Source organism: Camelus bactrianus, chromosome 19 (assembly GCF_048773025.1).
Source record: "Camelus bactrianus isolate YW-2024 breed Bactrian camel chromosome 19, ASM4877302v1, whole genome shotgun sequence".
NCBI lineage: Eukaryota > Metazoa > Chordata > Mammalia > Artiodactyla > Camelidae > Camelus > Camelus bactrianus.
The window spans coordinates 12,750,570-12,955,242 of NC_133557.1; the positions used below are offsets into that span (position 1 = coordinate 12,750,570).

General features: G+C 43.3%; 6 protein-coding genes and 2 pseudogenes across 9 annotated transcripts; 3 read left to right on the plus strand and 5 right to left on the minus strand.

The window, feature by feature from the left end:
- Window positions 1–5,796: 5,796 nt before the first annotated feature.
- Window positions 5,797–6,670, plus strand: LOC105073624 (large ribosomal subunit protein eL29 pseudogene; annotated as a pseudogene).
- Window positions 6,671–26,196: 19,526 nt separating this feature from the next.
- On the plus strand, window positions 26,197–68,278 carry MMP24 (matrix metallopeptidase 24). Its single transcript, XM_074347193.1, has 9 exons — window positions 26,197–26,418; window positions 44,478–44,626; window positions 48,733–48,849; window positions 50,342–50,646; window positions 58,084–58,245; window positions 60,265–60,479; window positions 62,622–62,760; window positions 64,191–64,457; window positions 66,357–68,278. The coding sequence occupies exons 1-9, from the start codon at window positions 26,197–26,199 to the stop codon at window positions 66,692–66,694; spliced, it is 1,914 nt and encodes a 637-aa protein (XP_074203294.1). The 3' UTR covers window positions 66,695–68,278.
- A 704-nt stretch (window positions 68,279–68,982) lies between these two features.
- On the minus strand, window positions 68,983–70,238 carry MMP24OS (MMP24 opposite strand). The gene is made up of 2 exons (XM_045521018.2): window positions 70,080–70,238; window positions 68,983–69,995 (listed from the first exon to the last, which is right to left on the minus strand). Exon 2 carries the CDS (start codon window positions 69,990–69,992, stop codon window positions 69,786–69,788), a length of 207 nt encoding a protein of 68 aa, XP_045376974.2. The 5' UTR covers window positions 69,993–69,995; window positions 70,080–70,238; the 3' UTR covers window positions 68,983–69,785.
- A 558-nt stretch (window positions 70,239–70,796) lies between these two features.
- Window positions 70,797–76,861, minus strand: EIF6 (eukaryotic translation initiation factor 6). 4 transcript variants are annotated; one of them, XM_010960814.3, is made up of 7 exons: window positions 76,640–76,792; window positions 76,318–76,436; window positions 76,099–76,184; window positions 74,373–74,548; window positions 73,655–73,831; window positions 73,273–73,454; window positions 70,797–71,079 (listed from the first exon to the last, which is right to left on the minus strand). In XM_010960814.3, exons 2-7 carry the CDS (start codon window positions 76,422–76,424, stop codon window positions 71,070–71,072), a joined length of 738 nt encoding a protein of 245 aa, XP_010959116.2. In that variant the 5' UTR covers window positions 76,425–76,436; window positions 76,640–76,792; the 3' UTR covers window positions 70,797–71,069. The 4 variants fall into 4 exon arrangements, with proteins under 4 accessions (XP_010959116.2, XP_045376972.2, XP_074203297.1 ...); XM_045521016.2 differs by having other exon boundaries at window positions 76,620–76,692; XM_074347196.1 differs by lacking the exon at window positions 74,373–74,548 and having other exon boundaries at window positions 76,620–76,861.
- A 788-nt stretch (window positions 76,862–77,649) lies between these two features.
- FAM83C (family with sequence similarity 83 member C) lies at window positions 77,650–90,214 on the minus strand. Its single transcript, XM_010960813.3, has 4 exons — window positions 83,620–90,214; window positions 81,282–81,449; window positions 80,939–81,063; window positions 77,650–80,410 (listed from the first exon to the last, which is right to left on the minus strand). The coding sequence occupies exons 1-4, from the start codon at window positions 84,130–84,132 to the stop codon at window positions 78,979–78,981; spliced, it is 2,238 nt and encodes a 745-aa protein (XP_010959115.2). The 5' UTR covers window positions 84,133–90,214; the 3' UTR covers window positions 77,650–78,978.
- Window positions 90,215–93,298: 3,084 nt separating this feature from the next.
- UQCC1 (ubiquinol-cytochrome c reductase complex assembly factor 1) lies at window positions 93,299–179,701 on the minus strand. Its single transcript, XM_010960812.3, has 10 exons — window positions 179,496–179,701; window positions 167,873–167,977; window positions 159,862–159,957; window positions 158,835–158,942; window positions 153,098–153,170; window positions 147,648–147,705; window positions 133,765–133,873; window positions 104,082–104,159; window positions 97,694–97,807; window positions 93,299–94,798 (listed from the first exon to the last, which is right to left on the minus strand). The coding sequence occupies exons 1-10, from the start codon at window positions 179,517–179,519 to the stop codon at window positions 94,664–94,666; spliced, it is 900 nt and encodes a 299-aa protein (XP_010959114.2). The 5' UTR covers window positions 179,520–179,701; the 3' UTR covers window positions 93,299–94,663.
- A 3,967-nt stretch (window positions 179,702–183,668) lies between these two features.
- Window positions 183,669–184,759, plus strand: LOC105073623 (small ribosomal subunit protein eS7-like; annotated as a pseudogene).
- Window positions 184,760–189,459: 4,700 nt separating this feature from the next.
- On the minus strand, window positions 189,460–194,356 carry GDF5 (growth differentiation factor 5). Its single transcript, XM_010960810.3, has 2 exons — window positions 193,245–194,356; window positions 189,460–190,930 (listed from the first exon to the last, which is right to left on the minus strand). Exons 1-2 carry the CDS (start codon window positions 193,867–193,869, stop codon window positions 190,056–190,058), a joined length of 1,500 nt encoding a protein of 499 aa, XP_010959112.3. The 5' UTR covers window positions 193,870–194,356; the 3' UTR covers window positions 189,460–190,055.
- Between the last annotated feature and the right edge of the window lie 10,317 nt (window positions 194,357–204,673).

Below are 204,673 nucleotides of genomic sequence, written 5' to 3' on the forward strand. Positions count from 1 at the left end.
CTCAGTGTCCTCACAAGGTGGAAGAGGGGAGGGAGCTCTCTGGGGTCTCTTTTTTAAGGATACTTATCCCATTCATGACTGCTCTACGCTCATGACCTAATCACCTCCAAAGGCTCCACCTCCATATATCATCACATTGGGGATTAGGTTTCAACATATGAATTTGGTGGGGGCACAAATATTCAGTCTATAGTACCGTTCTCCTCTCTCAACCTACCTTCTAACCACTCCAAACCACTCTTGTTTTCTCCAATATACCTTGTCCTATCTGATGATGCCAGTTCATGTCATATTCTTTTCTCTCCTTGGCAAAGTCCTTATTCATCTTTTGAAACCTAGCTTGAATGTCATCTCCTCAGTGAAGCCATCATGATTCTCCTATACGTAATTATTCTTTCCTCTGTGATCCCAAAGTATGTCTTACAGTCCCCATTAGAACACTGTCACCCAGTATTATCATCATTTGTCTTCTATTCTAAAATGTGAGCTCTCCATAAGGTAAAAATTGTATCACCTAACTCAGGTTGCTCAATATAATTATACATTTATAATATATAATTATAGTTGCTCAATTTAATTGGAATGCATTAATATTCTGAGCATTTCCCAGGCATCCTCATTCCCATGCTAAGCTCAGTAGTAAGTATTAAACAAATATGATTCACAAAATGAATTGCTATTTGAATGAATGAATTATAGTTCTGATTCCACCATCATCTAACTGTGTGACTTTGTACAAACACTTCACCTCACTGATTCTGCTTTCTCATCTATAAAAGGAGAATAGAAATCTATGGCCTGCTTACTGCATATTGCTGTTATAAAGATAATGTAAGACAATTAATCTGAAAGGAATTTATAAACTGCAAAGCATTGTACACATTAAGGGGTTATTGTTATTATTGAAAATCAATATCTAAAAAATTAAAAGAAATAGTTCTGAAGTAGACTCTAAGTTGAGATGCATATTTTAGACTCTAAATTAAGATGCATATTTTAAGACCTAGATCAACCATCAAGAAAATAACTGGAAAGGCAACAAAAGTAAAAATAAACAAGTCGGACTACGAACTAAAAAGCTTTTGCACAGCAAAGGAAACCATCAACAAAATGGACAGAAGATCTACCAAATGGGAGAAGATATTTGCAAATCAGATATCGGATAAGGGTTAATATCCAAAATGCATAAAGAACTCATACAACTCAGTATTAAAAAACAAACAAATAATCTGACTAACAAGTGGGCAGAGGACCTGAATAGTCATTTTTCCAAAGATGACATAGAGATGGCCAACAGGTACATGAGAAGGTGCTCAACAACACTAATAGTCAAGGAAATGCAAATCAAAACCACCTGACACCTGTTAGGATGGCTATTATTTTTAACCCTTATACACTGTCAGTGAGCAAGTAAACTGGCAGTCATTATGGAAAACAATACAGAAGTACCTCAAAAAATTAAACAGAACTACCATATGATCCATCAATTTCACTGCTGGGTATATATCCAAAGAAAATAGTATTACTGTCTTAAAGAGATATCTGCATTCCCATTTTTGCTGCAACATTGTTCACAGCAGCCAAGATACAAAAATAACTGAAATGTCTGTCACTAGATGAATGGATAAAGAAAATGAGGCATATAGCCTTAAAAAAAAGGCTTAAAAAAGAAGGAAATCCTGCCATTTGCAACAATATGGATGAACTTATAGGACATCATGCTAACTGAAATGAGTCAAACACAGGAAGACAAATACTGCATGATCTCACTTATATGTAGAATCTAAAAAAGTTGAACTCACAGTAACAGAGAATAGAATGGTGATTACCCGGGACTGGGGGTGATTAGGGGAGGGGAATGGGGAGATGTTGGTCAAAGGAAACAAACTTTCAGTTGTAAGGTGAATAAATAAGTTCTGGAGACCTAATGTGTAGCATGGTGATATAGTTAATAATAACGTATTGTATACTTGAAATTTGCTAAGAGAGTAGATCTCAACTGTTCTCACCACACACACTAAAGTAACTAGGTAAAGTAACTGATATGCTAATTAGCTTGATTGTGGTTAGCTTTTCAGAATGAATACATATATCAAGGCACCACATTGTACATCTTAAATATATGCGATTTCTACTTGTCAATCATACTTCAATAAAGCTGGAAAAAACTATAAATGTGAGTGGATTAACAATCCAATCACAAGGCAGAGACTGTCATACTGAATTAAAAAAAAACTAATTCCAACTTTATGCTATCTATAGTAGACACACTTTATATTTAAAGATGCAAATGGGTTAGAAGTAAAAGGAGGGGGAAATCATAAGACAGTTGGTGTGGCTAGACAAATTAGACTCTAAGACAAAAAAAGTTATGAGGGATAATAAAGGACATTTTATAATGAGAAAAGGGTTGATCCATTAGGAAAATATAATAATTATAAACATATATGCACCCAGCAACAGCCTTTAAAATATATATAGCAAAAGCTGACAGAATTGAAGGGAGACATACACAATTCAACAATAATAGATGGAGACTTCAATACTCCGTTTTTAATAATGGCAGAAAATTAATAAAGACACAAAAGACTTGAAGAACACAATAAAACAACTAGACCTAACACACATCTATAAAATATTCTTTCAGCGAGAGCAGAATATATATACTTCTCAGGCACACATGAACCATTTTCAAGGACAGATCACGTGTTAAGCCACAAAACACATCTCAGTAAGTTAAAAACAACCTGATAAATGTTATCTACAGAAAAACTCATAGCTAACATTATACTTGACAATGAAAGACTGAAACTTTTCCCCTAAAATCAGAAACAAGATAAGAATTTCTGCTCTCCCTACTTTTTTTTCTACATTGTACTTGAGTTCTAGTCTGAGCAATTAGGCAAGAATAAGAAATAAAAGACACCTGGATTGGAAGGGAAGTAAAAGTATACTAGATATACTAGAGGTATAAAAGTATACTAAATACAAATTTTAAAGGGGGCGGGGGTGGGAAGAGATAGACTGGGATTTCAAAATTGTAGAATAGATAAACAAGATTGTACTGTATAGCATATACATATATATATTTCCCTGGGGAAATATATACAAGATCTTATGGTAGCTCACAGAGAAAAAAATGTGACAATGAATATATACATGTCCATGTATAACTGAAAAACTGTGCTCTACATTGGAATTTGACACAACATTGTAAAATGATTATAAATCAATAAAAAAAAGTTTAAAAAGTTTAAAAGTATAGTACTAAATAAAAATTTTAAAAGTATATTAGATATATCTATTCAGAAATGACATAATTTTGTACATGGAAAATCCTAAAGAATCTACTAAACAAAATTGTTAGAGCTAATAAACAAGTTTATCAAGGTTGCAGGATACAAGATCAATATATAAAAACCAATTGTTTTTCTGTGCACTAGTAATAAACAATCCAGTAATAAAATTAAAAAGAGAAATCTATTTTATTTTAATAGCATTAAAAAGAATAAAATACTTAAGAATAAATTTAACAAAAGGAACATAAGATCTGTACACTGAAAACTACAAGTTCTCATTGAAAGAAATTAAAGAAATTCTAAATAAATGGAAAAAATCCTGTATTTATTGATGAGAGACTTACATTAAGACAGCAATATGTCAATATTTTAAGACAGCAATATCCCACAATCTAATCTACAGATGCAATACAGTCCCTATTAAAATCCCAGCTGCCTATTTTGGGGCAGAAATTGATAAGCTGGTTCTAAAATTCATATGGAAGTGTAAGGGACCTAAAATAACTCCCAAAAATATCTTGAAAAAAAAGTTGAGGACTCACACTTTTGATTTAAAAACTTACTATAAATCTATAATGATGAACACAGTGTTTTCTGGCATAAAGACAGACATATAGATCAATGGAATAGGACTGAGACTCCAGAAATAAACCCTTACATTGTGGTCAATTGATTTTCTACAATTTGCTAAAGTAATTCAATGGAGAAAGAATAATTTTTCAACGAATGGTGCAAAGACAACTGGATACCAACATGCAAAAGAATAAATTTGGAATCCCAACCTTACACTATAAACACAAGTTAACTCAAAATGGTCAAAGAACTAAGTATACGATCTAAAACCATAAAATTCTTAGAAGAAAATACGAGTGTAAATATTGGCCTTAGATTAGGTGATAATACAAAAAGCACAAGCAACAAAAGAAAAAAATAGATAAATTGTACTTCACCAAAATAAAATACTTTGGTGCTTCACAGGACGCTATCAATAAAGTGAAAACATAGCGCACAGAATAGAAGAACATATTTGTGAATCATATATCAGATAAGGATCTAGTATTAGAGAACATATAAACAGCTCTTACAACACAAAAATAAAAGACAAACAACCCAATTTAAAAATAGGCAAAGGATTTGAATAGACATTCCTTAAAAAGAAGATACACTAGTGGCCAAATAAGTCCATGAAAAGATGTTCAACATTGTTAGTCATTAAGGAAATGCAAATCAAGACTAATGAGATACTATTTTACACCATCAAGAATGGCTATAATAAAAGAGACAGACAATAACAAGTGTTGGTGAGAATGTGGAGAAAGTGGAGCCCTCATACATTGCTGGTGGAAATGTAAAGTGGTACAGTCATTTTGGGAAACATTTGACAGTTTCCCAAAAGTTAAACACAGAGTTACCATATGTCTCAGCAATTCTATTCTGGTATGTACTCAAGGGAATTGAAAACACATTTACGCAAACATTTGTACATGAATGTTCAAAGCAGCATTATTCATAACAGCCAGAAGGTGGAAACAATCCAAATATCTGAATGGACAGACAAAATGTGGTATATTTGTACAATGGAATATTATGTAGCCATAAAAATGAATGAAATATTGATATATGCTAAACATGGATGAGCTTTGAAAATAACATTATGATAAATGAAAGAAGCCAGTCAAAAAGAACCACATCATGTATGATTCCATTTACATGAAATGTCCAGAATAGGAAATCCATAAATATAAAAAGTAGATTAGTGGTGCCTAGTGCTGAGAAGGGGGTGGTGACACAATGTGACTGCTAAAGGATACATGGGGTGATAAAAATACTCTAAATTCAGATTGTGATGATGGAAACACAATTCTGAATAAATAAAACATTGTACTGCATACTTTAAATGGATGAATTTATGGTACAGTGAATTATATCTCAATTAAGGTGTATCTTGTTTTATTGTGCTTTGGTTTACCACACCTCGCAGATACTGTGGTTTTTTTGTTTCTTTTGTTTTTAACAAACTGAAGGTTTGTAGCAACCCTGCATTGAGCAATCTATCAGCACCATTTTTCCAACAGCATTTGCTCACTTCATGTCTCTGTGCCATATTTTGGTAATTCTCACAATATTTCAACTGTGTCATTATTGTATTTGTTATGATGATCAGTAATCTTTGATGTTACTATTGTAATTGTTTTGGGGCTCCATGAACCATGCCCATATAAGATGGCAAGCTCAATAAATTTTGTGTGTTCTGACCTCTCCACCAACTGGCTGTTCCCTCATCTCATTCTCTCTCCTCTGGCCTTCCTAGTCCCATCTGAGATACAATATTGAAATTAGGCCAATTAATAATTCTACAATGGCTTCTCAGGAAAACAAACTGTTCCTTTCAAAATACTACTGCTCATTGACAAGGAACCTGATCCCTCTGGTGGAGATGTACAACAAGATTCGTGCTATTTTTATGCCTGTTGACACAACGTCCACTCTGTAGCCCATGGATCAAGGAGCCACTTCAACTTTCCAGCTTTATTATTTAAGAAATACTTTCTGGGCTTTGGGATCTGCCGGCCCCAAAGCAGACACAGCCAAGTCAAAGAACCACACCATGCACAACTGTCCCGAAAATGGCACAGAAACAGCATCCAAAAACCCTGATCACAATGATACAAATCTCTTAAGGGGGTGGACCTCAAGTTCCTGAGAAACATGTGCCTTGCCAAGAAGCACAACAAGAAGGGCCTGAAGAAGATGCAGGCCAACAACACCAAGGCCATGAGTGCACATGCTGGGGCTATCAAGGTTCTCATAAAGCCCAAGGAGGTCAAGCCCAAGATCCCACAGGGCGACAGCCACAGGCTCAGTCGACTTACCTACATTGCTCACCCCAAGCTCAGAAAACGTGTTTCTGCCCACATCGCCAAGGGTCTCAGGCTCTGCTGGCCAAAGGCCAAGGCTCAAACTAAGGCCAAGGCAGCAGCTGAAGCTCTGGCTCAGGCTCAGGCTCCCAAAGGTCCCCAGGCCCCCGCAAAGGCTCCAGATAGAGGCCTTCATCTGCAGATGTGAGGATAGAAGGACTGGTGTGACCCTGGGGCTGCTGTCTGCATGGGGTGTCTTTCTGTGCTGTTTGTACAAATAAACCTGAGGCAGATTCTGTCAGTCAAAAAAAAAAAAAAAACTTTCTGTAAGCCTATAGCTGCCATAGATAGTGAGTTCTCTGGATCTGGGCAAAATCAGTTGAAAACCTTCTGGAGAGAATTCAGCATTCTAGATGCCATTAAGAGCATTTATGAATCATGGGAAGGGATCAAAATATCAACAGTAACAGGAACTTGGAAGAAGCTGATTCCACCCTTCATGAATGACTTTGAGGAGTTCAAGACTTTAGTGGAAGAAGTAACTGCAGGCGGTGTGGAAATAACAAGAGAACTAGAATTAGAAATGGAGCCTGAAGATGGGACTGAATTGCTGCAATCTCATGATAAAACTTGAATGGATGAAGAGTTGCTTCTTTTGGATGAGCAAATAAAGTGGTTTCTTGAGATGAAATCTACTCCTGGTGAAGGTGCTTTGAAGATCGTTGAAATGACAACAAAGGATTTAGAGTATTACTTAAACTTCATTGATAAAGTAGTGGCAGGGTTTGAGAGGACTGACTCCAATTTTGAAAGAAGTTCTACTGTGGTAAAATGCTATCTAACAGGATTGCCCTCTATAGAGAAGTCATTTGTGAAAGAAGAGTCAATTGATGGGGCAACCTTCACTGTTGTCTTACTATAAGAAATTGCCACAGCCACCCCAACTTTCAGCAACCACCATCCTGATCAGTTAGAAGCCATCGACATGGAGGCAGGACCTCCACCAGCAAAAAGATTATGATTTGCTGAAGGCTCAGATGATGGTTAGCATTTTTTAGCAATAAAGTATTTTTAAATTAAGATATATACATTGTGTTTTTTTAGATGTAATGCTATGGTACACTTGATAGACTACAATAGAGTGTAAACATAACTTTTATACGCACTTAGAAACCAGAAAATTCATGTGACCAGCTTTACTGAGATACTCACTTTATTGTAGTGGTCAGAACCAAACCCAAATATCTCCAAGATATGCCTGTAAAGATGTTACAAGGTGGTAACAAACAAACAAACAAACAAAAAGTCCTGACTATGGAAAAAGAAAGCAATAAATGCTTAAACCAGAAGCCAGAAAAAAACAAAACAAAAAAAAAGCAATTATTTAAAAAAAGAAAAAGAGCCTTAAGATTTAGGTTAGGGGAAGTTACTTCTCTCTCTGTGCTTTATCAACCCATACTCTGATCACTCTTCCTCTGAGTCCACAGGGGAGAATAAAGAGGTAGAATTGTAAAATGTTTGATTGTACACTCTTGTACTGATGGTGAAATTGAGGCTGAAAAAGACTAAGTGTTTTGTCCAAGTTTCCACAGTTACCTGGTATGAGAACTGGCACTAGAACTTGGGACTTCTGACTTTTGATCCTGAGCTGTTGCTGCTACACCATGCAGTGAGAGGTGGCAGGAGTCACAGGCTGTAGAGGTAATGGGATTACTTGCAGAGCTTCTCTGAAAATTCTTGTCCACATCCAAAGAAGGAGAGGTCAAGAGTCAGAAAAACAGTGGGATGAGTAACTCTGACCTTTCAGGGAGATGATAGGATCCTCATTTCTACACAGAGTACACAGTAAAGGGAAGGAAGGTTCATCGCCTATGCTTACACATGTGAATATTTGTTCATAGTTTTTTTTTTTTATCTTGGCTAAGTCAGTGCCCCTCTAAAAGGGAGTTTTGAATTTCTAAAATAACTTCCAGCTCTAATAAAGAGGATTCTAAGTTCCTAAATCCAGACAGCTGGCATGTGGGCAACTCTAAGAGTTCTAGAAGTCCCATTCCTCTCGGACCACTTTCAGAATGTTTGGCTTAACCCTATCCCCCAACAGCCTGACTACTGGAGGCCGAATTTGAGTTTACACAGAAATAAATAAATATGGAAAAAAATGTAAACCAGTGACTCCCTAGCATAGTCTAAAAGCCTCCCTATGGGTGGCTTAGCTTTCTGTCTTCCCCCTCCTTTGAATTCAGTTCAACATGTGTGTCTTGATTTTACGCCTCCTGCCAGGTCTGAGGTTTTGGTTTCTGTGCTTTATTCTTCTTCGAATTCAACCAGCTGTTGCTGGGGCCCTAGTTGATGTGAAGTGTCATGCAAACTGCTCTAAGGAATGCAAAAGTGGGTAAAACATGATCCCTGCCAGGAGCTTATAGTCTAGGAGGAGAGGCATACAAAACAACGTGTTTTCACACAGAAAGAGTGAAAAAGGTACATAGTAATTATAAGCTATGTACTGAGGGAAAAGGGTCAGGGAAAGCTACAGAGAGGCCATAGATTTCATCTGGGCCTTGAAGGAGGAGAAGAATTTCACTAGGTGAGGAGAGGAAAGATGTTTCTCCCCTCTTAGGCTAAGATCTTTGAAGCCAGAAATTATATCTTATTTATCAACATGTTCTTGACATGTCCCAGCATAATTCCAATATAAGGAAAGAACCCAATACGTGTTTGCTTGATGAACGAATAATGAGCGGATTCTGGACAGACAGAACAGCATAAAGGCAAAGAGGGTGAAAGTGTACCTTATGTTTGGGGACTAGTGAACGGTCTGATGATGACTTCTAGAATAAGTAGTACTTGCTAAGTAGTACTACTTAATTCTACGGTATTACTAGTTAATTAGTTCCTCCTCTGGAGAAATAAAACACTCTTGTTCATCTTTGAATCCTTAGAATCTAGAACAGTGCCAGGGATTTAGAATATAGACAATAGATAGCCAGATGAATGAAAAAATAAACTAATGATTTCTGAGAAAGGAAGTGATTTCATCCAGTCTTCTGTTTACTTTAATAATAATCTCTTTAATATACAACTTTATAGTTACAGAAATATTTTTACTCTACTATCTCATTAAAAACTCTGTTGATCTGCCGAACAAGCATTTCCCAGCAGATGTTATTATTCTCATTTCCAGTGTACAGAATCCAAAACTTGACTTCCTCTGCTACCCCTTCATCTACGGAAGGACTCGAGTATGTGGACCTGCACGTGGCAGCTCTCCCGTGAGTAAGTAGCCTCAGTCTGGCTCCCATTCACCATCCTCAGGACCTCGATACAACCCCCAAACAGATCCAACTAAACTATCCTTCAATTTTAAAAAAGCATGTAAAAATAGATTCAACTCTACAATGCAGGGATATTTTACTGCTTACTTAAATGGGGAGCCTGGTAAAAAGGTTCATCATGCCACACAGCAGAAACTTAATCAAATTCTCCTTTAGGTATTTCTGTTCTTTTCCCCAAGATTCCTGTCCCTAGCCACCAACTCATCTTCCTTCTTTCTCTTTCCTCTCACAACCCCACAACCCTGTCCCTCCAAAACAAACAACAAAATCCTTTATTTTTTCAAGCCTGCCATTTTTCAGTATGTGTATTTCTTCCTGCAAAAGTCCTGTCATTTTTGTTTGTTTGTTTTTTAATTTCCTCAAGCATACCCCTTGGTGTCTCATTTCATCCAGTTACAAGTTAAGAGGGAATAAGGGTAGGTCTGTGAAGCTTCAGAGAATGTTTAATGAATAAGAGGAAGTCAGGGAAATGAATGTTATCTCAGTATAACTTTCTAATAGAGCAATCCAGTAATGGAACTGGTTGATCCACAAAGTAGTGAACTCTCTGTCACTTGAAGTATTCCAGCGGGTCAGGTCCAAGTTCTGATCTCCAAAACCACATGTGACAGCCCCGCGTATTTTTGAAGACAGTGATCCTGTTCCCCCAAATCTTGTATTCTCTAAATTAAACATCTATGTCTCCCTCAAGAGTTCTTTATGAGATGTGAGTATTCAGTGTCCCAGTATTATTCTTCTGGACTTGCCACTACTTGTCAATTTACATGAATTTATTCAAAAATGTTTATTGAGTGCCTACTATATTTCAGACACTGTTTTAGGAGCTATCAGTTATAATGTGTCAATTTCTGGTGTACAGCACAATGCCCCAGTCATGCATATATATATACATACATTCATTTTCATATTCTTTTTCATTAAAGGTTATTACAAAATATTGAACATAGTTCCTAGTGCTATACAGAAGAAACCTGCCGTTTATCTATTTTATATATACTAGTTAGTGTACACAAATCTCGAACTCTCAATTTATCCCTTCCCATCTCCTGTCCCTCGAGTAACCATAAGATTGTTTACTATGTCTGTGAGTCTGTTTCTGTTTTGTAGATAAGTTCACTAGTGTCTTCTTCTTCTTTTTTTTTTTTAAAGATTCCACATATGGGTGATATCATGGTATTTTTCTTTCTCTTTCTGGCTTACTTCACTTAGAATGACGATCTCCAAGTCCATCCATGTTGCTGCAAATGGTATTATGTTATTCTTTTTATCACTGAGTAGTATTCCATTATATAAATATACCACAACTTCTTTATCCAGTCATCTGTCAGTGGACATTTAGGTTGCTTCCATGTCTTGGCTGTTGTATATAGTGCTGCTATGAACTTTGGGGTGCACGTATCTTTTCAAATTAAAGTTCCTTCTGGATATATGCCCAGGAGTGGGATTGCTGGATCATATGGTAAGTCTATTTTTAGTTTTTTAAGGAATCTCCATACTGTTTTCCGTAATGGCTGCACCGAACCACATTCCCACCAGCAGTGTAGGAGGGTTCCCTTTTCTCCACACCCTCTCTAGCATTTATCGCTTGTGGACTTTTTAATGATGGCCATTCTGACTGGCTGGAAGTGATACCTCATTGTAGTTTTGATTTGTATTTCCCTGATAATTACTTCTCATTTTTTAATCAGGTTTTTTTTATGTTGAGTTGTATGAGCTATTTATATATTTTGGATATTAACACCCTTATCAGTCATATGATTTACAAATATTTTCTCCCATTCAGTAGTGTCTTTGTTTTGTCGATGGTTTCCTTTGCTGTGCGAAATGTTTTAAGTTGAATTAGTCCCATTTGTTTACTTTTGCTTTTGTTTCCTTTGCCTTAGGAGACAGATCAAAAAAAAAAAAATTGCTGACATGTCAAAGAGTGTTCTGCCTATGTTTTCTTCTTAGTTTTATTGTTTCTGCTCTTACATTTAGGTCTTTAATCGAATTTGAGTTTATTTGTGTGTGTGGATGTTTTTAAATGTAGATTTTATTTTTATTCAGATATTCTTTTTGAGGAGATTATTCTTTCTGTCTCAAGAAGCTCCAGCTCCTATTATGGGGAGTGGTAAAATAACACACTGTCTGCCATTAGCACTTTAGCAGGGGCCCATTTATTGGGTTTATGAGCTGTCACTGCAGATAGCAATGAGCAGGCCTCTGAGGGGACAGGACACAGGACACATGTGCTTCTATGGAGGAAAGGGAAAGAAAGGCCTGCAGCACAGCACAGTGATCGGACACCAGAGGCTAGAGGTGGAGGCGGGAGGGCAGCAACCAGAGAGCTGAGATGAGAGATGAGAGAACACACTGATAATTTCACAGCTTTGCCTCCAGCTGGCTCTGGACTTAGGCCAGTCTCTTCCTTGAGCTTTCGTTTCCTCTTTTCTTGAATCTGTCAAGTCTCTACTCATATCTGTTTCATCATCATGTAATCAAGTTCCTCTTCCTCTGCCTCCATTTATCCAACAAGTATTTATCATAACTGACTCCAATAACACTCTCTTTTTTGTTTGCACTAAAGCCTTTTTATATCTGCTTATCTCTTTTGATTCACAGGGAGGAGAATGAGCCCTAACTTCCAAGGAAGGAAACAGAGTCTCAGAAAAGTTGAGTGACTTACCCAGTCACCCTTTTAATACTGGAGCTGGACTCCTTCCATTATCTATTCTCTGCTGCCCTCTACTGGGAACACAGCATCAGGTACTAAATTGTAAAGACCACAGAGTTGCTACCATCCATGTTCACATTTGTTAATTTAACAAATATTTATTGAGATCCTACCATGTGCCAGAAAAAAAAAGACATGGTCCTTGTGTCTATGGAACTTAAAATGTGGGGGGAGAGATAATTATACAAATAGTTATGTAATTACAATTTGGACAAGTATTATGAAGTACAAGGTGCTATATGAGGGTATAGAATTAGCTCATGGATCAAGAGATAAGCATATATAAAAGGGCTTTAGTGCAAACAGAATAAAGTGTTATTGGGGTGAAATCTTGCATGAAGTGCATTCCATTAGCCATGGAGGAGGTTGAGGAGGTATGACAGATGCCTCCCAGCCCTCTGGCATGAGGTGGGCAGATGGAATACTGTGACTCAGCTGGGGGAGCTTAGCAGAAGATGAGATTCTGAACGGGAAGAATATGAGCTTGCCTTTGGTTTTTTGCAGTTTGTAAATTCTTTGAGCCGTTCAGGTATAGGTGTGGAAAAAGCAATTGGATTTAGAAGTTTGGGAGCGAGGTCTTAGGTTAGTGATAGAAATTTGAGAGTTATTGGGAGGCAGATGGTATTTGAAATTGTGGCTAATAGATGAAATCCCTTAGTAAGAAAAGAACAGGAAGAGAAAAGGGCTTATGTCTACCAGGAGGAACTCTTGAATTTAACAGGTCAATTGGAAGAGGTGGAACTAGAAAACTTAGAATGAGGAGCTAAAATGTAGGGAGGAAATCAGAATGTGATGGTGCCAAACCCAAGGGAAGAGTGTGTTTCAAAAAGGAGACTGTCAACTGTGGTGGAAGTTATCAAGAAATCAAGTAAAAAGTATTTACCTGGCTAGCTTGGTAAAACTGAGGTCCAGTTGTAAAGACCTAGAGGTTAAGAAGACCAGGTGATGACCTCCTAGAAAACCCTCTAGAGGCCACCGTAGTGTGTGGTCTTGGACCAGTGGACTTTATACTATTTTTCTCACATACCATCCAAAATAATTTTGATAAATGTCACCCCATAATTAAAAGACGTTCCAGAAGGGAGTGGCATGATATATTTAAAGTGATGAAAGGGGAATATTCTACAACCAAGAATATTCTATCTGACAAGGCTCTCGTTCAGATTTGATGGAGAAATCAAAAGCTTCACAGATAAACAAAAGCTAAAAGATTTCAACACCACCAAACCAGCTTTACAACAAATGTTAAAGGAACTTCTTCAGTCATCAAACCATAAGAAAAGAGAACAAAAAGAAGAAAGAGAAAAAAACAAACAAAAAAAGACCTACAAAAGATTGCTTTGGTAGTTCAAGGTCTTTTATGGTTCTACACAAATTTTGGAATTGTTTGTTATAGTTCTGTGAAAAATGTCAGTGCTTTGACAGGGGTTGCATTGGATCTGTAGATTGCTTTGGGTAATGTGGCCATTTTGATAATGTTGATTATCCAAGAGCACGAGATATCTTTCCATTTCCTTGTATCACCTTCAATTTCCTTTATCAATGTTTTAGTTTTCAGAGTATAGGTAACCTCCTTGGTTTAGTTTATTTCTAGGTATTTTGTTCTTTTTGATGCAATGGAAATGTTTAGGCCAGTTATAAAATTCTGGGTTTTGAAGTAAAAAAAAAAGTGAGTGAAGGGCCGCAAATGGCAAAGTATCCTTCTTTCTTATGGGTGAGTTGTATTCCATTACATATATGTATGCTGCATCTTCTTTATCCATTCACTTGTTAATGTGCACTTAGGATTTTTCCATATCTTGGCAATTATAAATAATGTTGCTGTTAATAGTGGGGTGTATGTATCTTTTTAAATTAATTCTTATTTTGTGATTGGCTTTATTCCTTTTATAACTATATAAGTTTAAAAAGCTAAAGCTCAGGGGGAGGGTATAGCTCAAGTGGTACAGAGCATGCTTAGCATGCACAAGGTCCTGAGTTCAATCTCTAGTACCTCCTCTAAAAAACAAATAAACCTAATTACCTCCCCCCACCCACAATAAATAAACAAACAAACAAATAAATAAAATTTAAAAATGAATTTTAAAAAGCTAAAACTCTAAACGTTCTTAGAAACAATGAATAGTACGTATATGTAAATTTTAAAAATATGTGCAGTATATTGTGTATATGTATTTACCTGCAATACATTGTGTATTTACATGCAATACATTGTATATGTGCAGTCAAATTGTAACAATTCTCCCTAATAAAACTGAAAAAAAAATTTAATTAAAAAAAAAAGGTGTTTCCCTGAAAACTATCAACCTACTGAATGGGAGAAGAGAAGATATTTGCAAATGATATGTCCCGTAAGGGGTTAATATCCAAAATATACCATGAATTGATACAACTCAACATCAAAAACATAAACAACCCAATTTAAAAAGAGCAGATGACCTGAATAGACATCTTTTTTAAAGAAGACATACAAGCAGCCAAAAGACACATGAAAAAATGTTCAACATCACTAATCATCAGGAAATGCAAATCAAAACCACAATGAGCTATCACCTTACACCTGCAAGAAGGGCTATATTAAAAGGACAACAAATAATAAGTGCTGGCAAGGATATGGAGAAAAAGGATCCTCATGAACATTGATGGGAAGGTAAATTGGTACAGCCACTATGGGAAACAGTACAGAAGTTCCTCAAAAAATTAAAAATATGACCCAGCAATTATACTTCTGGGTATTTTCCCAAAGCAAACAAAAACCCCACTTCAAAAAGATATATTCATCCCAATGTTCATAGCACCATTATATACAATAGCCAAGATATGGAAGTGACTTAAGCGTTCATCGACAGATGAATGGATAAAGAATATGCAGTGTATATATATATGATGGACTATTACTCTAACAGAAAGAATAAAATCTTGCCATTTGCAACAACGTGGATAGACAGACCTACAGGGTATTATGCCAAGTGAAATGTCGGGGTATTATGCTAAGAGAAAAAAAAATACTGCATGATTTCACTTACACCTGGAATCTAAAAAACAAAGCAAATGAGACAAACATAACAAAACAGAAACAGACTCAGAGATACAGAGAACAAACAGGTGGTTGCTAGGGGTAGGGGTCAGAGATGAGTGAAATAGGTTAGAGAGATCAAGAGGTACAAACATGCAGTTACAAAATAAGTGAGTCAGAGATGAAATGTAGACACAGGGAATATAGCCAATAATATTGTAATAACTTTGTATGGTGACTAGACTTATTGTGGTGACTATTTTGTAATATATAGAAATACCGAGTCACTATGTTGTGCACCTGAAACTAACATAGTACTGTAGGTCAATTACATTTCAGTTTTTTTAAAAAAAGATATTTCCCCAAAACTGATATTTTTAATTGTCTGTTTATTATCCCCAGGATTTTTTATTGTCCCAGGCAACAGATGTACCATAGTAAGATTAAAGTTGGCCCAGGATACGCCTTTCTTATGAAGACCAGCAGAACTATATTTATGAAGGAAAAGCCAGGTTGGAGCCTCAACCCCAGAAGCTTTATCAGATAGAATACATATGGAAGTTAGGGATCTGGAAATTAATTCCCCTAAAATGATCAGTACATGAGTACCACAGAAAGTCTTCCTATATCCTTGGAAGGGTGTTGCATACCTCCATTTGAAAGCCAGTGTTGCAAAGGATTAGAGGAAATGTGAATGTACTACAAGATTCCTAGAACCCAGAACTGACTGATGGGTCCAGCTGGACCTGATGTGGGGAGCTGCACCTTCCCATTTTTAAATGCCTAAAGAGTGTAAGGAGATGCAGAAATTGGTGAGAGTGGCTTGGGGGATCCTGCAAAGGCTTTCAGGTTCAGGCATCACCCGCCCATCCCAGGGACCATCTGAAACTATACCACGGCTCCTAGAATCAAGAGCCAGCCATTAGGGCTGTCGGCCTCAGTGAAATTAGAGTCCAATCTGATTTTGCAACACAAAGGTGAGGTGTAACTGTGAAGCACAGACTGATTATTTAACACACCCACCCAAACTGATTCACTCCAACTCACTCATTCTCTCAACTCCTATGTCCTGGGCAATGTATGAGGTGCTAGGGTTACTCAAACAAGCATAAGCTATAAGCCAAGCCTTTGAGAAGCTTATAGAGATTTTTAAACAAATACTCATAACACATTCTGATCAACAGTTAATAAAACTATGTGCAAGAGCTGGGGGAGCACTGAAGAAGAAGCGTCTTTGGTGAGAGGGTGCAAGGAAAACTTCCCAAAGCAGCTGAGTTATTTTGAACAGGTTTGCAGTACATCAGATGTCGGTGGAAAGATGTTGGAGGTAGAGGAAGCAGCATGTCCCGTTGGCAGCCGTGTCTAAGTGGCACTCCAGGAGCAAAGTCAGTTTCATGGACCTGTGACCTCTGCAGTTACACAGGGCCTTGCACTTAGAAGGGCCCCCACACTTGTTTTAATGCTCTGCTGTCACCACCTTGAAATTTGTAATATTTTTTAAACAATGGGCACTGAAATTTCATTTGCACCAGGTCTGCAAATTACGTAGCAGGTCCTGCAAAGGAGCAAGATAAAGGCAGGGAAACCTGTCAGGATGCTGTAGTCCAAGTAAGAGATACTGAGGAGGATAAATTAATCTTGTCATAACAGTAATACCAATGCACACTGTTCTTTTCAACACCTACCTAGTGTTCCTCTGTTTAGATATGGCAGTTTCCCCAGTTGGAAAATATTTAGGTTGATTTTGAGCTTTTGTAATTACAAAGAATGCAGCAGTGGGTGACTTTGTGCATTTGTCTATGTACGTATGCAAGGATTATCTGTGTAGGATAAATTCTCAAAATTAGAACTGATGGGTCAAAGGTATGCTTCTTTTCAAGACTGACAGGCATTGCTAATTTGCGCTCCAAAGAGAGGCTACCAATTTTTATCCCTTCTCATTGTACTTTCATCGTGCCCTCTTTAACACTCTGTAATAGCCAACTTTTTGACATTTGCAGGCTCGTGAGAAAGCAATAGCTCATTGTTCCAATTTGCCATTCTGTAATTACAAATGACATTGGGCTTTAAAAAAAAAAAAAGAATATAAGCCCATTCACACTTCTGTTTATGTGAAACCCATTTTGTCCTTCGCCATTTTTGAACTGGGTCATAGGTCCTTTCTCATTGGTTTCTAAAGTGCTGTCTTATGTTAAGAAACTTAATAATAAATGTTTTACCTAGTTTATTGGGCATTTTTTCACTTTATTTCTGGTACTTTTTTGGCCATGCAAATTAAAGCCTGAATTTTTTTTTTCAGATTTATTAGGTAGCATTGTGACAATTTGAATGCACATATACAATATATTGCATGTAAATACATATATACAATATACTGCACATATTTTTTGTCAGTTTATGTATATGTACTGATTATTGTTTCTAAGAACAAATTAGAGCTTTTTAAACTTACATAGTTATCAAAGGAATAAAGCCAACTACAAAATAAGAATCAACAGAATGTGGTAATCTGATCATAAAGGACAGTCAAATGTGCTCACATATTCGAGAAATCAATCATCAAGGTATAAATAATAAGTAGTTCATTTGCGTCCCTTTTTTTTTTAGATTCCACATATAAGTGATATCATATAGCATTTTTCTTTCTCTTTCTGAAGGCCTGAATTTTTTGAAACTGCCCACCTAAATGGACTGCTTTTGCTTATATCATATCATCATATCCGCTCTCTTTTCAGGGAATGTCCTTTAGAGACTGGTACAATTACTTTTTTAAAGTTCAACTCATATTTATTTATTTTTAATAGGTAATATATCCACATGGTTACAAAGTCACAGGCTACAAAAGAGTACACAGCGAAAAATCTCCCTCTCACCCTGTCCACAAGCCACATAGTTCCCCTCCAGGAAGGCAACTATTGTTATCAGTACCCTGGGTGTCCTTCCGTATCTTACATATAAACAAGCAAATGCACACATACACACGTGCGCACACACACACACACTCTCTCTTTTTTCCCATTATTGCACAAATGGTAGCATGCTATTCTGCAATTTCCTCTTTTTCATTTAATGTTGCATTTTGGAAATAATTTTCTAACAGTTCATAAAGTATTTTCTAATTTATTTAAATGACTGCATAGTGTTTCATTGAATGCACATCACTTTGAGTATATTCTTAAAGAAAAAAATCTAAGTGGAAAATACCCCCAAGGCATTTGAGACTGGACCCTGAGACAGAGACAGGGGATTGAACTGGGACTTCTCTACATCCTGAACAATTGGACCCTTTCCTTCCTCCATGCCTCCATTTCTCCTCTCATCCTTTCTTTGGAATCCGCCTGTTAGGATAATTGTGAGGATTAAGTGATATAACATATAGATTAAACTGCTTTGCATATAATAAGCCCTCATTAAATGTTAGCTGCTGCAATGGACATTCAGAGGAAGGAGAGATGTCAAGGAGACTTGCTGAGCTGGATCGTGCTCTCCAGCCTCTTATATAGATTGCCTTTCAGGATAAAGAAATTGATATATTTATACAATGGAATACTACTCTGCCATAAAAAAGAATAAAATAATGCCATTTGAAGCAACATGGATGGACCTAGAGATCATCATTCTTAGTGAAGCGGGCCAGAAAGAGAAAGAAAAATACCATATGATATCATTTACATGTTGAATCTAAAAAGAAAAAGAAAAAAAATGGACACTATGAACTCATCTACAAAACAGAAACAGACTTGCAGACATAGTAAACAATCTTATGGTTACCAGCGAAAGGGGGTGGGAAGGGATAAATTTGGGAGTTTGAGATTTACAAATGTTAGCCACTATATATAAAATTAGATTTTTTGGAAAGTTTCTTCTGTATAGCACAGGGAACTATGTTCAGTATCTTGTAATAACCTTTAACGAAAAAGAATATGAAAATGAATATATGTATGTATATGCATGACTGGGACATTGTGCTATACACCAGAAATTGACACATTATAACTGACTGTATTTCAATAAAGTAAATAAATAAATAGATTGCCTGTCAGATTCACAAATCAGAACTTCAGTCTCCTCTATTCCTGTCCTTTCTTTCTGCCTTTATCTTTTGGGTACATATGACTGGCTTCAGGCCTAGGGCCCTCCAGTACCAACAGCAGCTCAGTGCTACAGATTCTTGAGACCAATCAACTGCTTCCTTCTTTTAAGAAGAAAGAATCTCTACTCTGTGGTTAGCTAGAAAGTTAGTTTCTTCCTACCCAATGTTAAAGGGAAAAAATATTCAATGACACTTGTTAAAGCACAGTAAGGAAGACTTTATTAACGAGAAGGGGACTATCACAATAGGCATAGGGTCCACTGCGATGGAATTTTGCAGTGGGGCAGAGAAATCAGGCTCAACTATGAATACAGAATGGGCAAGTGGGAATTTATGGTCAAGGAGCAGGGAATGGAAAATTACTACGAAGATACTAAGAAGGAACACCAAGGGTTAAGGGGATTCTGGCTAAACCAACCTAACAAGATTCTTGCTGAAGACAGGTCAGGGTGATCAGACATCACCTGGGGGATGGTGCAGGAGGAGGGACCTGATTAGATATCGAGGGTGATCAGATAGCAAGGGGGTGCGGGTTCTGGTTAAACTGACTTGCTAGAACTGAATTTTTACAAGGAAGTGCACAGATGGGCCTAGGCAACGGTATGGGAGCCTGACTAAAGTTTGGTTAAGCAAAGAATCTTTATCACTGAATGGAAGGCATTCTGATATCTACTATGAGAAGCCAACGTGATCTAGAAAAAAAGAGAAAAATTCCATGGGAAGGAACACCAAGAGCACTGTATCTTGGAACTTCAGGGGCTTTACAGCTCAGCTCTCAACTTTTTTTTTTTTTTTTTTTTTTTTTGCTTTGTTCCAACAGCTTTATAATCCATCTCTCCCTTATATCAAGGACTGTTGTGAAGAAAGCATCTAGCACAGTGCTGGACAACAGTAAGCGACCAATAAATGCAAGGTCCCCCTCTAATCTCCTTGCCATCCTGGTACCAAATTTATAACTCCCCTAAGTCCTCTTCTTGCTTCTGTGGATGAAGTACCCTAGCTCACAGCCAGCTCTCCACTCGTATACTTGTGTCTTCAAGGACGTGGCTTCACCAATTCTCCCCTCTCCCCTGCAGCACCAATTTTTCTCCCTCTAGTGGATCAGTCTCCGTCAACATATAAACATTATTTCTCTTAACTTGAAAACAAACAAAAACAACCCTCTTCTGATTCTACTTCCTCCTCCAGCTGCCACATTTTCTCCTTCCCTTTGTAGCAAAACTTGAAAAAGGTATATATACTTAACGTTTTCAATACCTCTTCTATTCTCTTGAACTTACTCCAAATCAGATTTTTGGAGCACCCAAACTGCTCTTCTCAAGATCACTGATACCTCCACATCGCTTAACCCAATTACCATTTCTTAACCTGCTTAGGATTTGATCTGTCAGCAGCATTTAACACAGTTGATTATTCTCTCTCACTTAAAACACTTTCTTCACTTGACTTCCAGATTTCTCACTCTCCTAGTTTTCTTCATTTTCCCTCTTCCTTCTTAGTGTCTTTTGCCAATTCCTCTTTGTCTCTCCAATTTCTAAATATTAGAGTTGCCCCAGGATTGAGTCATCGGAACTCTTTTCTTTTCTATCTTCACTCATTTCATGAGTAATTGCTCCTGGTCCCTCAGCTTTTAAATATTTTCTTTATCCTGAGGACCTCCAAATTCATATTCCAGTCTAGACCTCTTTCCTGAAGTCAGACCCACACTTGAAACAGCCTACCTGTCACATCCACTCAGGTGTTTAATAGACATCTCCCACTTAATATGTCCAACACCAAGCTTTTGAAGGCCTATAGCTTTCTTTGTGTCAGATAATGGCAACTCCATTTTTCTGGTTACGCAGGTCAAAAAGTGTGATGTAACTTGTCTGTTCTCTTTTTCTCATACCCCATATCCAGTCCATTGTATGTTTGGTCAACTCTATTTTCAAAACCTATTGAGAATCCAATTACCTCTCTATATCCTCACTTGGACCCTGGTCCAAGCTACCTTCATCTCATGCCTGGATGGATTATTGCAATAGCCTCTTAGCTGGCCCTTCTGCTCATGGCTTTTCAACTTGTTCTCAGCAGCAACCAAAGTGGTTCTGTTAAAGATAAGTCAGAAAATATCTCTTCTAGTCTCAAAACCTTCTATTGGCTTTTTATCTCAGGAAGAGCATCCTTTCTCTTCACAAGCCTCCTCTCCTAATACCCTCACCCTTCCTCCACCCCAACCACTCTGGACTCCATGTCGTTCCTCAACCCTCCCAGGCATGCTCTTGTCCCAGAACTTTTTCATTTGCTGGCTCCTGTACTAAATTCATTTCTCTTAGATAGCGTCATGATCCACTCCTTTGTTGTTCCTTCAGGTCTTTACTGAAAAAACATCTTCTTACTGAGGCCTTGCCTGGCTATCCCATCCAAAATTACACACACACACACACACACACCTTTCAGCTTTCACATCCTAGTTCCCTGCTTTTCTCAACAGCAATTACTAACATACTATATATATTATTTTGTTTGTTGTCTGTCACACCCAGTATAGTGAAAGTTCAACGAAAGCAGAGAGTTTGATTTGACATGTTTACTGCTCTATCCCAGCACCTAGAATAGTGCCGGGCATATAATAGGTGTTTGATAAATATTTGTTGAATAATTTGTTGAAATGTTATCATGTCACTCCTTTATTCAAAACCCTTCAGTGATGTCCTACTGCCTAGAACAGGATTCTCAAAACTTTGGGTCGCAGGATCCCCTTCACCTTCTTCAAAATTACTGAGGACTCCGAAGAGCTTTTATTTATGTGGATTATATCTATTGACAATTACCACTCTAGAAATCAAAGCTGAGAAATTTTAAAATATTTACATATTAATTCATTTAAAATAGCAATAATAAACATGTTAACATAAAAAACATTTTTATGAAAAGTAACTATATTTTCCGAAACAAAAGAAAAATTTAGCAAGAAGAATGTTTTCTTTTGTTTGTTTTGGAGGGGAGGTAAGTAGGTTTACTTACTTACTTACTTATTTATTTATTTATTTATTTATTTATTTATTTATTTATTTATTTAAATGGAGGTACTGGGGATCGAACCCAGGATCTCGCACTCTACCACTGAGCTACACCCTCCCCTCCAAGAAGAATGGTATTGTTTTACAGTTTTGAAACTCTGTTTAAAGGCCAACTTAATAGAAGATAGCTATATTCTCATATCTACTTCTGAAGGCAGTCTGTCGTGACATGTCATGAAGACTCGGGACAACCACACAGTCCACTCATGAGAAAATGAGAGTTAAAAAGAAAAAATAATGTCTTAGTATAATTATGAAAATACTTTTGACCTCACAGATGCTCTAAAAGGGTCAGGATCACATTTTGAGAACTGCTGGCCTAGAACTTGAAATCCAAACTCCTTAGCATGGCATTCATATGTACCCATGCCTTGATACACACATTTCCCTTCCCACTCTACATAGCAAATTCCTGCTGGTTATTCAAGACCCATGTCACCTCCTGCCGACTCTAGACAGTTGTTTCCTCATCTCTTCTCCCCTAATACTTTTCTTTTTTGTCTTATAGCACATATTATATTATCTTCTTGCTACTTAAGTGTCTATCTTCCCAATAGACTGTCTAAAGGAAGCAACTATAATCTTCTTTATATCCCCAGCCCAGCTAGCACCCAAAAGTTATTTAATAAATATTCAGTGAATAAAGAGATAAGAGAGAAGATGAAGGGAAGAGAGAGTTCCAGTTTCCCTACAGGGAGCTCTGGCACTGATATAATGCTTCTTTATAAGATTATCAATATCTAACTTTTTCCTAACATCTGCTCAGTTAACTATATCATTTACAAAATGAATCCAACAATTTATGTGGTCCTCTTGATGAAGTGGAGAGGGCTGGGTCATTGGTTTTACTACAAATAAGGAAACTAAAGCTCAAAGAGATGAAATGACTTGCCCAAAGGTGCACTACAAATTAGTGACAGCCAATATCGAATCCAGATATCTGACTGTATTCACTGCTTTTTCCATGGGGAAAAAAAAGGGAAAAGAGAAATCAACACCTTGGTGATTCCATCATAGGGTGTTATTCTGACGCCCTCTAAACCTCCTCTTGGGCTGGTTTCACAATACTCTCTAGGCCTTTCCTACTAGGGATCTGCTTTAGGGTTACATTTTATAAACATCCACTTGCTTGTACCAACCTTTCCTTCTTTCTCATCAATTACCTACTGCCACTTACCACCACCATCCTTGGTAGCTGGCGCATGAACCGCTTTAGCCCTGCATCCTCATCAGCAGTTCAATGAGCATTTGGCATTAGGAATAAGGAGATGAATAAGACAGATTTTGTCCTTAAGATGTTCGGTCCAGTCTGTTCCCTTTCACTCCTTGAATGTACTATTTCCTCCTTCTGGAATATACCCTCTCCCAAATCTTCTAACTTTGTGCCATTGGTTGCTCTTTCTTCAATGTTTCCACAACACTATGTTCCCATCTCTGTCATAATTTATCATGTAACCAAAATGACTTGCTTACGTCTCTGCCTCCCTCCTAGACTCTGAGCTGTTCAATTCAATGGTGTGTGTGTGTGTGTGTGTGTGTGCAGTCTCCAGTCTCTGTGATCTACCTGACACTGCCAACCACTCTTCTCCTTGAAAAGCTCCTCCCCCATCCCATACACTCCACAACCCTGAGTCCTCAATCTTTTTGACCGCTTTTTAAACTAAATATGTATGTCTCAGCAGGGGGCCCTCAGGCTTCTGCTCTTTTCTACTCTAGTCTTTCAGTTTTAACTATCATATTGACCTGGATGGTTCCAAAATATCTATTCTCCACCCTCATTGGAACCCATTGCTACAGCCATCTCAGGGATCGTGTGGTCATCTCAACCTCAGCAAGCCTAAAATTAAACTCTGTGTCAATTCCCTCAAGGGGGTTCCTCCTCATGACAACTTCATTTCTGTGAAGACACTACCATCCATCTTTCTGGACTTGCCAATACTCCAAACTCCTTTCCCTCTTCTTCTCTGCCCAGTGTCTCCTAAATCTGTCTCTTTCCTCTCCCTATCCCCCCCACCAAAAAAAGGGTTCTGAGGTCAGATTGCTTCAGCTCTGCCACTTATAAATCATGTGAATTTGGCAAACGTTTTCAGAGCTTCTGCCTCCTTATCTTAAATTGGAGATAATAATAACATCTATTTCATGCAGTTTATTTATGAGGATTAAATGAGATACAATTCAATACAGGGCTTATTAGCCCAGTGCCTGATACATAGCAGGTATTCAATAAATGCTAATTATTTTTGTAATCATTATTTCCTTGTACCTAGACTATTGCAGTAATCACCCAACTAATTGCTCTGCCTCTTCTTGGCGTTATTCTGTACACTGGGAGGAGAACTTGGAACATCTATTAAGTACCAAGTACTTCATTCTTACAGCAATCTTATGCAGCCTCAGCATCACTTTATACAACTGGAACAGAATTGAGATTTGAGCATAGATCTAACCTTAGCCCTTTCCACACCTCCAAATTACCAGCTAATCATAAAATACCATTTTCCACACACCATCCTGCTCAAAAAAACCTTCAATCATCACTACTCCCATTTCCCTTCAGAACAGAACCCAAATTCATTATCCTAAGACTTACAGGCTTGCACCATTTCCCTACTTCCAGCACTTTCTTATATGAAACCTGTGCTTCATAGAAATGGGTCTACTGTCCCAGCCACGTCTTGTACACCCTCATCTTCCTACCTGACATACCCTCTCCATCCCCTTCCCTTGCTTCAATCTGGCCTTTCCTTCAAGGCCAAACTAGAGTCACCCCCAACTCCAACTCCAGTAATGCCTGTCCTGACTCCCCACCACCACCCAAGTCTCCTTTGACCCCTGGAGCACCTGCCTGTACGCTTTTCAACACTTGGTATTCGCTTCTCTGTGTTTCTTTGGACTTAGTTTTCTCACCAAGCTGTAAACCTCTACACTTCAGGGAATCAGCCTTTTTTTTTTTTTTTTTTTTTTGTACCCCAAGTAGCCCAGAGCCCTACATATATATAGAAAGTGTTCGATAAATATGGGTTGTTTTGGGTGAAAAATGATCTTCCTAACTGGTTGATGTCCCTCCTTCTGGGGTGGTGGTGGTGACAGAATGAGCTTCACCTTAATTTCACCCAATGTCTCCAGCCCCCCTGCAAACCCCCTCAGGCTTATTCTTTACTTTCTCACCCTCCCTGCCTTCCTTCTCCACTGCCACCTTCTCAAACCCCCTCCTCCAGGGACATTTCTTTAGTTCATTCCCTCCAACCTCGCTATTACCCCAGGGCAGCTCCCCACTACCCTCTCCCAGGACTCAGCTCCCCTCCTGCAGCCCCCCCACCCCCCAGACCCTCTACCCTGGGACTATGCTTTCGGCTTTGGCCCCCAAATATGGATATCCTCCCCCAGAGCCGTGGAGTGGTTCTATCTCCAAGATTATTTATTTAGCTTCTTTCCTCTCCCTCAGGGCTGCCCCTCAGATCCCCCTCCTCCAGTTTCACCCCTTTAGACCCTGCCTCCAGAGCTGTTCTTTTCGCCTCTGCGACCCCTACCCCAGCGTCGCTCCTCCGCCAGTGTCCCTAGGCTGGCCGGGAGCCGCTGGCCGCGCGGGTCTGGCCCGGGTGCTGCCCCCACGCCCCTGGCCGCCCCCCGCCGGGGCGGGGCGCGCGGAGGCGGGGGCGCGCTGGCGGCCGAGGCGGCGGCGGCGGCGAAGACAGGCGGGCCGGGCGCGTGTCCGCGGCGCCGTGACTCGGCGGCTCCGCAGCGGCTGCAGCGGGAGGACCCGGCCGGAGCCGCCGCCGCCGCCGCCGCCATCGCAGCCGGGCGGCCGGGCCCCGCCGCCGGGATGCCGAAGAGCCGGGGCGGCCGCGCCGCGCCGGGGCCGCTGCCGCCGAGCCGGGCCCGGCGCTGGAGCCGCTGGCGGGCCCCGGGGCGGCTGCTGCTGCTGCTGCCCGCGCTCTGCTGCCTCCCTGGAGCCGCGCGGGCGGCGGCGGCGGCGGCGGCGGCGGCGGGGGCCGGGGACCGGGCGGCGCGGGCGGCCGAGGCTGAAGCGCCCTTCGCCGGGCAGGTGGGGCTGGCGCGCCGGGCTGGGCCGGGGCGCGGGCTTGGGGCCTCCGGGCAGGGCGGGGGGCGGCGCTGGGGCAGGGCCTGGTCCGGGCCGCGCTTGCCGCTGGGGGCGCGGAGGTGTCGCACCGGGGTCCGCGCCTGGGGTCTCGGCCAGCGGCCCAGGGCTGGGGCTGGGAAGGGCCGCGCCAGGCCCGCGGGGGCCCCGGAGTCGCTTCAGCACCGCGGACAGGGGCAGCGGGCGTGGGGCGGAGCGGGAGGGTCGGAATTGTTGTGGCGGTGGGGTGTGTGGCCTGCATGACTATGTGTGAGGGAAACCGTACAACGCCTGGGAGTAAATAGTAAGCGCAGCCAGTCTGTTGTGGGTTGGGAGAAGAAACTGAGGATGTTCAAGCTGGAGAGGAGAGGATGGGGGGGGGAAGGAGGGCGGGGGAAGGACTCGATCACTGTCTTCATATCTCAAGGGCTGTCACGTGGAGGAAGGATAGACTTGCTCTGCGTGGCCCCACAGGGCAGAACTAGGGCCAACAGGGGTGGGGGTAGGGGTTGCAAGAAGGCACATTTCGCTCAATATAGGAAGAAGTTTGTAACAATCTGAGCTGCTCAGCCAGCTTGGGAGGCGGTGAGCGGCTCATCACAGACATGTGCAAGCAAAAGCTCCAGGAGCGGATTGGATGGATACATGCATAATACCTGCATGGATACAAGCATAATAATAACACTAATGCCAGCCAGCATTTACTGAGCACTCATTGTGTGCCAGGCCTGGTGCTAAATTTTATATGAATTATCTCATTTAACCCTCACAACTCCTCTATGAGATAATCATACTGATTTCCCTCATTTTACAGATGAGGCTAGAGACTCAGAGAATTAAGTGATTGCCCAAGGTCACACAGCTAGTGAGTGATGGAGTTGGGACTCTAACCTAGGCAAGCTGACTCTAGTCTCCCCATATTTAACTATGACATTATTCTATCTCACACAAGGGTGGGGACAGTTGGACGAGGTAATTTTTCTGATCTCTTCCAACCTACCAGCCTATGATTCTGACAAGTGATGTTGGGACGGTGGTTTTCACTAAAGAATATCAGAGCAATTGCCTTGGTTAACCTAAGACATGGAGTGTGTTTGTTGAAGTAGACAGTCTGTTTGTTCTGAAGAATCTGCCAGTACAGGGATTCTTACTTGAGCATGGGACTCGGGGGGTCTGAAATCTTGTGCAAAATTGTGTTTGTGTGTGCAAATGTGTTTTTCTAGGAGAGAATCCCTGGATTTCTTCAGGCTCTCAAAGGGGTACACGTTCCTCCAGAATTAGGGTGTGTAGAAGGTCTCTTTAGTCCTATGGGTAGTTGTCTTCCAAAGGTCATATAATTGCTATTGACTTTTAGTGAAAACTTTCCCTAGCCTGTTTGTGTTTTCAGTTTTATGTCATCTCAGAGTAATGCGTCTCATGAGTTTACACCCTATAAAAATCTGGATTCCTTTAGTCTTCCTGAGTATACAAGGTGAGGTGGGAAGACCCTAGCCTTGGATTTAGGAGGCCTGGACTTCTAATCCTACCTTGGCTCCTAGTGGCTTCTGTGACCTTGGGCCATTTCCTTGCCCTCTCTAAGCCTGAATTTTACCATCTCTAATATAGAGATTGGGCTAGATGATCTCAACTCTGAAACCCTTTTATTCCTATGATATTTCAGGCATTAAAAGAGGCTATTCGGTTGAATATGTTAGGATTTGGAGAGAAGGTCGTGGTACCCACTCTCCTTATCAGTTTTATAGGCTTTGATTATTCCACCTCCCTTAGCCTTCGTCTTTTCGTACTTAAGTTTCCCCCTTATAATAGGTCACCTTTAGAATAGCCACATTCATCCTCTGGGTCATTTTAGTTGATGTATTCTAGATATCCTTGGAACCTAACTTTCGATAGATATAAACCTGATTATTGTCCCCATATGTGGGACCTTGTAGTCTTACACAAAGGAGGATGATTTCCTCTTTGGTTTTCAGGTCCCTTCCTGCTTCTGCCTATCCCTTTGTCAGCCTTCCTGACCCCACCACATTAGGACACTGCCTTTAGGAAACAATCTGCAGTAGCTCCCCAATCCCTTTCCTGGGCCAGAACTAATAGCCTGCAACACAACACTCTCTCCGTGGATTATTTTTACTGGAGTGCATCATTACCTTACATTTCCCCACGTTGACGTTTATCTGCCGTTTTTGCATCCCACTCAGTACCTTCCTTTAGCTCCCTCTCTCTCTCTTTCTCTCCCCTTTGGCAGCATCTCCCTACCTGAAAGGGCTTAATATGATCTGCAGTCCTGAAATTTTCACTTTGCTCTACTTCTTCTGGATCACTTATAAAAAATTTAAATCAGACAAGCCCCAGCATGGTCTCTTGGGGCCCCCTGCACTCTTAATCTCCTTTCATTTAGAGAAGTGACCAGCTCCATCTATTTATTTATTTTCATCTATTTATTTATTGCCTTCTATTGTTTATTTCCTTCTATTGTTTTCTATCTCTGAGCTCCCAGGCCCTGATAAAAGCATCACCCTCAACTGTCCATGATGACTCTATCTTCAATTTCTAATATACTGTCCAACACGTTCCAAAAGATAATTATATGCACTGCTTCTCTAAGCAATTTGCAGATTATTATCCCTTCATTGAATATTATCATGTGGATCACATGATTGAAACCTTATAGAAATTACTGTTGCTTTTCAACCAGCAGATAATGTTGCTTACTATTCTTTCTGTCTTTTAAGGCCTCTGGAGTAGGACTCCACTCAACCTCCTCATGAGAAGGCTGTCTTTCCCACTGCTCATCCATACAGATCCTTACTCAGAGAAGCTTGTCTCTCCTTTATCCTAAGACAAGCTTCTCATGCTTCCCTGGACATTTCCACATGCTGTTTACATCTATACCTCCACCCATCCATCTGCTTCCTTTCCTTAAACTTCCAGCTCAAGCCCTGCTTCTCTAGGAAAATTTCCCTGAGTTCTCTTGTCATTTATTTCTCTCTTCTCAGGGAAGCACTTTGAGGCAGCTCCAGCCAGTTCATTATTTAATTTTTTTTAATACTTAGATATTATTTGGGGAAAGGAAAAGACCTTCCTTTACCAAAGCACTTTATGTTTTTAGATCCAGCACAATCCCCAGCTCTCAGTGCTCATTGTTAATTACTCAATAAGCAATCAATGATTCTACTCTTTATCCTTTATGCCGAAAGTTACATGAATCTGAAATAGAAGCTTACGGGCATGTGGTCTCAAGATGCCTTCTAAAACCTGTCTTAGGGATAAGACTCATTGCCCACCTGCCCTTCCTTCAGTGAAAATAGGGGTTATTCCTTTTGGCAGTGGTTCCACAATTACACCCTTGAGTTCTTTCATAATTCTTTAGGTAGGCTGTCATCTAGTGGTAGTGACATACAATAGAGAGGAATTGAGAGGTGGTCATGACCTTAGAGATCACCAAGTAAACACACAGATTTAACAGATCTTCTTGAATTGCCATTAAGTGAGTTGCCCAAGGTCACTAAGCCTGATAGTAGGTGATTCAGAACTAGAACTTTTCTCTGGTCTCCTGACTCCTTAGTTGAAAGCATCTTCACTATCTTTGCCTATTGATTTCAAATCTCTGATCTTTCATTACCAAAAGACAAAGCCAAAAAAAAAATTCATTCAGTTTGTTTTCTCCTTTGCTTTGTTGAGTCTTTCTTTTGTATTTTGCACATTGGGGGATCCCACTGATTCTCTAATTGGCTTCCTGTGTTTGGTTTATTTAAAGCATCTCTTTCTCTTATTATGAGCTGAGTAGAATGCCCCACAAATAGATTTTTGGCCCTCCTAACTCCCAATTGGATTCTGAGGAAGGTCAGTATAGGCAGAAAGAGACAAGCCAATCAGCACAGGCCACACGAGTGAGCGAGCGTGACTCCAGGACCTCGGACTTAATGGAGTCCTGCTCTCTAGACTGGTTTTAAGGGATCTATTCTGGGCAGATGGAGACCGTTCTTCAGTTTGCACCTGTAGTCAAGAAAGTCGGAGCGCTAAATGAGTCTAGGGGTGGGATAGGTCTATTAAAAAGCACTGACAGATTCCCAAGCCAAAAATATATTTCAAACTGATCATGCCCTCCAATATATTTTCATTCTTGTCTGAAAAAAGAAAATTCTGTTAGGAAGTCCTTCCTTTTATCTAACCTAAGCCTAGTCTGCTGTATTTTTAATTCATTCTCTCTTATCATTACTGTGGTTTTTCCTATCACTTTAATAGACTCATATCTGTAAAGTGCTTTGCAGTTTCCAGACACTTCGTGTATGTGGCCCTACTTGATCCTGGCAGCACCATTATGACATAGACAAGGAAGATATTGCCCTCACTTTATAGAGGGACAAAGAGAGAGATGATGTGACTTGTCCACATCTTGCCCAGGGACCCACATGGAGTTAATAAACAGTAAAGCAAGGACCAGAAGCTGGGTTTCCTGTTCTTGGTCTGAGTGCTCTCCCCTCTACACTAAACTGCTCTATTCTGGATTATTGTAATAGCCTTTTAGCCACTCTTTTCCACTTTCAGGCATCTCCCACTCTAGTCATTGAAAGAGGTAGTTTTAGAGCAAAGAAAAGTAAATTGTAATTGTACCAAAGAGATTAATCTTAGGCAGTACATAGCCTTATGATATGGTATAGTTTAAACTCAAAACCAGAGGAACCAATTCTTAATAGACTGCAGCCAATGTCTCTTCAAGACTTAGCACAGTGCCTGGCACATTCTAGATACTTCATAAATATTTTAAATGGATTTTATTGTCTGTGTACACCCACCAACTTCTTTTAGTAGTGCTTGGTACACAAAAGTCAGTACTTTGTTTTGAAGAATAATGAATGCATGCTAGAGGTTTAAACAAGGTCTGAGGAAGATCCAAAGCAGGAGGAGACGGGGTAGGGGAAGTCAGGGAATGCTCTATGAATAAGGTTAGTATCGAAGATGAACCTTTGAGGGAGGAAAGGGACAAAGTACAGTGAGTTGGAGCAGTCCAGACAGAAGGGAAGCATGAACCAGAGTGCCACACAAGTGCAGGGCATATTTAGGAAACAGAAGAGAATTTCATGTGCCTGAGAGCTTGAGTTATTGCTATTTCCAGTAAGAGGGTTTGAGAAGAGGCTGGAAAGGGAGGCTGAGAGCAGATTGTGAAATTGGCTTTTGTCCAAAGTTTGAAGGGAGTCATGAAAGGTTTCTGAGCAAAGAAGTGACCTACTCGGAGCCATGTTGAGGAACTGGAAGCACCGAGGTCTGGTTCCCAAGTTGTTCTGGTTGCCAGCCCCACCCCAGATCCTGTTAGCTTTCTTAGCACAACTTAGGTCTGTGTATCTGTTTTAGTGTGCAGATCAAAGTTCTGCATCCCAGCTCTGGTCCTCCCTAGCTGAGCAATTTGGGAACAAATCATTTGGTTTCACTGGATCTCAGGATTGATTTTGTTCCAGTCCCTCCCTGGTTTTTCTTTATTATTACTCTATGGATTGGTTTTAATGGGCAACTTGGAACTAGGCTTTGATGATATATAGGTACATAGGATAATGGCAAAGCCACATAATAAAAGATAATATTTTCTCAAAGATTGTACATGTTGTTATAACAAAGTAGGTAGAGAAAAGCAAGGCATAGTTATTAACAACTTTGTTAGCAGTAATTTAAAAACTTCCTTCTGTATCACAAACACTCACATGCACACCGTTCTTTCTGCCCCAAAAGCGCTGGGCCAGAAAGAGCCATCCTTCCCCACCTCCTCTCTTCACCTGCCTCAGTAGAATCTGCCTCCAACCCCAGCAGTTCCACATCCTGAACAGATCTTCCCTGTGGCCGCTTCTCTCTACCACCACTGCCTCCCCTTTAGTGGAAACTTCCATCATGTCTCATCTGGATCTCAGAAACTTCCCACCCGATTAGCCTCTCCTGCCCGCCTCTAATCCTTCCTCCTGCAGCAGCCAGAGTGACCTTTTAAAAATAAATCTACACAGGGGTCAGTTATATCTGAAGCAAATATGGCAAAAGCCAAGATTTAACAAAGCTGGTTGGTGATCATCCAAAGATTTTTTTAAAATTATTTTTGTGCCTTTCTAAATGTTTGAAATATTTAATAAAAATTATTTTAAACAAAAAAAATATATGATCATGTGACTCCCACCCTCACCTTGCTTAAAATGGCTTTTAGGATAAAGGCTAAACTAATATTACTATACTATGGCTACTTCTTTTCATTTTTATTATGGAAAATTTTCAAACACACACGAAAATAGAATGAATAGTATAATGAGACCCCTTGTACCCAGTACCTAACAGGCTGCTTAATAAGGCCTCCGAGGCCCTGTGTGACTGAGTCCCTCCTGCCTCTCCACTTCCTTGCATACCACCTTCTCAGTAAACTCCAAATGCCCTGGCCTTCTTCCTCTTTTTCTAACATGCAGGCTCCTTACCACCTCAGGAATTCAGTAAGATATTCTTTTCCTGGGGTGCTCATTCTTTGACCTTTACCTTCACCTCCTCTGCTCATGCACAGATCTCGGCTGAGATGTCACATCCTCCAGGAGGCCATCCTTGACATCACAGCCTAGATCTCCCATCATCCACTTTCTTTCCCTGGATCTTCTCCTTTTTGTTCATTCTACTTATTACCATTGAATTGAAACATTTAGCCTTTCCATATCTGTCTCCTCCACCAGGCTGTAAGCTCCATGAGGAAGAGCTCCAGGAAGTGACAGGCATGGAAACCACTATTTGTAATGTACTATGAAAGATGCCGCAAGCAAGGGGTGCATTGAATGGGAGCCCAGAGGAAGTCCATTTAACCCTGGATAGGCCTCCCTGCTAAAGTGGCATTCAGGTTGCATTTTGAAAGACAGCTAATAATTCATCTGGGAGAGGCCAGAATCCATGTGGGAAAGGCATTCTAGGGAGAGGGAGTGGAAAACAGGCACATAGAGGAGGGAACTTGCAGGATGTGCTCAGGCAACACAAGTAGATCAGTAGGTAGACTAGGGGGTACTTGGGGTGGGCAAGGAGGGTAGGACATACAAGACAGGGCCTAAGGCTAGAAAGGGGCATTGGCATCAGATTGTGAAGCTTGTTGAGTACCATGCTAAGGAGCTTGAACTTTAAGACTGGCAGCAAGGAACCAGACAGTCGGCTCCATGCTCAATCCAATTAAGCTAAAGTAATAGAACTTTATATAATTACTTAAAGGTTATCTAGTTCAGCTGGCTGCCTGTTTCAGTTGAGAAACTAAGGCCTAAAAAATAAATAAATAAAAATAAATTAAAAAAGAAACTAAGGCCTGACCACAGTCTTTGTCCTCCTTCTTCCCTCTTCTTAAGTCATCATAAGTCAAGCCCCAGGAGACAGAAAGGCACTGGGAAGAGCAAGGAAGACTAAGTCTTCTCGCTTCTCCGAGAGTGAATGAGAGTGTGGCCACACTCCTGGCCTTGGGAGGAGGCCTCCCCAGAATTGGAAAACTCAGGCATCCCAGTGCTGACCCAAAAACCCCAAATGTGCCACCTCCCTGGGCCTGGTGATTGTCTGGCTTGTGGTGGCCTCCTGGGAGTGGGCCAAGGACCTTGTGCTGAGCGCCAGGGAATTCCCGCTAGTGCACTTACCACCCACTCAAGAGCTGGTGGCAGCCAAGAGGCAACGCAGTGCCATTAAGGTGTTTGTCAAGAAGCTAAGTTGGGTATTGTGGGCGATCCTGATGGCCCTTTTTAGATTGGCTGTAAGTGGGAAAAAAAGACAGCATTTGGAGGCAAACCATGTGGCAGCTGTAGCATGACAGAGGGAACCCTCCCTAGGAGGCAAGGACACTAGCCACCGTTTTCAGCTCCTCCACCAATTTGCTCTGTGACTTTTGGATAAGTCATTTCACCCCGAGTTTTATTTTTCTCTTTCTCAAAACAAGCATGTTAAATTAGATGATCTCTAAGTATTCGTTGACAAGTGCATTTTCTAGATACCTGTATGGTTAAGCCTTCCAAGTTTGAAGTTTTAAAAAATTAGTTATAACTCAGGTGGGCCCAGGATCAAGGCTGGACCTCTGTTGTGTGGGTAGTGGAGGAAGCAGGGGTTTGGTGGAACAGGAGGTGGAGGAACTGCCACAGTCATAAGGCTAACCTCTGAGGAGTCACCAAAGACACACAATGATTTGGTCAGGAATCAACGGCCAAAGGCAGCGGTCAACGTATTGCTGGAGAGTGTGGAAGCAAGAATATAGGCAATAACATCGCAAGAACACTTGCTATGTGCGGGGATCTGTTCAATGCTTTACATGCATCTATCAGTTTCTTATTGCTCCAAATTACCACCAACTTAGTGGTTTATTACAGCACAAAAGTATTGTCCTACAGTTCTGAAATTTATCATATCTTATTATTATCTGACAGTCTGAAGTTTGAAATGGGACTTAGTGGGACTAAAATCAAGATGTCGGCCGAGCTGCATTATTTCTGGAGGTTCCAGGGGAGAATCGGTACCTTGTCGGTACCTTCTAGAGGCTGCCCACATTCCTTGGCTTGTGGCCTCCTTTCAACAATAACATTATTCTGACATCTGCTCTTGTCTTTACATCTTCTCTGATGCTGACCCACCTTCCTCTCTCTTAAAAGGACCCTTGTGATTACATTGAGCCCACCTGGATGATCCAGGATAATCTCCCCACCTGAAGATCCTTAACTTAATCACATCTTAAAGTCTCCTTTGCCACATAAGGTAACAGAGTTGCAGGTTTGGGGGATTAGGATGTAGACATCTTTGAAGGCCCATTATTTTAGCTATTACAGTGTATCATCTCACTGAATCCTCCTAAAAACCTTTCTTTTAGTAACAGATGAAGAAAAATGATGGCCTAGAGAAGTCAGGTCATTTGCCCAAGGACACTCAGCTGGAAGCAGCATTAAGTAATACTTGGCATGTGGTGGCATCTTGGTCCCAACTGACCTGTCTTTTTAGATACAACCCCACCGAGCTCCCAGGTGTGTAGGACTAGAGTCTCACTCTCTGGAGGACACTGAGAACCAGGCAGGGAGGGAATCTGAGGTCCTAAGAAACAGATTAGGGTCCTCACAATCTCAGTTTAGGATATGAGTGCCAGACAGGGAAACTGAGGCCAAAACCCACTTGTAAGGACTGAACTAACATGGCAATGAAAAGGGAAGGATGATCTTAGGCCACGCTTGATGCCAGTGTGCAATGATGTGATGGAATCTCAATGTTGGGGTTGTAGCTGTTGATGGACCATTTGCAAAAGTTAGGACCGACCAAGGAGGTAGGCAGGTGGAGGACCCAGCAATGAGAGCAGAGCTGAGGCACAGAGTGCAGGGGCTGGCTCATGAGCCAACTTGAATAGAAGGCTTTCCTAAATGGGCAACACGCCTCCTGTCCTAGTAAATCAAGGGTGATACCGAACATAACATGACCTTTTTCTCACAGCACAGGTCATTACTCCTAGTGTTCCCTACTGCAGTGGTTCTCAGACTTTAGTAGACAACCGAATCACCTTAGGAGCTCATTTTTGAAAGCACAGATTCCCAGTTCCCAACCTCAGAGGGTCTGATATAGTAGGTCTAGATTCAGGTTTGGGAATATGTACTTTTAACAAGCTCCTTGGATGATGTGACACTGACAGCCCGTGGTGCACAAGGACTGCACACTGTGAAACACAGCCTCAGTATTTGGGGCTGAGGTGCAGAGAGGGGTTTAGGGTTGTTTGTCATCTATCAGAAAAACAAGTCATTATTATTGCTATCTTTCACTGAGGACTTAATACCATATATTATGTTATTTCATCTTCACAAGCACTCCATGGGGCACATGCTAATGACATGATGCAGATGAAGCTTGAAGTGAACAATAGAGAGGCTGAATAATTTGCCTAAGATCAGGTAACAAGTAAATGGGAGAACTAGGATTTGACTCCGGCATGGTGTGTCTCCAGAGCATCCACTCTTAACCATGACCCTAAATGTCCTCTCCAGCTGCCTCGCTCACTGCTCGCCACACCCCACGAGATGCCTATTCATGTCCACCAGCTCAGAAGAGGAAAGCAACTCTCCTTCTGAGCCTCATCCTGGGGGATATTGACTCAATGCCTAGTGCTTCCCCTAAAAGGTAGAATTTAGGGTTGCAAAGACCCTTAGAGAATATTCAAGGCAGCCCTAAATGGGAATTCCTTTATATTAGTGGTTTTCAACATGGGACAATTCTGCCCACCCTGAAGGGAACTTTTCAGCGATGTCTGGAGACATTTCTGGTTGTCACAACTGAGGGGATGGTGCTGCTGGCATCTAGTTGTAGGAGCCAGGATGCTGCTAAATGTCCTACGATGCACAGGACAGCCCCCCTACCCCATGACAGAATTATCTGGCCCAAAATATCAATAGTGCTGAGGTTAAGAAACCCCGTTCTGCAGCAAGTTCCCACCAGTGACCACTCACCCTCTCCCTGAACCCTTCAACTCATTTTCATTCATTAAATAGGTATCTATGCTGGGCCCTGTGCAAGGTGTGGGGAGACAATGGGTGAAGAAGACAGACTTCTTCTATGGGCCCCACCATAGGGCATTGTGTAGTCTTTGTATACCTTGTGTAGGAGAGGAGACAAGTAATTCCACATGTGATTACAACTCTGTGTGATAGGAATTGTGAGAAGGAGAAGAGTGGGTGCTGACCAGGGATGTAGGAGGAACTCTGAGTTAAGAGGTCAAGGAAGGCTTCCCCAGAGAAAGTGAGAGGAGCATGATCTGGATAGAAGAACTATGGATGCCAGGGTCCGGAAGAATTAGAACACCCTAGAACAAGGACCGTTAGGTGGTGAATAGGAAAAGAGGCTGCAGAAGTAGTCAGGGGCCACATCACAAAGCTTCTTGTTGTTTTTTTTAAACGACTTCATTGAGGTATAACTGACATACAAAAAGCTGCACGTATTTAATGTGCACAACTTAATGAGTTTGGAGATAAGAATACACCTGTGAAACCATCACCCCAATCTATGCCATAAACAAATCCACTCCCTCCAAAATTTTTCTTCTGCCCTCTTTATTTCTGTTATCATCATCATCGTTATCTTATGCTAAGGATACTTCAGATCTGCCCTTTTAGCAGATGTTTTCAGCATATAATGCAGTGTTGTTAACTATAGGCACTATGCTGTACAGTAGAGCACTAGGATTTATTAATCTTGTGTAACTGAAACTCAGTACCTTGACTAATACCCCTCGTTTATCCCTCCCTCAAAAGCTCATGGTGGAAAGCCCTAGAAGCTGCCTCGGGGTGTTTACACTTTCTATTCCCTCTTCTTGGAACTCTCTCACCTCCTTGAGGTCTCTTGCTCAAATGTCATTTCCACAGAGAGAGACTTTCCCTGACCATTCTCTATAAAATTGTTGTCCCACCACTCTCTCTCTCCTTAACCTACTTTATTTTTCATAGCACATATCACTACATGGCTCGTGCAGTAGACGGTAGCTAGAAAGTAATGACAGTGGTTTTGTTCTAGGTTTATTTCCCAGAACCTGGCACACAGTGCCCGGGACATAGTAGTAGGTCCTCTAATGCTTACTGAATGAATAGACAGAACAGATTTGATGTTTAGGAGACAGAACCAAGAGTTCTTTGGCAAAAGACAATGTGGGCCAAGGAGAGGGAGGAGATGTGGGCCCTAAGAAGCTTCTGGTTTGATAACTGGGAAGGTGATGGCGCCACAGACTGGTGTAGGAATCGAAGCAGAAGGGCATTGAGCTCACAGCGATCTGAGATAAGACACTGCTCTGTAGGACTGTGAGGTACTGAAAGTCCTAGGAGGGGAAAGGGATGCCTATCCAGTGGTCTGACAGCGTGGAATGTCTGGCTTCAGATATAACTGGGTTTGAATCCTGCCACTTATTAGCTTTGTGGCTTTGGATGATTACTTAACCTCTCTGAACCTCAGTTTCTTCATCTGCAAATTGGGGATCATAATTCCTACCTGGTGGGGTCGTTGCATTCTAGAGTGCCTAGCACAATGCCAGGTAAATAGTAGGTGTTCTAAAATAGTAGCTATTATCCTTATTATTACAATTAGAGCATCTCTGTTTAAAAGTTGCTTCTTATAATGAATCAAGATCTGTGTCCTGGTCTTAGTTTGGCCCTCTGTGCTGACCAGAATAAATCTTCTTCCATAGCCATTTGGCTTTCTGAAGATAGTCATGTCCCCCGCAGCCCTCCCTTCTCCAGTCTAAACATCCCTCATCTTTCCTCGTGGGACATGGTGCCTCTGAGTGGCTCCCTCACTCTCCTGGCCACTCTCCTTTGGTCTTGCTCTGGTTTGTCACTGTCCCTCCACATACACAATGTCTAGAACTGGACTTGGACCTCCTCTGCATGTTGAGGTCAGTGCCTTGTTCCTGTTACATCATCGCCTGAGATTGAGACCTCAGCTACCTGTATGCTTTGATCAGGATCTTTATTCTTTCTTCCTCACTCCAGACCATGCTTCCAAATTTGACACCTGCCTGCCTCTCCCTTCTTTGTGGACTTCACCTCTGGCCTTTCTGACAATACCTTGTGATCCACTGCATTTCTGACCGAACACTTGACCCTAATCATTCTCCCGCTCTTTCTCCAGGCCTATACAGTCTGGTTTGGGCTCACACCCGACCAGATGCAATGCTCCTGAACACCCCCCCCCCCCAACCCGGGACACCACGCTTATTTAACTGATCCATCTCTCCCCTCCCCCATGGCCGGCTCTGTTTTCCAAGAGCAAACGCAGCACCACCAGTTGATCTGCTTCTTGCCGCCTCCATTGACACTTCTAATCTCACCACCGCCTCTGCTGTCTGCCGCTCTCTTCCCTCTTCGGCCCCTTTTATTCTCTTCGTTCTCTGCTCTCTCCTTTGCCTGCCACTCTACTGAACGTCTAGGATTTGTCTTCTCGGGAACCAAAATCCCGCCTTCTGGCCAGCGGACCAATCACGCTGTGTCGTCTGTGATCGCTACATTTGTAGTTCAGCCAGGCTATTTTGGTCCCTGCTCCCAACGCTGAGATTTTTCTCACTTTCCTCTGGGTTTACACCTCTTTCAGCACTTAAAGGGTGACAGACAGCTTAGAGTTGGTTAACTGAGCTTTAAAGGTTAGACTTCTGACGCGGCTGGTGATTGATTAATGGATCCAGGTGTAAAAAGATGAAAGATGTTTAAAACTGAATCGGGTTTTTTCTTCCTTTAGTGGGTTGTATCTTTTTTCAGATGGGACAATGGAGCCTATTGCCTCATCAAGCAAAGAAGTCAAACCACAATAGGTTGGATTTCAGCAGTTTTTTCAGCCTCTGATAGATTCCAAGGATTATGCTTGGTGCTTTCATGTGTATTACTCATTAAACCGTCTCAAGATGAAATCCCTTCCTTGGTATCCAGACAGTACCTCCTAGACCAACTGTTCATTCATTCATTCATCCAGTGATTATCTATTGTGCCAGCTGCTGTTCCAAGTACTGTAGCAGATACAAAAATAAATATGACAGTCCTTGCTCCTTGGGAACACAATCTAGTGGGGAAAACATATCCACCAACAGGTACGAGGCACTGAGGTAGTTGCGATTAGAGTGCTAGAGAAGTAAGGCACTGCAGGGGTGAAGAGGGTGCCCGCTAGCTTGCCATGGAGAGTTGAGGGAGGTTTACCAAAGGAGGTGACATTTCAGCGAGACTTTAAGGGATGAGTTTGCTAACAAGCATAAAGAGAGAGTAGGCTTTGTTGGCAGCAGGAACAGCCTGGAAGTGTGAAAGGATAGGGAATGTTTTGGACTTGGTTTGACTGGAGTGTAGAAGACTTGCTTCAAAATCAGGAGCTTCTTACCAGAGAAGTTAGAGGGTTGCCTGGGTCACAGAGCAAGTGAATGGAAGAGACAGGGTTAAACAGTGGAAGTTGGAACTCTCTGGCCCCTAATTCACTGTCCTTAGCCTCCTACCCTGTAACACACACAACACACACACACACACACACACACACACACACACACACCCTGCAGATCCAATCTCAGTGCCCTCTTCTCTGGCTTAGAGCTCCCCGTCCCCCATTCCCCTCATGGGGGTCTGCCCCTGACCTCTAAGGATTATCCCCAGTGAACCTGGGAGGAAAGCAGAGCCTAGAGAAGGCTGATCCATTCTAATGTGTGGTCCTGATCTAGACATTTGCCTCGGACCTTAGATCCTAACTCCTGACGCTGCTGAAATAGACTCTGTTACCTTCATAATGGACCCTGATTGGCTTTGAGATGCTCCTTGCTTGAGTATCCCACAGCAAGGAGCTGGGTAAACCAAACTGCCCTTTACTGACTAGGAGCTACTTTCAATTCCCCAAAGTTTTAGAAGCCTGGAGTGAGTTTATGCCCCCAAATTCCCTGTTCCCTATCTCCTCCCATAAGTAGTAATGAGGGCAAAGGGGAGAAGATTCTTAAATTCCATACAAGCTTAGAGGTAGGTGCTCAAAAAAACACACAGTTGGCTGGTTTGTCAGAGGTATCTGTCCAAAGTTCCCCAGTCATTTCCCAAATGCCATAAATCATCTTAATTGGATTTTTAGAGTCCACAGATGGGAGGAATTGGATATTAGGTTTGTACCACACCTCTTTTTGGAACGGCCTAAGGCAGCCTACAGATTGAAACAATGTTTTTAAGTAAAATTTTTAAGGATGAAACATAACTTGGTGGTTGAAAAGATTAAAAAAGTGATAGCTACTTCCAAGCATCACCGTGCTCAACATTTACGCTATAAATCTGGCTGAAAGATTCCTGGAAGGAAAGCCATAGAAGAAAGCCATTGGGTTGCCCAGTGTGCATTTTCTGAAACCAGAAAGCACAGGCTCTCCTGTAGGGAAACCATTTTCCTCAAGCTAAAGCTCAATAGAAAGTGAATGTGGTTGGCCCTAGTAAAGCTGAGCGACAGGGTGAAAAGTGGGCAGTTCAAATCAGCAGTCATTTATCTGCAGGCAGTGCTCCCAGAGCCGTGTGAAAGATGTTCATGCCCATAGATCACCTAATAGCAAGTAGACTTGACCATGAGAGACGCACTGCCCTCCATAGGACCCAGAAGGACTGGCTCTTGGTCCAGGGGAAATGTGGGAGGGCAGTGACTAGATTTCAAAAGGCAGAGTCACAGACCCTGTTTTCCACCTCGATTTTACAAAAGATAGCAGCAGAAATACTGTCCCAAGGGATAACAAACTCAAATCGCTTTTGAGTGATTATGTTTCAGATGCATTTGTTCATTTCATCTTAACAATAATTTGTGGGAGAGGGTTATTGTTTACATTTTACTAATAAGGAAACTGAAGTTCAGTTTGCCCAAAGTCACACAGCTGGCAAGTGGTAAAGCCAGGATTCCATCTCAGGGCTGTGTGCCCCTTCCCCACCATAGCACCCTGTTTATTCACCTCAACAATTCTTCATCGAAGTTTCTGTAAAGAAAGAGAATGTAACATGCCATTCTGACTGTGAGGGGCTGAGGAATACAGTGCAGGGACTCGGTGCTTGGATGATGTAACTTAACCTGGGAGTAGAAGCTGGATCACCTAGATGGATGAATGGGCAACTTTTCAGTTGCCCTGTCCTGTCCATTTCCAGATGTTTTACTTGAGCTTTTTGGCTGATCCCAGGCCACGGTCAAGTCACAAGTGATTCTCTGTCATCTGTCCACTTTGTGAGCAGATAATTAATTGTATATCATCTCTCCCCACTTCCCTCCTTTCCCACCCTCTCTCATTGCCACACTCCTCCCCACCAAGTTCCACTGTCTTAAACACTGCTCAGAATGTGCCATGCTCCCCAGGCAATTGCACGTGTTGTATTCTTCAAGGCTCAGCTCAGATCCCATCTCCACCTGGAACCCTCCCCTGAGTTCTCCTTGCTCTTCCATGTGGATAAGGCACCTCACCTCTGTTCTCCCATGGAACCCTCTACGCACCCGATTTTTAGTGCTATATTTTCACGATGGGTTTACTTGTTGGTCTGTGAGCTCGTTATTCATCTCTGTATCCCCAGAGCCTGCAAGCGCCTAGCAGATATTCAGTGTCCGATAATGTTAGCTGAATGGACACAATAAATAGCTACCGTGTGTCAGGAACTTCCTGGGCACCAGATATAGAGAGACGAGTAAAACACAGACCCTACCCTTAAGGAGATCAGAGTCTGACACAGAAAGTAATAATTAGAGCCCAATATTATAAGACCTAAACTGTCTAAAACAGTGGATGTAGGGAGCAGAAAGAAAATAGCAGGGTGAGGAGTGAGGCAGGTTTTCCAGAGGGAATAATTTATGGACTGAACTTTCAAATAATGAAAGATTTTTGCCAAGAAGTACGCCAGGCAGAGGGGAAAGACATACAAAGGCATGAAAGAGAGTCAATGTTTGGGGAAGTGCAATAAGTATTGAAATCCTGTGCCAAAACTGAGAATGAAAAACATGTTTTAGATATCAAATGGGAAAGAGATAAGGTTGTTGCTCTCTTGTGGATTTTTTAAGACTTTATTATTCTGACTCTTTGTTTTTAATCAGTCAGATGGATTTCATCACAAGGCAGTAAAGATGTGATAGCCACCCTGGGTGAGATAAATAATCACTTATTTATAGTTTCTGGTCTTCCTCCTTCCAAAGATGGTTTGATTTAACTTGTCATAACAAACGCATCCACAATAAGACTGTTCATCGAGAAACAAGAAGCAAAACTATAGATGGGAAGCGGTAATATGGCTTCCTGAGTTCTTTTTTTCCTCATTAACTCACTCAGTGTTCAGGATAATCCTCTGAGGATGGGTGGCAGGTTCTGTGTGGATTCAAGACCAGCATGTAGGTGTGTTCCTTACAGGACATGCTTGCAGATTCCACAGATATATAGATGTGTTTTCCCCATTTTCCTCTGGTTAATTCAAGTTTTCATCCCCTCATGTTTGTTGATGAGAATAATCATCTTTACTTTTCTCTCCTTCAATTCATTGAGCATCTTTATCCTGGCTACCTTTGGATTCTCTTGCCCTTTTAAAGTTTTTCTCCTTTGTTTTTTTTAATGACTCCATTCATAAAACTTAGAAAACAGAAAAGCACAGAAAAAAGAAGTCCCCTATGATATTATAACAAAGGATATTCACATTAATTCTTTTCTTATTTAAAGAAAAATGTTGACATTATTTCAGACTTTCAGAAAAGTTTTTAAGAATAGGACAAAGAATTCCTGAATACATTTCACCCAGATTCCCCAACTCATTACACTTTATTACATTTACTTTCTCTCTCTACATATACATGTATATTTCCCTAAATCTATTTAAGAAAAAGTTGCAGACATCATGCACATTTATGTAAAATCTGAAATACTTCAGTGTGAATTTCCCCAAAACAAAGAATTCTCCTGCATGCCCAAACTATTATTTTTTAATATGTGCCCTTCCAGGCTTTTTTCTATGTATATATTTATGTATTTACATTTAAATGAAACAATACATTGTCTTGGGATTTTTTTGTTTGTTTATATTAATTTATAATAGGTTGCCTTTTTGGAGGGGTTAGCAATAAAGACTGTATATAATCTCATGCCAATGACTATCCCCCAACACGATTCTTTAGCAGACTGATGTTGGACACAATGGGTTCCTGGGTGGCACAGCATTTTAACAGGCCCCCTGCTTCACAGAATGAACTGTTCTTGTGCTCTTGTGTGCCTAGTCAGATGTCAGTGGAAACCACTGAATAAATGGTAAAGAGGCAAGGAGAGTACTAGAAAGCCTTGAATGCCATTTAACCTTTATTCTGTAGCCAGCAGAGATCCAACAAAAGGTTTATAGCAGAAGAGTAAGCCAACAAGACCTGTGTCTTCTGTAGATTTATTTGACAGTGTCTGCAGGAGGGAGTGAAGGAGGGAAAAATCAGAGCATGAGTCCATAAATCCCTTGGGTAAAATGATCCCTAGTTTCAAGGGCAAATCTCTGCCCAGGTAGAACAGAGCCTTCTCCAGCATAATGCACTCTTTTCTTTCCCGTGTCTTTCAGAACTGGTTAAAGTCCTATGGCTATCTGCTTCCCTATGACTCCCGGGCATCCACGTTGCACTCAGGGAAAGCCTTACAGTCCGCTGTCTCCACTATGCAGCAGTTTTACGGGATCCCAGTCACCGGTGTGCTGGATCAGACAACAATCGAGTAAGATTTGCATAGGACATTGTGCCTTTGAACTTTCCAGGCTTTCATTTGGGTTCATGTTTGTCATGGCCATGCCCATTCTACCTTCCTATCTTTTACTCCTGCAGTGTCACTCATCCTGGGTCCCCTTTCCTATGTGAGCTGGGGATGTGCTCTGCCACAAACTTGCTGTGTGACCTTGGACAAGATGCTAAACTCTTCTGGGCCTCAGTTTCCTTATCAGTACAATAAAGGGTTTGGTTATTAGATGGTCTTAAATCTCCTCTGACTCTAATAACCTGTAGGTCTGTGAATCAGACCTCTGGCATTCCCTGAGATGTGCGCATCTCTCTTGATACAGAGAATTCTTGAGTGATCACGCAAGTCCTGTTCCACTTTTCCCATTTATCAAACATCTGCTGAATGCATGCATGTGCCAGGTGCTGGGCTTGGGCCTATGATCCCTGTCCTCCAGAGGCTCATCATTTAGTGAAAAATACCAGCACCTAGCTACACTGGTCTAGAACTCAGAAGGAAATACTGAGTTCTATGGAGATACTTAGGAGGTAACACTAAATCAGCCAAACCACAAGGATGGTTTTACACTCAGGGAGAGTGTCAAGAGGAGGAAGAGAAGAGCGCTAGGCGTGGAACCCACACAGCAAGGGGAGAAGGACCAGCCTGAGAAGTGGAGGAAGCCTGGGTTGGTGACACCGTGGCAGGGATGGGGGATGGTCAGCAGCGTCAGCTGCAAGGTGGCCAAACAGGAGGCCAAAAGGGGTCTGCTGGGTTTAGTAACAAAGAGGCCATTGAAACCTCCATGGAAGCTGGCGGCAAAGTCAGACTGCAGTGGGGAGAAGGGAAGGTGAGAAGTGGGGTTGGCAAAAGTAAGGACATCTTTCAAGAAACTGAACAGTGAAGAGAAGGAAGAATAGATGGCAGCTAGAGAGGGATGAATTCTGGTTTGTTTTAAGATGGGAGAGAGTCGAGTATGTTTTTTGGCTTTTTTTTTTAAAGGAATAGCCATGAAAGTTATTAAAGCTGTTTATGAAAAACCATTACTGCCACAAAGGCATGGCCAAGAGCTGGAGCATTTCCCAAGGAGGTGGTGAGGGGTGGGACCTCGAGCTCGGGTGGAAAGAGACAGCAGGGCTGAGGAGGATGCGGGAAGTCAGCAGAGGACAGGAAATCCAGCCAATTGTGGGTCCCTTGGGTGAGTCACTCCTTGAGATGATCATCTCTCTGGGCCTCGGCTAGTTCATTTATAGAGGGGAGTGTTGGACTCTCAAATTCTAGTTTCCATTTTCTTAAGCTTCTAAGCTTTTAAAATTTGGTGAGTCTGGAGTATTACTATCCTAAAATTCTGTCCAAACATTTTCTACTCCTAAGATTGTCTGATTGTGAGATGGTGAAATTCTCAGATAATACATTTGACTGCTCCTACGATCTTGCGAGTACAGCGGACTTCTTGGCCCTGTGGCCTCACGAGCGAGCAGTTAAAGGGAGCCTGACCGCCTTTCAGCATGGAGGTGATTCTGTGCAGGCCTCGAGGCAGCGCATCCTGGGGCAGGACCACTGATGTCTCTGCTGAGGCACCACCTGGCCTTGGGTTTTGCTCTGTTCCAGAAAGCCCCAGGCCTGTTGGACAGGGTTCTGAGAGTGGCAGGTGGCGGCGAGAGGAGGAGGCAGAGGGATCATCTGAGGGAGGAGGGCGGCAGTTCCCACTCACCGTTCTGCCCCACCTCTTTGTAGGAAGGTGGGGGGATTGCAGGTTGGGAGGCATCGGAAGGAAGGTGCTCTTACCTCATCCCAGCCCTGAGTGGGGAGGAGTCTGGAACTTAGAGACCTAAGTTTCAACTCTAGCTCTGTGACCTTCAGCAGACACTGCCTCTCTCTGGGCCTGTTTCCTCCCTGGGGGCCCTTCCAGGTCCCGCTCAGCCTCACTGTAGCAGAGGTGGCTCCTAATTCTCTTCTTAGATACTATTAGTGAAAGGAAGCTAAATTAGCACTGTAATGCTTTCTCTTTTTTGGAGGGGAGTAATTAGGTTTATTTATTTGTTAATGGAGGTCCTGAGGATTGAACCCAGGTAGATTACTAGCACTTTAAAGTATTATTTTTGAGTGCCTACCTTGGGAAAGGTCACACATGAATCACTCATTCATTCATTCAACAAACATAGTTCCTCTAACCCAACTTTGTGCTAAGCATGGTAAAAGAACAGAACAGAAAAGAAAAGCCCCAGCTTTTGTTAGTTAAATTGCATTAATTAATAATTCATTCATCCGTTCAACAAAGTTCCAGTCCTGCCTCACTGTTGGTTATGTTTTGCAAGCTGCTCTATTTATCTGTGTATCTTCTCCTTTGTCTGTAAAATGAGAATCAATAATTTCTGATTACCTCACAGAGTTAATCAATTTTTTTTTAGAAAAAGAAAATGAATAGTGAACATTATAAATGTTTATACCAATGCATGTTATTATTACTAGTACGTCTTTTATTATTGATTTCTGAGTATGGACACTCTAGGCAATGTCGAGTGTACAAAAATGAGTAAGACTGGGTTAAGTCCCTCAAGGGGGCTTTTCATATTTGGTTAAAACAGTCTGTGTCTCTTTTTCTCTCTATTACCAAAGGCAACTGCTTTCAACCACTGCAGATGAGGTCAGCCTGTCTTCCCTCCCAGCAATCCCAGTCTACAGTTTAGTGAGTTGGTCATTAGGGTGGCATAGGGACATAAAATGCAAAGATGGCCCTTCCAATCAGCCAAGATCTTTTAAATCTCCTACCTGGCCCCTTTTTTATGCCCCCAGTGAAGTCCCAGGCTTACTGTTTCCTAATGCAACTTAACTTGACAACAGACAGTTATCAGGATTTACTTAATTCCAGGCACTGGGCTAGCTTCTAAGGACACAGTGATGAATATGACAGAGTTTCTGTGCTCAGAGAGGTCACCATTTATTAGAGGCAATAGACTAATAGATTTTAAATCATAATATAGTATAGGAAGTTCTGTGGATATAGTATAGGCTAATATAGTATAGGCTAAGTCCTACAGTTGTTCAGCCACTCTTTGAACACCTAGAGGGAAAGGGAATTTGTTGTCTTCCAAGCTATGCCTTTCTTTTTACAATGGGATAGTTCTCATTCATCCATTCATTCATTCAACAAATCATTCTCAAACACCTTCTGCGTCGGGCACTGTGCTGGCACTGGGGGTACAGGCAAGGTTCCTAACCTCATGGAGCTTAGAATCTGGTAAGAGAGACAAAGAATAAATAACAAGCTGAATATAATGTAATTTCAAGCAGTGATACACACTATGAAGAAAAATTAGGCAGAATAAACTGATAGAGGTGGGAGGGGAAGGCTATTTTAGATAGGGTGGGCAGGGAAGTTCTCTTGGAGAGGGTGACATCTGAGCAGAGATCTTAATGAAGTAAGGGAACCAACCAGGTGAAGAAGAGCATGGCAAGCCGAGGGCAAAACAAATGCAAAGACTCTGAAGTGGGATGATCAGAGTGTGTTCAAGGCACAGCAGGGAGGCCATTGTAGCTGGAGAAGCGTATGTGCAGGGAAGGAGGGTGAAGGTGTCCTCGGAAAGAAGACAGGGGCTAGATCACACAGGGGCCGTGGCCAAGGTGAGGGATTTGGATTTTATTCTAGGTCTTTGGGGAAATCATTGAAGGGTTTAAACCAGGGAGTGATGTGATCTCATTACATTTATGGAGCATTTTCACATATACTCACTCCTTTGAGGCTCCTCTCAATCTAAGAGCAGCAAGAACTATAATTCTTGTGTTGCAGATGCAGAAACTGAGGCTCATGTTGATTCAGTCACTTGCCTGGGCTCCTGTGATTAGTGGGAGCGCTGGAACGAGGAAGCCCATGTCTTCTGACTCCGTCTCTTACACAACAGCGCTTCTTCATATTCAATTATGAGTGAATGAACTGATGAATTGATCAGTCAATTGTGATCCTGGTGGGGACCCCATCAGAGCCAGGGACGCAGAGTCAAGGTTAAGCGAGCACATTGCCAGTCAGCCTGGGACTGGGGACTCTGCAGTGCCTTCCTAGAATGTCCAGTGACTACAGTATTTGTGTGTATGTGTGTCCTCTCTCTGCCCAGGTGGATGAAGAAACCCCGATGTGGTGTCCCTGATCACCCACATTTAAGCCGTAGGCGGAGAAACAAGCGCTATGCCCTGACGGGACAGAAGTGGAGGCAGAAACACATCACCTACAGGTATCTTGAATCCATCTCCTACTCCTTGGCTTTGGCTCCGTCCTCACTCTGTTTATTTCGGCCTGAGTTTCTGAGGTTCACACTGTAGGTGGGTCTGTGATCAGGGCCAGGTTCTGAGAGCTTATGACATTGTCCCGTCCCCACTGTAGCATCCACAGGCTGCTGGGTTTCCAACTTCAGGTTTATTTGGTCCTTAAGGGGCTCATGAGTTATGTTCTGTTTGGATTCCTATAGTTTTTAGCTGAAGAAAGTGGGGTATGGATGGTTCAGTAACTTTCACCTGGGATAAAGAACCACAGTTGAACTCAGCCTCCCTATCTCTGCTTGCCAAACCCCACTCCCTCCAATCTAGATCCCCTCCCCAATTAGCCTGATGGACTTCAACTGAGATGTCCAGCACAGAGTTCCTGTTGTTTCTTAAGGAGTGTAAAGAACTGGGAACTGAATTATGACAGTGTCATCCCTTGGCTGTCTAGGAAAACCAAGGGCAAAGCAGGATCAGACTCCACGTCAGACCAGTGACCAAGAGCAGGGAAGATGGAACCCATTGCAGCAGACACAGTCATCAGGACTCAGATGGGGTGGGGCAAGGGCCAGGCATGGGGCAGGCTCAGCTCAGCCCCGGCTGGCACCTCTCAAGTCTGATTCCACCTCAGCTGGATCCCCTGAGTTCAGGAGTAGGATCTAAGACAGAGATCCTTAGAGTTGAGCTAAGGGCTCTCCTGCTCACAAGCTGTAGGGACCAGAACAGGATTTTTTCCAGAAATCTGACAAGAGAAGGAAACTTAAGAAGAATCTGGGCTAGAAACCTAGATAGACTCTTAGAGTCTCCTGAAGAGGCCGACTGGATCAAGAGAAAGAAGAACTGGCTTTTAACCCATCTCTGACCTTAACTTCTATCACCCAGCCTCCCTGGGCTTCAGTTTCCTTAGCTATAAAAGAATGGGTGAATGAATAATCTTCGCCCCAGGTGTTCACAGGGCAGAGCAGCCAGGGTGGTGATGCTCCATTGTGGAGAACCATGCAGTCTAGACACAGTAACCTTAAAGAGTTAAATCTATAACTGATTCAATCAGTTGCCACCCTATACCAGCTTCTAGGTAGACAAACAGCAGTAGTTGGTGCCAAAGATTTTTTAAAGGGATGTTTCACTTAAACTCTCTACTGTTTAAATGTTTTTATAACTTTTATAAATGTATATATTTTATGTATTGGGAGAAAAACTTAAAATTTAGAAAATGCCATGCACCAACTTAATTTTTTTCTACAAATTCAACACAGACATTTTCAGAGATCAAATATAAACCACTGAGTAAGGGGCGGGGGTGGGGACCCAGAGCCTTGCCTACCCAGCCTCTTCTTTAATCCCTGGGGTACCTCAGCAGAATTTTAGGGTTCAAAATTTGAAGACCACTGGCCCCCACAGTCTCTGATGTTTATTCAGGTCTGCCAGTCTCTGGTCCTCCCTATTAATCCTTCTCTCTCTCACCAGCATTCACAACTACACCCCAAAGGTGGGTGAGCTAGATACACGGAAAGCCATTCGCCAGGCTTTTGATGTGTGGCAGAAGGTGACCCCGCTGACCTTTGAAGAGGTGCCATACCATGAAATCAAAAGTGACCGGAAGGAGGCAGACATCATGATCTTCTTTGCTTCTGGCTTCCATGGCGACAGCTCCCCGTTTGATGGAGAAGGGGGATTCCTGGCTCATGCCTACTTCCCTGGCCCAGGGATTGGTGGAGACACTCACTTTGACTCAGATGAGCCATGGACATTGGGAAATGCCAACCACGATGGTAAGGTTATGAGGGGCAGGGGGTCAGCTCTGCATTGCTTGGCTCTCAGGGACAGAAGCCCTGAGGGACAGTTTGGAGGATACCATGGCTGAGTTCCCTGATTTCTAGAGATTCTTGTCCAAGAACTAACAACCAAAGAGGGTGGAAACTGGGGTCTCTGATAATATTCAACATTTGATCCATCAGGGCCAGGGCCAGAAAGATGGGTCAGATCACTTAGTAAATTGTCTTGTTGGACTGAGTCAGGAGGAGGGGTTAGGCCATGAATAAGAAGATAAAGTAATGGATCAGAGGCTGGAGAAAAAGGTAAAAAAGGCATTAAAGCTGAAAGTGGGGTCTGCAAGTGGTAGGCTCTGGCCTGACTGATGAGGGCTTCAAAGGCCATTTTGTGGGAAGACATGACTGACCCTCTCCCTGTCAGCCTCACAGATGAATAACAGGCTTCATAATCACTCTAGCATCCTCTGTGCAGTAATAGTAACAATACTCTTCAGGTTGCGAGAGTTCCTCGTCAGTATTTACTCACGAGGCACTTGCTTAGTAAGTAGGCAAGTGTACATCATCAGGCCCATTTTTAAGATGAAGAGTTTGAGGCTCAAATAACATAGCTGGTAGGATGCAGTGCCGGGCCTCAAACCGTAGTTCAACCACCTGGCCTCGTGACTGGGGTGAGTCATTCACCTTGTGTCCTCATCTGTAAAATGAGGGGCTGGACTGGGTGATCTCTAAAGTTCCTTTCAACTCTAATATAATGTGATGCCCACGTTCAAACATTTTAAAAAGATGTGGTCTTTGCCCTCTGGAAGTCCAGAGTTGGGTGAAGAGACAGGTGTGTGCGTAAGTAACCCTGTCACAAGGCAGATGCACTGAAGGATGGAGCAGAAGTGCCAAGAAAATGCAGTAGGGCTTGAGAGGAGAGAGGGACAGAGGATTCCATCCGATTCTGTTTCAGAGAATAATACATTAGAATTTGTATGTTAATATTCTAAGGCCTATGTCAAGTGTTTTCCACATACTGTATAATATGTATATGTTATTATCACCCCCATTTTACAGATAGGTAAACTGAGGTATAGAGAAACATTAAGAAACCTACTAAGGTCCCATAGTTGGTGAATGGTGAAATAAGGCTTTGAACCTGGGCATTATGACTCCAGAGCCCATACTCTAAGCTACTATGCTGTTTCCATGGCTCTCAAACTGCAGGGCACGCCAGAATCACCTAGAAACCTTTTTAAAGAACAGAGATTCCAGGCTCTGGGCCCCTAACCTCTTGCTGTTCAGATTCTCTGGTACTGGGGTCAGGCCTGGGAATCTGCATGTGGTTGAATAAATTCCCCCAAGTGCTTCTGATATAGGCATTTCATTACCTTGAGAAACGCCATCTTAGTCCCCAGAGTTACCCTAATTGGCCTGATCATAAGAATCAACAGAGGTTCTTGTTATAAACATGGATTCCCAGACTCTTCCCCTGGAGATTCTAATTCTTCCGCTTAGGCAAGTTTGGGAAACACTGGGCCCACTTTTCCCTTGGTAAAGCGCCAGGCTGATAGCAGACTTGAAAGGCTGTTTCCAGAGGCTGTATCTGCTGTCTGTAGATAGGGACTGCCTCCTTGAGGACATTTCATATCTTTGCATGGATCAGTGATCTCGACTCCTGGCCTGTCAAAGGTTCAGGAGGTGATTTGGCTCAGCCTAGGCAAACATGAAACTGCTAAATTTCTCTTCGTTTCCCGCCCTCTTCTTTGGTCCTCTTTCCTATTCAGCCCCATTTCCTCTGCCTGGAATCCCTTCCCTTATGTCCTGGATGTGTTTCCTGGCTTTCTGAATGCCTGTTCTTTATCTCGTTCTTATTCTTGGATCAGTGTCAATGAATGGTGGTCTGTGCTAACTGATAAAAGTGTGAAGAGAAGAGAACCAACATTTTTGAGCCCCTGTTACGTGCCAGGCACTGTTAGCCGATAACAGCTATAGCCCTGAGAGAGATAAATGAATTATTAAAACGCTGTTGCCCAGAGAAGGCACTGGGAGGACACTCCTCCGCCCTGCCCTTCCCAGCTCTGGGCATGCATGTCCCACAACCACTCTGTGCTGGTGGAGACCTTGAGCCAGTCTCAAAATCCTGAAAACTTCTGGTGGCGTGTGTAGGAAGGAGCTGGCACCTGTGGAGGGGCCTCCTCTCATCTGTCCCACCCCATCCTGACAAATGACTGACAGTTGGATAGAAATTCCAAGATAGCGAATGTCTTCTTTGGACTAAAGTCAGGACTTTTCTCTGGAAAACCAAACAGGAACTATCTAGATGCAGCTTATAACCACAGCAAATAGACCCCTATGAAGTGGAATGCAGCCATTGCCCTAGGATGGATTTTGGAAGGAGAGGAAAGGAACCAAGAGTGATGGAGCACCTGCGTGTTATCTCTTTTAATTTCCACATAAACTCAACAAAGGAGAGAGTGCAGCCTCCTGGGAACTTTTTGTTTGTTGGCTTTCTTCTCTATTCTAAATTACAGAAAATTTCAAACTGACGAAAGTAGGGAGAATGATACTATGTAGCCCGCAGGCACCCATCACTCTGCTTCAACAACGATCAACATTACATCAGTCCTATTTCATCTACCCTCCCTCCTCCTTTACTTTTTGGTGATGTATTTTAAAAGAAAACCTCAGGCACAATATCATCTCACCTGTTAATACCTTAGTATATACGTCTAGCAGATTATTTTCAAAACAACCACAAAATCATTATCAAACTTGACAAAATTAACAATTATTTCTTATATTGAATACCCAGTTTGCATTCATTTTTCCAAATACCTCAAATACTTTTACAGTTGTTTGCCTGCATCAGGATCCAGACAGCATCTGTACATCATTCGTGGTTGACCTGCCTCTGAAGGTTTCATTTACAGAATCACCTTGCTTCTCTTTGCCCCCATAAATTTGTTGAAGAAACTGGGTCATCTGTCCTGAGTAGAGTCATTCAGGCTTGACTAGATTCAGGTTCACTTTTAACATGTCTCTCTTCCCCATACATCCTGAATTTCGGTCATTAGATCTACAGGCCTGACTGGATTCACTTTTTTGGCAAGAACGCTTCCTGGGTGGTGCTGGTCCTCCCTGTTGCATCACCTCAGGAAGCAGGTGTGATGTAGGCTGTCCCACTTTTAATGATGTTACGGTTGAGCAGTTGGTTCAAGCCTGTCAGCCTAACCCAACCACTGTAAAATTCACCTGGGGAGCTTTATTTTGAAAAGGTTGCCTGAGCTTGAACCCCAAATTCCTGAATCAGAATCTCCTCCACCTGGGTTTAAAAGGCTCTCCTGGTGGGGAGGGTATATAGCTCAGTGATAGAGTGCATGCTTATCATGCATGAGGTCCTGGTTTCAATCTCCAGTACCTCCATTAAAACAATAATTAAATAAACCTAATTACCTCCCCCCAAAAAATAAAAAATAAACCAAAAAAGAATAGATTTGAAGTAAAAAAGAGCATAAAAATAAAATAAAATATTGCCTTTTTTTTTTGAAAAATAAAAATAAAAGGCTCTTCTGGAGGACCACTAGAATGTAAAGCTGATTCTGATTCTCCACCACTTTGGATTCTGTGTGAAGGGTGATCTGACCCACCATACCTTTAAGCTGATTTGGGGGAGTCTTCCGGGCATCCTCTGTTCTCATCTCTTTCCAATGAGTCAAGCAGTGAAGTCAGCAGAATTCAATAAGCTCTGCTGGGGAAGGAGCCCAACCCTGGAACGGGAGAGACGGGAAGAGTCATCAAGACCAGCCCCTCACAGGGGAGAGTCCTCCTGCACTTACTTCAGTGACTCTTCCCCACCCTGGGAGCTTGACCGGGCTGGGTGACAAGGAAGGTAAAGTTCTGAGTGGTTAAAAAGTTCACAGTTAGTGAGTGGCAGAAGAATAGGGGGGGAAAGCCAAGGAACAAAAAATTCCCAGGAGGCTGCACTCTCCCCTTCGCTGAGTTTATGTGGAAATTAAACGAGACAATATGCAGGTGCTCAATCACTCTTGGTTCCTTTCCTCCCCTTCCAAAAGCCGTCCTAGGGCAGTGGCTGCATTCCAGTGCATAGGGGTTTATTGCTGTGGTTATGAGCTGCATCTGGATGGTTCATGCTTGGTTTTCCAGAGCAAAGTCCTGACTTTCGTCCAAAGAAGACATTAGCTAGCTCAAACCCAGGAATCTGAATTTTTAACAATCACTCCAGTTGGTGCTGCTGCAGATGGTCTAAAGACCATGCTTGGAAAAACACTGAACATTTGGCACTGTTCTGTTCAGGCTGTTGTCCCCTTACCTCATCAAGCACAGAGCTTTCCCTCAAGGAGTTCATAGTCCTGGGGCAGAAGGGAATGTGCTACTGGCTATGATGTAGGATGGAAAGTGGTCAGTGCCATAAAGATGGTTCATATATACTGCTGGGAGAGTGTAGAGGAGGAAGCACTCACTGCCAGTGGGGGGAATCAAGGAAGGCTTCCTCAAGGATGTGGCATTGAGCTGAACTTTGAAGGAATAAGGCTATTCCATGTGGACGGGGCGGCACTGACTAAAGAATAGAGGCAAAGGGAAATGCTGTAACCTTTTGGTGGGTTGCAGGAGTCAATGAGATGGGACTCACCAAAGATGAAGGTTATAAGAGAACGGAAGGAAGCAGAGACAAGGTACACTTAAGTAGCCAAGTAGACTGTTGGGTGCTTGCTAGGAGGCCCAAGGACTTGAGTTCCCAGCTCACAGGAACTCTCCCTATTGAGGATACTGGTCCTTCAGACACAGCTCATGACCCTGCTAGTTAACAGTGATAGTGATAGTTCTGTTCCTGGAGGCGGTATGAGTGCTTTACGTACCTTGCCTCATGAATCCTCGCCCCATCCTTATGATGAAGGTACCATTGGTCCCTTCGTTTTACAGAGGAAGAGATTTGAAATGCCACACTGCTAGGACATGGCAAAGCCAGGATTCATTGCAGTCTGGCTCTCAGGGACTGCACTTCTGACCACTCTGCTTCTCTGCCTCTCACCCTCTTGGAGAGTGAAGCCCCTAACAGCCTGCTGCCCATTAAGTAAGCACTGGGGTCTTCTCCATCCCTCTGCTTTTCCCTACAAGCTCCAGGGAGTTCTCCTGCCCCTCCCCTCTCCTTCCAGCTCCCTAGAGCAGCCCCTACTTGACAGATCTCTCAGGTTTCCGAGCAACAGATGCCACCTCTCCAGCTCTCTTCTGCCTTTTGGTCCCTGGACAAACCTACAGGCCCCTTTCCTTCAAGGGCTTACTCCTGTTCTCTGCAGATACCCAGGCACGGAGGTTAACAGAGTAATAGACACAGGCTGAAGACAAAGGCTTAGAGTCTCACCAGGAGCTCAGAGCCCTGCTTCCTAGTTCCCAGCTGAGTTCCCTGTGGATGGCCCCTGAAGAAGAGCCTGGTCAGGAGACAGAGGCCCAAACAGTTTGTCCCAGGTCGAAGGACAGTCCAGGAGCAGAGCCAGAACTGGACCCCAGGAAGCAGAGCTGCCTTCCGCTGGCCCTAGCAGTTGCCTTTGTTTGGGATGGAGCTCAAAGATGAGCTCACCCTTCCCCGCTGCCAGAGGGACCAGGCAGGAACTGGGGGAGGCCTGGTATCCTTGTGCCAGCTTGCCCTTCCCCAGCAGAAGGCCAGCCCCAGGCTCTTGGCCAACCTTGCGCTGATCTTGCCTATCCCCCCTTTGCCGAAGGTACCGGTGGTGTTAGCAGAGCAGGAGGCATGCATGTGTGTGACTGGGTCTGCCCTGTGGGCTCTTCCCCCTTCCCAAGACCTTAGCCAGGAAGGACAAACACAATCTCTAGCCTCACCTGACCCTCATGGGCCCTCAGCCGTGCTAGGGTAGGGCAGCTCTGCCAGTGACACTGGGGCCAGAGTGGGCACTAGGACTCCTGACCACCTCCTGGGCTCCTGGCAGCCTCCCCTGCACTTCAAGGTGGCAGGAATGGGCTGTGCTGTGCCTCGAGGCTGGGCTCTAGAGGCAGGGCTTAAGGGGCATTCAGATGCCAGAGGTCAAGGCAAGCAGGAGTCTATAACTGGACATACAGGGGTCAGGACTGCTGATTCAACAGCCTGTCCCACTCCCTGCCCCTCGCATTTCTTTCACAAAGCTGGTGCTACTTAATCCCCCTCGAGTCAGGCCTGGCCCTGTCCCAGGCCTGATCCAGAAGCTCAGGGGAGTGGGCTTTAAGAGGATCTGATTGCTGGAACTCCTGTGTCCTTATGCTTCCTTTCTGGGCAATGGGCTTGTTCCAGGCACCAAACTTCTGTCTTGTGCATGGTAACAACAGCTGCCATGCACTGTCCCACCCTTTACATGAATTATCTTATCCAATCCTCACACAACCCCATTGTACAGATGAGGAAATTGAGGCTGGGAGGGTAGACAGTGAATCTAGCCAGATTCACAAAGCTGGCGAGGGCAGAGCTGGAAATGAACAAGACCTGCCTGGCTCAGGGGTCCACGCTGATGACCACTACGCCGCGTTGCTGCCTCAGCTTCACACTCGGGATTATCCGTGGCCCACTTTCAGCCCCTGAACCTTGTTGTTTCCATTTGCATTTGAATCCCTGTGTTGATCTTGGCCGCGGTTCAGTTCTCTCAGGACTGAGATGCTGCACGACCAAGGCCACGCCTGCCCTGGGTCTCTGAAAATGACCTCAGCCTGCCGCCCCCTGGCTCCCCTCTGCTCGTCCCACTCCCTCCACCTTGGCACAGGCCCGCTTCATCTCTCACCTGGACCCCTCATACTGGCTTCCAAACTGACCCCACTGATGCCCCTGCCTCTGGTCTCATCACCCTCTAATCCTTCTCCAACTGCAACCAGAGTGACCTCATCATGTCACCACCCCCACTCCTGCTTAAACCCCCCACCAGCCAAGAAGCCAATCCAAATTCCTTTGCATAGCATCACAGAGCCCTGCTTGCCAGCCTGGCTGACCTCATCTCCCTCTGGCCCTCCCCTCCGGCTTTGTTCCAGAGCCAAGTGGAATGAAACTGCTTGTCCCTGGATCTTGTTTAAGGCATGCCCTCTGCCAGGAATGCCACCCCCACTGCTCTCCCTCCCCTACCCCTGAATCCATCCTCCCAACTAACTTCTTATCTTTCAAGACTCAACTTAAGCTTCACCTTTATGAAGCTTTCCCTGAACATCTTTCCTTCCTTCCTTCATTGACTCTTCTCTCAGAATCCTCACTCGACCCTTAGAGACAGCTAGTGAAGCACCTGGAGCACTAATTTTGTTTCTCTGTCCCTATCTGCCACTATATAGAGAGTTCTGGAAGGCAGGGATGGGTCTGATTTCTCTGTATCCCAGTGTCCAGCATAGGGCCTGATACGAGGCTTATGCTTGTGACTGACAGACACCTAAGTGGGCGCCCTGGGCACCTCTCCATTTCCCTCTCCACAGGGAATGACCTCTTCCTGGTGGCAGTGCACGAGCTGGGCCACGCGCTGGGACTGGAACACTCCAACGACCCCAGCGCCATCATGGCACCCTTCTACCAGTACATGGAGACTCACAACTTCAAGCTGCCTCAGGATGATCTCCAGGGCATCCAGAAGATCTATGGTGTGTGGCCAGGGAGAGGGGCCGTGGCTCTTTCCTCGGCGCTGGGATAGGGGGTCGGGGGAGCTGCTGTGCCTCTGATCGCTGTCTGGCCTTTAGAGGCCTGTGACGTCTTTGCTTAACCAGAGAGGGCAAGGCTACTCCCGCCCTCCTTTCCTGCACACTTGGGAAACCTAGGGGAGGGTCTGAGCTGCAACTGGGAGGGACAAAAGTGAGCAGAGGGCCACCCACTCCCCTTCCACACACCTTCCTCCCACCTCCTGTGGTTCACACTCAAGGGGTCCCATCCCTAGCCAAGAGATTCACACATCTGCCCAAGTAACGGTGATACAAAATGATGAGTATTATTACCAGAGCTTTTTTTCTTAAACAAGAAAAAATGAGAGACTAGGCTGACAATCTTGATAAGATCTGAGAGGTTCTTGTCGAGACAGTTGAGATGGGAAGATTCCCAGTTTAGTAAGCAAATGCATGTCCACATGACACATTCCCCCACAGCCCCCAGGCTACGGAACATAAGAGGAAGTCTCCCTCTGAAGGCCCTGAGGACCACACAGAGGAGGTGGCCCCACTCAAAGCCCGGAGGATGGGGAGGCTCTCCATAGGTGAAGCAGCAGAGAACTGGATGGGGTGGTGGGGACTGGAAGGCATTTTGAAAATAAAATGGACCATATTTGCTGATAGATTAGACATAAGTGTGAGGGGAAGGATTACACCAAGGCTTCTGGGTTTTGTAATTGTGGAGTAATAGGACTGACCTCTGTATGTCAGAGATCTGGGCTGGAATATTGATTTGGGATCTTTGGTGTCCAACAAGGTAGCCACTAGTCACATGCGGCTCTTTAAATTTAAACTTATATTAATTAGAATTAAATAAAATTAAATTTCCTCTGCCACACTAACACCTAGTTGCTTGTTTCAAGTACTCAATAGCCACATGTGGCTAGAGGGTACTATACTGGATGGTGCAGATATAGAGGATCTATGTCATCACAGAACATCCTATTAGACAGCTCTAACATAGAGGGTCTTAAAAGCCATGAACCTGGATGAGATCACTTAGGGCAGAGATTCTCAACTTGGCTGCCCATTGGAGTCACCTTGGGATTTCAATTTTTAAAATACTGATACCCAGCCCTCACCCCACAGAGATTTGGCTTTAATTGGTCTGGGGTGTCTCCTGAATATCAGGGGCTATAAGAACTCCCTAGGTGATCCCTTAGCCCAAATTGAGAAGTACTGACCTCAGGACCAAAACAGAGAAAAAGAGAGAAGAGGACCCAGGGGTACCTCAGCTTTTCTAGCAGGGTGGATAAGCAAAGGCTGCTGGCAAAGGAGGCTGAGAAGGAACAGCCCAGGAGGTAGGAGGAAAACCAAGACAGTCCAGGGTTCTGGAAAAGAGAAAAGAGTGTTTCAAGGAAAATGTTTCTATGACCTTGCTACTCAAAGTGTGGGCCCCAGATCAGAAATTTTGGCATCACCTGGGAGCCTGAAGAAAGGCAGAATCACAAGCCCCACCCCAGACCCTCTGAGTCACAATCTGCATTTTATCAAGACCCCTGGATGATTCATACTAACATCAAAGCTGAGCCAAATAACCCTTGGATTTAGCAACATGGAGATCATTGGTGATCTTGACAGCAGTTTCAGTAGGTGATGGGGCAGGGGCCATTTGGAGCAGGATAAAGAATGAAGGGGAGTACGGAAATGGGACCAGCGTGTATAGAGGGGAGCAGAGAAAGAGCGTATGGGTCACTGAGCCTAAGAAGGGACATGTTCTCTCTTGTAACAGGAGAGAAGAAAGAAGATACCAGATTTAGGGATAGAAAGAGGAGGGTTCCTATTTAATGGCTATTTTCAGCTATTTTCTCAAAGATTGGGGAAGGAAAAAAAAAAGGGAAAGGGGGCTGGAGGCTGGCGTGTGACGGACATGTCTTAGAGCTGCCTGGGTGATGATGAGGCTGTGGCAGTGGGAGGCTGGGAATGGCTGGCCCCACTCTAAGACACAGACCCTCTCTCCAGGACCCCCTGCCGAGCCCCTGGAGCCCACAAGGCCCCTCCCCACGCTCCCCGTCCGCAGGATCCACTCACCATCGGAGAGGAAGCATGAGCGCCAGCCCAGGCCCCCTCGGCCACCCCTGGGGGACCGGCCATCTACACCGGGCACCAAGCCCAACATCTGTGATGGCAACTTCAACACAGTGGCCCTCTTCCGGGGCGAGATGTTTGTGTTTAAGGTAGGACCTAGGTGCTCCCCTCCCATTCTTTTCCCCACCATGGAGCAGAAGGCTGCTACTCTGGGATCAGACCTGTTAAGGGGCCTGGATGGGAGCTGGCCCAGAGGCCAGGACACGGGGTCTCTTTCTGGTGCTGCTGGGTGAATGGACTTGTTTCCAAGAGGGAGGGGGGAAGAGTGGAGACCCTGCCCCTTCCCAGGGGTTAATGCTGGGGAAAAGTGCTGGAGACTGGCTTCTGGTCTGTGACTCTGAGCAGGTCACCTCCCTTGTCTGGACCCCAGTTCCTCCACCTGAAAGCTGGGGAGTCACTTCTCTAATGAAGGGTATGTGAAGATCAAATGAGTCATGGCTGTCAAGATGGTGGCTTGGAGTAGGGACTGATGCAGCGGTGTCTGAGTCTGTCTCCATGTCCTGCCAGGGCTGAGGTTGGTTCCTGACAGAAAGCTGGCCAGGCTACATATTGTCCCTTGTCCTGCTCCTGTCACTCTAGCCATGGACTGGCTTGGGGTCAGCCTACTTTGTGTATTGTAGCTGGGTTCTCAGGAAGACAGACTCTGAGGCAGTGTTTGGGATGCAGGATTGTGACCAGGGAGTATCTTTGGTATTATTATGATTTCTTTTTACTAGAGATACTGGGGATTGAACCGAGGACCTTGTGCATGCTGAGCAGGCGCTCTACCACTGAGCTATTACCCTCCCCCAAGGAGTACCTTTAGGACCCATGTCTGTGGGAAGGAGGGGGAGAAAGCAGGACTGGGCAGGAGGAGAAGATAAGCAGAAACTAGGCCCACTGCAGACCCGGCCACCCCCACAGGGAGTTCTGGAGTTAGAATGGCTCATCAGAGTTGTCCCATGTTGGGCCCTAAATGGCTGGAACTTTATCCAGTCATTGGATGAGGAAGGGTGTGACCTTGGGGGAGTTCTCTGAGGCTGAGGCCAACCCAGAAAGTTTTACAGTGGAAAACTGCCTGCTGACCACACTCCGGGCCACCACGGCAAGAGGGCCTCCACTAAAAGGGATTTGGGAAGCATATCTCTGTCATACAGGGTGGTTGTGGAGGGCTGCCCCACTCCCCTGTGGAATCCTCCAAGCTTTGGATCTGACCACAAGAATCAAGTGACAGGGGTCAGCCCCAGTCTTGCCCTCACTGAATGGCTCTAGGAAAGTCACTTGGCCTTCCTTAAGACTCTGTATATCTCAAATCTACTTAACATGGGGCTGTGAAAGTCAAAATGAGGTTTAAAACACTGGATGTGAAAGTGCTTTGTAAAATACCTTTCCAAAAAAAGACCAAATCATTTCTAGCTTTTATACCATCTTTTACAAACCACATTCATTCCTCTGCATCCTTGGATCCTCCAACCGAACAGTCCCCAGGCAAGTCTGGGTTTTATCACCCACATTTACACATAAGAAAACTGAGGTCCTGGGAGGTGACAGGCCTCACCCAGACTGCCTACCATCCAGGGGCTGCAGTGGGACAAGGCACCAGTTTGGAGGGCTTTTTTCACACTCTCAGCCTATTAAGCTGCCATTTTCTCAACACCAACTACATGCCCTGTTCTATTCTAGGCTCTTCACCTATAATCTCTTATCTGACCCCCTTTCATTGCCCCCATTTGCAGGTGAAGCTCTTTAAGTACTGGGTCCCAGGTCATGCAGCTGTAAGTGGAGGTCTTGGGGAAATTTCCACAGCTTACTTCCCATGGTCCTTGCCCTCCTGAATGGAGCCAGCCATGAGGAGCACATTTTGCCCAGGCTCAGCAATTACCCCTTGCTTCCCACAGCCTGGGGTGTGGCCCTGCTGATGTCAGTGACTCTCTGCTGCCCTCATGTGGTCATCCCAGGCCCTGACATCATCTCTTCCAGCTCCACATCTCCTCCCACCAGGCCTATCTGCTGGCTCTGTCTCAAGGCCCACTGGGCAGCAAGCATCCTCAGGAGCCTTACATGAAGAGAGTTGATGAGCATCCTGTCTTCCAAATAGGGCTTTGAAAGTTAGAAGCTGTAAATGGACAGACTTCATGGAAGGTTGCAAGGCTGGGACCAGGGGAAAGTGTTGGGTTGTTGGAGTCTCAGCCCCAGGCTGAGATCACTGGATTCAAAGGCTATGCCTCTTTCTCTCCTCACTTAACCCCCAGGATCGCTGGTTCTGGCGCCTGCGCAATAACCGGGTGCAGGAGGGCTACCCCATGCAGATTGAGCAGTTCTGGAAGGGCCTGCCTGCCCGCATAGACGCAGCCTATGAAAGGGCTGATGGAAGATTTGTTTTCTTCAAAGGTAATGTAGCCTGTATGGAGGGACCTGGGAGGGTTCCCTGCCCTTCTCAAGACCCTCTTTTCCACCTGTAAACTGAAAGAGGCAAGGTGAGAGGCAAATGCCCTGCATAGGTCCTTCTAGCCCTAACAGAGACGCTGACCTCTGACAGGACAGATCCCTGCAGGCAGGCAATAAATAATCTGGGGAAATCAAGTCAGAGTGTGGTTGTTGAGGGTCTGTATGTGCCAAAGTTGGTGGGGCGACAAACCTCACCCACATGAAGTAGAAGGTGGTCCAGGCAACTGAAGACCATCCAGTGCTCCATGGAAGGCCATACTGTCAGTTCTGTAAGAGCCTGGAGGGAGGCGGTCACACAGGCTGGAGAGGTCAGGGAAGGGGGAGCTAGCTGGATGGCAGGCCCACCCCGTGCTAGGTTGTTTCACTTCAGTTATCCTGACTCGGGCCAAGCCTCAGAAGGGCAAGATACAGAGAGTTAGTGAGAAGCAAGGAAAGCATCCCAAGAGGAATGAGCAACATGGGCAAAAGAGCAGCTCAAAGGGCCTTAAAAGACCCATGGGACAGCCATGAAGCCCCACCAGAGAGCTGTGAGAAGTGGCCTGGAAAGGTGGTCAGGGGAGAGTCCTGAGGAGCCTTGGTTGCCTGGCCAGACTGTGGCCTTGATCCATTAGGGCAGGGCTGGAAGTTCACTCACTGTTTCTGAGCAGCAGCGAGCCAGGAGGCAGGCAGCAACTGGGGCAGAGGAGGGGAGGCCGTTTCTGAGATGGCTGCTGGAGTTGAAGAGAGAGAGTCTGTAAGGCCTGTACCAGGGAGGAGCAGTGAGGCTAGAAGATTAAGAAGGCCTCGTGAGAGGGTGAGTGCCAAGAGGAGAAGGAAAGAGAAGGTCAAAGGTGATGCCACCTTCCTAGGGGCCCTGGGAGGCAGAAGGTTGGTGAGGGACGGAGCCTGTAGGGGAGATGAAGAATTCTGGAAGCTGACTTGGAGATGCCCAGAGGCCGGTGGGCGATCAGGGTCCTGGGTCTGGTGCCAGGTCCACTGGGAGAGCAGCTGTGGGCCTCAGCCTCAAGATTTGTGTCACTGGTGGAAGGTTGGGGGAATACTACGTGTGCGAAGACATGAGAGGCTGAGGTCACCCAGAGAGAAGAAAGGAGCAAGTCACATGAGAGGAAAAGAGGGCGGGGCACCGAGCCTGGGCAGCATGGGCCGAGTAGCTTGGGATCTGAGACTAGATTCTGGCTTCTTGCCCCCGAGCTCTGCCTGGGCCTAGGGGCCCCAGCCTCTGCTGCAGGGATCAAGCAGGTCTAGGCCTGTTTCCCCTGATAGTCTGGCTCCATGAATGACTTCAGGCACATGGATGATGGGCAAGTGGCTCTAGCCACAACCTCTGCCAGTGAATGACTGGGGACAGCTAACCTGGATCTTCTTGGTCACAGGTGACAAGTACTGGGTGTTTAAGGAGGTGACAGTGGAGCCTGGGTACCCCCACAGCCTGGGGGAGCTGGGCAGCTGTCTGCCCCGAGAAGGCATCGACACAGCTCTGCGCTGGGAACCTGTGGGCAAGACCTACTTTTTCAAAGGCGAGCGATATTGGCGCTACAGTGAGGAGCGGCGTGCCACAGACCCTGGCTACCCTAAGCCCATCACCGTGTGGAAGGGCATCCCACAGGCTCCCCAAGGGGCCTTCATCAGCAAGGAAGGATGTACGTAAGGGTCTGGCCAGGTTGGGGGGGGTCTAATTTCATGTGGGTCTCATCGGGGCCTGCGGGCATAATCTCAGGGTATCCAGGTTTGAGAAACACTGCCTGGTGGCAAAGACATATTCACACAGTAAATGAATCCTCTCTTACCAGCTACCAAGTCATAACTTCTTATCTGCAGGAATGCTTTGCAATAGAGAGATGTTTTCACAGACTGACTTAATTTCCTCAGACAGTATTTCTCTAACAGTGGTCCTCAGATGTACTCTACGAGTTCCTCGCATTATCAGACCTGAAATAATGGATGTGGTAGTTCAAAGGTGCTTTTTCACAGGGCTTGAAGATAAGAGAGAGAAGCCTTTTTCATTTATGAGACATTTCCTCAGGTCCTCCTGCAGGCCAGGCTGGCTCACAGCCTCTATCCCCACCAGACTAAAAGCTTCTCATGAGGAGGGGTCGGGTCTTGCCAGGTGCAGAGTGGGTATCCATGAATGTTTGTTGAATCCATCTCCAATGATCTGGTCAAAAGTACAGACTGGAGCCAGTCTGGTTGGTTTCATATCCTGCCTCCACTACTTACTATGAGTTTGGGCAAATCACTTCATTTCTGCATCTATAAAATGGGGTAATAATGGTGCCTACTTCATAGGGCTTTGTGAGGACTGAGATAAATTATGTAGAGCACTTGGCCCATGCCATGTAAGTTTTAGCTGTTATCATCATCATCATCTTGTCAGTGTGTTTTAGTTTATATGGAATGACAAGAGTCATTCATTCATAATAATTACTGAAAGACAGGTTGTGTGGGAGGGCTGGGGATGGAGCTTGGAACAAGACTTGCATTGCATCCCTGGCTCCCAGTCTAGAGGCAGAAAACAAATAAGGTGGCAACAAATGCAGTAAGGGAAAGCACTTGTGAGAGAGCATGTAGGCAGAGGGCCACATCAGAGAGGGTCATCAGGAAGGGCTCTCCAAGGAGACGTCACTGGTTAAGAAAGCCAACAGCTACAGGGGCAGAGCTGCTATTTGGTGGCTCTCCTGTGTACCTGATGCTTTACACACATGGTCTCACTCTCTGGGGAACCTCAGAGACAGGTGACATCAAGAACTTAAGCCAATGAAAGTTCCAGCCAGGGTGGGGAGCCAGCCAACAGGAGAGTTGCTTTGCCTCTGTGGACTGGCTGGGCTGATAAAGCTGCTGCAGTGGGGCTTGTGGTGGCTGCCAAGCTCTGCTGCCTCCTTTCCTTCCAGCCCCTCCTCCAGCAGGGTCCCAGCAACCCTGCAATCTGTGTTGCAAACTCATGTGTGCTAAGCCAAAAAAATCGCTGATAATCACAAAGAGGTGGCATCCACTGTTGACAGGAGGAGTCTTGCTCACTGCCTCCCTTGGCTTAGGCAGGAGCTGGCTCAGCCCTAAAGCTATGGAGACAGTGCTGTCCAAGCCCTAAGTTGGGGGCTTGATCTGACCCATGTCAAGGGGCTGTGGGGAGGATGGGCACAGTATGACAGAGCTGTGCCCCCCAGACTGAGGAGGGTCCTGTCTGGGAGGCACAAACTGAACTTACTAATTCTACTCAGTGACTCCCCAGGACCTTTAAGATGACAGTGGGTTGTTCCAGGTCCTGGGTGCCCCTCTGCAGCTGGGCAGGTCAGACTCCGTGACCAGCCACACTATCTGCAGGGTAAACCAAGCACTGCATACCTCCCACCTCCAAGTGTTCCAGTACGCCACTCCCACCACCTCATGTGCCCGTCCCTCCTTCAGGGCTCCTCTGGGGCTCCTCCCGGGTGGGAGAGGAGCCCCTCCTCCACGCTGCTACAGCACCCTATGCCCTGTCACACTGGCCTAGAGCAGGTGCAGGAAGTGCCTGGGAGTGGTGATACTGGACCGTGTTTCTGCAGATTATACCTACTTCTACAAGGGCCGGGACTACTGGAAATTTGACAACCAGAAACTGAGCGTGGAGCCAGGCTACCCACGCAACATCCTGCGTGACTGGATGGGATGCAACCAGAAGGAGGTGGAGCGGCGCAAGGAGCGGCGGCTGCCCCAGGATGACGTGGACATCATGGTGACCATCAACGACGTGCCAGGCTCTGTGAACGCAGTGGCTGTGGTCATCCCCTGCATCCTGTCCCTCTGCATCCTGGTGCTGGTCTACACCATCTTCCAGTTCAAGACCAAGGCAGGCCCTCAGCCTGTCACCTACTATAAGCGGCCAGTCCAGGAGTGGGTGTGAGCAGCCCAGAGCCCTCTCTGTCCACTCGGTCTGGCCAGCCAGGCCCTTCCTCACCAGGGTCTGAGGGGCAGCTGTGGCCACTGCCCACCAGGGCCAGCAGGGCCCCAGGCCAGGGGTCATGTAGCTGAAGTGGTGGTGCCTTGGCCTAGGCTGAGCATGGGGCAGGGAGTGATGGTGGCTGTGCCCCAGGGTGGGTGTCTGGCACCCAGCTGCCAGCCTTCTGTCCTGAGTAAACTGTTCCCTAGCAAGGGAATAAGTCAGGCCCTATAGGAAGCAGGGACCATGCCAGGAGGAGGCCCTGTTGTCACTGCATCATGTGGTGTCCATGAGGTACTACAGCTCCATACCTGGCTGGGCCCAGCACCTTCTGTGGGAAACCAGCTCTAGCACTCTCAGCCCCATCTGGGAGATGCCACCAGTCCTGGTCCCCCGTTGCCAACACCTGCTGGTCAGATGTCCCCTCACCCCCACCTCACTGTCCTCCAAGGCTACAGGACCCCTACTGCCAACACAGTGGGCAACAAGTCTGGGTTTCCCCTGCTGGCAACAGCAGATCCCTCAGGAAACCTGCTCCACATGTCAGGGTCTCCTCTGAGACCCAGGATTTAGGGTCACAAGCTGCAGGCAGGGCTGTGGCCCAGCTGGGTCTGACAAGGACCCAGCTGTCACGTCGTGAATATTTCAATGTCCTGTCACTATTGTTTAAAGTCCCATTCTGCAAAGGCTGCTTGAAGCTTTAGGTGAATTAGAGGTGACTGTCTTGGTGATGAGGCCAGCCCTCCCTTCCAGCGATAAGGACAAAGGTGCTGCTAAGGCCACTCTAGTGCCCAGACACCCAGGAGCTGGGCCCTGCTTATGAGGCTAAAGGGCTGGAGCAGGAGCTAACCTCACCTCTGGAGGCTGATCTGAGTTTTTAACCATCCTTACTGCCCCATCCCTCTCCCCATTCCCCTACTCCCCAGCCCTGCTCCAGCCTGTGACTTGTGGCCTAGGGGCTCAGCCTGACTAGTTAGGTGAGACAGAAATGGCTCCAGGCCAGCACTCTCATGGCCTTGGGGTAAGGGCCCAGGGCAGCCTTCTGAAGTGCTGAGCCCATGCTCTGAGACTACAGCTGAGACGGACTCAATCTCTCAGCCCAGAAGCAGTGTTTATACCATGAGTTTGGCCCTCACTAACCCAGCTCACTGGGCCCTTCTTCCTGCACTGCTTCTTGAGAAAGGGCACCAGCAACTGGTAGCAGCCCCAAGCCTAGGGGCCTGCCCTTCACTGTCTCCAGCAGGAATGCTGAGGGCTTGGCTTGCCTCACTCCAGCCCAGTAACAGGCAGCCCTGCATGTCACTGAGGAGCTGTAGGCAAGACCAATGGGTTCAGCGATGTCCACTGGCTCTCTGCCAAATCCAAGGGGAGGTGTCAGTCTTCAGGTGTTACCAGGGCCTGAGATGCCACCCTGGGCCTTGCCTCCACCCTGTGGCCTCTGGGCTTTGGGTCCGCTTAACCTGTAGCAGACAGGGACTCCTGCTGCCCTGGGAGCTGTCTCAAGCAAAATCGCTCTTGTCCCAGAGGCACCTACATGGGTCCACTGTGTTCCCTGTCATCATCCTTGTTTTTTTCTCATTTTGGCCAAGGGCGGGCTCCCTGGGGCGGGTGGGCAACAACTGCAGAGATATTAGTGATTCATAGGTTTGTACAGTGTTTTATACTTTGCAAAGCACTTTATTAGCTCACCCCTGTCCACGCACATGTAACTCATGTACGCCCTGGGAGGTCAAGGGTAATTCTCACTGTGCCCTCAAATGAAGCACAGAGAGGCCATTACCTGCCCAGGCCATCCAAGCGGGCTGGCTGGGCCTTGAGTTCTCACCGATGGACCCTTCTAGGGTCCAAGATGAGATCAGAAGTGTCTCTTTTATCCATCTTTTCTTGGCCTCCCTTCTCCCCTTTCTGGTTCCTCTCCACTCCTCAGGTTGGTGCTCTCACTTCTTGAAAGCTCTAGGCCCCCCAGGCTCCCCACTGGCTCCTGGTACTACCAAGGTCAGCTGAGAAAGAGCAGGAGATGGAGGCAGGCAGCCCAGGCTGCAGATGTGAGGGATGCAGGGCCAGGCCCAGAGAGGGCTCAGCCTGGAGGCTTCCAATCATGGATTCTCCTGCCTTGTGTCATCTGTTTGTCCATCATCCCGGGACTGGGCAGACAGACAGAGGGGCAAAGCACTGGGGGCTCCAGAGCCCAGCCTCCCCTCAATCTGGGGAACATCACAGCATTTCAGTGTCAGTCACATTTTAAACTGATCAGCCTTTGTATAATGTTTTTTAAATCATTTCTAAATAAAACAAAAATACAGAATGTGTCACTTCCCTGGGATGTGGGTACAGGATCGGGTTCTAAGAGTGACGTTAAGAAGCTTCTGGGAGAAGAGGTACAGGGCACTTTGTGGTATCTGGGAGCTGCCCCATGCATCTCATCTGCCAGCCAAGTAATCAAATGTCCCCATCTCCAAAAGGCTGGCCTTGGAGGCCCACTGTTACTGGGGTCCCAGGAATACAGGCTGATAATACTAGGATGGCACCCAGCGTGGTGGAACAAGCCCTTGCAGGAGAAGTATGGGCAGGGTCACCGTGGCAAGGTCTTTTCTGAGGTCAAGGTACATGGTGCCACGACCAGGAACAAAAGCAAGAGCCCAGTTTTCAGCATGAAAGGACAGACAGGTGAGGTTAGGCCCGCAGCCTTGGAGTCTTCTTACCAAAAGCCCTGGCCTGGTTCTGGAAGCCAGTGACGAGGGAGATGGCCCCAGGAACCAGACGTCTGGAGAAACTGTGGTGTGAGGACGAGCATAAAGGTCTGAGCTGGTTTGGGTGCTGGCTGAGAAGCGAACAAAATTCGGGGAAGTGGGAGGGGCCAGAGGCAAGACGGTGCCCCTAGGCGAAGCTGCAGAGGCTTCTTGCCAGTCCCCCGTGGGCTCCCGTACTCTCCGCGCGTCTCCGGGTGGGGGAAGGTGACGAGAGACACCGGGCAGTGGGGAGAGACAAGGGCCCGTCCAGGCGAGGCGGACGGAACGACCAGAGGCGACGGGTAGTAACTGCGGGGGACGGCGAGTCAGTACCAGGAGGTGCAGACGATGAGGAAGCGCACGTCGTCCAGCGGCCCCCAGGGGCTGGGCTCGGGCTGGGGCCGCCCAGGGCCCTCAGGCGCCGAGGGCTGGGGCCGCCCAGGGCCCTCAGGCGCCGAGGGCTGGGGCTGGGGCCGGGGCCGGGGCTGCGCGAGCTCCCCCGAGCCCTGGCCGCCGCTTAGCTGAGCGCCCATGTTCTGCAGGAGGAGAGGACGGTCAGGTGTGGGGCCTGCCGCGCACCACCCCCGGCCCGTCCCAGCCCGTCCCGGACCACCCCTCACCTCGCGCCGCCTCAGCCGCGGGTCAGTAAGATCCCAGCGCCGCACCAGCCTCCGCGCTCTGCTCGCCTGCGTAGCGACGCCCGGGAGGGGCTGACGGCTTGACGTCACCGCGCACGACCCCGCCCCCGGCCACCCGGCCTGAAAGTTTCAGGGCGCAAGAGCCGGGTTCAACAAACCTGATCCCACTCACCAGCAACCGGCCAAACCTGCCCCAAAGTCCCGGACCCCACCCCAAGAGCAGCTCGAAAATGCTTGGAGTGGCCCCAGGCACCACCGCCTCTCCAGCCTGGCTCTGCGCCCAACCAAGCCCTAAGGGAATGAAAGGGCCTGCCCAGATTAGTCTGAGGCAGTTCAGGGCACCTAAAAGTCAGGCCAGCAACTTCCAACCACCCTGGGTCAAAGAGGACAGGACTGCCCTACAGCCAGGTGGCCCAGAGTCCTTACAGGACTCAAACTGGCCCAGGGAAGAGCTGAAACAGATTCTCATCTTTTGGAATCCAAAAGGATGAGGCTGAAGTTGTGTGGAAAATGGAAGAACCACAGCAGACAGTGCTTCTTCCTCTTGCCCTGGGATGAAACCACCCATCTCATAATGGGCGGAGTGGGGTGGGAGATTGCAGAACTAAGTGTGTGTGCATCCTACACCACCTTCCCTCTGGAACAATGGTGGGGGGCTGGGTGCAGGCCAAGGTCCCCAGACAACACATTGAGAATGGCCAGAGGAAGCTGCCCTTTAATGGGGTGGTACAGAACAGAAGAGTGATCAGCCAGAAGCCACAGGGCCAGCCAGCCAGCATGATGTGACAGATTTTTACAGTAACTAGTAGTAACTATAGATTCAGGAGATGGGCACAGGTGAAGAAGGGCTGGGCACCAGCCACTGAGTCCCAGTGAGCTCTCTGCCACCGCCCTGCCAACATCCGGGACAGACTGGGTGGGACTCGGAGAGGGTCCAGAGCCAGGAGCCCACAGAACAGCATTGAAGGTGACTCAGGTGAGGCTAGAGAGAAGAAAGAGCACTGTCAGTAGGTGCTTCACAAAGCACATCTCACCCTCCATTCTCAAGGTGCTTGCCTCCACCCTTACCCCAGGACCTCTGTTCCAGCTCATCTCTGAAGAGCCACACTTACAGCCCCTTCCAGATTCCACTGCTCCCCTGAGTCACAATCCAGTCTAGAACTCTCAATGCTTAAAAACTAAAAGTAACTCCTTCTCCACTCAGGTGGGTCAACTCAGTAATTTATTCTATCCATTACTGATTATAAATCAAAGCGTGAGAGGTCAAGTCCAATAGACATCAGACAAGGAAACAAGAGGGCTCAGAAAGGGGAAGGACATGCACAGGCCACAAACCCCCCAGTGGCAAGGCTGGGGCCACAACATTCTTCCTGGAGGTGATAATTATGTGCATGACTATAAAACCAAAGTACATATTTCTAATTGCCTACCTGACACCTTCCTTGTGAGGTCTCACAGGTACCTCAAATTCATCAGTTCAAAACCAAACGAGGCTAATGAGTTTTTTCTCTTCTCTTCCAATACCCATTTCTTTATCTATCTCACTGCAATGCTGACCAGTGCTGCTGACTGTAGGCAATTCTGCCCGGCAGTTTCTGAAGTTTCACCATTAAATGTAACATCTGCTGTAGTTTCTTTACTAGATACCAGTTATCAGGTTACAGAAATTTCTTCCTGTTCTTAGGTTGCAAAGAAGTTTTTTGTTTTGTTCTTTAATTAGTTGTGGAAGTGCTGCTTTCTTTATGAGAGTTTATGTTCCAGAAAGAAAGGGAGGATATACTGTATTCATCACCACATCACTACTGTATGGCACACAGTAGGTGCTCCAAAAGAAGTTGTTAAACAAATGACAAAACCACCAGTACCACTTTCCTGTGCAGACCCTTTCAACTGCTCTCCAGTGCCAACCACAGAGTTTGTCAGTGTGATCTTCAAACTGCCCCCATCAGAATCACCCAGAGAAGGTTCTTAAAATACCCAAACATGGTTGCCTGAGGGAATCTGAGAGGTAATGCCAGGAGTCTATGTTAACAAGTATCGAAACATAGACCAGAGGTCAAAACACAAGCCTATGGTCAAAGTTCTTGACATGGGCAGAGTCCTCAACACTCTAGGCATAGAACCTTTTCCTTTTACACCTTCCACACTTCCCCATCTTTGGGTCTGTCTGAAGTGCTTCCTCACTCTATCTTTGTATATCCAATTAAGTACTCATTCCCTGAAGCCCAGACCAAATGATGTGTCCTTCACAAAACCTTCCTGGATTCTACAAAGTGTCTTATGGGAGCTTCCAAAGCCATGTAAGGCACCTTGTATTTCTTCTTTGGAGGTAGCTAAGTTATGTGTGGCCACTACATCTTCTCTCCCCTGCAATACTGAGTCCCTCGAAAGCAGGACGTAGCACTAAGTTGCTTGACTAACCCACATGGTGCCTTGTCCACAGGACTGAATGAGTATCAGGTGATTGAATGAATGAAGGAAAGTGAAGGGAAATTTTGTCCCAGTCTGTAACTGGGTACCTGCTCTACTTTAGGGTTTCTATCCTCATAGACTCCTGTGCTAGCTGGGTATGGCATGCCTGGAGAAGTACCCTAAATGGAGGATGAGAGAGGAGGGATTAAATATCTTCTTTCAAGGGAAGAAGAGATTCTAGAAAGTAATTCCCCAGAATCTCCAGGGTTAGGGCCCAAAAATCTGCTCTTTCTTTAACCTACAAAAATCCAGGTGATTGTGATTTTCATGCAATCCCCACCACCCGACCCCCCAAGTCCCTTACGCACCTGGGGTCTCCTCAGTTCCTAAGAGCAGCCTTCTCTTCTTCCCTCAATAAACAGCTCTTTTCTGTCTCTGGCTACTACTGGCTAGGGACACTGACACACATGTGGATATAAACTACAAAACAATGTGGTCAGTGATAAAATAAGATGGACCAGAGGGAAGCTTTGCCAGAGAAGGGGTACACTGAGCTAAGGTCTTCAAAGCTGAGGATGGGCAGATACTCGGGCAATGCTTGTTGGCTGTGTCCTATGACTGCTTGGCAGTGTGCGGATGTGGCCTCACATGCGAGGAGAACCTACTGGTATGAATACAGAACCTACTAGTATGAATACAGTGTGGCTCCCATTCTAGGTGGCATCTCCCACCCATCCCCTCAAAATAAGAGAGGCCCAGATACCTGTCGATGAGGGAATCCCGCATGCTGGTAGCAATGGTGCTAGGCTGGGCTTCATTCAGCTTGAAGACGCTCTCCACCACTGACAGCTCTGTGCTGGTTGTGTCCAGGCCACAGAAGGCACACCAGTCGTTCACCACCATCCCGGCGGCAATCACCTCACTGCCTCTGTTCACAGTGCCCGCCTGCCAAGGGATAGCTCAGTGTGAATCATGGTCCCAACAGTCAAAGTCTCTCCACTTCCTGATAAGGACTCTCCCCAAACCCTGCTCCCTGACCCACAGACCCAATTCCAAACTGGGATAGTCATAACCCATATTCCCCAACACCAGGCCAAGGGATCTACCCCAGCAGGAGACAGAAGTCAGAAAACAGGAATGCTTACCACAAGGGGGACTTGAAGGAGAGAAGACAGCTCATCCTGGTCTTCAATTGAAGTCTTGGGATGTACCAGCCCTCCCTGATTGCTAAAGACACAGTAGCTTCCTACTAACACCTGGTCAGCCACTGTCTGTCTGAAGACTTCCACCTTGAGCACATCAGCCAGGATTTCTTCTGTTTCCTGTCAGTCAAAGGCACTGTGCTCAATGCCTAGAACAAGCAGATCAACTAACCCAGGGCCTCCACACCCACACCCACCCAGGGTGTGACTCCCTAAGTTCCTCATTCCAGCTCTGTAGCTGCACATGGAAGTTTCACACAGAAAAAGTGGGGATACATCTTGGAGCAGAGTCTAGGCTATGGAGCCCCTAATATCCACACATGCCCCGCAGAGCCAGAGGCTGGTCTCCACATCACCCTCCTTCCGCTAACCCACACTCAAGAGTTCAGCTGTCAATCTTCTCTCTTGGCCTCGGCTGCAGGACTGGAGGGGTCAACCTCCCCGATTCTGAAGGATTAATACCCTCCTCAGCTTCTTTCTGACACTGACCACATCATGGAAGGCCTCTAATATCACTATTCCATTGAATACCTAAACTGCAAGAGCCCAGGTATAAAGAAAAGCCACAAGAGATATCCTTAATTCCTGCTTAATAGGTAAGAACAGTGGCTAACCACTGACTAGGCTAATATCCTGGGACTCTTGGGCCAAGCTGCCTCACCCTGTCCAGGTCTGGGTGGACCAAGGCCACATAGTCGTTGCAGGTGGTGACATTGCCCAGGGCTGAGAGCCGTTCCTCCACCCGCCGGATCTGCACTGAGTCTGGTAAGCAGTTGCGAATGTGTTGCAGCTCCTGGTCAGTGGTGTTGTTGGGCACCAGGAGACCATGCCGGTTCCCTGGAGAGACCCAAATTGGGGGTGGGGGTGGGGCAAGGATGGACCATGAATACACAAGACACCTATTGAGCACTGGAGGCTGAGGTTACAACTCAACCCAATTAGCTTCCCCAGGAAAGCTTTAGACTCAGACTCCAGTCCTCCAACCCACTGATTCATACAACCCCCGGGGAGGGACCAGGAATCCCACTGGACAGGCAAGAGATGGCCTAGGAATCTGTCCCAACACACCCTGTCCAATTCGCCATCATCAACCAGGGCAGGCCAGCACTAACAGGAAGGGTTCTTGGGCATTAGTTGTATATTTTGCTACTTAAAAATTGAGGTAATACTCTACACCTACCAGAATGGCTAATAAATTTTTAAAAACAAAGCCAATACCAAGTGTTGGCAAAGATATACAGCAAGCAATAGGACTGTAAATTGGTCAAACACTTCAGGTAATCAGGTATCATCTACTACTGTGAATATTCACATACCCTGTGACACTCCTCTCTTAGGTATTATATATCCAATAGAATTACACACATTTTTCCACTAAAAAAAAAAAAACAGCAGCACTACTCAGACCAAAATGAAAACTACCCAAGTGCCCACTGTCAACAGAATGAATGAATACACTGTGAATGAATATACTTACACAAAACACAATACACAGCAACATGAATGAACTACAATTATATTATGACAACAATGACTTAACCTCTGCCTATCTCTGCAAGGACACAACTCTGAACTCCTGAACTATAAATTTCTCCCATCAAAAAACAAAACACAAAAAACCAGCAGTCAGGATAAGTTATCCCTTGCTATCTAAGAACTAACTTTAAGTCCAAAGGTCATGGTTAGGGATAAGAGTATTCTGCCTAAATAAGAAAATACTCAAGAGTCCAGGCTTATTTTAAAAAACAAAGGAACAAAGTCTTATATGGCCCCAATTAGCAGAACTAGAAATAAGGGGTGGCAATAAAGGCAGACAGATCCCACTCAAAGAAAGGACCAATGACCAGAGTCCACAATGCTGAGAGGTAAAGGGGTACTCAGTGGCGTGGTAAAGGGAATTTAAGATTTAAATGGATCATTGAACAATGTGCTTCAGAATCTTAGTTTGTCGATTTCTAGAGGCAGAAATGGATGCTCAGAAGAGGATACAACTTGCCCAGAGTCAGTGCCAGGGGAGAAATGACTTTCCAATCTCATCAAACTAGGTACGGTCCTGGGTGAATCACTTGGGTTGAGCATCACCTTCCTCATGAGTCAAACTGGCCAATAATTCCTACCTCTCTGGATATTCGTGAAGAAGGAATGAAACAAGTGTAAACTGAAAGCCCTTACTGTTATTTGTGATTGCTATGATCCAGAAGCTTTCACCAGAAGTTGTCCCTGATCTATTGACACTTGACTGGGTCCAGCCCAGGCCTGAGAGATTCTGTAATCTCCGGAGATAATGGATGAAAGCCTGTAAATCCCTGGGTCACTCGGAGTCCTGAGTACAATTAAAGGTTCTGGGAAGCTCCACTCCCTCCCTCGGCGTCTTCGGGCTGGCTTACCCACACACATGCGCCCGATGATGCGGCAGCCAGCGATGGACGCGTGCACCACGGGGATGGTATCAGCGAGCTCGCCCTCGAACACACTGTAGGGAGACGGACTCGGTGGTCACGGGGCCGAAAGGCCAGAGCCCTCACTCTGCCGGAGCCCCCGACTCCCAATACCTCTTCCCGCCACCTACCCACACACTGCCCGCCAGAATGGGGCTCCCTTTCCACCTGTAAAAGTTCTCTGATCCTCCGATGGCCACCAGGCAGTAGGTGTTGGTAAGTTTGGCAAAGCAGCCGATCTCACAGTTGTTCTCGAAAGACGCGCGGACCGCCATGAAGCCTGGGGACTGCGGGGCAGGGAGTTCAGGGCCGGCGGATCCTCTCCCAGCCCCTCCGCGCGTCAGGCCCCACCACGACCCCGCCCCTCTCGGCCCTCAGACCTCGGGTCCCGCCCACTACGCCCCTCCAGGCTCTTTGGCCCCGAATCTTCAGGCCCCCACTCCTGACGACCCGGGACGCCCCGAGCTGACCCTTCCGGTGTCCCGCTCACCAGGTGAACCTCCACACGCGGCAACAGTCCTTCTCGGCCCTGGTTAGAGTTCCGTTTCCGCCTCCTCCCTGGGAGACTTCCGAGAGAGCCGGGAGCACGCCGCCACGCATGCGGCCACTCTAGCGCCAGCCTCTGGGCGGACTCTATGGTTGCAAGTGGCCGTGTCGCGACCCGTCCTGGCTCCGCCTTCAGCAAGCTCGCATTCATTCCTTGATTCATTCATTCATCTTTGTAGGGGGTTACAATCAACCGAGACCGAGATGTGAGGCATACAAATGGAGGAGCCAAAAAAAAAAAAAAAAAAAAAGAATGGAGGAGCCAACGATGTCTGGCACAAGATGGGTTGATGATGGAGATATTTACTGAAGTAAAGCCTGAGGAGGAAGAGCAGGTGTGGGGGAGATGACGAGTAGAGTGAGGTGCGGGACAGACGTCCGGCTGGATCTGGAGCCCAGGGGGGACAGAAGGGCTGAGATTTGGGGCGAAGTTTGGGGTGGATGAGGTCACCCATGGAGAAGGTGTCCATTAGGGAGAAGTAAGATCACGACAGAGGGTGAAGAAGAAGGCGCCACCAGAGAAGTAGAGGAAACCAGGCTGAAGAAGGTATTGGAGAGGGGAGGATGGATGGAGCAGTGTCAGGGAAGGTCCAGAGTGGGCAAAGGTGTGGGGGCTGACGCGCTTCCACTATGTGCCCCTTGCATGTGCTTGATCACACCCACCAGCCACTTTCTGCACCCCCGGGATAGATGGTGGCAGCCAAGGAACCTGCTCCGATGGACAGGATAAATTTGGCCCTCATTTTGTAGAATTTACAAAAGTCCCAGGGTCACTCAGAATGTCACGGCAAGGGCAGAGGGAGGCTTGGGGCCCCTTTCCCATCCCGCAGCCCTCCTGTGGCCATCTGTGCTCTTCCAGGAAGCCCTCTATAATTGACCTAAATGGTGCCCTTCCCCTGTCCTCAACCGTGCAGTTTCATACTCTGCCTTCCCCAGGATACACCAGGCTGCTGCTGGGTCATAGCATGTCTGCCTTTATTGATTTGTATCATGTATACAGTCACGGGCAAGTGGCAAGCTCAGGAAAAGGACTCACATCTGACAGAGCCTATGCTTCTAGGGTCACTAAGCAAAATGACAGTCTGGGTGTCCATGTCCTTTCCATCCTCCCCAGTTCATCTCAGACCCACTCCCTCAATCCTCTCCCTGGCCCCTCTTCACCTGGTTCCCTCTACCAGGAATTCCTCTAACCCTCTCCTCTAGCTATCCAAATCCTTCCCACCCTTCATGGCTTAGCTCAAATGTTGCCTCTTCTAAAACACTTTTCTCACCACTCCATCATCACCTCCACTCTCTGCCCTTCATTCTCTACCACTTTCTGCCACTGTTAGCCTTTAATTAGATACAGCTCTGTCTTGCTCACCAATGGCTTATGCATTTAATCTTTTGTCTCCCAGGGACAAGAGTCTGATTCATTTGTCAGCCTTATTGCATGCCCAGCACATGACTGGGTACACAGATTAGATACAAGAAGATACTGGTTGGTGCATGCATACTCGTCTGTGTGTGTGTGTGCATGCGTGTGTGCACATGCACACGTTTATAGTCTGTGGATCCTGAGGGGTCTACAGTGTGCACTGAACAAAGCCATTAATTTAGCCAAATGACATTTATTGTGTACCTATAGCTAGAATCCTGTGGTTTGGTTTATGACATGGACATATGTGTATTATTGTGTGTATGTGTGGGGGGGTGCAGTTTGTGCATGTGAGTGAACCCTGTCAGTGTGCTATGTATATTGTGCAGGAATTTGGGGCATCTCTATGATATGTGGATTTTGTGTGCATGGGGACATGTGAACTGTTGATACTGTGTGTCCTGTCTGTGCAAAAACACAGTGGTCAGAAATTAAGAATCAGAGACACAGGTTAGAGCCCCTGCCACTTACTTGGACCTGATTCCAAGCAAGTCATCAAACTCGCTGGGTCTCAGCTTCCATATGTATAGAATAGGGAAGATACTACCTATGATCCTAGAACTGTAACCTACTAGAGATCTATTTGTAGGATGTTGTGAGGATGAAGGATGAGAGGTAACCAGTGTGAAGTGCTCGGCACAGTGACAAATGGCAGGCGCCCAGTAACTGTGGTTCCATTTCCCAGTGTGTGTGCATGTGCACGTGTGTGAGCAAGAATCCTGAGCCCAGGGGATATCTAACCTGGGCTTCTAGACACCCTCTCCCCTCCATACAGCCAGCCCAAGCTCCCACCCCAGAGTCTGGCACCTGAGTAAATCTAGAGTCTTAATGGATGGAGAAGGGACATGCCCTTTCTGGGAGCAGGACTAGGACTCAAAGCGGCTTCGGAGCATCTTGAACTTGGACTTGTTGTACTTAGTGATGAGGTCCAGTTTGCTGTGGCCCAAGGTCAGCCGTTTCTCATCCCCAGACAGGCCATTGCTACTGCCATTGCAATGGCCACCTGTGGGGCCCCCTGGGAGGCCAGGCTCAGGTCCCTGCCTGGTGCCTGGCAATTCATGATACTTGGTGATGAGATCCAGCTTGCTGTGTCCCAGAGTCAGCCGTTTCTCATCTGCAGAGTCCACTCCAGCCTTTCGAGCAGGGCTCGGTCTGGGGAGATCATTGGGCCCTGGCCCCTCACCCCGGAATGGGCCAAACTTTGTGATGAGGTCCAGCTGGCTATGACCCAGCGTCTGCCGTCTCTCATCTGGATCCTGCTTGCCAGCCCTGGCTGAGGAGTTGGCTTCAGGGGGCACTCTAGAGCCCCCAGCCTTGGGGGACTGCATCAGGAGGTCCAGTTGGCCATGACTGTGGTTTTGGGACAACCTCTTGTCCTCTGGGGTCCGATTGCCAGGTCTGGGGCAGTCTGAATCAGGGGCACCTTGGGCCTCGGACAGGAGATCCAGCTGGTTGTATCTCTGGTTTGGGTCCAACTTCCTGTCCTCTAGGGCCTGCTCACCAGGCCAAAGAGAGCCTGAGTTGGGGGTAACCCCAGAATCAGGGCCCCCAACTTCCCGTGCTCTGGTGAAGGGGACAAGAAGATCCAGCTGGCCATGGCTCTGACTCAGAGACACCTTATTCTCCTCCACTGCCTCCAGGGCTGTCCCAGGTACCCAGCGGCCTCGTGGGGGGCTAGGTCCCTGACTTCCCAGGACCCCATTCTCTGGGAGCCAGGACAGAGCTGGGACACCCCGGGAAAAGGGAAAGAGGGGGCGAGGGCGAGCAAGCAGAGGTGACCCTCCTGCCAGGGTCGTGGGGCTGGCGCTATTGTAGTTGAGGGCAGGGGAGGACTGGGACCATGGGGATGCTCCCAGCTTGCCCAAATTGGCCCTATAGGGCCCTAGCAGGGGGCCATGGTTAGGGTCTGACAGCTGGCGTTGCAGGGAGGGCTGGCCATTGGCCCCACAGCGGGCAGGGCCCGGGAATGAGGACCCCACACCCGTGTCACTGGAGCCACCGCCTCCTGGTAGAGCAAGGTAGGAGGAGTGGCCCATGAGAGGTGAGCGCTTGATGCTACTGAGGCTGGTGCTGGAGGGTGATGAGGATGTGGTGCTGGGGATGCCGGGCCCGAAGGCCGGGGCCACTGCGGGAGGGCATGGTACTCTAGGAGGTAGGGTATCTTCTCCTCCGCAGAAGCCCTCCACGGGCTGTGACTCGGCATAAAGACAGCGGAACTCCCGGTCAAAGTCTTCCACAATGCGGCCCCTCAGCTGCAGCACCATGCTAGTGTGGGCCTGGCTGCAAAGCCAGGTGAAGCTAGGGGCAGAAGGTCAGGGTCAAGAGGTAAAGTACAGGACCGTGAGGCCAGGCAGGAGTCACAACAAGGGGAGCAAACCAAGACAACACCACCACCACCACCACAAGGGCCCAAGTGAGGGGCAGAATGCTGTCTCCAGAGTCTGTATTTGTGCTAGCTCAGCTTAGCGGACTTGGGCACATGGTTTCCCATCTCCCTTCAACTTTCCCATCTGTAAAATGGACCAGGGGCCAGGTTACCTGAAGTCCCTCCAGTTCTGAGGTGCAGGAGTTATTTTCTATGCCAAGGACATTAAAGTAATCCTCCCACAGAGTGAGCTCCTCCCACAGAGTGAGCTCCTCCCCCCAGGCCCAGCCCGGGACTGACTTGCTCCCCATAGTCGCCCCTGAGCACATGGTGGCTGCTCAGTCCATGTCGGAAGGGGTGGATGGAGGAAGGGAAATTCAAAGCTGCCAGATCCCAGGCACCCTCACCAGCCAGTGGCCCAGCTCCAGGCCCCTCCTCCCCACCCGCTTCCACTTGCTCACCTGTAGCTGCCCGCCACCACCTGCTCACAGTCAATGATGACAAACTTCTCCAGGGCCTGCCCGGTGAAGCGGCGGCCTGCCTTGCTGCAGTACGTGTCCCCACATGTGCTCCGCACACGCATGTTCTGGGCCACGGAGGGAAGGAGATTGAAGGGGTGACCTTGAGAGAATGAGGCTCAAACCATGTTTAAATTCCATGGGGTCTCTGACCCAAAATAGCTAGGAGAGCCAGGCCCCAACTCCCACTGACACCCCTCAGTGTTCACTGACCAACCAACCAACTCTTCTGCCCTCCCTGACTCCCCTCCCAACACCCTGGTTCCTGCCCTTGTCCCTCACTGACCAGCAGGTGTCCCCCATTGAGGTCCATCTTGTAGCACATCTCCAGGAAGTGCCTCAGGTGCTCCTGAGCCAGGAGCAGGTACACAGGGACACCACGCCGGCTTGAGGCCTCCATGAGGTCACACAGAAGCTCCATGTCCGTGAATATGTCCATCACCACGGCCACCACCTGGGGGAGGCAGGGGCAAGTCAGCCCTGCCCCAGGGCTCTGCCCAGCCCAAGGGTGGGGGCTGGATCCCAGGAAAAGAGCACTAGACTAAAAAGTAGGAGGCCGGAACCTGCAGAACATCTGACCTGGGAGGGCTTATAATGATGACCCAGGCCAGGGATTCTTAACTTAGAAACAGGTTTCACTGCCTTGAAGTGCAGAGACTGTTTGAAAGTTTTTGTGTGCATTTTTCTGAGGACAGTTTGTTTGCCTGTCATCAGGTTCTCAAAGATGTTTGTGGATAGGCTGCACTAGCCTAAAGCTCTGCTCTGCACCTGGGGAAACTGAGGCCCAGAAGCAGACCCCGATTTCTGGTCTAGCCCCTCATGTTCCCCCCACTAGCTCTAGCTGTAGCTCTGACCACGGATTGTCTGTCTGAGGCTCCCTTCTCAAGGATCAGAGCTGCAAGCCAGTTCCTGGGGTCTTCAGTACCCTTTGCCAGACCAACCTGTTTCCCTGTGAAGCTGCAGAGGTCTGGTGTGACATTTTACACCCACAGACTCCCTCACTTCCACCCATGCCGACTGGGACCAAGTTTTCTGCTCAGTTGAGGGGCTGGGGCTGGCAGTAGCTCCTGTGAGAACCTCCTCTCCCAGTCCAGACTGAGAGGCAGGAAGCACAGAGCAAAGCACTCAGCTCTGGAGCCAGACAGAACTGGGTTCAGATCTGCACTCTGCTACTTCCTAGTGATATGGCCTTGGGCGAGTTGCCTCACCTCCGGGATCCTCAACTTCCTCATCTTTAAATGGAGAAAATGATAGACACTGCTCACAGTTATGGGGAATTAGATGCAAAAATACTCAACACACAACAGAAGCTCACTAAATGTTCCTTTCGTGCTGCCTCCCTAACAAATGAGGATGTTGGGCTGCAGAAGAAGGAATCACTTCCCAAGGTGACTCAGAGTCAGTCACAGCCCAGAGCAGAAGCCTGTCTCCTGGCCCGGAGGTGGAGGGTCTAGATGGGGGATCTAAGCCAAGGCAATGGGGGATGCCCTAGTCTACAACACAGGCCTGGCCAGGGGTGAGGGAAACAAGGACAAGCAAAAAAGATCAAAGGGGCAGGGGTGATGACAGCAGCCACCTTGATAATAACCCCATTCCCGGTGCCAATCAGGTCTAGCCCTCCCCTGCCCAGGGCGTAGGCAGGCTTGCCAGGGAGGCTCTGGAGGTGCTGGTGGGATCCCAGCATTCTGGCTTCTAATTTCTGCAGCAGGTACCCTCCAGGCTGCTCCCCTAGCAAGGGGACTGAGTCAAACCCACCTCAAACCCTGCCTAGGGTCATCTGGTCCATTCCCCTGCCTCCTGAATCAGAGGTCAGCGCTCCAGGAGTGAAGCAGTGCTGCTCTGTAGCTGGAACCTTCCCAGGCACCCACACCCCTACCTGCTCTCCCGCTTCCCTTTCTCCTGAGCCCCTGCTCCCTGTCCCTGAGCCAGCAGCCTCTACTCCTCTTTACTTAGGGGGCAAGAGCTAAAAGCCCAGCCCTCAAAACCATGCCGAGGCCCTGGCACCGGTACCATTTCCCCTGCTTCAGGCTGGAGATATAGTGCATGAGGGGCGAGGTGCAGTTGGGGCCATGCATCAGGAGGCAGGGCTGTGCCTGGGACCCAGGGCCTAGGTCTAGACTCCTTTCCGTCTCCCTGAGCCCTGGGTTCTAATTCACCAACTGACTGGACCTCCCTGGGCAAGTCCCAGCCCCTCTCTGGCCTCAATTTCCTCCTCTGTAAGTCAGGGGGTGGCTCAGATGTTCACCAAGGTTGGGGTTCTCAGTTTTGGGGTCACAAACCTTTTTGAGAATCTGATGAAGGTCATGGACCTTCTCCCAAGAAAGATAGAGAGGATCTCGCTCTGCAATGAACACCACTTTGCATGCGTTTTCAGGGTGTTTGTGGAGTCCCCAAGGCCCATCCCCTGTTGTATGCTTACGCATAATGTCCGTGAGTGCCAAGGGCTTACCAAGGTAAATAAAACACACACCTACCCTCCAGGAGCTTGTAATCTGATGGGGGCAGAGATTCTAGTCCCAATGCTGCTCCTAAACTGCTATGTGGCCTTAGGCTGGTCCCTGTCCCTCCCTGGGCCTCAGTTTCCACATCAGTGAAATGAATGTCTGAAGAGATGAGGCCCTTACCGTGCGGGCCTGGCTGAAGAGAAAACGCAGAAGGTCCTTGATGTTCTTGGCCTTGTCGCGCTGGAAATGGACCACAGCCTGGGTGGGGCTGAAGCCCGTGGCCTGTGGAACCTCTGGCCAGCCCAAGTCCAGGTCCGGGGGTTCTATGTCGGAGACCATGGGGAAGTAAGTGCCTGAGGTGACTTCTGAGAGCAGGCTGAGGCGGTCAGGCCCCGAGGCCTCCAGTCCCTGGGCCTCGCTGAGCTCAGGGCCCCCACGTACATGGCTGGTCATGTAGTCCACATCCAGAGCACTCAGGAAGGGCAGCTCGCGCTCCTCGGAGATGACCCGCAGGTAGGCAGCCTCACCTCGTTCCAGGAGGGCGTCGGCCGCCAGCCGGGCTGCCTCACTGTGCTGTAGCACCAGTGGTGGGCTCTCCCGCCACCATGGCCGCTTCAGCTCCTCCACCCGGCCCCGCAGGGGCCCCGCCATGCCCTGAGCCCCCAGGCCCCCAGGCCCTAGGCCTCTGAACATGCCTGCACACCTGGCTACCCTCACCCTCCAGCAGGCTCCATGGCCTGCACCATGCTCTGGCTGCAGCAGGAAGAAGATACCAGCAGGACAGCCTCCTGCCTGCCTGCCCTGTGTGTGGCAGGGCCCCCAGCCTGTTGTCACCCTGTCAGAGCCATGCTCCGCCCCATTGCCCCTGGCCTCTGGAACCTGTTGGGTCAGCCTCACCTGTCTGCCCGCCGTTGGGACTCGCCCGCCCAGGGAAACGGCAGGCCCTTAGCACAACCTCCTCACCCCACCCCCAGCAGCTCCACCCCAGCATCACCTGCCCCATTTCCACCAGACTCCTAGCAAGTTTCCTCCAAACCCTGACATTCCAGAGTCCCAGTGAAAAATGCTGTCCCACCCTTGAAAAATGCTGTTCCAGATGGCTGTGTTTCCAACACCCTCAATTCCGGGAAGCTCTTGACCTGGTGGGGCCAGACCACAGCCTTCCTCCCCTCCTCAGGGACTGAGTATTAAACAGTTAGTGAGAAAGTTTTGAGAGATTGGGGTGGGGGGCACTGTAAGGTCAGAAGGCAAACAGGGCAGGCCAGTTTATGTTCTCTGTCCCCAGCAAGGGTGTTAGTCCCAAAGTCCTCAGGAGCATGGGTGAGGCTTTGTGCTGGAGAAGGTGGTGGTGGTCAGCAGATGGCAGCTAGTTAGGGAGGCAGGCCAGGCGAGAAGTGGTCATAACGGTGTGCGGTGCCAGCCCACGGTACCACCTGTCTATAGGGGGCCGAGGACCAATGAGGGTGTTCAGGAGAGCAGGAGACCTAACGCCACATCTCACGACCCTGCTTATTACTCCTTGCACTTGCTTTATCTGGTCTGCGATCACGTCCAAACCAGACACAGGTTCCTCTAAGTCCACAGAGCTTCACACGGGGCCCAACACATGCATGGCACAGAGTGGGTGGCAGAGGGATTTAGGGGCTCCCTGAGTCAAGATGGGCCCTGGGATTAAAGATATACGGGCCTGGGGCTTGGTTTTTGAGGAGCCTAGAAGTGAGGGAGCCAGGAGGGGCAGAGGACAGCCATAGGCCAAGAGCTGAGATGCTGAGCCATTCCATCCCATCCTAGGGGTAGCGGCAGAAATCAGAGCACCAGGTGCTCTGAGGAGGCCCTCCCCTTGGGGGTGGGGAGGCTGTGTGAGGGGCAGGGGAGTGAGTAAGCAGAGCTGGACTGTGGACGGGCGATGAGCTGTGCAGGTGGCCCAGGTGGTAGGGCCTTCATTAGGGCTTTATCTCTGGATTTGTTCAGGGGGAGAACAGAGACCTTATCTGGGTCAGAAAAGCACTCCTGGGAGGGGAGGCAGGCATGTCTCTGTGTTGCTGCGTTCCCTCAGTGTGTATAGTGTCCACCTGATGGTACATATTTTTGGCTCTTTTTAAAAATTATTTTTAATTAACATAAAGTTTACCACATTAATCATTTTAAGTATGCAGTTCAATGACATTAAGTACATGCATACTGCTGTATGACCACCACCACCATTCATCTCCAGAACGTTTGCATCTTCCCCAACTGAAATTCTGTACCTGTTAAATGCTAAGTCCCATTCTCTCCACTGCCCCAGCCCCTGACAGCCACCACTCTACTTTCTGACTCTGAATTTGACTACTAGGTGTCTCACGTAAGTGGAATCATACAGTCTTTGTCTTTTTGTGACTGGCATACTTCACTTAGCATATAATGTCCTCAAGGTTCCCTCATGTTGGAGCATGTGTCAGAATTTTCTTCCTTTTTAAGGCTGAATAATATTCCATTGTGTGTCTATACCACATTGTTTATCTACTCACTAAGGGATACTTGGATTATTTCTACCTTTTGGCTATTGTGAATAATGCTGCTTTAACATAAGTGTACAAATTTGGCTCTGTTGTTTTTTTTTTTATATTTCCCTCCATGCCCATGTTTGTATAAGATTCCATTTTTTAAGTGAAAAAAAAACCCACTGGATATTGGCAGTTTCACATGGCTCAACTCAACACATACAGGCATACCTCAGAGATATTATGGGTTTGGTCCTACATCACCACAATAAAGGAAATATCTCAATAAAGCAAATCACACTAATTTTTTGGTTTCTCAGTGCCTATAGAAAGTTATGTTTACACTAAACTGTACTCTGCTAAGTGTGCAATAGCATTATGTCTAAAAAAATGTGCATACCTTAATTAAAAATACTTTAGTGCTAAAAAATGCTATCATCTGAGAATGCAGAGTTGCCACAAACCTTCAACTGGTTAAAAAAAAAAAAAAGCAGTATCTGTGAAGCACAATAAAGCAAAGGGCAATAAAACGAGGTCTGCCTGTACACTGTACCTATGTATAACTGACCTGTGCCGGTATGCACATTTCACACCGTCTGTGTGATGTTTGTATCTGCTGGACTGTCTTTAAGTATCTAGCTGCAGGTCAGCATATATTTACCTTCATGGGCATCTGTGTGTATTTTCTCTTGTATGTGTCTGGGTGCGTATCTATTCGTGTGCATGAGTGTCTGGGCAGCAGGGATGGTCTTTAACTCTGGACTGTGTACTAGGTGTCTGTTCAAGGAAGCTCAACTGAGAGGGGCAGGGACAGGAAGACTGAGTTGACAAGGGCCCCAAGGGGTCCCTGATATCCTGATCATAAAGTGTGTAAATCAAATTTAATCCCCCAGGGCTGCAGGACTGGCCACCCCTCCCCATCGGCTGAGTGAGTGAAGGGCAAGGAGAGGCTAGACAGGTGTATCCTAGCCTGGGGCTGGGCCTAGAGGTGGGCACCCAAGCCATACAGATACCTAAGCCCAGACCCTGGCTGCAGTGTTTAGGGCACAGGCCCCTTAATAACTGTTATTAAGAGGAGGAAAAAATACTTTCCTGTCCAGGAGATGTGTCAGGCGCCTGCCTGGCATTATTCTGCCGTCCTGGGGGCCATTTAGCCTTGTCTGTTGTCTCTTACAAGCCGAGTGGCGCCAGGGCAGGTGTGTGGGGTGGGGGTGGTGGGAGCAGAGGCTGAGCTGCAGCCCTTCAGTTGCAGGCCACACACCTTTAACGTGGCACCTCTGGGTCAGGGGAGACAAGACTCCTGGGTGGAGCTGCCAGAGCTAGTAGGGGAGCAGGGGTCCCATGTCCCTTGAATCCAGGCAAAGCGACCTAAGAGCCAGACACAGGGACAAGTAGTGAGGATTCCCAGAGGCTGGCTCGAGCTGGGTATTCAAAGATGAGAAAGATTTCATGATGTGCAGAGGGGCAAGTTGGGCGTTCCAGACTGAAGGACTAGAGGGGCCAGGGCGTGCCTGTGAAAGGAACTGGGAGTGGTGGTGGGGGAAGAGGGCTGCCGGAAGGGCCATCTGAAGCCACACTCTGAAGAGGGCCTTGCTAAGGCACAGAGGTTGGCAAGTACCTAGAGCACTATTTTAGGATAACTTAGGAAGCAGCCCCCCAGGGGGAGAGTTGCCCAAAGCACCAGCCTCCTAGAAACAAACCTGATGGGTGTGGTTTGCTGTTCTTAAGCACCCCACAGGCCTTCAGGAGGCCCGGCTCCGGCACATAATGGGTGAGTTGAACAATCACAAGTCACAGGGGCTTCATCTGTAAAATGGGACCAAGACCACCTCCTTCACCACGTGTTGAGAGGACTGAGTGGGCTACTTGCGTCAGGTGCCGACTGGAAGGAGGAGGAGGAGCTCAGTACCTGCTGAGTTTACAGCTTTGCAGGCCTCGAAGGGGCAGGGGCTTGGGGAAGGCCTGAAGCAAACGAAGCAGCTCCAGAGGAGCTCTCCTGGTCGGTCCCCTGCCCCTTCCAGAACAAAGGAAAGCCCTGAAGGTGAGCATCGCCCTGCGCTGAGATTCGGTCTCTTATCCCAGCTCACAGGAGGCAAGGTCCTCTCTCCACTCTGAATACAGAGATGAGCATTCAGCAAGTGTGATCACAAGGAGTAAGGATTTTGGCATTCTCTTTCAGAAAGGTGACTGTGTCTGGGTCTAGACTGACGATGGGGTCTCACCCTTTTCCCCCCATCCTTTCCTCCACCCCACTAACCATCTGTCCACCATGTCCCGTCCCACAGTGGGAGACTTTTCCCTGCTCCCACGTTTCCATAAGGGGAGGGAATTCCCACTCCACTCTCCTGGAGGGTAAGTGAGAGAGGACCACTCCCTCTTGTCTCTTCATGGGCTCCATCCTTCCCAGGGGAGGGGGATGGCTTGTCTGGTTGGTGGCTGAGGGAAGGAGCTGGGCTCAGATGTTTCCAGGTTTCTCTATCTCTTTTGGTTCTGCTGTAGGCAAAAGTAGCATGTTCTCCATTGATCTACGTGGTAAAATTACAGAGGAAATTCTGCCCCTGCAAGGGAGAGAGGTCTTCCCTTTTTTAGAGGGGAATGGGTGCATGTTTAGTTCTGGGAGGATGTTAATAAGTTCATTTGGCCAGAGAGCCTAGAAAAAAAAGCTACATTTTCCAATCAGCTTTATCAGAAATACTGGTAAAGCCACCATTTTGATTCCACATCTCTGTCTCTTGTGTCTTATTTCTCAATTCATTCTGAACTTGGGAGGGGAAGAAAGATATATTGCCTATTGCTCCCTTAAGCCCCCAACATTATTGATCCAGGCCTCTTCCTACCCGGCCCAGCCCCTCCCCTACCCTCTACCTTTGTCCATCCAATCCACCCAACATGCATTTAATGCCTACTTTAGGCCAGCACTGTGGTCCCAAAGATGAGTAAGACTTAGTCTCTGCCCTGGAGGAACTCACAATTTAGTGGGGAAGGTAGACTCATAAATAATTATAAGCTACAGATTAAGCTGAGGTATAAACCAGCTGCTTAGGGTCTAGAGCTCATGACCTATTCTGGAATCTTAGAGGAACCATGTCCACCCTCCACTTCCAATTAGAGTACAGCTCTACAGCAGGCTTTCTCAGATGGAGACTGGGAAGTGAAGCAGTTGTTTCTGGCTGTAGGGAGAGAGAAAAAGAGGGAAGAGGCAAGCCAGCACAGGTCCGTGGTTCTGGTTCCCGACTGAAAGGCCTCAGCCTCTCATCTGTAAAGCAAGAAGGCTGGCCTGGGGATCTCCAAGTCCCTTCTGGGGCTCACATTGTGTTCTTTCACTTTTTGACATTACAGGTCAGTGCTTGAAGATTCCCTTCCTGGAAATCCCCCAGCCAGGATCTTCAGGACCTTTTCTTCCCTCAACAGAGGGAATGGAGGCCCTTGACCTGGGCAGGGTCTGGGCCCCAGGCTCAGCAGTTCAGGGCTCAAGGTAAGGCCCCTGGACGCCACAGAAAACTTGTGATGGGTGGTCAGCACCAGGGCAGGGGTGAGTGGGTAGAGGATCAGGGCCAGGGTCCTGAGGTCTGGCCTACCCCTCTGTAAGGCCAAACTCGTGAAGCGGGTGGGCAAGGCACAGTGGGCTGTGGTAGAAGGCTGGAAGTGGGCAGAACCAGAGCAACAAATAGAGGACTGCTCCCAAGTTCAAACACTTTGGAGCTGTCATGTTCTTGGCCCACACACCTGCCAGCTCCCCTTCCTTCCCCCAGCACCTCAATGGCTGATAAACTCTAGGTTCCCTGGGCAGTGAGACCAGTGGGCATGCTCCCTTCCCTCTCCACCCTCATCATCTGTCCTCCAGTCTCTGGTATCAGGAAAGGGTTCCCTCCTCCCCTCCAAAGCCAGGCCCCTGTTCTCAAGACCAGGCTTCCACTTCCAGAGACATCTAACAATTCCTCACATTTGTGGGAAGTTTCCTATTCCATTTACTGCTTTCCATTTAATCAGACTCCTCCCCACCCCATGCACATCATCAGTCTTTTCCTGTGCTGAAAACGTCTGCTCTCCTACCTCCTGCCTGATTTTTCCGTTTCTTCTCATCTAGGCACCTCCAAGATACCACAGCTGCTGCCATACCCTGCTCAAGTCTTCTCCCTGGAATAAAGCCCTTAAGCTTTACCCACTTACACCCTGGCCCCCAGCATGTGGCCTTAAGAGCCTCCTCCTCCAGGAAGCTCTCCTCTCCCCTGGTGATCTACTCCAGATTCCACCTCCTATGCTGGTTGCTGCTCTTCCTACCCCCGCCCCCCACCCAACCCCTGGTGAATGCTTTCCCCCACACCCACCCCAGTCCCTGGTCTACACTCCACATTTCATCTCTTGGACCTCATTCAGTTTCATGATTTCAAGTGTCCCTTCTATACCCAAGACAAGGCCAAGTCCTTGGCCCCACAGTCCTAATCATACCGAGGTCCAGTCCTGCCCTATGCCCTTGCCCTCCCTGGGCCATCTTCCACCAGACTGGCTCCCCATACAGATACAACCCAGGTGCACCAAAGGGGTGGGGCTTGGCGACATAAGACTGTTCAGCTCTGCTATGTAAGTGGTTTCTTGCTCCAGAAAGTGGTTTCTTCTCAGTGGACCTGTCTCCCTAGTGCATGATGGGGGCAATAATCCCTGCCTCATCTCATAGGATAACATAATTAACACTGGGAAAAAAAAAAAACACAATGCAAAGAGGACCCTTCTTTTCAAGGTCCCCACTTCTGTCAGACATCGCCATCTCCCAGCTCCCAGGAGAGCTCTGGACGGCTCTTGCTTCAGGCTCCACATTCACTGAGGCATCAAGTCCTGATGATTTTCTTCCCTGCAATGTCTCTGGGGTTTGAACTTCCTCTGAATTCCTACAATCAGCCCCAGGCCCTCAAGCCTTGATGACTAGAATCCCTTCCTGATGGTGCCCATTTGCCCTGCATACCGCTGGGTATCTTCATTCCCATCAGGTCACAGTCCTTACTAAGAATGCACCCTGGCCCCCACCAAATGCAGCGTTACCCAGGCTATGCCTAGTCGTGGGCCCACCTGGATCTTGGCAACCTTTTTTTCCCTTAGCAACCAACTCGGCTCGTCCACCTGAGTCTGAAGTTTCCTGCTCCATGCCGCAGATCCTCACTTCTGGTTTTGCCTTCTACCTACCTAAACCTTGCCCATCCTTTATGTCCCAACTTCCTTCAAGCTTTTCTGAACCTTGAACCTAAACCCTTGTTTGGACTTTTCCTGTTAGTGTGTGTAGGTGCCCACGGAAGCCCACCTGGCTGGAATACTGCTTTAGGCTTCCTTCTCCTTTGTAACGTAGCACAACCGACCCTTCCCCCATCTAGTACTCCTTTTCTAAGACTACAAGCATTGGACTTGGGTGTCAGAACCACCTGTATCTGCATGCAGGGTAAACTTGGGCCTCAGTCTCCCTCACCAGTAACATGAGCTTAGAGATAATACTTACCTCATATAATTGTCACTGAGGATTAAATGAGATACTAAGTGAAAATGCCAAGCAGGGTCTTGCACAGAACAGAAACACAAAAAATAGTGGCTGAGCTGTGGCCTAGGCTTTAATCTCAACTTGATGTAAGGAAGCAATATGTATGATTTTTTAAAATTTTAGGCAAAACTGAAATCTTAAGGGTACCATTCACTGTACTGTTCAGTGTTTCTCATTTTAAAACCCTGTATGTATATTCTTCTCTAAAGAGTAAGAAACAATTTGCTTCTTCTGATGATAAGTATAATACTACTCAGGTGACAAGGGGAACTACATAACCTTAAGCCTTTCCCATTTCTGCCTTTGGCTTCCTGAGAGCTCACGGCAAGGTTTTATACTCAATTGCAGATTTTCTCACTGACCTGCAGGAGGCAGTGTGGGGTGGGGACAGAGCAAGGGCCCTGGGGCTGGAAGATGTGGGCAGGGGCACTCCTCCCTCTTCTTACCCTAGTAACCCTCCAGGCGTCTCTGAGCTCAGTCCCCTCTCTAGTGTACGGGTTAAGAATGAGGAGCACGATACCGATCGTACAGACTGCTGTGAGGCAGCACACAGGTCAGCTCATACTTTGTAAATTGCCCAGAGTCCTATGAATTTGGTTATTAGCAGCCTAGGTTTTCTAACATGATTATTCCCCATCTCTTCCCTTTCCATTCTTGCAGCTTATCTTTTAAATTGTGTTTTAATCATTTTGCAGTTTTACATCTGTGTTTCTTAATTTACTGTGATCTTTTCTAGAAGAGTACAAATAAATTATTCCTAGAGAAAAATCTCCCTGAGGGCAAGAAAACGTGTTTTTCACTTGTTCTGCATAATAACAAGTTACAATACAAAATTTAAGCTATAAAAAAAAGCTGGTTTTTGTTCCTATGAGAATTGTTCCTAATAATGAATTGTTAACATAAACTGAACTGTAGGACAGACTGAGAGAACAGTCCAGAAAGGGGCTTTTTGTTAGGCTTGAATGGATAATGACTGATTTAGTCATGCAGGCCTTCATTTATCAAAGCATACACTGATGCCCACTATGGTCCAGATACTCTGCTGGAAACTGGAAAGATGAAGGTGACCAATCAAAACACCAGTGCCCACCCTGAAGGGGCGCACAGCGCCAGATGGAGGGCAGGCATGCGAAAAATGGTTCCACTGGAGGATACTGCCTGGGATGGGGAGGGGAGTATTTGAGGGCAAGTGGGATTTCTTTAGTTAGCAGAGGGAGAGGATTCCAGGTAGAGAAAACACACAGTGTATCTTCTTCAGGTAACCCGACATGGTTCAGTTTGCTCAGAGAAGAAATGGGTTAGAGACTCACAAAAACAAGCAGGGGTCAAACTAAACTTTGCAGCCTCCGAGGAGCCTGGATTTTATCTTGAAGGGGAGGGAGGGCCTGTAGTCAGTAAAAGATGCCTTTGGCCAGGAAGCAAGGGCTTCAGGACATCACAGACATAACAGATTGATCTGGCTCTTTGAAACGTGGCTCCGTATTACAAGCTACAGTGTTTGATGATTACTCATCTTATGGAGACACGACTTAGCTCTGCAGGTGGGGACTATCTGCTGCTGGAGGTATTCATATAGGGCCCACATGAACACAGGCCAACTGGGATGCTGAGAAGGGGAGTCAAGTTCTGGACCAGGGCTGGACTGACCACTAAAGCTCCTTCCAAATCTGAGATTCCATGGTTCTAAAGCAAGCCCGGTAGCTGAACTGGTGCTGCGGCTGGGATCTGTGGCTGGGGAGCTGCCCTGGGCAGCAAATGGGTTAAGGCTCAAATAACTTTTATATATAAATTAATGTGTAGAGTTGGGAGCCAAAATCTGTTCCATTAATTTTTCCATCCATTCCAGCAGCAGTTAGGTACACACAGTAAAGTTTATTTTGGTGCATGGTATACTTCACTCCATTAAAAATAAATTAATCAGCAAATTCCTGCCTGGCTCAGCTCTGGTTTATGTAAATAGTGCCCAGCTGTAATGAGTTACAAGGTGTTATTATCTCACACACACAGAGGAGGCTTCACTCTTGAGCTCCGCGTGCAACAAAAGCATCTTAAATAAACTCAGAGAAGGCGGTTTGATTTGTAATGTTTTCACAGAAGTGGGATATACCTCACCCATATAGAGTTTCTTTATATGACTCATTTTATAGCAAGTTAAATGAAGGAAGTTTGATGGGGGAAGGGCAATATGGTTCCCCGCCCCCCTTCTTCAATTTAAAGAAAATCCTCCAAGAGATGACCCATACTCAAGAGGAGGGGACCAAGGTGGCTCTGCAGCACATGCTCCAGAAGTTGGGAAGGGGGCAGAAGACTGGGGCTGGGTCCTTGGGTGGCAGAACTAAGCCTAGAAGAATGTTCTCTTCTCCCCAGTATCTCATGTAAGGGGGAGCCAAGAGGAAAGACAGCATGTTCCTCACCCAGTTCAATGGGGGATGGGGAGCAGAGAAGGTGACAAAGGGACCTTTCTCTCGAGGCTTCTTTCCAAATGACTCAGGATGTGACAAGCCCCTTGGCCATCAGAGGCCTCCTGGGTCCCAGAGGACGGGCCCTGGCAGGCTGTGCCTTGGCCAGAACAGTGACGTCTCCATGAACTGTAGGCAAAAGCAGCAGCAGAGACCCTCCTGACCCTCTCCCTTCCCTGCTCTAACCCAGTTGGGCTGTGCTCCTTAGCTCACGGCATTCACCATCTCAGATAAGTTTCTAAAAGACCCGGGAATAAAGGAAAGCCATGGTAAAGCTAAGTCTCTGTTTCTTTTAATGGCCAACTCAACCCCATGGCTCAAAGCCGGCGGACAGAGCGTGGTTACCCATCCTGATAGCAGCATTACAAACTGCTCCTAGGCCACAGTGGGCCCTTGGGGAGGGTGTCTCCTTTCTAACCTACCCCCATTTCCTTCTGTGGCCTTTGGGAAAAACTGTCAATCAATCACATGGTTCCTGGAGGGGACTTGGGCAGTGTGTGCTGGGCAGCTCCGGTTCAGGGCTTTTCTTGAGGGAGAGGACACCTCAGAAGGGCAAAGGATTCTCCCAGCACTGTACCCACCAGACCAGACTCCTAGGCACACTAAGAGGAAAATCAACACAGATGGGGCCAGGTATTTGACAGATGTTGTTCAAGGTGAGTTCAGGCCACTTCCTGCAGGGTTCTGGGCCAAAAAGGCACCTCTTTCCTGGCGGTTCCTCAAAGCCAGCTGGCCAGCTGTTCGGAGGGACCAGCCCATCAAAGACCCTCGTCATTATAAGTTGGGGAATGGGGCTTCAGGATGCTCTGAGGATTCTTCTCCACTAGAGGGCGCCAGCTCACCTCCCCAGTCAGCAGCAGATCCTCGCCGTTCATGGAGTCCAGGTACTGTATCTGCAACCAGAACAGGAAACAGAGGAAAGGGACAAGGACAGGACAGCTATGAGGTGGCATAAGGAATCAGCCTCTCAAAGGGGAGAATGGGGAGAGGGCATGAGGGGCTTCTGACCATCCCAGCTCCCAAGCTGGGGGAGGGGGGTCTCTAACCTCCCGGATTATTTCACTTAAGGGGGTCTGAAGAAATTAGTAACTGGGGAAGCTTTCCCAGGCTTCAGGGAAATTCCCCATCATGCCTCTGAATGAACAGACACTCAAGCCCTGAATTTCTGGACAGCAAGAACTTTCTAGGGAGGATGTATGGCAGGAGACACGTCTTGGGGTATCTGTGTGTGATTATTCATTCAGGGTAGCAGTGTTACCCAAGGTGAGCCAATTCCCTTCTCTAAGATTTAAGTGCCCTTGTCTGAGAAAGGGAATAGTAATGGTAACGTGTACCCCACAGGACTTAAGTAGACTGCTAGTAACTGGAGCTTTCTAAGAAAACCATGTATGCCTCTACCGTCCTCTAGTGAGTCGACCCCCCAGTTAGTGGGCCCAAGCTTGACCCCTCTAGGATGGCTGGGGGAGTTCATCCCCCTGAACAATGCAGAGAGGGAACACCTGCAACGGAGGACAGAGCAGCTGCAGGGAGGTGAGGTCAGGCAGTTTTGCAAGAGGAAGGCGATCTAATGAGTGGCCATGTCTTAGGCGGTAAAGGCCACCTCTGGGAGGATTCCCAGGCTCCTGCTAGTAAGGAGAGCAACAGAATGAGAAATGCTTTCAACTGAACAGGCAAAATCTAGGGTAAGAGCTGGATCAGAGCAGCAGTCAGCAATGGATTCACCAAGGTGAGGCTCCGTTTTGGGGTGAGAAGGCAACTGGGGGAAAGGGAAGGTGGCAGTAGGCCTCAAAAGAGGCCCTGGATTGATTCCCTCTTCCTAGAATGCCTTCACTCCTGCTGCTTCATTTTAGGCTGCTGACCCTCGAACTCATCCCCAGTCTCTCACATAGTCTTCTCACCTCTCAGGTCTAGATTTCCACATGCCCTGCTGTCTCCCAGTACAAGGAGATCAGCTCACCCATTATCTTCCCTAAAAGCCATGCCTCTTTCCAATTACTGCATTTCTGTCCCTAATGCCACAACTTTGCCCATCTCCTGCATTGCAAGTCTGAACACAATCTGATTCGATCTCGGGCCATCTACCAGACCAGACCAATTAGCATCATGGCACAGGACTAGGGTCCTGGTCTTCCCTAACCCACTGGGTCAGACACCGTCCCTCCTCCCTTTAGCCTTCCACAGCACTTTGTTCCCTCCTGCATCACAGACTGACTTATTCCAGGCTCAGCCTAGTGCCTGACTGGCTTCCTTGCTAAATTATGAGCTGGATCCTTGAGGGCAGGACTGGGTCTTACTAATTTCTGCTTTCTCACCAGAGTGGCTGGCACAGTAGGTGCTCAAAAGGTTTGCTGACAGACTGCTCACTGCTTCCCTGAGAGCCCCATCACTGTTTTCCTACTGCCTGCCTCTCACCGTAACAATACAGGACTTCTTACAGGGGTACTGGTTTGGGAGCCCCATCCTTCAGGGCCCTCGGAGAGGTCCCAGCTGTGCCCCTGTCGTGGCCCCTGGCACAAGCCCACCACAGCAGATGGAAAAGTCAGGCTGGTCTTTCAGAAAACATAGCATTTGCTTTGCCAATTGCTACTCCTGTCTGAGGGCGAGTCCAGTCAACAGTGTGAGTCTCAGAATTCTCTGTGGGTGGGGTCCTCTGGCCACAGTGCCTTCTTCCCGGCTCTGGCAGATTTGAAGAATGGTCAAACAGAAGTCCTGGCTTCTGGGGTTCTCTACCCTCTGGGTCTGGAAAGCCCCAGTATGTGGTTTTTCCAGTAATCAACAAGCTGGGCTTGCTGGCCTGTCTTCTTCTCAGAGCCGGAGCCTGGCCTTCCTTTTCCTGGCTTCTGGAGGCTTGAAGGCCGTGGACACAGGTGAATAAGAGAATAACTGTGAGGTGAGGCCCCTTCAGCTCCAGGGGCCAGGCCCAGGATGCAGAGGTGTGACTCATGGGACAGCCTGAACTGGTGAGCTGTCTGGAGCAGCTGAGGCCTTGAGTGGTGGCATGAATCATCCAGCTTGGGGTTCTAGGCCAGCTGTGCAGACTGACTCACTGGGAGACCCTGGAAAAGCCTAAATGTGTCCCTTCCCTGCCACTCAGCTCCCTCATCCATTAAGTATGGATTTTCCATCAATACAGCATGGAGGGGCAGAGAGAACAGGAGAGAATTCTCCATGGGCTTGTGGAAAACTGCAGTCAAGCAGTCTTCACTCTGGAGATTTCTCTTAGAAGCTTTGGTGTCAGGGAGCCCTGGGCAGCCAGAGGCATGAGGAATGAAGCAGGGGGATCCCGCTTGACCACAGATAGCACCTAGTGGGAAGGGGCTTACGGAATATTATGGAATGTCGCCTGGAGCCCAACTCTGTTGGCAACCAGGAGCAGGAAACATGAGTCGTGAGGCTCAGAGAGAGTACATACCGGAGCTACAGGGATGGCTGCACTGTACCCCATGCCTCTACCTTACAGGACTCTGTACGCCCAGGACCTAGCACTGGGCACACAGTAGGCAATCAAACATGTAGCGAATGAATAACTCCAGGTTTATGAAAGCAGGAGACTACTTGGTGCCCTTCATTCCTCTAGTCCCACTCCCCGACCCCTGGCCTGGCTCGTGACTGGATCCACAGAATTTGCTCCTCATGGGTGCCTGCTGCTCACAAGATTTGGCCAGAATTCCCTCAGATTGAACACTGGGAACTCAGCCTCTCATGACCCTCTGCAAGTCCAGCATCTACAGACCTCAGGAAGGACTTGCTTTCCAGGAGACTCTGGAAGGGATGGAGGGACTGCTCACCTGTTTCCTCACATATTCCACCAACAATTCAAGTTGCCGAGGGTCTTCACATTTCTGGTTGAAGAAGGTTCTCCAGAGGGCAGCAGCCAGCCCACGATCATCTGAAAGGATCCCCTGGAACACACAGCACAACTGGTCTTCTGGGGAGCACAGCAGAGCCATGATACAAAGCTGGGGGTACTACAAACCTGCTAGCAGGCACAGAATCAGCTCAGAAGGACCTTACAAATTCCAGGAGAAAGGAATGGCAGCTACTTGGTAGAGCGGGAAGTGTCTTCAGAGAGCATCTGGTCCAATCCCTTTATTTCATATAGAGAAAGAACATAGAACCCAGAGGGTCCAAGTGACTGGCTAATGAGATTGACGCTGAGATGGAGCGCACGTGTAACTGACCCTCCTAGGCCACAACTCCCTCTACCGCACTGCCCAGGCCCAGGCAATGCTTGAGAGGCCAAGAAGAGAAAGGAGAGGGGCATTGCTTCCACTGCTGTCCACAAGGAGTGGGCTTGGAGCACTGTGAGTATGTATTTCTTCTGAGGATGAGAGGTGAGTGTGGGTTGTGCCTTCTCTCCTGGTCCAAGGACACACAACTGCAATGAAGCTTGTTCTTTGGGGAAGGAGCCAGGCACCTTGGCCTCATTGTCATCCAGCTCGAGGCTGGCTATGGCTGGCCCAGCCTCTCCCTAAGCAGAGGAACAGGCTGTTTAGCGGGATTGCCATGGGCCACAGTGGGAGCATTCGGAGCCTGTGTATGTGCCTAATGTCGTCTGTCCTGACACAGAGGGGACAGAGCTCTGCCGGGAATCCTGAACATCACAGAGGCCTGGGTCATGGACTAAGGCCACTTTCTAGCTTGGAGCTCTAAGGAGGGAAAAAGGAGGGTCCTGCTTCCTGGGCAAGGGTGACTGATGGGAAAGGCCCTGAGAAGTTGCTCTGTCCAGGTGCCAAGGTAGTGTGTGGAACCAGACAAAGTGCTGACTGAGGCTTGGAAGTCACTAAGAAGGCCGAGTCAAGTCCTAGCCCTGCCAGTACCAAGCTCGGAGATGGTAGGCAATTTACTAAACCTGAGTCTCAACCTTCTCATCTGTTAAATAGACATTAAAATGCCTGCCCAACTTACAACATCTTTTCATTATAAAAGATAACATAAAGGTGTTTTATTAAGTGTAATATGTCAGGTACAAAGATTAGGAGCTGGCTTTGGCATGAAGCTGTGAATATAGTTGAAACAACAGTGGGATCTGGGGATCAGACCACCTGAGTTCAAATGGCAGCTCTGACACTTGATAGCTGTGTGGCCTCTGGAAAGCCACCAGCCCTTCCTGAGCCTCAGTTTCTCATAACCTAAACAAACTTAATAATACCTATCCCACAGAGCTGTTGTGAGAATGCAGAGATGATGGCCATGGAAGACTCTGTGCGTGGTAAACCATTACAAAGAGATCCACGATCACTGATTCGGTGTCACGTTGTGGGCTGGCCTCCAGGGCACTGCAGTACGTGAGGTCTCGCTTTAGGCCTGCTGCCAGGAAGGGCCATGTCCAGTACGAGGCAGTGACAGTTCATTGGAAAAACATTCCACCTGTCCCAAATGGCCCCAGCTAAACACCCCTGCCATTCCACAGCTTAAGAGACTGTCCTGGCACAATGGCTGAGTCAGGAAAACCAGCTTCTTCCGGCAGATGGGGACAGGAGCCAAGGACAAGCTCAGGCACATCACCGTTCTCCAAGCTATTTGCTAACACAACAGCCTGCCTGTGTCTGAAGTGCCCCGGGCACATGCTGCAGTGGTGCTGGCAGCGACTCACATGTGCTACATGAGAAGGAACAGGAGTGGAAGCGAGTGTTATGAGGACTTAGAAAATGAGCCCAGAGGACAGGACAGCAGAAGCCCTGGGAGCCATGGCCTGCTGCAAACTGGCAGCCACGGTGATGGGGGAAAGAGACGGCTGGGAAGGGGCGAATCCATAATCAGTCAGAAGGAAAAGGATGACTCAGGACTCAGATTAACAATGGTAGCAATCAGACTGTTCCAGGCTGTCAGAGTTCCTTCACACACCTGTCTCCTGTGAGCACGTATGCCAGGAAGAACAGATATTATTACCCTCATTTGAAAGCTAAGTACACCGAGGCTTGGAACTTATCTAGCTAATTGGTGGTCAATCTGGAGCCAGAATGAGCTGGTGAGGTCAAGGGATGGTGCCTGACTAGCTCCAGTTAGATGCATACCTGGCACAGAGGGGTAGTGCAATAAAAAAATGGTTGAATAAATCAATGAACCCAACTTCAGCCTTCTCTCCACCATACTGCTAGTAAGGCAGTGAAAATGAATGGGAGATTGGTCTGAGAGAGGAAGCAGGAAAGAAAAAAGGGTGCCCAGGAGCCAAAAATTAGTCTGCATAGCAATCTTCCCACAATCTACTAGGATGCCTACTTGTTTTCCCACATGATACAAAAAAAAAAGCATCCTTCAGGAAATTAAGACACATAGGTCTAGAGGAACTGAGAGGAGTCAATGGGACTGTCCTGGCCCCAGAGGACCCTGGTTACAGTTAAGGTAAGGGTTTAAAGTGGTAAGAGTCTCACTCAGTGAAGACTGATTTGATTCCACTGCGTGCTTATTAGCATGATGCTAGGAACACAAAATCATAGCAATATGGTCACAGCTCACAGGCAGCTTGCAATCCAGTTGAAGGGACAAAGCTAGTGCACCAAACAGCAGCACAGAATTAAATCCTGGAGAATGAACAAACGTTAATCTATACAGCGAGACTCTGAGGAATAGTCAGTACATGGCTGGCCCCTTGTTCTTCAGTCTTAGTGTCTATGACAGCTCCTCAGAGACCTTCCCAGTCCACACTCAGAATAACCCCCCTCCCATTCTCTATCACTGCATCCTATTTGTAATTAGATATTTATTTTCTTGTTTACTTATTTACTGCCCATTTCCCCATTAAAAGATAAACTCCTGGGGTTGGGGGGTCTAGCTCAGTGGCAGAGTGCATGCTTGGCATGCACAAGGTCCTGGGTTCAATCCCCAGTGCCTCCATTAAGGGAAAAATTAATTTTTTTTTAATTTTTAAAAAGATAAGCTCTGCTGTGAAAGAATCAGACCATGTTTGTTTTATTCACCAATACATCCAAAGTATATCGCACATGGTAGACACTTAAATACCTGTTAAGTGGGTGGATAGATGTTGAAATTCAGAGAAAAACACAGACCTACAGGGGTCAGGGAAAGCTTTGTGGAGAAAGGTGCCTTGAAAATGGAGAATATTTGGAGAGCAACAGGACACTCTAAGCAAGAGAGAATAATGTTGGTTCACTAAATATTTGCAGAGAGGCCTACGAAGTGCCAGACCCAGAATTGGGCCCTCAGGTCCAGGGCTTACAGACTCAGCTACCTACTGCCCCCCACACCTGGTTGTCCAGGACAGCCTCCATCAGTCACAGCATATCTGGGGGGCAGCGAGGCAAATGACCTTACTCAGAAAGAAGGCTACACACTGCAGGGCAATGGGAGATAAAGATGGATAAGACATGTCACAAATGGGGACAGTTCATAGAAGGCCTGGACGTTCCATGGAGGAATCAGGATCTACTGTGGTAGAAAACCAGGAAGGTTCCAAAAGTGTTCAGGGTTGGGCACAATCCAAGCAAGATTCCAGGAAGAGGCTGCTGTGAGAACTTTCCTGTGATGATGGCAGTGTCCCGTAGCTGCACTGTCCCATACACATGCCTCTAGCCTCTCGTAGTCACTGAGCATCTGATTTGTATGTAACCAGAGTGACTGAAGAACTGAATTTTCAATTTTATTTAATGAATTTAAATCAAAATAGCCACATGTGGCGAGTACTGGAAAGCACAGTTCTAGAACCCTGTGACTCCCGGTGTGGTCTGCAGAATGGCTGCACCACATCACCCGCAGCTGTTGGTAATGCAGAATCGCAGACCTACTGGGGCAGAATCTGAATTTTACCTCGGTCTCCAGATGATCTGCACACACATTAAAATCTAAGAAAAACTGTTCTAGAATTGCACATTAAAATTACTTGGGGACTACTACAACTACAAATGCCCACCTACACCAGTTAAATAAGAATTTGGGGGGATAGAGCCCAAATAATGGTATCTCTAAAGTGTCCTGGATAATTTCCCAAACTTTCCCACTCTGAAGATTCACCTGGGATGCTTGCTGAAACACCAGGCCCTACTCCTGTTGAACTGGAATCTTCAGTGCAATGCTCAGGAATTAGGTTTAAAGAGCACCCCAGGTGACTCTTGTAATCAGACATGTTTGTAAGATAGCTCTGCCAAAATGGACTGGGATTAGGGGACAGAAGAGTTTAGAATATCTTTATTAAATTTTTAAAAAGTGAAAGGAAGGCCTCTCTCGCTCCCTTGTCTTTGGAGACGGCCCGCAGTCTGTCTATGGAGTGTTTATCTACTTCTACTTTTACCTGAGCACTCAACCCCTACACCTCATGGACTTTCTCTCACCTTCTGAAAAAGCCTACAATCTGTGTAGTACGTATATCTCTAAATAAATCTACCTTTACTCAAAAAAAAAAAAAAAATGAAAGGAATCAACTGAGCTGTCTGCAATAGAGACCACAAACAAATGCTAATAGAAAGAAAATTATATTTCTTCAATTCTAAGCTTCATTCTTTTATACACTATAAGCTTTTGGAAATCAGAATGCAACTAATTTAATAACTGATGCATACATTTAAGCAGTGCTTCTCAATTCCCACCCCACTCCCTCAAAGTTCATATTAAATTAATGATGTATGTAGTATGCAATCTTAATCACTCTCTTATAATTGAGGGTAGTTAGTGACTGGGGAAAAAAATCAAGAAACCTCAATTTTAACTAGTCCTTTGAGCCTAAGCAAGTTATTTAACTTAATTTTTTTTGTAAGCTCATGTCCTGGCTTTAATTATTATCTTCAGGCTGATAACATTTCCTTCAGCCTGAACTCTACTTTCTTACTTTCATCCTTTATGCATTTCCTCCCTTCCTCACTCTTCACCTACCATGTGCCAAACATCATGCTAGGCAATAGAAATACAAACACAGTAGACACTGCCACCACCCAGGAGAAATCCTCACCCAGCCAGGGTGACGGTTAATGCTGATGTAGCAAGCATTGTGGAGCCCAGGAAGGGCAGGAGGAGGTGAGCCTGGGGAAGTTCTGGGCCTGTTTCCTGGAAGGGGTGATGCTCGCATTAAATCGGAGGGTAACCACAAAATGGGCATAAAAGCATGTGATTCATTAAAGAGATGAGGTACAATGAATCCTGGTGGTGTGCATACAAGTGTTCATTACACCATTCTTCTAGTTTTCCTATGTGTTTGAAATTTCCATAACAACAGTTGAGGGGAAAAGGATGAGAAAGATGCTACAACATGGATGAATCTTGAAGACAAAATGCTAAGTGAAATAAGCCTATCAGAAAAGAACAAAAACTGTGTGACTCCACTTGTATGAGGTACTTGGTGTAGTCAAAACCACAGAGATAGAAAGCAGAATAGTGGGTTACCAGGGACCAGAGGGGAGAGGAGAATGGGAGAATACTGTTCAATGGGTACAGAGTTTCAATTTGGGAAGACGGAAAAATTTCTGGATATGGATGGTGGAGACGGCTGCTTAACAATATGAATGTACCTAATGCCACTAAAATGTACACTTTAAAATTCTATGTTATGTAAATTTTACAATGAAAAAGTGAGATAGATTTAAAAGGATACCTGAGATATATTGTTCAGAGAAAAAAGCAAGTTGCAGAATAGTGTATGTAGTGTAATTCCCATTTGCATAAAGAAAATAAATATACAGGTGCTTGTGCGTGCACAGGTAACATGTATAAGGACATCCAATAAACTATTAACAAAGTTTTCCTCTTGGGCAAAGAACTGGGCAGGAGAGGAACAGGGCCTTCTCTTTTCTACTTCAACCATTTATTTTCAGTTCGATGAGTTTTTAAAATAAGTATGGACTGTTTTCATATTTAAGGCCAAAAAAAGTATGTGATTTGTCTGGCAGACCATGCTGTTGATGTGTGCATGTTACCCTCTCTCCAGAGGCATCGGGGCTGACAGAGTGACTGATTTGCCTTTGTCCCTCCATCCAGCCTCCACAGGCACTCAATAAATGCTGACTAGTCTAATAATTTGACATTATACAGTGCTCTCTTTCTCAAGTACCAGGCAAACTGCTGGGCACAATCGTTCCAGTTGCCAAGTCAATGAAGATGAGGGAATGAACACTAAGCCTTAATGGCGGGTGGTGACGATGGCCCCTGCAGCTTTTCTCTGAGGCTCTCATCCAAAGCCTCTGTTGAGGGAGGCCACCGTTCTGCCCAAGGCTTGGTAAACAATCTTACCTCATCATATCCCAAGATTGCTGCATAGAAATTATTTGTCATAAGCATTATGTTCTTCTTCAGGATATAGGGATTAACCTACAGAAACAAAATAGCAAAAACAAAAGTATTAAAGCAAGGAAAAAACCCCAAAGTATAATTTTTGGTTCTTAACTGTCACAGACTCTTAGCAGAATAGAGGGAGAGGGCCCCTAACAGGTCAAACTGCCAGTCCATCCTCATTTCCCTGATCTGTCAGGATTCTCTCCAATATGACAGCTTCTTTTAGGTTTTGATCCAAAGTTACACAACACAGTAACTCAGTCTTACGAACTGAGCCCCAACCACATCAGGCTTTATGCTAGATCCTATGAACACAAAGTAAAAGAAACGGTTTCCTGACTGCAGGAGCACAGTCTAGCAAAAACAGACAAGTGAAAAATAATCACACTGCAATGTGTTAACCTCAAATTCTATCATAAAAGTGGTGAGTGATAAATGAATTTTAGTACAAATGATCTCCACTTGGGGAGTGGGGGAAGAGTTCTCTAGGACGTCATGTTTAAGTGGACCTCGGAGGAGGAGCCTGAAAAGAGAGAGATGGGGGAGGAAAGAGGACATTCTAGACAGAGGGAATAAGTTGTTCAAAGGTGCAGCGGCAGGAAAGAAAATGCCTGAGAAGTGCAAGGAAGAGTGAATGGGCAGGAACACTGGAAAGGTAGGTTGGGACGAGGTTAGGAAAAGTCTTAAGGGCTACTCAAAGGAGCTCCTTGTAGTGAAAGGCAAAAGAAGGAAGTAGTCAGAGATGGGAAGAGGAGGAAGAGGAGAAGCTGTGAGTGAGATGATGAAGAGAAAGGAGGGCCCCTGAAGCTGTGGAGAGGAGGGGAGAATAAGATGGGCCAAAACAGTACGACTGTTAATGCTAACTGACTGTTCTAGAAGTGCAATGCCAAGGAGACTGCTGAGGCTCTGGTAGAACTCTCAGGGAACAGCCAGGTGTGCCTTCAGAACCTAGAGTTCACAGACTCTCTTCAATAGGATAAAACTTTGACCTCCAGGAATATGCTTGAGGAAAAGGGCCCATGTTTCATCCCTCGCTGGGATCCCAGCAGAAAACCTGATGTAATGTGTAATACATGAGACGGACTCGTTGACTATTTAAACTGCCAAGTTTTAGAAACAACCCAAAGTCATTTGGAACTTTATGTGGAGAATAAGATTCGTGCTGTACAACCATGATCATTGCCCACCATTATCTCCTCCATCTACTGAGCATCTGTTATGGGCCAGGTGTGTTACAGTCATCATTTCCTCTGTCACCAGAACTCAGAGAGGTAGATATGCTATAGTCACGTTTCTCTAGACACAGAGAACTGAGACTCAGATAGGTGAAGTGATTTGCCCTAGATCTCAGCAAATCAGTGATAAAGCTGAGATTAGCATCCAGGTCAGTCTGAATCCAAAGTGCACGCAACCGACATTCCATCAGGTTCCTGCCTCCAGGACAATTTTACTTTGGATCATAAATCAAATACTGAATGATTTCATCCTGTGGTTCAAAACTGGTCTCTGAAGAAGAGCAGAAAGGAGTAGTGAAAGGATCTGGATTTAGTCATAAAACCTGAGTTCAAGTCGTAATTCTGCTGTATACACAGGACGTAATCTTGGGCAAGTCAAGTAACCTTTCTATGTCTGTCCTTGTCTTTAACGTGCCCTACAAAGAGGGCTGGCTTGAAGAGCAAATGAATTAGCATGTGTTCTACTCATTCATTCATTCATTTGCTCATTTCACAATGTATGCTAAAAGCCGTGGTAAGCTGCAAAGTGCTCTGCAAATGTAAGGAGTTACGAGTAATCCCTTCTGGTTTGTTTATATAAAGCTAAAACTAGCTCCAATACTTTATAGTCATGGACAATTTTCAAAAAGGAATAGAGAATTGTGAAGCTCAAGACTGGAAAATGTTGAGATTGGATGCAGCTGGTTGTGCAACCCATGATTTTTCCCACCACACCTTCACCTCAGGCCAAAATAGCCATCCATCCTTTGTGTTCCCAGAGCTCTCCGTCCACACTTCTCCTGGGGGCACAACGGAGTTTAGAGTTGCTTTTGCACCTGTCTCTCTCACTAGCTGGTGAGCTGCTCAAAGGTCATAAGGAACGCTGTCTGGCTAATCTCGGCACCCCCAAGGGCCTGGCCAGACCAGGGTTTAAGACTGGAGTGCTGGTGACCGAATCCTCACACGGGCCACACATAGTGTGTTCTATCCAATACATCCTTTTGTTTGTTTCCCTTTTTTTGCTGCTGAGTACCTTCCATGTTCCTGAAATTTCAGAACTGCCAAACTTCTTACTGCACTATCTTCCAGAATAGGTTGAGTTGTAAAGGAAGAGTCATGAAACAAGCCAGAACTAGAGGTGATTTCTTCTGTGACATGAGGCTGGGACTACAACCCAGATCCATTGACACCCATTTGGGGGCTCTCTGCCCTCCCATATTAGTCATTCTCCTAACTGTGTAAGAAGAACCAGAGCAACGAAAGGCTCTGACCTGTGTCAGAGATGTCAAGCACAAAGGCAGGATCATCTCTCAGAGGTGAACATTCACTGAACCTGCTCAGCAGAGCTGGTTTATGTGCTGCATCAAACCAGTAAGCTTTAGAGCTGGAAGGGCCCTCAGACATCACCGAGCTCATCCCTTTGAGGATATGGTGAACTGAGACCCAAAAAGGGGAAGGGACTTATTCCAGGTCACACATCAAGTCAGTGTCGGAGCCAGGACTAGAACCTGATTTCTGGATGAGTGCTTTCCCTACTTCACCATGTGCAGGGCATTTCCAGAGATCACCAAAATACCAATCTGCAAATCTCAGTTCTTGCTCTCCAACAAGATTCATTTACATACAGACACATTCTCCTCTCAGGACGCACCTGCATTCCAGCTGGCTCGTGCCCAGGAAGAATGGAGAACAGGAGTAGAATTCCTTATGAGCCAGGAGCCTCTACCTCCTGGTCCTACATTCTAACTCCAGTGACCTGTAAGCTGCCTCCCCGCCTCACCTCTAGCTGAGAAATGGCAAGGTGCCACAGCTAGGAATGGTTTTCAGATATCATCACCCAGGCTGGATTAGATCATGAAAAGGGCCCTTCCTGGAAAAGGGTGGAAGCTCCATCAGTGCAGACATATGATCTGCAGGCAACAGGTGAGGGTAAGTGAGAGCAGCTTCCTGAACTACGGACTTGCCCCGAAGGGCCCTTCTAGCCAGACCAGCAGCCAAGGGGAGTTGGATATTCCCTCTGGTGAACCTCTGTTGGGATTTTGTCCCCTCACTTAAGCTCTTGTTTGCTGGTGTGCAGGTTCTGTGTCCCCATTGCCAGATAATTCCATATGGAACACCCTGCCCATGAATATACAGACGGACAAACCAGATGAGAAACTCTCCCCAGTTAGGTTGTTCTCTTATTAAACTGCTATCCTTTGCATAATGCTTTGCTTTTTATAAAAACCCATACATATAGCACCACCACAAGGAAAAAGTTCCTCTTATATCAGTTACTCATATTTTCCCATTTATTTAAGCTATTAAAATTCATGCAGAATTTTATAAGCCATCAGGATTTGGTGACTGGTATTACTGAATGTTTAATAATAAACTAAACAGAAGAAATCAGAGGGTTAAATGATGACTGCAATTCCTGTAATGACTTAATTAAATTTTTATTGAGTACATAAACTATGATGTCATTTCTAGCCAACCATGGGTCTGCTTTCCTAGCATGTCACAGGGCGGGAGCACTCAACAGGAGGCTAGGCTAAATGAGCAGCAAGTCTCAGCTGAGATGGGGAGGGGAGCAAGGCTCATGTAACACACTCAATAAATTATCCGTTCATTTTTAAACAAAGTCCATGAGTTATAATATATTTGCCATGCACTTTTTATGACATAATAAAAATGTTACCTTAAGGATTACTTAACACATACTACAAATGTTATAGCAAGGCAGGCACAAGGGGCAAAGAAAACAAACATGAACAGGCCAGGGACGGGTCCTGGAGTTTACGTCCCAGGGGAACAGCACAGTATATTAAAAAGGGAATGCAGAAATGGTGCAGGCCGGGGCCAGGGGGATGCAAGAGTTCAGGGTTACTAATCAGCAGATTAATGAATGAGACAACCGACAGGGAACACAAGTAAAGCAATAAAGAATCTTGCAAGGCACATGTTTAATTAATGTAGTATTCTCAAGGAGGAATATTTGCTTTAAAGAGATGCCAGTTAATCTGAGGCCAATTCACTGCCCTCTTTTTCCTGTTGCTGCTCTTAAAAGACGTTTATGTGACTGCTTAACAGAGGAGCCAGGTTATGGGGATGGAGGATCAAGTTTAAACTCCTCTATGAGCTCCACAAGGTTCTTCGTGATCTGTTCTTGGTCATCTTTCCTGCCTCACCTCCCCACCACCTCCCCACTTTTATCTCACCCTCAGCCAGAGAAAACTATGTGCAATTTCCATAAGCATGTCAAGCTCTCCTGTAGCTCTTAAGCATACTGCTGTGGGGGATTCTTCTCTCTCTTTTATCCACTGGGATGCTGGCTCCTTATCCTCTAAGACTTCGCTTACAAATTACACCTTCTGAGAAGCCTCCTCTCCCCACCAGTCTACAGGTGCTACAAAAGTGATTCAAAAATAAGACCCATAACTCACTGTTTACCATGTGCCAAGAACGGTGTGAAGAGCTTTACCTATATAAGCTCACTTAATCCTTCCCAGTGAATCTATGAGATAAGCACTATCTCTCCCCACATTAAAGAGGAAACTTGATGTCTGGGAAGGTTAAGGTCACACAGCTAGGAAACAGTGGTCAAGATTAGAACACAGAACACCTTTGACTCTAATGCTTATCTATGTTGGAACAAACACCATAAATAATGTGGCTGCCCTTTCATGTACCCTACACCTCAAGTTACCTGTAGAGGAAGGGCTAAGTGTTAATATGGTCTTGGGTAAACACAACTCAGAGATTCCCAATACCAATTGTAGCTAGAGATGGGCCACCAGACGGATCATCAGTGGTCAATTACTAGTACATCAGACATCCCTAGTGTAACCTAAGCCCCACTCCTGAGCAAACTGGAGGGGGCAAAGGTGTGATTATGGTGTAAGAGGGGAGAAGGGAAGAAGGCTGGTATGGGCAACACAAGAACTAATGGGCATGAAGGTAAGAATAAACTTTAAGGCTACTGAAGCAAAGCTGTAACAGCAGGCTAATAAGAGTTTGCTGGAATGAATGAATGATAAAGGGTGCCTGGAGTTGCTGACTGAAGCATAAGTAATATATCAAATTCATCATAAGGCTACAATGCAGCACAAAAGATGGCAGGTCACGTTTCAGTCGTCTTTCTAATGGTCAGTAATGACATCAGCAACACTTTGCAATATCAGCACTGTGGGTTACAGTCATTGCACGGCAACAGGCTAGTGTGCACTGAACATCAGCCAGTCTATTTAAATTTAATGCTAGAAATGAGCTCACTGTGCAACATTATGTGAAATACATAGAAATGGGTGAAAGTAGACAGAGAGAAGGGCACACAGAGAGACCAAATACACGTGTGCACGTAACACATTTGCATTATGATGAAAAGATCTACTGAGAATCTTTTAGCAATGTTTACAAAACACAGCAAATGAAACCATGTGTGTGTGTGTGCGTGCGTGCGCACATTAGGCAGGTCCAGAGAAAACTGTGTTAATACCAAGAAGAAAGAAAAGGAAAAATAATAAAATATGAAAGGATGGACAATTTCTTTTCCTTTTTTAGAAAATGATGTGAACACCTGAGTAAAGCACGTTCCAGTTGGGATGAAAAGCCAACCTAAACAAGGCATGAGATAATCCTTACATTTCATTTTAATAAATCATTTCAAACTTTTAATGCACCAAGGAGGCTTGTTACATTGAAATGCCTTTACAAATCTTTTTCCTTATTTTGTATGTATTTATTTGTTCTGAAAGTTTCAGTTTTGCTGCTTGGGATCTGACTATTCAAGGTCTGCATAGCCTGATAATGTCCTGAAAAACAAGGTACATAGTTGCTAATTTCTTAACCTTAACTTCTGAATGGTTACAAAGTGCAGGAACCTTTTCCTCAGGTTTGGAAAGCAGTAAAGCAAGAGATGGCTGTCCTTGGAAATTACAATCATTTACCCTCTTGACAAGGCATTCAAGCACATCTGTAAGCCCATAATCACCTTGAAAAGAAGCTGATGAGGTATATTAAGGTCCTAGGAAGATCAAACTAACACACCAATTTAACTTTCTTTTATGTCAAGACATACAGATAAGAGGGAGATGATTTTTAAAGTTTGTGACTCTATCCTACATGACATGTCTAATGAATACTCCAGTTAGAGGTGTCAACACTGGCTTTGAAGAGTGGCTGTTTTAACAATAGCACTGATGGCACAAAGTCCTAAAGGAAATAAATCGGGAGGGGGGTCTCCAATGAAAGTCTGTACTACTGATAATTATGATAGTGGCAAAAGTAACAATGAGCATACAACATATTTGATTTGATAGTGAACATGTATATGATCTTACTTGTGCCTCACAACCATAACTTCATTTTATGAAGTTATTATCTTCATTTTATAGAAAAGGAATCACTTCATTTTCTATAAAGTCTTTCAAGCTCCCCAAAGCTTGTTGCTTTTTCCTTCACATGGTTTTTAATATTTCCACCAGAAAGACTTCCTGTATTATTTTAATAATCTGTTTACAGGCAGCCCCCTACCCAACCCCCTCACTGCATTAGACTGTGAGCTCCTTGAGGGCAAAGACAGCACACTGCTCAGCATGTCTGTAGAGTGAATTGATACAATACTTTCTGTCTTAATTACTGCTTGTATTATTGATGCCCATACACTTTCACAAATTTTAGGAAAGCTTCCTGAGTACAAGAATTGGGGAAACATTGAGCAACTTTGTGTACATGCTGCTGCTGTTTTCAGTTTTCAAACACTCTACTGTGGCCTGAGGAGGTCCAACTCCTGTCCTTTTAGTCTGTCTTGACATGGCCTCTGAAACTCCATACCTCACTCAAAGCAACCTCTTCCATTGAAACAAGTTTCAAGACCACCTCTAGTCCCATTATTACCATCTGCTAGAGTTCTAGATTTGGAGTTAAAAGACATACATAAGCAGTTAGAAGTAAAAAGGAGAGCTTCTAGAGAAATAATTTCATGATTGCCAGGGTAAGAAAACATGAAGTGGGCAGCTGAGTTTCTCTCTCTCACTGGTCATTCTAACAAGGTAACAGCCAACTAACTCTCTGATGTGAACAGGTTAAACATTAATAGACCTTTGATCCCTGCCTGCTCTATGACAAGTGCGATGGAAGAATAATTAGGAAACTTTCTAAGAAGTGCTTTTCTGCTTGTATTTCCAAGTTTAAGAAAGGACTTATGCCCTGATAACAAGTGCCAATGTATGAAAGTTTTGACCAGCTTTTGGTTTTCTGTTGTTAATACAAGATTTGGAAAGTAAAAACAGTTTAATTTATTAGTGGTCACTAATGGCCAATAATCAAGGTAGAACCAATTAGCAAGACAATTATCTAAAGTATAAGCAAAGGATAATTCCATTCACACCACCTAGGATGGCTATAATTTTTTTTTTAAGGAAAATAACAAATGTTGGCAAGGATGTAGAAAAATTAGAACCTTCATACATTGCTGGTGGGAACATAAAATGGCACGGCCGCCATGGAAAATAGCTTGCTGATTTCTCAAAAGGTTAAACATAGAACTACCCTATGATCCATTAATTCCACTCCTAAGTATATATCCAAAAGAATTGAAAGCTGAGACTAGGACAAATATTTGCATACCAGTGTTCATATCAGCATTATTTATACTAGCCAAAAGATGAAAACAACCTAATGGATAAACAAAATTTGGTATATACATACAACAGAATACTATTCAGTGATAAAAAGGAATAAAATAATTTTTTTTGTTTTAAACAACGGAAATTAATTTTCTTATAACTCTGGAGTCTAAAAGTCCAAGATCACAGTGTCAGTAGGAAAAAGAATGAAATTTTGATATACGCTACACCATGGATGGACCTTGAAAACATTGTGCCCAGTGAAATGTCAGACACAGAAGGACAAATATAGTACCATTCCCCTTATGTGAGGTACCTAAGATAGGCAAATTCATAGACAGAGAAAGTAGAATAAAGGCTACTAGGGTCTGGGAAGAGAGGAAATGGAGGAGTTATTTAATGAGTATGTAGTTTTTATTGGGAATGATGAAAAAATCGGGAAAAAGACAGCGGAGATGGTTACACAACATTGTGAATGCATTTAATGCCACTGAATTGTATACTTACGAAGGGCTAAAATGATTCATATCATGTTATGTATATTTCACCATAATAAAAGATAATTCCAACTACAAATTACTTCCTACACAAGTATGTCAGTCTGTGACTTAACCATGTGTATGTATATAATATATTCAGCCTCTCCTGGGACTTATCCCATTCTAAGCAGTAGTGTCATGAAGTAATTTATGTTCCTTGCTAGACCATAAGCTGACTGATTGCAGGATTCTACATTGCCTTGCACGCATTCAATTAAGTAAATACTGAGTGCCTTCTATATTCTAAGTATTGTGGTACGTGCTGGGTGTAAAAGATGAATAAAACATAGTATCTGTCCTCAAGAAGCTTGTAATCTCATGTGAAAACCCATCACACACAAATGATGACAACAGTACACTGTATGTAAAAAACGGCAATGGTGAGCCTAGAGGCTCAAAGGTTTCAGAGATGAGGGAACATCTGTTATACTGGGTATTAGCGGGTGAACAGGGATTAGTACTTTTTAGACAGAAAGAACAGTATGTGCAAAGCCACAGAGGGGTGAACAACTCCAGCATCCTCAGAGGAAAATCTGTAACAAAGAGATTCTCACAATAGGAAGAAGAAGAAGGAAGAGCTAGAAAGGCAGTTTGTGTTTGACTGTAAATGGCCCTGAATGCCACATGAAGGAAAGACAAAGAAGAGTTCTAAACACACGGGAGTAGCATGGATAGATCTATTTTTGAAAAGTAACCTGACAAGTACAAACCATAAAGCTGGAGGCAGGACCAGAGGCAGGAATACCAGAGGAGGCTGCTGCAATGGCTCAGGTGAGAGTTGGTAAGAAACTGAATTAATGTAGGTGGCAAAAGGAATAAAGAAGAAAAAGTCTTTTTAAGAGAAATGTCCACACCAGGATCAACAGGATTTGATTATGAAGTGAATGTGGAGGAGAAGCTGAGGCCGTGACTTGCACATAATCAGACCTCACTGAATACTAGCCGAGAAAAGAATGCAATAGTTATGTGCAAACATAAGCTGATGACTTTCTGACCCTGGCAGCATTAAGCATAGACAGTCTTGTAGGGTTTTAGCAATCACGGTGCCCTCAATGTCTCCTATGCTGTGGTAATGGAAAATCTTACTTGGACAAGATGTAATACGAGCAAGATGTGTATTTAGCTTGAGCCCGGCAGGCGTCTCCAGTGGAGTAGCAGTATAGCACACCAGGGCCTAAGAGCCTGAGACCCCATCCCAGTAATTTGTTCACGACATGTCAGTGGCTATCATTCCTCTGAGATTTCTGCATTCTACCTGCAGCCATGAGGTCTGATTACTGTCAGCATAAAGATGCTGACACACCTAGGTTTCTAGACACACTTGGACCTCAGGATTGCATTTACAAGTGCAAAAAACCTGCAGGCACAACTTCACTTTTTTTTTTCCCCAATGATTTTCTATTAAATTTAGGCAGACTAGGGATAGTGGAAAACTACAGGATGCTTGTTCCCCATCAATGTTGGCCATCTCAATACACAGACATACAAGCCAAACAGCGGAAAATGGTAAATAACAAGTTAGAGAGTTCTTTGCTAATGGAGCTTGGGCACTGTCACTTGTCCTGGGTGTTGAAGATCCAGACAATCTGGAGAACCCAGAGGCAACATTGAGCTCACTGACCCCAGCCAGAGTCCCTCCCCATTCAGCGATTCTAACATAGACATTATGTTGCCTGGACAGCAACATTTTCTCAGAGGATCCAAAATCTAGCCCTTCCCAATCTTGGGATTCCTAGCCCTTTTATCAAACAGTCCTGTCTTCTCCTTCTCTGCAGTAATGGGGAGCAAAAGAGATGGGATACCCTAATAAACTCAATCATACATGTTAACTGGTGGCTCCAGCTGGACAGAGGAGGCCAGATCAACAACTAGAGCCCCAGACAGTAAAGTGGACATTTCCATTGCTCTGTATGGATCATAGAATGCTTATCTTCCACCACTGTTTCCTTACTGCTTACTGTTCAGAATCATACAATTTCCAGAATACTGACCCTGTGGTAATCTGAGAAAGAAGCTGTTCCCTGCTATAGGGATGAGGAAACAAAGGCTCCAAAAGGTCAGGTGACTCACCTAATTATGACTCAGCTCATAAATGCTCGAGGTGTTCACAGAACTCAAGGTGTTCTGACTCCTAGTCCAAACTTTTACGTTAAGACTCAAACAGAATTGCAATTCAGCTGATAGCTTACAGAATCCTGTAGAAGGAAATGGCTGAGCCTGGATTCTGGGTATGAGTGATATGAGCACTCCTGCTCAAGTAACAAGGAAGCCAAGGGTGAGGCTAGAAGTGACGTTCAGATACCCACTGAAAATGGAACACTTAGCCTTATGAGCTCTGAGAGTAACCCCATCTCTACAGGGTAATTCTTTTTGTCCTCTTTTTTCCTTACACTGTTCTTAAAAGAATAAGCATTTTATCTAAAGGAAAAGGAAAACTTCAGTTGGAATGCTGCGTCTGTCAAAGAGATGCACTCTTTAGTGATCTGTATTTAAGTCCCACTCAGATCTAAGAAATGGTCTGAAACCTAAGTAAATTCTGGGCCCATTTCCCCACCTCGTGACTCTGGAAGACAAATGTGAGCCTCAGTTTTTCCATCAAAACTGCCTTTTTCTTTTTAAATTATTACATGAGATAAAAATGCTTAACACTAAGTAATAAAGTTTATGGCAGCAAAAACCTATGTCGGTCCCAGGCACCATTCAAAGAATATCATACATGATAACTCATTTAACCTGCACAATGCTGTAAGGTAAGGCAGGTAACACAGCTATCCCTATTCTACAGAGAGAAAACTGAGGCACAGAGATTAAGGACCTTGCCCAAGGTCACATAGCTGGGGTAGGACCTGAGTCCAGTCTGGCTTCAGTGCCCTCGACCACTGTGATACTGCCTCAGAAGGGAAGTGACAAATGCCACCAACTCCTCCACCTGAGACACAGGCCTGGCAGTCTCCGTCCCTTCCATCAGCACCTGGGGGCTGCCTAGTTTCTGGTGCCATCCTGCCATCATTCTCAGCCCTGCTCTGGGCCAGCTTCTCTAGGAAGTCTGCAGCAAAAACAAAACAAAATGAAACAAAAGCCAGTGAACTCTATCGTACTTGTTCGTCTATTTAGTTTGGAATTTAACCCACAAAAGAGTCAACTTCATTTCTCTTCTTGGTATAGACTAGATTGTAAACCCTATAAGATCATCTCTCTATGATATACTCTCTACCAACAGCATTAGGGATGAGCACGTGGTGAGAGACCAAAATGTTCCTTGAATAAATAAATGAATGAGTGAAACAATCTTTAACAGAGCCATAAAAATTAATAATGCTGCTGGACCTAGAGGAAAAAAAATTCAATAATGCTTTCATCATTCAACAAATGTACTTTCGTGCTAATCACACACCAAGCACTGTTCTAGGAGACAAAGATACAGCAATAAACTAGAGACAAGTCCTGAACTCCTGGAGCTTATGTTCTAGGGGAGAGATGAGAGTCACAATAAGCAAAATAAAATATATAGGATATATAGGATGTTAAACAGTAATTTAGTGCTTTTACCCTAATCCTGTCATTCAAGGTCCCTAAGATGAGAACTGCCTGGGTGTGGTATACAGATGGGGAATAGGCTGGGAAGCTGCTGTTGTTAAAATCTGGCAAGCACTGATGTGAAGGTAGAGAAACTGCTCAAGGACAGAACTAAGGATGTTTGATGGAAGCTTTACTATAAATTCCTGGAGGACAAGGACACCTGATCCCATTTGTATCCCCAGCACACAGCAGGCACTGAGTGAACACTTCCTGTTGGTGCAGAGCATCTGTAAGGAAGGGAGAACGAAAGCCCATGTCTCTGTCTGTATCACTCTGCTCTGCACCACTGTGTGGGATGAGAAAGGGTCAAGGGGATAGCTGAGGAAAATTAATCAAGAAAATATTATTCAGAATATATTTTACCTAGCACAGATGTCTCAATACCTGTGTCAATTTTTGAAAGTATTATCTTTATTTCATTCTTCTCTTCCCCCTTGGACCCTCCTGCAAAGCAACAAAATTACCTGTTAAATTAAATAAAGAAGCATTTCCTGTGTACTTACAACGTGCCTTGCTCTGCACAGGGCCCTGAAGAGGTTACTCAAGGATGCCCCATGATCCTTACACTTAAGAAATTTATAATCACGCTGGTAGAATAAGACACGAATGTAAATCTGAATGAGTTAGGGAAGATTTCAGGAGACCGTAGAATATGGACAGGCAGAGACTGGAAGAAAAGTTAGGGAGGCAGAAAGGATTAATAAAATGATGGTGAATCACAAGGAGCCTCAAAGACAGGTTAAGGGGTGTGGTGCACAGCTAGCAGGCACCAGGGAGCCACTGTGGGTTTCTGTGGGATGAATATTTGACACAAGCAGTGTTCAGGAAGCTGAGACAGGCTGTTAAATGATTTTGCAAGATAGATCTGAGATGAAGGAGTCGAGAGGCCAGGGGGCCAGTGAAACAGCTGACAGTGAGTTTAGGTGAGAGGTCAGGACCGGATCTGAGGGTCAGTAAGACAACTGAAGTCCTGATAGTGGGTGTTTTAAAGAAGGGCTCTTTGCAGCTCGTCCTGCTCCTTTGAGCACCAGAGATGTCTCATGTAAGGCACATACCACTGACCCTCAGAAAAGATCAACAGTTAAACAGACAGCAATAATCGTAGAGAAAGAAGTCTGCTTTTCAGCGAGGCTCCTTCAGCTCTAACCAACCCCAACAGGACCCCAATCCCAACCCAACCCATTTGAGGGAAATGATCGGGAAGAGGAGTGTTATCCAGGGCAGCTGCAATCAGCGTAGAGCTCTAATGTATCTTGGGTCTGACATCTTGGCTTCCAGAACTTTTTCACATGCCATCCCGATCTTAGTAGAGCCACTGCCCTCTGGTAGTTCCCAGTGCAGGGTGAAACCCATGGGAGAAAAGACGTGGAGGGAGGGGCCGCATCAATCTCTCCTTCCCTAAGAGCTCCTCCTGGTGTTATGGCAATCATTCCTTCTGAAGACACTATTTACAGAAAGCCCCATTAAAACACAAATGTCACCTGGGACCACTAAAACGTTATTCTATTAGCATCCATCAACAATTTAGCATTAATTAGTTTATCAGGCAAGGTAGCAGGAGGAAGTTGATTCTAATGAGTTAGGAAGAGACTCTGTGAGTTTGCTCACTCACCCACCAGCATTTGATAAAGGCCTATTAAGTACTAAGCACCAGGTTAGACACTGGAACACGGACCTTAAGAGAAAAGGGCCAAAAGAGGTCTGTAAGTTAGGAAGCCAAAATGGAGGGTGGGTGGTAGCTCTAGGAAACAGCAAAGGTGAGAGGATGATGCAACGAAAAGAGCAACTGAATGAATCAGCAGAGTTTTCACCTCTGTTCTTCTACTAATATGTCACACTGAACAAGCCATTTTTCTTGTCAGGAAACTAAGTGTCCTCAATTGGAAAAGGCTGAATTAGGATTATCCTTGCGGCTGTCAAGCTTCTAGGAGATTTCTAGCCACTGAAGTGGCAAAAAATATAAACACTGACTGCTTTGGAATTCCGACCAGCTAGAGTTGGCCCTGACTGGGGCTTCCCGCCATCAGCCAGAGCAGTCTCAGTCTCCTTACACAGTTCCTGGGGGTTGGTCCAAGTGGGATTCTTCTGACATCCATATCTACCCACTGATTCAGACCAGACAACTCTAGCATGTTCTGAACCCTACATCTGTCCCCAGACCACTCTGGTCTTTCATGGGCCTGTCAGCTGAGGATATTAGGGACAGGGCCAGCTCTTCCAGGGCCACAGGGCAAGCGAGTCTTGGAGAACAAGTGGGAAGTGTGGCTTAATACTGTTCACTCTTGTAAATTCTACCCTGGGTTGGAAAATTCTTACCCCATAGATTTTTTTTTCCTGATCTGGAAGGGTCCTTAGAAATAACATGGTCCAGGCTCTTCATCTGAATCTCCTGATTAATGGTACAACCAAGTTTAGTTCCCTGCTCTTGCTCCAAGACTACTCCAAGACTACTAGCTCCAAGCTCCAAGACTACTGAGTGATTTTCCTCTGTTTCTTCTAGAGGGAGGATCCTCTATGGCAAGCAACTCAGCTGGGACTCTAAGGCACAGCAGATGATAAACATCTTCTATCTTTGAAAGAGAAGAGGTATAGCCATAAACAAATATGCTCCAAATACAAAAGAAAATAAGAGTTCATGTGAAATCTGAAGAATTTGAGCAAAAGGGCATAGGACAGGGATGAAAAGCAGTAGTGTGGGAGACACTTAGAATGCCACTGAGTGCTTGATGGGAATCCTCTCCTACTTGCCCCACAACCAGGGACAAGCCACAAGCCTGCTGATTCTTAACCCCAGCAGTTAAACTACTCAAGGCTCCAAAAAAGGGCAACACACACAGTTTACACCTTTTATTATTCTGATAGAAATTTCTCTCTTGGGAGCAGAAAGGGGTCAAAAGTCCAAAACCAAAATTATATATCTTTATAAGTCAGAGCAAAGAGGCATTACAGCAGACAGTTATTAAAAAAAAAAAAAAAAAAGCCTCAGTGAACAGAGCAGAGTAGGAGGTGTTAGAAAACTCACTCCAAGTAATTTATTCGCTGGGAACCACAAAGGGCTTTCCCAAGAACAGCAAAAACACTATTAATTTCCCCAGTACCTTTCTTTCAAAGGACTCCAAACACTTCACACATATCTTTTTAAACTGTCCGCAAAGGCTCCAAAATAAGGGGTTACTATTTCCCCAGGTTCAGATGGAGAAGCTAAAATGCCTGCCCTGTTTATCCAAGTCATCCTAACAGATTCAGCCAACACTGAATGAGTGCCTGCTATGCACATGACCCACCAGGCAAACAGGTGATACAAAGACAAAAGACATGACCTCCATCCTCCAGAAAGTCAGAATCCAGTGGGGCATGACAGATGTATACATAAATCCTTTTGAAATAAAGTGGCCTATGCCAGATGCTACAGAAAAGGTCCAAATACAGGGCCCATTTTATCAAGTGACTAGAACGTGCTAAGTCTTTACTAGCATCCTATTGTTTAAGTCATATACTATGTAGTTTACGGAGAGAAATGAGAGGTAAACACACTTGCCCAGGGTCTCACAGCCAAACTATGGCAAGCAGGGATTAGCACCCAGGTCTGTCTGGCTCCAAAGCCCATGTGATGAGAGGCAACTCCTTGGGAAAATGGTCCTTCGACAGCTTAGCACAAAGTGCCCATACATTAGAGGTGGAGAATAGAACACAGGGCCCCTCACTAGGTTTTGGGGGAATGGCCTGTTTCCTCAGCCCCAAACTACATATGCCTGTACTAATCTGGATTCTCCATCATAGGGAGATGTGGGTCAAGAAGCCAAAAGTAAGTATCTTCTAAAAGGGAACAAAGCCCTCTCTGGGTGAAGAAGGCCTGCAGGGTCCGGGGCACTTCATGTTCTGTTGGTGGGCACTGACAGCAGATCCAGGCAGGCAGTGTGAGATCCCCGAGCTGGCTGTGCCAGAAAGTCTACAACCTGTGGGAGTGGGGCATGGTGGTTGTGGCAGACATGCCAGCAGAGCACCCTTTTCTCGGTAGTGAAATTCCTGCAGGGGAAGGAACCCCCTGCTGGAGATCCCTAGAGAAGGGCCTGGCTTGGTGACAGCTCTGCAGGGCTCACCTGGTGGGGGTAACCTCCGCCTCTTTTGCCATGGCCCCATTGTAGAGGCCAAGAAAGTGCCAGATCTGGAGGAAGAAGGCTTACGGGGGCAGCAGGCAACCGTCCCCAGACCAGACAGGCTACTGAGGGCACAGTCAGCCCTGGGGAATCCCTGAGTCTTACAAGAGCCAGGTTAATATCTAGCTCAATTTTCAACCTCCAGGACATGAAGCCGAAGGTTCTCCAAACTCTGGAAGCAAAGCTGAGCCTGGAACTAAGGAAGCCCCCGTCATCAGTCTAGCAGTCTCTTAACACATGTGATCCTCCTGCCATTGTTTTCCAATCTTAATTTCAACCTAACAAGACAACAACAAGAACAAAGATCCTTTGATAGAGAAAAGTAAAAGAAAAGAGTTAAGTAATAAAGTGTGTGTGAGAGAAAGGGGACAGTGAATAATTATATCAAAGTATCTAAATAAGGGAAGCTCTGTTCTTTCTGGCAGCCATGACAGCTATGTCATTCTCCTTGTCAAATAAAGGGAAGCACAGAAGTTCATCAGGACAGAGAAAGTTCTTAATTCTAAGTGCAGAGTGGCTGATATATATACAAGTGAATGTATGCGCGCATGCTCACGCAAACACACACACACACACACACACACACACACACACACACACACACACACACACACACACACACACACACAGATGCGTGTGTATTTATACCATTTCTCTCCCCAACAGGAATAGGGCAAACAGCTCTCCAGAGCCCTGCTGCCTCTCTGACACCACATTACACCGCTGCATGCAATGAAGCACTTCAACAGTTAAAACATTTTTGTGCCAATATTTTAAGAGTGCAGAAGGTTCCAAATTACATGTAAAATAAACAATGCCAGACTGTGAAAACTCTTGGCTGCAACGTTCTCTGATGTTAACAAGAGTTTCTTTATTACTGTAACCTTTCAGAAGTGAATAAAAATTATTTCTCTGCCCTAGTTTTGCCCTCCAGTAAAAGGAAAGAGAACAGTGACCATGGAAAGAGCTGTACAATGACCTCTCATGAAGGCTAGGAGGCTGGGAAAGGGGCAGTTTAAAACACAAAGACTTCCATATATGTTTCTAGTCAAAGGTTAGAAATTTAGTTTGTGCTATGCTGATCATATTGTAAAATTTTACATTCCTAATATTTTTAGGTAACTAAAGTCCTTAAGGGGATGAAAGGGCATTTACAAGAGCCCAAACTCAGCTGGTACTATGGAGAAAACTCAAATCTTGATCAAGGCTCCTTAGCCATTCAGTGAATCTCCTTACTCAGAAAGTGGGTCTGAAGTGCCTCTAAAAAACAGGGAACAGACCTCTGAGTTGATGAGTCTGTGAATACTGGACACACAGAAGGATCTCAAAATGGAGCTAGTCTGGATAGTCTGTTTTCACCACCGCAGGGAAAGGAGGAAAAAAGCCACAAACAAAGGCAAACATGCTCGTGTCCTCTCACATCACTCTGCCTCTACCCACACTGTTCCTCTGCCCACAATGTTCTTGCCTAGCAAACGCTTATCTGAAAAGTCATCTACCCCAAATGTCACGTACCCCAAGCTTTCTCCCCTGGGCAGAGCAATTTTTAAATATCACAATCTCTTAATATTGTAATCACCTATTTATATGTTTGTCTTCTCCTCCTAGACTAGGGAGTCAGGGACAGTATCTTTGTCGTCTTTGTATCTCCAGTGCCGAGCAGAGTACCTGGAAACTAGCAGACCACAATAAAATGGATGGATAGATGGGTAAAACCTTGTTTGTGTCTGGGAACAGAAATCAGACAGAGAATGATGAACTGCTGAAAAAACAGAACACAAGCTCTGGGATTTAACACAAGGCGAGCTTTTCAGACTTTCACAGAGTTGCAGAATGTTAAGTCTGGAAGAGAATTTAGGAATCATCTAGCTCTCCTCCCCAGAGAGGTGAGGTGATTTGACTTACTCAAGCTCACCCAGAGAGTGGCCGGGCTGGCCAGAACTCCTTCCATTAAAACACCATCCTCTCTCTTTACTGTCCCAAATTGTAGGCGTAAATATTTATTTGGCAGTAAGTTGAGAAATATGATTAAGATTATATATTATGACAATGTTATTTCATTATAAACAAATGAAGAATGTATGTCACACTAGGAATTCAAATCACTTGATATAAAGTATAATATCTGAGTTTGCTCAAAAAGCTAAACATAGCATACCACATGACCCAGCAATTCCACTCTTAGGTATATACCCAAGAGGACTGAAAACATATATTCAGACAAAAACTTGTATATGTTTTATGCACACAGCATTATTCAAAAAAGCCAAAAATAGAAACACCCCAAATGTCAATCAACTGATGAGTGGATAATAAAATGTGGTATATCCACATAATAGATTATCCATAAAAAGTAATGAAGTACTGAAACACACTACAACATGGATGAACCTTGAAAACATTATGCTAAGCAGACAGTTTGCGCAGGGAAAAAAAAAAAAAGGAAGCAGACAAAAGAGGCCACATTTTATGTGATTCCATTTATACAGAATGTCCAGAATGGATAAACTCATAGAGATAGAAAGAGTAGTGGTCGCCAGGGACTGGGGAAGTGGGGGATGGGAGTGACTGCTAATGGGCATGGGGTTCCTTTCTGAGGTGATGGAAATGTTCTGGAATTAGATAGTGGTGATGATTGCATAACATTGTAAATTTACTAAAAAAGTACATTCAAAATGGTGAATATGAACTATATTTCCATTTCTTTAACGGAAAAAAATTACAATCTCTGTCCCCTAGGAGCTAACAATTTAACTGAAGGAGTCAGGACCAGAGATGCTTAAGGACTCACAGGTTCAGAGTTATGTGACAAGTAATGTTATGCAAGTCTGGGGAAGAGGGAAACACTTCAAAAATATTAATTCTAACGCTAGAACCATAGCTTTTAGCAGTGACTTTTTCAGAGAGTACAGAGTAGTGATTAACAGCAGGGAACCTAGAGTCTGGGTTCCAATCCAGGCTCTCCTATTTACTGTGTAAGCCTGGTTAAGTTACCTAACTGGTAGGCTGAATAATGGTCTCCCAAAAGATATCTACTTCCTAATTCCTGGAACCTGTGAATGTTACCTTACACAGTAAAAAAGGACTTTGCAGCTGGGATTAGATTAAGGATCTTCAGATGGGAAGAGTAGCCTGGATTATCCAGGTGGGCCCTCAATGTAATCACATGTACTCTGTAAGAGGAAGGCAGTGCTCAGACCCAGACAGAAGAGGCAAAGGCAACGTGGCAGAGATTGGAATGATGTGGCCATAAGCCAAGGAATGCCAGCAGCCATCAAAAGCTGGAAAAGGCAAAGAACAGATTCTTCCCTAGAGCAAGGTCCTGTTAACACCTTGACTTCAGCCTAGTGAAACTGATTTCTAGCCTCCAGAACTATGAGAAAATAAATTTCTACCCTTTTAAGGCACCAAGTTTGTGGTAAGTTGTTACAGCAGCTACAAGAAACTAATATACTAACTTCCCTGAGCTTCAGTTCCTTCATCTGTAAAATGACGATAGGATCTCATAGGCAAGATTGTTGTAAAACATAAAATTCAAATGGTGCTTATAAAGTGCACAGCAAGGAGGAAGTGTTCAATAAATCTTAGCTATTACTCTTGGTGAACTCTGTTTCTGTATTAGGCTAAAATCCTCAACTTCCACATGTCACTAGCCCAAGCCCAGACCCTGCTCCTTTTAGCAGAGAGAGCAGTAAGGGCTGGCAATCAGGAGACCTGAGTTCCGTTCTTCAACTGGTTTCTAATTTAAGCTTACTCAGCTCTCCCAGAGCCAGATTATCCATCACTTAAATGACAGGGTCAGACTAGAGCAGTGGCCCTCAAAGCAAAGGGTTTGTAAAAACAGATTGCTGGACCCCACTTTCAGAGTTTCCACCTCAGCAGATCCAGAGTGGGGCACTAAACGTGCATTTCTAACAAGTTCCTAAGTGATGTTGAGGCTGCTGGTCTGGGGGCCACACTGAGAATCCCTGGATAAGATTATTTCACTGTTCGCTTTCAGTTTTAACAGTCTTAAGATTCCCTAGGAAGATCCCCCAGATGTAGTTCTCCACTAATAAACACAGCTGTATCAGGCTGAAATAGCCTTTAAGTTCTTTTCCTAAATAGGAGAGTGGGAGACAGGAGGGTCTAAGGTTATATGGTAAAGACTGGGTTTAACTTTTGAACTAAGCAGAATGAAAACTCTTAAGCAATGGTGGGAACAGAAAGAACAGGAACAGGCTGTCCCCTTATCCAGCAGGCTGGCCCCATTTTAATTTATCTTAATCCCACCTTTCTGCCTTTTCACCAGACCCCTCCCCCTCATGCCCTCCTCTAGAAACACATCTAGGTGTCTCCTGAATTCATTTATTGGCTTTGCCATGCACAGTATAATACCGCCTTTGTTAGTCTCCCAGCCCAGTCTCTCCGAGCATGGTGTTCAGTCTCGGTGTTCCTCTTCTCTTAAAAAAACATAACCAAGGAGTCTCTGAAAAATAATTGTAAAATCAACTAAGGCAAATTCAGACGATGTGGAGACATTCAGACTATAAATGCTGGAAAAAGAAACAAATTCAGAACATTGTTAGCATTCTCATCTGTCTTTTTTTTTTTTTCCTCCCCCTTAATCTCTATTAGTCCTGTTGAGTAGGAAATCTCTGCCGTTTTGGATTAGAAATTCTGAATAAAGGAGCCTCAGGCTTGGGACTGCACTGAAGAAATGGAAGGCCTCTAGAGTCAAGAAAATCTGTCATCTTGGTCTTTGGAAGTCTTTGGTAATAAGACAGGGGAGAAGGAATCTGCCATGAGGTTGATTTCTGGACCACCCATCTACCACCCCCACTGGAGGTATCGTCATACAGTAAAGCAGACACCCAGCTGGGACTCAGCATACCCAAGTTTTGGTCCTCATTTTGCTGTTTTCTAGCTGCATGACCTTAGGCAAATCGATTAACTTTTCTGGGACTCCACTTCTTCACCACAGAAGTGAGAGAGTGGGGACAAATCCTGAACCTGAGATGTGCCAGAAATCCGGGGAGATTTTTCAAAATACACACACCTGAGCACCTTCAGACTGAGAGACTCTCTGAGGCTCCTGGCCTAATATTCTAAGGTTAATCTATCCTATAAAGCGGATTAAAAGTATGAATGATGAAAGAGTCAGGGAACCCATGAGGCAGGGCAAGAAGAGAATAAGGAACCTTTCTTGGGGGAAGGGGAGATGGGTCAGAGAAACTGAATACAGGTGTGATAAGAGATCATTCATTAAGCCAATAATTGGGAGACAGCGCTGACCAGACATTAATAACAGAAGCAAGTACAGGGGGAGGGTATAGCTCAAGTGGTAGAGCGCATGCTTAGCATGCACAAAGTCCTGGGTTCACTCCCCAGTATCTTCATTAAAAAATAATAATAATGAAATAAATAAACCGAATTACACCCCCCCTCCAAAAAAAGAAGCAAGTACATATGTTCACCCAATAGGTATCTGAGGCGTGACTACATTAGGTAGTGTGACATGTAAGACACCAGGGATTCCAGGATTCTTACTCCATCTAACAGGCATGACCTATACAAACCCATAATTTCAGTACAGCATGCTAAGTCCTATTTCAGAAATCCGTGCAAAGTGCTGCAGGAATATAGACAAGGGAGTAGCCAAGTATACTGATGTACTGGGGGGTGCTGGGAAAAGCTTCTTGGAAGAGGTACTATCCAGCTGTATCTTATAGGGCCATGAGCAAAAGACACAGGGTTAAGACCACTTCAGACAGAGGGAACTGCTGGAACAAATGACCAGAAGCATAAAAGAACATGGACTATTACAGTGCCAGTGAAAACCTGGCATGAGTGGAATGTTTAAGTGTGTGTGCACACGCTCCAGCATGAACATTTGTATATGGGAGACATTTATTGGAAATTAGACTAGAAAGGTGGACTGGGGCCCCTCCTGCCCCTCCTCCAATTTTTCACTTTGAAAAGCTTCAAATTTATTTTTTTAAAAAACAGGTAAAAGTAATACAACAAAAACTTGAATGAATTTCAGATTCACAACTGTTACTATTTTGTGACATGTTTTTTTCTCTGTCCATACACACACACACCTTTTTTCTTTTGCTTAATCATTTGACGATATCAAAACATTTTACCCCTTAATAATTCAGTATATATCTTCTAAGAACAGGAACATTCTCCATATAATTACAAAGGGTTCTACATGCCATTGCTAAGAAGTCTGAATTTTATTCCTCAGAGATTTCTAGACAGAGGAGGGATATGATCAGATGTGGGATTTAGAAAGAACACCTCCTGCAGCTTACATGGTAGCAGGATTCACCAGACAGGGAACATCTAGGAATTAGTTAGGAGGCCATGTACAATAAAGGAGGGTTGATGAGGACTGACATTTAACAATGGAACAGAGGAGAGGATAAAATCCAGAGATATTTTGGGCAGAAAAGTGACAAGAGACAACTGGATGCAGAGGATGAGGCCAGAGTCGAGAGTGACTCTCAGAATTCTAGTTTGGGGGACTGGATGGATAGTGATGACATTAGAAGACAGGAAGCACAGAAGAACAGGTTCATGGAGCTATTCATCCCCTGTCTCCCGAGTGAGATTTACTTAGGAGTAGCATTAGAGACCCTCTGAAAGAGGTGTGGAAAGTGGCTTTAGCTGTGCCCAATGCACACAGCTCTAAGTAGTATTATAAATATGGTATAAAAGACAGCAAATGGAACAGGGCACCCAGAGAGGTTGGAGGCCAAAGAAATGTGATGGGTTGGAAAGGTAAACAGTTCTGAAATGAGCTGGATTGGGAGTACTCAGCATGAGGAGTACTTAAGAAGGGTACTAGGGAAAGGCATGACTGTGTCACTGTGCTAAGGTGGCCAGGGCTTTGAAAAATGGATTTAGGTCACTGTTTCTCCTACAGAAATTACACGATGTAAACTGATGATAAGAAAGGGGATCAAATTCACTTATTTATTCAGTCAAGAAACATTTATTGAATGCCTACTAAACACAAAGCTCCATTTTAGGAACTGTAGGAATACAAACAAGTAGGAATTAGGTCTCAGGAAACTCACTATGACTGAAAGTTAAAAATGGCCACGAGAGAGAGAAATGATCATATGCATAGATGGCAGTTTCATGACTTATTTAATTTCAAATATAGAAAGGTTTATAACTTCTCTTTCTGAGACACTCCCTGAAATGGAGTGAATCCAGTAGGCCACTCAGAAGGACAGGTGATCTGAGCCACCAGGCTGGCTCTGGTTGTATGCACCCAGGCATCCAGTCAGTTAGAAAACCACCTAAAACACACACTCCACGCATTCGTGCTACTTCTTAAGGCCTAAGGACAGGAAACGTGTGCAGAGAAAGGAATGCATCTACTAGAGGTACATATTCAGTTAGTGCCTCCTTAAATTCATCAGCCAATCCCAAAATGGAATTGCTCTGCCTTCTAAGAATTTCGCCTTCTCTCTCCTAATAAATAAAAACCCACTCTAATAGCTTAGGACATTTAAAAAACGTTCAAAAGAACAGCTGATGTTGGAAAACAAACACGTATACTTATTTCAAAGGCTTCAAGCCCAGGGGACTGCTTTGTATTTACACTCCACCATTCATATTATTGGCCACAAAACCTATACCCTTAAAGGAGTCCTTGCTTTTTAAAACAATACCTTTGGCAGTGAGTTTTAATTCTGACCAAGAAATGTAAAGTACAGCAAAAATTTTACCTCACGGTAAAAACAGAGGAGGCTGACTGAAGATTTTTGTTGGGGGAGGTAGGAGATGACAATGGAATTACGAAGGCCTGGAAGAACATTTGCAGAAAAACTAAAGTACATGTGATTCTTCTTTCTACTAACGTTTATAGATTTAAAGTCTTTGCTGGTTTAGAAACATAACGTACCTCACACATAATTTTTTTAAATCAAATTAATCCCATTAGAAGATGAGAAAGCATGGACAAAGGATAGGAAAAATTGAGAGTGGAGATAATCTCTTATTTCTTCTTCTTCCAATATTTAAGACTAATAAGCAAACAAATATCCTCAGAATAAAATGGATACCTCTCCACCCCACTTTTTCCAATACTTATAACAGGCTTCCAGAACCGTCTTCTTTCACCAGATATTTACTGGGCACACATTCAGCCAAGAGGCAATGACAGGCACTTTGGAGAATACAGAGAAGGATGCATGTACTCCTCCTGCCTCCTAGGAAGTCACCCAGAAGGTAGTCAACATGACTTGAATAACAGTGATTCAAAACAGAAACAGAGCCAGAAGAGGGGTGCAGATAAAATTATTAAAGTACTTATAGCTAGAGGAAACTGGGATTGGCTTTCAATTTGAAGTGGAGGGACATGAAGGAATTGGGACTGGCATGTTAGGGCAATCTAGATGTATGTACTGCATGAGGAAAGACACAAGATAGGAAGAGCAAGACATTCAGGTTGGCTGCAGTGAAAAGTATGTGAAGCAAAGATGGAATGTGATGTTCACTGAGTGCTTACTATGTGCCAGGCACATGTGCTAGAAGATTTCTCATTTTTAAGGTTCAAGAAGAGCTAGGGGAAATGAGTTTGGAAGGTAGTCTGGAGTATGATCACAGAGGACCTTGCAAAGCAAAATGCTGGTTCTGAAAAGCAAAGTAGAATTTTACAAAGGAGTCCAGCTCAGCCCACAGCTGCTCCACCTCTTCCCAGGCCCTCTGTACCAATCCATCAAGCAGCTCAGCTACAGCAAGAACAGGAGACTGTGAGGTGACAGGAGGTTCATACTTATTCTGGAAGGGTGCTAGCAAGAAATCATCTGACATCCTGTGAGGCAACTGGTATGCCAGGCACCACTGATAAAGATAAACTTTCAATTTCTTAACTAAAACCCATCTCCACCCCTCCCACTTAGTCTCCACAGTTTGGAAAGCTTAAACCTGCTCATTGTAAGCCACAAGGTGGAGATGTCTGGCAGGGCAGAACTGAGAGGAAGTTGTTTAGTCAGCCTAAGGTTACCATTAACACTTTGAGCCACTGCCTTGAGCTAATTTTTATGTTTGTTTTCTAAGTTTGGTTGAAATGTCACAAATGGAAAAATTAAGTCAAACACCCCAGTTAGCCACAAGACTGGACACACCTGGCTGCAAACCCAGCAAAAGAAACTTACTTCATTAGTAGGAGAGGCAGAAAGTGAAATTTACATCTGAAATCTGCCTGCACCAGGAGAAAGTGCTGAGGCCAAAGGCGCTGTCTGTTTTTACAGCTGTGTCAAGTCTTAGTTCTCGACTCTTACCAACACTCAGGAGTGAGGCAAGAGCCCAAGGAAAAATGGTCTCCAACCTCTTCAGCTGCAACTCAGCTCACAAAGGTTTTTAAGAACCAGTTAATGAAATAAAACAAGACCAGATGAGGTGATATAATGAACTTTATTTCCACAGCTAATTTATATGTTTAAATCCCAAATAATTTTTTTAGGTCAGAACACTCTAAATTATTGATGTGATTTTTGTAACCTCAAATTTAACACTTGCTTTTTATACCAGCATCACTGATGATATACGAGACTGCCTTATTTTTCATAATAGTTGGGCTCCTAAAAAGCTGGTAAAAAGCAAACTTCTGTAAAGTGAAAATTTTCCCACCGGATGGGACTGGAACTCTAATTTCAAAGGATTTCTTGATCCAAATTTCTAATGTGTCATTAATTCACATTCTCAATTTTCCCCACACCAATCCACTCAAGTAAAGTAATGGCCTCTAAGAATTCTTTGGCATGAGAAAAATCACCACTACATTGATCAGTCTTATAAATTCTACTATTTATATGAGTTTTCTTAAAGATGTACACCTGCGAATAACACAGAGATAGATTTGCAAATTACCACCTTCACATCATAGGTTTTCAAAGCTGAAAAGAAACTTAGAAATCATGTAGCAACCTGCCCTTCCTCAAGTTTTTTTTTTTTTTTTTTTTTTTTTTTTAAGCAAGAAACTGAAGCACAGAGGAGAAAAGACCTGCCAGCCAGGGTCAGAACCTGGCCAGACTGGCAGCCCCCTGCCTACTACTTTTCTCTAGCCACATGCCATTTTCTCCAGCCTAACTTTCCCATTTTTTTTTTAGGTGTACACACACTGAAGACCAAGATCCCCTCTACACATACACAATCACACTCACAACTTAGAAGTGGTTAATATTTAATTTTCTTGCCAATATAAAGGACGTCTGTTTATAGCTTAAGATTGAAAAGGGAAGATCAAGTTAGTTATAATAGAAATGCAATAATAGTAATTCCTCAACTCTTTCAAATCTTTATTATTTTTAAATCATCATCTTTTACTTAAAGTCTTTGTAACTAAACTGGAGCTTGGCATTTCTCTTCACGAAGGCAAATTTAAGTCTATACCTGGGGAACATTATGGATCATATAAAACCTTACTATTCAAAGTGTGGTTGCCCCTTCCCATCCTGCCCCACCAGTGGCACTGACATTGCCTGAAGCTTTTAAGAAATGTAGACTCTCTGGCCTCACCCAAAACCTACTGAATCAGAATTTGTATTTTAATAACAGTGAACTGCAGGCACAATAAAGTTTGAGAAATGTTAATCTAACACACTTCTCCATAGGACAGTATCATATTTAGAACAATTCAGACAGGAAAAAATGGCTGGATAAAATGGGAGGGAAAAAAAGGAAAGGCTAATTCCTGCAGGACTGCATTAATATACACCTGGACTAGAGACTAATAAACCAAGTATGATCTATGTGACAAATAAGTTGGCTTTAAAACAGAATTTCAGAGGCTGAAGTTCAATTTTTTCATTCATTCAACAAGTATTTGTTCATCCAATGTTTACTGTGTAGACAAAAAACTGTGGATAAGAGAGGTTTCCTGCCTTTATAAAGCATACAGTCAAGTAGAAGGAACACTATAAAGTAACATGGGAGAAGGTCACAGGGTTGACTATTGTGATGGAGATAGATATATGTAGGTCTAGAAGGAAATTCATTTGGGGATGGGGAGGGTAGAGTAAAGGGTTCCTGTAGTCCAGGAGTTAGCAACCCGTGGTTCATTAAGCTATTCAGGTTGGGGACCAGCTGTGGCCCCCATGGCTCTAGCGGTTCAACTTTCAGCAGAGTTTAGTCAACAGTGATAAGAAAACAGGCTAACAGAAGAGCTGCTGTGTAACTGCATGGCAGTCAGCCAAGGCGTTGGATAGTCAGGGGGTATCACTGGCCATCAACACATGGGATGATTTGAGACTGCCAGAACTACCCTATGTCCACTGTATGCTGCCACAGAGTTGGGTAGTAAGTACCTGAGGGCATGTGGAACACTCAGCTGGATGAATAGCTTAAAGGCTGCTGATCCCACTCTGAGCAGCTGAACAGCAGTAAGTCACGTCAGTGAGAAAAATGAAGAAGGAAGCAAAGAGCACAATTACAAAGACAGCTGAATACTGACTCCAAAACATTTGATATGATGATGACAGCAGCTAAAATTTGAAAATATGCTATCATCTTCTTAGAATGAACAGAAATGCTAATGTCTGTTGTCTCAGAGAAAGGCATATAAATGTCAATGAAGCACGTCTACTCTGTTTCCCATAGATGCAGTTTCTCCAAAGACATGAGAATTTGAAAATACCCTCAACCCAGATTCTCAGGTAGGCAACCATCATTTCCATGATTTAGTCTCCCAGAGTACAATTTTACACATAGAGTAAGTACATGATATCATTAGATAATAACAGAGGAAGTGTGTGAAGATAATTACAGTAAATAAAAGTAAAACCTGGACCTCAAGTAGTTCAAACTTGATTTTGAGAGAAAACTAAAACCTTTATGCCTAAAATTGATGATGACGAGTGAAAGTTGAATAAGCAGGAAGATGAGAGACCTTGCTGTTCAACAGTGATGAATGGGAAGGAAATCTTGACTGCTATTAAAATGTCTACAGGGGAAAAAAAAAAGTAAAACATGAGAGAAGATCTCCCACTTAATTCCCATTCACCATGGAAAGATCTCCAAAACATATTGTTGAACAAAAAAGAGAAAGTTTAATTTCTTCTGCATAGCACAGGGAACCATATTCAGTATCTTGTAATACCCTTTAATGAAAAAGAATATGAAAACAAATATATATATATATGTGTGTGTGTATATATATATATATATGCATGACTGGGATATTATGCTGTACACCAGAAACTGACACACTGTAACTGACTATACTTCAATTAAAAAAAAAAATCACACACACAAAAAGTTGCATTTACACACATACAGCATAGTATCATATATAATAAATATATACACACTAAACCAATACTACATATTTTCTATAGATAACATAAGAAAGTTTTAAAAGATATACACCAAAGTGGAAACAGTGATTAATTACTTCTTGAAATGAGGTAGTTGGCCAGGATTGAGACCGATGATTAAAGGGATTTCAGCCTCAGTTAAAACATTCTGAATTTTAAGAACAATTGTAAAGTAAAAACACATCAAATATATATTGAGTTAAAAAAGCCAAGATGAAAACAGTGTGTATAGTATAAGCCCATTTGTGCTATGTTAAAAGAATATACATTTATACATTTGTATTTTATAGAAAACAACCGGAAGGGTACACGTCAATTCTTAACAATGGTTATTTCTGCAGAGTTGGACTGGGAAAAAGATAGTTGTTTTTTTACATTAAAAGCTTTTTACTGTTTGATTTTTATTCTATGAACATTTATGACTTGTATAATACATATGTAAACTTTATTTCTCAGTCTACAGGGAGAAATTTGCTTTGTAATCATGAAACCAAGTTAATCCATTTCATGACCCTGTCTGATGGTTCTGCTTTAGATGCTCCCAAGCTGGGAGGCAATGATATGGGTGAAAAAAAAGGAACTACAATCTACTAAAACACAGTCTAGATATACAAAATACACAATATACATAGAGGAAGAGATTGCTATTTATATAACCAACAGTATTCTAAAATTTTGGTTTCATTTTTCTATTGTCATTACATTCTACATTATATATATATACTATATATCCTCCTTTCTCAGGTTACTTAATGGAACTTTTCAGCAAATACCTTGCCAAAGTACTTTAGGTTGTTAGTGATCAAGGTGCTTGTTTTTAAGTTCCTGAGGACAGTGCAGGCCCCATGCCAGGTTCTTGTCATCCAAACCAATTGTGAATTGACACACTGAAGTGGTGTCAGAGGCATAATGTCCTAATAATGCATTATTATTATTAATAATATTTGATTTGCTCCATTCACCAAATCCATACCTCCTATCACCATGATTTGGGCTTAATAATCCCATCTCCGTACATAAGATGTCTTCACATTGACAAATCATGATAATGTGTGCAAATACACAAATAAAGTGCCAGCAACATGTCAGCCTCCACAGAGGTAGAAGTGACTCTAGCTGAATTACCACTTGACATCAGGCCATTCTAGAGCACATACAACTTCAACTCAAGTCAGGCAATCCCTCATTGGAGTTTTCCAAGACCAGAATCTGACAGCACTCACTTACCCCCATGATTCTGCCACGTTGCTCAACATCCTCCCACATAAAATGAACTATGATACGACACATGTATTTCCCACTCCGGCCTTCCTGCTTCATTCTGACCAGACACATCCTGGGTGGAAGAAGACATAGAGAATCACTGGTTGTTTCCATTTTCCCCATTACACATTTCCACTGAAGGTCAGCTTATCAGAGTGATTTTATCTAAGGGCACAGAATCAAAAAACTGGAAGTAATTTTATTTTTTAAAATCTTTTATTGAGATATAACAGATACTGAAAAGTACGTAAATCTTAAGTGTGCAGCTTAATGAATTTTTATGTACAATATACACCCATGTAAGCACCACCCAGATCAAGATACAGATTATTTACAGCATCTCAGAAGTCCCTCTCATATATGAAAGGGACCACTTCCACTTGTTTAGATAAACAAGTATGGATCCTTCATTTTACTGATGAAGACAGGCATTCTAAAGAAAGAAAGTAATTTGCCCAACACCACAGGGCAGTCTGTAAAGGTGGTTACAGTACTGTGCTATCTAGGATGGAAGCCACTAGTTCAAAATGAATTTGAATACGGCTTTGAATGAATTTGAATTTGAATAGGGCTAGTTCAAATTGAGATGTGGTATAAGTGTAAGATTTCAAAGATTTAGTTCAAGAAAAAAGAACATAAATATCTCAATTTTTTTATATTGCTTACATGTTGAAATATTATTCAATATATTGAGTTAAAGAAAATATTATTAAAGTCAGTTTCATGTTTTTCTTTTCACTTTTTAAAATAGAGCTACTTGAAACTTTTAAATTAAATATGTGACTTGCATTATATTTCTGTTGGACAGCACGTGTCCATAATATAGGTCACAGTAAGTACTATGATTTCATCTGTGTAAATTATCAAATTGTTTCTCCCACTAGAATGCACATTCCATTGAAGGCAAAGATCAAGTCTCGGTGTTTTTTTGTTTTGTTTTGTTTTATCGTTATATATCCAGGGCTTAAACACAGCATGTAATCAATATATATTTGCTGAATAAATAAATGAATAAAACATCTCAGGGCCAAATTTAGGGCTCTTCCCCCTATACCACATTGATTCTAATCACTTCAGAAGGCTCTCTTACATAAGAATATAAGAATTATATTATGTTTTATTAATAAATACAATATTACATTTAACTATATATAAAAATATAAAGAGCCACCAACTTCCCAAGCTAGTTCCTGTTCTCATTCTTATGGGCATACTTATTTCTATTATTGCTTGTTAAATAGTTATTAAGCAGCTACAACAGGACAATAGGACTATCCACCTAAAAGACAATTCCTGCTATAATTATGGAGTATTGAGTCTAAACTGACAACTGTATTTCCATATACAATTAATCCTGCCCATTTAAATCTACTAGCAATAGAATGGTCCAATGAAATAATTCTAGCCTGGCCTGCCTCAATATTTCTGTTAATGACTACGATGAAAGAAAAGAAAACATACTTATCAAATTTGTAGATTACAAGAAGCTGGACAGGAAGACAAATATGTTGCATGACCCAACCATGAACCAAGAATACTTCAACAAGCTGTTTCAACAGGCTGAATCTAACAGGGATAAATCTAAGGTCCTGTACTCAGGTCTAAAGTACAGCTGTAGAGGTACAGGATAGGTGAGTCATGTCTACCTATGTGTGTAAAGTCTTACAGATTTAAGCTGACAGTATATATTCAAGGGAGTCAAGAGGATGATGAGGTTACCCACCCCCAAAATTAATGTGATTTTAGATACAGTAATGAAAATATAATATCTTCATGTACAAAGTAAGATTTTTGTTCTACTCAGCACAGGTCAGACTGTACTTGGATTACTGTCTACAGTTTTGAACATTTCATTTTAAGAGACAAGACAAAGAGATAAAAAATCAGAAGATATTTAATGTGGAGAAAACAGGACAGCTGTCTTAAATACTGCAGAAAAGTGATTAGACTATTTGTCCAAGAATTAAAATCAGAACCAATGGGTGGGTCACAGAGGGAGAAAGAATTACTCAACATTGAACATTGCAAATTAAAACTTTCTAACAGGGGAGTTTCTGAAGATTTAAATAATGGAATGGATGACCTCAAAAAACAGAGAATTTGCAGTTTGGCTATCTGTCTCACAGAAGGTTGACTACATGATCTTTAAAGTCCCTTTCAACCTTGGGATTTGCTGATGCTGTTATACTAAATTTGTAACCTCTGAACCCAGTTAATGCCTAAAAAATGACACTTTGTGACAATAAAAACAGGTCATGGAAAAAGATTTGGCTGCTTTGTATGATATAGGGCATATTCCAAGGCAGAAACAAACTGGAGAAAGTTCAACAGTCCTTTTTCATAAGATTTTTCTTAAATTTAACCACATCACTCATGTCAGCCTCTCCACCTGAAAAGAGTCTGTGTGTTTTGATGCTTAAGTGTCGTCAGAGGCCAATTCATCAACAGCAATAGTGAGGTAATGGAATTCTTTATTTATATGAAAATTCTGTAGTTTGTTAATACACCTGCCCTCTGAGGTTTAAAAGGCACAGATTTTCTCAGACTATAAACTAACTATATCAACATGGGGTGAAGTTTTTTTTGTTTCAGAGCAGTTCTTTCTACAGCCCTTACAGATAATAGTCAAATGGTTATCTGGGTTGAAAAGGTAAAACAAATTGAAGACACTTTCAAGATGCTGACTGACACTTAATTCACTCCGTGAACATAAACTGAGTTCCTATTGTGTGGAGATTAGAGATGGCTAACAAGAGTCTAGCTTCCAAGGAGCACTTAGTCTCCTTTGGGGAGACAAAATACTCCATACACAGAGAGTCTTAAAAGAGAATGCATAAAGTGTCCCAAGAGGAACACAAAGTGCAATGGAGTTTGAGAGGATTACTTTTGGTTGACCAGGATCAGAGAAAGCTTCATGGAAAGTGAAACACTGTACCTGGGGCTTGGAAAGGTGTGCTGCAATTGGACAGGTAAAAGATAAGAGAATTTCCGCAGGTGGAACACTATGAGCAAAGACAGAGCCATGGAAAGCTCAGCACATGTAAGGGAACAATGAATACCTAGATTTTGTGGGAGGGCCGCTATAGGAAACAGAAAAATATGTTGGAAAGGTCATGAAGGGCTTTGAAACGTCATGCTAAAAAGTCTGGACTTTCCTCAGCAGACATAGAAGAGCCACTGAATGTTTTTCAAGAAGGGGTGTAATAAGATTAGCACCTTGGCTTTAAGAACAAGTCTTGAGTCTCTAAAAATAGACTTACCATATGATCCAGCAATCCCACTCCTGAGCATATATCCAGAGAGAACCTTAATTCAAAAAGACACTTGCACCCCAGTGTTCATAGCAGCACTATTTACAATAGCCAAGACATGGAAACAACCTAAATGTCCATCGACGGATGACTGGATAAAGAAGTTGTGGTACATTTATACAATGGAATACTGCTCAGCCATAAAAAATAATAAAATAATGCCATTTGCAGCAACATGGATGGTGCTGGAGAATGTGACTCTAAGTAAGCCAGAAAGAGAAAGAAAAATACCATATAATATAACTCATATGTGGAACTTTTTTAAAAAAGACAAATGAACTTATTTGTAAAACAGAAACAGACTCACAGACATAGAAAACAAACTTAACGGTTATCAGGGAGTTAGGGGGTGGGAAGGGATAAATTGGGATATAGACTGGTATATATAAAATAGATAAACAAGTTTACACTGTATAGCACAGGAAACTATATTCAATATCTTGTAATAGCTTATGGTGAAAAAGAATATGAAAATGAATATATGTATATTCATGTATGGCTGAAGCATTGTGCTGTACACCAGAAATTGACACAGCATTGTAAACTGACTATACTTCAATAAAAAAAGTAAAAAAAAAAAAAAAAAGAACAAATGAGTCTCTAAATCAAAAAACATATGAAAATGAATATATGCATCTATATATGTATGACTGAGACATTATGCTGTACACCAGAAATTGACACACTGTAACTGACTATACTTCAACTAATTAAAAAAAAAGAATTAAAAAAAAAGAACAGATGAGTCTCTCAGAATTTAACTCTTTCTTCCCAGCCTCAACCCTATAATTAAATATTAATGTTGCCAGGGCTGGAAAATGATAAATTTGGTGAATATTTACTTCAGTCGAACCATGGTATTCACAATGGTCTGTTCCAGAAATTTAAATTAAAGTGTTATCCTACCTTTCGAGAGAAGTTTGCTACAACCTGTACCTAATTTTGCTGATACTAAGAGATTAGAAAATATAGATTCAAGCTTGCTAAACGAAAGGAGAGCGAATTCTAATTACTCCTAAAACTCTGTACCTAATTAGTGTAGTAGACAATTGATGGAAAACACTTTCAAGTATAAAGTCCTAGAGTAAATTTCATCACACATAGTTAAAGTTATAAAATCAAAACAAACAATCAGTTTTCTCATCAACAGGAAGTGTACTAAAGATTCCCATGAGTTCTACTGGGAAAATAAGATTCTGATCCACAGGGCTGTCCATTCAGCCACCATAACCAAATTCAGCTAACGAAAGAAAGGCTCAACTTATTTTGGCCTTGAGTTTGTGAATCAAATTCTCTAGGTAGTTAAGGACAGAAAAGTCTTGTTGGGAAGAATTTTTGTCTTTGTCTTCTTTAAGGAAAAAGCATAGCTGAAGGCTGGGGCCCACATCTTAGACAGTCAGCTGCCTGGAATTTCCAGATCAAGTTGAAGATCAAGGTACTTAGGGCACCTGACCTTGAAGCCTACACATTCAGTCTACTCCTTTCTTTGTTTAGTAACTGTTTTGAATAGATAATACATGTGCATGGTAAAAAACAAAAAAACAAAAAACAAAGAACCTTAAGTCTCCTTCTTAACCCACATCCCCCAATCCCCAGGTTCCTCTTCCTAAGGCAACAACAGTTAGTAGCTTCTTAGGAATCCTTCCACATATAATTTATACACATATAAGCTTATGTTTCTATGTACTCTTCTCCATTTTTCACAGTGGTAGCATTCTACACACACTACTTTTACATTGAAAAAACAATCTGCCATAGAAGGATGGAGGTGAAGAAATCTCAACTCCAGCTCTATGTTTCATCCACACATACTACAGTCACCCCAGTGAAACCTTTTTTAGGATACAGAGTTCTAGTAATTTAGCAATCTAGCAATTATTAGGGTAACATCTGGTCTAGGCTGAATTCAGCTTTTCTGGCAATTTTTCCTATCCTAATATGACTAAGAAATAGGAAGAAAGCAAAAAAAAAAAATCCTTTAATAGCAGAAGTGGATAAACGCTGTAATTAACAGCTAACACAACTATGTGCCAGGCACTGTGCTAAGTGATTCAAATGCATTATTTCATTTAATCCTTAAAACAACTATAGGAGGCTGGTATTCTCACTGTCCCCACTTCATAGTTCAGGAAACTGAGTCTTAAGAGAAGTAACTTGCCCAGAGTTACAAACCTAGTTACTTGTCAAAGCTGAGATCTGAACCCTGCTAATCTGATCCCAGAGTTGTACTGTTTTTCTGCCTCTTTAATGACTAGAACAAACCTTCCAGAATCCACTTACTGTTTTTCATTTAATCTTCACACGGGCAATAACTTAAGTTTCAAAACTAGCATCACACTAGAAATAAGATATCAGAAGGGAAAAGACTGGCTAACCTAAGGCAAACATACCAACAACAGCAAAAAGTAACTGCTGGCAGGCTAAAAGGAAAGAAACTAAAAATGTATTTAAAACAAACACAAAAAACAGCACAGCAATTGAGGTTCAACAGGGAGGTTCAACAGGCTGGGTATGAGCTACCCAGCACAACTCAAAGACAGCCTGGCAAAATATACTTAAGGGTTATCAGGATCTTCTGAATCACCCAGAAAAGGTTAAAGCATGTTGGAAAGTGAAAAGAAAATGAATGAAACAAGTTCAAAATGGTAAACAACAAAAAAGATTTGATGATCCTGTAGTGGGTACCACTAGAAAACAAAGCAAATACTTGTCACAGGCTCTGACCATACAACAGTAACATTTGAGTCATTAAATTATTCCACAACTGAGAATATTAGGTTTAAATAAAAGAACAGGACAGCTCTACTTAATTGACATCATGGAAGCATTCCTCATAATAAATGCTTACATTAAATGTTGAGAGGTCAAATTCATTTTGCTACTGATTAAACTTCATAACTCCAGAGCTCTGTTCTAGAGGGAACAGAAAGGTGGGGGAGGGGAGACTTCCATGCTAAAACATAATAAAAATTGCCCTTAAGAATGCAAAATAAACTTTAAAAAGAAAAGATTCTGTTGAAACCTAAAACTGCTCTTAAAAAATAAAGTATGTTTTTTAAAAATCTTTTTAAAAAGAGACAATCTGGCAATTTAAAAATTCTTTTACTAAATAATTAATTTAATCATTCATTTAGCAAGGATTTAGCAAGCACCTACTCTGAGTATCAAATTAATCTGTGCAAAAACTACTCTCTGTTTAGGAGCAATTCCAGTTGCCCCTCCTGAGTTTGATGATGTTCTTAAATCCAAAATTTATTATTGAGGTTTTAAGCTTCACAGTACTATCCTTGTCTCTCAGTGACTCCAGTGCCTCATAAATAATACTGATCTCTTTTACATATAAGGAAAGCAAATAACCCAGCTAGCAAAGTAAAGAAAAAAAGGAGTGTTCAAGCCCTAGTCCGATGGCTCCCTAATATCTCTAAAAGGAAGGAGGGGAAAAGGGAAGAAAGACTCACTCACTAGGAGTCTCCAAATATAAAAGGCTAAAGTGTAAATTTTGCCTTATGGCACATAGTAATAATGATTATTACCGTTTACTAAGTCCTCTAGTATGACAAAAAAGTCCTCTAGTATGAGATTTGCCACTGTAAGATACATTTGCATTCACTGTCTCTTTCAAGGTACATAATCATCTATCTAGTACAAGTGGCCCCATTTCACAGGAAAGAAAATTGACGTTCTGAGGAGTTAAGTAACTTAAGGTTGCACAGTGGAGAAGAGAGGAGCTGCAATGAAGCCTGGGCTCCCCTCCCTTCCCCAAGCCATAAGTGCCCCTCTCTCCAGGCAGTGTCAGTATTGACTGTTTCCCCTACTCTGTGACAGTACAGCTCCAAAAATCTCTTCCTGCTAGATCAGACATGGAGGAAGACAACACTGCCTGCAGAGTTCAAAGGAAGGAGAGTTTCCTAGCCATGCTTTCCTCCCCTCTGCCTAAATCTGAGAGGGAAGAATTCTTGTTATTCCTGATGCTGACCTCCTGCCATGTATTGGCAGCTCTCAGCATCCTGTCTCGCTTGCTCTGTTTGGGCCTTCTGACAATGCCAGTTGTGTTTTGGCCTTGTTTCTCTCTCATGGTAGTTTATAAGTTGCTTAGAGAGGATCTGATTTTGAATTCAATGAAGCTTAGTGGGCACTTGGGCAGGTCTGTCACTCTGGCTGCTATAAAGGAATCCCAAAGGGACTTTCACGTAGCTTGTTTCCCTTACTCTGCCACCAGCTGAGGCCAAGAAAGCAGAGCCTACATGGCCACACTCAAGTCTCAGCAGTGTGCTAATGAATGAGTTTATTTATTTGTGAGTTGGCACGCGGATCCTTTCCTGGGGCTGTGTACATGGCTATCTCCACCTGGTTTCCTAAACTCCCTCCCCACGAAGCCTAACCTTTATGCAGGGAGCACAGGGGCCACAGGACAGTGTGTGGGCAAACAGACAAGTGGGCGAGGCACTTCCTGAAGCCATCTCACCTGACAGAGAGCCTCCTCCAAGAGCTACACCTGGCCTGCGGCCTGCCTGTCAGAGCCACTATAAAGAACAAGCTCCTGGGTAGCAGGTACCAGTGCTCTTAGGTTATGCAATGTTGGTAAAATGATGCTGCATAAGCCTTTGGTTTGGGCAAACAGCTACATGTGTGGGTGTTTAAACAGAGCAACTCTAGCTGGCAGAGGCAGAGAGAAGACGTGTACATGGCCAGAGCTCACCATATATAGCAGGTCTGGAGCTGCTGGAATCCAGCACGAGCTTGAAAGCCCTACAGCTATTATCAAAACTGCTGTGGTGGTTTTAAAAAGCCCTCTTGCAAAGGCCAGGAGTGTCTGCCAGGGCAGTTCTCTGGCTGGACTGAGACTGGAACCAGTCTGTCTTCTTCCAGTCTCTTCCACCTCCACAACTTTACTTCCTTCTCTTCTTTCCCAGAGGTTTCCTCCTTCAGGCTTATAAAAACCTAGTGTTTTTTAACCTAGTGTTCCAGTGTTTCCCTACCTTAAAATAAAAACAAAATACAAAATGCTTCTCCCCTCCATCCTGTTTCTCCCACAAGTGATCATCATCTCATCTTTCTTTCTCACTTGGAACGTCTTAAAAAGTAGTTTACAATTAATTCTTCCCCTCCTAATAACTCCTCCAGACTCCATGTCCTCTGGTTCTTGACCCCGGAAGGCCAATGCAACTGCTTTCCTTGACCATCCCCAGGCTGCTCCCCATCCCCTTCTCCCATACGATCTGTATGTCTGCTTATCAAACACAGCATTTGTCACCCTGGACTATTTTCAGGTTTACTTCTTGCCTCTCCCAGGACACAGACAGGGAGTGCCAAGAAACAGTTTCATATAGTTGTTGGTCAGTGCTATGCAGTCCAAATTCAGGGCAAGAGATTCCCATCCCCATGACCCCAAAAGGGGTCATGCAGGCAGGAAGCAAAGTGTTGCAGAAGGCGCAGTTCACATAGTCAGCTTTGGATTTGAGTCTTGGATCCTCCCATTATTGATCAAGAGGCCTGTGACAAACCCCTTAAAATTGCCACAATCACCTCCCCATTTGCAAAACGAGAGAGCTGGACTAGATCTGTGGTTTTTAAACTGTGCCTTGAGCTTCCATGGAGCTATGTAAGGGTCCCTTACCAGTGAGCGTTTTGTGAAGACCTGAAGTGAGCAGGTCGTTCCCACTTCTTCAACCTGAGTAGCAATCCTTTTACCTATGCAAACACTGTGGCTGAGCATAAAACTTCATTTTTAAAAAGGGTTCTTCTGCTGGTAAAAAGATTGAAAACCATGAGGTCCCTCTGCCTGCAATGCTTCTTCATCCAATCTCTGACTTGCTAACTTCTGTTAATCTTCAGGTGTCAGTTTAAATGTCATCTCTTCAGTGAAGCCCTCCCAGAGTGACCCACCCCCTTCAACTAAATTATGTATCCCTCTACTTCCACGGAGCCCTATCACCTCCTCTCATAGCACCATCCAGTGGCATTTTACTAACGATTTGTTTAAAGTCTCTCTCCCACACTCTAAGCCCCATGAGGGCAGGGAACAAATCTGCATACAGTAAGTTCAATTTAAAAATTAGTATTATAATTTATGGATTTATGTTTAAGAATAAGCAGGTTCTTAACTAAGCAATATATAGTACTGACTAATATTAAATACTATTAGTATTCATAAATAATTATTCAATTAGTTACTTCAGTAATTTTAATTACCAATGAGGAAAGCAGTTAATACTTTAAGCTAACCAGACTGATGCTGGAATTTCCTCTCTACCATGTACTATCCAGTTCTTTAGGCAAGCTCTCTGGCTTCTCTAAGCCTCTGATCTCTCATATGTAAACAGGAATAAAGTAGTTATAAGAATGTGTGAGATAATATATGTAAATAAATTTTAAAATAATATTTTAAAGGACCTAGTAGTTATGATACTTACATCTGACTTCAAAATAATTTTTAAAAATACAAACTGCATCTTCCTCCCACTCCACCTCCATCATAGACATATTCTAATTTTATTTGTCCCATCCCACTTTCTAAAATTAATTTTTGCATCAATAACATACTAGTGTTCCATGACAAATTTTAAAATGGGGGCCTCTACAAGTCAATTAGTGCTTAGAACACCAACATAAATTCCACCTACATACATCTCACCACCCAGGGAAACATACACAGGAGCAGAGCTTTGCCACTCCCACCTGACCAACAGGCAGTGGCCAGGACCCTTCCAATTGCATGGGAGCGAAGTCAGATCTGAGGCCACAGATTATTTAATTAATATTTATCAATGCAAACTAAGAGTAAGACATGGGACTGAGGGGAAGAAATATCTCATATCTTTCCAAAATTTTCGTATCGTTCTAAAAATAATTCTTCCTCTCAATAAACTCACCGTCCACAAGGAAGACTGATACATATTTGATAGAATATAAAAATGTTATGTGATGAGTACCGTAACAGATGTATCTAAAATACTAAGGGAACACAGAAGAGAAACTAACTTTGCCTTTAGAGAGAAGGCTTCAAAGAAGAGGTAATATCTGAGTTGGATACTGAATGAAAAACAAGAGTCTGTCAAGTGGAGAGGAGGAAGAAGGGAAGAAGAAAGCTTTGTGCAGAAGACTTGATATTTCTATTATATAGTTTTATTTTTTCTTGCAGGGAAGGGGGTGGTGGTGGTAGTGGTAACCAGAATAGCAACAGATGAGAGAAGTAAAGGTGGCATATTTGGTGGGATATGAATGCCATGCTAGGAAACATACTTTATCCTGAGAACAATGGAGAATATTAAGGAGAGTAAGTGTGTGTGTGTGTGTGTGTGTGTACACTAATCCCATTTGTATCAAGAAGATCAATGGCACAGGAAGAAGGAATTTGGAGGCCAAAGACCAGTTTACAGGTACTGTAGCTTACAACCAAGTGAAATCAACTTAGTGGGTGACATCTTGAATTTCTGTTTAAAATGAATTCAAATGAAACACAAAATATCACAGATTATCTGACATTATAAGTTTTACAAAACTTTTGTACCAGATACATGTGTATGTTCTGGACTGCAAAATAAAATGCATTTGTTACTGTGGCTCATGGTCAAAGAGTTTGAGTTGGGTGACTGGTGCCTGACCAGATGAAAGGGGTGAGGGAAAGTCAAACAGGCCTCCCAGGTTTCTGGTGTGGGCACCTGAATGGACCACAATGTCACTGCCCAAGATAGGGAACTGAGGAGAAGGTCTACTTTTATCAGGTCCATGTGGGGATGCTGGAAAGCCCAGACAGCAACCTCTCTCAGCATCTTTTCAACAGTCAATACTAATCTTGTTCAGCAAAGACAAAGGACAGTCACTGCAGCTGGAAGCTCATCTGAATACACAACTGATAGGGGCCTTCTAGGAACTGGAGGGGTCCCAGTCCTACATCCCAATACACAAAAAAACTTAGGAACTAGAGAAAGCAGACAGGATAAGGGAAACATCAACTAACGATATGAGAAATCCTGTCCCTATTCTAAGAGCCGACAGGGAGCCATCACCCTTGGGAACCCAAACAAGATTTCTGAAAAGTCCACGGCCAGGGTGTTCTAGTTTTGGTCTTTTGGGGGTTGAGGGGGTGGAATTCTTCCTATTTTTATGACTGCTATCTAAACTTCCCCATCTCTCCCTCACACTACCACCCACAGGAGGTATTTCAACCCTACACATCTCTAGCAAGTCCACTGAGCCCAGTAATACTGGATTTGGCTATCCCTCAGTTAGCCTCCTAGAGCTTCAGGCTAAGAGAACAGGGCTAGAAGAACACAGCTTTTCCACAGGCTTGGGGTGGATACATTACTCCCTCTTAGACCTCTATCCCCTAGAAGAGAGCTTCCTCAACTCTTCTTGGAGGATCACAGCCCAGCTGGACCCTAAATTAACTTTCTGGTGACCTTTTGCACTACATTCTTCCACAGACTCACCCTACACACTTCGGACAACTGACTGACCTCAAATACTCTGTGCTCTTGTACATGTTCTATGTTTTGCTCCTAATTATTTCCTCAACCTAAAATGTCCTCCTTTTCTCTGACAGAAATTCCACTCACCCTTCTTGGTGCATCTCAAATGTCACCTCTACCACAGAGCAACTCTTTATCCAATACCGCTCCCTTCCACCAAATCTGGATTTAGCCACGCCTTGTCCTTCCACAGTATCTGCTTGTGCCTCACTTCTTTCAAGAAGCACAGTGCTTCTTTCGTTGTCACCCATTACAGGCAATTGTCCTTTGCCTGTTTTCCACTAGACTGTTTCTTGAAGGTGCACACCATGTCATGTCCTTATTTCCAATGCCTCTGTCCTTAACACACAGTCCTCAATAAAAGTTTGCTGATTCAAACTGAAAAGCTATTGATTCATCCCATCAAAGCCCGCAGATCATGAGAACTAAGGAGGAAGGACGGAGGGGAGATCGAGCATAGATTTAAAGCAGACAGCCTCCTTCCCCCTCCTTAACTGATGGTGGTACCCCCCTGCTCCGCTGAGAAATTAAACCAACCTCAGCAAGGAAGAATCAGCAGGCACATTTGGAAATGGTGGCTAACTTGAAAGGACTACAAGTAGTTTCAAGGTTCTCTCGGCTACTATTAGTCAGGTATTGACCTTGGGATGTGGTCACAGGGATTATATTTTTTATTTTGTCATCCACTCCCTCTAACACTCTGATACCTCTAGCTACTGGGCAATAAAGAGTCTTTCATACAGGCTCTGAATATTATCTTTGAGCTCCTCTGGGAACAGCCTAGCCTCCTCTTAACCCTCCCACCTTTCCAGTGAGTAATTCCACAGTGCCACCTCTGCAGTCCTCTCCTTGAAAAAGTAGTTTTCCTCTCAGTACATCCAGCTGCCCTCCCTGAACCTTTTCCTAACCTTCACGATTCAGACAGAAGGTAGTTTGCCTTCTCAGCTGCCTGAGTAAGAGACACGGTACATTTCAAAGAACAGGTAGAACCAGTACAAGTTTTATCGCGGCTTCCTCTGTGATTCCACAGGCACTACTTAGATTTATTATAGAACTCAGCCATTCTGATTTATAACTGACTGTTATACATGTCTTATCTCCCTCACTAGACTGTGAGCTTCTTGACATAGCTTATTGACTGCTCAGGACACAGTGTACACTCAATAAGCTACCAGCTTAGAAAAAAATAACATAAAATAAACTGCCGTCTTAGGCCCCTTAGCCAATCTCACTGACTATGTGAGTTCAGAAGAAATATTTCAGAGGTGATCAAAACCAAAAAGTCTTTATATAGTAGTCAGTCCTGTGATGCAAAGCTCAGCTGAAGGCAGTCTCAAACAAGGGTCCTTTTGACAGGGCAACCATTCCCCACGTTCCTCAGATACTCACTATGGTCAAAGTAGTAAACTTAGTTCTCCAGAATTTACTTTCCCAAGATCTGGCAGTTCAATAAATACATTCCCCAGCCCCCACTTCAACGACTCTCCTATATCCTTCTGACCTTTAATACTGTGTAACATTAGATGAAAAATTGATTTTTTTTGGCTACTTAATTTGCAGCTGAAGAAAAAATATACTGTTTAAGGTGTTAAATATTTTTACATGCAACAAACCTGGCATGAATCTAACCGGTATGCACATTTTAGAGGTACAGGCGTAAATGTCAGTGCTATAATTTGTTATAGGTTTCTGATGACCAGCAATGAAAATGACCACGGATGCTCACAATTCAAACCACTTTTACGTAAATGTGAACTTTCCTAAAACAGCCAAGGGAGAGAACTTTCCATCCAAGCTCATAGGGTCTCTTAGAGATACTGATAGCATTGTTCACTGGGTTAGGTGTTCTTTGAGAAAATCCCACTTAAGTTTCTTTTGGGGACTATGCTTTGACCTTTAATAAAAATGTGCTACAAGACACCAGTTATTAAAAATGAAAGGAACAGTTTTTAATGCCTGAACTGACGTTTCATATAATCAGCCCCGTGGAAGGCTATACCTTAACAAGTCAGTAGTGTTTAAGAAAAAAATACATTTGATGACTTCACTTAAATTGTTCACTTACCAGACATGAAGCAGAGTTATAAGAAACCATGAATTGAATGTATCAGGCATCTGACACCCTAGAAAATAACAATAAAGCACAAACATATGAAGGTTTATAAAAAGAATATGGACTATATTTGAAATATTGATAGGAATTTGTTTAATTAAAACATGTGGCAGTCACAGTACTCTCTGATTATGCTAACAAAGAGGGCCAGTGGAACTACAAGGCAAGCCCATGGGTTGAAAAGAGCATTGAATGCAGTCAGGCAATTAGCCTTCTAGTTCCAGCCCTGTTACCACCTTGCTGTGTGGCATTGGGCAAATCACTTCTCTTCTCTGAGCCTGTTTTCTCACTTTGTATAATGTGGTCTGGATGATCTTCATGATTCCTTCTAACTTTCATGTGATTCAATGTTACTTTCGTTCTTGGTCTCAAATTCTTCTGGAAAGCTAGACAGACACCACCTTGCCTATCCCACTTAAGTACAGGCTGTTTTCACTTGAGCCCTGCTGAGAAGTCTAAGTGCTTCTAGTCTCCTTCTCCCATTTTCTTTCTTTAAGGTGACCCAATGTGCTATGAACATGGGTATGCTGAACAATTCAACCCAAATAAATGACCAGGAGAAGGAAGTAGGGATCTAGGGAGCTGTAGTTGAATAAGAAAGCAGATCATATCTAACAAAAGGCCATTCATCACCCCAGGAATGACAAAACCAGGTAGAGCTCATCCTTGGTTTAAGATACCAAAAATCCCGTCAGTGCTTAGACATCCAAGCCTCTCAATTCTCAAATCTCTAAGAAATGCTTCTGGCTGGATAAGGGGTCCCCCAATGGATATGCCCTCCTTATTACATGGCAGGGAGAAAAGCTGGAGCAAGAGGATAAAGAAAAAATCAGTGGGAGACTTGGGCCCTAAGAGTAGAATCTGTCCTTTGCAGCAAGGACTCAAAGTAGTATCTTCTGCCTTTCAGCAGATAATGAAGTACACAGTGTACTAAATGATAACAAATAGGGCCCACTAGGAGAGAAAACACAGAGCAGGGTCCTGTGAGGTACACTAATACCACCAATAATAATGAAGAGCTATAATTCACTGTGGGCTTACTTTGTGCCAGACATTATTATAGGTGCCTTACGTGATTAGCTCAATGAATCCTCCCAAAATTCCTATGAGGTGAGTATTGGTATTATCCCCATTTGATAGGTAAGAAAACTGACCCTTAGAGAGCTCATGACAATTGCCCAAGGTCACACACCTCTGAAATGAGACATCTGGGATCAAATTCAGATCTGCTTGATTCCATACACTGTAATCTTAATCACTAACTGCCTTTCTATACTAGTATCAGAAACTAACACTCACTAAGGGCCCATACTTCCTGCCAGGTCCACCAGTGGTCATGTCAATACATTATTGCACTTAATCCTCACTTTAACTCTGAAGGAAGGCATTATAATCCTCATTTTAGAGTTGAGGAAACAGGCTCAAAAAGCCTAAGTAACTTGCGGGCAGCCACAATATTAACAAGCTAGTGGCTGGGCTGGGGTTTAAGTCCAGGTCTGTCACAAAGTGACACCAAAATACCCTGGTGAGATTACTGGGAGGTGCCCAGCAGCTGTCAAGTGGACTTCCTCTTGGAGCCCAGCAGGAGGGAGGTGAAGGCTGGCCTGGCCAGTCATTTAGCTATTAAGACACATGCCATCTGAGAGTGGGCCAACCACCCTCCACCTAGAACAAGAATAGCCATGAGAAACTCTCAAGCCCAGATCTGAAGTTGGGTCTTTTTTGGATGCTAGAACAAAACATTAAAAAGAAAAGTTTTCTTGGAAGTCTGTCTTTCAATCTGGAAAATGAAATTTGGCTGCTTCTAAAGGACAATCTGTTCAATTGCTACCTCTACATCAAAGCTTCTCAGCAGCCTCCAGGAGCCTTTCCAGTTTTCTCAGAGAGGGAATCAGTTCTCGGGCTGGAAAGCACAGACAGACAGACAGGCCAGCAATTGGATTTGGGTCACAATTTTCCCTTCTAAGGGTCAGCTCAGGGCTGAGGATGGGAAAAGAGCTGGCATTTGACTGACTCCCTGTAGCCATTGGGGTCAGAACAGAAACCCACAGGGTAAAGCCCTAAAAAACAAGACCACTGAATGTTTGACTGTGAGCGACTCAACAACACAGCAGATTCTTGAGCTTAATGAAATGTGTTTAAACACCTCAAAGTTAAAACCTGCTATAGGATCTTGCTACAATCACACCCTTGCTCCAATACACACTCAATGTATTATTTTCTGAGGCTAGGTACTTTCTTCCTCAATACCAAGTTGGATAAAATTAAATAACTCATTACTGTTATGGGGTGGCAGTATTAACATAGTTGTTTGTTTAATGCAGACTCTGGAGTCAGACATCCTGATTTAAAACCTTAACTCTACCTCTTATTTGCTACGTGACTCTGGGTACGTGACTTTACCTCTCAGTGCCTCAAGTTTTCTTCTCTGTAAAAATGGGAGAACAAGAGAAACTTACAGGGTTTTTGTGAGGATTAAAAGAGATAAGGCCTATAAAATGTTTTGCAAAATGGTTAGTATTTAATAGGTACTCTATAAATATTCACTACTGTTATTTTTCAGTGAATTATTTAGGCACTAGGGTTTAAATTATCTTTGAAAAAAACTCACTATTTAAGACTTGTTAATAATATGATGAACCTCAATCTTACTAACTCAAAATTTATTCATTAAGAAGCCTACTCTCCATGATACAAACTCTTAAGGGCTAAAAGCAAAGCAATTTGCAGTTAACAGTGTGGAATTAAATACAAGCTTTATTGATTGGTTGGCCACCTCTGTCCCAAAGTGCTCTTTATAAGAGAACTGATCTCCAAAAGACCAGTTAGCAAACACTGTGTGCTCTCAGAGGGTGCACGTATTTATGCCACAATGACATCATTAGAACATCTTGGAAACACAGTGGGCTGGAAAGATGTCTTACCGGTCAGAATCCCCAATATCTAGGTCTCTGGATCAAGACCTCTGAACACAAGGCTCTGAGATGACAAAGAATCTGTAACTTTCACATTTTATGGGTCCTGTCCAAGAGGCTGATAGGCATATTGTTTACTGAGTAAATAACTCAATCTTCATGAAATACCACTGGCCTCACTTTTGCTGGAAAAGTGAGCATGACACTGACCATCTACCTGAGGTCCAATATCCTTTTAAGAAGTTACTGAATTCTCAGGACTCTAAGAGTCAAGCTCTAAAACACCAAAAATTCAAGAGAGCAATAGCCACTTTAAAGGCATAATCTTGGGAAGTACTATATATACATTCTTTTTTTTTTAACCCCAAACCTATCTGGCCTACTCTTTAGAATCTAAGATGCAAGAAAGTCTCATTATTTTATAGATATCCTTTAACTGCCTCTAAATGGTACTTTTCACATTTGATCCCTTTTTTATTCACTAGCCATAGTTTGGAACCACTTTGGTTTGATTTTAAAGTTTAATCTAACCACAGCTGACAAAGATGGACCACAGTGGAGCCCAATACAGATGAACATGTTATGGGTCTAAAAGGCAATTCTTAAAGTAAGTCTTAGAAAACCTGAAGTAAGTACTGAAAAAAGTACTGTCTCTCTAGATAACTTCTTCAAAAAGCAAAGCGAGAACAAAGCTCATTGAGATGTACACACTCTAATACATATAAACATCAGTTTGTAACTAACAGAACATTTTATAGACGTAGTTCTCATTTTAAAATTATAAAATACAAGAAATTATAAAATACAAAAACACTGAGATGTATTACAATTTCTATTTTGCAGTTATATTCATTCACAGGCAATATGTTATAGTAAAAATATTCTCGATTTTAAGCCAGATAACTTAGGATCTAGGCTTGACTAAGCAACTTTGGGGGAGTCACTTAGCCTCTTTAAGTTTCAACTGTTTCTGAAAACAAAACAAAAATGAAAATAAAAATACAAGCCCTTTCTATCTCACAACGTTTTGTTAACTCCTAAGTGAGACAAGTGTAAAAGCATGCCATGTAAATGCAAACTAATATGTGATGGTAATAATTTAATGAATTTTTATTTTTACAAGTAGTTTACATTATAAATGAATGAAATGATATATATAAATAAATTGGATTGATATAAATAAATATAAATAAATTGAAATGATATATTAACTTAAATATGTAATAATAGTTTCATTCTTCAATACTATAATATTAACTCAAGAATCTTCAATAATGAGGATTGGCTAAACAAAGATAGCTAGTAAACTTCCTTTCAAAATAAACATAATAAATTTGAGTTATTTATTGAATCAAATATTAAATAGATGTCTGAAGATGAAGTTTTAAAAAGATTTGATGAAAAATATTTGAGCACATGGACATAAGAAACCACTTAAGAAAAAATCCAGCTTCTAATATTCATAGTTTCTTCATCAGGTAGAGAAAGAACATTTTCTCCCCTCAGACTAATTTCTCCTAAAATAAGAAATTGTTACAGATTAAAAAGAAGCAGGAAAGTTTTCTTTCCTCATTATGAATAAATAAAGAAATGGAAGGTGGATACTAAATTAGGATTATAACTCAGCATAGTATTTTAAATTTCTAATATAGTATCAATCTGCTGAAATAATAAAATCAACAAAACATCTAGCATTTGGTTTTAAAAACCAGACTATTAAATAATCAGAACTGCACTGTTTCTTCATTGTTAACATAAATATATGTAATTATTTGCTGTCCATGAAAAATATCAAGTATGTACAGTTAAGTGTTTGTTGCTTTGAGGATAATGACTATTACTACAGATATGCACAGCACACAAAATCTGTGGAACTGGAAACAGCTTAAACTTTCCCAATGACTTTATAAGACTTTATAACTGACTTTGTTTATAATTACAAGTATACAGCATCAAAATGAATATTGTATTGATATAATCAACTGCTAGTCATAATCTAAACCAGTAAAACACTTCTGGAAAGCAATTTATCAAGATGTAAATTGAAAAATCGTATATGCCTTTTGACCCAACAGTGTTTAACAGAAAGAAGAAAAATCATAAGGCATATTCCAGGATTAACTAAAACAATTATAAACTGGAAATAAAACAGGAATGATTGACAAAAAGTTCATGTCAAAATGTTAAGTAAAAAATCTAGAATGTAAAACAAGATGTGTTTACTATTAGTAAAAAGACACATGCGTGGACAAATTTTTAGTTTTTTTTTCCCAAACTTTTTAAAATGTCTTAATAGGGTTCTTTTGGCCTTTGTTTATTCTATTAAAAGAGAAAAATAAGCACCTTTATTACACACTTTGTTTAGGAAAAACTGTTGCACTAGTAACTAAAAAAAAAAAAAAAAAAAAACTATCCTACCAAGGCACAATCATTAAAATGAAAAGTAGATTCATTTTCTTTTTAGAACTATCAAAAACAGTAACTTACTTAGAAAGAATTCCTCGAAGTCAGTTTTCTCCACACAGCTAGTGTACATGCGCAGAGCCGCAATCTTAATCTTCTAGACAAAGAGAATAAAACCAAACTCAAGACATGACCAAGTGGATGTCCTTGTGCCATTAGATGTAGGTCACAGAGTCTTGTATTTTTTTCAACTAGAAGGATGAGTTCAAACTCATCTGTAGGCAAATTTAATAGCTAAGCCAACATAGACGTTTTCTCTTCTTAAAGCCAGCCATTCACAGACTTCATACAATTTTCACATTTTATGATTTTAGCATCAAAACGTCAAAAAGGTTTTTCCAATATTTAGATAACACCCCACCTTTAATTCAAACCCATTTTACCACATTTGAGCCTCTAAACCACAGTTCAGAATCATCCACATTAATTCTTTACAATGTGAAACCTTTTCTTTTAAAAAATTACCCATTCTCCTGACCAAAAACAAACAAACAAAACCCTCAATCTTTCAATATTTCCTCAGAAGCACCATTATCTATTCTGTAAGTCTTTTTTTCCCAGAAGGGAGACGTCATTTTTTTTTTTGCTGATGAACAGAATACTATATTTATAAATAAGGGTTTCTAAGGAGTGTAAAATATAGTAAAAGGATCAACACTTTACTGTTCCCCAAAACACTAAGAATTCTCTTAGAATCTTGATCTGAAGGGTGGTTTTAATTTATCCAATGAGCTGTATACTTCAGGTTTGTATATTTCACTGTATGGACATTATGCCTTTATAAAATCTAAAAATGAAAAATAAATTCTTGTAAGAGTTGAATGGTAGGTATAGAGACTAACTCAGTGCTAAAGAACAGGAATTTCTAAGGATTTTCAAAATATTTCCTTAAGGATACAATTAAATTAGTCTATCAACAAAAGGCTTGTGAAGCTTCCTTTTCCTTAAAATGATAGAGAAAATTACTCAAATATGCAAACTAAATATATATACACACACACACACACACACACACACAAAGAGAATGACACAGCAACTGAAGGGAAACCAACCTAGAATTTTAGCAGAGCTGTTATTTAAGTTCAAAGTCACCAAGGATCTACTATAGCCAATACTACATACGTTCGTATTTCAGTTTCTGATGGGCGGAAGTAACTGTAATAAATTCAAGAATTATGTCTTTTATTGCAATTGAGATTTTTTTCATTTGCTAATTTGAGACCTGTTATGTTTTCAGGGATTTTAGTCTAAAGCTCATATGGGAGAAAACAATACAGAACTGAATTCCAGAATATGGAAATCAGACATACTTATATGTGCAGTAAATCAATATTAGAAGCTCACATCTAAACAAAACCCATGATGAGACACTAAAAAAGAAGAGCAAATTAAACCTAAAAGCAAGCAGAAAGAATGCTATATAAAGATAACAGTGGAAATCAATAAAACTGAAAATATAAAAATAATACAGAAAATCAAAGAAGCCAAAATTGGTTCTTTGAAAATACCAATAAAATTGACAAACTTTAGTAGGACTGATTAAAGAAAAAAACAGAAAAGATACAAATTACCAGTATCAGGAATCAGAGAGGGGAGGCAACATCACTACATAAAGATATTAATGGGATAATAAGGGAAAATTATGAACAACTTTAGGCCAATAAATTTGATTACTTAGATGAAATGGACAAATTAACTAAGAAATACAAACTACCAAAACTCACTAAAATAAATATATAACATGAATAGCCCTACATCTATTTCTAAAATTGGATTTGTGGTTAAAGATCTTCTCCCAAAGAAAACTCCAGGCTTGATGACATTACTAGAGAATTCTATCAATCATCTGAAGAAATGATACCAAATCTACATAAACTCTTCCAGAGAAAAAGAGGAAAGAGCACATCCCAGCTCATTCTATGAGCTAACATTACCCTGATAGCAAAACCAAAGTCATCAGAAAAAAACAAACCTATAGAACCATAGCCTTCATGAACATAGATGCAAAACTCCTTAACAAAATACTAACGAGTTAAATCCATCAATATTTTAAAAGGACAACATATCATGATAAACTGGGATTTATCCCAGGAATGCAAAGTTGATTCAACATTCACAAACCAGTGTAATTCACTATATCAGCAGTCTAAAAAAGAAGCATGTTTAACTTTTTTAGCACCTGCAGTTCTTGGAAGTATTTGACATAGAACACATTTTGGGAAGTACTGGTCTGTATCATCACCAAACTAATGATATCCTAATGATATCCTAATGATATCATTATCCCAGTGTTTTGGCCCTGACAGGACTATTCTTATCCTTGAAACAGAGAGTTTATAACATCTGGAAGCTCTTCAATTCAGTCAACAAATAATTTATTGAGTACCCAACTCAGCACCTAACACTGATTTCGACACTAGGAATACAGTAGTAAACAAAGCAGTTAAAAACTCCTTTCATGGAGCTTAAGGCCTAGTTCAACAAGAGACAAACATAATTTTAAGTAAAATTTCTAAAGGCCATGTCTTGATTTTTTTTTTAACTTTGCAATTTCTTTCAGATTCTTATATATAATATAGTCTTCTAGGTTCATAATTAACCACTCTGCCTAAGGAAAGGGAGACTTGTCTCCAAGGGCCAAATCTTTCCTTGAGAAAGGTTTTCCCCCACCACATGTTCATGAAGCAAGCATTCATTACAAATAATGAAGACCTCATCAGATTGGCCAGTGTATTTATACAGCGTTCATACTGTGGCAATCAGGAGCATTTTATAGTTCCTCACTTTTCCTGCAGCGAAGCCAAGCCTTTATACTTGGGTGAGCCATTTTCCTGGACAAATCTCTAAAGCAAATCCCTTAAGACCATCACACAGGGACTGGAAATAACAACTTGGGGAAAGAACCTCTTCAAGATTCATGCATTAATATAAGTTAAGGAGGTAGGTGGACTAAATTTCCAGTCAGTCAATACAAATTGTTCTGGTCCTCAGATGACTTCATGTTTACTTCATTCTAACTTTGGAAGACTTCATCAGTCTACTTGACTAACACACAAGCACCTAAGACAGCTTTAAGAAATGAAAATAAGCTCTCCCACTAACTGATGCATTTTGTACCATCCTATAAGATAAAAAACGAATCTAGTAAAAGGCTTGCACTAACAGCTGTATGAGAGTTGGAAGGGGCTTTGAAGGCATTTGAACTTTCTATTCTGTACTGGAATTCCTTCTACAGCATTCTTGATTCACAGTCAACTATCTGGGCCCCTGTTCAAACAAGTCCAATGACCTTGTGAGGCTACCTATCCCACTGGAGGACAATTCTTGTTAGATTTTTGTTATATTGAACAAAAATCTGTTTCATGTAACATTCATTAAAAATCATCTGCACACTGCAATACCTCAGATTAAGTCTCTCCATTTTTTTTTTTACATCTGCCCCTCAAATACCTGAGAAGAACCATCATGTCTTCTCTTTTCCAGGCAAAGCATCCCTATTTCCTTCAACCACTCTTCATTCAACACAGTTTCTGAAGCCTTCACAAGGCTCACTGCCCACTTCTGAATGTACTCCAGTTTGTCAGTGTCCTTCAAAACAGGAATAACTTTTTGGCTTAATGCTAATCTGGAAATTGCCTATTCAGTAACATGCAGCTGAATCTGTTAAATGTTATCCTTGTGCCTGATGTTGCGCCAAAAAGATAACGAAAAAGAATGGCTATTTCAGGATAGTCAAATAGGCAAGGAAAAGCTACATTTAAATTCCTAAATATGAATAAAGAAGGAAAATGGAACTACAGGTGAAAACACTACATAAAAAGATGGAGGAAAGATGGCTGATACTGCTGATGTGGACAGACAAGCAGGCATTTTACTCCCTAATGAAAGACATGTGAAAACACAAAACTCAGATTTTTGCCAGTACAATTTAATACAAGTGTCTGCCATAGATTTCTGAGTCAACATTTGCTGAAAAGGGCTTGCAATTTTTCAAAATGGAAAGTTATACCTACATCTTCCCTCCCAAATTATACTGGAATGTCATACTTTGATGTTTTGATGTCACAAACTTAAAAATGAAGGTTATAGAAAGTAGACACTGCCACATCACAAAAGATTATTTTTAATGCAAATATTAAGGACTTAGTTGAGGTCACAATGGAACCAAGAAAAAATCAGGGAATAACTTAAACTAAAATAGTGAAGAAATTTTCCTAATGATTTAGTAATCCTCCAAGTGGTAGCCAACTTTCCCTCTGGAATCATAAAAAAACAGACGAGACAAAGCATATGGAAGCAACCAAATGGAACTCAACCATCAAAAAATGAATAAAACAGTAAATTTTTTCTCTTTTCTTTCTTTCTTTCTGCTCTCATTTCCCTTTTCTTTTAATTAATTTCTAGCTTTCAAACAAAACACATATTTTAAGTTTTTAAATCTAAATGCCATAATCACAAACCTTTTTTTTAATAGGGGAGAAGATTCTGGTTAATAATATTACCAAATATACCAAAGATCACCATTTCTCAAAGAATCATGATGTAAAAAAGATAACTTTAATGAACATAACTAATACCTTATTAATAATTAAGAAGGCACTTCAAAACCTTAGGGTCTCAAGAACATCATTATAACCTAGTATGTGTGTTACTCATTTTCCCATTTTTTTAATTGAAGTATAGTTGATTCACTTCTATACTTTTAAAAATCCCTTACAAACAAAATGCTTGTGGAATCACTGTTCAGTTTATGTAAAAGGTAGATTATAGAGAGAAGCCTAAATTTGCTACAGTGAGAACCGTTAGGAAGAGAGCCGGACATTATAAGAAGAAACTAAAAGTAAAGTCCATAATAAAAATTGAAATTCTAATTTGAATTCAACTTGTTAAAATGGTGTAACTGGAATTATTTAGTCATTTCAGGCAAAACTATGATGTTCTGTAGAAAAGTCTTCCCTACTATGTATTGGTTTGCTTTGATTACTATAAAACTTGTGACTATTAAGCTTATCCAACATTCTTACAATCTTGAAAAGTATTAAAAAGTACTTTTGCCATAACTGTAGAGAGAAATGGTAGTACTAGGAGAAAACTGGGCTGGAGAAAAACTCAATGACTAATGTTTTATTACTTTACTTGGTTAGAAACATTGTTATAAAAGTCCAGGGGCAGTAGCACCTGATGCAGAGAGGACATTCATTCATTTATATATATATTATAACAGATAATGTGCTACGTAAGCCAAGACTTGACTAGGAATGACACAGTTAGCAAATACCCCCCTATAATATGAATTACAATAAATCACAGAATTGATTAGTTAACTTTAAAATGCTTATTAGTAAAATGTTAAAGAAAGTCACAACAATAACCTAGGGAAAATCACTTACAAATCAGAGAGAGTAATGTTTCCTTAAGGACACCACCCATCAGAACACTGGGTCCATCTAATTCCTTAGAACTCACCTATATGGCATATCATGCATGTAGCAAAGGCCTTGAAAGACCAGTCTTAACTGGACTGCCTGCTACTGAGATACTTAAGGAATCAGGTTAAGGGAATAGAGAGAATATTTCAGTCCCACATATTGTACACATCTGATTTGGAATGGGGGGACAGGGGACAACAATATATTTTGAAGGTCTCAAAATAATGCATGTATTTCACAAAAGCAAAGAAGAAGCTTTAAAAAAGTCTTCTGTGAGGAGCAGAAAACACAAAGCTCAAAAATAAAAATGAGAAAAACTTAAAAGACTTTACCCATTTACTGTATTTCAAAGGTCCTGTGAATCCCATGGCTTCTATTATCTTTGTGAGGGCACCAACCTTCTCCTCAACAGGCTGTGGGGAATCCTTGATATTGGAAAGCTATTTAATCAAAAAGAAGAAAATCAAGATTAGTTGCAAAAATTTTTTTCTAGAAGAATGCTTTTATTTCTCTTTAGGTCTAAGGGCATTTTTAATTGCTTAGATTTTTTTTCACCCAGAATTTTTAATTTTCATTTTTCTGGGCACCTTATCACTCAGTACAAATATATCTGTAACTCTAATAAATGTCCTCCAAATTTCAGAGCAGACATACCCACCTCACTGACTATATGTCTATGAACCCATGTCTAAGAAATGATAGATTCGGAGCATCAGAATAAAAGCCCTATGAAAAAGAGTACTTTAAAAAGGAAATCTTGACCCTACCTCCCAAAGAATAATACTGAAAACAGGAATGTTCTATGTTTATTGATATTACAGGAAAAGGAAAGAAAAATGCTGTCTGAAAGCAGTCAAAAGTCATTAAAAGTCATAATCAACCAAAGCAAGCACCGAATAAATATTTTTAAACTTTTATTTTTTAGTATAACAAATTTTATTAATGATCATATAAAATACGTAAGTTTTGTAGTTTGCAAATAAACCCCAAGGAAAACCTATTCTAACACTAAGCCTCTTCAATTGAAGGCAGACTATGTAAGAAATAAGAAATTCTCTAGAAGATAATATCACTTTATTTTTAACATCCATCTCTTTTCTCTCTAAAGTATTTTCCAAGCAAGAGAGTACAATGGAAGAAATACAGGACATGGCAACAGGAGCCTCAGATTTCAATATTCAGTTGGTCTGTCTCTTCCCATCCTTGTGACCTTGGGTAAGTCACTTTACTTTCCTGAGCCTCACCTTCTGCATTCAATAAAATTTCTTTCCTCATCCAATTAACAATTTTGCTGAGTTTCAAATAAAAATACATGTGTGAAAGCACTCTCTAGACATAGAAGGAACTAATAAGTCTCACCTTATTTGTAGTGTGGTACCTCCTATTCAGCTGAATGTCTACTCCAGGAATCTCTTCTGATCCACCACATGCTAGGGGCTGGCTCGTCTGGGACCACTAGGAGATTAATAAAAACAGATGTAAGCAACACTGAACATTCACTTAGAGGGTTAACATGAGCAGAGCTGCTTCAAAGCAAAGACTATAGAATCTTTCCAACCTTGTTTAATCCCATTCCTGGTGAACTGATCACTAAGAGGATCCAAAATGGGCACCTAGAATGGTGTTTGGTACATGCTCAATAAATATCTGTTGACTATCTGACTAAATAAAAGAATGCAAAGAATCTTTCACAAAATAGGTACTCAATAAATAGCAGAAGCTTCCATCATCACCACCATCATTGTCAACATCACTGTTGTTCACATCAGAATTGCCTTCCTTCTATGTTCACACTGCACTTGAAAGTACTTTAGCAATATAATAGCCAACAGTTACAATTACTGTGTGCCAGGCACTATGCTGAGTGCCTTACATATGTAATTTATGTAATCCTCACCATAATCGTATCAGGGTGATATTATTATTATCAAGATCAATGAACAGTTTTGAAAATAAATTCCTAAGGAATAAGACAATATGCAAGAGATCCTCATAGCACTATTCGCAAGAGAGAAAACTGGGGATTAAGTCCAATAAGAAAGGAGATGGTTAATTAAATTAAGGTAAGTCACTCAATGGGAAATCAGATAATCAGATTTTTTTAAATAGGCTTTATTTTTAAAAGCAGTTTTAGGTTCACACCAAAAAAGAGTAGAAAGTACAGACAGCTCCCATATCCCCCCTCCCATACACTCACAACATCCTCCGCTATCAACACACCCCAACAGAGTGGTACGTTTGTTACAATGGATGAATCTACACTGACACATCATCATCACGCAAACTATGGATGTAAACAGCATCCATAGTTTACATTAGAGATCATTATTTTTAGCAACATGAAAACAAACTTGTATATAAAATTATAGGTAAAAACATGAATGCATTTGGGCAAGTCTAAAAAGGAATACACAGAAATGAAAGAATTATTTTTTTATATTAGTAGAATTATGGAAAGGGTTAAAAATCTAGTTTCCAATCTCTCAATAATGCTATATTTCCTTTACAATATAAAGGGTGGGGAGGGAGCAGGAGGAGAGTTCAATTCTGGCTTTTTCCAAGAAGAAATGGGACGCATGAAATGAAAATAATTTTTTTCTTTGATACTAATGAAGGAAAAAATAGAATTTCTAATTGTAGAGAGTTATTATTTTCTTTGCTTTTCTTTCCAGACAAGGATATTAAAAGATTAGTCAGGACTCTTTTGGTCAGTCCCAAGGACACTTACGCATTAATTCACAGCTGTCAAGCAGGCTTTGTAACACAGAAACTAAACACAGAACACCTCCTGTTACATCACATATATCACTGCAATGGTACATTAGAACACAGAGCACTTAAACAGGTTCAGTGAACACAACCAACAGCTGTTTCAATGAGCTATGCTTTGGGGTGAGTTCCATTAAATGACATGATCTATTTCTTCCCCTATAGCTCCAGGAATAACCAATGGATTCTTTCTGTGACTGTTCAACTACCGTATTTCTGACCTACCATTATTCATGGGTTAACACTTAACACTATGTTGAACTATTGAAGTACCTAGGTATCTAGTACCAAGGACAACATCCAGTTTCCCCATACTTCACATATCTATAAACACACATTTACTTTTTTGTATTACCCATTCTTGCCCATGTTCCTCCAAAAAGATTCTCATGGCCTTTAAAAACATTAATTTTTCTTTTGTTTAAACCAAAAAGATATCAAATAACTTTCTATAAAAGAGAAAAAATATCCCCAAATACTCAAATGTTACTTTTTCAAAGAGGCCTTTTGTGATCATTTTATCTAAAATAGTTTCTTATCATCCCATTATTCTCTATCACAGCAACAGCCTGTTCATTTCATTCATAGTACTCATTAAAATTATACATTTATTTACATACTTACTTATTTTCCATCATCACCACCAATAATATCCATGAGGGTAGGAACAAGGTGTATTATCAGAATCAAGTACAGAGCATTATACACAGGAAACACTCAAGTATTTGTTGAATGAACCAACTCAACCACTTCATGGTTATTTCTTATAGCCTTCTTGATCTTATCCACACACATGCCACACATACGTATTTCATTTACGCAACCTCTATTAAATATCCACAATATGCCAGCCCTTGTGCCAGATTTTTAAATAAAACAATCCCTACCCTTAAGAAACTCTTAATTTTGTGAAGAAGAGAAAGAAAACTAACTACACAAGAAACAGAACCAGGTATCACATTTTAAAATGTTTAAAGACCATCTACCAAACACACACACACACACACACACACACACACAAAAGCGTTAATCCTTTCCCTGATATATAGCAATAAGAACTCTCATATGCTGTTGATGGGAGTGTAAAATGGTACAATCACTTTGGAAAATTATTTGGCAGTGTCTATAAAGCTGAGTGTATGCCTATTATGTAAGATTCAACAATTCCATTTCTAAGTATATATCCCAACAGAAACGTGTACACATGTTCACACACACAAAAATGTACAAGAATGTTCATAAAAGCACTAATAAAAGCCCAAACTGGAAACAATCCAAATATCCATCAATAAATAAATGGATAAATAAATTGTGGCATATTCATATAACAAAATACTATACAACAATGAAAATGAAGAAACTATTGCTATACAGAATAACACAGACGAATTTCGAAAACAACATTGAATGAAAGCAAACACAAGAGAGTACATACTATACATTTAAAAGGCAAAACTACTCTCTGGTGTTCAAAGTAAAGACTGGTTAACCAAACTGTGGTATGGTTAGGGATAGTGATTAGAAGGGGATCATGGAGCTTCCAGGGTTCTATTCTTTGATCCAGGTGCTGGTTATGTTCACGCTGGAATAATTCATTGAGCTATACACACTTAGGATTTATGCTTTGTTTGTATTTTTATTATACTCAACAAACAACAGAAATTTAGAGATAGAAAAGATCTGGTGTCAATAGAAAAGAGACCATGGATAAGCCTTAAGAAGTAGGCAGAATAGAGAAGGTGAGTGAGAAGGCAAAGGTGAAAGCATGCTGTAGTGGAAAGAGAAAAAAACTGAGTCAGAAGCTCCCGCTCTGTCTCTCATAAATTTTAGAACCAAATAAAATAATCAGCATAAAAGAGATGTGTAAACTACAATGCTTAATATAAATGTGAAGACCTGCTTCCAACAAATTCAATGGTAAAGTCTTCTGCAGGCAGCCCATCATTAAAAGAAATATAAGATCGCATCCTTATTTTTTACTTTCAAAAAGATTCTGAAAGACAAAGGAAGGAAGGAAGGAAGGAAGGAAGGAAGGAAGGAAGGAAGGAAGGAAGGAAGGAAGAAAAGGGGAAGAGGTAGGGGATGGGGAAAGGAAAAGAAAGAAACGGAAAAGGAAAAAGAAGGGAAGGACTCAAGCCAGTCTTAAATACTCTATGTGTCTGGTCCTTTTAGCAAAACTATAAGCTCCACCAGGGCACAGTCTATCTTACACTCTTTTTATTTTCTGTCCTATTGCTCAACACCATTCTGGGCATGGATGGAGTTGGCACTCAATAAAAACTAGGTGGGTTTTTTTTAATTTTTTATTTTAAATAGAAGGACAATCTGGAGAAGGTCCAGAAAATAACCACAGGAATGATCAGAGTGATGAATAAAAGGTCCTAGTGTAAAGGTTAAAATGAATTGAGGCTGTTTAGCTTGGAGAAAAAGCAACTGAAGAACTAAGGAGTAACTTAGAATAACAACACTTGAGCTGGAAGGGAATTCAGAGATCTTCTAAGTCCAACCTTCTCCTTTCACAGATGAGGAAACTAAGACCCAGGGAGAGGTTGCAACTTGCTTAAGGTAGTTTAGGACCAAAAAAAAAAAATTCTTTTTAAGTTTCAATGTATAAGGTGAGGAAAAAATTTACCTAAGTACCATGAACATAACAAATAGCAACAAAAATAGCAGTTACAACTTTTTGAGGATCTCCCATATGCCCAGGACCTATCTGTTTGCTGTTTTACTTATTTCACAGCAACCTTGCAAAGTTGATACTATTTTTTCCCCATTTTGGAAATAAGGACACTAAGGCTCAGAGAAGTAGGATAAAACATATGTTGAGAACTACCTTCTTTCCTCTATATCTAGGTGGTTCAAAAAACCTGAGTAGAATTCAAGAACATAGGCTCATGCACATTTAGCACCTAGATTTTGATTTCTAAATATTTCAAATATCATTCTTCAATAAAAGGAACCAGGGCTCCCCAGAGAAATTGTTGACTCTAGGACTAGAGCAAAGAAAATACAACATGAACCTGAAATATCTTGTGGTGTCAAGAAATAAGAAAGTGTTCAAAAAATGATGAAGACACATAGAAAGGAACTTGAAGGAGTTCCCAACAGCCAAACAGGGGGCAATTTGATCAGCAAAATAATTAACAAGAATAATGGATTATAATTCATAGAATAAATTAAATATCAATTAGCTCATACCAATACAAATAAATAAATAAATGGAGGGGCAGTGACAACTCTTCCTTATAATAGAATTCCAATCAATAAATGTAGTAGGTAATGATGGAATTAGAAAATGACCATCAAGCAAACACCACAGTAATGACTGCTGCAGTCAAGAACCATTAGCAGAATTATCACATGATATAGCAATCCATTCACTTCTGGGTATATATCCAAAAAATTCAAAGCAGGATCCTGAAGAAATATTTGCACACTTATGTTCACTGCAGCACTATTCAACAGTAGCCAAGATGTGGAAGCAACCCAAATGCTGACTGACAGAAGAATGGATAAAGAAACAGCAGTATACTGATATGATGAAATATTATACAGCCTTAAAAAAGAAAGCCTATGACATTTGAGGACATTATGTCAAGCAAAATAAGTCACAAAAGACTGAATGCTGCATGATTTCATCCATATGCACTATTAAAGTAGTCAAAATCACAGAAACAGAAAGTTATAAAGGTGGTTGCCAAGAGCAGGGCAGAGGGGGAGGAGTTAGTATTCAGTGGGTATACAATTTCAGTTTGGGAAGATGAAAAAGTTCTAGAGATCTACTGTATAATAATGTGAATATACTTTACACTACTGAAGGGCACATTTAAAAAGGTGGTAACTTTAATGTTATACTTTTTTACCATAATTTTTTAAAGAATTAATTAATATTATATATCATTTTAAAAAAAAGAGCCATCAATGGATGCTAAAAGTAATGAGCAAAAGTAATGAGCAAAAGTATAATGAGAAACAGGGTATCTGCATAATCTCTCAGTGTCTTCTCACAAGATATTTACTAATCACAAAGAGGAAAATAAGTGACTTTATAATAGAGGAATCTGACAGACACCAATTTAATAACCCTAGTGATCAAAGTTAACATCACCAGAAATAAGACATATTGGCATCATGTATCCCCTACTAGGATGCACTGAGAAGGAAATAACATCCCTTTTGCCAAATGCATAGCCTCAATCTTATTTTGAGAAAATACTAGATGAATCCAAATTGAGAGACCAAAAAAAGGACATTAATGGGAAAAAAAGGTAAAATTGGAATAAGGTGTATAGATTAGTTAGTAGTATTATATCAATGTTCACTTTCCAGTTTTAATAACTGCACTATAGTTATATGAGAATTAACATTAGAAGAAGCTAGATGAAGGGTATATGGAAATGCTACTATTTTTATAACTTTTGCATAAGCTTAAACTATGTCAAAATTTAAAAAAAAATTTAAGTAGACTCATCAGAGTATGACAGAATTTCAAGAGGTTATTTAGAAAAGACAGAGATGAAAGTCCAATGTCCTTAGCTTTTTGAAATGATAATAGGATTATAGCATTGGACATTACCTTAGAGATCATCTGATACTATCACTCATTCAACAAAGGATGATTTTATGTCATGCCCCTAACACAGTCTTCTAACCATTGCTTGAATATTTCCAGTAAGAGCAAATTTACTTTGTCAAAATACAGCCAGCACATCCCATTATACCACAATTCTAGTTAACACAAAGTTCTTCCTCATTCTGAGCCAAATCTGCCTCCTTGTCAGACATGTACCTGAGAATGTCATTCTGAGGCAGAGTTTTCCAAGCAGGAGAACTCAAAGATGGGAAGATGTGCCAGTGAGGTACAGTCAGTATGACAAAATGTCCAGTTTATTTACACTGGCTAAAATCACATCTTGTCAGCATGAGATAGACAACCCTGTTATTTACATGGATGCTTTGCTATCATGCTGTCCCAGAGCCTAATACCTGTTACATATTAGGTACTCAAGAAATGTTTATTGATTCAAAGAATGAGGCACAAATCAGAGGTTAATATAATGAGCTCCCCCATCTACCATCTCTGCACACATTATTTACAAATGATTTAAAAACTATAGGATAAATTCTATTAAAATTTTCCAATGTACACACACAAAAAAATAGAACATAGCCTAACTCTGAAAAGAAATAGCTATATGACTACCCAAAGTAGATGCTTCTTCTGCATAAGCATTCTTCATTCATTCAACATACATTTAGTGCCTCCTCTGTGTAGGCTTAGTAAGAAGCCCAGGAAATACAGGGACAAACAAGACATATCCTCAGAAGGACAAGGCTTATATACCAGTTGGAAGGAATTACTCTATATTAAGTATTTTAATGTATGACATTTGTATAAATAAATAATATATATAATTATATACTCAAAAATAATTTTTCATTGCATCAAATATGAAAAAGAAAGTTACTGGCTATAAAAGGAATTCATATAAATTGGTAATAAAAATAAATTATCAGCAGATAAATGGAGAAATGATATAAGCGTACAATTTTCACAAACGAGAATACAATTGATAAACATAGAAAAATGTTTAACCCTGATAGATAAACAAAAAAAATGCAAAGCAAAACAAGATAACACATCTACCCAATTAGTTTAAATTTTTAAAAAACACTCAGTTTAGGAGAGGTAATAATGAAAAAGTTATATACACATTGCTAATGGCAGCATAAATTAAAACAACTTTTTGAAGAAAGAAACTGCTCATACCCTTTGACCTAGGGTATACCCTCCTAGGAGTTTATCTTTAATAAATAATTAAAAATGAGAAAAACTATGTAACAAGAAAATGATAACCACGTTAAAAATCTATAATGGCAAAAAAAATAGAAATAATTTAATATAAATGAAGGCTAAATAAATAGAACATGTAGCCATTTAAAAAATTGATTATGAAATCTATCTAACAACATGAATAATGTCTACTCATAAGTGAAAAAGCACCAGAACATAAAATTCAATGGATATTTGTTAAGGTACCAAAGGAAAAAAATAGTACACATACACATACTTAAAAGAGGAAAAGGAAAAGAACCAGCAGATGTTTACAGGTTTGAAGTCATGGGTGATTTTTACTTCCTTTATTACTAAATTATTTGTACAGTTTACAAAAATCAGGAGGAAAAACTCTCAAGGAGGATCCAAAGTAAACTACTTTATAATGAATCACATGATCAATGGTAAACTAAGGCCTCAAATAATTATTCCTTGGATTTTATGCTCATAAAAAGAAAAAAAAAAGAAATATTTCTTACTCCAAATAAAAGTAACACAAAAAGAAACTGAAGAAAAGTTAACTCTATGATGAATATCTGGAAACACTCCCAATCCTAGGCTAAATTCCACTGCTGGGGTATTTAGAAGCAACATCCTAGACACCATACTGCAGGAATCAGTCTGAGCTGGCACCACAGAGACTCAGAAGTGGTCTCATGAGGTTTTTTCCATCACACAATTTGGCTGGCTAATCTATAAATACATGACATTTGCACAAAAACACTAAGGTTTTTTCATACCAAGCAAAGGAACAACAAATCTTACCTGGGAAGTACCAGACAGAGCCCTGCTCCACTGTCCCTGTGTAGGAGACACAAGTACCAATCGGTTGCATACTGGAACCCACTGGGAGATGCTAATCTGGTTCCTCTAGACAAAAAAAAGACACACAAAATCTGTCAGGAATCTATATCAGACTCCATATGCAGAAGGCAAAAAGTTAGGTTTAAAAATCCTGCCAGAACAGGGCACATGAAATGAGAATTTCCAAAACAGAACCAGGACCAAGCCTCTCCATGCTCATCTCTCCAAGGATAAAATGTACCCTGCCTATTCCTGATCCACAGACTAAAAGAATTCTGGTAAATAGCTGACCCAAGCAGGAGGACATGAGCTCCCTCTCAGGCGAGTAACAAAATAAACCTACTCTAAGGCATTTTACAATTATGTTATCATTTAAATTACAGTTTGCAGTGTCTTTTCATAAACACTGATTTACCTGCCCTTCATAGAATCCCTTTAAACAGTGCTAGGATTACCATTATCCCCAAAAGGATGAAGAAATTAGAGCTGAAATTTTTAGGGTGGGAAAACACACTTGGGCAACTTGATTTCCAAGACAAAGGGAGATTAAATGGCTGTCTGAGCTATGGCTAAGGTCCAGTTTTTCCCTTTGGCTTTAACTGACCTCAAAAAGGTCTCTGGACCAAAGTAAAAGGCTAGTTTGGAGAAAGGAGGAGCTCTAGCTTGCTAAATGAGAAGCCTGCTTTATTCTATGAACCTGAAATACATTCCACTGTATAAATGGCATCCATGTACACAGCACTGGAAATCTCTACTCTGGGAACCAACTCTGGGGGATCCAAGGGTTTCTTTCACTTGACCTGTAGACCTAATAGGGCCATAATGAGGACTGGATACACAAACTGTTTGAAAACACTTTGCCAAGCATCAACTACAATACTAGGAGTCAAAGATCTGGATTCTAGTTTAAACTCAGCTACTTTAATATGATCCTGAGAAGTAATTAAACCTCTATTATGCTCAGTTACCTCTTAACAATTACTAACAGTACTTATAGCACTTACTATGTACCAGGTACTTTTCTAGGCACTTTATATAAATGAACTCATTTAAATCTCACAATCACCACCCAAGGACTTAGGTATATTGCTACTATCCCACGTGTATGGATAAAGAAACAGAAGTTTGGATAAAATAAGAATAAGTAACTTCCCAAGGTCACATGGTTAACAAATGGTGGGGTTAAGATCTGAATATAGGTAGCCTAACTCCTGGATCCATGCTCATTTATGGAATGAAAGGGTAAAGGAAACATCTCCAAAGTCCCTTTTAGCTCTAACACTCTATGACCTAATCTTGAACCAACTAAAATACAGCATAATTCTGTGAAAAGAGTCCTGCACTTAGAATCAGAAAGCATTGATTTGACTCTTGGCTACACTGTCAGTGAGCTATGAGCATTTGCTGCCTCTTCTATAAAATAAAGAAAACAACCTCTCAGGATTTTAAGTTTAAAAAATAACAAATGTACCTTGCAGTATGTCCAACTCAATAGATATTAAGTTGAATCTGAATCTCCATTTCGTCCTGAGTAGGCAGGAAGGGCCAGGGGTGAGGTGGAGAAAAGTGTTAGAATTTTAAACCTAGAGATGTTTTCTAAAGTGTCTCACTGTTCTAAAATCGTGTAACTGTTTCTAGTGGCTAATCACAGTAATTTATGTTTCAAATGAAAAGTAAAGCTTAAAAATAAGATTTCATTTCAGCTAAGATTTGTTTGCAAATGAGATAGTTACTGGCTTTTTATTTACTAACAGCTGACAGATTTACCAGAATCATTCAACGTCAGATGTTCCTTTCTTAAAAATGTAAGTATGTTGTAAGATGACACTTCAGCAGATTCAGGCTCAAAGAGAAAAAAAAGGTAAGAGGAAATTACAAGTAGGAACAATACAAACTTTTGGAAGATTTTCTGAATAATTTTATCATATTTTTTCCAATGTCAAAGTTTTTCTCTGTAATATTTGACTCTACTTGGTCTAATGCCAATACTTTAAAATCAGTTCTTATTAGAAGAAAGGAGCAATCAACTCTGTTCTTTCCTTGTCCAATCCTACAACAACAATTCTTTGTCCAAACCCTTAAATGAAACTGAGGTGTAGCAGAAAGGATATTTGAATCTCAAGCCATTAAATAGCTGTGTGACCCTGAACTAGTTACTCAACACTCTAGACCTCCATTTTCCCTTATGTAAAAGTGAGAATAATAAAAACTACCTCACAGGAGTGTTCCAAGGATCATTTGTAAAAGCACTTCAATAATAGTAAATCACACACAAAGGTATCATTTTTGTTATTAATAATTGTTACTGAATTACGCAAGTAAGCTCCTCTTTCCCCAGCAAACTATCACAGTAGCAAGAACCATTTTCTTAAAATATTGTTTTGAACTTGGAATTCCCTTTCTTAAAAGCTTGCAGTGCCTCCAAGTGCCTCTGCAGTTAAACTTAAACACCTAATCTTTACCAACTGGATTTCCGTAGACACCTTATTATAATTACATACCTTGCCTTGCCTTCTCCACTCAGCAGTTTCAAAACCTGATTTAGATTCTCTGGTTTGGGAATTAATGTTCCTCTCCACACAAACTAATCCCCTTGTAGTCAGTGCCTCTGGGACAATCTTCTTCACTACTACCCAAATCATGACCTCATCTGCTTCCGTAAGTCTTCCTAGTCTCAAGGTTCTGGTTCTACTGACTCTACTGGGTCCTTTCTCCTTCCCACCTCTCCCATCACTTCATTTATAAATATAAATCTGTGGAAGTACTTATCCCCCTCTTATGGGTATTAATATACTAGGCCTATAACAATTAGCAAACCTTAATTCTCCCAAGTTCAGAAAAATTTATAGCCCTTGCCAGTGGTTAAAATTGTTGCTTCAACTTAGGATAATATATACACCATTACTAAGTGGGAACTAGTTTTACTGTCTTTTTGCCTCACCAACACTTCAAAACCAAAATTTTAAAGATAAGTTTCATGTTTTTATTTCCTGTGCATATTGTAAATTGCAGGTGATTTTACATTTTTATTTCAAAATATTCTGACAGATCAGCTCTTTTTATGACTATACTTCAGTCAGTCCACTGATCAGACTCTTTCTGCATATGGCTTTTAAGATATATAGTATTTTCCTTGGCTCACTCATGAGCTGGAAAAGGCTTTACAGGTAGTGGATTCTATTATTCCTCCTAGTTGTATTTTATAAAGTGACCACAAGCACTGAGTCAGCAAATACTGAACTATTGCTCCTAGGGAAAATACAGGGTTAGGTTCCTGCAAGCTTCTGGTCACAACATTTTCATCGACCAATCAATAGCTGACATTGTTTTTATGTGTTTCTGTTTAAAGACACCTTATTTAATATATGTTACTGATTCATTAACATTGAACTCATAGCCAATAGCACTAACTCATCCTGAACAAAACTTATCTAATACACAAATTTTCTCCATAAGAAACATCACAGCCTTCATGCACTTAGCAACAATAGACAGCACTTTAGTACTACACTTAGGATCCATTTTAAACAGGAAAATCACCAACAAAAACACAAAAATGCAAAATACATGGCACTAAACAGACCATGAGAAGGATACTTGTTTACAGCATAAGAGCTGAAACAAGAAGTTAGAGTATCACCTCGGTCAGGAATATGCATGTTGTAGTTCAAATTTTTCACTCCTCCGCGCACATCCAAAAATGACTGCAAAAGCACCATGAGTTGATTTGGGGATTACAAATGAATTTTAGTAAGTATATGAATTCACAAATACAGAAATCTGTGAATAATGAAAATCGACAACAGTCACCAAATCTTCTACTCTGTAATTCTCCAGTGGTACCTGTATTCTGAACGCCATCAATACTAACTCAATTCTGTAGTCGAAAGGACAAATACTATTGTAGCAAACTCTCCTACAAGTTACAATATGGCCTGCTACAAAAGGACACTTACACAGATAGAAGAAGCAGAGAATGTTCGAGCTTTCCCTCAATAACTACTGAACATTCTGCCTCCTCCTACTTTATTAGAGATGTCCAATAGGAGCTTTCAAAAGACTGATTACATACAGGAAGGATTTGGACAAATCAGTAACTATATTAAGGATGAAGGGTCAAGTTTCATTCAGAGAAAGGAGTTAACAGATATGAAAAGGTTAAAGGATAGAATAAACCCTGTGCTACTGGATTGGATTTCGAGTAACTGGTATGAGTTTCTAACAGAGATATACACAAAGAAATTGATGTTTGTATGTATATGTATACACACACATATATTTCCTACCCCTGTATTGATAGGGCCTGGAGGCAATGACACCTCAGTTGCAATGACCACATGTAGCATCCAAACTTGGTTTCTAAATAGTAATACTTACTAAAAGGAACTAGTCTTCTCTGGAGAAAAGTTGACTCCTGAGTGGGGTTGAAGCTCCTCAAATCTTATTCACAAAGGTTTGGCATTGTTTGATCTGTCTAGCAGTCTCTTGGAAGACTCCATCTGTCTTGGAACTCACCCAGAATGAAAACCGTTTTCCCCAGAAGCATTGGTTGAAAACAAATAGAGGCAATTGTTTAACTTCATGGCTGCCTGAGGCATTATGTAACACTTGGGGGAAACAATAGGTTAACAAAAAAGTTTAAAAGGAAAAGCAGGGAAATGAGATATTCATAGGGGCTTTGAAAAGCTCTGACATACTCCTGGGAATGTGAAGACCATGCATAGGCACAGGTCTGTGCATATGCCCAGAACAGGAAAGATCTGAGATTGCCTAAGCTCTCATCTCTGGTTGACCTGGAGGCTCTGCACAAGCAGGAAGTGAAGGTTAAGGCAGAACTGTCAAATGACTGGCGGAATGTTGAAGATGTGCCCAAGATGCACACAGAGCCCCTCAACAAAAACTAGGAGACTCACTGGTTTCAGGCATTTAAAGAAATTTCCATCTAACCATTAGCTGACCACTAAGCTAACTGGGCAGAGAGCACACAACAAAAAATACAGACTTTATGGAATTAATTCAGAAAAGTCACTAAACAGAAAAAAGCAACAACAAACTGGAAAAGAAAGTCTTGATTTCCAGAGTTGCCACAATGTATTACTTAAAATGTTCAGTTTTCAAAAAAAGTTTTAAATATGTTAAAAAAAAAAAAAGTATGGTCCATACATGGGGGAAAAACCAATATAAACTGGGGGCAGGATATAGCTCAAGTGGTAGAGCACATGCTTAGCACTCATGGTTCAATCCCCAATACCTCCTCTAAAAAATATTCAAATAAACCTAATTACCTCCCCCCCCGCCAAAATAAAATAATTAAATAATACAATAATAAAATATTTTTTAAAAAATCAATATAAACTGTCCCAGAGGAAGCCCAGACAACAGCCAAACTAGACAAAGACTTTGAACCCGCTATTTTAAAATTTCAAGATCTAAAGGAAACCATATCTAAAGAACTATAGCAAAGTATGAGAAAGGTATCTCAGCAAAGAGAGAATATCAATAAAAAGAGAAATTATACAAAAAAACAAACAGAAATTCTGGAGTTGAAAAGAACAATAAATAAAATGGAACATTTCACCAGAGAAGTTTAACACCAGATTTGAGCAAAAGAATCAGCAACCTTGAAGATAGGTGAACTGAGATTATCCAGCCTGAGGAACAAAAAGAAAAAAAAAAAAATGAAGAAAATTTAACACAGCCCTCAAGACCTGCAGAACACCAGCAAATGTACCAACTTATATACAATGGGAGTCTCAGATGGAGAGGAGGGAAATAAAGGAACAGAAAAAATATGTGAAGAAATACTGGCAGAAAACATCCCAAATCTGGGGGGAGGGTATAGCTCAAGTGGTAGAGTACATGCTTAGCATACATGAGGTCCTGGGTTCAATCCCCAGTACCTCCTCTAAGAATAAAATCAGTGAATAAACCTAAATACCTCCCCCCACCAGAACAAAAAACCAAAACAAAAAACAAAACAAAACAAATATTTTAAAAAAGAAAACATCCCAAATTTGATAAAAAAAAATTAATCTATAAATCCAAGAAGCTCAACCAACTCTAAGTAGGATAAATTCAGAGAGAACCAAAAATAAAAATATCATAATCAAGCTGTTGAAAGACAAATAATCTTGAAAGCAGTAAGAGAAGGGACTCATCATGTACAAGAGATCCTCAGTAACATTAACAGCTGTACTTCTCCTCAGAAACCATAGTGGCCAGAAGACAGTGGGATGAAATATTCAAAATGCTAGGGAGGAAGGGAAAAAAAAAGACTGTCAAACAAGCAGAACTATCATTCAAATGTGAAGGAAACATTAAGACTTCCTAGATAAATAAAAACTGAGAAAATATGTCAACAGCAGACCTGTCCTACAACAAATACTAAAGGGGGAACTTCAGGCTGAAACAAGACCTTTGATAGTACAGAGACTCAAATCCACATCAAGAAATAAAGTGCACTGGTAAAGGTAACTATATGGATAAGTTAAAAATACAGTATAAACGTTTTGCTTGTAATTATTTTTGATTTTGATTTTTAATGTAAAAGAAAACTGCATAAACCTTATGAAAGGGCATACAATGTATACAGATGTTATTTGAATGACAATAATGCACAAAGGAGGAGGGAAGTAATAAGCAGTATAGGATCAAGGTTTTTATATATTATTGAAATCACACTGGTATTAATTCAAATCACATTTTTATAAATGAAGGTATAAACTGTAATTCCTAAGGCAAACACTAAGAAATAACAAAAAATACAGTAAAACCTTGTATCATATAAAAAAAATATATCATATTTAACTCAAAATGGATCAAGGACTTAAATGTAAGACCTAAAACAATGAAACTCTTAGAAGAAAACATAAGGGAAATGTTTCATGATCTTAGATTTAGCAATGGTTTCTTAGCTATAACACCAAAAACAGAAGCAGTAGAAAATAGTTAAGTTGGACTTCATCAGAATTAAAAACTTTTATGCGTCAATGAATATGATCAACAAAGTGAAAAAGCAACCCATGGAATGGGAGAAAATATTTTCAAATCATTTATCTGATTAGGGACTGACTACAAAATATATATATAACTCTTACAATTAAGTAACAAGAAAAAAACCAACTTGATTAAAAACTGGGCAAAGAACTTGAATAGACATTTCTCCAAAGATATATATAATGTCTAATAAGCATATGACATGTGCTCAGGATCACAGATCATGAGAGAAATACAAATCAAAACTATGGTGAGATATCACCTAATACCCAACAGGATGGCCACTATGGGGCGGAGGACAGAAAACAAGTGTTGGTAAAGATGTGGAGAAATTGAAACCCTTGTGCTTTGCTGGTAGAAATGTAAAATGGTGCAGCTACTGTGGAAAACAGAATGGCAACTGCTCAAATATCTAAACACAGAATTACCATATGATCCAATAACTCTACTTCTGATCACATAATCAAAAACAGTGTCAACAGGGACTAGAACAAATATTTGTATACCCATGTTCATGGCAGCACTATTTCACAATAGCCAAAAGATGAAAGCAACCCAAACATCCATTGACAGATGAATGGATAAGCAAAATGTGGCCTCTCCATACAACAGAATATCATTCAGCATTAAAAAGGAAGGACAAGCTGACACATGCTATAATGTGAATGAATCTTGAGGACTTTATGCTAAGTGAAATAAGCCAGTCACAAAAGGACAAACACTGTATGATTCTACTTATATGAGGTATCTAGAGTAGTCAAAATTATAAAGACAGTAAGAATGGATTGCCCAGGGCTGACTAGAGGGGGGCATGGGGATTTATCTTTTAATTGGTATAGAGTTTCTTTTTTGCAAGATGAAAAGAGTTCTGAGGATGACAATGGTGATGGAAGCATAACAATGTAAACATATTTAATACCTTAGTGTATCATTTAGTACTATACATTTAAAATTGGTTAAAATGCTCAATTATGTTATATGTATTTTACTACAATTTTTTTTAAAAGTCCAGTGTGGCTTTCTGCAATTTCCACTATTATCAAAGAAAAGCAAAAATGATTACCAATACCCAGGACAGCCCATAAAACAGTAAGTCCCACTGCACTGCTCAGATGTCCATTTCCTCTGCCAGAACTACTCAGCAATAGCAGTGTTTTAGTTTACTCCTTCCCAAACCTATCACCGGAGAAGGGTAAAATCTGGCCAAAAAGACAGAAGAGGAAAAATAAGGGGAGACTAATGAGAATGTTTCAGGGATACTACCTCTCTCTGTGGTTTCTTATCTGCAAAGTGGGGGAATTATAGTGCCTATTTTTTCAAAGAGCTGTTGTAAGGATTAAGTAAGTTCACATATATAAAGTTATTTAAGAGTGCTTACCACATGGTAAATGCCCTATAAATACAGATATCAGTATTACTGCTCGGGAAACCTCAACATTTTGTTTCAACTACAACCTGTATTTCATCTCTCTTTCCTGAACACCAAATCTCCAGCAGCAAAACAAACATCTCCAGCTAGATATTCTCAGTGAAGAGCACTGCTATTAATTCAGTCATCCTAGGCCGACCTTGGATTCACTGTTAGACTCTTCCCCCTCCCTCACCCTTAACATCTAATCTCACCAAGTCCTGTAGACTCTATTTCCTCAATATCTCTTGAAACCATCCCTTCTTTAACCACTTTGTCCCTCCCCTCTTAGTACAGGCCTTCATCACTTTTTCTAGGATTATTTAAGTAGTTTCTGACTGGCCTTAGGGACTCCAATCTCAGCCCTCTCTGATCTATCCACAATTGCTACAGGGATCTGTAAAAACAAAAATCTAGTAGTGAGTATATGAGCGTGTACTATGTTGACTTTTTTTTTTTTCCTACTTTTTTATACTTTCAAAATAAAAATTTTAAATTTCAATTTAAAAATGAGAGAAGAAACAAAAATGTTCCCCTGATCAGTCATGGTTGGAGGGGAGAGCAATAAAAAAAAATTACAAAAGGGCACAAAGAAACTGTAGGGAGTGACGGACACGTTAATTACTTACTATAATGATGGTTTTTCAGGTGCAGACCTGTGTCAAGACTCACCAAATTGTACAATAAAATAAATGTGATTTATTGTATGTCAATTATTACTTATTTTTAAAAATTTAAATGAGGGGAAAAAGCAGAGTAAATGCATCAAAAAACCTTTAAAAAGGGAGGGTAGGGATATAGTTCAGTGGTAAAGTGTGTGCTTAGCATATGGAAGGTCCTGGGTTCAACCCACAGTGCCTCCACTAAAAAATAATAATAAAATTCATTTTTTTAAAAAAAAACTTTAAAAATAAATCTTCCCTTTGTTTGCTGAAATACTTCAGTGGCTCCCCTCTGCCCTCAAGATAAATCCTCAACTCCTAACTATGATATGCAAAGCAATGCCTCCTCTCCTGCACTTCCCCATAAGTGCCCTTGAGTCCAGACAAAGAAATTTACTCACAATTCCTTGGTTGTCTAGCACAGTAGCATAAGCTAATGCTTCTCCTCTATGCCCTTTTCCCCATTCCCCATCTAACACTCTCCCACTTAGTTCAGAAATCTCCCTGATGGATGCTTGTTCTCAGGCTCTTCTACTCTGCTACCACAGTACCTGGTTCAGACTTCTATCACAGCATTTTGAGAATTATATTAGTAGTTTTCTTTTCTGTCCCTGCTATTAAATTATAAACATGAGAATAAGGTCTATGTTTTTCATCCTCAGTCCCTCAGGATAGTTCTTAGAATGTAGTAAACACTCCAAAAAGTTGTGGAATTAAAAGGAAGGGGAGGAAAAAAAGGAAGGGAAGAAAAGCGTTTAAAATGTCACTTGTACCAACTGATTCTCTGATCAATCCTATCAAACTTACAATTAAGAAACTCTGAGGCTCAGAGAAGTTAAGTGACTTGCTCAAGGCCACACTCATAGTTAAGCAATGGGGCCAAGCTTTCAAACAAGGCTCTTTCGACTCCCAGACAGGTGCGCTTTCCTAATCTTTGAATGCCTCACAATGCCTAATCAAATGCCTCTTCAGAATAGGTGATCAATAAATATCTTCTACTTTCATGTTTACTGTCACTCTCTAGTACACAGGGAGTTTCTGCTGCTTTGTCACACATTACAATATATAAGAAAACTTCAGAGAATTACGATATACGGTATAAAGTGAAAGTGACTTATCTAAACTTGCTTTTTACCTAAAAAGATGAATGGAAAGGGATAAATAAAAAGGAAAAAATTAACTAACAGAAGGTAGTTAGAGAAGTGGTTTCAATGGATGCTACCATATAAGAAGAAATAAACCTGCAACCATCCATATGCTCAGGGGCAAGACTAAGATAGCTAGGGCAGCCACTAACTTCCAAGACAAGTTAAGGTATTCATTTCAGGTCTAGAGCCCAATAAAGTTCTCATCTTTACCCCCAAATATCCATCTTAAAAACACTTAGGACATCCTAGTTGCCATTTTCCCAGTAGTCTTCAGATCTGAATCAATGGCATCAACAATCACTTCATCAAATGAAACTCTCTGTAGGTTATAGGCGCTACTCTTCAAACAAACTTTCACTGAGCAGCAAGAGGGCACTGCACTCTGCAAGGCTGACAGGGAATACAAGAAATAAAACCGCAGTTCTTACAAGCCACAGAAAAAAAGATTAGAAACTCAAGTTTCTCACACAACGCAAAAGATAGCAAGAGGCAGGAATAGACGGTGTCTGGTATGAAAAACAATGTCCTTAACCCAGTTTTTGAAAGACTTTCTAAAATTATTAACTCTCCCATCCCTCCAATGCTTAGGAACCAAGCTCTTTATCCTCCTAAACTTTTTCTGCTGCCACTTTCTTTCTCTTTAATTCCTAGAGGTCAGAGTCTGCAAAAAGGATCAGAACTGAATCACAAGAAGTGCAGCAGCTTCCCATACGGATGCTAGTAAGTAGGGCAGTTCTTCCTCACTTATTTCATTCATTCCTTCAGTAAATATTTATTTCACTGTGCTAGGCAAAGTGAAAATGATAGATATGACCCCAGTTCTCATGTAGTTCTCAATCCAATAGCCTATAACAGTATTCCACTCAACCGTGCAGTTACAAATTGATATACTCATCTATGGGACAAACCCAGAGAACCTCAGAATCCGAAGGACCTGCAGATTTTCCTCCATGCTTTGCCCATGGGGACTGTTAAGCCCAAAAGTGACTTGCCCAAGGTCACACTCTGCGTTAGTGACAGAACAGGAACCAGAACCCAAGTCTCCTGAAATTCCAATCAGTGCCCCCACGCGCTGCCTCCCTCCCCACGAGGGGAAGCGGTCACAGGTGGCGACCCAGGAAAAGCAAGCTTTGTCAAATTTAGGACCGACATCACTCTCTCCCCTTCTTCAAAGAGGGGAAGCCACCAGCAAACCGAAAGCAGGGGAAGGTGGGAAGATGCCTCAGTTTCCCCTCAGAGAAGCGGTCGCGCAGCCTCGCTACCGCACAGACTCCGCTCCTGCACTTGCGTCCAGTTGCTCCCGTCCCGCCCTCTCCGACTCCAACCCCGGGGCCCGGGGGGCAACGGCACAAAATTACTCCTTCACTCACAAGGACTCGCACCAGCAACGCCATGTTTCTCAACAACCATTTCCGGGTGAAGGGTGGGCTTCCGGAGTCCCGTCTGCCACCACCCCTTCACTAGATAGTCTTTTCTCCTGAGGGCGCCCGGCAACGCGGCGCAGGCGCACAGAGGCCGCTGAGCGCACTGGTGCGCTTTCCGCGCGCTTTCCCCGCGCTGTGCGCGAGACGGCGGGGCCTGGCGTGCGGCCGGACGTTTGGAGCGCGCGCGCGCGCCACCTGCTCTCTCTAGTCTCCGCCAGACACGTCACAGAGGCTCGAGTCCTCCCGGAAACACCCGTCCTCTTTGACCTCTGCCTCGGGCTTTTCGTAGCTCTCTTCCTAACCCCCACCTCACCAGCCTCAGCCGCCTTGTCAAAGTCCCACTTTCCCAGACTCTGTCCTCACGAGGATTCCCCCCTTTTCACTGCGGGTTGAAAAGAACAGGATCTTGGGAGAATCCCAACATTTAAGGGCTCCCGTAAAAGAGCCTGAGAAGGAGGAGGAACACAGGACACAGCTGAGTTATGAAAGTCGGGGGAAGACTGCGGCCATATGGTGTCCTGAGACCTGAAGAAGGAACTTTAGGGGTTTCTGTTCGGTTGGTTGTGACTGGGAACATATTTGAGTACTGTTACAAAATTACATTATAAAGATGAAGATACAGAAGAAAAGAATCAAGGATGCAAGGAGTTTCCTCAGGAGGTGGGAGAGAATGGGCTTGGCTAGAGGACCTCTTGCATTCGTTATATCCCAAGAGCAGTAGAAGAAAGAAGGTGTCAGTGTTCCTGGGGTTAGGAAACAGAGGAGCAGGGTGTTGAAAGACATCCTTCCTTTTCATTCAGTCAACATAGATCCATTGAATGTCCACTATGTGCTGTACACAAGACAGGTGTGGATATTGGCTTCCTGGAGCTTGTAGATGAGGGAGGAGGGGCACACAAGTCTAGTAAGCCAATGGAAAAAAATAAAATAGTTTAAAACTGTAGTAAGTGCTATGAAGGAAAAAGCAAAGATCTAAACTAGAGAATAACTTGGAAAACTACCCTTTAGACAGTGTAGCCAGGTAAGGCCTCTCTGAGGAGATGACATGTAAGTTGAGATCCAAAGGATGAGAAGGAGCTAGCCATGGGAATTGACTTTGAACATGTTAGTCTATCTATTGGAGAGCAAGTGAGGAAAGGAAAATTCCAGGAAAAGATGAGAAAGAACAAGGGTTTATTTCAAGAATATGAAAGAAGACCAGAGTGATACTGAAATTAATCTTAAGTAAGTTAAAGAGATAATTAAAAGGGATAGGCAGAGGCTAAATTTTGTGAGGACTTCTAGATGAAGTCTGGATTTTATTCTAACAGGAAGCTATTAGAGGATATTAAACAGAGGACATATAATTGGTTCATGTTTAAGAAACTAACTTTGACTACTATATGTAGATGCATCAGAGGGTAAAATGTGAAAATGGAAAACCAATTAGTAGACTAATGGTCTCCTAACACTGATTTTAGTGTATAGATTTAGTTTTGTTTTTATACAGAATGTTAAAGATTTCTTTCATTCATCTTCCATATGAAGAATTTTATAAGCCGAAATGAAGATGCTTTCTGCATTCGAGTGGGCAAATTACCTGTACAATATTGAAAACAGCGGTGTAGTACTCCTATATGTAAATTATGACAAGTGGCACTACATATTAAAAAGAGGTAAGAGAAACATTCTTATTAAGCAGATTCAAGAAGCAAATGTGATGCAAAAACAGTGCAAATTTAAGACCAAGTAAGTAATTCACACAAGAGATGATAAGATGTTGGAGATAAGAGAAAAGATTGAAAAGATTGATACTCAGTTTCCTTTCTGATGGTTTCTACTTTCTCTGTAAACTAGGTGGGAGAGTTTTTCTGCTTAGAGGAACAGAGATGGTATGAGATTGCAGTTTAGAAGAGTGGAGAAAGTTTAAAATTTAACAGAATGAAAGAAAAGGGGTCCAGTGAAATATGGAGGATCTAGTTGAAGTTGGTAACTCTCCAATTTATAAATTTTAATTAATTTTTTAAATTTTTTATTTTTTGGAGATGGGAGGTAATTAAATCTGTTTGTTTGTTCATTTGTTTGTTTGTTTATTGTAATGGAGGTGCTGGGGATTGACCCGAAGACCCTGTGCGTGCTAAGCATATACTCTACCACTGAGCTATACCCTCGCCCCATTAACTTTAAATTAAAAAGTGATACGTGATTACACTCTCCTTTCTAAAAATAAGCATGTTACAGATAAAGCTAAAGTCTCTTACCACTACCGTTAGTCCCAACCTTTATTCCCAACCCTCTCTAAAATTGTATTTCCTTCCAGATCTTTTATTAAAGCTTTCACATACACACACACATATCATCCCTTAGAAAATATATCATTCTGGTTGGTGTGGGTTTTCTTTTTCTTTTTCACTTAATTGACAACATACTTATGTTTTACTTTGCTGCTTCCTTCTTTTTACTCAAGTTCCTTTTTTTAATTCTACATATGCTGCTCTAAATAGATCCAATTCATGTCCTTTTAATATCTGTTCTATCATATGATATAGATGGCAGATAGTTTATTTCCTTTTTTTGTTGTTCTTATGACCAGTGTTTCCATGAATATTCTTGCACACTTAAGAACAAAAATTTTAATGGCTCCAATCTATTTCTGTGTGATTTTTTCTTCAAAATCATTTATTCGCCTGGGATTAGCAGAGGAGAGTCATTAGTTGAATTCAATAAAAGATTGTTTTCCCAGGTCATGGAATGGATGGCATCATTATGAAAAAGATGATGATATTGTCAAGAAAAAGTTTCAAGTTTCAGACCAGGAAATCTCTGTAGTAAAGGATATAAAGAGAGAAAGAGACTGTTAGGAAAGAAGAGGAGGCAAATGAGTAAAAGAAAATGTAATGAGGAAAATGGAGTGAAAGCTTAAAGGATAAGAAATTGTGGTCAGATTTTTGTAATTTAAAGTTTTAGGGTTAAAACTATTCTGAGTGATGACAAAGTACAGGGAATGACTGTGGAAGAAAGTGGCCGAAGTGAGGTGGAGGTGAAAATCCCTGGAGTGGAGGTTATACAAGGATATACAAGGAACTGGTAATGGTGGTTATGGTTGTTGATTCTGAGAAGAGAATGGGGTGACTAGGAGGTTAGGTAAGGAAGGTAGACATACTTTTCATTATCTATCCTTTAGTCTTGTTTGAAATTTGTACCATATCTATATAATTACCTTTAAAGTTGAAATAAAAACATCCATATCACTCTCAAAATCTTATTCTGCAAAAAAAAGTTGTTTTACTCATTGGTATTACATGAAATACAGAGAAGTAGAACTTGGTCCTTGCCCTCAACCATATTACAGTTGTGGGAGTATAATACATAGTCACAATTTTTTTAAAACACAATGCCAAAGAATGAAGTTGGACTCCTTTCAAGCAACATATGGAAAATTAATTCAAAATGAATCATAGACCCAAATGTGAGAGCTAAGCTATAAAACTGTTAGAAAAAAACACTAAGTCTTCTTGACCTTATGTTAGGCAAAGCCTTCTTAGATACAACAGCAAAAGCACAAATAACAAAAGAAAACAATAGATAAGTTAGACTGCATAAAATGTAAACTTTTATGTTGCAAAAGATACCATCAAGAAAATGAAAAGATAACAGAATGGGAGACAGTATTTGCAAATCACGTATCTGATGAGGGACTTGTATCCAGAATATACAACTCAATAATAAGAAAATAAACACCCAATGAAAAATGCACAAAGGATTTCAGTAGGCATTTTTCTAAAGAAGATATACAAATGGCCAATAAACTAATAAAAAGATGATCAACATCATTAGTCATTAGGGGGACGCACACACACTATGAGATACGACTTCACATGCCCACTAGATGGCTATAATCAAGCAGGCATGTAATACAAAACTCTGGCAAGGATGTGGAAAAACTGGATCCCTTCCTTATACATTGCTGATGGGAATGTAAAATTATACAGCTGCTTTGGAAAACAATCTGGCTGTTCCTCAAGATGATAAACAGAGTTACCATATGGCCCAGTGATTCCATTCCTAGGTGTATATTCAAAAGAAATTAAAACACATGCCCACACAAAAACTTGTAGATGGCTTTTCACAGGTGTCAGCCGAGGCAGCCAATTCTGCCTACATTGGCAAGGTCAAGGCCATGTTCAACTCCAGCGTGAAGATCATGAAGCCCAATGGTGAGAAGCTGGAGGAGTTCAAGTCCAGCATCTCCCAGGCCCTCCTTGGGATGAACCTCAAGGCCCAGCTGCAGAAGCTGAAAATAACCGTGGCCAAGGAAATTGAAGTCTATGGTAGTCAGAAAGCTATTGTAATCTTTGTTACAGTCCCTCAACTGAATTCTTTCCAGAGAATCCATGTCCAGCTAGTGCGCAAGTTGGAGAAAAAGTTCAACAGGAAGCACGTTGTCTTTATTGCTCAGAGGAGAATTCTGCCTAAGCCAACTTGAAAAAGCCGTACCAAAAACAAGCAAAAGCATCCCAGGAGCTGCACTCTGACAGCAGTGCACTATGTGATCGTGGAGGACCTGGTTTTCCCAAGTGAGATTCCGCGTGAAACTGGATGGCAGCCGGCTCATAAAGATTCATTTGGATAAAGCACAGCAGAACAATGTGGAACACAAGGCTGAAACATTTTCTGATGTTTATAAGAAGCTCACGGGCAAGGATGTTAATTTTAAATCCCCCAAGTTTCCGTTGTAAACAAAGTGACTAAATAAAATAGTATTCACAAAACAAAACAAAACAAAACTTGTAGATGAATATTCATCACAGCATTATTCATAATAGACAAAATGTGGAAACAACCTAAATGTCCATCAACTGATGAAATGAATAAATAAAATGTAGTATATCCAGAAAATGGATTATTATTCAGCAATAACAAGTCATGAACTACTGATATACCACAACATGGATGACCCTTGAAAACATTGTGCTAAGTGAAAAAAGTTAATCACAAAAGGCTGCACAGTGTATGAGTATAATTCCACTATGAAGTGTCCAGCCACCCACTCCCGAGACCAATTCTTGAACCTCATCACCAGAATTGTTTTAATTATGAAACCTCTATTTTATGCCATTCTGGGTTCTCACTATCCTATTATTTAAGCTTTCTTTCATTCCTAGTACACTTGTCATTCTACCCCATTGAGACCTCCAGGCTTTTGATTGCTTCTCTTTACACAGTAGTCTGTCAACCCTCTCCTCTCTCTACTTCTATCTAGCTCAGACCATACAGCTTAACACTTTAATTGTTTAATTGTCTCTTGATAATGTTAACTCCCTTACTCAAATGTCTTTCTAGCCTGCCCACTTAGAGAGACCCCATGCCTGTAATTGTCCATTTATTCCATGCCTGCATCTAAATTATTGAGTACTATTGGAGAAAATCATGCAAGGAGCATACTGGTACCACCAAATATAGTTACCAACCTTTAATATGCTCAATTCTGCCCCGCTTCTTCAAAATTACTGTTTATAACTGTATTAGATTCCTAGGGTTACCATGACAAAAAAACACAAACCAGGTGGCTTAAAACAATGGAAATGGGGGGAGGGTATAGCTCAAGTGGTAAAGTGCATGCTTAGCATGCACAAGATCCTGACTTCAATCCCCAGTACCTCCCCTAAAAACAAATAAACCTGATTACCTCCCCCCACCAGAAAGGAAAGAATGGAAATGTATTATCTCACAGTTCTGGAGACTAGAAGTTCAAAATCAAGGTGATGGCAGGACCATTCTCTATCTAAAGGCTCGAGGGGAGAAGGCTGTTACCTTGCCTCTTCCTAGTCTGGTTGTTGCCAGCAATCCTTGGTATTTTTTGGTTTACAGCTGGCATAAGTCCAGTCTCTGCCTCTGTTGTCACACGGCCTTCTCCGTTTGTACATGTCTCTGTGACCCTTCTCATCTTACAAGGATTCCAGTCATAGTGGATTAGAGCCCACCCTAACGACCTTATCTTCACTTGATTACATCTGTGAAGATCCTTTTTCCAAATAAAGTTATATTCACAGGTTAGGGTTTGAACTTTAACATATCTTTTTAAGAGACACAAACCATAACAGGAACCTGTTCCACATTCCTTGACTCTGACCCCTTCCTACTCTCTCTGAACAGGTGGCCTCCTGCTTCACAGAGTAAATAGAAATTAGATGCCGATAGAAGGAAACTCAACTTCCCACCACCAAACTAAACCTGCTTGTATCATGTGTATGTATCTTTTCTTCTTTATATCATTTCATGGAAGAATTGCTGTTTTTCCTATTTAAAGGTAACCTCATAAAGTGTTCTTCAAACTTGACATGTCCAAAACTGACCTCATCTTCTTCCTCTACAGATCTGCTCCTCTTTCTATGTTCTCTCTCTTCGTTGTTAATGGCACACCATCCCCCCAGTTTCCCAAGCAAAAAGCCAGAGGATTCACCCTTGACTCAGCTTCTCCCTTACTCCCTCCATCCCAACACTCTCCAAGTCTTGCTGATAGAGCAGAACCACAGTTTCCTTGGACTTGTACAGTCCACGTATATTAATGAAGCCCACACTTATATTTGTGCCTAGGCACCCACATTATATTCAGATGATTCTACTGAGTTCACAGCCACCTACAACACTCTTTCCCATCTGAAGTTGTGAAATCACGCTTCTTCACATCTCGTATTTTTATAGTTGGTTTTATGCATTCTGGTGCACAATCTGACTTTTCCCTTTGTTTTATTTCACTTCCTTTGATTCAGTCTATTGTCTTACCATCCTGGCATCCATTGGGATATTTATGTTCTCTTTCATTCATGCATGGTAGTTGAAGACATGATCATTGCAAGATAGGAGAATTCATGTAAAGTGCTAAGCAGTACCTGGCACATAACAAGCCCTTGATACACACTGTAGTTGTTATTATTACCCCAACACTCAGCACAGTGTTTGGGCCATAGTAGACCCTCCATAAATATTTTTGGTTAATAAATGAATAGATGGATCAAAGATGGATGGAATGAATGAATATCCCCTCTCCTATATCCTAGGCTCACTGATTTTGATATTATTATCCCTCTTTTACACTTAGGGAAACTGAGGCTCAGAGAGGTTAAGTAACTTGCTCAAAGTCACTCAGTTGGAAAGTGGTGGAACCAGAACTGGAAGCCGGAACTGCCTGATGCCTAAGCACAGATGATCAGATTATAAGGAATTGTGGAGTCAGAGTGAAGTCTAAGGGGCTTCCCAAGGTTGTGTGCTCCAAACCCTAGAAAAGCTGATTCTCCTGCTTGTGTCCCTGGGACATGGGATGTGGGAAGGGGCCAGGAGATGGCATCAGAGGCCTGGGGGCCTCACCTCTTTCCTCCACTATGGGCCTCCCATTTTCCCTGCCCTAAGCTATGTGCTTAGCTATTTCTTCCTAGGAACTAACAGTATTCTGTGTCTGCAAGGAGAGACTTTTAAGACTAGGGAGTCAAGCCCCAAGAAGATAATTTGACTATTTGCCAAGACTGGGGTCAAAAGAAAACTGAGACCTGCAGTTATGCCTCTGGATCGTCAGCTTCCTCATCTGCAAAAATGGGGCCGTGGGGGTGATATTCCTTGTTCTGCCTGCTTCACAAGACTGTTTGAGGCACAGTAATGATAACAGCTAACGTTTATTGAGTGCCACCTCTGTGCCTGCTACTGTGTGGAGTGTCTTTCGTATCCTGACAGTCAGCCCCACAAAATAAGTATGTTGTTTACCCTTTCCTCTCTTTTTTTTCACAGACGAGGAAATCAAGCTTCATGGAATTAGGTTACTTACCCAAAGCCTCTAAGTGACAAGTCTTTTTTTTTTTTAATAACCAGTGTGTATTTATTTATTTTGTTTATTAGTTTAGGATTGGGGGGAGGGGTTGGAGGTAATTAGTTTTATTTATTTAATTTTTTTTTAATGGAGGTACTGGTGATTGAACCCAGGGCATCGTGCATGCTAAGCATGCACTCTACCACTTGAGCTATCCCCTCCCCCACTTTAAGTGAAAAATCTTGATATTTTTAATTGGGCTGCCTTTTGAGCCTCTCAGAGCTGTGAGCCCATGACTGAGAGAGTGTGAACTCCAAAGAATGATAGAAGCCTTGTACCCTTTGGCACAAGAATGTACTTACTGTACAAGTATGCAGCTTGTTATGATTGGGACTGGAGAGGGGTGCCTGGTGGAGATAATTTTCCAAGGAGGCAGTTGAACAGATCAGATGGTTAGGATGGAAGGGCTGTTCCCACCTCAATGATCTGACTGGCTCCCGGTAGTCTGGGTGGGAAAGGGGAGAGGGTGCACAGTCTGAGTGGTTGTTTTGTGGAAGAGAGTTCTAGGACAGGTGGAGATGGGAGAGGGAGCCTCTAGGATGTCAAGCCAGAGCCACAACAGTCAGTTCAATGCCTAGAGCTTCAGGAGAAAGCACTGTGGCTGAGATGACATAAAGCTCTCTGATGGAGAAAGGCAGGGAGAGCTCCAATCTGTCACACTTTCCAAGAAACTAGGGACATACAGCCCAGGAAATGAGTGCCTGTAGGAGCCAGCCCCACCTATGACCCTGCTTCCCCTGCCTCTCTGCCCTTGGGTTTCCAGCCGTCCTGTTTCTACACTGCTCTCCCTGTGTCCACAGCCCACGGCTTGGCTTCCCTGGTACCTCCCTTCCAGGCTCACTCTCCTCTCACACACACCAGAACTCTGTCTGCTGTGGCAGCTCCTTTGTTTACTTCCAGAGCTCGCAGGCCTGCCACAAGCCAAACACAACGAAACTCAGCCAAGGAGAGCTAGGCTCCAGGCTCAAGCTGGCCCCTCAGGAACAGGGAATGGCCTCCAAGCCAGGGAGGCAGCTCAAAGGTAGGCTGCCCCCCTGCACTGGGTTCTTGCTTCAGGTCCTGACAACCCAGGTTTCAGGCCTAGAAGGAAGGGACACAGGATCTGCCCATAGCTGGGCAGGAATCCTTACTGTTGAAACAGCTCTGGCTAGGAGCCCTGGGAATCAAAGACCCAGCTGGAGAGAGGTGGGGAAACTTTTGAGGCCCCCTGGGTGGGAAGCAGAGGCCTAGGCTCTTTACTCCTGGTCCTCCCTCTCTTCAGCCAGGAAGAACCTAGTCCCAAGCCTTTAGAGCAAAGACTTGGGTGCCCAAATTTCCCTACCAGAGGCTGTGTTCCCTTCCCAAGAGATCATGCCTCATTCTTTCCCAAAGGTTCTAGCAGAGCAGGGAAGTGGGCATTTACTCTGAGCCAAGCCCCAAGCAGGAAACACTGTCAGGATGTGTCTATACTGGTCTGTCTAAGGTCAGCAAGGCCAATGGGAAGATTACTTATCTAATGTATAATTATGTATTTATATGATGTATAATGTAAAGGGGAGGGGCTCCAGTTGTTTTCAGAGCTGGGGTGAAGGGGTAGAAATTGTGCCGAGCTGGAGGGTCATAGGGCCGCAGGCAAGATCATTGAGGTACAGTGGTCAGTGGCCAAAAGGAGACGCCCCAGTAGGGTAAGAGAGGATCCCTGGCAGCCCATATTCCCCTGTGAGAGGCCAAGGGCCCTTTAAATGGTGACCAGTTGATTCTGTTAGGCAAGGGTAAAGGAACAGAGCAGACATTGTTGAATGAAGTGGGGATGATTTTAGAGGAAATAAAGTCTCCAATTTCCCTCCCATTTGGGGATCCATTTTGGAGACAACAGACTTGACTAAGGAATGTCAACAAGGAAACCTAGCTTTGTTCCAGGCCCCAGCAGAGTAGCTGGAGCTCCAGACCAAAAATGGGAATGGGGTGAGAGGTGGCACTGGCCCTGCTCAGCCTGTGCTCTCTGTCCCATCCTGCTTCAGGCAGCCCACTTCCTTTCTCTGGATCAGTCATTCTTCAAGGGGTCACTGGGTACCCTGGGGTAAACAAGAAATCTGCCACAGTTTGAGGCACAGTTTTGCTTTTTATCTCATCAATGTACATTTAAAACTAACAGTCTAACAGTTTCACACTCCTCACCCCTGACCCAGCCCTTTCCCCCTCTTTCCCACATCTGCCCCATCAGCATCTCATCTGCCCCAGGGGCAGAAAGTCATCAGGCACAGTGGTGATTCAAGGAGGAGGTGGCCCCTGTGGCTCTCCTAAGGAGAGCCCTCCCTGGAGAGTCCAGAGGTCAGGGAGGCCCAGATAAGGAGAGGTCATGGGCTGAGTGTCATTGGGAAACAAGGTCTCCTGGGTCTCAGTCCCACTCAGAGTCTGTCTCCCTGGGCCTGTCCCTGCCAGTCAGAGCAGTGCGGAGGGGGTGGGGGTGCAGAAATCCTCAGACAGGGGGACTTATGGCTAGAAAGGGACCTTTAGCCCAAGTCCCACTCAGAGAATGAGCAAGGCTGTTGAAATCCCCTTTCATGCAGGCTAGACATTCCTGGCTGTACCTTTCCAACCCCTCTGTGATTCCAGGAGTGCAGGGAGGGGCTCTTGTGACCAGCACCCTAGGGATGTGCCACCCAGGAAGACAGAGGCCAGTGCCGCTACCTGCAGCCACAAGACTCCACGACCATGTCCTCATACTGTTTATAGACCACATTGTTGGCGGAATCGATGAAGAGGATGCTGATGGGACTCAGCCGGGTGGGCACACAGCAGGTGGGCGGCGTGGACTCAGGGTCCATGGAGTTCATCAGGGTCTGGATGACCGCATGGTTCGTGGGCTCCAGGTGGGAGCGCAAGGGGAACTCGCATAGCCCCTCACAATGGAAGGCCTCGTACTCAAGGGGCGCGATAATCCAGTCGTCCCAGCCCATGTCCTTGAAGTTGACGTGCAGTGCCTTCCGACTGCAGCGGGCCTTGGGGTTCTTGCTGGGCCGCTTGCCCTGGCGCGTGGCCAGTGGGGCCCGCCGTTTCCGCCGCTGGCTGAACAGGTACTCATACACGGTCTTATCATCCTGGCCGGAGCGGGCCTTAATCTCATTAAAGAACAGGTCCCGTTTCTTGGTGCGGCCAAACACCAGGAATAGGGCCTTCTCATGGACCTGCCGGGCAGCCCGGTCAAAGCCCAGGCCACGGAGGTCCACGGCACGGCCCCGTTCCCAGGCCTCCAGCTCCAGGCACAGCTGGGCTGAGTTCTTAAAGTTTCGGAAGAGCTTCCAGATGTCGAACACCTCCCAGCCAGATCCATCCAGGCCTGGCACGGAGCGCACATCCAGCAAGGCTGCCGGCTGTCGGCCGCTGGGGCAGCTGGACAGCTTCAGCTGGGCAGCCCGCCCACTGCCGGGGGCCACTGGCTTGGCCGTGTCTGAGGGCTTCTTCCGCAAGATCCGCAGCTCGGCCCCTAGGAGCCCATCCTTCTCCAGGGCGCTAATGTCAAACACGTACCTCTGCTTCCTGACCGCAGGACCTCGGTCATCTAGAAAGAACACGCAGAAGTCATTCCCTGCAACCTCACCAGGGGAGCTGGTCACCTCCAGGCCTCAGGGGAGGGTCATAGCTCTCTCCCCCTCAAGAGAGCTTTCTTTAATCTCTTTAACCTCTTCCCCACTCTAACAGAGGCCAAGACCCAAATCACTGAGAGCCTTTTTCAAAATAAGGGAGTTTCCTACACAGCCAACCAAGTAGAGTTGCTGATCTGCAGATGTGGCTGTGGGTGACTTGAGTGATTCTGGGTATTTGAGTCAATGACATGCATGTCAGAGATCCATCAGCCTTAGAACTGCCTTCTACCTATCCTTCTCCCATCTGTTATCTAATGTGATATCTCTTTGATAAGATAGGTAGAGTGGGCATTATAACTACTCCTGTTTTTCCAGAGGAGGAACCTGAAGCTCAAAGAAAGTAGGTAACTTGCTCAAGGTCACCCAGCTGGGACAGAGCAGAATTGGAACTCCAGCCTAGAACTTTTTATACCCAATCCTGAGCTACTTCTACTATACTATACCTTAAAGAAGATCTTAGTGTTCTCATTTTACAGATGAGGCACAGAGAGGGGGAGTGACTTGCCTAAGGTCACACAGCAAGTTAAAGCTGGTCTATAATCCAATTTCCCTCACTTCCCAGTCTAATAATTTTATTGTGAATGTGTCTTACCCTGCTGTGTGTGTGAGTGTGTGTATGTGTGTGAGTGACAGTTTGTATGTGTTTGTATATGATGGGTTCACATCTGAGTATGAAAAGTAACGTATATTTGAGTGACATGTTATATGCATGTATGTTTGGGCTTGTGTGAATATTTGAAGGGTATGTATGTATATGTGTATGGAGATATGTAAGAAGATTTCGTGTATATATGTAAGGTGTATGCATGTGAGATTAACATGTATGTAACGTGTGCCTGTGTGTGTGAGATTAACATGTATAAGGCTATATGTGTGTATAAGAAGCTCAGTAGTATGTCCTAATCAGTATGTCCTCCTTCCTAAATACCAATTTTCCATTGGGAACCATTCATAATATTGCTCTAGAAGGTGACTAATTAGGCCTTTAAACTCCCCATCTCCCCCTCTCCAAGCTCCCTTAGAGCTGGGGGGGGCACAAGGACTTATTTTATGATTCCCCAAGGGGTCACAGCTTTCTCCAGCTGGGCAGGCAGCCAGGCAACCTCCCCCACCTCAGCCAGACCTTCTGCCTCTGTGCCGCCCCCACCCTCGGTCATTCCCCCACAGGCCAGCTTTAATGAGGAGCCTCTTCCACTCTCTGACCCCTCCCCCACCCTGCCAGCCCAAATCCTAAGACTCACAGAACCAGAGCACATGAGCAGTAAGCCTGCCTAGGACTCAGATCCACCTCCCTCTTCACACTTATGGAGAAACTGAGGCCCTGAGAGGGGAAGGGACTTGCTGAGATCACACAGCAAGTTGAGAGGAAAAGCCAAGACAGTAAAGCTAGGTGGGCAGAGGGAGAAGAGAAGGGAACAGACAGCCTCCTGGATTCATGATTAAAATGATCTATGTTTAGGACAGGACATGAAGTTTTCATATTTGAAGGGCCTTCAGAAATCACCCAGTCTGATATGTCCATGAATGACTGAAAAATTGTGAACACTGGAATTTGACACAACATTGTAAAATGATTATAAATCAATAAAAAATTAAAAAAAAAAAAAGAAAAGAAATCACCCAGTCTGAGGCCCCCAAAGAGAAAAAGAGCTTTCCTAAGGTCATACAGTGAGTTAGACCCCCAGGTCTGTCATCCACCCTGCCCCTGCCCCCGCCCCCCCCCACATATTTGAATGTCATTCTGTGACTCCAAGATGCCTCATTTACTGTCTTCACCTACTCTGCCTCCTCTGTGCCCTAGCCCAAAGGCAAAGTTGCAGAACCATGGGTATCTGAGATTAATTTCTCTTTCTGCCATCTGAGAAAATCTACAAATCCCTGCAGCCTGGAAAGTCTGGCCAGCTCACATAGAAACAGCGCATGGCTTGGTAATCAAGAGTCTTAGAGTCTGGTCCCCAACTTTGCCACCAAAAGGCAGGTCTTGTCTCCTTCCCAGGCTTCAGTAACCCCCTCTGCACCTTGCAGGAACTGCAGTTGGTGATGCCCAGGTGCCCTCCAGCTCTGACCTGCCAGCAGCCTGGGACCTGGTGTGTGTAAGTCCCAGACACCACCCCAGTCCAGATGCACACACTGTCTCCCACCAGTGCAGTGTCAGGGCTCTGAAAGCCCCCTCCATGCATGCAGATGCCCCTCCCTCTGAGCCGTGCCCCTGCCACCCCACCCCCTCACCTTGCCCTTTGTCAATAAAGCTGGTGATGGTGTTGGCCAGGCCAGCCTCCAACTTCACGCTGCTGTTGCCTCCCTTTCTGTCAGCATCGGACAGCGTCCTGTACAGCGAGAGCATGTACTCGTGGGGAGTGATGGGGGGCGGGCGGAACGGCTCCTTGGGCTCTCGAGGGGACCCAGGCTCCCTGGCCTTCTTCAGCAGGAAAGAACTGGGGACAGATCCTGCCTTTGGGGGTGCCTTTCCCCCAGGAAGCTGTCCTTTTGGGGTCACAGTCCGTGTTGCAGCCTGCCTTGTCTGAGGAGGGTGTCCTGACTTGAGTTCTGGGCCACCCGTTCTGGGAGGCAGCTTTTTGGGTTCATCCTTCTTGGGCTGTGTCAGGCCTCTTGTCTGCCCGGGGCCCCCCTTTGCTCTGGCATTGGTGGCCCCCCCACCATAGCTGTGGCCCCCCGGCCTGAAGATGTTCTGGGCCAGAGGGGGCCTCTCCTTGGCTTCTGCTTTGGCCAGTCCTGGCCTGGCCCCCTGGGGTCTCTGGCCCAAGTCAGGGGCACCCAACACAGTGCAGATGAATTCCAGGTCCAGCCAAGCCAGGTGCCAAAGCAAGAAAGTGAGGAGTTTGGGGAGTCTCATCCTCTGGCCAGCCGCTGAATGACACCAAAGAGAACAGCGGCAGCAGCGAAGGTGCCTCTGGTTTGGCAGGAAAAACCATGAAAGGAGTGGACCCTCAAAAGCAGCGGCAGCAGCAGTAGCAGCAGAAGGAAAGGCTTTCTCCTCAGTCTGAGACTCTTTAAGTCTGCCGGGTGTGTGTTTGTATCCAGTCCCATAGTGGAAATGCTCTTGTATCCAGACGTGCACCGTCTCCAGTCAGCAGCTGAAAATAACTCGTTCTTGAAAGGAGAAAGCCGACCGCCCCCTTTCTCCTGCACAACTGACTGAGGGCTTGAAGGAGGCTTGTATAAGGCTGAGGGATTTTTCCAAGAAGGAAGAATGGCGTAATGCTGCCTGTGTGCTCCAGTTTTTTTTTTTTTTTCTTTTTTTTTAGGTTTGAATCCTTTCCAGTGAAAATACTTCACACACACACACACACACACACACACACACACGCCTGCAGGTGCTCAGAAAAATCTTTTACAAACCTGAACTCAGGAATTGGAAACGGAATTCCAACCCAAACCAATTTAATTACTCTCTGATGTCATGCTGTCTAAACTCATTTAAGTGCGATATATTTATGTGAAAAAAAATCACTGCTGCCCTCTGAGGCCCCGGCTTATGGGGGCTCTTGGCACAGAGCCCCGCGGTGGGGATTCTAGGCTTAGGGGGCCTCTCAGTCCCATGGAGCAGACTCAAGGGTCTTCACCTCCACCTCACGGGGCAGCCCACCCCATCTTCCTGGGGAGAGATGCTGAGGAATGAACTCAAGGATCTTAAACCCCAGAAGCATGAGGAGTGTGGGTTTTCAGTTAAGTCCTTAGGGTATTTTTAAAGCGGTTTCAACCTTTGCGTCTAGGCTGGGACCTGATTTGTTGTTGGCGGGGGGGTAGCACAGATGGCAGCATTTACCCACAGTTTCTTTTATTTTAATAAACTTGTGGTGACCCAGAGAAAAATATCAGTACCCACTCCACCCCTCCCCCAAATGCCATTGACTGAGCTCAGATGATTTCTTCAGGCTTTAGGGGACACCGCCAACCCTGAGCCCACTCCTTGGATGGAGGCAGGTTCCGAGTGTACCTCACTACCACCCCAGCAAAGACAGACTCAGTTTTGTTGGGAAGGACTGGCTGAGTCCAGAAGTGGCAGCCCAAGCCTGGGGCAGCAGTGACCCCTGCAGGAGACTGGAAAAATGATTTCCCACATGATTTTTTTCTAGTAGCTCGGGAAGAAGTCTGAATTCCAGCTGGACTTATGGTGGAGTGGGGGACTGTTCCCTTTACCTGGAATACGATTCCTTTTACTTCCACAACTGGAGGAAGTCCTTATTCTGAGAGCTTTTGCTGAAAATTCACCTCCTCCAGGAAGCCTTCCCTAATCACCAGAGCCAATACCCCCGTCCTGAACATTTTGCTACAATAACACTTGTCACACTGTGAGAGGTATGGCAGTGGTAGAAGTGGTAGTCAGGTAAGCTTCCTTCTTAATGAGCTTCTTTGAGCCTGCCTGATAGAAATCTGTTCGTCACCAGATCAGTTTCCCAGCATAACCCAGCACAGAGCGGAAGTTCAGTAAGTGTTTAATGAATGAAAGAAGATGAAACTCATGACTGGGGTGTCCAGGTGCTTGACCAGTCTTTCCCAGATCCTCGCTAATCTTCAGAACACAGCTGCATAACTTGGCTGTTTCAAGCTTCATCTGGTGCTCCAAGGTCAGAAACCCAGTAGAACTCCACCTCCCCATCTCAAAAGATCAATGCACTATCAGACACTCTTTTGGGGGAGCTTGAAGGAAGAGCTGAATCCATGACTATCCCTCCAGTTGCCCAGATTCACCACACTTGGCTTGCCTTTGGACTTGTCCACTTGTCTGACCTTTCTCCCTCCTCTCTATCCCCAGTGCCTCGCTGTGCTGTCTCAGTCCTCCTCATGGCCTGTCCTAATACAATTACCTTATAACTGGCTTCTAGGCCTCCAGGACTCTCTGTCCCAACCCTCCTGCTGTCTAAAACCTGCCCACTGGAAAGTGTCAGCTCATGTGCCCTCTCCTCCGTGAAGCCTTCCCTCATCCACCAGAAAATGCACACTCCTGAATTGCCATCACAGATCTCCTATGCCCCTTTCCACTTTGGTAGCTCAAAGATTACCCAGTTCTGCCTCAGCTCCCTGTCTTAAACATAGTTCATTTCTTCTACTCTGTGTATTTTTTCATATGTTAAAAATCATAACTTAATTCCTTATAGCAGTAATAATTTATTTACATCCCTGTCTCCCCCATTAGAGTATGACTAGACCGTACCATATTTATCTTTCAATTATTCCCAGGGCTGGGCACAGAGCCCAGCACATAGCAAGTTCTCAGTATGTGTCATATAGATGAATGAATCTCTAACTGGCCCTAGCAAAAGCCATCATTTTCTCCTTTAAAGTATAGTTGCTTTTAGACACATCGTGCCTTCCCTGCAGGACTCTGAGTTCCTTAAAGGGAGGGAGTCTGTCTTGCCACTTATTAGGCACTTCATAAGCTTGAGTAAGTGAATAAATGAAGGGGTGAATAAATAAAACAATCTAGACACCCCCAAACATGGTTTGAGAAAGAGTAAGGGCTCTGGAGACAAACAGGCCTGGTTCTGAATTCTGGGTCTGCTACATGGTTTGCTGCATTATGTGATCTTTGGAAGCCTCTAAATCCCTCTGAAACTGCACAGCAATTATGACAGTACCTACCTCACAGGGTGTTTGATTAAGTAAATTATAAAAAGTGATTAGCCTGGTATCTGACAAATACTAATAAAAGCTACTATTTATTGAGCATGAACTGGAGTAAACTAGACTCTGGCCTCTGTCTCCCACTGCATTTTTATCTTAGTTATCTTCACAATAACTCTATGATGAAGGCACTCTTAGTACCCTGATTTTGTAGATGAAAAAACTGAAGTTCAGAAAGATTAAATTGCATTTTAAGCCTAATTCCGGCTCCAACGCATTTTATACCGAAGAATCCTGACCTGGCTTCTAGAAACACAAGAAGTAAAAGGGTGGTAAGGGGCAATTACTATACTCTTGGCTTTTAGTCAAGGTCTCATCCAATGGGCTGGGGCTTTGGGGACATGGAGGAGTCTCAGAGCAAGGCTATTATTTGTGGACCAGGGAACTTCAGAAACGGGGTTGGAGTGGGGAAAGGGGACTCTGAGCTTGCTTAGAAGGCCCTCTCCAGGGAGAAGCCCAGGGGACTGGCCTGGCTCTCACTATAAAGGTGACTAATCACTTCGGTCCCCTCTGGTAATTGCAACCAGATGCTGCCACTGGCAATGCTTCAGTCCCAACATGTTTAATTACTGGGACGCAGAGTCCCTTGGTCCCCCATATCCCCCCACCTCTCCCCTCCTGTCAGAAATATTAATGTCAAACTTGAGGTAGAGGTTAGGAGTCTTGGGAAGCCACTGGCATGGAAATAATCTTTACAGTCCCTTCTACCATGTAGAGCCTTTAATTGTTACACATGTTTTCCAATCCATCTCATTGGCACTCCACAAAACAACCTCTCAAAGTCAGCAGGCCAGAGTATTATTTATACCCATTTCATAGACAGGCAAACAGTGAACTAAATCATTATCATCATCATCATTGTCACCATCATCCTTTGCTTTTTTCAAGCACATAGCAATTTTCAAAGCAGCTTCACATTGTTTATGCTATCTGAATATCCTGTATCTCAGAGTCAGCTCAGTATAGCAACAGTGGTTAAGAGTATGGTTTCCAGGATCAGACAACTCAGTTTCTATCCTGGCTCTGTCACTAACCACTTGGGCGACCTTGGGTATTCATCCATTTATGTACTAAATTATCCATCAATGATATACTGGGTGTCTACCATGTGTTACATCCTGGGCCTAAGCACTGGACACTTAGAAGTGGCAAAATGACCAAGCCTGTGCTGACATTTTGGTGGAAGAGAGAGACAAACAAGCAAATAAATGTATAATTTCAGAGAATGCTAAGTGCTGTGAAGAAAAATTAAGCAGGGTCAAAGAGATGTCTATTTTAGATAGAAATGTCTCTGAGGGGGAGAAAAGGTCCAGATGTAGTGAGGGAATGAGTCATACAAAGGTCTGGAAGAAGATCATTCCTATTGGTAGGAACAGCAAGTGCCAAGGCGCTGAGGCATGAATGTGTTTGGCATATCTCTGGAACCATGAGAAGCTGGTGCAGCTGAAGCAAAGTGAGCATGGGGGGAGTGATAGGAGATGTCAGATTGTGTCAGGACCACATTGAGTATGGCTTTGCAAGCCAGACAAAAGAAGTTGGATTTTATTTTTATTGCAGCAGGAAACCTAATGAAGAATTTTAAGCAGGAGATTTGTCTGACTTGTAACATAATGATTAAGAGCTGGGCTACCTGCCTTCAAATCCTAGCTCCCCAATTTCCCAGCTGTGTAAACTGAGTCTAATCATTTAATCTCTCTGTGCTTCAGTTTCCTCAAATATAAGACGAGGTTAATAATAATATTCCTACCTCATAGAGTTGTTATAAATTTTTATTGTAAGTTCTTAGAACAGTGTCTCACAGATAGAAAGCACTACATAAATGTTACCTATTATTTATATCTTTATAAAAAATCACTTCCCTGAGCCTGTTTCTTTACCTGTAAAATTAGCATAAAAATGTTTCACAGACCACTTAAAAACTAAATATATTTACATGGTAGAGCACCTTTCTTTCAGTGACCAACATATAGTAGGTGCTCCATAAATTATGACTTCAAAAAAAGGTACAGTTGTTAATATTGTCCTTGTTCACAAATGAGGAAATTGAGTCTCAGAGTTGTTAAGTGATTGACACAAGGCCACATAGCTAGAAATGATCCAGGTAGGACTCAACCCAAACATATGACTCTGAATCCAGTGCTCTTCCCCACAGCAAGGAAGGATTGATCTTTCCTGGCATCACCCTATGTATAAGGAATTAGCCGGGAGGAGGCCAAGAGGCCCTGGACCTCCTTCAGTGCTTCTTATAATCTGTGGGGCCTGGGTCGTCCCCGTCCAGGGAGCCCAGAGAGCCCCAGCAAGTGCAGAGTCGCCTAATCCTCTCTTCAACCATCATTCTGGTTTGTGTCGTTTAAACTTCCCAAGAGCTGCCACTCCTCTGGGCTTGCCTCCAGTGTGTTCTCAATGGCTCCCCCAGCTAAGCTCCTCAGGAAATGCATCTCATCAGAGTATATGGTGGATTCTAGGTGGATCCATCCCAGTCCCCTGCAGATACCATAATTGTGTGCGGGTGTATGTACATTTCTGTCTGTTGCAGATGTGGGTCACAAACAAAGTAACCACACATTTTCACTTTTATTCTTTATTTAAAATATTTTTCTTTATCTAAAAAATATTTTTAGCGGGAAGGGTAAGGCTCAGTGGTAGAGTGCGTGCTTAGCATGCACAAGGTCCTGGGTTCAATCCCCAGTACCTCCATTAAAATAAATGAATGAATGAATGAATGAATGAATGAATGAATGAATGAATAAATAAATAAATAAATAAATAAATAAATGAAATAAATAAATAAATGAAATAAATAAATGAAATAAATAAATAAATGAAATAAATAAACCTAATTACCCTTCCAAGTTCTAAAACAAATAAACAAAAAATTTAAAAATTCTTTAAAAAGTAATGTATATTGGAAAGAAAAGTAATACAAATTCATGCTGAAAAAATTTCAAAGAACACAAAGTCTCCAACCCACCCAAGACCACAGGTCTTCTAGTCCTTCTCAGAAACAACCACTCTTACCAGTCTCCTTGATGACTTTTTATGCAATACAAGCTTTGAAAACAAATAAGTACGATATCCTTACTGAATATATTTTAAAAATTCAAACAATACCAAAGTTTGTTAAATTAAAAGAAGCTGCTCCCCAGTCTCTCTCCCTAGAGGTAACCACTGTTAATAGTTAGGGACCTGGAAACCTTATTGTCATTCTTGAGCTCAGAAATCTCAAATTCTTGCTGTACTCCTTCCACTCCTCCCTCTCTTCATCTACCTTTATCTCCCACTTTGCACATAAAAACTCTAATAGGTAAGCATTATTATCCCCATTAGCAGCTGAGGAATTTGAGGCTCAGAGAGGGGAAGTGGGTTGCGCCAGGACACAAGGCAGAGCCAGGAGTTCAAACCCAGGGGAACATGTCTGCCTCTGAGTCCAGTATTCTTTCTACCATGTTCCTACATCTGGTTCTTGTCCAGAGCCTTAGAGTTTAGTTGCTGTGTCACATAAGGCAACAGATAGAGTCTCAGGTTAGAACATAATTAAAGGCTCATTTTTTTGAAGAAAGAGAGGACATGGTCCTATGGGAGATTATCCCTGAACATCGTTTTTTCCCCCAAGCCCTGACCAGTGGTGAAAAGATACCACCCCCTTCAGGAAATGTCCCACTTGGGTGAGTTGGTACTTGGAGCTTGACTTAATCAGTGGGAAGGGGCAAGAACTGGAAGGAGACCTGAGACAGGGTCAGGACCAGGGAGGAAATATCCAGTTGATGGAGGCGATTGTATTATTATCTAATTTTCCAATCCACAGAGACTCATACTGATATCCAGCAGGACACTGTGGGGTCCTTCCATGCCAATCTTTTCTTGTTTCCCATTTCTTGTTTGTAGGAAATAGGCTTCATTCAGCCTCATTGACCTTCCCTGAGTTCCAAGCGGCAAAGAGTTTCAGACAGTTTCTAATCAGGGAAGGGAGGGAATGCAGAAACAAGGGAGGAACAATCAAGAAGCAATAGTGCAGCCTTGGGGTTCTGGTTACCAAGGCTGTTGCCCCCAGGATCATACCTCTGCCCCTCCCTCAAATAGAAGCCAATTACTTTTATCTAAATCTCAGGAGGCAAAGAAAAGAAACAAGAACTGGTTAGAACCCGCAAAGCCCAAGATGGTGGAGGATTTGACTTCCAGTGGATCTTGAGCCTCATTATACTGTCATTGTAATTCATTAGCATGCTAAGTGACACACCCACAGCATCATGACAGTTGACGATTGCCATGACAACAATTGGAAAAGCCCACATACAAGGACAGAAAAGAAAGGTGATTGGCTACAGCATACTCTGAATTAAGATATGATGGCAGAAGCCTCCCATAAAAGTCCACACGCCCCCAGCCGCAGCTGGAGCTGTCTCTACCAGCTGTCTTGGCTGATGGCTCCCTGCTCAAGTGCTTTTTCCCTGCTCCATTGCTTTCCTTCCTTTTCCCCCTCCGAGCAACAAAGCAGTTGTTCAGTTTGTCCCTCTGTCTCTGCTGCACAAATTCATTCACAGCTGGTGGTAAGGACCCACACTTTGGTGGGATTCCTAATTTAGGGGTCCCTCTATCCACTAACAATATGATCCAACCAAGTGGCAGAATCAGCAAGAAGAGTGCCTAGAGGAAATCCTCGGCATTCCCCAAACATCCATACTCTTGCACATCACTGTCTTGTGCACACTGCTTGAAATACCCTTCCTGTCTTTGTCTGCTCAGCAGATTTATCCTCCATAATCAGTATATAATGGCACCACCTCTATGAAGCCAGCCACTCCCTCTTTGTAGAATTTACCACCCTGTAGGTGTATAAAATATGTGTTTACCCACCTGCCTCCCATTTGAGCCTTGGACTGAGGCTCTAGGCAGGGTCCACGTGTTACTGTTCTTTGGGTCTCTCCCAGTGTCTAGCACAGGATTTAACACATAGTAGGTACTTAATCAATATCTATTTAATGATAAATGAATAGACTCTGATGGACAGCAGCAAGTTGTTCACAGCTTACTACAAGATGCTATATTCCTTTGGTGACCCCAGCTCTGCTTCAGACAGCTTGCAGTGAGAAAGAGGGGGATGGTTGCTTTTTTTTTTTTTCTTTTCTTTTCAATTTTTCCCCTCTGTCATCCTCAACTCACTGAAGTCACTCAAGGTGTTGACATGGAGAGGAAGAAGGGGAAAGGGGTGGGGAAAGTCTTTGCATTAGTATTGTAGATGGCTTTGTGCTTTCTGGGTTTGGCAGATGTTTCAAGCTGTCCATCAACAAAGCATCATTGGGTGCTTTTACAGGTTCTTTGGGGGTTCCCTGCTGGGCCTCTCTCCTGCATGCCTTTTAGCAAAGGCATCTCTATTGCCAACGGTCATTTGTCTTATTTCTTACTTCTCTTTACACTTTTAGGAGGCCCTACTGAATAGGACCCAGGATAGGCCTATGCAGGCTCTCTTTCTTTCATTTAGTGCACATCTGGTCTACAGAAAACATCCCCTGACAAATTCTGGAAGAGCAGGATAACCCCAGCAGAGCAGTACTCTCCTGGGTCTGCCACCAAAGCAGTTAGCAGGCTTGTCTCTTGCTAACAGATTTCCTGGGCAGGAGGTTGATCCAGTCCTTATGCTCTCCAACTGCAGTGGCCTTGGATTTGGCATCTCAAACCCTACTGGAACTCCCCTCTCTCAATCACTTGGCTTGAGCAATTACATCTCCCCCAAGAAGGGTGGGGACTTACAGCCAAAAATATCTCAACACAGATTCCCTACCCTCCACTCTCTTAACATCATAGATAAAGGATTTAAAAACTTTAAACAGATTTTAGGCTATTAGCAAAAACATACGATTTTTTAGCACCTCACTTTGAAATTTCACATATATAATAAAAAGAAAGTCAGTCCAGGTGGCCTCTTGGCACTGGGCAGGGATGAATATCTATAAATAATGAGCAAGCCTGGGATGTGGGATCCATATTGCAGCCCTGGGAGAGGGTTAGGATATAAAGCATGTTCCCAAGGATGGAATTTAAGACCTAAAGGAAGAATCCCAGTTCACTTGGAGGGGACCAAGGTTGGTTTTCTTTCAATTGATCCATTGCCTCTCCTTCCAGTCCAGCCTCCTTTGAGGCTTTCTCCCCACTCTAATTCATCAGACAGGTTTGAACATGGCCAGACTCTAATTGTGTTGAGATTAAGTCTTTTCCCACAGGACTTTAGGGTCCCAAGCAATTCAAGTGATGTATATGAACGCCTTTTTCTTTGTCCCAAATGTTCCTGATACTTTGTTTGAAAGCTGATGTACCCTGAGAGCCTACAGAACCTCTAGAGGGGACTGTTACCCACTCTCACACATTAGCTGACTCCACTCTCTGCTCTGGCTCAGACAAAATACCCAGTTGTACTACCTTACCATGTTTTAACATGATTTCCAACTTGCTGTTAATACATTGCACTATTATCCAATACTAGTGCATAATAGATAGTTAATAAATGTTTGCTAGATGAATGAATAAATGAATAAGGGAATGAATTAACAAACTGCCCTTTACAAAATCAAATACTGTTTGGTTTTAATCCTCTTCTATTCTGTTTACCCTTTATTGGTACGTCTTGGAAGTCTGAAACCTGTTTGTTCTTCATGGTCTTAAAATGTATTGTGTTGTTTGTTGATGGATTTATGTCATTAACTTTTGTAACACTGAGCTGACTTTATTCATTCCATAAATGCTTATTTAGCACCTACCATGTGTCAGGCTCTATGTTAAATTCTAAGAATAAATCAGACATAGTATCCTATCCTCACGAAGCTTAAATTTTAGAGGTGGAGAAAAATAATAAGTAAACCAAAACAAATAATAAGTAAAAAATACTATGAAAGTACTATGAAAAGAGATAGAAAATGATACGATACTACTTTAAATAGCATGGTCAGGGAAGATATAGCTGAGGAAATATCATTTAGGTTAAGACCTGAAGAAAGGGGAAGTTATGAGTGAATCCAAGAGCTGGGGGAAAACTGGTCTAGGCAGACGGCAAAGTATGTGGCTGGTGTGTGTAATGTTCTTGTACACAACCTGTTACGGGAGTATTTCCCTGGGGTGGATTCTCACAAGGCTGATTCTTAGCATCTTTTTCTCTGTCCAATGTCTAGGATGTTTCTTCTTCTCAACGTCGTTTGCCTTTCATAATCAGTGTCCTCCCTTCCTCCCTGTCCTCCCACTTACTTTCTCTTTTTCCTCAAGGTAACTCTTAAGAACCTATTTTGTTCTTATAGGAGAAAAGATAAAATATAGCTCTCATCAAAGTGTTTCCTTCTCAGGTTCCCTTTGGCTGTGTATTGCCTATTTCACTCCTGCTATCCATTCATCCATCCATTCACTCAATACTTACTGAGCACCTATTTTGTACCACGCCTTGTGCTGGGTGCCAGGGATACAGAGTCTTATGCAGTCTTTCTCAAAATGTGTTCTCCATGCATCAGAGTCACCTGGTTATTTACTGGAATGCAGATTCCTAGGCTCCACGCCTGCTTTAGACTCTAGGGGTGCAATCTGAGAGTCTACATTTTAAGAAGTTCCCCAAGTTTTTTCTAAAAATTTAGAACCAATGAGTGGAAAAGGAAGGCAGGTATATGGAATTTACAACTCTAAGAAAGCGCATTGATAATTTATGCACAGAACTCTATGGGAATAACGCCTCTAGAGAAAGTCAGGCTTACGCAGATAATCAAACTGTAGTTCTCCGGACGGAGGCAGCACATCCAGGTAAAGAGAACACCTCGTGGAAGCAATGTGTGTTCAAACGACACTAAGTGAGTATGCTGTCAGCGTTGTGTTGCCTGCAGCTGCTTCGTGCATCGGGACTGAAACTGAGGCTGTAACACGATCCAGGAGCGGATTCCCCTTTGCGCGCAGCTGTTAATTGTACTTTGGCTCGTGTGTGGCGCAGTGCGCAGGCGCACCTAGAACCAGGTGACCAAACACATGCGCAGTGTGTAACCTGG

Bases quoted from the DNA above. Each gene is read 5' to 3' on its own strand.
- FAM83C (XM_010960813.3), bottom strand. From the start codon at position 84,132: ATGTTCAGAGGCCTAGGGCCTGGGGGCCTGGGGGCTCAGGGCATGGCG. The intron at 81,450-83,619 runs GTAAGGGCCTCA...TGCCTCCCCCAG, and splicing joins TCTTCAGCCAGGCCCGCACG to GTGGTGGCCGTGGTGATGGA. The intron at 80,411-80,938 runs GTGAGCAAGTGG...TTCTGCCCCTAG, and splicing joins GTGGTGGCGGGCAGCTACAG to CTTCACCTGGCTTTGCAGCC.
- UQCC1 (XM_010960812.3), bottom strand. From the start codon at position 179,519: ATGGCGTTGCTGGTGCGAGTCCTT. The intron at 167,978-179,495 runs GTGAGTGAAGGA...TTTTTTGTCTAG, and splicing joins CGTTGCTGGTGCGAGTCCTT to AGGAACCAGATTAGCATCTC. The intron at 104,160-133,764 runs GTAAGTGAGTGC...TTGTTTCTGTAG, and splicing joins AACGTGGCAGAATCATGGGG to GTTAATCCCTATATCCTGAA.
- EIF6 (XM_074347196.1), bottom strand. From the start codon at position 76,858: ATGAATCAAGGAATGAATGCGAGCTTGCTGAAGGCGGAGCCAGGACGG. The intron at 76,437-76,619 runs GTCAGCTCGGGG...CCTGCCCCGCAG, and splicing joins GTGAGCGGGACACCGGAAGG to TCCCCAGGCTTCATGGCGGT. The intron at 73,832-76,098 runs GTAAGCCAGCCC...TTTGACTGACAG, and splicing joins CATCGGGCGCATGTGTGTGG to GAAACAGAAGAAATCCTGGC.
- MMP24 (XM_074347193.1), top strand. From the start codon at position 26,197: ATGCCGAAGAGCCGGGGCGGCCGCGCCGCGCCGGGGCCGCTGCCGCCG. The intron at 58,246-60,264 runs GTGTGTGGCCAG...CCCTCTCTCCAG, and splicing joins GGGCATCCAGAAGATCTATG to GACCCCCTGCCGAGCCCCTG. The intron at 64,458-66,356 runs GTACGTAAGGGT...GTGTTTCTGCAG, and splicing joins CTTCATCAGCAAGGAAGGAT to ATTATACCTACTTCTACAAG.
- GDF5 (XM_010960810.3), bottom strand. From the start codon at position 193,869: ATGAGACTCCCCAAACTCCTCACTTTCTTGCTTTGGCACCTGGCTTGG. The intron at 190,931-193,244 runs GTGAGGGGGTGG...TGTTCTTTCTAG, and splicing joins CTTTATTGACAAAGGGCAAG to ATGACCGAGGTCCTGCGGTC.
- MMP24OS (XM_045521018.2), bottom strand. From the start codon at position 69,992: ATGGGCGCTCAGCTAAGCGGCGGCCAGGGCTCGGGGGAGCTCGCGCAG.